Source organism: Plectropomus leopardus, chromosome 3 (assembly GCF_026936395.1).
Source record: "Plectropomus leopardus strain MGB_pleo_1.0 chromosome 3, ASM2693639v1, whole genome shotgun sequence".
In the NCBI taxonomy this organism is placed as follows: Eukaryota; Metazoa; Chordata; class Actinopteri; order Perciformes; family Serranidae; genus Plectropomus; species Plectropomus leopardus.
The window spans coordinates 6,067,337-6,330,788 of NC_142178.1; the positions used below are offsets into that span (position 1 = coordinate 6,067,337).

General features: G+C 37.7%; 13 protein-coding genes across 22 annotated transcripts; 8 read left to right on the forward strand and 5 right to left on the reverse strand.

Annotated features, from left to right (window-relative positions):
• Positions 1-684: 684 nt before the first annotated feature.
• Positions 685-22,127, reverse strand: LOC121941907 (uncharacterized). Of its 4 annotated transcripts, XM_088075422.1 has the most exons (5): positions 21,643-22,127; positions 17,744-17,874; positions 16,112-16,309; positions 10,832-10,898; positions 7,694-8,885 (listed from the first exon to the last, which is right to left on the reverse strand). In XM_088075422.1, exons 1-5 carry the CDS (start codon positions 21,929-21,931, stop codon positions 7,939-7,941), a joined length of 1,632 nt encoding a protein of 543 aa, XP_087931548.1. In that variant the 5' UTR covers positions 21,932-22,127; the 3' UTR covers positions 7,694-7,938. The 4 variants fall into 4 exon arrangements, with proteins under 4 accessions (XP_042340817.2, XP_042340819.2, XP_087931548.1 ...); XM_042484883.2 differs by lacking the exons at positions 7,694-8,885; positions 10,832-10,898; positions 16,112-16,309; positions 17,744-17,874; positions 21,643-22,127 and adding exons at positions 685-2,040; positions 3,271-3,406; positions 4,113-4,204; positions 5,454-5,918; XM_042484885.2 differs by lacking the exons at positions 7,694-8,885; positions 10,832-10,898; positions 16,112-16,309; positions 17,744-17,874; positions 21,643-22,127 and adding exons at positions 685-2,040; positions 3,271-3,406; positions 4,113-4,201; positions 5,454-5,915.
• A 1,339-nt stretch (positions 22,128-23,466) lies between these two features.
• On the forward strand, positions 23,467-27,830 carry chchd10 (coiled-coil-helix-coiled-coil-helix domain containing 10). The gene is made up of 4 exons (XM_088075424.1): positions 23,467-23,676; positions 25,504-25,726; positions 26,536-26,677; positions 27,617-27,830. The coding sequence occupies exons 1-4, from the start codon at positions 23,636-23,638 to the stop codon at positions 27,634-27,636; spliced, it is 426 nt and encodes a 141-aa protein (XP_087931550.1). The 5' UTR covers positions 23,467-23,635; the 3' UTR covers positions 27,637-27,830.
• A 1,597-nt stretch (positions 27,831-29,427) lies between these two features.
• ddt (D-dopachrome tautomerase) lies at positions 29,428-32,899 on the forward strand. Of its 2 annotated transcripts, none has more exons than XM_088075425.1 (3): positions 29,428-29,682; positions 31,008-31,183; positions 32,275-32,899. In XM_088075425.1, the coding sequence occupies exons 1-3, from the start codon at positions 29,527-29,529 to the stop codon at positions 32,345-32,347; spliced, it is 405 nt and encodes a 134-aa protein (XP_087931551.1). In that variant the 5' UTR covers positions 29,428-29,526; the 3' UTR covers positions 32,348-32,899. The 2 variants fall into 2 exon arrangements, with proteins under 2 accessions (XP_087931551.1, XP_042336950.1); XM_042481016.2 differs by having other exon boundaries at positions 29,439-29,634; positions 32,275-32,575.
• Positions 32,900-34,575: 1,676 nt separating this feature from the next.
• gstt1b (glutathione S-transferase theta 1b) lies at positions 34,576-43,463 on the forward strand. The gene is made up of 5 exons (XM_088075426.1): positions 34,576-34,777; positions 37,161-37,248; positions 38,694-38,844; positions 39,875-40,051; positions 42,312-43,463. The coding sequence occupies exons 1-5, from the start codon at positions 34,666-34,668 to the stop codon at positions 42,507-42,509; spliced, it is 726 nt and encodes a 241-aa protein (XP_087931552.1). The 5' UTR covers positions 34,576-34,665; the 3' UTR covers positions 42,510-43,463.
• A 666-nt stretch (positions 43,464-44,129) lies between these two features.
• LOC121942641 (ladderlectin-like) lies at positions 44,130-47,207 on the reverse strand. The gene is made up of 9 exons (XM_088075428.1): positions 47,049-47,207; positions 46,885-46,954; positions 46,751-46,795; positions 46,578-46,622; positions 45,871-45,903; positions 45,486-45,577; positions 45,010-45,129; positions 44,760-44,859; positions 44,130-44,424 (listed from the first exon to the last, which is right to left on the reverse strand). The coding sequence occupies exons 2-9, from the start codon at positions 46,931-46,933 to the stop codon at positions 44,354-44,356; spliced, it is 555 nt and encodes a 184-aa protein (XP_087931554.1). The 5' UTR covers positions 46,934-46,954; positions 47,049-47,207; the 3' UTR covers positions 44,130-44,353.
• Positions 47,208-51,410: 4,203 nt separating this feature from the next.
• On the forward strand, positions 51,411-54,991 carry LOC148189869 (ladderlectin-like). The gene is made up of 9 exons (XM_088075429.1): positions 51,411-51,571; positions 51,664-51,733; positions 51,819-51,863; positions 51,992-52,036; positions 52,714-52,746; positions 53,040-53,131; positions 53,488-53,607; positions 53,758-53,857; positions 54,710-54,991. Exons 2-9 carry the CDS (start codon positions 51,685-51,687, stop codon positions 54,778-54,780), a joined length of 555 nt encoding a protein of 184 aa, XP_087931555.1. The 5' UTR covers positions 51,411-51,571; positions 51,664-51,684; the 3' UTR covers positions 54,781-54,991.
• A 3,040-nt stretch (positions 54,992-58,031) lies between these two features.
• LOC148189870 (ladderlectin-like) lies at positions 58,032-61,635 on the reverse strand. The gene is made up of 9 exons (XM_088075427.1): positions 61,478-61,635; positions 61,314-61,383; positions 61,032-61,076; positions 60,514-60,582; positions 60,161-60,193; positions 59,744-59,835; positions 59,268-59,387; positions 59,018-59,117; positions 58,032-58,192 (listed from the first exon to the last, which is right to left on the reverse strand). The coding sequence occupies exons 2-9, from the start codon at positions 61,360-61,362 to the stop codon at positions 58,122-58,124; spliced, it is 579 nt and encodes a 192-aa protein (XP_087931553.1). The 5' UTR covers positions 61,363-61,383; positions 61,478-61,635; the 3' UTR covers positions 58,032-58,121.
• A 7,771-nt stretch (positions 61,636-69,406) lies between these two features.
• Positions 69,407-73,799, forward strand: LOC121941456 (ladderlectin-like). Its single transcript, XM_042484241.2, has 10 exons — positions 69,407-69,566; positions 69,661-69,730; positions 69,820-69,864; positions 70,046-70,090; positions 70,916-70,984; positions 71,324-71,356; positions 71,694-71,785; positions 72,142-72,261; positions 72,412-72,511; positions 73,220-73,799. Exons 2-10 carry the CDS (start codon positions 69,682-69,684, stop codon positions 73,288-73,290), a joined length of 624 nt encoding a protein of 207 aa, XP_042340175.2. The 5' UTR covers positions 69,407-69,566; positions 69,661-69,681; the 3' UTR covers positions 73,291-73,799.
• A 2,160-nt stretch (positions 73,800-75,959) lies between these two features.
• On the forward strand, positions 75,960-100,394 carry LOC121942313 (glycine receptor subunit beta). Of its 2 annotated transcripts, none has more exons than XM_042485485.2 (11): positions 75,960-75,972; positions 84,027-84,150; positions 84,943-85,049; positions 88,183-88,250; positions 89,730-89,956; positions 90,247-90,329; positions 91,951-92,088; positions 93,124-93,276; positions 96,947-97,095; positions 97,621-97,779; positions 98,359-100,394. In XM_042485485.2, the coding sequence occupies exons 2-11, from the start codon at positions 84,032-84,034 to the stop codon at positions 98,650-98,652; spliced, it is 1,497 nt and encodes a 498-aa protein (XP_042341419.1). In that variant the 5' UTR covers positions 75,960-75,972; positions 84,027-84,031; the 3' UTR covers positions 98,653-100,394. The 2 variants fall into 2 exon arrangements, with proteins under 2 accessions (XP_042341419.1, XP_087931556.1); XM_088075430.1 differs by having other exon boundaries at positions 98,356-100,144.
• A 6,939-nt stretch (positions 100,395-107,333) lies between these two features.
• On the forward strand, positions 107,334-176,058 carry LOC121941996 (glutamate receptor 2-like). Of its 4 annotated transcripts, none has more exons than XM_042485063.2 (20): positions 107,334-107,592; positions 120,659-120,799; positions 127,252-127,491; positions 129,236-129,357; positions 130,020-130,094; positions 131,475-131,528; positions 132,614-132,772; positions 136,024-136,191; positions 139,167-139,271; positions 139,370-139,477; positions 139,633-139,696; positions 139,856-139,998; positions 142,613-142,828; positions 144,329-144,483; positions 145,457-145,655; positions 147,785-148,032; positions 157,196-157,310; positions 162,969-163,103; positions 167,788-167,963; positions 171,031-171,171. In XM_042485063.2, the coding sequence occupies exons 1-19, from the start codon at positions 107,490-107,492 to the stop codon at positions 167,956-167,958; spliced, it is 2,721 nt and encodes a 906-aa protein (XP_042340997.1). In that variant the 5' UTR covers positions 107,334-107,489; the 3' UTR covers positions 167,959-167,963; positions 171,031-171,171. The 4 variants fall into 4 exon arrangements, with proteins under 4 accessions (XP_042340997.1, XP_042340998.1, XP_042340999.1 ...); XM_042485064.2 differs by lacking the exon at positions 157,196-157,310 and adding an exon at positions 158,254-158,368; XM_042485065.2 differs by lacking the exon at positions 167,788-167,963 and having other exon boundaries at positions 171,031-176,058.
• Positions 176,059-177,549: 1,491 nt separating this feature from the next.
• LOC121941905 (integrin alpha-M) lies at positions 177,550-196,842 on the reverse strand. The gene is made up of 30 exons (XM_042484881.2): positions 196,707-196,842; positions 193,021-193,138; positions 192,668-192,759; positions 192,447-192,529; positions 192,224-192,338; positions 191,561-191,691; positions 191,315-191,460; positions 190,954-191,104; positions 190,435-190,570; positions 190,256-190,329; positions 189,423-189,540; positions 188,964-189,106; positions 187,779-187,919; positions 187,479-187,676; positions 186,118-186,248; positions 185,267-185,612; positions 184,287-184,403; positions 183,793-183,863; positions 183,567-183,708; positions 182,343-182,438; positions 182,084-182,163; positions 181,886-181,960; positions 181,510-181,585; positions 180,966-181,073; positions 180,817-180,858; positions 180,599-180,724; positions 180,399-180,512; positions 180,260-180,292; positions 180,042-180,152; positions 177,550-179,900 (listed from the first exon to the last, which is right to left on the reverse strand). Exons 1-30 carry the CDS (start codon positions 196,753-196,755, stop codon positions 179,670-179,672), a joined length of 3,594 nt encoding a protein of 1,197 aa, XP_042340815.2. The 5' UTR covers positions 196,756-196,842; the 3' UTR covers positions 177,550-179,669.
• A 563-nt stretch (positions 196,843-197,405) lies between these two features.
• On the reverse strand, positions 197,406-205,300 carry LOC121942352 (nicotinate-nucleotide pyrophosphorylase [carboxylating]-like). The gene is made up of 5 exons (XM_042485534.2): positions 205,199-205,300; positions 203,032-203,285; positions 200,679-200,989; positions 199,559-199,690; positions 197,406-198,880 (listed from the first exon to the last, which is right to left on the reverse strand). Exons 2-5 carry the CDS (start codon positions 203,282-203,284, stop codon positions 198,686-198,688), a joined length of 891 nt encoding a protein of 296 aa, XP_042341468.2. The 5' UTR covers position 203,285; positions 205,199-205,300; the 3' UTR covers positions 197,406-198,685.
• Positions 205,301-206,736: 1,436 nt separating this feature from the next.
• Positions 206,737-230,203, forward strand: ppp1r12c (protein phosphatase 1, regulatory subunit 12C). 2 transcript variants are annotated; one of them, XM_042485381.2, is made up of 20 exons: positions 206,737-207,113; positions 211,794-211,968; positions 212,080-212,210; positions 213,513-213,631; positions 215,415-215,574; positions 215,714-215,858; positions 216,003-216,077; positions 216,168-216,229; positions 216,994-217,106; positions 217,208-217,269; positions 217,995-218,122; positions 218,753-218,840; positions 220,371-220,488; positions 222,202-222,317; positions 224,029-224,081; positions 224,460-224,499; positions 224,767-224,880; positions 225,680-225,730; positions 227,011-227,061; positions 228,502-230,203. In XM_042485381.2, exons 1-20 carry the CDS (start codon positions 206,905-206,907, stop codon positions 228,586-228,588), a joined length of 2,097 nt encoding a protein of 698 aa, XP_042341315.1. In that variant the 5' UTR covers positions 206,737-206,904; the 3' UTR covers positions 228,589-230,203. The 2 variants fall into 2 exon arrangements, with proteins under 2 accessions (XP_042341315.1, XP_042341316.1); XM_042485382.2 differs by having other exon boundaries at positions 224,767-224,871.
• Positions 230,204-263,452: the final 33,249 nt, after the last annotated feature.

The following is a 263,452-nucleotide window of genomic DNA, read 5'->3' on the forward strand; positions in this document are numbered from 1 at the left end:
GAATTATTGAGTTATGGCCAAAAACATGTTTAAAGTCACTCTACGTCACTAGAGGTCACTGTAGTCTTGACCTTTGACCTTCAATCCCCTGACTCTAATCAGTTCATTTTTGAGTCCCAGTGGAAATTTGTGCCAACTTTAAAGACACTCCCTCAAGGCCATCTTCAGATGTTAAGCCCAAAACAATCAGACGGACCTTGACCTTTGAGCACCAAATTCTAATCAGCTCATCACTGAGTCTAAGTGACAGTATGTGTCAAATTTGAAGAAACGCCTTCAAGGTGTTCTTGGGATATTGCTTTCAAAAGAATGAGACAAATGAAAAGTCAGCGTGACCTTGACCTTTGACCACCAAAATCAAGTCACTTCATCATGGAGTTTAATCGAACGATTGTGCCAAATTGATTTTTAAAAAAAAAAACCACAAAAAACTCAAGGTTTTCTTGAAATAGTACATTTACAAGAATAAGACAGACAAGGTTACAGTGGCCTTGACCTTTGATCACCAAAATCTAATCAGTTTATGGTTAAGTCCAATTGGATGTTTGTGTTAACTTTAAAGAAATCCCCTCAAGGTGTTCTTGAAATATCGCATTTGTGAGAATGGGCCTCTGGTCTCAGCTGTGTGCAGCACAGAGGCGTCAAACACGCTCTGTTCACCAAGTTCATGTGTTCAGACAGTCATATGGAGGCAGTTTTCTTTGTTTTATTGTAAACATGAACATGTATAAATAACAACAGCACAGTGTTTTAAAATGAGCCCTGCTGGCTTGATATGCACAAACACTTGTGGTTCATTTCTGAGTCACTTTGTGTGCTCCTCTGCGATCGTGTGTGTGTGTGTTCACTTGGCGTTGTGGACGCTCTGGTGGCGGACCAGGTTCCCCAGCACAGAGAAGTTCTTGCCACACTTGGTGCAGCTGTATGGTCTCTCTCCCGTGTGGACCGTCTGGTGCACTTTGAGGCTGCAGGCCTGCGAGAAGCGTTTCCCGCACAGGCTGCAGCTGTAGCGCTTCTCGCCCGTGTGCACGCTCATGTGTCTCTTGATGTGGCTGGACTGCGAGAAGCGCTTGCCGCACTGAGAGCAGCTGAACGGTTTCTCTCCAGTGTGCACACGCTGGTGAGTTTTCAGCTGGTGCGGGTGGACAAAGGGCTTCTTACAGAGGTGGCAGTGGTAGATTCTCTCCCCGCTGTGGGAGCGCTGGTGCACCAGCAGGTCTCTGGAGGAGGAGAAGGGGCGGCCGCACTGCTGGCAGCTGAATGCTCGCCCTGTGCTGCTGGGAAAGCTCCTGCTCCGAGAGTCAGAGGAGGCGTTACTGAAGGCGGTTAGAGAGTTGGACATGGATGAATTCCCGAAGCTGCTCTCGCTGCACAGGAAAGACGAGAGGGGCTCCTCTGTGCCTGCGACTGCATCTGCGGAGTGTTTGTGAGGGGCCGTCAGAGATCTGGCCACCTCCGGAGAGGAGAACAAGTCATCGAAGGAGGAGGAGTCCAAGCTGCCAGCGTCCAGTTCTGCTGCTTCACTCTCTGTGTGCTGACCGCTAGTGTTAGTCAATCTGCTGTTACTCACACACTCTCCTCGAGGGACAGAAACTAAAGTGTTAAATGTGCAGAGAGCTTCAGACCAGGAAGCTTCAGCCTCCAGTTTGACTGCAGGTAACACGGCGTCACCCCTCCAGTCTGCCGCAGCACCACACACACCCTTCACTCCAGTGTTTGGAGGAGACAGCTCTGGAGTCTTTATCAGAGACGTGTCTTCATCAGCAGACAGAGAGTCCACAACATGTTTGTTTAATTCTTTGGTTAATTTGGTCATTTCTCTGCCTCTGTTTGGATCAGGACCTCTCTGGTCCGCTGGATGACAGTCCCGACCCTGAGCTCCGGCCTCCTCCAGTCCCCCTTTCTCCTCCTGCTGGAGAGCTTTAGGTCTGACAAAGTCCTGATTTTCATACTGAGCTAACACACTGACTCTGGGGAGCTCTGCCTCAACACTCATTGGACGGACGCTCTCAGCAGCCAGAGAAACACACTGAGGTCCAACTGCAAAATAAACAGAGAGAAAAAGACAAAATCAAATCAATCTTCCACCAATGCCACAAGCTGTATTTAAAAATCTTAAAATTAAAACAGTTTATAAACCACAAACGCACGCAGTCAGTTTTTAAGGGTGATTATTGTCTTATCTACAGGTAATATGTTGAAATTGAATGTTTTTCTAAAATAATTAAACAAAATAAAAAAGATTTCAATTTTGCATTTTAAATGAAAATGCAATCGAAATTTTATTTTTGTATTTTTCTATTATTATTATTTTCAATTTTCATTTATCCTATAACCGGGCTGCGTTTTCTTTCAGTCTTGTATATGCAGGTCTGGGAGTGTGTATTGTGTGTATTGCACTGATTTATATCATGTTTTTTTCTGTTGGTATGTTTTTCTAATATTCAGAACCCAATAAAAATATTTTATTATTATTTATTTTGCAGAAATATAGTCCTGACAGTGTGGAGCGGCCGTTGAATTAGCCTTTAGGTGAGACAAAAATATAGATGCATAGTTAAATAAACTGTACATTACATCTTTACTAAGCTTTACAGAGCTTTACTGTAGAAGAACTTTATCCAGACATATGCTCAATACTTTTAAAACACCCTGCATTTTCACTACCGCTTTGATTCCATCAGCAGCATGTCGATGACATTACATCAGCGGGAGCGTCTGTTGGCGTTTCAGAAGCCGAGCGTCCTGCTGGCTGATACCGTAGACTTTATGAGATCTTGCTTATTTCGCCATTTTCCTTGATTTTGTGGTTATTTTTCCTTAATTTTTGAGATTCCACCATGACTGAGTAGGCTCCACATATAAATGCTTTCCTTTTCTGTCAAATATTGATATTTTTACCCACTTTGCTGCGCTGCAGCCTGCAGTCCAGCCAGGAGCAAAGTCAATCAAAGAATTTTAGCTGTCAGTCAGAAAAACATGCTCATCTTGATAATCATACAGATCAGGAAAAAAAATAAATCTAGTTAAACACGGACCAGATTGAAGATTTGTGGCTGTGTTTCAGCTTTAAAAAAAACCATCTTAATAATTATACAGATGAATGATTAATATAAAAATAAGTGACTTGGGGGCAGTAGACAGACGTGTCAGTCATACAGTGCCTGTTTGAACGAGGCTTCAGTAAACCAGCTGCAGCATGTTAGATGTTTTTGTCTTTCTCTTCCTTTGTGGTGTTTTTAGTCAAAAGCTGTACGGTATTTTATAGACCTGAATGTGTACTGATGATGCTGGGCGCTGTCTGATGGTCCCCCAGCACACTGCAGTCCCTCAGCTCCTCCTCCAGCCTCTCCTTCTTTATCACCACCACCTCTGGCTCCGCCGGCGGCTCCGCCACAACCACCAGCTGGCAGACACAAAACAGGCACAGAGAGTCATACAGCTGCTACACTGCACATCTGAGTGCTCTGCTACATTATCCGCAGCCGTGCACGTGCATCTTTCCATAGCAACAGCTATAGGATGGAAAGATGCAAACAAAACAAGTATAAGCAATATATTAAGGATTTATCAACATGTGCTGCTTTGGAAAAACTAACATATATTACTAAAGGAAAGCTGGCAGTTTTTGAAAATATTTGGGGGAGCTTCATGGACATTTTGAAACAAAACGTTGGAGTGGGGTTGGGACAGTTGGAAATCAGAATATCAAGTTGTTGTAGTTGTTGTAATCTTCAAAATTTCTGTACATTGTAACTACTGTAATAACATCTGTTTATACTGTTGGTGTTGCTTAATCCATGATACATCTTTGTTTTTTATTTTTATACAGTATTGATAATTTCAGTCCAAGTAAATAATAACTTCTCTAATCAAATAAATGTAGTGAAGTCCAAATGAAGCAGAGTAGAAATATAAAGTGAAAATACTCAACTAGAGTACAGGAACCTCCACAATGTCTTTAAGTACCACGCTTGACTAAATGCACTTAGTTAAATTTCTTTACTGCATTTCAGCTAGCAAGCATGAATTTCCCCTCTCTCCTGTATGTGGACATGAACAAAAGAGATAAAGAAAGAAAAGCTGACCTTTGAACAGACAGCAGCACTGACCTGAGACTGCTGGGTGTCCGTGTTCTCCAGGATAGTGGACTTTATGTTTCTTTTGTTAATGGCAGAACCGTCTTCTCCGAAGTGATGATCTGCTTAAAGCAAATTCGAGGACTTCGTTAGAATATGTCCACTGTTACTCTGTCACTATGTGCACTCTTTGCCATGTTTCTGGTGAATAAATAATAAGTGTCTGCAGTGCTTTAGTTTTTTTTTCTCGATTGTAAATCAAAGTGGAAGTCTGGCCTTTTTTTGTTGAAGTATCATTTTTTACCTGCTGCATGATGGCTTGTTGCCCTTTTCTTTTAAAACATGAAATGTGCAGCTTTAATTTGAGGGAGCAACACTTCAGATCCAAGAACTGGTGTTTACCTGCTCTTCGGTCAGTCTATGACACACAGAAATGGCACACTCGTCTGCTGCAGCAGCGTGTACACAGCTCTGCTCAACTGGCAACGGGGGAAGCAATAGAGTTGTGAAAGGATGACATATTTCTGTAGGCCAACCAGGCAATAAGCATCACACTGGTTCCCTTGTTGAAAACCTCATTAGTTTTTTGAATAGGATTTTTAATGATCGCCAAAAGTAAGCTCTGTGATGAACACAAGTTTATGATACTTAAACATTTTGATCAGCATGAAAATCTTTACAGATGAACACCACTTTTAAAACAGAATCGAAAAATATTATAAACAGACAAATCTGCAAGTTCAAGCGTGACTGTTGCGGTTAAACTGAAAGAGGTGGGCGAGTGGGTTGAATGAGTTCCTGTGTCCGGTTTGATGACGTCTAATGTCCCAGACAAACACTGTAGTCCAATTTAGCCACTTGTTAGGAACCACCTTCATTAAGAAGCGTAAAACATTAAAAACTCAAAAATTGGGTTTATACCGACGTATTTCATGTTATTGAAAAAATATCTAAATATCTTTAGCCTGTGTTAACCACAGACCTTATTTAAGGCATTTTACCAAAAACAAATTCAAAAAACCCATAGAATTGAAGACGAGGAAACCATAAGTGCTAAAAGGCCAACCGACTTCAGCTTTTTGGGACTCATTACTTTACCACTATATAGCCTTTTTTTTAGTGGGTTTACCTGTGTTTAAAAAAACATGCATTTACATGATAATTTTGGAGGGAAAGGGTTGTAAGGGGGCAACAGCTGATATCAGGGGGGCCATGGCCCCGCCTTGGAGGCGCCACTGTAATGAAGGCGAGGCTGCAGTTGTTTTAATGCAGTATATATCATGCTGTTGAAATGTCTGATTTATGAGTGTGACCTGGTGTCTAGTGCTGTCCATGCAGGACATTAAGCTGGTTAGTTTAGTTTCGGGGGCTAACCTGTCGTGGAGCAGGTGAGCACGTGCAGCGGGGGGGTGGGCTCTCGCTCTCCCGCGCGGACCTCCAGCAGCCGCAATCTGCTCCTCAGGACCACGTTCTCCCTCTGGCTGCGCGAGATTTCCAGCCTCAGGGTCGCAAAACCGTCGTCCACCAGCTGACAGATCTCAGCCACTGCAGCGTTAGCTAACACCTCCATGATGGATGCCAGCTGAGAGTGGAAATCACCAAAACTCGCCATCCTGGAGGAGCACCGGCACGGTCCGTCTCTGCCGACAAAACCGCTGCTGACGTGTTTTTTCCGGATTAAGACAACCTCATATGGTCACACATGAGACACGTGAGAGGGGACAATAACGGTGACAGGCATTTCCGTTTTGACTGCAGTATAGAAACAGTTCTTCTCAATAAAAATGTTGTTTCTATTTACTTCCGGGTGTGCGGCAAGGACGTTTAAAAAGAGGAAAAGTTATGTCGTCATATCCCCGGGGTTCAGCACGTGCGCAGTAGAAATGAAGATATGGGTGAGAACAATACTGCAGTTATGGAAAGTCCGTAACCATTTGAAACCATAGACTGTATGAATAAATAAATGAATAATCTTAATATACAGTCTATGTGTGAAACCTGGACAAATATTTTTATTCAAAAACGCTGGGAGAAGGCAATTTAACAAGACATGGCCAAAAAAGTTAGAAACGATGAAGAAAGATTAAGTAAGAAATTAGAAAGAACGGAGAAAATTCCCTTACATATAGCACAAATATAAAAGCAAAGTCCATAAATGTACCCTAAATTTATATATATATATGTAGAGAGAGAGAGAGAGAGAGAGAGATGCATATATTTTCTGTTAAGGTCATTTTCTTGTAACATTTTAGTTTGACTTTTTTTTGTACATTTCTTGCCCTGCTGCTTATTGCCTTTTCTCCATGTTTTTCAGATAAATCAAACTAATGTGTTCAGGTTTCAAGGGTTAAATAGCTTTTGCAAGGCATCTGAGCACAGCAAGGGAATACTGATGTTGATCCAATTTTCAAATGGCTAATAAAAGACAACAAACAAGTCCTTTCTATATTCTATATGAAAACTAATCTGAAATCTATTTTGTATCAGCCACCATCAGTCCAACACATGAAATATACCTACTTGCGCATCAAAAATAAAGTCTTTTTTTTGTCATCCAAAATTGTTAAAACTGTGATAGTATAGTATGCTGTCAAAAATAACATAAAGCGCTTATACTATGGCATGTTGCCCAAAACAGCATAAAAAAAATGTCATAGCATATCTTGTCATCCAAAATAGCTGAAAATAAAAAAATAAAATGTCTTGAAAAATAGCATGAAAAAAATCATAGCGACTTGTGAAATCAGCTGACCTGTTCAACTCAAGGTTTTTTTGCCTGGATGCAACTAAATGGAAAGGAATTAACCTTTTAAATTCTGAGCAAATTGGCTTGATTTCTTTCAAAAACACGGCAAGAAGTTATGAGCAACAAGAAAAATACATGAAATGTAGCCCCCCAAAAAAGTAAAAGTGTTTTATTAGAAGGTATTAAAACAAAACATGAGATAAATACGTTTACATTAATAGATACAATTATTCAAATAAAAATAGAAATAATCATATATATTTTTTCCCTTTTATATTATTATCAACTTTGAATAATTTCAGTCTCTATTTTTAAAAACAAATTATTAAATAGTTTTCTTGTCACCTTTTCCTAATTTCTTGCAGTTTGTGAGACATTTCTTACCAAGTGGCTCAGTACCTTTTTAGCCATGTTTTCAAAAGAAATCAAACTAATTAGCTTAAGTTTCAAAGGTTTAAATGCATGTGAAAGGCGTCTGAAAGCGGCACAGACAGCTGATGTTGTTTCAGGTTTCACAGGGTTAACATGTCCTCAAAGACAGCTGTTGACAGACTTTCACACACACATTTTTGTGTGTGTGAAAGTCTGTCAACAGCTTTTCTTTTCTTTGAGTAGGGTGTTACTGTGTTTGTTTATTTGTTCTTTTTATTTGTAATTTGTTTCCCAAAAAATGAGAAAAAATGGAAGAATAATATCTGTACACTGTCATATTTTGCACTTCCTCGAATAAAGTGTGTTAAAAAAAAGACTTTCACACACACCACAAACACCTTTAAAGTCTGTCGCTCTTCTGAGTAGAAATAATCAAATACGTTGTTTTAAATCAAATCATTTCAAAGTAAACTTGACTCAGGAGCCATGGGCAGACTCATGTCAGAGATCATTTTAATGAGCAGAAGAAACATTTTCCAAAGTGAATCCAAAGACAATCAGAGTTCTTCCCAACAACACTGGTGTCAGACATGAAATGGGGCTAAAATGTTGAAGGACATTTCATCTAAATGCTGCTGAAATGAAGAGACAGATTTGATCTGGACACAATAACATGAACACGTGAACAGTGAATGTGCGGCCTCAGGTGCGTACAGTGTTGATGCAGCACACTGACTCGCTCTACTTGGCCGTGTGCAGAGCCTGGTGCCTGATCAGGTTGCTGAGGAAGGAAAAGTTCTTGCCGCACTTGGAGCAGTGGAACCTCTTCTCCCCGGTGTGGACGCTCTGGTGGACCTTGAGGTTGGTGGAGGTGGAGAACTGCTTCCCGCAGTGGGGGCACGGGAACGGCCTCTCCCCCGTGTGGACCATCTGGTGGCGCTTGAGGCTGCACACCTGGCCGAACCTCTTCCCGCACTGGACGCACTGGTACGGCTTCTCCCCTGTGTGGACGCGCTCGTGGATTCTCAGCTGGCACTGGTGGGCGTAGCGGCGGGAGCAGAAGGTGCAGGCGTAGGGGAGGCAGGACTGCTGGGACTGTGCCGATCCGGACTCCTTGTTCTGGTTGCTGGATCCTCCATAGAGGTGGTTCTGACTGGAGAAGTGGGCGTTTTCTATCGGCTGGATTCCAGACCAAGAATGTTGGGTTTGCTGTTGTTGGGAGTCAACTGCTCCCATGGCAACAGGGGGATTATTAAAGGTAGACAGGCTGTAGGCGGCGTTACCTGCAAACATCACCTCAGTGGGCGGCTCGTTGATCTGAATGCACATACGCTGATACTGGGGCCTCACACTGCTGTCGTCCTGACCGGCGAGAGGCGCCACTTCCTCCGCTCCACCGTCTCCACCTCGTCCAGACGGCGGCGTCCTGTCCTCCGCTGCACGGGGCACTGAGTTGATCACGATGACGTCATGCTGAGTTGCAGTTTTTGGCTTGCTCTTGTCACTCTGAGGCCTTTTGGACAAAATGTGGACACTGGAGGCAGAGTTTGTCCTCGCTTGGCTGAAGCTTCCTGCTACAGTTTCTGCTGTGTATGTGGAACAGGACGGCCGCTCCCGATCTCCGGCCTCGCAGCTCTGCTGCCATCCCAGCAGCGTTTGGGACGGACTGTGTTTCTCTGGGATGACACCTGATGAGCCCACAGCAAAGAAAACACGATTAGAAAAAATAGATGCAACATTTTATTTACGAACAGCTCACTGCAGGTTTTTACAAATGTACTGGTTCGCCAGCTTTAACATACGACGGAGGATTAGGGCCACATTAAGGGAATTTTTTTTTAATTATTTACGAGATTAAAGTCATTAGTTACGAGAAAAAACTCATTATTAACGAGAAAAAAGTCATTATTTACGAGATTAAACTCATTATTAACGAGAAAAAAAGTCATTATTTACGAGATTAAACTCATTATTAACGAGAAAAAAGTCATTATTAACGAGAAAAAAGTCATTATTAACGAGATCAAACTCATTATTAACGAGAAAAAAGTCATTATTTATGAGAATAAAGTCATAATATTCAAACCTGCTGCTTTTGGAGACACTTGTTAACATGAGGGCTACGGAGGATTTGGTTGAGTTGTATTTTAGGATAGGTTTCACAAACAAGGAGATACTTAATCTTTTGGCACATCAGCATCACATTATCATAAGTATCAGGACTTTAAAAAGAATATGCAAGAAATTGCATCTTTTCCGGCGAAAGAACCAGTCGGATTTGGAGGATGTTGCTGCTTTTCTGGAGGGGGAAATGGCTGGAACTGGTCAACTGCAGGGTTATCGTTGGATGCATCTACGGGCTATTCAGAGGGGTTTCGTTGTGTCTCAAGAAACAAATCCTCCGTAGCCCTCATTTTGACAATGGTCTCCAAAAGCAGCAGGTTTGAATATTATGACTTTATTCTCACAAATAATTACTTTATTCTCGTTAATAATGAGTTTAATCTCGTTAATAATGACTTTTTTCTCGTTAATAATGACTTTTTTCTCGTTAATAATGAGTTTAATCTCGTAAATAATGACTTTTTTCTCATTAATAATGACTTTTTTTCTCGTTAATAATGACTTTTTTCTCGTTAATAATGACTTTTTTCTCGTTAACAATGAGTTTTTTCTCGTAACTAATGACTTTAATCTGTAAATAATAATTTTTTTTTTCCTTAATGTGGCCCTAATCCTCCGTCGTATTAACCCAATCGAGGCTGTGCAAACTGATTTCTTTTAAAAACACAGGGAGTAGGGAACTTAATGAGACATGACCCCAAAATGAACAAGGCAACAAGACAATTACCTGAAAATTAGCAGTGAAGTGTAGAGTAATGTACAGAATTTACAGAACACACATATAGAATAAATATAATGTGAAATAAACAGTAAGGGGTATGAATACACTCGACATGTACAGTGTGAGCAGTATAAACAGTATACATAGCATTAACAGTGGTATAAATATGCTGATATATATATATATATAAATATATAGTAGAACATAATAATCTATGGACGCCCGTTTCTGCCAGTGTGATGATAAAAAAAAGATCCTGTAATCATTAAAATGAGAACTTTCTCACAAAAATGACAGTGTTGTTTCTCATTAAGAAAAATAGAAATGTGTCACATCATAACGCGATAATGTAGTGATAAACATTATATTTATAAACAATGTAAGTGGTCACGCTGTAACATGACATGCTTTACGTTAAAAACAAAGTTAAAAAGTGAAAAAAAAAACCCATCTCATTCAAACAATAAATAAAACCTGTAAGAACCCGATATGGATATTTTTTTTTCTAGTATGGCAGCAAAACGCTTCCGTAATTGTGAGATACAAACTAATTTTGAAAAAGCTCATTATTTAGAGGTAAGCCATTATTTTGAGATAAGTCATTATTTTGAAAGATAATTTTTTTTGAGATAAGTCATTATTTTGGGATAAGTAGGTCATCATTTTGAGATACTAACGTATAATTCTGATGTACTAAGTCACTATTCTGAGAATATATAAATGAAGTGATATATATGATGTTGCTTAGTGTGGGGGTGAAATGACTGAATGGGAGAAACAGACTGATACCTTGCACTTCATGCATCTTTTCCTCCTTGCACTGAGCGCTGCTCGTGTTTCTCAGACGTCTCTGGCCCTGGAAAGAGGAGGCAGGCGTTTAGCTGACACAAGGAACCCACGAGGCTCGCTCAGTAATATCGCAATCACTATTTCAAACAGGGTTGACGTGTTAGATACACAGTATGTTCTGGATGGAATCAAATTATTTCATGGAGATGAATGATTTACTTTGTGTAAATCTTCTTTTCCACTGCAGCACAGAACTGCATTTCACTACTGCTGCTACTAAAACAGTAAATAATACATGAAATGACCCCATACAATGAAAATAGGATTTAAGTGTATATACATTACACTACATGTATATATGGTTATAAACTTCCCTCTCTTCTTTGGTGGGCTTACAGCTGGTTAATGGTAAAAAAAAACCATACAGTTACAGCTGATGATGCCATCACTTTAAAAACTCAGAATTGTCCAAAAATCCAAGAAACATCCTAAAATCCTAGAAATGTCCTAAACTCCTTGAAACATTTTAAAGTTCTAGAAACATCCTAAAAACTGCAAAACATCCTAAAAATCCTAGAAACATCCTAAAAATTCCAGAATCATCCTATAACCCTGGAAATGTCCTAAAATCCTAGGCATGTAATCAAATCCTGGATACATCCTAAAATCCTTGAAATGTCCTAAACTCCTTGAAACATAAACTAACTAAAGTCCTAGAAAACATTTTAATATCCTCGAAACATCCTAAAAACTGAAAAAAAATTCCTACATTCTAGAAACACTGTAAAATCCTAGAGATGTCCTAAAATCCTAGAAACGTGTATAGGGCTGCTGTGACTGGCCCGTGGACCCCTGTTGTTTTGCAAGTGTCCCCCAAGCAAAGCAAGTTGAGTATCTCTGTCCTAAAGTGTACAAGCACTCTGTGCAAAGCACAAACGGTGAGCTTTTTAAAGCAGGTTACTGCAGAATACACACAGTGAGAGCACGCTACAGCTGCATGGCCACACACTGTATTTATTTAGAAATGTAGTATACAGTATCATAGCAACTTTGAACACTCTTTGTTAACATGAGGAAAGGACAAACAGGTATTCTCATTAGAAAACTAAACAGGTGGTGATATGGCCGAAACACTCAACGGTCTCATTCAAATATTTAGGAGTTAGATGAGAAATTGAAAACTACAAAAAGGAAACCTGTGTGTGTGTGTGTGTGTGTGTGTAGCAGTGACATTTGGCACTTGGTGCACAGAGGGAGCGGTGTCACAGCTGTGCTCAGGTGTAATGTATGATTTGGGAAGAGTGTTGTCTGTTCTCTCTCAGAATGTGTTGTTGATTTGCTGTTGAAACCTTATCAGAGTGTGTCAGGGGGGGCATTTTTCTGTAGGCCGACACAGAAGTTAGTGTCGGCCTGCTCCCTAATCAAAAAGACGATGGGATTTTTCTATTGGATTTTGGATTATTGCAGAAAATAAGATCAGTTATACACAGATGTTTATGATACTTTAATTCTGTTCAGCAAGATAATCTTTACAAATGATCACCGCTTTTCGGATTTTTGAAGCACAAATACAATCGCCGGAGGTAGAAATCAAACGTTATAAACGAAATACACCACAGTCGCACAACTTCATCAACGCCATCACAATGAGGCACCGTGCTCAGCTTGATGATGTTGTACCGCCTCTTTTAAACCTTTGAAACCTACGCAAATTAGCATGATTTCATTCAAAAACATGGAAAAAAGGCAATGAGCAACTTATCAAGAAATGACCCGAAAATTAGAAAGAAATCACTAATAAAGTTACAAGGAAATTACCTTGAAAGAAAAGAAAAACAAACAACGATATACACACACACACACACACACACACACACATGTTCTGTAACAGTTTTAAATATTTTATTTTATAAATTAGAACAATAGGTTTTTTTGGCATTTTTCCTAGTTTTTTGATAATTTTCTAATCATCTGTCTACCTCTCTCCTTTTTTTTTTTACCCTTTAAAGATATTTTTGCATTTTGAGGGACATTTCTTACCATATTTATATATTGATATTGATTGCCTTTTCCCATTTGTGTGTGTGTTGTTTTTTTTTTAAAGAAATCAAACCCGTTTGCTCAAATTTCACAAGTTTAATTACTCATTAGAGGTGTCTCAATGTAGCACAAGAAAAGTGATGTCAGTCCAGGTTTTCAAAGGGTTAAGCCACATAAAAGCTTCAAAACTGAACAATTTTAGACATCTAACCAAAACCAAATTAAAAAACCCATTGACTTCAATACAAGGGAACCAGGAGTGGGAAGATGCTAACAGATTTTGGGACTCATCCCTGCACCACTTCATTAGTGACAGAGTGAGTGTGAGGGACACTCGTCCCTCTTGTCACAGTGAAACTCCCAAGACACTTTCTCATCAGTTTCATCATTCATATCACAGAAGAATAGACTGAAAGAATATAGAATGAAAAGATGTGAAGCTGAATCCTATCTGATTCCTAGCTGCTGACATGGCGTATGTTCAGTCTACTTCTGGATAATCATAAATCAACCCAATCCTCAGAAAAAAAGACTAATATTGTACATTTCTGCAAACCACGGATATGTGACATTTATACGTTATTATGTCGTGGAAATGTTGAAACTTAACGTTGAAACAACTCTGGGGTAAATGTGTGGTTAGTTTTAGGCACAAAAACTACTTTGTTATAGTTGTAAAAAAAAAATCACGTTTGGAAGACAGTGATGACTGGCGAAATCACAGCTGGTTTTGTTGTTGGTCTCAAATGTATGAAAAGAGCAAATATAATGTGACCGTGGTGTACAGAAACACAGTGACAACATTTTCCTCTGGTGACTGGGCTGCATACATTTATGGATGCAGCTGGCATTAACAGCAGTTGAAAATACTGCGGGGGGGATGTTTTTTGTTTGTTTAAGAACTGACGGTCTCGCAGATGTGACATGAGCCGAAGCTCTTTCACAGTTAAAAGCTCATTCACAGTGTTTCATGGTCTGAGGCCAATATGTAAAACTGACATGTACTATAGATGCTGCTGTATTCTATGTCATTTACTGAGATGAACATGCCACTGTAGCCATACCAGTCTGGTGTGTGTGTGTGTGTGTGTGTGTGTGTGTGTGTGTGTGTGTGTGTGTGTGTGTGTGTGTGTGTGTGTGTGTGTGACATAGAGGCACTAAGTTGCTGTTTGTCTCAGTCAGGACATTTCCCCTCCTTATTGGTGTCAAATCATGGAGATTCAGCATTTCACAACGTGGTTCACTTTTGTATTTTTGTACATCTGTTTATTTTCCTTGTTATATATTTTGTTTTGTTTGGCTTCTTGTTTTTTATTTATTTGTTTCCCTATTTGTTTTCTCATCTGTCAATTAAAAAAAAGTGGTTCACCTCCTGGCTTTTTACCAGCTTGTCATCTTCATATTGAATGTTCAAATATTTTTGTTTCTACAGGACACTGCTTAAAAAACCAAAGTCTTCGGGTGAGGTTGTAATCCTTAGGATTTTCATTTTGCCAAACTACCCGACTCAGAATTATGCCAGTCGAATCAGATTTGGCATTTCAACACAAATATTTAATGATTCATTTTTCCCCATATAAAGATTTAAATTTTGAATGGGCTCAGTGGGAAGTCTTATGTGAAATCGGCATTCAAGTAGTACAGTAAGCAAGCTAACTGTGCTAACAACAAGTTGGAAATGTGCAACAACTTATTTGCCGACACTAGATATCAGACAAAAGCCAGAGACTGTGGCGTATTGAAGTTACTGTGAGCTGTAAATTCACCACAGCAGAACACAGAAGAGTTTTTCACTCTCCTGTCCTCCTCTGTGCTGCTGCCTGCATGGCCACAACTCCCTGTACCAAAGAGTAGCATGAAAGTCAAGAATGCTCACTCCGATGCAAAATCTGGGGACCAAAACGTCCCCAGAAGCACACCGACAAACAAAAACGTAAAAATAAAAACAAAACAGCAATGGCTAGACTTGAAGCAATCTCAGTTGTCTCTGACAAATGATTCAAATCTCTGCTTTTCAAGGGGCAGCCCTACAGTTTATTGTATTTTTTCCCCATGCAAAGGCTGTTAAATTTTACATTCTGTAATTCTTAATCATATTTTTCTCTGGGGTAGGCCATCCTCACTCTAGTCAGATTTCCTTCATTTAAAAAAACTGTAAATGTTTGGATGATAAAACAAAAGTGAGAAGCATTCAGACAGGTCAAAGGACAGAGGTGCTTCTTGTGTTTCTGCTACATCACATCTGGATTACTGCATCGTCTTTTAGTCTGCTCTGCATTTCTTCCGTCTCTTTTTGTTTCTGATTTTAAAAATGTATTAAAAAATAACCCTCGGGGTTAAAAAGTGTTGTTTAAAAGTCCTCTTCAGGGAAACTTTGGTGCAGCAGTGTTGTGGTCTTGATGCTCAGTGCTGGATCTTCTGGTGCCTCTTGAGGTTGCTGGGGTGGGAGAAGCGCCGGTTGCAGATGGAGCAGCTGAAGGGCCTCTCTCCGGTGTGCACGTTGTGGTGGATGTCCAGCTGGCTCTGGCACACGAAGCTCTTGCCGCACAGCAGGCAGGTGTAGGGCTTCTCCCTGGTGTGCCGGGCCATGTGCTTCTGCAGGTCGGACTCCAGGAAGAAGCGCTTGGGGCAGCTGGTGCAGCCGTACGGACGCTCCGTGGTGACGGCGTGGTAGAAGGCCAAGTGGAGGCTGTTGGGGAAGGCTCTGTGGTGGTTTACATTATGGAGGCTCGCGGGGCGCCACAGAGCCAAAGAGGAGTTGAAGCTGGAGGTAATTCCATCACTAGATGTTCTTGGCGTGTCCTCATGAGGGAGAACAGACCCTGCCTGCGGAGAGGACCTCACTTGCACTAACCTGTGTCCTGCTGATTCCAGCCCAGCACACTGAATCATGGGTAATGTAGTTGTTTCGTGTCTGTCTTTCTCTTCACCTGCCTCTGTCTTTATCTGGTCTACATCTAATAACTCACACTCCTCTCCCTCCTGGTCTGACTCCTCTCCATCAATGACTATCACGTCTGACAGGGAGGACTCGGAGGTGTCTAACGCGGCCTCATCATCTCTCTTGCTGTCCATTACATCATCGCAAGAAGCTGGCACGCTGCTTGGCGTCATGCCAGCATCTGAGTTCAGCGGCTCGCTGTCCTCTACTTTGACATCACATCCTGTTAACTCCAGCTGGGAACTGTGGGCAGTGTCACTGCTGCTGCTGTCAAAGGGGACCGTGTCAGATCCACTGACCTCCGTTTCGCTGCGGCGTCCGGCTGGCTGGCCGTCGCTTGAATCCGTCGAGGCGGTGGGGAGCGAGGTGGCGGCGTGGGCCTCTTCTCTGCTGCTGATGCAGGTGTCTACTGGTGCCTCATGGTCATTGGTTTCCATCTCCATCGTTCCCTCCACCTTGACGATCCGCAGTTGACCCTCCTCCACAGGCTCTGCTGACTGGGAGGACAAACTCATTACTAATATGAGTACAGATAGCTCTTGCTCCCCAAAATGACACCAAAACACGCCAGTGGCTCTCATATGACTATTTCGGTACAAACATTCACCCGCCAATGTGATGGATAGCCTGCAGATTTACTCGCCAAATAGAAAATCTACCCGTATTTGGCGTTTGGCGGGTGATCATTTTGGACCCTGCGTGACAAGACGAAAGGCATTGTTGGTATCGATTCTGATGCAAAAGAGTATTTTTTCAATGTATTTGTTTAGTTATTTTCTCATTATTTCTGCTTATTCTATTGCTCTTGCACTACTGTTACAAAGGTTCTATCTGGGATTATTATATTTTATTTAATTTTCTGTTATTTTCCAGTTTTAACTTTACATTTCTACTGCTTCATGATTCCACTGGCCACTTGCTACCCATGGAAGAGGTCTGTGGAAAGGGATGGGGTTGGACTCAATAAGGTTTATAGTTAGGGTTAAGGTTCTGATTACTCTTTGCAGAAAAAAAGTCTGTTTTCTTTTTGCTCTAGGTACCACTTGCTTGTTTCTATTTAAAGAAAAAAGAAATATAAAGGAGTATCATATCCAATACAATTTTTTATATTGATTGGTGGGAATTTTTTTGACAGCCCTTTTTGGAAGTTTCTCAGTGTCAAGGTGACATCTTCAGTTATCTTGATTTGTCCAACCAAAAGTCCAAAATCCAAAGAAATGAATTGACTGTGACAAAAAAAAAGAGAAAACAAGACGGAAAACAAGCGGCTGATATCTTCTCTAACTTGGCTTAATAACACTGGAAATCTTTAGCTCATGTAACGGCTATACGAGGCCTGTACACTGTAAAATCTGACAAGTTGATCTTACTTTTAAAAAATCTCGGAAACTGACTTGAAAAAGGTAAGCAAATATAACTATTCTTACATTCTGTTAACTTCATATCTATTTGTAAAGTTTACTCGAAATTTTGAAATTAACTTGCTGTTTCCAAGTGGTAACAACTTAATGGAAAGTTAGTCTGATTTAGTGCAATCTGTAATTCCTAACTAATGCCATTAAATTTCACACACTTCACCTTTACCATGTTTAAGAAAATACAAATATGACTGACTAGTTTGCAACCGTCAGAATACAGATATATAGCACATGTCATGTTTACTGAAGTTGCAAAATGTTAGAAAGATTGATTTGATTAAATTTTTACATTTTTAAGTCGAACAACTTCACAAAATTAAGAAAATATAACTCAATGTTAAGTAAACTTAACAATTAGGTATAAAGTAAACATCAATTAAGACTAATAGTTATATTTACTTAAAATGTTCAAGGCAATCTGTTTCCTAGATTTTTCAGGTAAAAGCAACTTGTAAGATTTCACAGTGTATGATGATGGGTTTTTTTGGTATTGGTGCACTGTGGAATAGATACCTCGGTTTTGGTGGTGGTGACCACCTCCTGATCAGGATCTTGGTCCACATTGATAGGCTGGATCTTCTGCACACACTGCTGAGTCCCCGGCTCTCGGTTCAGAAACCTGGTCCTGCCTTGAAGAGCGGAGCCTGATGGAACAGTAAAAAGAAGAAGAATTGGCCTCTAAATACTACAACTAAACTCAATTAATAAAAGGGATAGTTCCAAGCTTTGGCTGAGCATGGATACAGCAAAGCATAGACTGTATATAAAGATGGACAACATGACAGTTCCCCCAGAGTGTAACAATTCAATCTGGATCGTCCCCTCGTGTCTGTCTGCAGTGAAGGTCATAAAGCCCGCTCCTTCATGTTAGTAAATGGGACATAGACCAAACTAAAAACTCAAAGTAAATGCCAAATAAATCTTTCCCAAAGATGGTTTCTGACACTGGAGGTAGTTCTCATCTCTCAGTTTTAAATGAGTTGTTCAATTCTACAAAAAGGGGATTTTTTGCCATGATCGACAGCTGTGACAGCCAATCCGTGCCCTCGAATTCAATGGGGCTGCTCTTGGCTGCACTGATGCCGAGATCCTGTTTGACACCAACTTCTACTGCCATTATTATTAGTCATGCCTCAGCTAATAATATACATATGACTGTTGTTATTTTTATGTCTATTACAATTGTTATATGTTCAGTTATTGTTACCATTATTGTTGCTGTGCATCTCTCCCACTCTCTCTTCCACTCTCCCTCTTCTCTCTCTCTTTATATATCATTTTCATTGATCATTTTTTGACTTAAGTAATCTACGGTGATTTAATTGTTTTTTACAATATCTACTGTACATCTGTCCATCCTGGAAGAAGGATCCCTCCTCAGTCACTCATCCTGAGGTTTCTACCATTTTTCCCTGTTACAGGGTTTTTTTTGCAAGTTTTTCTTTAGTCTGTGTGAGGGTCTATAGACAGAGGGATGTTTTATGCTGTAAAGTCCTCTAAAGGCAAACTGGGATTTGTGATAATGGGCTTTATGTATAAAATTGACTTGACTCTGGCTCCAAATGACTTCACGACAGCGCAAGATGGCAACTGCTGTATCCGGGATACTTAAGCTTCACCTCAGCATAGTGGGTGTAAGTGGGGATGCGTCGTCCATCTTTTTACACAGTGTATGGTTCAAAGCTGCTGTAAAATACTCTATAAACACACAGCTCTGACTGCATTACAATTTCAGTATTACTGCGCCAATTAGTCACCTGTTGTCATACAAGGCAGCACTACAAAGGGGAAACGCCAACTGAAGCCCAAATCATTTATCACCCTTCAGAACTAGAACGTTCATAAATGTGCAACACTTTCATTTAATAAATGCAAAAATAACCACAAAGATACCACAAAAGAAACACACAGAGCCCAAAAGGGGGTTTATGAATGAGCAGCCGCTGAACCCACCGCATCCTGTCGCCTCTCTGCTGCCCGTTCCAGCAGCCGCAAACCAAAGTGGGCAAACTCCACCAATGATCTGTGGTAAGTTAACAGTGCCACCTGAATGTCTTTAATTTTAGCCTACCATGTTTAATTTTCTCTAGCTATGTTGCCAGTTGTTACTGATATTATTTTTTGGTATTATTGTAGTTTCTCAGCATGTAACCTGGCTACACTGTGGACAAAAAGTGACAAAGCAGTCCGTCTCACACCCTAGCATGAGGATTTGTGGGGCCTTAACCTTTGCTAATTAGGATGGACTGGCACTGTCAACATACAAGGACATAGAATTCGTCAGTATAAGTGAGGATGTGAACAACTCTGAGGTTTAAGAACACGTCATGAATCAGACATAGACTTTTCTTTGGACTTTTCTGAAGAACAAATTTAAGAAAAAACTTCAGAAGATATTAGTGAATGAGGCCCATTTTTATTCAGACATCCTGCGATCACCACTATTTTTACGCTAGTTGAACCAATGAGCATGTCACAGCCTCTTAAAAGCAGTCAGTATGTTTACATGGTGTTAGAAATAATCAAATTATTGTGTCAGTCCGACCAATCTGGACTTTTAATATACAGGTCAACATATTAGTCCGACTGAAATCAGACTAAATTGAATTCTCGAAAGCGAACTAACACACCCAGATAGTGCGATTGGAAGTCAAGCTATTCCATCATGTAAACACCGTAGAGCCTGATCTCACCAAGACCTGTCACTGGAGAAGTGCCAACAGCAAAACCACTGTTTCCTTATGGTACAGCACGCCTCTCTTGCTGCTGCATGATGCATTTTTTATGGTGCTTTTTGGGTATGCCATGGCCCCACCTTAGGGGCGTCACTTAAATGGTTTCTGTATCCTTGGGGATACAGTCATTGGACAGGCTGTGGGGAGAGGGGCATTAGGTGGGTGCACTTAATATCCAGAAAAACACTGAGATGGGTCAGCTACTCAGGTCATGTGACTTCATGTCAGCGTTTAAAAATATACTCATTATTGGTATCAAAATTCAAAACTGTAATCCTACGTGAACAAAGTCGATCACCATGAGGTACACGTTTTTTTTTCATATTTATTATATTTTGGAGGGAAATTTGTTTTAGAAAATCGTTTTTTTTTTTTTTTAAGAATTACTTTTTACGTTCTTGTAGAAAAATAGCAATTTGCATCATCACATTGCCCAGATAAGGGTATATAATCAGCCATAATCACTCCCAGATATACTTACAGGCCTCTTCTCTACAGATGATCAATAATATAAAGGTCTAAAACATTGATTGCTATTTATTTTTATATTCCTTTGTTTTTCTGTTTTTCCAGTGTTCATTACACTTAGAGGCTGCTACACCGGTTTGCTCCACTGCACCAGATAAATTCTCCACTCCACTGGCCGAAACTATCCATGATAGGATATTAATAGTGTAGGGGCACCACAGTGATAATGTAAGTATGACAACAGAAATTATATGTTTTGTTTATACATTTTTGCATGTCATTGTTTATTTAAAGACTAGATTTGTGTCAAGCGTTCCAAACATACTGTATGTTAATAACCATTGTTCAAGATTTTTTTCCATTAAAAAAAACATATCATGCAAAACATAAAAGAAAATGGCAAATAAATCGCAAATTAAATTGTAAAATATAACAATTAACTAATTTCCCAAATTATTTATACATGCCTGCTCATTTAAGCAACACAAGAAGAGATGACCAAAAACATCAGAAAGTAATTGGTAAAAAAAGAAAGAAAGAAAATGACCTAAAAAATCATTATTATTATTTTTTTTAATAATAAGAATAATAAAAGTGATTAAACTATTATAATAATTTTGTAACATAATTGAAAAGATCTGATTGTGATTTTCATAAAGATATTTTTCCCTTGCTCTTTTCCCTTTTTTCAATTTGTGAAACATTTATTACCAAGTCGCTGATGCCTTTTTCCCCACATGTAAAGAGGAAAGTGTTAAATGTATACTCTAAACGGGCAGTGTATCTCGGGAGATACAAACTGCAATATGGAAACTAAAGGTTATATTTTGAAAAAAAAAAAAAAAAAAGCAATGAACTAATTCCCCAAAATGTTCATATATGCCTGCCAATTTAAGGGTTGATGGCTGATGATTTAAACCTTGAGCACATGAAAACATAATCACATGTGCACTGGGGCTGTGGTGGACTTTGGAGTGTCCAAAGTTATGTGTACCACATGTGTCCATCATATGACGGTTTCAGACCTCTGGTCACGGCCTTATCTCGGTGTTGAGGAACCTGGTTACAGTAGGCTACCTGGTGTAAACTTACTCCAATAGAAACCGGGATACTGTGGCATTTAAACACTTCATACAGCTTTCTGAACATTGTTGGGTTCAGCCTTGTGAACATATTCAGGTTAAGGTTATGGGTGTCGGGGCTACATACCCGCCTGTGAGTCCCTGTTGTGCCGGTTGAGGAGGCGGACCCCGGGGAAGCGGCTCCCGAACGAGCCGTCCCAACCCTTCACTCTCTCCGCTCGGTACCGGGCGATTTGCAGCTCCAGCAGTTTGATTTTCCTGCGCAGGAACTCGTTCTCCTTCTGGCTCCGGGACATTTCCACATGAACCACCGCGTATCCGTCGTCCACAACTTTACAAATTTCTGCGACGGCCGCGTTCGCCAGCACCTCCATGATGGAGGCGATCTGAGAATGGAAGTTCACGGCAGTCGACATGTTTACGGCGAGCTTGGTACACTCGGCCCTTTAAAACGAAGAAACGGACGTCTGTTGTCCTTAAAATGGCACCGACACTTCCGAAACGTCACGGTGCTATCTGAAATGCATAGCTGGAGAGTTTGACTTTGTCAGAATTACGGAGAAAAACGCGGACACTCCGACTGGGGAGTCTTTGTTGATATGGAGGCTACACAACAGGGTTTAAATGGACAGTATTTTTCCAGTGAGAGTACAGTAAAACAGCGCCCCCTCTGTCCAGGAGCGGAACCGCCACACACTACAGTACAGACGGTGGGACCGATTACAGGCAGAACTTCAGGGACTGTGCTATATTTATCAGGGGAGGAGGGTGGCTGGGGTGTTACCATTATGATACCCAGAATCTAAGACAATATTTAGTCTCATATAAAAATATCCATATAATATGAGTGTGTACTGGTGCCTGTGTACTGCCAAGGAGCCGTTTAGCAAGGCATCAAATCCCTAAATGCTTGGGTGCCGCTCTGACATCTCTTCAGCAATGCATGTGTATAGGTCTTGCTTTTGGATGTCTTTATTGCGGGCTTGTGTGTGTGTGTAATTTGAAAAGGAAAAATAACAGCAGAGTGACAAAAAAATATATATTTCCCCCAGGCTTTATTTCTAAATATTAACTAAAGCTGAACTAAAGAAATAGAAAAAAGTCCAAATAGAACATTAAAAGAGATCAAATAATAATAAAAAAGATTAATTTACCACACTACTAGAAATAATTAGGCCACATTTAGACTTAAGAAGAAAAGGCAAATTTAAAATGTGAAATGATCATTTGAAAATGTGAAGTGACAACAACAACAACAACAAAAAGTAAAATTTAAAATGCAAAAGCTTAAATGGAAATTATCAAACTGAAATCGAAAATTGTAAAGATGAAATTGAAAATGGCATTGGAAATAAGAAAAGAGCAGCATCAAATATAGTATTATTATTTTGTTGTATTACACCACTGAATATGAGTATAAAGTAGCATAAAATGGAAATACTCCTAATTTGTTATTCAGTGCAATACTTGGGTAATATTTTAATAATACACATGAGATGGGAGATATGTAAGAAAAGAAAAGAAAAGAAAAGAAAAGAAAAGAAAAGAAAAGAAAAGAAAAGAAAAGAAAAGAAAAGAAAAGATTTTATTAATGCCACACAGGGGAAATTCACACATTACAGCAAGCTCAAAAGTAAGAAACAGAAAAAAAAGCAACAAAAAAAGGAAAAAAAGAAAAAGTGATTTAATTGCAAAAACGATAAAATATTATAAAATACAAATTAGGTAAAATGAAAAAAACATAAAATCTAAAATCTCTATACACATCATACACCTTTTACTCACACAGATAGGCCTACTGTATGTTAATGATGATTTTTGTTAAAAAATAAAACAAAAACTCCGTTCCAGCAGGTGGAGGTGTGACCACAGCTCTACGTTCTCGGCCCACAGCAGAAGAAAATATCAGGAATTTCGGGCTAGCGCCTTAAATCTCGCGACATTTGTGTACGTAGCCGGCTGATGCTCCGCAAGGTCAGTCGCACATGCGTGAGCTGCTGCTGTCGGCTGGCAGTGACCTGAGCAGAGCAGTCTGTTAGGAAAGCACTTTCTAGAAGCAACGACCGAGCTCTCCTCTTCTTCAGTCCGCTTTATAAGTAAAACTTAGAGTCTTCTCAGAGATGGCCAGAGGAAGCCGCAGCCGTTCTTCAGCGCCAGCCAGGTAAATATTACAATAACTTGCACTACTGAAAGTAGTGCTATATTGCAGGTGGTCTTATGTGTCTTGTTTGACATGCAGAAAGTCATTCAGACTGAAATATTAAATGGCATTGAGAGACTTGATAGGTTGTCTGAAGTCGGGCTTAATAACGAACTTATACTCTCATACAGCTTAATTATAGTTGCGTCATAAGTCACTGACATTAAGCGAAGCTGGGTTCTGGCAAGGTCACTACGGAAAAGATAGGGTTTCTGTAAGGGAAGTCATGGCAGTAGTTTGTAGGTTTGTGTGCCGTCAGTTTTTTAGAGGAGCTGTAATAGTTATTGGAAGCCTTTATAACTCCGTACGCTTCAGCTGCTACACTGCTTCAACATATGGCACTCAGTGGTATGGAGGCAACATCGTGCCAAAATTTCTGACCGTTTTTTTTTTTTTTTTAATTTTGTTTTGGCCTTGTTAGTGAAGCAGAACACTGACATTAGGCAGTTGTCTTCCTTAGGTTGTGACCAGAGTATTTAGTGCAACAGACATGTAACTAACAATGCAACTAACAAAATAATAACGTAGTTTCACTGTTTAATATTGACAGGCTCCCCGCGGATATATATATATATATATATATATATATATATATATATATATATATATATATATATATATATATAATATACACACCTATCTACCTTGTTGGTTTAAGCCTTGCCCTCTGGCACTGACACAGCTTAACTTTCGGTTTACAGTGGTTAGGTAACACTGTCTGGGTAACTGATCCTGAGACAGTTAGTCAATTAATTATTTAGTCTATTATGACTGCTCAGCTAGTGATTTTTTTTTTTTAGTGTCTGACTTATTTGGATTTTTAACAGACTGTTGTCTGGAGATACTTCATGCATTAAACATATTTTGAGTTGTGATGACAAATACAACACAAAAGATATATACAATGTGTTTAAAAACATCACTTTGAAACCTAGAGTGACATCACTTTTCTTCATCTGCTTTCAGACACGTTTAACAGGTATTTAAACTTTGAACCCAGAGCAAATTTGTATTATTTATTTCAAAAAGTTGGGACAATAAGCAACAAAGCGAGAAATGTCCAGCAAATTTTCATAATTGTCATGATTAGAGTTATGTTACAGACGTATTATGATTTTTTTTATTTTGTTTTGTTTTCTTTTTCATTTTTAAAAAATAATAATTCTCTTGTACTTTTTTATTTTTATTTATTTTTTATTAATTTCTTGCTAATTTTGGTGTCATTTCTGCTTAAGTTGCTCATCGCCTTCTTCCCACATTTAAACAGAAATCAAGACAATTTGCATTTTTGCTATTGTGTTAATTTCTGCTTAAATATTCTCATGGAATGGGAAAAATGTATCCTAAAATAATGAAATTTGAGTGCATTTGCTGTAGAAATCCACAATTACAGTATTTTATTTGTGTTGGGAATATAATTGGCTGAAAGGGTTAGCCGCTTCCTACTTCAGTGTGAGCATCCTATAATATTTATGATATTTGTAATTATAAACAGGTCCTTTGGGGCTTTCACTGTAGCAAACTGAAGGCAGAGAAATTTTACCTTTTTTTTAAACACTTTAGTAGACTGAACAAACTTCAGCCTCAGTTTTAGAAAAACTATCCGCCTGATATAAGATAGCTAAATATAATAATTACAAAGTGTTACGTGAAGGTATAGTTCATACTTTCACTTCATAATTTACATCTACAGAAGTGGTGGTATGCCACACAGTTGTCACTTTTGTGTTATGTCCCTTTAAGCTTCTCTAATGCACATGACTGAACACTTTTTTGCTCTGTTTGTAGCCCGCCTCCATCCCACGCTCCGGCCCCTGCTCATCCACCTCCCTCCGCCCTGGCCCCGGCTCCAGCTCAGTCCCAGGGCCCGGGCCTCATGGCTCAGATGGCTACCACGGCGGCTGGGGTGGCGGTAGGTTCGGCTGTGGGTCACGTGGTTGGCAGCGCCATCACAGGAGCGTTTAGTGGCGGCAGCAGCAGCAGTTCAGAGCCAGCGAAGCCTACATACCAGGTAAGAGGTGGAGTATAAACAGACACAGGATTATCATGGCGAGACAGCTGAATCTAGCTGGACTTTAACACGTCCAATAGGTTGTTGCTGTTTTTTGAGGTCGTGCACGTCTGTGTGGGTGTGCTTTGAGTCTGTCTTGTGGTGGTGTTTTTCCATCACCTGTCGGAGCTGCTTATACTCAGAATTTTCTTCAAGTGCTCCAACAATTTAAAGTATGGAGTAGGGGTTGACCGATACTGATTTTTCAAGGCCGATACTGATATCGATCATTAGTAGTTAATGAGACTGATAACTGATATTTGGAACCGATGTGAAATCTTTGTCAATATTTAAAATTTGAAACAGAAATTCCAACACGAAACTTTGTTTACATGCCTTTAGAAAATGTTTAATCAAAACTGAAACTTTCAACATCATATACAGCAACCTTTTCTTTTTATAAAGTTCAGTGAAAATTGAAATTAAAAAATGAATGAATAAAAATACCTCCCTAAGGTTTCATGTATTGCAGACTGCCCTCCCTGCTGCTGGTTGAGTGTAATACGCACACTTTTTCACTGATCAGTTTTATCGGCGATCATAAAAATAATACGCCAATACAGATAATCGGCAATCGGTAATCAATACAGATAATCGGATAATCAGTATTTTATATTGTAAGTAAAGGGAAGTTGTTGTTGCTTGTTTTGAAATGTGAGAACTTAAACTTTTTTGTCAATAAAACCTTTTTTTTCACTGTTGATAAAGGTGAGTTTTGGTGTCAGACATGTGATTTGAAGTGTTTCTCTCTTTGCTTGGTATGATTCCAGGAGCCCCCCCGGCCCGCTCCGGCCCAGCCGGGGCCCTGTCACTTTGAGGTCAAACAGTTCCTGGACTGCGCCACCAACTCCAGTGACCTGAGTTTATGTGAGGGCTTCAACGAGGCGCTCAAACAGTGCAAGTACTCCCACGGTGAGTCCCTGAAGCCGCATTATACAGCACTACTGAAACAAGCCATGAACAACTTATGAGAAATGCTACCATCCAATGGCTCTTTTACTCTGGGGTTTATATATATATATATATATATATATATATATCTTTTATGTTTTTATGTATTTACAACAAGGTATAGAGCTGTTGGAAACCTGAATTTTCGTTTGGGATTGATAAAGTTTCTATCTATCTATCTATCTATCTATCTATCTATCTAAACATAAGGAAGTATAAGTAGTTTAAGTAGAAGAAGTATAGATATTGTTGTTTAAGCTACATGTAACACATACTAAATACATTTGGTTAATCCTGGTATAATAATATTTGTTTTACATATAAACTTAGAGTTTTTTATTTTTGATTTGCTGTTTGTTTGTTTATTAAGATCCCCATTAGCTCTTGTTTTAAACAGTCACTGCTCTTTCTGGGGTCTCCATTACTTTCAGTAACAATATTTTCAATAACAAGATTACATAAATACACATCCATATAGTCACAGTACGGCTAGACACATTACAACACCTATACAACAATCAACACAAACTCAAAGACCGTCTAATACATACAGCAGCTCTGAATAATGATTTATCTCTTCCATAGCTTAAAAAATCAAGTACCTGGAAACGTATCCACTAAATCACAAGATCACGTGGATAGATGGCTCAAAATCTATTTCATATTTTCAAGACCATCAGAAGTATAGATCATATATAGTGTTCTACACTATTCCTTGTGTAAGACTACAATGTTAACTTTGTGTGAAAACATATCGTATTACTTCCAGAAATCAAAAAACGTGGTAATGAATTCCATGCCACCACTGTGCTACAGCAAGTCACTGCACGCGAGCTTATGACAACATAATATAATTCTAGTATTTATCATTTTGACCTCTTTTTCTTCTGTTTTCTGTAGGTGTGTCATCGCTGGTGTGAAGGATCAGTGTCAGCTGTCATGGCGGACATATTTTAATCATTAAACATACTGTAGACACGACCACATGATTCAATAATGTGTGCGGTGTACCTCAGGCAGTGAGCATGTTGGTTTTGTTGACTGGTGACTGTGATGTATGAAATGTTTTTGGTACAATGATAAACCTTTAATAAATAGCTGCTATTCAATTGTACATTCTGTGTTGTCTTTCATGTGATGGGGAGGGGGGGAAAAACTATATTTATAGCTAATTATCATAATTAAATATTCAAGACAAGGTTACGGAATACATTTTTTTAAGCACTTTTTTCCAGGTCATTTCACTTTTATCATTTTTTTAAAACAAATTTCTTGGTAATTTTCGAATAATTTCTTCTGTTGCTCATTGCTACTGGCAAAGTGTTGGCCTAGTCTAGAATTTTAGGGTAAATAATTTATTTACTAATTTCTAATTTTAATAGATTTTAGGGGACATTTTAAGAACTTTGTGTTTGTGCCACCAAGAAAGATTTTATATAACAATTTTAATGTGAACCAGTTTAAAATAATGTATAAAACATGACTTTCAACAGCTACAGGGATGAAGAGGGGGTTTGACAATCACCAGCTGTTTACAGGGGTCACTGTTTATCTATTTGGTTATTTAATATGTATTTTTCCTAGTTTATCTTCTTCTTTTTTTCTGTAGCCTAAATAATAAGGGATAATTGTAGATATTTGATTTTGGGTATGTGGGTTTATGCATATATGTTAATTAGCCAGAGTTTAGGTTTAAATGAATAGAGAAGCTGGTTAATTAAAATCCAATAATTGGGAAGGGTTGGGATTAATTAAATTTGTACGTCTCACTCCTTTTTCCAGCATGTAAACCAAGTCATCATGTGTTTGACCATTTCTTTTACTTTAGGTGTTTCATGTAAGTATGATTTTTTTTCTGTCCGCATGCTTGTATAACCATTTCTCTATTTTGTTTTTTTAGACGTTCAAAATTTAAAAAAGGATTTCAAATGACAATGGCGCAGCAATGGACTATATCCGGACCGTGGCAGCATTGCAACATTTCTGCTGCAAAACTCCAAAGAAGAAGAGGGAGGAAAAGTTTGCCCTTTCTAACGAAATCTATTCATTTGTACCCAAACCACAATTTTCCCCCTAATATTAACCAAGTAATCCCCTTCTGCCAACAGCAAAGTGGTTTATAACCCCCCCGCCCAACCCAAATGATAGACGCATCCTGGATAAGAAAACAGATCCTTGGTAGCTTTCAGCCAAAGCAGATTGCTGCATCCGGTCTGCTTTCAAAATAATAAAAAAAGTTTTTGGAGAAAACTAAATGGGGAGCAAAATCTATGAATACATCATTTATTTCATGTAGGCCTATATATGTTTTAGTGCCAATTTATTTGCACACAATTAAAAACTGCATAAAATCCAGAGGAATAATAATAATTTTAAAAAAGTGTCAGAAGAGGTCAAGAAGCAAGAGGTTTATACAAACAGATCCCCCCCTAAACTTGAAAATAACAATAATTAAAGAAAAAGAACAAATAAACAAACAAATAAAAAAAAACCTCCCAAATTAAAATTTTGCAGAAAAATAGAACAAAAGATGTATGACAATAAAGGGCAGGAAAAAAGTTATCAGCAAAAGGAAAAAGATATATATATATGTATATATATATATTTGTCTCATCACCTCTCCTTTCGTGACAAAAAAAAAATGCTGGCAGCAGAAATTTAGCTTTCCGGTTCTATCTCGCCGAACAGATTTATTTTGAAAATATTTAACCGGAAAAGTGAGGCTACAGTAGTCGTCTTGTCTCTGGTCTGTCTTTCGTCCTCTTCTCCAAACACAGTTGTCAGCAGGCTACAGTCCAGCAGAGATAAAGATGCCCTTCATCAACGTCCAGAGTAATTTACCGGCCAGCTCCTTCTCGGAGGACTTTCTGAAGAGCCTGTGCTCCTCCGCCGCTGCTGCTCTGGGCAAACCGGAGGACGTGAGTACATACGTCAAAGCTGCTGCGCGTGTCCACGCTACAGCACAGGTGGTTTACATTAGCCCTGTCCTGCAGCTATGCACATAAATGTTAATATGCTCACATGTGTCTCTGTGCCTCTAACACGCTTGCAACAGCATTAAATGTCTCTATAGTTAACAAGTAACTTTATAATATCTATACAAGTATAATAACTATATAAGTACCTATCAGAATGGACTATCACCTGTATAGATGTGTAGTAGTTCATTCTGCCAAGTAGAAATATTTATCAGAATGGACAGCTACCTGTATAAATGTATGTATATGTGTACTAGGTCATTCTGTCAGGTATAAGTTTTTATCAGGATGGGCTATCACCTGTATAAATGTACTTACGTATATGGGTAGTAGGTAATTCTGTCAAGTATGAATATCGGTCAGAATGGACTACTACCTGTAAATTGTACTTATCTGTGTAGTAGGTCTCTGTAAAGTATAAAATATTTATCAGAATGGGCTATCACCTGTATAAATGTACTTATATGGGTAATAGGTAAGTCTTTCAAGTATGAATATCTACCAGAATAAACTACTACCTTTATAAATGTACTTATGTGTAGCAGGTCACTCTGTCAAGTATAAAATATTTATCAAATGGACTATCTTCTGTACAAATATGGAATAAGTAGTTTTGTCAAGTATGAAAATAAAAGGAAACTAGGTGATTTTAAAATAATATAATCAATATAGAAATGTGCTGTTCTTTCGGAGATACTCGCAGAAGCCAGAATTCAAAATAATTTCCGCTTGAATCATAGATTGTTGCTTCTCAGAAGGGTAATGTTTTGTCGTGGAGTTGATGAGATCTGAACATAGTAACTAAATGCAATTCCAATAAGTGCCCAATATCATGTTCAATTTCTCACGTTTAGAACTAAATAAATTTCATGAAAAACCATTCATGCTTTCCTGTATGCTGCAGTGGCACCTGATCGAAAAAATAGCGCTACCAACTGCTTATTTCAGTGAACCACCTCCTAATATTTGCATTACAGTAGTGGATGGAGAAGCATATAGATTTATATTTTCTTTTGCAGATTTAAAAAAAAAAAGGTTAAAATTTGCACTACTTTTGGGTGGAAATCTCTTTTCATAAAAACACAAGTATTTGTTCTGTTCTGAATCTGATTTGGATTTGACTCTGTTAACATACAGTAGAGTTCAGTGTGTTGCTCAAGGACACTTGTGACACGCAGGAGAATGAGCTCTGACCTTGTGGTGGAGTTAAATGTGCTCACTTTGTTTGTGCTGATATGGCCTTGAAATGAGGTACTGTGTGTTTTCACTCTGATATGTCGTCACTGATGTCGGTCACGGTGGTTATCTTTCAGAGGATGAACATCGTGGTGACGCCCGGACTGCCCATGCTGATCTCTGGCTCGTGCTCTCCGTGCGTGATGCTGTCGGTGTCCGCCATCGGCGTGACCGACACTGCTGACAAGAACAAGGAGCACAGCGCCAAGATCTTTGAGTTTCTGACCAAAGAGCTGGGTCTGACTGAGGACAGGTGAGCTCGCCTGCGCACATATCAGCAACCTGCAGAGCAATATGAGGACATGCTGGAGCAGCACAGGTGCAGTCCTCAGAGCTGTTTTGTAATAACAAGGCCTGTACTTAACCCTTTGAAACCTGGAGCCATGTTGACTTTTCTTGTGCTGCTTTCAGATTCCATTTGCAAGTATTTAAACCTTTGAAATCTGAGTTAATTGATGCGATTTTTTTCAAAAACATGGGGGATAAAGGCAATGTGCAACTTGGTACGATATGTGAAATGTTCCACATACTGAAAAAATTAGTCGATTTAGAAAATGACTTTTAAAAAGCTAGGGAAATTTGTGGGGAAAAAAAGGGAAAAAAATCTAGTGAAACATATGTTCATAATTATCTTAATTACATGTTTAACATTATATCATGGAATTATTAGAATTTTTAAGCAGTAAGTTTTTCTCTCTCTTTTTCTTTTTCTCTCTTTTTTTCTAATTTACAAGTAATTTCCTCATACTTTTAACTTATTTCTTGGACCGTTTCTTCTGTTGTTGCTCATTGCCTTCTTCCCATGTTTTTGAAAGAAATCAAGCCAATTTGCTCAGGTTTCAAAGGGTGAAAGATATTATTTTCCAAAGACAATTTTCATGTGAAATAATTTTAAATTGAAGTTTTTTTTAAAAAAATCTGTGTTGATTGAAATTGCACTTATTCAAAGGTAGTGTAATAAAGGTCTGAATTACCTTCACACAATTCTTCATTTTAAAAAAAAATTATAATTAAGATTTCTTTGTTTCCCAAGCACAAAGGTGGAAATAAAAAACAACAAAGTAAAATAAACAACAAAGACAAAATTTTAAAGAATAAAAGAAAAAACAACAACAAAAGGCTGTTGTTAGCCAAATTATTATTTTAAGTATCAGCCTAGGATTTTACAAACGGTGCATCTTGAATTATAAGAACACGGCATCTCATCTCTGAGCCAAAATGCGCTGATGTGATGTGGAATGTCAGTGTTGTGAGTGCTGTCCTGACTCGACCCTCACAGTGTACACACACAGCTCTGAGCTCAGCCTCTCCAACTCCGCTGTTTGTTTCCTTTTTGGTTCGCAGGGTCGTCATTCAGTTCCACGCGCTGCAGCCTCACCAGGTCGGGAAGAAGGGAACCGTCATGAGCTTCTTGTGAAAGACGATGTGGTGGATACATCTCACGGCTTCATTCCAGACAGGATGGATTTATATGAACCACACAATGAAGTAAAGATAGTCATTTTAAGGTCACGTACTGTATTTTTATATCAGATCCACATACTCTAACTGGCACAACTGCAGTTATTCCTAAAGCTGTAAAACATGATGCAATAATGTCGATTTTTAATGATTAAAAGACCTGTCGTTTTTATCATTCCCAAAATCATCACATGAAATTCATGAAGACAAATTCTGACTTTTGCACAGTAAATGTAACTGTATTTACATTTTTAAGTTTCCTTTCACCCCTTAAAATCAAGAAAGCCTTGTGACCCCACTCGTGAAGCTTTGGTGACCTCTAGTGGGGGTTGGAAACCTGAGGTTGGTAACCACAGGACGAACTGCTGGTTTGAAGCTAGCTGACATGAAGAAATTCCTTAACCTGTTGTTTGGTAAATTTGTCTCCGGCAGGTTTGGATGAACGCTTCCATTTGTTGATGGAATTAAAGAGAAATAAACGGGCACTTGAATGCATCACCTGGAAAAACTGTTGCATCTTTTTTCTTTATTTCCTAAAGCAGAGTCATTGAATGACATTCAGCTTAGCCCTCAAAATAAGTAAAAATAATAATACAATATTATTTGAATCTACTTGAAAGAAAAAAAAAAAATATATATACATAAATAGACTTGACATAACATTAAATCTGGAGGCTTTTTATTAAACTTGTGAAACCTGGACTGACATTAGTTTTCTTGTACTCAGATGACTTCAACTAACATTTAAACCTTTCAAACATGAGCAGGTTGATTTAATTTCTTTCAATATGGGAAAAAGGGCAATAAGAAACTTGGCAACAAATATTTGAAAAAGATGTTATGAAAATGACCAGAAAGTTACCTGAGTGTGAGAGAGAGGGAGTGATAATCTAAAAAAATAAAATAAAATTGAAAAATATTAAGAAAACGATATTAAAAATTATTAGAGATATATATTTTTAATTGTGATAGGATTTTTAAAATTATTATTAAAGCACTTGTTATAAGCTCTTATCAGGTCATGTGCAATTTTATTTTGTTCCTTTTCTTTTTTTTTCTTTCCGGCATAACTTTTCAGTGCAAATTTTTTGTATTTTTAGTTCAATTCTTGTGACGTAGCTTGATGCGTGATTTCCATGTTTTTGAAAGAAATCACTCTAGGTGCTAAGGTTTAAAGGGTTAAATGAACGGTTAAACTGATATTATGCAATTAGATTCTTATTTAAAGAAAGAATGGCTGCTTCATTTGTAAATGATTACAGTATCAACACAAAAACATTTTAACACTTATGCCTGAAAAACTGAAAAACCATGGGTGCATTCTGGTACGGATGTCCTGTTCTTTGTGTGTGTGTGTGTGTGTGTGTGTGTGTGTGTGTGTGTGTGTGTGTGTGTGTGTGTGTGTGTGTGTGTGTGTTCATGTTGATGTTTTCTGCTGCAGACCAATAGTTACCAGTTGGCTCCTTGCAACAAAAGAGGAAGCTCACATGTACTATCAGTCCATTAAGAAAAAAGGTGTGTGATATGGTGAGAGAGAACCAAAGCATCATGGTCCACAGTTGTTTCTAAAGCAGGCGTGTTACATACAGATGCAATGCATACATGTTACATAACTCCTCATTTTAATGACAAAGAGCAGGAACTGGGCGAATTCTCAGTTATGTAAACTCTGAGTAGATTATGTTACCTCTCACCCACAGATTTACAAAGCTTTGTCTGGCTATTGGTTAACTTCATACTGCTGGACACCAGAGAGTACAGAAAAGCAAGAGGATTCACGCTACAACTACTACTTTGAATTCACACACACACACACACACACACACACACACACCCTCAAAAATGCTAAAACTTAAAGAAAGTAACATAATTTTAAATATATAATTATATTAAAATACTGTCTTTCAGACATTTTTCCTAGTTTTTGTTTTTAGTTTACCCCACCCCCTTTTTTTCTTTCTTTTAAAAATCAAACCCATGTGCTCAAGTTTTTAAAAGTTCAACAGCTGGTAAAAGAAACGCAGCACATAAAAAACTGATGTCGATCCGGGTTTTAAATGGTTAACATTCTAGACAGGCCGACGGAAAACAAACTTTGTCCTGGTGAAGTTTGTGGGTCACAGACTCGTCAGGAAGAGGGACGGCAGCTGTGTGTCGCTGAAGAGGAGATAACTATCTCAGCGCAATAAACCATCTTTGGTGTCTCAATAACATCTAGAGAGAAGAAGAGCCCGAACAGTACCGCAGTTCTGTGCGCAAGCAACTGAAGCAACAATGGCATTAGAGCTGTATTTGGACCTTTTCTCTCAGCCCTGCCGCTCAGTTTATATCTTCGCCAAGAAGAACAACATTCCCTTTGAATTCAAGAAAGTTTCGCTGATGGACGGTGAGTCGAAGTTTGTGCACAGAAGAAAGAAAACTTTTCTGTCCTTCTCCAAACCAGAGACAGAACCGCTGCAGAAGAGGACTTCAGAGCAGGCCTGCACAAATACGAAACGTTAAACAATATATTCATATTTACAAAAGTTAAATTCGTTTTCTGTTTCGGAGTATGGAAATGTCATGGGTTGGATAACATGCTGCTACGGGAAGCCCTAAGCTACGGAAGCCCTAAGCGGACGTGGTTTTTTTTTTTGTTTGTTTTTACAAGCCGTTTTCTCGATATAACGAGATATTATCTCGTTATAACAAGATATTATCTCGTTATCTCGAGAAAACGGAGTTTGTTTTCCTGAGATATTATCTCGTTATCTCGAGAAAACGAACTTTGTTTTTTGGTTTGTTTTTTTAAACTTTATTGAATGAATGTCAGAAGAAGAAGTGGCGGGTGGATGATGTGACAGCAGGTGCCGTGCGGTGTTCAGCGCGGACAAATGCGCAAGGTAAGATGGTTATTACAGGAACACATCACCCAAATTCATCAGTAATCATAACTAGATTATTATACTGTTGCTCCGGTGCTTTTTGGTACGTGCAGGGGCGAGAACCTGCACGCATTTGTCCGCGCTGAACACCGCACGGCACCTGCTGTCACATCACCCACCGAGCCACTTCTTCTTCTGACATTCATTCAATAAAGTTTAAAAAAACAAACCAAAAAACAAAGTTCGTTTTCTCGAGATAACGAGATAATATCTATAATAACAGATAATATCTCGTTAAACGAGATAATATCTCGTTATATCGAGAAGACGGCTTGTAAAAAAAAAAACAACAAAACACGTCCGCTTAGGGCTTCCGTATGCTGCTGTATGGACAACGTTTTCCATCGTTAACTGCAGTGCACAGCTGCAACCGTAACATTACAGGTACATTCAGTATTTTTGAGTCTTCTTTTTGTGTTTAGGTGGGTGGCAACATCAGAAAACTTTGCTTTCAGCAAGTGTTTTCTAGTTATGTCAATTTTTTTTGTGGATTCAAAAACAGTAAGTAACTACAATGAATGAGCCATCTGAATTTGTGCTTAAAGTGCTAAATTGCCTGATCAGTTCAAATTTACTTTTTTCTTTACAAACAACCCTTTTTTATTTTACAAAGCAGTCTTTCTAGAGGCTAACAGGATGTAAAATAATAATAATAATAATTTAAAAAATATATTTGAAACACAAAGTGTTAAAATTTAAATACAACGCCTTTGTTTTGGTAAGGGACTGTACTTTATTTATTAGAGCAGGGGGGTGGCTGGGGTGTAACTTTGTTTTTTGTTGTTGTTTTTATTTTTTCAGCTACAAATATATTTCTTTGAGCTTCCCTGAATGCCTGGTGAAAATGCATGACCTTCCCTACATCACAAATAACTGTATTTCACAATGAAGTGAAGTTTTGAGATTTTTAAAGAAAACACACCTTTCAAACCCACTCGTGGATTTTAGAGTTCCGGAGGTATAAATACAAAATACAGCCTTTAAGAGTTGAATGCCCCTAAGGTTATCAAAATAACACTTTAGATACCCCCAAAAGGGGCCCCAAGTAGGGCTGGACGATGAGGAGACAGTCAAACATCACAATATTTTTGACCAAATACCTTGATATTGATAGTGTGATCATATTGTAGGGCTGACTATTTGTGCTTTCACAGAATATTTACACATTATGATTTCTAATAAATAATCATCAATAATGTGAATATAATGACAAAGTGGGTAAAGATAAATACACCAATTTACCATAAACCAGGAAAATACCAAAAGTATGATATAATCCAAAATCTCCTGCACACTGATATTATGCACATTGATGAAATAAACACTGATATAATGAACATTTATATATATGTAATATGTAATATTATGTAATATGTATACACATATTGCACATTGATATTTTGCACATTGATATAATACCCATTGATATATTGCACATTGATATACAGTATATGCACATATTACACATTAATTTATTGCACATTGATAAAATACACATTGATATATTGCCCAGCTGTAGTCCCAAGATTAACCTGAGTGGTCATTTTGACTAAGAGGACAAGAAAGAAAGCACATTTATTTTTGTTGTGTAAAATAATCTCTTTTTAATGGACAGTTTCCACTCTCTGCACCATGGACTCACTTTAGTTAGTACCAAACAAGTGTGGAGGTTTGAGTCCCATCCATGAATCTAAGTAAAGCCAGTGCTAAAAATGTACTGTCCTATCAGTTAGTAGCTCCATATGCAGAGCGGCATCTAGTGCCTTTGTGAGTAGCTCTAGATAATTCCAGACTAAAATCTTAAATGCTGCTGCTGACTGCCCCCTGCCTGTGTGCTGGTTTCAGGTGAGCAGTATTTAGAAGAGTTTGGGAAGATAAGCCTGATAAGAAAAGTTCCTGCTATGCGAGATGGAGACTTCGGCTTGGCTGAAAGGTGCTTCTTTCAATGTTCTTTGACATAAATCACATAAGTCTCCCTCCAGACACATTTGTGTACTTGTATGAATGGTAATGTTTTATGTTTAGTTATGTTTAAAAAAGTAAAAAAAAAAAAAAACATACAAGGAAATGACTTTTAAAAAATAAATAAAATAAGAAATATTATACTAAATATGATAATGAATGATAAATATAGTTTGTAGACTAGGGATGCAGGATATTGATTTTTTTTAGATATCTGATATGCCGAATCATAACAACTCATTTGGCAGACAAACAGTATTGATATATCCATCTTTTTTCCCCACTTAATTCCAGTGATCATCGGGTCTCTTCTATAGTGGAATTAACATCATATTATGCATATTTTTTATCATGATGGCTCACCAGCAGATGGAGACATAAAATACAATGCTTTTCAACAAATGTGATATTCACTCATTGTGCAAAATAAGGACAATATTCTAACTTAGGGCGGATGTTCTGTACATGTCCCCTTTGTCAATAAATCAAATATATATCGGTTTGTGATACTACTAATACTGAAATACACTTTTTGATAATCCTCTAATTTCTCTCTCTCTCTTTCTCCTTTTTTTAAACATTAATTTTCAGGCTGGTTTCTTGTCACCTTTTACTAATTTCTTGCAATGTGCTCATTGCCTTTTCCCATGTTTTTGAAGAAAATTAAACCTCTTTTTTTTTTTTTTTAAAGTTTCAAAGGTTTAAATACTGGTTGACCCTTTGGAACCTGTGCAAATTGGCTTGATTTCTTTCCCCAAAAAACTGAAAATGGGAAGACGGTGACGAGCAGCTCAACAAGAAATGACCCAAATATTAACAAAAAAAAAATAGTACGAGAAAGAAATTTACCTAAAAATAAGAATAAAAAGTAAAAAAAAACAACAAAAAACCCAAGTAAATCGCCTCAAAAAGTTCTTAAAAATTAAATACATTTTATTTCCTGTAACATTTTGAATGAATTATTAATAGAATTAAAAATATAGTTTTCATTTTTTAAGCATATTTAATAATCCCCCCAAGCCAATTTTCAGATAATTTCCTTGTCAATTTCTGCTTCTTTTTTTTTTTAGTTTGCGAGATATTTCTTGCCAAGTTGCAAACTTCTTCCTAATTTGTTTTTCTGTGTTTTTGAAATAAATTAGAAAAAGGTTTTAATACAAGTAAAACGCGTCTCAGTGCAGCACAAGAAAAGTAATTTCGATCCAGGTGTTAAAAGGTTAAAGGGCATCTAAATGCAGCCAAAGAAACACTGATGCCCATTCAGGTATTAAAGGGTTAAAAGCACCTCTCTAGTGACAAACTTTTGCACAGATACAAGTCAGCATGATCAAAGTCAGACATTTCAGGCGTCATAAACAGAAAAGCACATGTTTGAGTGGAGGGGGACTTTACACAGTCATGTGTTTGCCTCTGCAGCATCGCCATCCTGCTCTATCTGGCTGAGAAGTTTAAGACTCCAAACTTCTGGTACCCAGCTGACCTCCAGCAGCGTGCTCGCATCAATGAGTATCTGTCATGGCAGCACACCGGCATCCGCTGGCATGGATCCAAGATGTTCTGGCTGCGGGTGAGTTCACTGACACCTGTCCTGGTTTCCTGCATCAGCTGTTACCTCCAGCTTCCGGAGGAGTGACGTCAGCTGCAAGGAAAACGTCAGCGCTGGCCCAACTAGCAACTTTTGGTTCAAAATACGTTCTGCGAACGGTTCAATTTCGTAATGTTTTCAGCAGCAAGTTTTCTTTTAGTTCCCAGAATGTTCCTATTAAAGTTCAGGTAACATTCTCTAAAAAAAAATCAAAAAATGTTAAAAAAATGTTGGTTTTTTTTCACATTAAGGAACATTTTATAAAACAGATTTTGTAATCTCAACCCTCAATAACATCCTGAAAACATTTCCTAAATGTTGCTTTCAAAAATGTTCTTCCAGTGTTCTCTTATAACATTGTGGGAATGTTTTATAAAAAAGAACAGAGCACCTCTCAACATCACCAAACATCCTCAGAATACTGCAGTTCAAACGTTACTGTCTTAGTCAGCATTTAACCTTATTTGAAATGAAAAACATCCTTGAAACGTTCTTGGTACATTGGAGTAAATTTTTTTCTTTAAAACATAATCACAACTTGTATGTAACGTTAACCAATGTTGTCAAAACATTCCCTGCTAGGGAATTACAGTAGCTATGTGCAAGTCCTTTCCTGCGTCACGTAACAGTGGTGTTGCGGTGATGTGTCGTAGCCTCAGTCCTGAGTTTGAATCTCAACTGGCTTTAAATTGAGAGTGAGGAAAGGGTTAACCTTCTTCCTACTTAGCAGTGTGAGAGAAGACAAGAGTGCGCTGACAAGCCGAGCCGTTTGACTTTTGTTTTCCCCGTGCTGTCCGAGCAAGTCACGAGGTTTTCTTGGTCTTTTTTCAGGAAAAAAACACACTCTGCTCTGTTATTGTTTCTGCTGTATCTTCTTTCTCCTAAAAAGTGTTTTTACAAGGAATTCAAACATTTTGTATCAAGGACAAGCTCACTGTCAGAGTGGAGTACTGTGTTATTTCATGTGTGCTTCCCGGAGACTCAAACGAAAGTCTTGTGTTTGTTCTTGTAGGTTTTGATTCCCAAGATTCTGGGCGTGGATGTCCCGCAGGACAAGCTGGACTCAGCCTTGGAGGACCTGAACGGCTCACTGAAACTCATGGAGGAGAAGTTTATCCAGGACAGGCCTTTCATTGCAGGAGATCATATCTCACTAGCTGACCTGGTTGCCATTGTTGAGATTATGCAGGTGAGCTGAAAGGGCCTTCTACAATCACAATGGACCAAATTCAGAGAATTCATGAAGGGTTGTTCAAGTGTTTTTGCACAGTGAGCCTGTTTACACGACTGCAAACCTGCTTCTAAAGAAGATCATTATTTAAGATGTTTGAATGTGTTTTTCTATTTCTACTTGATTTGAGAGGGGCAGTGCTTTGCGTCTTTTCAGAATCGTTTTATTGCCAGACTTGGGAGCGGCCATGTATGAGGGAGTTTCGCGATGCAATAACAGCTCTTGTTGCTCCTGCTGCATCATGAGGGAGCCAGTTCCTACTGACAAGCACATAGCCATAGCAAAAAGTGTTTACATTGCAGTTTTGCCAAATCTGACTTTTACAAATCGCCTGAAATACCACCTCATGTGAGCGTAAAAACCTTTTGTGATAATTTCTTTTTTAAATTGCTGCATTTCCATTAGACGTATTTTATGTTCGCAATTTCAGTTTGCGCAATTTGAGGGTCAATGGAAACCCGCCTAGCTTGTCTTGCTTCTCTGTAGGAAAGGTGGTGGTGCCTTTTGCATATCAGTGCCCTGGGGCCTGTTGTGCCATGATCTGCCCATGGTGTCAGTGCATTTCCCTCATAAGGGGCTCACTTTTAAAATCAGATTTTCTCCTCGACCCTTTTCCATCACGGAATGTAATATAGCAAATAGCTTGGGGTTTGATTTGAAAATGTCTGTTTCCACGAGTGGAATAAAGTGAAAGTGAAAATAAATGAAGTGATACAAAGGGCTGCCTGAAGGGTAGAAAAGTGATTGAAATACATAATTCCAACTTTCCCTGAAGGACACAGGTCGCAGTTTGGGAAACTGGGATAAAAGTCTCCGCAGACACCCACTGATTCTATCAAAATGATTGACAAGCCAAAAGAATTGGTCCCAAACCTAAGTGTGAGTCACTGAATAGAGGGGAAACAAAATGAACGGCCACAAGAACAATTACACTTCCAACACACACTTGACTAAGATTTCCACTCAAAACAAAAAAACGCACAGAAAGCCAACTGAAGGTGTTGACTCTGGAGACACACAGCTGTCTGAGCAGGAAAACCTCCCTAAATAAGCTCCCAGCAGGCTGATCACCAGCAGCTGAGAGAAACATCACAGCTGCACCCAATAGCTCCTGCTTAGCAAGAAAACCTGGATTTTGGTTCTGTGTGTATCTGTGACCAGAACAGTATCTGAAACACTTCAGCAGGTTTTGATAAATCACTGGAAGTTATGCATTTAGTATTTGCTTTCTTGTTAAAGGAACTGGTTATTATGAACCATTCTGCATTGATGAGAACGTTATGGGTTAGTGGTCACAGCGGATGGCTGACGGGTTGGCTTTTTCCACATCAACACCTCAGGGACTGTTTGCCGAATCTTACCCAGTTTTCATTCTTCATTTTCTTAGACTTTTGGCTGCGTTCATGCATATGGCATACATTTTGGCAAGATTGGTTTTTTTTTGTTTAATCTTAGAATTTGCCATGTTTACTATTTTTCACCTGCTGATGTCATTTTAAATTTTTTAACCATATTTGGTACATGGAGAAAATAAATACTATTTCCACTGGGTGCACTATCACAATCAATGTTGCTGCTAATCATTGACATATCCCAGACTATGATAATTAAACAAAAAACACAAAACAAAACACAAAAACAAACGAGTTGAAGTATTTTAAAAATAATCTGTTTTTTTCATTCTTTTCTTCTATCTAAAAACATAGTGGCATCGTGCCGAAAACCTGGCATTTAAAAGGTTAAAATTCTGAAAATTACTGAATATGTGATATTTATGATTAGGACTGATGTTGGTTAAAAAAGCCTGATTTTAAGAAAGCGCATTTTGTGTGCAGAGTGGCATGAGTGTGAGTATTTGACACTCAACAAAAAAATAATAATGTATAAAAGTCAGTGTTGCTCCTAATTAGCTAGGCTTCAAAAATCGACTTAGCATGTAATATATTGAAAATAATAAATTTTTTTGTAAAAAAAAAAAAAAGTACTTAAAACTTAGTGGCATCATGACAAAAACCTGGCATTTAAAGGGTAAAACATTCTGAATATTAATGAATATTTGACACATATGATTAGGACTGATTATGGTTAAAAAATCAACAAAATGAAAGCAGACAATAATATGAATGTATAATATTTTAAAAGTGCGTGATCTGAGTGTGTGTGTAATATTAAAGCTTAAAGGGTTAACAGGCCTTCTGTGTGATTCTCTCACTGACAGCCCGTGGGCTCTGGCCTGGATGTGTTTGATGGGAGACCCAAGCTGAGCGCGTGGCGAGACAGAGTCCAGGCCGCCATCGGAAAGGAGCTGTTTGACGAAGCCCACCAGATGATCCTGGGAGCTCTGGAGAGCATGAAGCACATAGACGGCAGCAAGTTGGAGTTCTTCAAGCCCAAAATCCTCAAGTTATTCCTGTGAAGAGAAGTTTTGGTCAATTTAGATTAAAGTGCAATCAACCTTTTTTTCATATTTTTTCCTGCATTTTAGCCATTTTTTGAGGGAAACATTCACCACCTAGAGTCCACTTGTAAGAAAAACACTGTAAGAATTGCTTTTTCTTTTACTTGAAAGGAAATTTATAACCAAAGTTGTCATGTAGCACATTGAAAGTGAAATTTGGAGCGTCTTTGTGCAGCTCAGCAGCCGACGGTGCAGTGAAGATTTGAGTCTGCTGAGTGTCGACTTCACGCTACGCTGTTACTCTTCAAAACCTGAGCAAATTAAAGTTAAAATTGATCTGATTAAAAAAATCAGAAACTTACGTGGAAATAAGCGACAAAAATAAGTAAATACATTTAAAAGAAAACAACAAAAAAACTTCACAAGTAATGGCCAACAAAAATATAAATTAGTAAAAAGTTATGAGAAATTACCTGGTAGTAAGTGACAAAAAAAAACAAAACAAAAAAAAACCCAACTTCACAAGAAATGGACAAAAAATTGCAAGAAATTAGTAAAAAGTCAGAAGAAAATTACCTGATATTAAGTGACAATAACGATAAGTAAAAAACCAAAATGGACAGGAAATTTAAAAAAAAAAAAGATATATTTGCTTTATATTTTTGCACAACAAAACAGAGGTCAATTCAGATGTTAAAGGGTGTTTAAACACCTGGAATACACCTGCATCAAATCCCAAGGGCCGGTGTGATGACTAAGCTACCTAGCAGTTTCCTGTCGCAGAGCAGGTTGCAGTATATTTTCTATCATATTATATAATCTCCAGAATAATATCAATGTTTTAAATGGCTGTTGTTCCCCTTTAATACTTCACTGTGTATATAAATGCACTTAATCGCCTGTGCTCAGTGTCAGGAGATACAACATGTTAATGATTTTTCAAGAATTAAAGAATTATGTGTTTGACTGAAATCTTGAGAAGGGATGGTACATTTTGGGATGCCCCTGTAGCTCAACCAGCTATTGAAGTTCACGCCATGAAGGCTGGTTCCCTGCAGCAGCAGTCGAGATCCGAGTCCATTCCCAGGCTCTTTGGTACACATTATCTTCTCTCGCTATCAAAATAAAACAGAAAAAAACAAACAAACAAACAAAAAAAAAAACTAAAGTAAAAGACAGCTTGTCCTATTCAGTGCTGATAACATGATTGAATACGTTAACACTGTTTCACTTAGTAAAACAACACAACAAGAACTCAAATAATTAGTTTAACAGCAAACTGGCACAAAATGTAATTGGGGCTACTTATTAATGATGATGCCTACAATAAGAATTTGCTCTTCTACTTCATTGTAATTTGTATTAATGACGAGGTTAGAAATATGTCTACACTTAAACCATAACTTACTATGACCTACCTGATAAATGTTGTGTAATTCTTATATCTCTTGTAGCACCAAAACCACAGATCAAGGCTGTAGTTCTGAGATGTCTGCGCTGTACTTTATTGAAACGGCTTTCATACAAGCCTGGTAAACAACCAGTGTAACTTTCTGAGCTGAATGACCCGTCATCTTCAGACTACAGCTGAACTTCAACAACAACTTTTCAACCAAACTCTCAAAGGAAGATCAAACATTGTCTCATTCTTACAAGTCTTTATTATGAAACTGCTGCTACGATCACAACTCAAAATGCATCAACACAAAAGTTGCTTAGCACTTGATCATTTCACACTTTGAAGAATACAAAAAGTAAAAGTATAATTCAGTAAAACACAAAACATAGTACACAAGTTGGCCTCAAAGAGAAAAACTATCCAGGCTGATCCTTCTCAAGGCCTCAGATGTGAAGTCTGTACGTCAACACCCGAAAGGGTTCTTGGCACAGATGAAGTTATAGGCAATGTTACACCTGTTGTTTCCCCAGCCATCTGAAAGTTGATGAAGAAAAAGAGAAAAATTAAAAACATTAGGAAACATTTAGTCTTTTCAATTGTCAACAAACAATAAGCCATAGTGTTCACAGTAATATCACATATTTGCCTTTTTCCACAGAGAATTGAGTAAAAGAGCAAAAGAACTAGGCCACATTTTTACATATAGCCACAGCCCAATTAAAGCCCCCAGAGTTTTACAAACAAAGATATATGAAGAGTTATTAAACTATCTGCTTCATGATGTAACAAACAATCCCAGCAGTGTCCCTCCCTCATCCCTCCAGACCATCAGCTCTAGTACTAACCCCAAAGCAAACAGGTGGACTTACAGTTGTTTCGTAGGTAGATGCAGGGGTAGCTGCTGGAGGACAAAGGTGAGTACCAGTTGGTGTAATAGAAACCCTCGCGGTCAATCCACAACCATGGGCCCTAAGAGACAAAGAGCAGGAGTGTAAAGACGTGTTGTCTCAGTCTCTTCATTTGCTTTCAGATCAGTCTTGAGTAAGTCTAGACCCCCTTTGGACCAGGTCCTGGGTTTGATCTGGACTGACTGAGTGGTGTTTCTTCATGAATCCAGACCTGCAGGTTGAAGCCTCCCAGCCACGCTGTGCTCGAGCCGCCTGAGATCTGCTGCAGGAAGCTGTACTCTCTGGGGTTGGTGACCGAGGCCAGGTGGCCACCCAGGTTGTTGCAGTGCTCCTGTTGGACAGAGGACGCACACAGGAATCTTTGTGACTATACAGCTAAATATTTGTGTCATTTCTTTCTCCTGATGAATTGTCTTTAGCTCTGAAGTGAAAAGTTCATCTTTTCATGGACTGATGGTGGCAGCCTGACTGATCTACCATCAGCATCCAGATGCTCCGTGTTGTGGAACATGTTGCGTTCCTCATGTGCTGCGATGGTACGTTCTAAACTAGCTTCACTGATTTAATAACAAAGTCTATCACATGACGGGAAAAGCACCAACTTCAGCCACATTGTTGACAGTGTGTACGAGCTCAGTGAGGCTGACTGCTCACAGTAACAATGTACAAGTGTTATAGCAGCAGTACCTCAGCACTGTACCAGGTCTTGGGAGTATTGACGAACAGGAAGCAGCGAGAGCCATGGGCGAACCAACCCACTGGACAGAAGTTATTACGAGCTGCAGACAGACAGAAGAGAGAGAACATTGACTTCAACAGAACACTTTCACAGACTGAATCACACTGACAATAGATCCTTTCTATATATAGTTAGCAGTAAAGTACAAACTAAGCTGATTGTAGTTAACAGCCTAACATTTGAAACGAGTGCTCTGGTCTCTTAAGCACATTTGTGATATTAGGAGAGAGGTGTTTGACTATTATTTTTATTTCCACTTTTTTATGGTGTCGTTGTGATGATGAGCTCACTCATTAATGAACATAAAGATTAAAACAGTGATGTGGCTCTTACAATCAGGTGCTGCTCCCCCCTCAGACACAGGTGCTGAAAAAAAGATATAAGTAAATAAATGAAATACTGTACATTTGGAAACCATGTCCTCTGTAAATCATATTAATACAAAAGTTTTAAAAAAACAGACCGAATATCTACAGCTCTGCTAGCAGCTCTGTGAGGCTGTGATAGACTCATCTGTGCTTTGACCTAAATGCTAACAAGCTGATGTTTAGCAGCTACGCTGACCATGTTCACCATTTTAGTTTAGTTTGTTACATAATCATGCTAACATTAGCTAATTAGCATGAACACAGAGTACAGGTCACCTCGGACTTGACTACACATAAAGGAAAAGGTGACAAATGTTGGTTTTAAATCAAGTCAGCAGCACCAGCTCTGATCTGCTGGTTATCAGTTCTTAAACTCTACAAAGATGCTCTTTGACTCTCAGGGTCTGTGCTGTTATAGATATCATGTACAAGTATCGTTCAGGGAGAATTTATTTAGAAATAGTTTTACCTTTAAACCACAAACATTGAAAAGTCAGAAAATCCCAAAACACAGGAACTTTAAAGAAGAGCATTCAGTTGGAACTTGTTAACTCTCACATTTGATATTATCTGACTGGTTCAGCTTTTTCAATCATTTGTTCAGTTTATTTTCTCAATAAAACATGAAACCAAACAGACAAACTCTGCATGATATTTAAAGAGGACACTAACCAGGTTGAGCAACCATCTGTTCCTGCAGGACCTCCACTGCTGCTTCTGTGGACGAATCACATGAATGTCATCGTACATACAGACAGATTTATAGTTTTACAGTTTCATAGTCAGATGTCAATCTTACGGTTGGACTGTCTGTGTGTGTTACAGCAGAGAGCTTCAATACTGACCTGGAGCCTTTTCTTTACTTGTTTTCTCTGCGTCTGGTTGTGGAGCTGCAGATAAAAACACAACTCTGTCAGTAAGACTATATACTACTCAACTCTTTGTGTGCTCTGTCTAAATGTTGTGTGTTGATTCTGACCTGCAAACGCAGCACAGAGGAGAATGGAGAGGACCAGGACAGTCTTCATGGTGATGATCAACAGACGGTTCTGTGTGGAGAAAAAACAACAGGCAGTAAATGTACAGAGAGAGAGCAGAAGCATGAGCTCCACTGAATGAACACAAACACAGCAGGTGTCTTACCTGTCAGCTAAATGTGAGCTGATGTTGTTCAGGTATCAACTGAGTGATGGAGTGATGATGAGGGGATCCCTGCTCTTTATATACGCACACCTGAAGCACACAGAGTCACCCTCTTGGCAGAACGTGCTGATGTTTGTCGATGACTCAGTGCTGTATGTGGGAAGATGATTGCAGCGTGCACAAGAGATATGAAGCTGATCTTTAATCTGTTTCCTGATTGCATGTAAACAATTAACACAAACCACTTCCTGGCTGTGATTTCAGATCAGGTTTATGTTTAAAAGAATGACAGTAAAACTGGACTGGATACTGAGTTACAGTCACAAGTAAGGACATATGAACATATGAACAGTGGTGATACAAAATGACACTGAAGTCAAAGTACAGAAGTATGAGCAGCAAAATGTACTTAAGGCATAAAAGCAAAAGTAGACATCTATATAGAAGTAGTGCTTTCTGTCTGTCTTTAAAAAAAAAGCTCAAAAAGCAAAGCAGAATCCTGGCAGTTAAATTTATAACTATGAGCATTATTTTAATCTATAACTATAATGTACAGCCTTGGCTGTTGCAGGGGATGGTTTGGTTGGGGTCACCATGCCAACATTTGTGTTAGCCGGACCATGGAACAAACAAGAAACTACCAAGCATAATATGTCAACCTGTTCCATTTTCATGTAGGCTTACTTCTGAACATTACCCTGTCCCACTGTCCAAAGATTAAAAAGTATATTATTTAAAAACGGTGCCAGAAATCAATTCATTTTCCTTTCATTCCTGAATCAACTAATGTTAATGCTGATCTTTCTATATCGTTTAGACATAAAACAAAACATGCAACAACACATGATATTAGTCTAACAGAAAAGTCTCACAGATCAAATGCCTTATACATTTTTAAATAGAAATCATTACCTCAATATTTCCCCTCAATATTTATGAGTTAAATACAACAAGACAGGACAGAAACACTTAATGAGTTAATGCTGCTACATAATTTTTTGGGGAGTCATACTTGTTTTAACAGAAATGCTTTAACAAATAAATACACTTTTAAAAAGCATTCTTGACTTCTGTAAATGTTATCACTTTGTTGTTAAAATGGCATCACATTTAGTGATGCGTGCAGTATAACTTGTTCAGGACTAAAACTACAAGTGAAAGAAAGGTCTGTGTATCAATAAATATTTCTGAGCTCTTCAGAAATACACAATAAAACGTGATTAAGTACATGTCTTGCTTCCTTATTGAGGCAGTAATGTAAGATAAGATAATCCACTGAGACTTACAGAAACAATGCGACAACATTAAGTGTATCGTGGTCATGCCGGTAAAGACTCATTTTAGTGGTTAACCTGTATGGAAATATTAGCCTTGCCAGGTAGTAAGCTAACCGGCTGGCCGTGATAGTTTGCACTGTATTACTGTAACAGACAGTTAACATGGGTTAGTGTGTTGTTATAATAATAGTGGTTACAGTGACAGCTGATTGGTATTCCTCTAGAGAGAATGCACTTACGTTGGGTTATGTTCGAAAGGAAAAGTAAAGAAATACCTTTTGTCAGTGTTTTATGAATAAGCATGATATTATTGGAACATGTAACATTTGAATTTTGCAATTGATTGTGGTCGAGCTTTTTAAAACAATCTGATGAACTTCATCTATAGCTGTGTCTGATATGCTAGAGCTGATGCCGCTGTCCACTCACTTCTTTAACCATGGGTTGTGGCGGCCGATTGATTGGGTTGGGGTTGCTCTGCCAAGAATTGTTTGTCCAACCATAGAATAACCAAGAAAATTACAGAGCAGCATAAGTCAACGTGTTCCATTTTCACATTTGCTTACCTCTGAACATTATGCTTTCCCACTGTCCAATGCTGTCAGCATCAGACACTACACTGATCTGAATTCAGTGGCAGATCCTCAAATTAGTATCCCCATTGGTATTCAATATAAGACTGTCATGATCCAGATCAGTGGGTAAGCTTTACTCTGTCACACATCATGTCACAAGCACTGATGTGAGTCTTCCTTGTGACAACAACTACTGTTTGGCTTTTATTTTCAGCCAGCATATTCTGATGGTATACATGCTGAAAGGTACATACAGGTTTTGGAGCAGCATTTGCTGCCATCCATCTGTCTTTCTCAGGGACGCCCCTGCTTATTGCAGCATAACAAAGAGTGCAGGAACCAGGCTGGCCTGCAGTCAAGACCTGTCTTCCATTGAAAATGTGTCGCACGTTTTGAAGCACAAAAAAAGAGCTGAAAAAAAAGAAAGAAAAAAGCCTGAGTTCCCAGACACTTGCTGATTGTTGCTAAAAGAAGCAGTGATGTAACACTGCAGTAAACATGCTCCTGTCCTGACATTTTTGAAATGTGTTGCAGGCATCAGATTCAGAATGAGTGTATATTTGCAAAACAACCCAACATAGTCTCTGAGTTTGAAAATTAAATATCTTGTCTTTTAACTGTATTAAATGGAATTTAGGCCAAAAAGGATTTGCAAATCATTGCATTCTGTTTTAACTCATATTTTAATAAATTGGGAAGCTGTTTTATAGATCTATTAGTGTTCAAACTGTCCCGAGCAAAAGAGGTGCCGGGCCATTTTAGGACAACACGTGCAGTGTTTGTCGGTCTTCTGTGTGTCATATTGGCCTTAGACCACCCTGGTTGTATGTTGGTTTCATTGCCTTCTCTCTCTGCTGTAATCTTACACAGATCCACCTGTTGTACCCTATTAACTAGCTCTCTCCGTCTTTCCTACTTGCAGCTCTGTGCACATCTGAAGGAACAGAGTGGAATAAAGAAAGTCTAAAGTCTGTTTATTGTTACTGTAAGTCTCCACTGGATTCTCTTATCTTACGTTACTGCCTTAATCAATGGGGAGAAACACCCACTTAAAGGTAAATTACACAACGTTTTATTGTCTGTTTGTTAAGAGCTTACCGACATTTATGAATACACAGACTCTTGTCAATAATGTCACGTGATAACAGTAGAGCTTCAGCACTGCTGTCTGGCAGCTGGAATGTGACTCTTCCTGCAGCGGAAAATAGCCAAATGGTTTCTTAGCATACTGTCATGGTTTTATTCCCGTCTTTCAGAGCAAATTTTCCCAACTTGCTCATTGGTTCAGGTTGGGTGGGACTCCATTTGGAAAAAGGTGACGTCACATTAACCACTAGGGGCAAGAGTCATGTCTGAGTTACAAGCAATGGGGCTACTCCCAACAGTGGTGGGGCTCAAATCAATGTCAGAATTTCAATATGAATACATACACAATAGAAGAGCACCATTCCCAGTAGTTGGAAGTATCACGTATGAAACTGCTATGGATTAAACAGTTATACTGCCTCTGTTACTCACATGCAAAATTACATTGAAAGTAACAGATGTGGACAGTCGCTAGCAGAGGCGGAAACACATCATTGTTTTGCGAATAAGTCTCAAGTCTTTGCAAGTCCCAGTTCAAGGCTGACAAGTCCAATGTCACTACTAAGTCCGAAACTTTGAGTTTGGAGTCCTGAACAAGTCAAAATTTATGGAAGAGTTTTGCATGTTTCTGTCCTGTCTTGTTGTATTTAACTCATAAATATTGAGGGGAAATATTGAGGTAATGATTTCTTTTTAAAAATCTGTAAGGCATTTTCTGTGAGACTTTTCTGTTAGACTAATGTTATGTGTTGTTGCACGTTTTTGTTTTATGTCAAAACGATATAGAACTATCAGCTTTAACATTAGTTGATTCAGGAATTAAAGGAAAATGTATTGATTTCTGGCACAGTTTTTAAATGATATAAATTTTAATCTTTGGGTTTGGACAGTGCAGTGTAATGTTTAGAAGTAAGCCTAAATGGCTTATTTTGCCCTGTAATTTTGTTCCATTCATGATTTTGTCATTCCATGGTGCAGCAAACAAAAATGTTGGCATGGTGACCCCAACCAAACCATCCCCTGCAACAGCCAAGGTTGTAGATTATAGTTATAGATTAAAATAATGCTCATAGTTATAAATTTAACTGCCAGGATTCTGCTTTGCTTTTTGAGCTTTTTTTTTAAAGACAGACAGAAAGCACTCCTTCTATATAGATGTCTACTTTTATGCCTTAAGTACATTTTGCTGCTCATACTTCTGTACTTTGACTTCAGTGTCATTTTGTATCACCACTGTTCATATGTTCATATGTCCTTACTTGTGACTGTAACTCAGTATCCAGTCCAGTTTTACTGTCATTCTTTTAAACATAAACCTGATCTGAAATCACAGCCAGGAAGTGGTTTGTGTTAATTGTTTACATGGCGCCAGGAAACAGATTAAAGATCAGCTTCATATCTCTTGTGCACGCTGCAATCATCTTCCCACATACAGCGCTGAGTCATCGACAAACATCAGCACGTTCTGCCAAGAGGGTGACTCTGTGTGCTTCAGGTGTGCGTATATAAAGAGCAGGGATCCCCTCATCATCACTCCATCACTCAGTTGATACCTGAACAACATCAGCTCACATTTAGCTGACAGGTAAGACACCTGCTGTGTTTGTGTTCATTCAGTGGAGCTCATGCTTCTGCTCTCTCTGTACATTTACTGCCTGTTGTTTTTTCTCCACACAGAACCGTCTGTTGATCATCACCATGAAGACTGTCCTGGTCCTCTCCATTCTCCTCTGTGCTGCGTTTGCAGGTCAGAATCAACACACAACATTTAGACAGAGCACACAAAGAGTTGAGTAGTATATAGTCTTACAGAGTTGTGTTTTTATCTGCAGCTCCACAACCAGACGCAGAGAAAACAAGTAAAGAAAAGGCTCCAGGTCAGTATTGAAGCTCTCTGCTGTAACACACACAGACAGTCCAACCGTAAGATTGACATCTGACTATGAAACTGTAAAACTATAAATCTGTCTGTATGTACGATGACATTCATGTGATTCGTCCACAGAAGCAGCAGTGGAGGTCCTGCAGGAACAGATGGTTGCTCAACCTGGTTAGTGTCCTCTTTAAATATCATGCAGAGTTTGTCTGTTTGGTTTCATGTTTAATTGAGAAAATTAACTGAACAAATGATTGAAAAAGCTGAACCAGTCAGATAATATCAAATGTGAGAGTTAACAAGTTCCAACTGAATGCTCTTCTTTAAAGTTCCTGTGTTTTGGGTTTTTCTGACTTTTCAATGTTTGTGGTTTAAAGGTAAAACTATTTCTAAATAAATTCTCCCTGAACGATACTTGTACATGATATCTATAACAGCACAGACCCTGAGAGTCAGAGAGCATCTTTGTAGAGTTTAAGAACTGAAAGCCAGCAGATCAGAGCTGGTGTTGCTGACTTATTGATTTAAAACCAACATTTGTCACCTTTTCCTTTATGTGTAGTCAAGTCCTAGGTGACCTGTACTCTGTGTTCATGCTAATTAGCTAATGTTAGCATGATTATGTAACAAACTAAACTAAAATGGTGAACATGGTCAGCGTAGCTGCTAAACATCAGCTTGTTAGCATTTAGGTCAAAGCACAGATGAGTCTATCACAGCCTCACAGAGCTGCTAGCAGAGCGGTAGATGTTTAGTCTGTTTTTTTAAAACTTTTGTATTAACATGATTTACAGAGGACATGGTCTCCAAATGTACAGTATTTCATTTATTTACTTATATCTTTTTTTCAGCACCTGTGTCTGAGGGGGGAGCAGCACCTGATTGTAAGAGCCACATCACTGTTTTAATCTTTATGTTCATTAATGAGTGAGCTCATCATCACAACGACACCATAAAAAAGTGGAAATAAAAATAATAGTCAAACACCTCTCTCCAAATATCACAAATGTGCTTAAGAGACCAGAGCACTCGTTTCAAATGTTAGGCTGTTAACTTCAATCAGCTTAGTTTGTACTTTACTGCTAACTATATATAGAAAGGATCTATTGTCAGTGTGATTCAGTCTGTGAAACTGTTCTGTTGAAGTCAATGTTCTCTCTCTTCTGTCTGTCTGCAGCTCGTAATAACTTCTGTCCAGTGGGTTGGTTCGCCCATGGCTCTCGCTGCTTCCTGTTCGTCAATACTCCCAAGACCTGGTACAGTGCTGAGGTACTGCTGCTATAACACTTGTACATTGTTACTGTGAGCAGTCAGCCTCACTGAGCTCGTACACACTGTCAACAATGTGGCTGAAGTTGGTGCTTTTCCCGTCATGTGATAGACTTTGTTATTAAATCAGTGAAGCTAGTTTAGAACGTACCATCGCAGCACATGAGGAACGCAACATGTTCCACAACACGGAGCATCTGGATGCTGATGGTAGATCAGTCAGGCTGCCACCATCAGTCCATGAAAAGATGAACTTTTCACATCAGAGCTAAAGACAATTCATCAGGAGAAAGAAATGACACAAATATTTAGCTGTATAGTCACAAAGATTCCTGTGTGCGTCCTCTGTCCAACAGGAGCACTGCAACAACCTGGGTGGCCACCTGGCCTCTGTCACCAACCCCAGAGAGTACAGCTTCCTGCAGCAGATCTCAGGCGGCTCGAGCACAGCGTGGCTGGGAGGCTTCAACCTGGAGGTCTGGATTCATGAAGAAACACCACTCAGTCAGTCCAGATCAAACCCAGGACCTGGTCCAAAGGGGGTCTAGACTTACTCAAGACTGATCTGAAAGCAAATGAAGAGACTGAGACAACACGTCTTTACACTCCTGCTCTTTGTCTCTTAGGGCCCATGGTTGTGGATTGACCGTGAGGGTTTCTATTACACCAACTGGTACTCACCTTTGTCCTCCAGCAGCTACCCCTGCATCTACCTACGAAACAACTGTAAGTCCACCTGTTTGCTTTGGGGTTAGTACTAGAGCTGATGGTCTGGGGAGTGTTGATGCTGACCACTGCCACAAAGCTTTTTCTTCCATTAAGGCAGATAGTTTTATAAATCTTCATATATATCACTGTTTGTAAAAATCTGGGGGCTTCATCAGGACTAGAGAGGCGGTCATGGCAGGTGAGAGGAGAACCGCAGCACATAGAGCATGTTGGAGACTCCATATCCATGGCTGTGTACACGGACCCTGCAGACCTCCTGCCCTTCCTCTGGTTCTCCAACATGCTACGGCCCCTGGTTCTCCTCTCAGCTGCCTCGTCTGCAGGTTTTGTGTCCACGGCTAATGGCCCTCTGTCGGCTGTCCTCCAGATTCCACATATCTCTGGATGTGGAGCTGTGTACTTCGTTATTTTTCTGAGGATTTTATGCCTCTGCTTTCCAAACTTTTGGTTGCTTTGACTAGATGGACAACGTTGTGCTTTAGTCACAGTGTTCCTCTCTTATTCCTCCCACGTCCCTCTGAACCATGTATCCTAGCATCAAATTTGCCTTAGCTGGCCATTTCACCATTTTCTTCCTGTTTTCTAATGTTATTTTCTCAGAGTAAATATTACACGAAGAATACATTCATAACCTTTGCTAATGTGTTAGCTCACATAAAATTTACTATGTGGCGATCTGTGAAACTGTGGCCTGGCTCTTTTCTTCTTTTATTCAAATTTCTGTGGGAAAAAGCAAATATGTGAGTGATATTACAGTAAACAGTATGGTTTTTCATTTGTTGAATTAAACAAAAAACAACATTTTTCTTCAGGTTGTTAATTTTTCTCTTTCTCTTCATCAACTTTCAGATGGTTGGGGAAACAACAGGTGTAACATTGCCTATAACTTCATCTGTGCCAAGAACCCTTTCGGGTGTTGACGTACAGACTTCACATCTGAGGCCTTGAGAAGGATCAGCCTGGATAGTTTTTCTCTTTGAGGCCAACTTGTGTACTTTGTTTTGTGTTTTACTGAATTATACTTTTACTTTTTGTATTCTTCAAAGTGTGAAAAGCAACTTTCATGTTAAAGCATTTTGATTTGTTCTTGTGGCAGCAGTTTCATAATAAAGACTTGTAAGAATGAGACAATGTTTGATCTTCTTTTGAGAGTTTGGTTGAAAAGTGGCTGTTGAAGTTCAGCTTTAGTCAGAAAGCAGAATTCATTGTTTACCAGGCTTGAATCAAAGCCACTGAAATAAAGTACAGCGCAGACATCTCAGAACTACAGCCTTGATCTGTGGTTTTGGTACTACAAGAGATACAATAAATCAAAGAAAGTAAAAACTTTTTAGCAACGCTTTGTAACATAGTAAATGACTTATAGGGTAATTACACAACATTTTGGGGTAGGTCCTCTTACTTTATGTGTAAATAAGGACATATTTCTTACTCAACATTAATAATTGTTACAATGAAATAGACATGAATGAATTCATATCGTAGGCTAAATAATAAGTAGTCTAAATGACATCACAAATGTGAAAAACCTTATATCATAAATATTTAAATGGTGCTAGAGGATGTCTTTGTTGTCAGCTGTTCAGCTCTCTAAAAGGAGGTCTACTGTACCCCATATATACCCAATACATCCAAAAATTCCCAATTGTTACAACCTTGTTCAGCTGTACTGAATTTTAGTACCAGTGGAATCCACTAAGTATTTCATTTGTAGTGACTCATACGCTATATTACACAGTAAACTGAGAGAACATATATGGTAAGTGTTGGTTGATTACACTGTCAGTTGCGGGCTGTATTATAAAGTTTTACCCACTTTTATAAATTTAGTGCCAATTTATAATAAAAGTTATGTCAGGTGACTTTTCATATAGAGCAGGTCTAGGTCATAATCTCTAAATTTACAAAAAAAAAACAACAAAATTTCCCACCAAGAGCAAGCACACTGGCAACAGAGGCAAGGAAAACCTTTCTCTTTAAAACAAGCGGTAATGTATCCATTTTGCTTCAAACCAACAACCTCAGATTTACAGCCTCCTCTACAGTCCTCTGCTCTGAACATCTTCTTGTCATCACAAAATACTTCTTGTTCTGTCACAAAACATTTATTCTTGTTTCATAAAAGTGTCTCACTGCTGACATCTTTTAAAACAAAAAACTGAATCCTGTTAAAACAAGACATTTGCTGTTAGTCATTAATTTTAATCACTGACCAGACTTTGTTTTTTGGATTTCCAGAGCAACTTTTGTCTAATGACATGTTAATGCATTCATACATAAACAGGAGAAGCAGGTATGTAATTGTTGTAATTGAAATAACCTTGCTTTGCCCGCTCGGTGGCAGCATTGCATAAAGTTTTGTTATTGTTTTGTTTATTGTAAGGAGGAGTAACTGCTCCCTGTTTCCCTCCCTGTGGACGCCGTCACAGAATGATGGAGAGTATCTGCAACTGAAGTAGTAAAAGTTAGAGTTTTGATATTGTCTTTGTAAATTATTGTGTAAATGTACCTTTAACAGCTGAAAGAAGCAGCCTATCATACTATCAGGTGCTTCAGCAAACACAGACAGGAAAAATGGTCTTTAATAATCATATTGACAGTACCACCTTCCACTACAATTTCAATATCTATCTGTCACAGACATGAAAATATCTAAATATTTATTTTGAACTTGGCCATAGCTGTTTCAAAATAAAAGCCCTCTGAGAACATTTCTGTCGACAAAATCCCTTCATTTGTATTTTTATTGTGATAGATTTGCATGACAATGTTGTGGTGTGCTTTTGAGAGTGCCATCTTCCCCTCCTCACCACGCAGATAGTGGCTGAGCACAGCTGTGTTTTTCTGCTGATTAGAAGCATGCAGGATATAAGAACTGGAGAAGTGAAATGTCACAGCTAGTAGCTCAGTGTGGCAGTGTAAGTGTTGTGTGTTGGATTTGCAGACCAAGGAAACTAGTCTAAACATAGGTTTAGTCTGCCAGGGGACTTTCAAGGATACACTGAGCTCCCTTCTCCATCTCTTGCTTCCTCCATCTGCAAACACTCGTCTTTTTACTGCATTTCACTAACTTGGTTGCCTCTCTAGAGCATTCGCACGCCCTTGTTTCATAGTGTTCCCACATCTTGGTTGTAATCTTGGCTGCAATCTTGGCTGCACCTGGATCGTGGTGATGACTGTGTTGATGTTGTGACTCTGCTTTTGGCCGTGTTTGTGCTGTGGCTGCACCTCCGGCTTGCCTTGATTGTGGTCTTGGTTGTGCTGTTGTTGTGGTCCTGTCTGAGGCTGAGCCTGTGTCATTGGTCCTGGTTGTGCAAATGCCGTGATCCTGCTTGACATGACCTTCTACTGCCATTATTATGCGTCATGCCTCCACTATTAATATACACATGTTATCAACACCTTCAATATTCGCACATAATATCACATGCTATCATACAGTGCATTTAGTAGTTTTACGTCTATCACTATTGTTATATGATATGCTATTGTTACCATTATTCTCTCCCCCTCTCTCCCTCTCTCTTCCTCTCTCTGTTTTTGTCTCTCTTTCTCTTTCTTCTTTGCCATTACTGTAATTTAATTGTTATTTACGCCATCTATTGCATGTCTCTCTGTCCAGGAAGAGGGATCTCTTTTCAATTGCTCTTCCTTGGGTTTCTACCATTGTTTCCCCCTGTTAAGTTTTTTGTTTGGGGGGGGGTCCTTAGATGATGTGAGGGTCTAAGGGCAGAGGAATGTTGTATGCTGTAAAACCCTCTGAGGCAAACTGTGAATTGTGATAATGGGCTTTACAAATAAAATTGAATTGAACTGATTCGTCATTACTTTTTTAGCACACAAACCATCGATCAAGGCTTTATTGGCTTTGAACCGCTTTGAAAGCTGTCTGGTAAACAAAGAATTCTATTTTCTGCGCCAGGGCCGTTGACTCAGTTTATTCTGAGCTGAATGACCCATCATCTTCAGGCTACAGCTGGACTTCAACAACCACTTTTCAACCAAACTCTTAAAGGAAGGTCAAACATCATCCCATTTATACAAGTCTTTATTATGATTATGATATATGAACTGCTGCTACAATCACAAGTCGCAATGTGTCAGCACAAAAGTTACATAAAAGTTTATCATTTAACACTTGATGAAAACAAAAAGAAAAAGTTTAAGTCAGTAAAATGTACAAAAAGTTCATAAACTGGCTTTAAACAGAAAAACTATCCAGGCTGATCCTTCTCAAGGCCTCAGATGTGAAGTCTGTACGTCAACACCCGAAAGGGTTCTTGGCACAGATGAAGTTATAGGCAATGTTACACCTGTTGTTTCCCCAGCCATCTGAAAGTTGATGAAGAAAAAGAGAAAAATTAAAAACATTAGGAAACATTTAGTCTTTTCAGTCAACAAATTATAAACCATAGTATGAGCAAAAGAGCCAGGCCACATTTTTACATAAAGCCACATAGCAAATCTTATGTGAACTAACACATTAGCTAAGGTTAAAGTTGTGTTTTCTTAATTTTGTATTTACTGTGAGAAAATAACATAACAAACTAGGAAAAAGAAGGGAAAAGTTGTAGGTGGCCAGTTAAAGCACGGTTGATGCTAGGATGGATGGTCTATTGTGATATGGGAGGAGAGCAGAGATCAGGGACACGAAATCCCCAAACAATGAGGATATGTTTGGAGAACCGGAGCCCAAAATCCCCAGAAAAATGAGGGACTCCACAGCTCCACAACCAGGGATATGTGGATATTGGAGGAGAGCCGACAGACGGCCCTTAGCCATGGGCACAGACCATGCTGATCAGGCAGCTGAGAGGAGAACAAGGGGCTGTAGCATGTTGGAGAACCAGAAGAAGGACAGGAGGTCTAAAGGGTCCATGCCCACAGCCGAGTGTTCGCTGTCAACTGTCCTCCTGTGTCCACACAGCCCTGGATATGTTGAATCCAACATGCTCTACAGGCCCTGGTTCTCCTCTCACCCACTATGACTGCCTCTCCAGTCCCAATTAAGCCCCCAGAGTTTTACAAACAAAGATATATGAAGAGTTATTAAACTATCTGCTTCATGATGTAACAAACAATCCCAGCAGTGTCCCTCCCTCATCCCTCCAGACCATCAGCTCTAGTACTAACCCCAAAGCAAACAGGTGGACTTACAGTTGTTTCGTAGGTAGATGCAGGGGTAGCTGCTGGAGGACAAAGGTGAGTACCAGTTGGTGTAATAGAAACCCTCGCGGTCAATCCACAACCATGGGCCCTAAGAGACAAAGAGCAGGAGTGTAAAGACGTGTTGTCTCAGTCTCTTCATTTGCTTTCAGATCAGTCTTGAGTAAGTCTAGACCCCCTTTGGACCAGGTCCTGGGTTTGATCTGGATTGACTGAGTGGTGTTTCTTCATGAATCCAGACCTGCAGGTTGAAGCCTCCCAGCCACGCTGTGCTCGAGCCGCCTGAGATCTGCTGCAGGAAGCTGTACTCTCTGGGGTTGGTGACCGAGGCCAGGTGGCCACCCAGGTTGTTGCAGTGCTCCTGTTGGACAGAGGACGCACACAGGAATCTTTGTGACTATACAGCTAAATATTTGTGTCATTTCTTTCTCCTGATGAATTGTCTTTAGCTCTGAAGTGAAAAGTTCATCTTTTCATGGACTGATGGTGGCAGCCTGACTGATCTACCATCAGCATCCAGATGCTCCGTGTTGTGGAACATGTTGCGTTCCTCATGTGCTGCGATGGTACGTTCTAAACTAGCTTCACTGATTTAATAACAAAGTCTATCACATGACGGGAAAAGCACCAACTTCAGCCACATTGTTGACAGTGTGTGCGAGCTCAGTGAGGCTGACTGCTCACAGTAACAATGTACAAGTGTTATAGCAGCAGTACCTCAGCACTGTACCAGGTCTTGGGAGTATTGACGAACAGGAAGCAGCGAGAGCCATGGGCGAACCAACCCACTGGACAGAAGTTATTACGAGCTGCAGACAGACAGAAGAGAGAGAACATTGACTTCAACAGAACAGTTTCACAGACTGAATCACACTGACAATAGATCCTTTCTAATTTACTTTATTTACAGCCTCCTCCAGCAGAAACAGCTGTTCGAATGACACCAACATATGTCGAAAAGTATGTGATGTATTTTGGAGAATCGTTAGTGAAGTAAAAACTAAGCAGGTTAGTGAACAGCCTAACGTGCAAAAATACAGCCGTGGTCCTTTAAGCACATTAGTAATTTTTCATTTATGTTATGATGATGACCTCACTTCATAAAGAAAAGATTAAAAGTGTTGTGGGTCTTACAGTCAGGTGCTGCTTCCTCCTCAGGTACTGGCTCTAAAAAATGTATAGAAAGAGACATGAATAAATAAATGTATAAAATACTGTTTATTTGGAGAATATGGACATTTGTTAAAATGTGTCAATGTGTGTGTTTTTTGTTTTCTTGTTTTTGCATATTATTGTTTAATTGAACTTACAGTACAATGACATGTGGAACAGTTAGGAAGTAACAACAACTCACATAATATTTTATCGCTTAAGTGACAATGAGAAGCTACATAATATATACACACACATATATGTGTGTGTGTGTGTGTGTGTGTGTGTGTGTGTATGTGTGTATGTTAAGAGTGACTTGTGTCCTTTCTGATTACCGTTTCTGGGAACAGGCACAAAGTCTTCTGGCACAAATACTTTCACGTCTTGTGTCATCTTGTCCATCTCTGAAACATCAAAAGCTTCATTAGGCCTCTTTTTCATCAAAAGTATTTGACATTATAGAACGTCACAACTACAGAATATCGAGTAAATCATATTAACACTGAAATGACAAAGCCTCTGTGAGGCTGTTCGTAAGCACACCTGTGCTTTGACCCAAATGCTAACCTCAGCATGCTAACATTTAGCAGCACTCTTTGCTATGTTCATCATTTTAGTTTAGTGTGTTACAGTATCTTCAGCTTTACTCTACTTCAGCTTTTTCAATCATTGGTTTGGTTAATTTTCTCACATGGCTGTCACAGCACAAGCTCAATCAAACTTTGAGTTCTCAAGATATGCGGAGAACACACAAACAGACAGATTAATAGATTTACAGTTTTATAGTCAGATGTTAATCTTACAGTCTTACAGACTGTCTGTGTATGTTACAGCAAAGAGCCTCAATACTGACCTGAAGCCTTTTCTTCATTTATTCTGTCTGTGTCTGGTTGTGGAGCTGCAAATAAAAACACACCTCTGTCAGTAAGATTATACATCAATGAATTGATTTTAATTGTCACATGTGGTGTGGTCACTGAGCTACTCAGCGTGTGTGCACATACTACATGCACTGCTACACACAGCTTTAGCGCAGGGAACACAGGATAGAGCACTGTGTTAGAGGCTTGCTGACTGACTCATGAGCACATGGATGATAGTGTGCTCTGTCTAAATGTTGTGTGTTGATTCTGACCTGCAAACGCAGCACAGAGGAGAATGGAGAGGACCAGGACAGTCTTCATGGTGATGATCAACAGACGGTTCTGTGTGGAGAAAAAACAACAGGCAGTAAATGTACAGAGAGAGAGCAGAAGCATGAGCTCCACTGAATGAACACAAACACAGCAGGTGTCTTACCTGTCAGCTAAATGTGAGCTGATGTTGTTCAGGTATCAACTGAGTGATGGAGTGATGATGAGGGGATCCCTGCTCTTTATATACGCACACCTGAAGCACACAGAGTCACCCTCTTGGCAGAACGTGCTGATGTTTGTCGATGACTCAGTGCTGTATGTGGGAAGATGATTGCAGCGTGCACAAGAGATATGAAGCTGATCTTTAATCTGTTTCCTGATGGCATGTAAACAATTAACACAAACCACTTCCTGGCTGTGATTTCAGATCAGGTTTATGTTTAAAAGAATGACAGTAAAACTGGACTGGATACTGAGTTACAGTAACAAGTAAGGACATATGAACATATGAACAGTGGTGATACAAAATGACACTGAAGTCAAAGTACAGAAAAGTAGACAAAAAGTAGACATGCAAAAAGTAGACATGCAGGATGAGTGCTTTCTGTCATTTTAATCTATAACTATAATCCACAACCATGGCTGGTGCAGGGGATGGTTTGGTTGGGGTCACCATGCCAACATTTGTTAGCCGGACCATGGAACAAACAAGAAACTACCAAGCATAATATGTCAACCTGTTCCATTTTCATTTAGGCTTACTTCTGAACATTACCCTGTCCCACTGTCCAAAGATTAAAAAGTATATTATTTAAAAACGGTGCCAGAAATCAATTCATTTTCCTTTCATTCCTGAATCAACTAATGTTAATGCTGATCTTTCTATTTCGTAAAACAAAAACAGACAACAAAAACACATGATATTAGTCTAATGGGTAAAACACAGATCAAATGTTATACATTTGGAAATACATGTTATTACCTCAACCTATATGATGAGTTAAATACAACAAGACAGGACAGAAACACTTAATGAGTTAATGCTGCTACATATTTTTTCTGTAGTCACACTTGTTTTAACAGAAATGCTTTAACAAATAAATACACTTTTAAAAAGCATTCTTGACTTCTGTAAATGTTATCACTTTGTTGTTAAAATGGCATCACATTTAGTGATGCGCGCAGTATAACTTGTTCAGGACTAAAACTACAAGTGAAAGAAAGGTCTGTGTATCAATAAATATTTCTGAGCTCTTCAGAAATACACAATAAAACGTGATTAAGTACATGTCTTGCTTCCTTATTGAGGCAGTAATGTAAGATAAGATAATCCACTGAGACTTACAGAAACAATGCGACAACATTAAGTGTATCGTGGTCATGCCAGTAAAGACTCATTTTAGTGGTTAACCTGTATGGAAATATTAGCCTTGCCAGGTAGTAAGCTAACCGGCTGGCCTTGTTAGTTTGCTCTGTATTACTGTAACAGACAGTTAACATGGGTTAGTGTGTTGTTATAATAATAGTGGTTACAGTGACAGCTGATTGGTATTCCTCTAGAGAGAATGCACTTACGTTGGGTTATGTTCGAAAGGAAAAGTAAAGAAATACCTTTTGTCAGTGTTTTATGAATAGACATGATATTATTGGAACATGTAACATTTGAATTTTGCAATTGATTGTGGTCGAGCTCTTTTTAAAACAATCTGATGAACTTCATCTATAGCTGTGTCCAGTGTTGGTCAAGTTGCTTGGAAATAGTAATTAGTTACTGATTACTGATTACTTCTCCAAGAAAGTAATCCCGTTACTTTACTGATTACTTATTTTCAAAAGTAATTAGTTACTTTTATAATTACTTTACTTTTTTAATTAGTTACTTTTCAAAAACATGATGCACAACCTGAATACAATATAAAGCAATAGACCTCTCAGCCTAATTCTATTCTTTCTGCATATTCCATTAGATAAAACTGAATCAAATGAAACTGTCTTTTTTAACTTGTTTTATGAGTTTCAATCCTTTAACTTCATGCACATTGCATCAAGCAAAAATTAAATGAAATGTAACAGTCTCTGACTTGAAGAAAATTGCTGAACATTTAAACCTATTTTCTGCACATTCCACCATATTTTAATAAAATAAAACAAGGTTTTCTTCTGTTAACTTATATTTCTGCATATTCCAGCATATAAAATAAAAATCTTTTTTGTGTGTATACTCCTTCATTCGAACAGATGTAAATAAAATATAGCAATAAAATAATTAAAATCAAAGTCTCTCCTAACTGTATTCCAAATTATTAACATTTACATCTTTTAACAGTTGGTAAAGTGCAGAGAGGAGTAATAAAGAGTTTACCAAAACAGAAAATGCTGTTGCATGCCATAGTTAGGCTGTTAGTCCAGTCTCATTTTATGGCTACCCTGACAAGGCCCTATGTTTTTTTGTTTTCTAGCGAAGTGAAACAGTGGTTATATCGCATCAGCAGAAGCTTCTCAAACCTCCTATCAGAAAGTCTGTTCCTTTTTGGGGAAAGCACCAATCCACCTAAACTGAACAGCCGTTCCACTGGTGCACTGGATGGAGGTGTATTTCATGTACATCTTTTTGAGGTTTGGGAACTGATTCAGAATCTCAAGCTCATACCCTGACCTTAAATAGTCAGTTACTTCTTTTTCTGCTGAAAAGCTTTCTGTGGGCTGGTTCTCAAAATCAAAAAAGTCCATTTCCGCTGGGCTGGCTGCCAGTTGGGACACATTAGCATTGTCAGCTGCAGGAGCAGCTTTACGACACTCAGTTGTCAGAAGCTCCTTCACATGCTCTCTCCTACGCTCATCTCTCAGCCATCGAAGTTTGAACTTGGGACAAGTGGCCGCTGCAAGAAGTCCTTCTTGGCTATCCAGTACAGCATCAAAACGAATCTTGATGGCCTGTAAAATACAATATGATATAACTAAGAATATATTTAACTACATAATCAGCTATTTTAATTATTTTGTGGGCTTTAAACCATCTCATGTTCTATCAATACTGTATGAGATTTAATTTTGGTTGAGGCTGTTTTGACCTCTTTATTTCAATCTTCTGTTGATGTTAAGATTATTATTCATGATTAATCATGATCAATATCCTTGATATTGAACAGGGGATGAATAATTGATCTTTTATTATATTCTATAATTTTATTAATTGTACTCACTTCTTAAAACAAACAAAATGTAACATCTGCCCACCATGAATGGTATAATAAATTCAACAAATCCACCTAAATCAATTATCAAATAATAATCTTACCTTTACAATGACATCTGGAAGGCTGGCTGTCATTCTAGAGAGGTCATCTTTCAGGGCAAGTGTCTTTGACATCAGGCTTGTGAGTGTTGGTAGTAAAGCCCCATAGGTGCACTCATCCCCTTGTAAGATGTCCAGTGCTACTGTCAGGGGTTTCATCACAGTGCAGTACTCTTGTAAGAATAGGTACTCCCTTTCATTAAGGCACTTGATTCCCAGTTTTACACACAGGGGATTCAGCTCATTCATTGGAATTGTGATGATTCTGGAAATGGCCTCGTACAGGGAATTCCACCTAGTGGATGTGGGTACCATTAGCTTCTTGCGGCTGACTTCCTCCACCTGTTCAGAGGCTAAAGTTGATCGACTTGCTTTAGTCCAAAGAGCAGAGCATTTTGCAATACTACTCCTGTATACAGCCTTGGTGTCTGCACAGGAATTTAGATGTTTGTCAACATCGCTTGTTGAAATCAGGTTAATTGTGTGTGATGCACACCTGTAGTGTGGAGGGAGGCTAAACTGTCCATCACCAGATGTGGAAAGAGCGTCTATGACATCTGTAAAAGTCGGTTCCTCGTCATCACCTTCCTCTTCATTTTCAGATTCAGACTCCAAATTACAGGGCTGACATACCCTGAATGCTTTGGCAAAATTAGATGCATTATCCGTTACAGTGGCAACAACTTTGCCATGCAGTCCATATGATGAATGGATTTCTTCAATCTCTGCTCCAATTACATCATAGGTGTGCCTGCCTCTAATTCTCTGACATGCTAGGGCGGCCTTGTTGCGCTGTAAAGTGGAATTAATCCAGTGAACGGTTACACCCATAAAACTTTTATTATTCACCGTCCAGATGTCAGCAGTGGTAGAAACAAAGTCTACACCTCCGAGTGCAGCCTTCAAATTAGCGTCCATTATGGCGTATTCTCTCTCAAGGTATTCTGCAAATGACTTTCTCTGCGGCAGCTTCACACCACTTTTGGTCGGTATTTTTTCTACGATGTGTCGGAACGATTCAGAGTCTACAGTGGAAATGGGCAACATGTCCTCGACAATATAGCCAGCGACGAGCTTCTTCAGTTCAGCGGCACTAAGCCCTGTCGGACTTGGTCTTAAGTCTATTTTCACCTGTTTAGCAGGAGAAGGGCCCTCGGAGGTTCGCTCGGTGGAACTGGATGTGGTAGCCTCAGCGGGCATGTCAGTGGGGGGATACGGGGGATTCTCGGTGAGTTTCACATTCCCGTGCCGGCTTGCTAGGTGCTTGCTCAGATTTGACGTGGAATTTTTCGCTGTAGATAAAAGTTTTCTACCCATGCACAGTGTACAGCGGACGCTAATGTTTTTGTCACCTTTAACTGAGTCAAACTCAAAGTAATGTCGGTACTTCCAAGAATTAAATGCTGCACGGTCCTGCTCTTTCCCGCACTCCATGTTGTCTTGTTGATCGGGTAGCGACAATCACTACACGTCTGTTGTTTACCACAGACGTCGCGCCGCTCATACGTCATTGTCACGAGACAGTCTCACAAAACAAAATCACGGTTTAGTAACGCAGTAACGCAGCCTGCTTGCAGAAAAGTAACAGTAATCTAATTACTATTTTTGCAATTGTAATTCCTTACTTTACTCGTTACTTGAAAAAGTAATTGGATTACAGTAACGCGTTACTTCTAACGCATTACTGCCCATCAGTGGCTGTGTCTGATATGCTAGAGCTGATGCCGCTGTCCACTCACTTCTTTAACCATGGGTTGTGGCGGCCGATTAATTGGGTTGGGGTTGCTCTGCCAAGAATTGTTTGTCCAACCATAGAATAACCAAGAAAATTACAGAGCAGCATAAGTCAACCTGTTCCATTTTCACCTTTGCTTACCTCTGAACATTATGCTTTCCCACTGTCCAATGCTGTCAGCATCAGACACTACACTGATCTGAATTCAGTGGCAGACCCTTAAATTAGTATAACCACTGGTATTCAATATAAGACTGTCATGATCCAGATCAGTGGGTAAGCTTTACTCTGTCACACATCATGTCACAAGCACTGATGTGAGTCTTTCTTGTGACAACAACTACCGTTTGGCTTTTATTTTCAGCCATCATATTCTGATGGTATACCATAAATGCTGAAAGGTACATACAGGTTTTGGAGCAGCATATGCTGCCATCCATCTGTCTTTCTCAGGGACGCCCCTGCTTATTGCAGCATGACAAAGAGTGCAGGAACCAGGCTGGCCTGCAGTCAAGACCTGTCTTCCATTGAAAATGTGTCGCACGTTTTGAAGCACAAAAAAAGACAATGGAGACCCTGGACAGTTGGACAACTGCAAATATAGCAAAGAATTTCACTTTCAGAACTTAAAAAAAAGAAAAATTGTATCCTGAGTTCCCAGACACTTGCTGAGTGTTGTTAAAAGAAGCAGTGATATAACACTGTAGTAAACATGCTCCTGTCCTGACATTTTTGAAATATGTTGCAGGCATCAGATTCAGAATGAGTGTATATTTACAAAACAACCCAACAAAGTCTCTGAGTTTGAAAATTAAATATCTTGTCTTAACTGTATTAAATGGAATTTAGGCCAAAAGGGATTTGCAAATCATTGCATTCTGTTTTAACTCATATTTTAATAAATTGGGTAGCTGTTTTATAGATCTATTAGTGTTCAAACTGTCCCGAGCAAAAGAGGTGCCGGGCCATTTTAGGACAACACGTGCAGTGTTTGTAGGTCTTCTGTGTGTCATATTGGCCTTAGACCACCCTGGTTGTATGTTGGTTTCATTGCCTTCTCTCTCTGCTGTAATCTTACACAGATCCACCTCTTGGACCCTATTAACTAGCTCTCTCTGTCATTCCTACTCGCAGCTCTGTGCACATCTGAAGGAACAGAGTGGAATAAAGAAAGTCTAAAGTCTGTTTATTGTTACTGTAAGTCTCCACTGGATTCTCTTATCTTAAGTTACTGCCTTAATCAATGGGGAGAGACACCTACTTAAAGGTAAATTACACAACGTTTTATTGTCTGTTTGTTAAGAGCTTACCGACATTTATGAATACACAGACTCTTGTCAATAATGTCACGTGATAACAGTAGAGCTTCAGCACTGCTGTCTGGCAGCTGGAATGTGACTCTTCCTGCAGCGGAAAATAGCCAAATGGTTTCTTAGCATACTGTCATGGTTTTATTCCCGTCTTTCAGAGCAAATTTTCCCAACTTGCTCATTGGTTCAGGTTGGGTGGGACTCCATTTGGAAAAAGGTGACGTCACATTAACCACTAGGGGCAAGAGTCATGTCTGAGTTACAAGCAATGGGGCTACTCCCAACAGTGGTGGGGCTCAAATCAATGTCAGAATTTCAATATGAATACATACACAATAGAAGAGCACCATTCCCAGTAGTTGGAAGTATCACGTATGAAACTGCTATGGGTTAAACAGTTATACTGCCTCTGTTACTCACATGCAAAATTACATTGAAAGTAACAGATGTGGACAGTCGCTAGCAGAGGCGGAAACACATCATTGTTTTGCGAATAAGTCTCAAGTCTTTGCAAGTCCCAGTTCAAGGCTGACAAGTCCAATGTCACTACTAAGTCCTAAACTTTGAGTTTGGAGTCCTGAACAAGTCAAATTTATGGTTCACTAAATGTAATGCTATTTTAACAACAGAGTGATAATGTATTACATTTACTGAAATCATGAATGGTTTTATAAACTTTGTATTTAATTGTTAAACACATTTGTTCAACCAAGTGCGACTAAACTTAATTATAAATAAAGTAGTGCCTTTCATAGTATGTTTCATACATACTATGAAAGTGCCTTTCATAGTATGTTTATTGTGCACATTTCTTTGCTTTTGTGTTTATGTAACTTATGTAATGTAATGTTTTTTTTATGTATATCTATTTTTGAAACATTTTTGTTTAAACAAGTGTGGCTGAATTTAATCATAAAACATTACAAGGACACACGGACCATTTACTGCAGAAGAGTTTTGCATGTTTCTGTCCTGTCTTGTTGTATTTAACTCATAAATATTGAGGGGAAATATTGAGGTAATGATTTCTTTTTAAAAATCTGTAAGGCATTTTCTGTGAGACTTTTCTGTTAGACTAATGTTATGTGTTGTTGCATGTTTTTGTTTTATGTCTAAACGATATAGAACTATCAGCTTTAACATTAGTTTATTCAGGAGTTAAAGGAAAATGTATTGATTTCTGGCACAGTTTTTAAATGATATAAATTTTAATCTTTGGGTTTGGACAGTGCAGTGTAATGTTTAGAAGTAAGCCTAAATGACTTATTTTGCCCTGTAATTTTGTTGGTCTTTCCATGGTGCAGCTAACACAAATCTTGACATGGTGACCCCAACCAAACCATCCCCTGCAACAGCCAAGGTTGTAGATTATAATTATAGATTAAAATAATGCTCATAGTTATAAATTTAACTGCCAGGATTCTGCTTTGCTTTTTGAGCTTTTTTTTTAAAGACAGACAGAAAGCACTCCTTCTATATAGATGTCTACTTTTATGCCTTAAGTACATTTTGCTGCTCATACTTCTGTACTTTGACTTCAGTGTCATTTTGTATCACCACTGTTCATATGTTCATATGTCCTTACTTGTTACTGTAACTCTGTATCCAGTCCAGTTTTACTGTTGTTCTTTGAAACCATAAAACTGATCTGAAATCACAACAAGGAAGTGGTTTGTGTTAATTGTTTACATGCTGCCAGGAAACAGATTAAAGATCAGCTTCATATCTCTTGTGCACGCTGCAATCATCTTCCCACATACAGCGCTGAGTCATCGACAAACATCAGCACGTTCTGCCAAGAGGGTGACTCTGTGTGCTTCAGGTGTGCGTATATAAAGAGCAGGGATCCCCTCATCATCACTCCATCACTCAGTTGATACCTGAACAACATCAGCTCACATTTAGCTGACAGGTAAGACACCTGCTGTGTTTGTGTTCATTCAGTGGAGCTCATGCTTCTGCTCTCTCTCTGTACATTTACTGCCTGTTGTTTTTTCTCCACACAGAACCGTCTGTTGATCATCACCATGAAGACTGTCCTGGTCCTCTCCATTCTCCTCTGTGCTGCGTTTGCAGGTCAGAATCAACACACAACATTTAGACAGAGCACACAAAGAGTTGAGTAGTATATAGCCTTACTGACAGAGTTGTGTTTTTATCTGCAGCTCCACAACCAGACGCAGAGAAAACAAGTAAAGAAAAGGCTCCAGGTCAGTATTGAAGCTCTCTGCTGTAACACACACAGACAGTGAGACATTACGTTTAACATCTAAATATAAAACTGTAAACCTATAAAGTCGTCTGTCTGTATGTGTGCCCTTAGCATATCTCAAGAACCGAGCCAAGCAAATGGCCTGTACTAACACCAACCTTAATGTGATTCGTCCACAGAAGCAGCAGTGGAGGTCCCGCAGGAACAGATGGTTGCTCAACCTGGTTAGTGTCCTCTTTTAAATCTAATGCTTTTCTGTTTGGTTTCATGTTTTACTGAGCCTTCACTGTGACAGCCATGTGAGAAAATAACTAATCAAATAATTGAAAAAGCTCAAGTTATCATGTAATATCAAAAGCAAGGATAAACAAGTTCAACCAGAAGGTTTCAGTGCCTGTGTTTTGAGTTTTTCTGAATCAAAACTGTTTGTGGTTTGACGGGAAATAATATAAGATCTTTTTTTTCTGAAGAAGATTGTAATGTTGGATTTGAATGAAAGGGCAGATGTCCACCAAGAACAATTTTACTGTTTGTGTAGTTGCTGTTGAAGAACAGAGCAGTGCAGCTAAAGCTCAGTCTGGTCCATGATCTCTATCACAGCAAAGCCCCTTAGAGTCTCAAAGAGATTGAGAACTGATGGCCACCAGATCAGAGCAGTTGGTGCTGACTTGTGCTTGATGAAAATCATTAAATTAATTTTGGAATGTAGCGTTATTAGTCTAGTCAGAACAACCTGCAAAACTAATGACATTCCCATCAGCCTCAGCTGTACTTTGTGTCAGTGCTTATTAGCTAATGTTGGCACGATACTGTAACACAGTAAACTAAAATGCATGTTAGCTTACTGAGGTTAGCATTTGGGTCAAAGCACAGGTGTGCCTAAGAACCGCCTCACAGAGCTGCTAGCAGAGCTGTAGATGCTTAGTTTGGTTTGAACTTTTGTCATTTCAATGTTAATGTGATTTACTTGATATTTTGTAGTTGTGGCGTTCTGTAATGTCAAATACTTTTGATGAAAAAGAGGTCTGATGAAGCTTTTGATGTTTCAGAGATGGACAAGATGACAAAAGACGTGAAAGTATTTGTGCCAGAAGACTTTGTGCCTGTTCCCAGAAACGGTATTTAGAAAGCCACATCACTTAATAATATATTCTGTAGCTTCTCATTGTCAATTAAGCGATCAAGTACATATGTGAGTTATCAGTTATACTTAACGAGTACTTCCTAACCACAGTACTTCCACATGTTGTTGTACTGTATGTGCAATAGACATTTTAAAACAATAATATGCACACAATAAGAAAACAAAACACATACATATTGACACATTTCAATAACTGACAGTATTGCATATGGATATTCTCCGAAAGTACAGTATATCATATATTTATTTATTCGTCTCTTTTTTTTGTGTTTTTTTTTTTAATTAAATATATATATTTTTTTACATTTTTTAGAGCCAGTGCCTGAGGAGGAAACAGCGCCTGACTGTAAGTGCAACATCACTGTTTAAATCTTTCCTTTATGAAGTGAGGTCATCATCACAACAACAATAAAACCATTAAGAGAATCATAAATATCACAAATGTGCTTAAAGGACCACGGCTGTATTTAGGCTGTTCACTAACCTGCTTAGTTTTTACTTTACTAACAATTCTCCAAAATACATCACATACTTTTCGACATATGTTGGTGTCATTCGAACAGCTGTTTCTGCTGGAGGAGGCTGTAAATAAAGTAAATTAGAAAGGATCTATTGTCAGTGTGATTCAGTCTGTGAAAGTGTTCTGTTGAAGTCAATGTTCTCTCTCTTCTGTCTGTCTGCAGCTCGTAATAACTTCTGTCCAGTGGGTTGGTTCGCCCATGGCTCTCGCTGCTTCCTGTTCGTCAATACTCCCAAGACCTGGTACAGTGCTGAGGTACTGCTGCTATAACACTTGTACATTGTTACTGTGAGCAGTCAGCCTCACTGAGCTCGTACACACTGTCAACAATGTGGCTGAAGTTGGTGCTTTTCCCGTCATGTGATAGACTTTGTTATTAAATCAGTGAAGCTAGTTTAGAACGTACCATCGCAGCACATGAGGAACGCAACATGTTCCACAACACGGAGCATCTGGATGCTGATGGTAGATCAGTCAGGCTGCCACCATCAGTCCATGAAAAGATGAACTTTTCACTTCAGAGCTAAAGACAATTCATCAGGAGAAAGAAATGACACAAATATTTAGCTGTATAGTCACAAAGATTCCTGTGTGCGTCCTCTGTCCAACAGGAGCACTGCAACAACCTGGGTGGCCACCTGGCCTCGGTCACCAACCCCAGAGAGTACAGCTTCCTGCAGCAGATCTCAGGCGGCTCGAGCACAGCGTGGCTGGGAGGCTTCAACCTGCAGGTCTGGATTCATGAAGAAACACCACTCAGTCAGTCCAGATCAAACCCAGGACGTGGTCCAAAGGGGGTCTAGACTTACTCAAGACTGATCTGAAAGCAAATGAAGAGACTGAGACAACACGTCTTTACACTCCTGCTCTTTGTCTCTTAGGGCCAGTGGATGTGGATTGACCGCGAGGGTTTCTATTACACCAACTGGTACTCACCTTTGTCCTCCAGCAGCTACCCCTGCATCTACCTACGAAACAACTGTAAGTCCACCTGTTTGCTTTGGGGTTAGTACTAGAGCTGATGGTCTGGGGAGTGTTGATGCTGACCACCGCCACTAAGCTTTAGTTTTATAAATCTTCATATATCTCTGTTTGTAAAAATCTGAGGGCTTTTTTTGGGACTGGAGAGGCAGTCAAAGCGGGTAAGAGGGGAGCAAGGCCCCATAGAACATGTAGTACACTCCATATCCAGGGCTGTGTCTACACTGGAGGATAGCCAACTGTGGGCAACCTGAAGAGTTCGGGCCTCCCTTTGGTTGTCCAACATGCTCTGTGGTCCCTGACTCCCCTCTCACAGGCAATGACTGCCTCTTGAACCCCAGTGTGCCTGGTCCGTGGGGTCTATGCCCACAGCTCAGAGGCCCTCTCGGCTTTCTTTTAGTGTCCATGTAACTCTGAATCTGATTTTTTTCAGGAATTCATGCTCCTGCTATGTTTGGACAAACAACAGTGAACTTTAGTCAATCACAGTAGGATCCACAATAAGGCATCCCAACCTCAAACCCCCCCTTCCAGTGTCCCTTCCTTCCTGAGCATCCATTCTTGTATCAACTTTGCTTTAGCTATCTAGCTTTAACTTTTATTATTTTTTCTAAAGGCAAATAAATGATTTTACAGTGAACATTATGAAGCAAATTATTTATGTGTTAATGTTGTTATTTTTTTTCTCCTTTTTACATCAACTTTCAGATGGTTGGGGAAACAACAGGTGTAACATTGCCTATAACTTCATCTGTGCCAAGAACCCTTTCGGGTGTTGACGTACAGACTTCACATCTGAGGCCTTGAGAAGGATCAGCCTGGATAGTTTTTCTCTCTGAGGCCAACTTGTGTACTTTGTTTTGTGTTTTACTGAATTATACTTTTACTTTTTGTATTCTTCAAAGTGTGAAATGATCAAGTGTTAAGCAACTTTCATGTTAAAGCATTTTGATTTGTTCTTGTGGCAGCAGTTTCATAATAAAGACTTGTAAGAATGAGACAATGTAACAAGTGTAACATTGCCTATAACTTCATTTGTGCCAAGAGCCCTTTCAATTGTTGACATACAGACTTCACATCTGAGGCCTTTGGGGACGGATCAGCCTGGAGAATTTTCTGTTCAAAGCCAACTTATAAACTTTGTTGTATGTCTAACTGCATTATACTTTTCCTTTTTGTATTCTTCAAAGTGTTAAATGATTAAGTGTTCGGTAACTTTTGTAGTAAAACATTTCTTTTTATGATTGTGGCTGTAGTTCTGCAATAAAAACTTGTTGGAGTTGAACAATGTTTGATCTTCCTTTAAGCAAAACCAAACAAGAAAGTCATTAAGACATGTAAATGTTTAATGTATCTTATGATCATGGTATACACAAAAGGCAGTGTTACTGTAAGAGACAAGACAGAATATTAAATTTTGGTCTAACCATCTAATATGAGACTCCTTTTAAAGGCCTTTCGCGATTGGCCATTTTATGTTCAGCACAGTCTACTACCCGCACTCTTTCACAATGTAGCCACACTGTTTTAAATTGTATAGAAAGTGGCTTGGCATTGTGTTGCTGGAATAAGTAGGGACGTCCTTGAAAAATTTGTCATCTGAATGGCAGCATATGTTGCTCCAAAACCTTTATGTACATTCATTATTTTTGGTGCATTCACAGAGGTGGAAGTTACCAAAACCACTGGCACTAAAACACCCCATACAATCATTTATTTGGCTTTTTAAACTTTGTGCTGACAATTCTCTGGATGGTCCTTTGACACAATGTATACAATTTCCAATAACAATTTGAAATGTGGACTTGTCAGACCATAGCACACTTTTCCACTTTGTGTCAGTCTATCTCAGACAGTTTGTAGAGCCAGAAGTGACCATATCTGGATGAGAGGCTCCAGCTGTGGAAGAGCAAGGGGTGGAACTGACTGGAAGCCAAAGCCACTCAAACAGCCCTGTCCTTAAATATGTGTAACTTTGGCCTTAAAATAATATTAAAGCAATCACGGGGGTATTTTATTGCAAAACAAGGTCATTTACTTATCATCTTACTTTTACTAAAGTAGGGTTTTGAATGCACATATTGTATAACCCTTTAAAACCTGGAGCAACTTTACTTTTCCTGTGGTGCACTCAGATGCCTTTCACAAGTATTTTCACCTTTGAATTAAAAAACATGGGAAAAAGGCAATCAGCAGCATGGTAAGAAATGTTCCACAAATTGCAAATGGAAAAGCTAGCAGAAAACTATATTAATAATGATAATAATTACATATTTAAAAAAAATATGTTACAGAATGTTTTTCATTTTTAAGCAATTTTTTGAATGTCATTTCTGCATTTTTAAATTAAATTTTAAATTTCTTTATTAATCACAAATGGTCTTTAATACTATTTCTTCTTTTGTTTCTCATTTCCTTCTTCCCGTGTTTTTGGAAGAAATCAAGCCAATCAGCTCAGACTTTCAAATGGTTAAATGAAAGCGGATGATTTATAAAACAATTCACCTGTTGTCATACGCGCTGAAATTAGCTATGGAGACCAAAACCATTTTCTTTTTGTACCAGGCTGTAAACATGTTTAATTCTGCTATAAAGCTAAGTATCCATGGGGATTGACTCTGTTTTGGAGTCAGCCTCAAGAAGCCATTTAATGAATAGTAGTTTTCGGCATTTCTGCATCGGCTTTATTTTTCAACCTCAGAGATTGGCACTTGGTTGAATATGAAGAAAGCACTGACATTGCTGATGTTAGGTCCTGTCTCTCATTATATGGTGCTTGACACATATTTAATTGATTTGAAGAAATCAGAACCCCCCACAAACTATGGTTACGATAAATAGGCAATCTGCATTATTTGTGCTTTCCTGAAAAAGATATTAGGATTCCGATTCAGCGGATGCCCTGTGTACAGAGGCTGTGTCACCCTTTGCTGCACGTCATCCTATCTCTCCCCTTTTAGGCATAAGCTGTCCTTTATAATAAAGCCAAAAAATAATAATCATTTTAAAGGATGTAGGTACATCCATTTAACAGATAATAGGGTGAATATCCATTTGTTAACATTACAAACGTGAATCAATTTCTCCTAATTATTTCACTGTCTTTAGCCTTAGAAATGAAATACAAATAAAGCATTTTTTTATTCTTTGCCTTAGCACCTCTAGGTAAAATCATCTGTTAAAAAGTAGCCTATTAATGAAGACATCAGAGTAATTGTTTAAAGACGAGAGAAGAGTCAGTACAGTACTGTGCTACTTCCCCCTAGGCAGGCATAGAGGAACTTGGAATAGGATGCAAGAGCAGTGCAGATAAAGGCTCACACACACACACAGGACGGCAGAGCAGAGAGAGAAAGGGAGAGCGAGAGGACATACAGTCAGGCTATAGCCAGAACAGCGTCTCAGTGACTAAACACTGACTCCCTGTTATGCAGCAGAACTGATCATCAGACACACTAGAGGTAAGAATGAAAAATATATGCAATGTCTCTGTCTGTCTTTTAATGTTCTCTGCAGTTGCAGTCATGGGGTACAGCGTATGTGTGTGTGTGTGTGGGTGCATGTAAGAGAGCGAGAGGAAGAGAGCAGTACAGAGAGAGTACTAGATCTTATTAATCAAACTGAAGGACGATGCCTGGGGTTTTGGTGCTGTTTTGTCCTTGTGTGCATGTATTGGTTTGGGAGAGCCTGTTCTGTACCGGTGTGTGGAATACATTATATTTATATGACTTGTTACAGTTTTCCAGCTATCAGATAGAGAACAATGTTTGTGTGTGTGCATGTGTGTTTGTGTGTGTGTGTATGTGACCACAACAGCCTCAGCGAGCTGTGTCATCGCATCTTGTTAGACTGTGTAGTCTAACGCCGCAGTCCCCCACCCCCCCACCCTTCAACCCAACCCACACACTCAATAGTCAACTCTCTTTCCCTCTCCCTGTCCCTCTAGTTACTCTCACTGTGTTTTTGCAAACTGGACTAAAAATTGGAAGAGCCAGAGGTTGTGTGAATCTTTGGTTCATTATTTTCTTTTGACTCCCCTGTTGACTTTAAAATTCTTAAAACTAGACTTTTTTTTCTTGTTTTACTGCAACACAAATGTTTAGAAATCACAGCAGGAAACAGCTGTGGGAGGGTAGCCTCACAGAGACCAAGACTATGGTGTTAATTTGTGTTTTCAACTCTCGAATTTTTTTTTTTTTCAGAACGTAAGAATTAACACTCAAGTTTCAAGGAACATTAACTGTCTTTGTGCAACCTCCAGATTGCACACAAAGTCATCTGTAGTTGTAGTCCATCCATTTGTGCTGTAGAAAAACAAAAACAATAGTGTATTCCTATAGTGCATTAAAAAATGCATTTGCAGTAATGTTAAAAGCCAATACATGCTCATCCCAAGTCATCACATACTGCTGCTTTGCAGTGGACTTCCGCGTTTACATGTTATACTCTAGGTATCCTTCTATGTCTGCTGTTGACGTTACGGGATGCTGCTACAAAAAATACACATTTGGTTATGTATAGGCAACAAAAGCACATGGCAACCAACGCCGGGATGTGAACAAAAGCACATGCTGCTACTGGTAGTAGTGAACGCAGTGCAAGAAAACTGATCAATCCATGTTTCAAAGGGTTAATGCGTTTGTACGCCAACAGCAAGAAAAGGTGAAGGTCTGAACCCTGGTGAGCTGCACTCCAGCCTACTCTGCTCCTCTTCTCATGTTGCCAACAGTGGAATCAGAATTGATTTTAGTTCATTTGTGTTGATAAATACACACAGATAGATACTAAACCGCAATACTTCAGGGGTTAGGGCATCATTCATAGCACATCAATTTATAAGAAGAGGTCCTTTCGATCTTCGGTAGAACAGCCCTCTCATGCACTCTCTTTATTGTAATTCACTATACTCTCATAAACACAAGGTAATTTCTTGCAAATATGTCTTTCCAATTAGAGTTTTTGAGCAGCTTTAGACACAGTCTGCAATCTAAATTGCATTGCTAGGGGCCCAAGCAGCGTAGCTTCCTGAGCCCCGTTGATTTTGTTCTCAATATGTGTTTGTGCAGCAAAATCGCAAGACCAAAAGTCACCAAAAATGGCAAGTAGGTTGCAAATTTCATCCACTATGCAGGCACATAAAATGACAGTCGCTGACCTCAAGAGGTTCACATTTTCAACTATCTTGAAAACAACTTTGCTTAAGGTAAAAATTCTTTGCATCTTTGCACCAATGGTCTCCTGCTCTATAAATGTCTTTTTTTCTCACTTTTCTCCAACCCTTTTTTCAACAATTCCTCAGAAATTGATGGGTCAATCGTTGCAAAAACTTAATCGAGATTATGATGTATAGGAATTATGGAAATTGTGATATGTCAAATTGTTTTCAACTTATACATTTTGGACCTATGTCTTTAACCTAAATTCAAAATCAAAATTGGCTGAAGCAATTTTGACCAAACCTGGTGCATGTGTTCAAGCGCTAGGTCCAAGCTTTGCTACGCAGTCTTGGGATATTCTATCACTGGGGGGTTGCCACAAGTGCGAAAAGTTAATATTTCAGAAAATGTCAACATGGATTTGTACAAAATTCAAATCAAGTTGGCTTGATTTATTAAAAAAATTAAAATTTTAAAAAATCTAAATTTCTAGACATTTCACATTCCAATCTTTAAAAAAAAGAAGAAAACATGAAAAAAGAATTGAAAATTAAATTCCTTTTCAATTTTATTTTATTCTTCATTTTTCATTTTGCAGCACATCCACAGAATTGTGACAAATGTTTCCACCCCTGTCAATTCAGAAATATGTCACTACACATTTTTCAAAACATGCAAAATCAGTTAACATCTGCATTATATTTCCACAAATCTTACTTTACATGCTACCAAAATTGACAAAGATATTCTACGGATACTAGATATCTGCTGTTTCAGATTGTATTCAAATTGATCAAACAGTCAGTCTGCATTAATATGTAATGCCCTGCTGTAATTTTCCATAAGAACAACATTTTCCATTCCATCTATTACAGTGTTTGACAATACATCCAAAGTGTAATTTATTTCCAGGATTTTATCACCAACATTTTGACTTCAGTAAGTGTGTTAGGTTTAAAAATAGCTGCAAACGGCAATGAGCAGGGTCAATTTAGATCTTCGGATTGATATGACCTCAATAGGCACTTGGAAACATGGCGCACGCATGACTTGCTACATTGTTGGCATGTAGGACTTAACCTCAGGGGATTTAAGCCTTTGTATCCCCAGAGAAAGTGACAGGAGGAGGACACATGATTTTCCACACCTTGCACATGTTGAGGCAATGGCATCATGTGCAAAGAGGAAGAATCTTTATTTATTATTTATACATTTTAAACGGTGACATTCATCAATACATCTATGATTAAATTCAGAAATAAAAACACACACACATCATTCTGCTTGGTCCATGAATTTACTGTTTACACACACACACACACACACACATATATACATATATATATTGAATTGTTAAAGTTATTATTACTATTTTCCGTAATTTCAGTTCCAGTGTTAGCTGTTCTGTTAAAAAAAATTAACCAAAGTAAGAGCAAAGTAAGAGAGTTTGTTGTTTTTCTGTTTAAGCAGAATCGTTTTCTTGGCAGTAGTTAGGTCCACCAGGTGTGTTGTGATTTGTTTTTGTGGTGTGTCAGGCATGCTTAGGTCTCCTAATGTGCACAATGATGGTACTTAGATACTACAACCAAAGATAGTTTAGTAGTTATTTTTCTCGATAAATTTTGCACTCGGGGGCAGAGCCGGAGTGCACCAAGTAGTAGCTAGTTTTGTTAAGAGCACAGTGAGTACATGCCTTTTTTGTTATGTGCATCTTGTGTTGTGTTTAATGTATTCTGTGTATGACTTTGTATTGAATTAGTCTGGTGTTTCTGTAATTTTCATGGACATGTTGAAGGAATTTTAATTTATATATCTGAGCCGAGAAGTTACTTCTAGTGCTGATGTTAAGATCGTTCCCGCCGATTTGTTTATTGGAGGATGTATGGTGGAGTCAGTGGGAGATAAAAGCTTGTATAATTTTGACAGAGATGTGTTTGGTTAATGGTTCATGGACTTATCTAGTCTTTCAACCACTCAAGGCACTTTTACACTACATTCACACACATTTATACACTGCTGGCTGAGGCTACTGTACAAGGTGCCACCTGCTACTCAGTAACTGTTCACACGCACTCACACACTGATGTCACAGCCATCGGGAGCAGTTTTGAGCTCAGTACCTTGCCCAAGGGTTCTTTGATACACTGACAGGAGGAGCCGCAGCTGCCCATTTATAACATCCATTAGTTCAACCTTCAACTCTACACTATTACCAGCCAGTCGGACTAGTTCAGAAGGGGGATCCTGTTCATTTGCACTGACTAGATTGGTGTAATGAACATAGTTACATAAGCTCTCCAGTGCTATTTAAATCACTCCTGTGATGACGAAAGTCAGCGGGAGAAAAACTGTACACACGCTTTAATACGCTCTACAATTTTTCAAAGTTATTTCATAATGACCAGTGCTAAAGTTAATACAAATACTGTTTTTAAAGAATTTAATATTGAATAAGACATTATGAAATTCACAATAATATTATTGTTAAATGCAGACAAAATACTGAATAAGTTAATAACATAAGACAAGCATTTATTAATCGCTAAAGGGGAAACTTGGGTGTTGTATTAGCACAAAGAGAGAAAACTGCACAGCTGGCAATGACTGAATCGCTGTCTGTGATCATCCGCTGTCGTACATTTTTGGTGCATATATCCACCTCAGTGTGCTCCACAAAAAAGCCTCTTGGACCATAGAAGTTGACTCTGTTAACATTAGAACACTGCCTCGAGGGTGTGAGATAGATATTTCTGTTATAAGCAAGCCAGACTGGTCAAAAAAAAAAAACAGCCGTACATCAAAAATGTACAATGGCTGTAACACCTTTAAAATGTGTCCAATAATCATAAATCTTGGTAGATATCTTTAGTACGTGTTGGGGAATAGACCTACCATAGCATTTCACTTAATTGACTTAATATTTAATACACACCTACTTTGCACTGTGCTCTACAACAAGCTTCTTTGACAAGTAAGGCCACCTCAGTGGATTTTTTGTCAAAAACAGTCATGTGACATCTACGTTTTGGCTTTTAGTAATAAATTACTTTTTGTTGGGTTTTGAATATAGAAGGACATACTAATACTTAAAACAATATATAAAACAACCCACTGTGATACACTCCCTTAGACCTATATAAGACACAAAACATAACCAAGCTACAGGATGAATGAAAATAAAACAAAATACAAAACAAAACAACAACCAAACAACCAAAGATTGAATTAAACAAAGAAAGATTGCAAGGTGCAGACAGTCTTCCAACATATGGTAGGAATGGCTGCCAGATTTTCTGAAACCTCTTAATTGCTCCTGCAGTAGTGTTTCTAAATTGTTCAGTTTTGAGGAACATCATTATGTCCTCCATCTAACACTTGTGTTAGTCTTGAGGTCATTTTCCAGCTGAGAAGAATGAGTCACAGTGAAAGGATTGTGGAAAAAGCCCCTCTGAAGCCTGATTAGCGGAAAGTCTGTAGCCTGGTGGGACCACCCCAAATATAGCAGTCTCAGGGTTTGGCAGGATCAGTGTGTCACAGAGCTCTGAAAGGGTATTAAAGACCCCTGACCAGAACAAACACGAAACATTTGGCTCAAAGTTCCTGGATCACACCTACATCTGGGACATTTTTCATTTCTACCTGGATACAGTTTGGCAAGCTTGCTATTAGACAGCCGTACTAAATTTGTTAAAATGCATCGCTGTAGGTTTTAGTTTTGTTTGAACCCCAAAGTGGAGACTGATACGGGTAGGTATGCATAAAAAGAGTTTATTGTATGTAAGAAAAACAAAGCAGCAGGCAGTGGAGGCAGGTAGCTGGCTGACTCGTAGAATATTCTCTGGCGAAGGCTGAGCATGTGGGAAAACTCAGGCACTGAGGACTGTAAGGCTGCGCAACACAGAGACATACATGAGAACCTGAGCACACACACAAAAACCCAGTGGTAAGTATGAAAAATCACGATCAAATGAGAAACGCTGCAAAATTGGCAATTTTTAAATGCCACCTTACTGAAGGAACATAGAGACAGGACAGACGAGATATTTTGCCAGACCAGCTGGACATATGGCTTATTATTTGTTTGAGTTTAAAAATGTAATGTCCTGTGGAACAAAGGACAGTTTGGATCTGATTTTTGTAAAAAAAAAAAAAAAAAAAAAAAGACAGGCAATAGCATCGTCCAGATGGGAGCAGGTAAAATGAGAAGGCCAGAGGATGACTCTCATCACCCACAATGATGTTTGCCTTGTTCATGACTCTGTCTCTATAAATGCATCTAATATTCCCCAATCCCCAACAGTTTACTGGCTGAAGTGACTGTTTTTCCAACAGTCTTTTTCTGTGCCTCAGGTGCATTTCCAAACAAGCAGATGAAGCAGAATGTCACAACAATCTCAATAAAGCACAGTAAAACATTTGGAGCATTGTTTTTGCAATGACGTTAAAAGACAGCAATGACAGTAAAGAGAGCACTACCAGACTATACGGGATGAGACAGCAGGTTTATTTAGGCAGGTTGATGAGCTGAGTGGAGACAGGTGAGCCTCATCTGCTGCTCCTGCTGAGGAGCCAGCCACACCCCCGACACACACACACACACACACACACACACACACACACACACACACTCACCCTGCAGGAGGAAGAGAACAGAAACGGGAGGGGGAGAAAGCGAGAGAACACGTACAAAAACATTCAACGAAAGCAAAGCAGGATCATCACAATCATGGGATGCAACCACACAAGTGCTTCAAAAATGCCTCAAAAACTGTTGGACCCCTGACACTTCTGTCCTCGCGCCCTAATTAATTAAATAAAGTCTTCATCTTAAACAGTGATCCCCACTTTTCCACTATCAAGTCCTGTGTGCAAAGAAATGAGCAAAAGAAAAAAAGTGGCCTCATGCAGCTCATTTGTTGCTGTTCTGCCTCTGGACCAGTCTGAGACCAGAACTGTCAGAGCCAAATTATGACACAGCAAAAACTAAATTACCTCACTTATTGGACCGCAAAATCTCACACCTAGTAAAAATGCAATCTTATCCAGTCGGCAAATACAAGACAACATGGCTGCCAAAAGAGAAGCATTTCTGCCAACAGTGTGGAGGAATACTGTTGAGACAGACCTGGACGAATAACTAGGCGCTCCAAATTTAACTCCATCGGAGAAGAGTTCTTGCCAAAATATAAAAACTGAAACCTGCAGTTTGTTGTTTGTAACTAAGGGTTTATGCGGCTGCGTTTTTAACCATTGTTATTAATGGGACAGTAGTAGATGGATAGGAAACATGGGAAATGACATGCACAAAAGGCCACACGCGGGAACTGAACCCAGGCCACTGCAGAGGCCTCAGCCCGTAAAGGGAACACACCAGGGACTGACTGATTACTGGGGCCAATATTTGGCATATTGCCAATTACCTGTATTGGCATTTTATTTTAATGATCACAGATATTATAAATTAATCAAAAAGTGTGAAGAAAATTTCAGCATGGGTGGAATTTTGACTTTGTAAAACCTCAGGGAGCAATTTTTATTTATCCATTTTTTTAATTCAAATTTTCACTTGACTTTTAAAAAACGTTTGGGAACTTCACTGGGAACTTGCTGTATATGATATTGAAAGGCTCAGTTTTGCTTTAAACATTTGCTAAAGGCATTTAAAGACATTTCTTTATTATATTCCAAATTCTAAATATTGACAGAAAGATTTTAATTTTTATTGTTAATGCGTATCGGTTCCAAATATCGGTTATTGGTATTATTGGTATTATTAACTACTAAACATCAGTATCAGCCCTGAAGATACAATACACACAACACACACACTCACACATACATTCTGATAATGAACCTACAAATTGCTCTGAGGGACACCAGAGACAGTTATGTTGCCACAGCATGAGGGAATCACACTGAATGACTGGATCTACATCAGCAGATGGGTTTTAAAAGTGAAAAAATTTAGACAAAAAGTTGCTATGTTGGTAGCATTGTTATAGAATTACCTTTATGAGATGTTGTCTTTATTTTTCTTTTTATTTATTTTACCTTTTTAATTCAGGTTTTAATGATTTTTGTTGTCCTTTTATTTGTGGTTTTAATGCTTCTGTTGTTGTTTTTGGTCTATTTCTTCTGACATTATGCGTCCTGCATCTTCCATTATTTGTCCTCTGGTTTTAATTTTATCCTAACTCTACCCTAGGTTGGTCCCGTTTGTGTTCAATAATAATTCATAATGTGTCTTTTTGTTGTATCGCCACTATGTATCTCATTTCTGCTTTGCTTTGTTTGTCAAAGCACTTTGTAATTACGCATTACATGAAACGTGTTAAAACCAGCCTTTATGTCTGTTTTAGGCACCATGGCTGCTGGATCGAGGCCGGTGATCCTGCTGCTGTTGCTGCTGTGTTGTTGGCAACTGACTGCAGGCAAAGAGGGGAAATCCAAAGGAAAGAAAGGCAAGCAAGTCGTCTGTCCATCGTAAGTAAATAAACTGTATTCCTCAAACTCATTATTTTCTTATATATATTATAGCATCACTTTCAACATTATCCTCACTTCTTTTTTTATCACCCCATTACCCCATCATGACACATTATCTGAATATTAATGCCGTAATGCTTATTCTTTGTGCCGATACTAATACTGACAGCAAGACAAGGTAAGGACATATTATTTGTACAGGTTAGGGAAAAGTGTTTAATATAAGAGATGTGGGGTAAAATGATTAATAACACCATCATCAATGAATAATCCAAAATTTTCCCAAAGTTAGCACATTTATAATTTGCGACAGACAACCTTTTGCGTGGGATCTTTTTGGCCTAATCAGTCCCTCCAAAAGTTTGCGAGCTGTTTTTGTAAGCAATACGGCCTGAAATGTGTGATTTTGAGGTAGTTTTTCTCAAAAATTTCGAAAGCAAGTTGCAGTATTTGTAGGCATTGTTTGCAATTGAATTGAGGGGGCAAAAACAGCAGAAATGCTGTGTCCGATTTGCAGCTTATTATTATCAATGTTTCCCACAGATTAGAATCTTTTTGGGATGTGGGGGAGTAGCATAATGGATTTTAAGTCCTAACATTGGTGCATTTCTTTGTCATCTCTGCCATGAGTGTGTCAGCACTTTGGATAGCGTCACTGGCCGAAGGGGCCAGAGGGGGACAGACGGTGACGCTCTCCGTGGTGCTGACACATCACAACAGGATGGAATCACTGCACAAAGCAGAGCTGAGCATTCACCCCTTCACTTTTAAATCCTTCTTATTCAACAGACAGTTGTCTCCAGAAGATTTGGCCCAGGTTCCACCTAACTCCACATCTAACATTCTGAACCGTCTGATGGTCAGCTACGACCCAAGAATAAGGCCGAACTTTCAAGGTAATGTCACAAACATACAGGTAAGTAAACTCAGTGCCAATCACTAGCGCTGCTGCTGTCTCAGCTCAGTGTTCTTCTGGGTGTCCTGGAAGAAAATTTCGGCATGCAGTGGTGGAGAAAAAGTCATCAGGTTTGAAAAAAACAATTTAGACTTTCACACACGGGACAGGTATTTAATCCTACTGGACTGCGTTTAACAATACAATGTTTGCTCCAGTAAGCACTGCTATATTGGGAGAAAGAAGGAAAGTTTACACAGGACCTTTGACAGGCATTCCGGTGGAGGAGAGACACATTTTATCTATTTTATTTAAAAAATACACACACACACACACACACACACACATATATATATATAAAGACAAAGAAAAATAAAACATCACAGGTTCACTGCATTTGTTATTTAAATATAAACTTGTTAAGATTATTTTTAATTTATAAATTAGTCCATTGCAACTCATGTCAGTGCTTCTGCCTGTTGATTATACAAAAAAAGGGAAAGCAAATGTTATTCAACATTAGATTTAAAAACAAGAAGGAGAGATGATGAGATAAAGGGAGAGAGGCAGAGAGAAGATATAAGGCTGAAGAGGAAAGAGGATGAGGACAGAGAGAACATGAGGAGTGTGTGTGGTTGATTTGCTCTGTGAGGCTTCAAGCTACAAACAGATGTCCTTCACCTCTCTCTGTCTCACTCCCTCTTTCTCCCTCTCTCTCTCTGTCTCTCTCTCTCTCCCTCTCTCTCTGTCTCACTCCCTCTCTCCCTCTCTCTCTCTGTCTCTCTCTCTGTCTGTCTCTCTGTCTCCCTCCCTCTCTCTCTGCCTCTCTCTCTATGTCTCTCTCTCTCTGTATCCCCCTCTCTCTCTCTTCCCTCTCTCTGTCTCTCTCTCTGTCTCTCTCTCTGTCTCTCTCTCTCTCTCTGTCTCTCTCTCTGTCTGTCTCTCTGTCTCTCTGTCTCTCTGTCTGTCTCTCTCTCTGTCTCTCTCTCTCTGTCTGTCTCTCTCTCTCTGTCTCTCTCTCTCTCTCTCTCTCTCTCTCTCTCTCTCTCTCTCTGTCTCTCTCTCTGTCTGTCTCTCTCTGTCTCTCTCTCTCTGTCTGTCTCTCTCTCTGTCTGTCTCTCTCTCTGTCTCTCTCTCTGTCTGTCTCTCTCTCTCTGTCTCTCTCTCGCTCTCTGTCTCTCTCTCTCTCTCTCTCTCTGTCTCTGTCTCTCTCTGTCTCTCTGTCTCTCTGTCTCTGTCTCTCTCTCATGCATAAACACACAATGCTGTACATCATATACCAAAACAGAGTGGTGACACGTAAACGTTGTTTTACTGGAGACGCTGTTTCACTACTTGCATTTGAATATTTACCACTCTATAGAAGGTTAAGTCTTGTCTAAACGAAATGCTGTATGTCGAATTTAATTTTCAAATGATTAGAAAATGGCATTGTGATTGTGACTTAACTAATGCTTGCACAGATAGAAAATTATATTTCATGTTTTATATTGCATTTTCATTTTTAAATAGGATTTAACATTTGAATATTGTCCATTGAACAGCAGCTTAAGTCTTTGAAAGTAAAAAAATGTCCAATGCTGTCTTCATTTTCATTTTGCATGAATAGAAAATTAGGTTACATTGATAAAAAAAAAAAAAAATCTTCTCTATTGCCCACTATAGAGAGGGGTAAGACTTTAAAGATTAAATTACAAACTTAGCTTTTCCATTGCCAATTTGGTGTGGTCAGAGAAGTAAGAAAGAAAGTATGTGAAAATGAAAATGAAAATTTAGATTATTGCATTTTTACTTAATTTTTTAAAATTCAAATAATGCATCCATATGTGGAAAATGATAATGCTACTATGGAGTTACATATCCATAATCATTTTCAGGTTTACATTATCGTTTTAATAATGTCCCCTTTGAGCTTCCATAGATTTGCCTAGCTCAGGGAAATATTATACCCTTGGAAAACACTGCTAAGTCAAAACAAATATTGTCAGTTTGTTCCTGTTGATCCCTCCTGCAAACATCACGTACAGCCCTTTCTCTGCTACAGGAATACCATAAAGTCCATTGTCAGGCTCTGCTGTTGTTTCCAATATCCTCCAACTGCTTTGGGGATGAGTGTGAGGAAATCGGGCTCTGCTCAGGTGCTGCAAGTCCGAGTACTTTCAGGGATTTCGAGCCGTGCTGTCACTAATCAGTGATAAAGAGTACCATGATGATTATGAACTCAGCCTGTTAATCCAGGCTTCTTTCTCTGTGCACATTTCCAATAAAGGGGGGCTTTGGTGTGTGATTTGACTATACTGCATGAAATACATTGCATGCTGCTTACTTCTGCCCATAAAGAACAGAAAAAATGATACCAGCAAAAATTAACACCGTTAATGGCAAGAGAGTAAAGCTGGCAGAAAATGAGTGATCCGAAAGGTAATACATTTATTTTACCACTCCATGCACTCCCGATGCCTACACTTTATTGCTGACATAAATTATGTCCATTTAGCTGTTAAACTTTGAACTTGATGCGGCATATTTAAATGTTAAAAGTCTGCTCAAGAATTGCATTTAGATGTGACACTGTTCCATTGTGAAGGATACACATTACATGATTTAACCCATTGATACCTGAGCAAATTAGCTCAGTTGCTTTAAAAAACATTCAAAGAGGGCTTTGAGCAAGACATTACCCCAAAATAGCGAGAAATTAGTAGAGTTACAAGAAAATTGCCTGAAATCAAGCACAAGAAAAAAGAGAAGTATAAATTAAACAAAAACAAGGAAAAAAACAACAACAAAATGACCTGAAGAAAGTTCGATAATTTTCCTTTTTTCTTCTATTTTTTATTAACATGTTTTTAATATATTATTAAGAAAATATGAAATTTTCTGGAGATTTTCTCCTGTTTTTGATAATAATTATCTTCTCTAGATAATTTGATTTGCAGTTTTCATTTCATGCCAAATTGCTTGTTATGTTTCTTCCTGTGTTTTTTTTTTTATTATTTTTTTTGTAAAGAAATCAAACTAATCTTCTCAGGTCTAAGAGGTTAAAATGTTCATGAAAAGCCGCTGAATGAAGCATAGGAAAACTAATGTCGCTCCAGGTGTTAAAGTTCAAGTTTGTCTTCTGTGTGTTTCAGGTATCCCAGTGGAGTCCAGAGTGAACATCTTCATTAACAGCTTTGGGTCCATCCAGGAGACCACTATGGTGACGCATACACACACACACACACACACACACACACACACACACACACACACACACACACACACTACAAACACACTTAAAGGTCCAGTGGGTAGGACTTAATGCCATCTGGCTGTGAGACCGCAGAACTGAAACCTGTCCCGTGTGTCAAGCGTGTAGAAGTACTATGATGACCTACACAAAAACACCAATGTCCCTATCTAGAGTCAGTGTTTGGTTTGTCCATTCTGGGCTACTGTAGAAACAACATGGCAACACCTTGGAAGAGGAATGCCTCCTTGTATAGATATAAACGGCTAATTTTAAGGTAAAGACAGGACAAAGATTCTTAGTGTCAGGTGATTATAGACTAATGAAAACATTGCATCTTTGAATATTAGAAACGTTTCTTCAAACAGATGTCCCTAAATCCCACACACTGGACCTTTAATGTTATTATTATTACAATTATTATTATTATTTTCATATAAATTATGTATTTTTTTGTCTGTATAGTGTGGCTACTACCATATACAACAGTGTTATGTGAAAAAAATGTGTTTTCATAATTTGGGTGATCCAGCCCCTTAACACTGGTCAAAATAACATCATGGTAATATTAATATGTAATCAGTGGTATAGTAATAACACATGAACTAGCAGTGGGAACAAATGTACTTATTTCAGGCTGAACTATTTTTTCCTTAACCTAACCACATGTTTTGGTTGCCTAAATTTAAGAAATCATTTATGCATTTAACAAGCAGAAACTGTACGTTTCCTGTGAAAAGGGAAGTTTATTTTAAAAAGACAATTTTTGTAATGAGCATAAATTGACACATCGTCCCTGAGCGTCCAAAAGTGACTCAGGAAGAGTACCTAGTACCTTAGGCGATATCTTCGACTGTGTTTCCATTGATACATGTTATCCGACTTCTCTCGTGATGTTACGCAACTTTCCTCTCGCAATCACATTCCAATAACCATGGCGATGGATGTCCAAAACATTGGCAGGTTTATTCCTGTTGCAGCCTCTCAATAAAGCCAATCTAATATCGCCGTTATTTTTTTGTCTCGTATAAGAGTTGAGAAGATCTCGGTCTCCTCCTTCGTCCACATCTACCATTTTGTAGAATGTCATGTGACTGTTGTACTTTTTCTTCGTCTTTGGATTTAATGGCGATTGGCATCCATAAATTTAGGTTACCATCACCTGGTGTTACACATCATATGAGTCTCCTGAAATACCACCTCATGTCAGCGTAAACACTTTTCTGCAATATTTTTTTTAGAAATTGACGTGTTTCCATTAGACGTATTTTGTATTCACAGTTTCAGTTTGCCCAATTTGAGTGTTAATGGAAACCTGCCTACAGTTTGACATGTAGGGCCACTTACCAACATCAGTATTTGATGAGTTGGGAGTGAGAATGTGTTTGACAATTAAAAATGTAATCTCTCTCTCTCTCTCTCTCTCTCTCTCTCTGTCTCTCTCTCCAGGACTACAGAGTGAACATATTCCTTCGTCAGAGATGGAACGACCCTCGCCTTCGACTTCCCACTGACTTTAAGAGCGACGCATTAACTATTGACCCCAACATGTTCCAGTGTTTGTGGAAACCAGACCTTTTCTTTGCCAATGAAAAAAACGCAAACTTCCACGATGTCACGCAGGACAACATCCTGCTCTTCATCTTTAGGAACGGAGATGTCTTAATCAGTATGAGGTACACAAACACCTTTTTCCCTGTTCTCTTTAATTTATTTCTGTTACAGCCTCTGTACGGCAAGATGGTAAGGGGAGAACACATGGAGAAAAAAATGGAAGAATTCTTGGGTTCTCTAAGATTTATATGCCTTGCATTGTTATTCCAATAAATATATATTTATAAATGAAATAAAATATAAATACATTTCTTTAAAATAGTGACATTTTAGAAATTAGATTAGCAGTACCTGTTAATGTTTGGGTTTTGTTTTTTCTCCTGATGATGTCTGTGTGTGTGTTTTAATGCAGGCTGTCAGTGACGCTGTCTTGTCCCTTGGATCTTACACTCTTCCCAATGGACACACAGAAGTGTAAGATGCAGCTGGAGAGCTGTGAGTGCACACACACACACACACACACACACACACACACACACACACAATGTTGGAGAATTAGGGTAAAGCGGATTTTGACAAGAATTGAGGTCGGCTGTCAAATTTCTAGAAACCAGGATAATTACTTTCAATTACTTTAAAGCAAACACAGAAACCTGACTGATAAGTCACGACACCATTTCTGTCAGACATAAAAGGTGGTAACTTTTCGCAGTCATCCTCCAATAAATCACCTCGGTGTTTCTCTGTGAATGGGATTTTGTTTCATCAAACATTCATCTGAAAAATAAGATGCAGGGGTTACCGCTGTCATGAATTTCATTCTGCCATTGTGCTGCCAAAGGGCACTTTGTGCTTTGCATGAATGCTGCAAAGTTTGTAAGAGAAAGTTGTGAGATGTATGACTTTATTCTCTCAGATATTTTCTTTTAAAGTGTAATTCAATGTTGTTGCATGTCTTTTGACCAAAGGACACATAAAATGAATTTTCTTCTCCCTGCCCTTTTTCAATCATGGAATGCAATTTATCAAACAACTTGTAGTTTGATTTTGATGGAATGTTTCCATCCATATAGTTAAAGAACAGTGTCTGGCATGATTGACAGCTGCGTTGATAAATTGTTTTCGGATTAGATTCTAGCAATAGGAGGAGGAGGGACATGACTGTTTACATATTTCACTGAAGTATGCAAGATGTCATGGCAGTATTCCCCGAAAATATAATGGCATGGCTCAGCAGGGAAAATTTCATGAGGACTGGCATTTAAAACCTGAGCATATTGGAGATTTTGTTCAAAAACATGGGAAGAAGGCAATTTAACAATAAATGCCCCCCCAAATAAGCAAGAAATTAGGAAAAAGTTACAATAAAATTACCTGAAAATAAGCAAAAAGGAAAATACTATAGCCAAGAAAATTACCTTAAGAAAAAGATTTTTTTTTCTGTAACATCATTTTCAATATATAATTCCAAGAATGATAAATATAGTTTTCTGGACATTTCTTCCTCTTTTTTTTTGATAATGTCTAATAATCAGCTAATTTTCAAGTCATTTTCTTGTCACCTATAACTATTTTTTTTCAGTTTTCTGGAAATTTCTTGTCAAGTTGCTTTTTTCCCATGTTTTTAAAAGAAGTCAAGCCAGTTTTCTTAGGTTCTATAGGTTTAAATGCTTATGAAAGGTGTCTGAATGCAGCAAAACAACACTAATGTAGATCCAAGTTGCTTTAGAGTTTTATTAAAAACACATGTAGTGCAGCAATTCAAGCTGAAAGTTGCTTTTCACAAAGACATTAGTACAGACTATAACAACTGCATTCCAAATACCCACCACAAAATCAAAATTTTGGAGGATTTGCAATAGAATGCTCAGCTGGCATGCCCATTTCTCGAGCCCAGCTCATGTCTTGTGTTAAATAGTGAAGGGGTGAAAGTTTGTGTGAATTCCTTATAAAGGCTCTCATTATTATACGACTAAAAGTTGAAATAAACTGAGAAAATGGCAAAACAAAGAGAAGTTCAGATTAAATTTCAAACAGAATATAACACTAATGCTTGGTGCGGTGAAGCTGTTGATGCTAAAAATATTGCTAACTGATTTTGATTTTTATGTTTCAGTTGGCTACACCACCAGTGATCTTGTGTTCATGTGGCAGTCTGACCCAGTTCAGATGGATGAGATTGCTCTTCCTCAGTTTGACATCAAGCAAGAGGACATCATATATGGGAACTGCACAAAGTACTACCAAGGCACAGGTTAGTATGTATCGATCATGTAACTTCTACTTAAAGATCAAGACCCCTTTAAAGTTCAATATCTTCAAAATGCAATGAGATATCAACAAGCTTTTTAAGAAATTTCATAATCTTGCTTTAGTGAGGATCCACAGAAAAAACTGGAAAAAAATCAGACCTACACTTTAGGATTTATATGTCAAAAATGACTTATTAATCTTTTAAAACCTGAGCAAATAGGCTTGATTTCTTTCAAAAACATGAGGGCTATGAGCCATGAATAATGAAATGACCCAAAAATTAGGGGGAAAAAATAGTTAAAAAAAACAAAGAAACAAAAACAACAACAATAAGAAAATGACCTGTAAAAGATGCAAAAAATATAATAATAACTCTGTGATGTGTTATTATATTATTATGTGTGATAATTATAAGGATACTTTTACCCTAGCTTTTTTCTTTTTTACCCAGACATTTTCTCTATTTCTTTTTTTAAAATTCAAAATCTACTCTTTTAATTTGTGGATCATTTCTTATCAAGTTGCTCATTGCCTTTTGACTTTGGAAGATATCGCACATATTTACTCAGGGTTCAAAGGTTAAAATATTTGTAAAAGGTGTTTGAAAGCAGCACAATAAATCTGATGTCTCCCCAGGTTTCAAAGGTGTAATGAGTGTATTAAAAAAGGTGAAATATCTAGTTGGACTTTAGCAGACCGCATTGAGCTGGAGCTGTGTGTCCAATTTCAAGACGATGTGACTTAGATGTTAGGGGCATGGACTTTTAAAATAAGCATTCTTGGGCCTTAAAGCGATCCCATCTGGCAGATTGGGATCATCTGTGTTGAACAGCATTTTCACACTACTTCTAGTCATTGGTAAAATTCCATGTGTCTACATACAATGTACCATTTCACAGGAATTTCCAAAAACCTTCAGAAATAAGATTAATAATATAATATAAATCAACACAAAAACAGAGTACACTAGAGGGCTTAAATCACATGTAAAATACCAAATAATTGTTTAGTTGACTACTTCTCTGTCTGTTTCCAGGATACTACACCTGCGTTGAAGTGATTTTCACACTGCGCCGGCAGGTTGGTTTCTACCTGATGGGAGTTTACGCTCCAACTCTGTTGATTGTTGTTTTGTCCTGGTTATCATTCTGGATCAACCCTGATGCCTCAGCTGCTAGGGTGCCATTGGGTGAGTCTTACAAATACACATTTTACATGCTGTGTTTGCATCAATTTACATTCAAGTATGAAGTATTTAAAAGTTCTGATGGATTTCCATCCAGTCTTTATGAGTGTACTAGTAATATAAGCATGCACAAGCTTCTCAGGATGAATCACAATCCAGAGCTGAACCCTGCAGTGATGGGAACTTCTCCTTTGTACATTCAAATCATGGTCACACCATGTATAATTGCCTCTGGATAATTGGCTGCCCCGTCACTCTGAGGACCCTGTGGTTCCTCATCTTAGTTAACTCCTCACTGAAATCGGGTCAGCGGAGTCCCTGCACATCGTCCACAGCAGGCTAAAAAAATGCAAAGTCAGATTGCACCGCGACACCCTGTGTTAGCATTTACTCTAGTAATGCGTCATATCACAAAAACACAGAAAAAGCTCTGAGCACATGTACTGTAACACTGAACATCCTCTTGATTTTTTGTTTCTGAGGAATGCTCTTACGAGGGTTCATGTCATCTAGCTCCTGTTCTTATAGAGGTTTTATTTCATCAACTGTTTATTTGTTTGCAACCCATTCCTTTCACCTCCATCCTCCAGAAAACCTACAACAAAACTAAAGTAACCAAAACAATTAAAAGCATTACTATAAAGTATATTTTCCAAAGCCACACTTTATCTACCTCAGTATCTCTTCTATGTATTACAAAAGTAAACTAAGGCTGCACTAAACTGGAATCTCTCAAGTTGTCTTTGTGAGGTAAATGCTCTTTTCAAAATGTGCTTAAAATATAATAAAATTATACTATTGACGTTCTTATACCTTCAACACATTTAGTATACCAATATTATATAGAATGTTATGTAATGATAATTCTAGAATGTTATGGAATTGTAGAATGTTAGGCAATGAATGTTTAAGTTCTAGAATGTTAGTGTTCTGAAATGTTTCTAGCATGCCACAACTTTTAGAGTGTTATGGGTTCTAGAAAATAGAAGAAGAAAGTAGAAGGTAGATTTATCGGTCATTTTTAAAACAAAGTTTAAAAAACAAAATTTTATTTGTCCTTGATCCTGTTGTGGTTCTGGAAAGATGTGGTTATAGAATATTCTGAAATGGTGTGGGATCTAGACTGTTCTGGGTTCTAGAATGTCAATGATGTGTTGCTGATGTGTAAGTTTTAATTGGAAGGTTTCTGGAACGTTTCCAGTATGTCACTGTTTGTACACTGTTGTGGTGTAGTTCTAGAATGTTAAGGTACAACTGTAGAATGTTTTAGTTCTAGATTGTTAGTGTTATGGGTTCTAGAATGTTGTGGTTCTGGAAAGTTGCGGTAATAGAATGTTACTGTTTTAGAATGTCAGGGCGTTCAGTTTTATGGGTTCTAAAATGTCAATGATGTCAATGATGAGCATGTCAACGTTTCTAGAGTGTTACTGTTTTAGAATGTTTTGGTTCTACAATGGTATAGTTCTAGAATGTTTTGGTTATGCAATAGTATAGTTCTAGAATGTAGAATGTTAAATGACAAATGTTTTAGTTCTCGAATGATAGGGTTCCAGAATGCTTATAACATGTCACAAGTTTTAGAGTGTTATGGGTTCTAGAATGCTATGGTTGTGGAAAGTTGTGGTTATAGAATGCTAGTATTCTAGAATGATGTGGGATATAGACTGTTCTGGGTTCCATAATGTCAATGATGTGTTACTGATGTGTTGTAAGTTTTTAATCGTAAGGTTTCTGGAATGTTTTAAACATGTCAGTGTTTCTAGAGTGTTTTGGTTCTAGAATGTTACTGTTCTAGAGTGGAATAGTTCTAGAATGTTACAGTTCTGCAATGGTATAGTTCTAGAATGTTGAGGTACAATTGTAGAATGTTAAGTGATGAATGTTTTAGTTCTGCTCTATAATGTTTCTAACGTCACAAATTTTATAGCGTTATGGGTTCTAGAATGTTGTGGTTCTGGAAAGTATTGGTAATACAATATTACTGTTATAACATTTCAGGGGTTTCAGAGTTTTATGGGTTTTATAATGTCAATGGTGTGTTATTGATGTGTTCTGAGTTTGAGAATGTCAGGTTTCTGGAATGTTTCTAGAGTGTTTTGATTCTAGAATGTTACTGTTCTAGAATGGAATAGTTCTAGAATGGTACAGTTCTGCAATGGTATAGTTCTAGAATGTTAGGGTACAATTGTTGAATTTCAAGTGATGGATACTTTTTAAAGCTAGAATGTTAGGGCTCCAGAATGTTTCTAACATGTCTGGGTTCTGGATTGTTTCTAGAATGTTATGTTTCTATGATGTAATTGTTCTGGAATCTACACTGTTAAGGTACAATTCTAGAACAGTAGGTAAAGAATTGTTTTGTCCTAAAATGGGTTCCAGAATGTTTCTAACATGTCACAAGTTTTATAGTGTTATGGGTTCTAGGATGTTGTGGTTCTAGAATGTAACTGTTCTAGAATGTAATGGTTTCTAGAAGCTTATGGGTTCTAAAATGTCAATGATGTATTACTGATTTGTCATGAGTTTTAGAATGTTAGTTTTGTGGAATGTTTCTTGCATGTCATGCTTTCTAGAGTGTTCTGGTTCTGGAATGTTGGTGTTCTAGATGTTATACTTTTAGAATGTTACAGTTCTGCAATGATGTAGTTTTAGAATGTTGAAGTACAATTGTAGAATGTTAAGTTATGAATGCTTGTTCAAACAAGAAGATAGAAGAAGAAGGTAGAGGGTAGATTTGTAGGTCATTTTTTAAACAAAGTTTAAAACAAAGCTTTTTAAACAAAGTTTAAAAAATGAAATTACAATTATCCTTGATCATGCTACATCTTTGGAGATGAAGGTTGAGTTGATTCAAATCAGCAGTTGCTATGAAGATTCCTCCCGGTTGCTTGGGCATGTTGCTGCCGATGGCATCGTTCAATCCATGCAGTACACTTTTTGAACTTGCATCAGATGATGTGTTATAGGTTTTAAAGGGACAGTTGTATAATGTTAAGTGACAAAAGGTTCCAGAATGTTTCTAGCATGTCATGGGTTCTTGAGTGTTACAGTTTCTAGAATGTTACTGTTCAAGAATGTAATTGTTCTAGAACATTATTAGTGTAGAATTTTAAGGTAGGACTATCGAATGTTAGGTGATGAATGTTTGTAGTTCTTGAATGTTCGGATTCTGGAATGTTTCCAGCATGTCACTAGTTCTAGAGTGCAACAGGTTCTAGAATGTGACTGTTCAAGAATGTTATAGTTCTCATATGTGTATATTATATTATATGTAACACATACATTCGTACAAATGCATGCATGCACACATGTACACATACACATGAAACAACAAAAAGAAAAAAAAACTGTTCTTATGAAGGTATAAAGCCTGTAAGTGTTTTTGCTAAATGAATTATATATTATGTATACAGGATAGGCAAAACATGTTGATACTGGTCTTCATAATATATTATATTGTTTACTTTATAAGAGTTTATCATACAATTTGTTCTAGTTAAGAAATTATTGTAAATATTTCATTTATTTGATGTTTTTTTGGAAGTTACATGTTTACATCTTCACACTATACACATCATTGCTCCTAACCAGCCATGTTTTGTCTCCATATTTCTAGATTTAAACACCATATGTTAGACATATTAGTGATGTGTTCACATCTGTGTGTTTGCAGGTATTCTATCAGTACTCTCTCTGTCCAGTGAGAGTATGTTACTGGCTTCAGAGCTACCAAAGGTTTCATATGTAAAAGCCATTGATATCTGGCTCATCGCCTGTCTACTTTTTGGGTTTTCGTCGCTGGTGGAATATGCTGTGGTGCAGGTTGGTTTGTACACACACACACACACACACACACACACACACACACACACACACACACACACACACACACATATACAACTGTTTATACACTGTCAGCTCTATACCCATCATTGGGTTATACCCTCTATTGGCCAGAGAGTCTCATTTTAATGAAGAGTGAGATGTTTTTAATCTTGCACACCAAGTAAGCAACCTTTTTCAAAAAATCATCAAAAAATGTGCATTTGGTCTAAAGCAAAGATGAGTGTTGCACTTGAGTTGGTTTACCTCCTGTGGCTTTGTTGTAAATCCTTGCACTACTCATGCTGCGCCCTATGCACTAGATGCTGACAGAACACACACTCAGAGTGAGCAAAAGCTTTTGGACATCAAGTGTCCTGAACTCTCAGATTTTATTAGTAGCTCTGTAGGCGAGCTGTGCGCATTAAATCCACAAAATCCAATCTTTCTTACTCTCTATCCCTCTCTTATTTCCCTCTCTCTCTCTCTCATTCTCTGTCTGTTTCCCTCTGTCTTTTCCTGCAGGTGATACTCAACAGTCCCAAACTGATTGAGGAGGAGAAAGCCAAAATGGCTTCGAAGGAGAAAGCTTTGAAGGAGAAAGAAGGAAAGAAGCCTTCAAATAAAGCTAACAACACAGTGAACGGGACTGGTGGAACACCCATACATGTCAACACTCTGCAGGTAAACACAAAATGGCCAAAACGACTGGCAGCATGCATGAATAGATTTTTGGTGCCTACAGTATTTGTAGTGAGCATCACATGCATCTTTGAAACCTGAGCAAATTGGCTTAATGTGTTTCAAAAACATGAGAAGAAGGCAATGACTAACTCAACAAGAAATGGACCAAAAATGAGCAAGAAAATTTACAAGAAAGTTACAAAAATTACCTGAAAAGGATAAGGGTCTTGCCGTTCAATTATCACTCACATAACAAGCCTATGTCACCTTGGATTGGAAATAATGATGGCTAGGGTGGTGGCTGCAATAAAAATTGTACCTGCTAATGTTTTGAACATCCATCACTATGCTTCTTGGAATGTGATCGCCAGAGAAGTCTGGCTGTGAGCTATAGACTTTGTGGTGTCTTCAAATGCAATTTTTTGCGGATACCAACAATAGGCCTTCATCACCAATAGTTTCTGATGCTGGTTTGGTGTGTCTGGGCCTCGGGACAGTTTAATGACTCTATTTATGCAGCTAATGCCATGAGTGATGATATCAAATGACTTTATTTAGTCAGTCTCTTTCTCTTAGCAGGTGGTAGAAACTCGCTGTAAGAAAGTTTGCACCTCCAAGTCGGACCTCCGCTCCAACGACTTCAGTATTGTGGGGTCTTTACCACGAGACTTTGAACTTTCCAACTTTGACTGTTATGGTAAACCAGTTGAAGTGTCTGGGGCCCTCAAGTCTCAGAACAAAGCCAACAAGAAGCCCCCACCGCCCAAACCCGTCATACCTGCTGCTGCCAAACGCATCGACCTCTATGCAAGAGCCCTCTTCCCCTTCTCCTTCCTCTTCTTCAATGTGGTTTACTGGTCTGTCTATCTGTGAGAAGGTCCAGGATACTACATTGAACTTACAAGTGACATAGCAAATTCATCTGCTGAACTATATACTGTGAAAAAGCAACATTTCCGAGCCATGTTTGCAGATCTGCAGAGGCTGCTGTGGTCCCTGGGAGTCCCTGTAGATCACCAGAGCAACAAAATCTCCAGGCTGTCGGTTTGAGTCCCCTTTAAACCCAGGCATTAAGTAGGCACTGCATGTGTGTCTCTGTCTGATACAGAACTTTGTGTTTCATGTAAAATAATCCCTGCTGTGGTGACATCAATACCCCTACGCTGTGCATTAGAAATACATGCTTTCCACTGAAGGTAAGATTACTTGTTACACTTTATGTTAAAGGTTTAATCTCCAAAATGGCAACTACTTACTAAATGTGACAGTAGAAAATAAGAATATACAGAGATTAAATGAGGAAGTATATTGTAAAATAATTCAATAAATAGTTACAAAAATATAAGGCTTCCGTTATTTTATCATCACAATAGTTGAATTACACTTCCTCTTTACACCAAAAAATGACAAAAAATATTTATTGCAACTAAAATTGATTCGTGGATTAAAGATGTAATTTTATTTGTTTTATTTATTTTATTTCTTAAATCCTTTTTTTTCTGAAATCAAAGTTTGGCTTGTTGTTTAACTGAATCACATGGGTGGAACTTATGCTGAAAGATCTCCACTATCCAGTCTAGTTTAGAGTTAAAGCTTGAAAACGTCCACTGTTAGTGAACAAGAGATTTGTCCATGAGGTTTTGAAGCTCACAGAGAAGACAGGCGCAGGTGTGTTTACACATAACATGCATTTTCACTAAAATGGAATGATTTAAAACATGTCAGTACAAACAGTCTAATGCATGGATGAGTAGCGTGTCTGGGGTCACGAGTGTGATGGATGAAGCTAGGCTCACATGCATGTCTTTTCCCAGACATGTTCGGGGTGACAGGTGTAGATGGCAATGGCCATTAGATACAGTGCAAAATCCTGGTGGTGTATTATTTTTGTTGTATTACTGATTTGCTCCGTTCTGCGATTTTTTTATGTCTTCCCCTGCAGTTGTATCTCATCTGAACTACCTTTACAGTTTCTTTTGTTACTGCTCCGTTTTGTCTGTAAGCTTCCAAAAAACGTGCACAAACACATACAAAATCAATGTGTAGTACTGACAGTCCATATTTGTACCTAATGTTGAGCATATATTAGCCATTTTTAGTTGGCAAAAGTGTTTTAAATTGTAGCTTTCATCAAAAATGCATGTGTTCAGGATGTACTGAGTATATGACTGGATAAATGAGACGTAGATTAGACTTCAGGAGTTGTGTGAAAGTTTGTAATATGGATGTATTTGATATAGTCTTACTGGTAAATGGGGTTCCAAGTGACTTCAGTTCATGAAGAATCATCGCCCTTTTGGGATTTACTACACACTGGAGGCATGCAAGAAAAACTTCACCACTTCAATGTAACACACGGTGAGTATTTGATAAACAAATCATCATTTTGGTGTTGAAGTATTGTTATAATTTGAGTATTTCCTGTCATGTGGTGTGGAGCAGATAGGCCCAAATGCTGGAGACTACAGACAAGTGGAATTGATACAGATCTTTATTCCAGAGGGATGATTTATCAGCGACGCTGAGGAAATCTGTGCTTAACTGAAAATGTCCCGTTTAACATCAACTTCCACTCAAGGCTCAAATCATTCTGCTAACACAATTTAGCCTCATGTCATCGGCATTAACTGTAGCCAGGCTGGAATAAGCTTCATCTCAGCTAGCAGGGAATGTTCCCATTGGCTAATGTTACCTACAAGTTGCAATGATGTTTTCTTAGAATGATTTAGAACCACAAATTATCTGGGGAGTACATACCCAGCTATCAATTTTAGGTTCTAAAAACACTCTGAGAATGGTACAATGCCACCAATAAAATGTTTTAGTAATGTTTTAAGCAGCAAGTTGTCTTTTAGTTTATAGAATGCTCTTCTTAAAGTTGAATAATATTCTCTGTGAACATAAAAAAATGTTTTTTTTGTTTGTTTTTTTTCTGTACATATCACATTACATTTTTGGTATTTTTTTGGTCCTGTTTAACATTGTGTGAATGTTTTATAAAAAGAACATTCTATGCTCTGTCACCTCTCAGCATCACCAAAGCATCCTCAGAAGCAGTTATATTGTTATGTTTTAATCAGCTTTTAATCTTGCAGGAACATAATTTGAAATTGTGAACATCCTTAAAATGTTCTTTAAACATTAGATTAAAATGTTTTCTTTAAAACATTATTGCAACTCGAAGGTAATGTTAACAAATGTTGTAGGAACGTTCCCTGCTAGCCGGGTAAGCAGCCCCGAACAGTCCATTGTTGAAAAGAGACTATTATGTCACAAACTTAATGGAAAACAAGAGCTGTGTTGTTCTCAGAGGCAGAACAAACCTGCTGATGGAGCTTTATAAAGAATATAAAGTGGTTTATACTTAACAGGGCATCGGAGACAGTCTGGGAAAAATGCTGACTAACCCAAGTTTTACAAGCATTCTTATGTTTTATGTATGTTTGATGATATAAATGAACAGACAGATCGGCTACAGACTGTGGCTACATCATCAGATAATAATATAAGATCAGATGTGCTTTAAATTATTGTGTAGGCTTACTTAGGAGAACTGAAATACACACAATGTATTTACTGAAATTAGCCTAATATGTTAAGGCTCATGAAGCCTGTCTGACCTAACCCATGGCCGTTCTTCATTCTTCTGCTACATCTCATCAGGAACCATCCCAATACTCAGAAAAGACAAGTGAAAATGAAGTACAAAAACATTTTTCAGGGTGATAGACTATAATGTTAAATGTTAAATGTATGTGTTAAAAATTTTATTTGAGAAAAAATAGAATAATTGGAGTGCCGTCCTGATCTAGACTGCTTTTTAAGATAGTAAAAGTGGTGAGACATGACTTCTGAAAAAAAAAAAAATAATAAAAATAAAAAATAAAACTTAATTACTTTATGTGTTTTTGGAAATAAATCAAACATGTACATTTATACTTGGTCACATTGTAAGGAAAATGTCTGAAACACGAGGCAAAAGTAAAAGTAGTCTGCTATACAAAGCTGTCTTATGGGATTCTTTGACACGCAGCTAAACTAAGCTCGACAGTTATCCTGCCATGAAGCAGGCTACCTCAGCAGGACAAGTTACCATGGTTACTGAGCAGGGACCTACATAAACCGTGTTCATGGAACGGATCTTTCATACTAGGAAGACTTCTTTCATTCATGAAATCTTCATTTAGTCTCGATAGATCATTGAAAGCAAGCTTGCATTTACAATGACCAAGAAAAATGCATAACAAAAAAATAAAAGTGTACAACAAAAAGAAAATAATCTAATTAATTAAAAGCAATTCAAACAATAAAGTTAAAATGAAATAATATATATATATATTTAAATGAGATTAAAAAAAAAAACTGTGACAAAGATCTGAACCAACCAATGAACTGACAGGTGAAATGAGTGTAAGAATGGTTTGTAAGATGCTCCATGTGTTGAGGGCAGAATCAAAATAAGTCAGGCTTTTCCTTTATCCACCTTGATGGAATACCCCTCAGGTCAGCACACCACTTGTCCTGCATGTTTTAGGTCTCTCCCTGCGGCAACACAGCTGAATTAAACGATCAGCCTGTCAGGTCGGAGAGTTATGAGGAGTTCATAACAAGCTGATGATTGGAATCAGATGCGCTGGAGCAGAGAGAGATCTAAAACATGCAGGACATGTGGTACTCAGGGAGAGGTTTGAGAGATGTTTTTTATGTCAATGCAGGGAAACAGCAAACACTAAACTGGCTTAAATACAAACCAGTCTGATGAGGGGATGAAGTGCAGGTGGAGAAAAAGTGCAGGGATATCAGGTGAGGGAATTAGGGTGATGAGTCAGAAAAGCAGGCAGAGAGCTGGTTGGCTGGGAAAAACTCAGGCGCAGGGAAGCACTGGCAAGGCTGCTGCAGGACAGCTGTGCAACAGGGTAAATGAGGAAACACACACACACACACACACACACACACACACACTAATAAAAAAAAGAACTTCACAATCATAACCCTGGTTCTATTGGCGCAGGCAGAGCCCTCTACTGGACTCTTTAGGAAATGCTCTTTTAATCACAAGCACATAAATGCACACTGAGAAAAGCAGTGGAGGTTTGGTGAGCTTACTAGAAAAATATCAAAATTTCAAATGTCAAAAGGTGGCAAAGTGACTTGTGACAAAGTGACAGAAATTTTGGTGGAGTAATTTCACTTCTAACCTCTCCTCCTCTGTCTCTTTCTCTCACACTTACACTCACAAACACACACGCACACACAGACACACAGACACCACAGTGCTGAGTCTGTGCAGTCTGTTCTTATTCCCAACTTGTCAGATAGTGGCCTTTTATCAGTCCTGTCTCTGTCCTGAAAGTTATGCTACTATAATACATAAAATTTGCAGTTTGCAGGTCTGCTGGGGCTCAAGTGGTTGATTAACCCATAATTTGCTCTTTAGGCGATATGATGAAATAAACTGGATGCTGCTTGTGCCATATCTTAATGCGGGACTAGGGACAAAGTCATTGTCATCATTAAAAACTAAAATTAACATACCCTCTGTAACTAGTGAACAGTACACTTTGCAGGGTTTGAATTTGGTGTTGGATCAAGGATGAAACTCCTTGCGCCATGTCATTGTGGGATCCTAGCCGGAGCTCACCGATGCTAAATATATATTATATGCAAATACTTGTAAATGTTTTTCCATTGCTGGGTTTTTGATTTTCCTGTAACAGCACTGACACTCTAGAAGATCATGTTTACTAAACTTGTTCTCATCCCAAGTCATCACATATTGCCGCTTTGCAGTGGACCTCTGCGTCTACATATTATGCTCTAGGTATCCTTGTACATCTGCTACTGAGGTTCCTGGATCTTGCGCTGAAAGCACTACAAAAGTGGCAGTATTCGATTAATTCAGAGTGAGAACAGGCTGGTTAACTTTATGTAACTTCTTTTAACAGTAAGTTGATTACATTACTATCAGTTCTTCTTCTTCCTACAGTCTTTTTTGGTAGCATCTTTCCAGTTTATGAGCATATTTGCAGAGGTCACAACAACTGCCCTCATATAGTGTTTAGGAGGGGTTGTTTGTGCTAATTGCTGACTTATGATCAAGTAGGATTCGTCATTCAGCGCACATTGATAAGAAAATATTTGAATGGTTAAGAAAATATGCTGCATCTGGAGTTGACTTACATTCTCTTATTTTTTTCTTGAACAGAATTAAATATAACAGAATATTAATAGAATGTTTCTGCATGAGGTTGATTCCACACTTCTGAAACTGTTCCCCATCTGCTTTTCCAAAGAACCATCTTGGGATTACACCACCTGGTCTCACTCTGTCTCCCACTGAGCATGATCACTGCGTATTGTTGTAGCTGCCCAAACTTCCCAGTTACTAACTCCAGCCAAGGGATTGGACATTAATGTACTGTCTAATGCTGATTCAGTATCTCAGATCAAATCTGTATTAGCCATCAAATCTATAATTACCTTTCCATTTTAGTCTGTTTGCAACCCCCGCTAACATTGTACTAGAACATAGAAATCAGCACACCATATGTTCATTTTGTCCTTGTCTTTTTTAAGACTATCCAAACCCAAATTTGGCATGGATTGTAATATAAATATAATTACCTTCTCCCTTCTTTTCCACACTGCTACCCGATCATCTCCCTTTTCCAGTATCCTATATATCTTATATGAATGCTGCACAACCCATGGTGCTTTCTGGCTTGACTGATAGGTGAGGTTCTCCCCATGTCAGTCCTACTAATCCTAAATGATTCGTTGCCACTTTGAACACCCGCAGATTATTCAAAGCTGAATGATAGTCCACGATTTATGTTATGCAATGCAGTAACACCTGTTGTAGTGCCTGCTGCATCATGCCAGTTTCTACTGACAAGCACATTGCCATAGCATTATGTGACCTATAAAAGCCAAAAAAATGTCTCCATTGCAGTTTTGCCAAATTTGGCTTTTTCGAATTGCCTGAAATACCACCTTACGCAGCCATAAAAACTTTTTTGTAATAAATGGGACTTGTTTTTTTTTTCTGGAATGTATATGATTCCATTAGGCATATTTTGTATTTGCAGTTTCAAGCTGCACACTTTGTGGGTTAATGGAAACCTGCAGTGAGGATGTTCATCAGGCTGGGTTGTCAATGAGAAGAATGCATAATGGACATGACTCAGTTCATACAATCATGAGCTCCAGATACATTACTGCGCAGATTAATGTACAGAAAAAATAACAATAATATATTTTTTAAAAAATCCAGAATTGACCCAAAAGTGACTGGGATGGTTATGACCACAAGAAGATACAACGTGATAAATCTCATAGTAAACTACAAAGCATCTAGTGAAATAAGGTGGCTTTCAACAACAACAAAAAACAATTTAAACATTAATTGATCAAAGTAAATACCAAGAAAGAGAGACTGACACAATATAATGAATAAACAGAGGGGCATGTAGGCCTACTCCTTCAGTGCACATGTTCAGGGCTATATTAAGAAAGGCACAGGGAAAGGGAGAGTGAAGTGCCATCTGCATATGTGACCAGAGTCTATAGTTACTTGGCAACAAACAATATAAAAGATTTAACGGCTACATAAATTCATTGGACCATAAACTTCCTGAGTAAACATCCTGTAGGCTTCCATTTTTAGAAAATCCACCTAAATATGCTCCCCTCAGGTGTGACCCTCTCCATGCCCACATACTGTAAGAGAGACAGCTCTTTTTTTTTTTGCAGTGTCAACCTTTAGCATCAGATATGTCTCCGTTCTGCCCCATGTCTTTAACATTGGATGGATGCAAGGATAAAAAAAAAATTTAAAAAATTGGGAATGATTATAGATCATAAACTCTGTTGGAAACACATAGAATATATTAAACAAAAATGATCTAAATCTATTGCTTTTCTCTACAAAACAAGGAAGCTCACTTGTAGAAGGTAGAAGTCAGAAGGTAGATTTATTAGTCATTTTTTAAACAATGTTTAAAAAACAAACTTTAATTTGTCCTTGATCCTGCTACATCTTTGGAGTTGATTAAAATCAGTAGATACTTTGTAAATGTCATCTTCTTTGGGCATGTTGCTGCTGGTGACATCATTCAATTCCTGCAGTGCATTTGTTTTAATTTGCAGAGTCTTGTGTCCTGTCGGCTCCCAACAAGGTTCGCCCATCCAGTGCAATAGCTTGACCCAGGATGTTAGGGGTCAACCATGTCTCTTGTAATGCCATATATGTCTTATTTTGCTGAAATTTAGGGAAATGCATATACAACAAATCTAGGCCCTGTAATTAAACTTCAGAAGCAAGCTCTTGGGATAGTACATAAAGCCAATGGCGGTTCTGGGGAGGGGCCAACACTGAACCTTGACCCCCTGTGGCCTCCCCACTACACTGACCACTTGACGAGAGGCAGAAGCAAGAATAAAGAATTGATGGGTTTGCCAGAAATAACTAAAACTGAAGACTACAGATGCTGTAATGTGAAATCCTATAAAGGAAAATAGACTGGGGTGCAGAGACCCTCTAGAACCGCCACTGCATAAAGCTGGCAGGATCCTACACCTGAAAATATGTAGACTTTGTGTATTTTAAAACACTGGAAATACCTTTTTGAGTGGTGAACAACAGCTTTCTGGTCTGTGTTTATTTTTTTAATGAGAGGAGAAAATTATAATTTAAAAGCGTTCATTCTTGAAACATGTAAAGTGAGATTTTTAAAAAAAAATATGACTATATTTCAGTTCTGTGAGTCAAATTATGGAATGACTCAGTGCTGATTGGAAATTGTGTTGCTCTCTGTTGAGTTTTAAAAGAAAGCCTTAAATATTTAACAGTTACAAATGATCATATAAAATGATAATAATAAAAAATAATAGAGGATTACAGTTTAGAGTATAATTTCTGCTTCATCGATTCCTTTTTCAGTTATTGATTGAGAGAATTTATATGAAATATTCTGTTTCTCATGATACATGCAACAAATAAAATTCATTCATAATAAAACAGAATCTAGCTTTACAAATAACTGTCTTTTAATGTAGGTAGATTTATTGATATTTTTTCCTCAAAAAGGAAGAAACAATATGAAAGGATCCTTTAATATTTGACTAGAATTCACCTCTCTATGTTTTTATTTTGCTGTTTAGTACAGATGTACTCATTATTATCAGACTAGAGAGGGTTATGTGTGTGCATGTGCCATATCCTACTGTTTTATTATTCTTAAATGTAGCTATGAATCATGCCACTGTGCGCCACCTTTGAGACCAAACAGACAGCATGCTGGCATCCTGTTCAGATGTTGTGTGCCATCAGGTAAAATCAATACAAAAACATGATACAGAGCAGAATGTGTTGGTCCTCCAGTGAGCATCTGTCATGCCTTGTTTACTGCAGGCCTTCTGTTAGTTTACTGTAGCCTCATCTTAGTCTTAGAAACGCTGTTTGACGTTTAGCTGTCGGCTGCTCTCGGTTCTTCCTCGTGCCTCATCGGTATTCCTGGGCAATCCTCGGCGCGGCGCGCGCCCCCAGTCCAGCAGCAGCAGCAGCAGCAGCGGCGGCACGCGCATCTCAGGACAGAGGATAGGGCATCTGCAGAGCTCGAGACGCTTCTGAGCGGACCTGGAATGACGCCATGAGCTCGCATCGTGTGTGATGGAGGTAATGTTTTGATAGGAACCGCTACCGTAGGCTGATGTGGCGTCGCGCGAGGAGCCCGAACACGACCATGAAGCTGCTGTTTGTGGTGACATTCTTATGGCGCGAGGCGTTGTGCGGATCTCCGAGCGTCCAGATCGGTAGGACTGTCTTTTCTGTCATCGCCCCACCGTTCTCATCTTATACATCTCCTGTTCATTCGTGTGTCCAAATCATTCTCACTGTCCGCTTTTCGCCCCCTCACATCCATCGTCCCCCGTGTCTTCCTCCCACAGAGGTGGGCCTCTCTCTCTTTCTGCCCACCTTGTTCCGCTCTCAGTGAGCATAGGCCTCCTGGCTGTACCGCGGCCGCTGCAGTGTTCTAATTATGTCAACATTTTCATCTTTTATATTTGTGTATGTGCTTGGATGCGCGTGCATCTTCCCATCAGTACAGCGTGCGGTGCGTCTGTGCGCGTACGCATATATGCATGTTTGTTTGTCTTCAAGGCGTTAACTGGCACATGGCAGGTAAATCCCCGAATTATCCAAATCCAGCACCTCACATGTATCTCCTGAGCTCCATGCCGTGTTGGACAGCAAATGCAGGTAGGGGAGAGTGGGGTCAAGTGAGCCAGTGGGTGTTTGACCCATCCGCTGTTTCTAGGCAACTGTGCACATTTTTTTTTGTCACGTGACCATGAATTCAGGAGGCACCCTCATTTCTATATGGCTCTGATGGAGAGAAGCACATAGGATTATTATGTAAGTGTTTATTTACTCTCTCTCTGCGTCTCTCACTCTCTCACACGCACACGGGTCATTGTTTGTTTGTTGAAGTATATTTCCTCCATTTCAGGTGTAGTGACTATTATGTCAAAGCAAAAATAATTCAGGTCTAAAAATGTGTATTTTTCATGTTGGTGATTTGTCAGTGTGTAAAACCACGTGAATCATTTAGCTAAAGATAAGCTTGGATTGTTTGAGTCAGCAGTTTTTCTTCCAAATTGTGGCTATATGGCAAACTGAACCAACTTACCCAATCAATCAATCAATCAATCAATCAATCAATCAGTCAATCAAATCTTATTAATATAGCACCTTTCAAACAAATTGAATGCAATTCAAAGTGCTTTACAGTTTGATTAAAAAAATCGAAGAACAACATATGAAATAAGACAAAATGATTCTTAAAAAAATTCCATACATACAATAAGGCACTGAAGTTAAAGTTAATTTTTTGGAAGTATAAAATGGTATTTCAATAGATTTATTATATGTTAAATACTGTAAAAAAGCTGGCATACCAAGAACCTCTGGGAGAAGAACCATCTGGGGCTCAGCACACTTGTAGAAATAGAGAGAGCAGCCATTGATGGTGGAATATCTATCAGATCAGAGGCTAAAATCTGAAAAACTGACAGGTCAACCCTGCTGAGGTACATCAAAAAAAGGAGGTAAAGGATATGAAAATAATACTGTACAGTGGGCAGGGTCTTCACAGAGGAGGTACCAGGGTGTCCACTAAGTTTGGGTAGGTGTAAAATTTTAAAACCCCTTTGATATAAAGAGCTGGACTGGACAGGTATACTGAATATACAATATACTACATCCTATAAACAAACCGCGTAAATATCAGCTGTGTGCTCCAGATCAGACTGGATGTTAGGCTGGGGCAATATGTATTTCTTCATACTGTCATACCTTCATGGAATTTCTCTGGGGTATGTAGTATATGCAGGTTTCCATTAACCCTCAAATTGCGCAAATTAAAATTTCAAACTAATAGAAATATATAAGTTTCGTAAAAACTCCCATCGTAAAAAAGTGTTTACACCTGCATGAGGTGGTATTTCAGGTGATCCGAAAAAGCCATATTTGGCAAAACTGCAATGGAAGCATTTTTTTTGCATTCAAATACATACAAATATGGGAATAATACAAATTAATGTTTTAAAAAACAACAGCAACTGCATGCAGTGGGCCCATGCAGAACAGCTCCCAGCCCTATATCAAACTCTCCCTCCCCTCTTGTGCTCTCATTCAAACAGATTCAAACATCCAGCCAGCAGCTCAGCAGGAACATTAGTTATGTCCAAACCCCTCAAATCACAAGAGACAAAGGGCATGAGAATTTTTTACAGTTATGAATATTCATAATAAGATCACGTCGGAGGCTCTTTAGGGATTCTCCTAATTTCATCAATACGACACATTCTGAGATGTTTTCTGTGTACTTTTGTCTCATTTTTTTTTTTGCCTAAAGGACAACATAAGTAAAAACTTGGCTCATCTGACCCCATTCTCCACTATATACAGTGACCTCGACATGATGTGTTGAATTGTCTGCCTCATGCTATTACATTAAAATATATGTTTGTAGTCTATATTGCTAGAATTAAATATTCATTTCACATTGAAAGGATTGACACATTTCCATGTCAATTCAACGATTCATTTTGGTGTCAACAATTTGTCATGACCCAAACCAACCAGAATTGATCGTACCATCAAGTATTGTTTGTGTATCCACAACTGTATTCCCCTGTGCCACATGACTCTATTGTTGTCCAAAAACTGTTGATAAGACTAAAAGTCTACAGTCATGGTACACTGTAAAATCTAACAAGTTGATCTTACTTAAAGTAATCTTGAAAACAGATTGCCTTTAAAAAAGGAACGTAATTATAACAATTAGTTTATGTTTATAACTTAGTGTTGAGTTTACTCAACATTTAACTCTATTTACTTAATTTTGTGAAGTTGTTGCAACTTAAAAATGACAAGTGGACTGACTGTGTTCTTTCTAAGTGTTAGCAACTTCAACCAAGTCAGTGTGACTTAAACTTGATCATCACAAAGAGGATTTTGCCAATGATAAAGTCAGGAGATCTGCAAGTTTTGTTTTCTTAACATGTTTAAAAATATATACAAATATTCTGCAGGTTGCAAAGTGATTGACTTGCAACCAGCAGAATACAGATATAAAGCACAGTAAACTGATTTACTGAAGTTGCTTAAACTTAGACAGATCAATTTAATTGAACTTGTCATTTTTAAGTTGCAACAACTTTAAAATTTTGTAAAGTTATAGCTTGCTGCTGGGTTTAATGGTCAGTGGCACTGTTGAGGTGCCACAGAGGAGAATTTCGTGCTTAATGCAAAGACAGTCAGTGCGTATGTTGTGCAACATCGCTGAAGTAGCCAGATCAGTGCAGAGGATGTTTGGTTAAAAGAACATTTACAGAGGAGCTGTGCTTCTCAGATAAGAGGATGAGAAGAGACTGGCAGCAGCAGCAGGACAGTGAGCTGCATTTTGTGAAGCAGGTACTAGACAGTGGTGGAGGAAGTATCCAGATCCTTTAATGCAGTAAAAGTATTAATAATACCACAATGTGAAAATACGCCACTACAGGTAAAATTCCTGCATTCAAAGTTGTACTTAATAGGGGTTGACCAATATTGGATTTTCATGCCCGATACAAATACCGATAGTTAGTAATTAATGAGACTGATAACTGACTGATATGTGGTATGCATCTACGATAAAAATAAAAATACCAATATTTCAGTTTAAATTTTGAATTTGTAATATAACAAAGTCCAACACAAAGCTTTGTTAAAATGCCTTTAGCAAATGTTTAATGAAAATTGAGATTTTAAACATCATATATAGCAAGTTCCCAGTGACTTTTTCCATTACTTTAAGTGAAAATTTAAAGAAAAAAGGGATGAATAAAAATAGTCCTAGTAACCTACTTAATAGACTAAGTAAAAGTAACCTACTTAAAATAAAAGAAGTCAATGTGCAGCAAAATATTTCCTGTCAGTGTTTTTTTAGTACATTTGAAATTTCTGGATACATTTTCCTGCTGCATTAATGTGTCTTTTGCATTTTGCTGCTGTAGATGTTTACAGTTGGACTCATTTGAACTCCTTTATATCCTGTTCAGTTGTGTAATCTGCATCAATACATCATATTGTATAAGATCATCATATATTTGAAGCGTGGCTGTCCTGTGAGAACCACGTATCTCTGAAAAGTCAGAAAAACAGCCTTTTTCAGCTTTGTGACGATGCATTTCTTAGTCCCTCTGCCAATGTTATCACTGACATTCAACATCAACTTATCAGTCTTATTTCTGTCATTTTAAAGAATGTGTTAGGAGTTTTGAAGCCCATTTTTTAATGCAGTACTTGCAGATCATATAAACATTGAGAGTTATTGGTTGCAGCAATCATTCCTTCTGTCCTAAAGTGCCTTGACATTATCTTATCCCTACATTAAGAGATTGTTCTGTATAAAACATATTCTAAAATTTAGTCAAAGCTATTATGAGGTTTCAGCGGTAAAAGTTAAGCAAATTAAGTTGGTGTCTTTATCCTGGTAGTTGTATGTGGGTTATTCTGTCCTCTGGCTGACTTCAGAATTCATTTTTAAACAGAACGAGGACAGACGTTGGTCCTTCTTTTTTTTTTTTTTCAAAAGTGAAGTTACAGCACAAGATGATCTCCCACAGTCTACACAGAAGAAATAATTGCAGTAGGTGGGTTTCCATTAACAATCAAATTCAAATAAAAAAAAAAAAAATCTATTTATTGCAAAAACAGTTCTTATGCTCGCATGAGATGGTATTTCCGGTGATTCCAAAAAGCCAAATGTCACTAAAATGCAATGGAAAAAGCTTTTGGGTTTTAATAGGTCACATAATGCTATGGCTATGCACTTGTCGGTAGGAACTGGCTCCCTCAGGCATGATGCAGCAGGTGCTACAAGAGGTGTTACTGCATTGCATAACTCTTCAAAAGTTGAGCTGATCATCCCAAAGTTTTGAATCCAGAATTCCTCTGTGAAATCATGGACAGAAATCCCTTCTACACGGCCGCTCTCATGTATTAGGGGCTTGCCTTCCCATTATCGCTCGCATAACATGCCTACGTGGCCTTGGATTGGAAATAATAAATGGTATTGCGGTGGCTCCAGTAGAAATAAAGCTGTTAATGTTTTGGAACATCCATCGCCATGTTTCTTGGAATGTTATCACCCAAGGAGAAGTCACATAACATCACTCAGTGGAAACGCAGTCATCTCACAATTGTGTTTTATTGACTTTTGAATATATTGCTGAAGCTTTGGGCAAATGCCATTTTAAACATTTTGCTTTATGCTGAGTATTGCGATACACTATATTATGATATATTGTGATTTACTACCTCTTTTTCAACTGCAAATTGTGTCCTCACATTTCACACATTTCCCCACAGAAAACATCATCAGAATCTGCTTTATTTAATAAGATCATTTTCAGTCAGTTAAAACCCTTTTAGTGATTTTATTACAACAAAATGCATCTAATGGACTGAAAAAGCAATAGATTTTATTATTCGAGTAGGCTACCAAGAGGCAAGGCAAGGCAACTTTATTTGTATAGCACATTTTATACAACAGGGCAATTCAAAGTGTTTTACAGAGCAATAAAATATATAATATAATAAAGGACACAGATGTTTTTATTTACAATAAAATAGAGACAGAGGTAAGATTTAAAAGGTAACGTTAATTACTGAATGATTTAAACATTTAAAAATAAAAATCACCATTAAAAATAGCAAAAGTACAGACAAGAGATGCAAAGATAAAAATATTATTTTAAATGATATAAACTCCAAATTAACTGTATACTTGATATAAAAAATTTGTGTGAGTAAAATCGATACCTTGTGTCCGTGTATCAATACATTATTGTCATGCAAAATATAGCATTACTATACTATATCAATCTCTCACCTGACCCCTAGAAGACGTCTACATGCAAATATTGAGATATGGTCATAACGTGCCCTCCTGGTAACAGGAAATGACATGTTTTATTCTTTGATGTACTGCTCCAGATCCAGACCAGATCCATCTCAGATGAGGTCAGAAAACGCCTCAGACTCTGTTATAAGACTGTATAAGCTAATATGGTAGTTACACAATTGGCCTATTGCCAAGCCCCGCCCTCTAACACCATGAGCCAATCATATTTTTTGCAGCAACACAATACACTTGACATCCTGCTCGTAGAACTCCATGAAATAGTATCAGGAATTTTCTTTGGATATGTCTTTAACACTGACAGATGCCATTTTTAGGCAGCGTGCCAGTTGTTTGTCCCAGTGAGCTAAGGGGGTGGGCATTAGCAATAGGTCAGTTTAAGTTATAATGAAAGTGTGGCATTGTTCATGTTGGCTATCTGCTGGTGCTCACTGACTGTAGGTTAGGGAAGAAGAAGTAAACTGCAGTCAGTGAGCCGTGGCTGTTGAGGACATGGACTGTATATAAAGAGGGATGATGCACCCTCACTCATCCCTGCTATGCTTAAGTGAGGCTGAAATATTTGGGATATGAGCGTTGCCATCCTGTGCTGGAGATGTAATTGAGAGCTGGAGTCTACGCAGTCGTGTTATCCGTGGTGGGAGAGTTCCCGACAAAACACGTCCGACCATTCGCAAGCAGCCCCATTGAAAGTATACATGGGATTGGCTGTCACAGCTGTCAGTCAGGACATTTTTGTAGAACTGAATATCTCATTAAAACCAATCTTATCATAACAGCAGTCACTTGAACAAACATCAGGGTGATGAGAGCTACCTTCAGTGACAGAAACAGAATTTGTTTGGTGTGAACTTGGTGTGAAGTGTGAAGTAGATTGGATGAATGGTTTTCAATCAAGAGAAGCAAAGGACAGACAGTTAACATAGATCTTAGAGAGCCTCAGGGATGTATTTCTTCTTTGGATTTCCAACAGACGAGCTGCATTGCTGTCACCATTCTCTGTTTTATTTATTTTATTCCAGATTGTAACAGTTTACTTTACAAGCACAAGATTAGTTTCACACTGTCTGTTTTAGTTGCATGGAAGAAGAAAACACTGAATTTGGATAAGCTGGTGTATGGTGAGGAAACACACGCTGTAAACTCTGCAGAGAAAGCTGTGGAAGGGAGGATGCAGTGAGCTGAATATCTGAGCTGTGGCTCTGCTCTGTAACCTGAAATGGATTATAATATGACAGCTACTCTTTCAGTCAGAGGTGTGGACTGTGTGGGCGCTCTATGGTTGATTGCATTACTTCACTGCTTGTTTCAAATAGCTTTAAACGTAGCGATGTGAGCATGACTGGATGTGGCTGGATGGAGGAGTGTGTAATGTGCCTGGCTCTACTGATGTTTGGTGAATTACACTCAGTTCTTTCTTTTTATTTGATTTTGTTTGAGGTAAAAATGATTATACTCACCTTTATATTCCACTGGCTTTTTGGCTGAAAGGTGGTTGTACAGTAAAGGGCCGAAAAAGATGGTGGATATATCCCATGTACCGGCGGATACACATACTTTCACTGTCTCTCTCTCTCTTTATTGACCATACACTCGATCTGCATACAATCAGGCAGCAAAACGAAGCATTATAAGCACCGAAGTGTGTGAAGTGTGCCATATTGGCACTGGGTTTTGATACCCAAACCTTGTCTTACTGTAATGTAAACCTATGTGAAGCTTGACGAAAAACTTTATATGCGAATGTGCGACAGTCTTTGAAACGCAGCAGCATGTGATAATAATTGCAGGTCTGTGTGTGTGCATGTTTGTGTGTGTGTGTGTGTGTGTGTTGGTATCATGGTCAGCACTGAATGATACAGTGGGAAGGAAGAGGAGAAATGACAGGGCGTACTGGTCCAGGTGGAAAAAAAAAACGCTCGGTCCTCCTATATCCTCCTATTGATACCATTGTCGAGACTGCCTGACGATCTTTATTGATATCACTAGTGATATTTTTCTATTATTTGGTGGAAAGACGATGCAGCTTTTTACTTTTTATATTTTGATTTAAATATTTGAAAAATTGGCATCAGTAGTCTTAATTATGTATTATAATATGATTAGAGCTCATGATGGGATGTTAAACAGGTTGAAATTCCATCTCTGCTTTCCATTTTATATAGCTGGGAAACAAATTTCTCACCCAAACAAATGTATTATTCAAGTTTCTCACCAAAATCTGAATTTTCTTTTCCTTGATGGTCATTTTACTGAGTCTACCTTGAACACATCACAATGAAACCTTATGGAAACTCGTATATTTAGCTAACTAGCTCTCATTCTAACCAATTTCAACATGGGATTAGTTTTGTTAAGTGATGGGAATTGCTTCCCTAACTGTAGGTTAGGGAAGCAATTAATTGTGCCGGAGCAGCAGCTGATGGAGTTGAAGGAGTTTTTTCAACCCAAGAAGTCGAAAGTTCTGCATTTAGGTTTAATTTGATAATCACTTTTGATGTGCTTGGCTACAGGGGTTGTGCCCCCCCCCCCCCGACCACCAGATTTCTTCTTTGCTCAGTTTAATACCTGTTGGCTGACAATTCAATTGTGTTAAAAAAATGTTTTGGACAACCGATGCATGCGAGCCAGTGATTAGATTTAAATGCATGACTCGAGATGTAATGTTACATCATAGAACCCATGGGACTCAATAGCAGAAAGCGTTCCTCAATAGAACAAGGTTTTCATCACTATCTATACTTGAAATTAATAATAAATATGTTTCAGTATTTTCTCATATCATAGAGAATGTCAGTATTGCAAAAATATCTTGAAATATCATTATATTAGATTAGGTCCATATCGCCCACCCCTGAAATAATTTTTCTACAGTCCCTAACTCTATAGTAAGATTGACAGCAGGCCATGGAAGAAGCAGGAGCCCACATGACGTCCTGACTAAGTTAATGGCCAGTTATTAATAGTGGCCTTGTTTCTGATGACAGAAGCTCAGCGAGCATGTTAACACTTGTCAATCACAGGAGCTAATAATTATGCCTCAGTGCGAGCAGCCACACTTGCCCTCTGTGGCCCCAGCCTCTCTACTCTGTGCCAAAGATCGTGTGTGTGGAAATATGACCTCATTCTGCCATCTCCACCACAAGTGATGCCGCTGAGCTGAGGTAGAATTTTTTAAATTGATATTGATTTTTTTTCTTTCTCTGCAATGCATGACTGAAAAAAAAGAGACTGAGTTGTAAACAGAGTCCCCCTGTGAACACATGCTGGTGCGCTCTCGCTGAACACAATCTGACAGTGTTCACTACGAATGTCTCAGTCAGTGGTTCTCAAATTTAAATTAAAAAAAGAAAAGAGATAATGGTTGTAAAATGGGTTAGACAAATAAATAAGCATCTCTCAAGTAGTGTTTTCAGTGGCTAATCCATCATGGCTGAGTGATCTTGAGGCAGCTCCACACAGTCTCCAGATGCTGTTGCTGCTGCTTCTGGGACGCAGTGGGACTGTGGGTGCAGTCAGGCAGGATCTTTAGGCAGCAAGTGCAGAGTGAACCCCGGAGGCCTGTGATAGTATACTCCAACCTGATAGAGCCAAAGATGCAGCAGCCTCTGTAGGATTCAGTCTTTGCATATATGAGAGCCCTTAATATCCACAATGTACTGTTACATGTACACACATATATAATCAAACTAATATTGAACATACATGTAAAGTGGATTAAGTAGGAAAGGTAAAGAAAAAAGAAAGCAGTAAAGAAAAAATAAAGCTGCAAGCAGCGATTTTGTGGTTCAAGTCAGCACAGACAAGTTGAAAGCTGCTCAAGCTGATCAAGACAGTATGACAGTTTGAGACACAAGCGTTAAAGATGATTAGGTTTTATTCAGACGCTCATTTATTTATGGACAAATCTCTGCTCGGCCAGGCTCTTCCTTGGCAACAATGTTGCTCCATGTTGGTCAGTTGTGGGAATATTTTTGGGACATGCTTTTAACCCTTCAAAACATGAGCATATTTGTTTGTTGTTCTTTTAAAAACATGGGGAAAAAGTAACAAGCAACTTAACAAGACATGCCCCCCCCCCAAAAAAACCCCAAAACAAAACAAAACACAACAAAAAATCAACAAGAAAATGAGCAAAAAATATGTATGAATAAACGAAAATATAAAAAGTAAAAAACAAACCAGAAAATGACCTAAAAAGTGCTGATAATGAAAAAAATTTCAAAAATTTTATTGTAAATTTAGTTTTGTTTTTTGTCTCATTTAAGAAGACTTGCATGGATTTGCTGCTGAAACATGGCATACGCTTAAGTCCAGAAAACGTTGTATGCACAAACAAATCCAGATGTATGAAACTGTGCGCACGCATGAATCCAAGCACATTTCCTTTGTACATCCCAATCAATGTGGAATTGAGCGCACCTATAGGAGTACCAGACTCCTCCCTCTCCACACACCATTTAAATATGCAGATTAATTTAAATAGGCCCTGCACGTAGGATTCCCCTCTCTGCACCATCAGATAACACAAACATAAGTGCGAGTTGGAGACCCTCCTTAAAGTATATTTTATGTGCAAAATTGATTTGAGGTTTCCATTTGTTAATTGTACACACCACTTACATGGATCACATACTATTGTTGTAAATGAACGCAGCAGTGCACGGGGGGAAAGGTGACGCCGATCAAGTCATTTCAAACTTTACGCACGCGTTTAATGACATAATTACTTTACACAAAGAGACAAATAGGTTCTTGTTGGAAAGCTCATAATCAAGTCACTAACTTCAGATGAAAATGCATCCTGTCCATAAATATATTCACCCTGTCAGGGGCGTCGTCAGTCCCACTTTTCCCCCCACTACGATGCCCCTGACCCTGTGATGGTGCTTTTATAGCAATGTGTGTGCAGTTGATAGCTCCGATTACATTAGGAAAACTGGCTCTCACTGCAAAATGTGCTTTAATGTTGGCCTGTTCATCTGCATTGTATGGGAATTTGATATACCTGGCTGACATGCAGATAATTACGTCCTACACACCTGGCATGGCTCGGCTCAGTGTTGACTGGCAGTCCCAATCGGTCGGCCAGCTCTGTCTGAAATGCCCGGTTTGCTAGGAAGCCCAGTGTGGTCAGCACCTGTATGGGCACAGGCAGCATATGGCTCCTTGCCGTGTGCTCCAAGACTGGCCACAGCTCCGTGCACAGTTCCAAGAGGATTGCCCATTAAATCCTCTTGGTCTCTAAGTATGCGGTCTCTTCACACTGCGCCATTTGCAATATCCTCTCATAATGCTAAAGCTGGAATTGATGTTAACATTATTTTCTGCACCGTTTTGCGCATGCTTTTATATCCACTCATCTAACTACAGACAGGTGGACGTGTTTAAAGTTCATCAGTGTGTCTCTGATGTGCACATCAGTCACAGGAGTAATTGTTTTGACATTATTAACGGTTTCCCAGCATCCCCTCTAAGTGTCAGAATAGATAGTGTGCAGAATAGGTCATTAAGCCTGCCTTCTTCATGTGAGCAGAGGGGACATGGGCCAAACTATCTATCTAACTATACATGCATTTTAGGGAATTCTTTTCACCCTGATGTTAATTTTTCCGATAAGTTTGGTTTAATGAGTTACGAAAAATTGCATTTGACATCATGATTGACAGCTGTGTATGCCAATCTGTGTACTGGCAATCAGTAGACGGTTGTTTGGCAGAAACTCGAAAGCGTGGAGACCACTATTGCGCAAACTCTGGCTCCAAATGATGTCACCAGCGCTAGATGGCAGTGGCCATATCTGCCTGAGTTGTGTGGTTAGATAACCAGAATCCAACATCTTCTAGAAGATGCCACTGTCATCTTGATGTAGAATTATGACATTTATTTGTGAAGTATGGTGAACAAAACCCAATGTCTGCAAAGTGTCCTAATGTTTATATCCACACAATGTGAAATTTTAATGTTGTTTAACGTTTCAAATATCGTCAACTCTTTTTTCCAGAAAATAACCGATAAGAATGATCTGACATACTGGACTCTATAGAAGTTAACATGTATGACCAACATGTTCTTATCCCAACGCACCACATGGCGTTGCTCTGTCAGTGACCTTCCACGTGTACTAATGACGTTTTTGGTATCCTTCTCCATCATCTGTTTACGCTGTGGGATGCCGTTACTGTGATGTCAACAAATGCTAATGGTAGGATGACGCAGCACGTCCTGTGGAGCAAAAGAGGCACATGGTTAGGTGTAGAAAAAAAACACGCTCACGCCAAAACTGGAAGTGAACTCCGGTATCCTGCATGAAAGTCAGTTGTTTGTAGGACCCATCCACCTCCCCACCGCCCACCCTATAAGCACCTTCTTATATTATGTCATCACCGGCAGTATTTCAGTCTGTCACCGTCCCTCTGTGCTTCATGTGCATACGCCCAAATCCATCCGGCCACAATTTCAAGTGACACCCCCGTGTGCGTTGCATGTGGACACGCGCAGTGCCGTCCAGCGGCATATAATAACATGGGATCAATTGTTTCTGGCTGGTTTCAGCGTTCTAGTTGGATGTGGAGGGTGGCTTTTGGAATCGTGCTCATATGCTGAAAGTGTTGACAGTACGGGTATTTAGCAAGTTCAGAATGAGAACGGGCTGTATCTTTTTGGCGACTGAATGTGTTCGGTAATTATTTATCCATTTTTCCATTTTTCATCCATTGTTTGTTTGTTTTTGTTCCTCTTTTCAGTCAAAATTCTGCAGTAAAGTGTGTTTTAGGACTACAACTACAGTTATACACAAGTTGGGCATTCCAGAGGTGTTTTCACCGTATCCATCTCTCTTCCAGATGCCACAGGGTGTCAAAATTAACCCTGTGAAACCTGAGTAGATTGCCTGATTTCTTTCAAAAACATGGAAAGAAGGCAATGAAGGCAAAAACAGGGAATGACCAAAAAATTACTTTTTTCTGTTACCTAATTTCAAATACACAATTATCCTAATTATGAATGTAGTTTTCTTGATATTTTCCCTAGTTATTTGATAATGTTCTAATGATTTTCTCCCTCCCTCCCTTTTTTGTCTAAGGTTTAAGTTAAGGCTATTTGCTTGTCACCTTTTCCAAATTATTTTGCAGTTCGAGGAACAATTCATGTCAAGTTGCTGTTTGCAATTTCCCCATGTTTAAACAAAAAAAACAACCAAAAAACATTTTTTTTCAGGTTTCAGAGGTTTAAATGCTTTTAATGATTCAGGTGGCAAAAGAAAGTGAAAGATAACTCTGATCTTACTCATTTATTGTGTACAGTGTAGCAGTATTTATAACGAAAACTGTGTAATCTTCTTCATGTAATAGATATTATAAGAATGTCTTGTCCTACTGACCACGGTCCTGTCTGTGTGTGTGTCGCAGGTGGTTTATTCCCCAGGGGTGCAGATCAGGAGTACAGTGCGTTCAGAGTTGGCATGGTTCAGTTTGGGATGGCAGATTTCAGACTGACTCCACACATAGATAACTTGGAGGTGGCCAACAGCTTCGCCGTCACCAACTGCTGTAAGTATCCCCTTTCTTTCTTTTCTGCAGACAGTCTGATGAACTACAGATGTCATTAATGTGGGAGATAATTCCTGTGTGCTTTAAGTTTCCGAGGCATTAAAAATGTTATCACAAGAACAGAACCCAACCAGCTTGATGTATTTCTAAAAAGGTTTGGCTGATGATTGCTACTTCACATATGGAGGTTTCAAAAACAGGTGCACTTTGGATTCAAGGACAAAAATGACCAAAAAAGGAGGGAGAGGTTCGACTTGTTGTTCCGTTTGTACATGAGTCAAGACCAAAAAATTCCAAGGCAGACCGTTTTACAAAAGTTAAAGGGCCTTTAATAAGTGGGCTTAACACCTTCATGTTTGAACTTACAGTCTTCATCAGGCTGGTGTGCCTTAGAATTTCTTGGGTTTGATTTATTTACAAAAGAAATAAGTCGAACCTCTCCCTTGTTTTTTGGTCGGCTTGCTGTATTTTTGAAGATGCTATCAGTATCAATAATTGATCTGGTGTTATTCAAATTTTTTCTTATGTCAACAAATCTCATGTTGGTCCATCTCGTAATACTCTCTGACTTGACACTCGGCGGGTTTCCGTTACAGATTTGTGCGAGATGACTGTGTTTCCATGATGCAACTTCTCTCACAATGTTATGTGATATATGTACATTTATACGTATATTAGGGCTTTCAAGTTAGTGCATTAATAATGCACAGTAAACACATGCACAATCTGTATTTATGACCCTTGGAAATCTGGAAGCGATACAACAGTAAAGTTGCAAATGGCAGCAGAAACAAACCTCTATGCACAGAAATGGATAAAAAAAAGATACATTTACAGATAAAAAATATGCGAGATAACTATGGACAGTCATGTGATTAATCGCAATTAAATATTTTAATTAATTGACAACCCTAATATATACATATATACACACACACACACACACACACACACACACACACATATATATATATATATATATATATAAATATATATATATATATATATATATATATATGTATGGGGGGGACCCCTAAGGACTGGATTTTGGAGTTTGGCTGGGAACTGGCTGGCAGTCGGATAGAAGCCAAAAGGCTGTTTGGAGGGGAAATTCTGATTGACTGTGTCAGTAGGGAACACCAAAGTTAGCAACAGGCCATTTTAATTCACCAGCTGTTTAAACTAGATAATGATTACTGAACCAGCTGCCCTCAAAAGCTTTAGCAAGCCAGCAATATAGAAAGACGATGCCCACATTCCACCTGCAAAGCCCTGATTGGTTGATTGTCTCTGGCAGCAGACCACCTGACACCTGTGTAAATCCCAGAATGAATAGGAGGTGCAGCCAGTGACTCAGAGGTCTAGAACCATGCATCTGTGTATGTGGCCTGAGTTAATTTAATCAATAAACATGTAGGTCTCAAATCTGGGGGCATCTAGGCGTCACTAGACACATTAGTTTACATCTTACCTTTTTGGTGTTGTGTTTTTAGCTACTGTTGCTGTGTGAGCTCAGCATCACTGGTGCAGTGCTATTTGTTTAAGTATCGGTGTGCACCTAGTGTATGACGCACACGCATAAGTTTTGGCTCGTTTTGAAGGTTATGTAACCACTGTTCCTACAGTGGAAACTTTACATACATTACCTGGGGAGAAGCCGCACTGGGCGTCATGCATCCATGTCTAAAGAGGGTTTCACATGAACTGACTGAACTTGTACACTCAAGGATGATACCCAGCCCTGCCTACTCCCTCAGTCTCTTTGCACACACACACCCACACCCACACCCACACACACCCACACCCACACCCACACACACACACACACACACACACACACACACACACACACACAACTGTACATACAGGCAGCACTGTTGTGGTTGGGAATCAAGTAATTTAACCTACATTTCATGACGATTCTACTTTTTTTCCTCTGTCAGACAGATTTGAGGCTAGACAAAAAAACATTCCCAGCCAAAGCCCCTGAAGCCTGATGTTGACGACGCAGATGCTGCATGCACATGTTTTAAGTGAAATGGGCCCAAGCCACAGACTTGCACGACTTTGTAGCGATTAATTTGTCCAAAAATAATTACTCTCATATTTCTGTTAGTCATCTGTAACTGGGGCAGTGTCAAGTCACGTTTTGAATTCAGTAACTGCGGAGCAAAGGGTAGAAACAATTGGACTCCATGCATGCAGTATACTGCTCCTTCATCAGAGCCTGATGTAATGACAGCCTGAGGCTCAAAGCTCTGCTATTTAAGTACAAAGTATTGTGATAGCGATGAATGCATGCAGTCTTCTTTTTTCTGCTGTCTACACTTTTGTTTTTTACCTTCAAGAAATACATACTGGAAATACCTCATTTATTCCAGCAAGACAAAAATGAAAAATGAATTTCTGCATGTCACAGGCTCAGATTTGCCATACATTCCAACATGATATAACATTTTGTACAGCAGTTACAAAAAATCAGCTTCTAATTATGTACTTTGACTTTTTAACCCTTTAAGACCTGGAGCAACATCGCTTTTCTTGTGCTGCATCCAAGACGCCTTTGACAAGTATTTAAACCATTGAAAATTGTTGCAATTTCTACCAAAAATAAGGCAAGCTACTTGTTTAGAAATGTTCCATAAATTGCGAGAAACTGGTTAATTAGCACAAAAAAAAAAAAAAAAATAGAAATTTTTCTCGTACTCATTTCTGTGGGTTGTTTTTGAAAGAAATTAAGCCAGGTTTCAAAGGGTTAATAAAGCTAGTGACAAGAGACGGCTGTATTTTGGTGTCATTGCATGGTACAGAACAGTTTTACATTGCCGTTTTCCTTGGGGGCAGTGAAGTTAACACCATGACTAAGCTGGTTTGTTATGCTGGTGACTCGACATTCGGCGCAGCAGCAGAATTAGAGAGGCAGAGGGTATGGTGGTGATGCTACATGTGGTGGTAGTACTACATTCTTAGTCACAAAAATAAGTGCTTCTCTTGCAGTCCACCACCCATAATTTGGTCACTTCCTTTGGTGAAGGCACTCTGGTATAAACCTCCTTGTAATCACACAAATGCCTTTTTTCATGTTTTGCTCATTTCCCCGCTTTAATTCTTCATTCTTCAAATAGCAATAAGGCAGAAGAAAGATAAACAAGTGATTCTTACAGGCGTCACACATCCACAAGCTAAAATGTTAGCCTTTAGATTCCTGTCACTGTTTCCAGTCACCTGAAGGCTGCAGGTGGAGGGAGTGCACAGTCAAGCCACAATTACTCACGGCAGATCCACTTGTCAAGCCTCTGTGCTTATGTGATTATTTTATACAGTTTCTGCTGAAGTGTTAATCAGTGTTGGAGACTGACTCTGAACACAGTTCACACTGTCCCATGACAAATTGTAGGTCAATTAAAACATCAATCTCCATGAATAACTCTCTCAAGAAAATCCCACCAATCCTCTCCCGTTGTCGCAGTCAAAGGCCAGCTGTTACTGGTGGTAATAACTGCGTGTTATCAGCCTTGACTCTGGCCCAAAGTGTCTTCTGGAGCTGTAATAGAATATAAGCAGAATGTTTAAAGGGGATGAAAGTCGTGAATGTGATTGGTCAGGATTGTCACAGGGTCTTACACGCCTTCCTACATATATTGTATGATAATGTGCTATTTGTGATCTCACCTTATACCCACCTATGTACCTATATGCCCTCAGCGAGCTGGCCACAGCATATGTGCATTAGCACGCCCCCATGTAGCTCTTTAAAATTGTCAGTTAGTTGGGGTCGACAGATTATCAGCCTGGCCGATTACTGGGCCCGATATTTGGCATTTTGCCTATTATTTGTATCTGTGTTTTATTTTAATGATCGCTGATAAAATTAATAAACGAGAAAGTGTGCTTATTACACAAACCAGGGAAGGCAGTTTGCAATACGTGCAAAGAAAGTGTGGGAGGAACTTTTACTCTTTTTTACTTTTTTTATTCAGTCATTTTTTATTGAAATTTTCACATAACTTTATTTAAAAAAAAAAAAAAAAGTTGCAGGGAAGCTGTATATGATGTTGAAAGTTTCAGTTTTGATTAAACATTAGCTAAAGGCATTTAAACAAAGTTTTACATTGGAGTTTGTTATATTCCAAATTCTTCAAACAAAGGTTTTAACTTTTATAGTAAATTCATATCAGTTCCAAATATTGGTTATCGGTCCCATTAAGTACTAATAATCTGCATCGGTATCAGCCCCGCGAAACCAATATCGATCGACCCCTATTATTTAAGTGCCATCTACCACCACACGTGAATTTAGCCTAGTTTTAATTAAAGACCTAATTCTTAAAAAAATAGTTGAGCACCTGTTTCTTTCAGTTATTCATCTCATAATTTTCTCTAATATGCACTTGCAGTGGATTCTCAGTAATCCTAATTCCTGCTTGGACCACACTATATTGACCCTAAAAGTTGGATAAAGAATTGGTGGGGGCCAGTTGGAGTCGCTGTTGTTTCTGTTGTCAAATGTCAAAAAAGAAATGACATTGGACATTGGACCTGAGTACCAATCTGAAACAAGTAGACCTACATTGTTACTGTGACTGAAAGATATTCTCTAACTGAACATTCATAATCATATTCCAGAATCTGTGCTGTTCCACGTTATTAAAAGAGCAATGAAATATGAAGGATTATTAGCCATGGTTGAGTCATGTTCATATCAGGATGTCAGACCTTATTTATTAAGCAGAGAACATAAATATATGCATTAATACAGTATATAATGCATATGACTGCAATGTCATACTCAGGCAGATGGAACTGGACTTTTTATTTCTAGAGTAAGAACAAGGTCATTGAAGTGGGACGACTAAATATAGCTGCAGACAAAGGACTTTACTGTGTACAGCTTTTAAATAAAAAAGCACCTCCTGACATATCCGCAAATGTTAACCTCTTTTGACAACATATAATAATGCAACATAAGGTAAATGTATGTAGTAAAAATCAAATACAATGTGCTCACTCACAATATGAGTGGTAGAAAGTGGTGCTGAATCCTTAAAATGGATATCAAAACTGTCAAAATAGGACAGCACTTCAATGAAAGTATCTTTTATTGCCATCTATCTATCTATCTATCTATCTGTATATCTATATCTATCTATCTATCTATCTATCTATCTATCTATCTGTATATCTATATCTATCTATCTATCTATCTATCTATCTATATATATATATATATATATATATATATATATATATATATATGTTGGAACTATTTTTATTTATATTTATTTTAGAGTTGGTGAGACTTTGGCAAGTTTGAATAAAATCTTAAAAATGTTGTTTATTAAGACAGGTTGAAAGCAGCTTTCTCATTGTGCAACATCCAGAAAGTGATGACAGGATGTTTTAGATATCAGTGCAAGACCACGTCGCTAATCGTTAATAAAAGATTTCTCATCCCCTGCACTTGACCTTTAAATTTTATTTAGACTACATACCACCAGTAATATTATCACAATCTGCCCTGCAGAGTAATGGAATTTCTGAACTAACGGATGAATGAAATATAGATAGAAATAGAAAATGAATTATTTATTTAGGCTTTCTCTTACATACCTGTCCTCCTCCTGATCTCAGGCAATGATCTTGACAATAATTTCATTTTACAAAATTGAACTAGTCCCAGGCTGTGTTTTAATAGCCTGTCATCGTCCTCTCAAGTTTGCCAGTCCGACTCTACAGATTTAGCCATCTGCTTGTAAAATAATGACGTGGAGTTCCCCATGGTTCCATTCTTGGGCCTCTTCCTTTCAAACCCACAAACTCAGATCATAAAAAAACAAAATTATCCTTCAATAGTTATGCAGATGACACACAAATGTCCTAGGATTTTAGAACATTTGTAAGATTTCAGGACATTTCTAGGATTTTAGGATGTTTTCAGGATTTTAAGATGTTTCTAAGATTTTAGGACTGTTTTTTCAGGATTTTAAAGTGTTTTGGGGATTTTAGGGGGCTTGGCTGGACCTCTGTGGGGTGCGGGGGATCCTCCACTGCCACTTTTTGATAAACAAGCTCTATTGTGATGCTGTTTTATGCACTCTGGCACCTTATGTATACTTAATTACAAAAGAATGTGAATGACTACTTTTATTGTGAATTAGAAAGTGGCCGGGGTATCATTGTTGTAATAGGTATTCAATACTAATATTGATCAACAATAAATGTATAATCTGCATAATCATCAGCTGTATAAAAGCATAAATGTTATTACAGCAGGCTAAATGATTAAAAGGTAATTATTGTGGCAGGGTATTGATAACAAGGACATCCTTCCCTTTTTCACTGTTTAAGATTAAACCAAAATCCTGCTAGCCTACTGTTTCTCAGTTTAATCTGCTCTATTTGTCTCTCACTGTTTAATGGTTTAGTAAAATGTATCTCTTTCTTTCTCCTAGTTTGTTCCCAGTTCTCTCGGGGCGTCTACGCCATTTTCGGCTTCTACGACAAGAAGTCGGTAAACACCATCACGTCCTTCTGTGAGACACTACATGTCTCCTTCATCACGCCGTCTTTCCCAGCAGAAGGAATGAATCAGTTTGTTCTCCAGATGAGGCCGGACATCAAGGGACCGCTCATCTCATTAGTGGAGTACTACAAATGGGAAAAGTTTGCCTATCTATACGACAGTGATAGAGGTAAGAGATATCTCATTGTTAATTATGTAAAGCGTGTGATTTTATCGCACAACTTAGTCGCCATTACAGCATCTCTTCATTATTTTTGTGAAAAAACTAAGACAGGCCTCCAGGCAAATTTTTCCACTGGCGGCACTGATGCCAGTAAAATTTTTAGTTGGTCACATAAGCACATTATTATTTCAAACACTTTGTTTGCATTATTATTTTGTTGTTGTTATTTTTAGTACAGTGAATTTAACCTTCATAGTTTGATAAGGCTTTTAAATTATTTGAATTGGATAAGCAGATTCATATTGGATTCAGCTTTGTTACAGTTTGTATACCCAGTACCTACCTGGTATGCACTGGAAAAAAAAGCAGCAATACTAAAAGGGTTATACCCAGCAAGCAGGATACATTCCTACAACATTGGCTTATGTTACCTACAAGTTGCAATAATGTTTTAAAGGAAACATTTCAATCTAATGTTCAAAGAATTTTTGCCATTTCAAATAACGTTCCTTTAAGGGTAAAAATCAAACTAAGCCGCAACGTTAGAACTGCAGCATTCTGAGGATGTTTTAGTGATGTTTAGATGTGACAGATCATAGAATGTTCCATTTTATAACGTTCCTACAGTGTTTCATGATAACAAAGAAAGAATATTTTCAAAGAAACATTTGGAAAATCTTTTTGAGGATGTTAGTGAAGCCTAGGATTACACAACATTTTATGTGAAACATTTCTTTATGTGATATGTTAACGACAATAGAATCATTTTCTGCAACACTACACATAATAGAATGTTCTTTAATAAAACATTCCCACAACGGAACAACAAACAGCAGACTGTGCGCTTTATTGAGACTGATGTGTTAAATGTGTGTAAATGAGTTTACAGCTAAAATATAGCACTTTTCTTTGAATCACAAATCCAGCAAGCAAGTTTTGGTTCTAAAAATGTTTCTGAGAATTTTTCAATGCAGTATTCTAGTAATGTTTTGTTAAATGAAAACTTTTCTTTCAGTTTGCAGAATGATCCTCTGTAGGAAAGCATAACATTCTGTAAAATCATCCCCAAAAGTGTTTGGTGATAACCTTCTGAAAATGTTTTTTGAAAATGCCCAAACCTAAATGCACTAAGTGCTAAGTGCACTGGTATTGATTAATATGCTTTGTCCCTTTTAAATAAATGAATAAATAAATAAATAATTTGAGGTATTGTTCCTGTAAGGTTAAATGCTGACTAAGACGTTATGCTTTAACTGCAACGTTCTGAGGATGTTTTGGTGATGTTGAGAGGTGACCGATCATAGAATGTTCTTTTGTAAAATGTTCCCACAGTGTTACATGAGAACAAAGGAAGAACAGTTTAAAAGCAACTTTGAGAGCATGTTTTTGAGGACTGAGATTATAGACCATTTTTTTAAAAATGAAAATGTATTATATGATATGTTAAAACAAAAAAAAAACAACATCAAAAAACAAACATTTTTAACATTTTTTTATGTTTATAGAGAATGTTACCCTAACTTTAAGAAGAAAGTTTGGGGAATTTAAAGAAAACTTGCCACTGAAATGCTACTAAAACATTGCATCAGTTGCTTTGTGCCATTCTGAGAATGTTTTTAGAACCAAAAATTGCTAGCTGGGTAAACTATTTCTGATTGAACTGCAGTGCTATCCTTTTGCCCCTGTACAATCTAGAAAAAAATATTTGTGGTATTCTAATGGAACCCATCATGTGCTGTTGTTTGTCCAGGTCTGTCTACTCTTCAGGTAATACTGGACACTGCAGCAGAGAAAAAATGGGTCGTCACAGCGATAAATGTGGGAAACCTCAAAGATGAGCGGAAGGATGAAGCCTACCGCTCCCTGTTTCAGGTACTCATGTTCTGCACACTGTGAGTGATTGGAAGTTGTGTGCAAATGCTGCCTAAGAAATATGACCCCAATCAGACTGATGGAGGGCTGTAATTACAGGTCAAATTTATACATAACTGCAAGCTGAAAGTCTGATTTAAACAGTCTTGGTACAGACATTCATCCATACTCAATTTAACTCAGGAACCGCATCATCTTTTCTGGGAAACATATTAAGAAATCCCAGCTTCATGTCACTTCCTGTCTATGATCAAGATACTATGAGATTTGTGAAATAAAGCACTACCTATATATTGTGCAGTTCGGCAAAGGAATGTTTTTTTTTCAGTTAGTGGTTTCTGTGATTTCAGGATGGTCTACATTGGTGCATTTACCTCCCAATTAAAGTGACCAAAATAGCACAAAGCTGTGGTCCAGCTCGTACCGTTAGTCAGTGAGCTGTCCTACAGTGGTGGGCAGCATGCAGTGTGCAGCTGGATGACTCACTCTCCACTCTCTGCTGCACCTCTCCTCCCACAGCCGCACACCAAAATACCAAAGTGGTGGAGGTGAAGAGGGAGCCTCACTGTGCATCAGGAGAAAAACGGCCCGCTGTTACATTTCACGCTGCAGGCCTAAACAAAATGACAGATTTTAACGTTGAACACTTCTTGGTTTTTTAGGACCTGGAGATCCGTAAGGAGCGACGTATAATCCTGGACTGTGAACAAGACAAAGTCAAAGACATCATGGAGCAGGTTACTCACTACTTTTCCCTATTTCTACTTTCACTACTACCTACATAAATAATGATATCCATCCATCTAAAAGAAATCTTCCGCCATTTCGACATGAAGAATATTCTCCTTTCCTTACCGTAACAAACTGTTTTTTTGTGCCTAAACCTCACCACACATTAACCACAGTGTTGTCAAAACATAAAGTTTAAATTTACCTGTTACATAATAATGTGCAAATGTGACACATTTTTTGCAGAAACATACAAATCCCAGTACTTTTTTTGTGTTCAATTTTTTTTTGTGGAGTATGATGATAAATCATATATATATAAATGTGTATATATATGTTTTACAAATTTTGCAGGTAATGATGCTCCAAGGGGAAAGTTAACCTTTTGTCTACCAAATAGCAGACCAACTGTGTTCTGCGTTATGTAACTAAGCTGAGTGTTTTGTTTTCTCCAGCTTTTACTTTGATAATTGCTGCTGACAAATGCCACTACAACCTCTCACCTCCTCATTCTTCAGTGTTGCAAAACAACAGAAATATGACAGTAGCTGACCATAGTCTTGCTGTCCACGCAAAACCATGTGTATATTTGATATGACAAATGTTGGGATGTGATGAGAAAATGCTCCTACTTCTCAAGCTAAATAAAGCATTTAACCCTTTGAAAACTAAGCAAATTAGCTTCATTTCTCAAAAAAAAAAATGAAAAAGGAATTGAGAAACTAACAAGGAATTACCCCCCAAAATAGAAAGAAACAATGAAAAGTCAGAATATTGCCTGAAATTTAGCAAAAAAGAAAGAAAGAAAGAAAGAAAGAAAGAAAGAAAGAAAGAAAGGTAACAGAACAACAGCAAATGACCTAAAAAAGGGCAAAATAAAGTAACATAAGATTAAATCAATACAAATAAAGAAAGCAAATTCTTTTTCTCTGTGACCCATTTTTAAATATATGATCATAATTATCATAAATTAAATTTTCATGATATTTTTCCAGAGGTAATGATTCTCTTTTTTGTTTTTTTTTCATGTCACCCTTTACAATGTTTTTGCAGTTTGCAGGACATTTCCTGCTTGTTTCTTTTTTTTTTTTTCAAAGAAATCAAACCAATTTGCTCAAGGCTTCAAGGCAAGGTGTCTGAATGCTGTACAAGAAGCTGATGTTGATCCAGGTTTGAAAAGGTTAAAACCTATTGAATTGTCCTGGCATTTTAAGCTGAAAACAGGTCTGTTGACTTTTCTTAATTTTGGAATAGTAAACCTTTTAGAGATACATGGTTTTTACAGGACAGCAGTGATAGACGAGTAAAAAAACCCCCAGAAATGCATTTGATTTATTTTTGATCATTTGTGTAAAATACTGACATAGCTTGTACTCTTTTCCCATCAGGTGATCACTATAGGCCGGCATGTGAAAGGATACCACTACATCATAGCAAACTTGGTAAGTCACTGTCTATCTCTGCTTCAACCTGATTAAACACCGCAGTATGTGGCTGATAAATAAAGACATGGCGTGTTATATAGCGAGATATTAAAGTCAGGGACCGGCTGGCTGGCTGAGCAAGTTGTCACATCCAAACAAGCCTCAACAGGAGGGGAGGTATCAGGCAGGCAGCAGGTGTCAGACAGCTTCAGAGGGAAACAGATTTATAGACTGAGAACCGGCTGGCAGACACACATGCAGCAACAACGCTCAAAGCAGCACGGCTGATCCAGCAACCAGTGATTGGTGGCTGACTGGTGTATATACAGCAGAGCATTGGTCCTTAGTCAGTCTCCATCCAAAATTCCATTCTTAGAGGATTATGAGCATGTGGGTAATTTCATCACTATTGATAGAGTTTTGAATGGTTTCCAGCTTCTAATATGGTTGATAACAATAAATATTATAACAGAGGATAAACTTTCTCTACCAATCAACACCAATAACGGCAATTATTCTAAGGTAAATGTAACATGAAATCAACTGACATCTAGTTATGGCAGCAAAGTGTTGCACATGTTAGCTGTAACTGCAATTATTTTGAAATAAAACAGTTGTGATGTAGCTCAGGATTCATCAATAAGGGCTGCCTTATTACAATCAATTTGTGCAGCGTGTACGTAAAAGCGCACGACCTACTGTATGTCTAATTTTGGAGCAACACACAGCTATACTGTGAGCAACAAGCAAAACTGACACTTACTGCAAAATGCTGTGCTCTCTTCTGTTTTCATTATGAACCAATCTGTGTTCTGAAATATGGAGAAAAGCCTGAAACTCTGGGAAAAGATCTGCTTACTCAATTAAACCCAAATTGCGCTCATCTTTTCATAACAAATTTCTATAGGAAAAAGTCTTTTTGGGCTCAATGGCATTATGTGATGGGCTGTGAAGTAGGGCTGTATGGCCAAGGGATTATGGTCAAAATGATAATCCCAATTTTTATGATTATTAAGGTCCCTCAGATATCAGTATGTAAACGTAAATAAAAAGTCATGAATTGAAATAAACGCTTGTTGTTCTTGTCCTTAATCTTGTTCCAGGGTTTCGTAGATGGTGACCTCTCCAAAATCCAGTACGGAGGTGCCAACGTGTCGGGCTTTCAGATAGTGGACTTTGACGATCCTGGGGTGGCAAAGTTCGATCAGCGATGGGAGGCACTGGAGGAGAAGGAGTATCCTGGAGCTGACACACGCATCAGAGTAAGATATGAACATTTAACATTAGTTCATGTGCTGTTTTAAATGATTTAAATTGTTTCAGGACTGACAGCAGCTGTGTGAGGAAGATTCAGATTACCTGGAGCTAGTCCAAAGATCACATAACATAATCATAAAACAAGCAGCGCTCCAAAGGTTGGGTGTATTCTTGACCTTGAAATTCACTTTGCTTGTGTGTATTTTGGTGACCGGTGCAGAGCACACAATGCACCGGCGGGAGGAGAGGTGGAAGGTTCATCCAAATTAAGCAGCGCAAAGCTAGTTTTTATTTAGCAGAAGTATTTTGTTGCAAAGTGGGTCGAGACTGCTGGGAATTGATGTCTCAGAAGCATGCCTATTTCTGGTCCAATAAACTCTGTTGCAACTTTCATGGCTTTATCAACAAAAGCAAACTAAACACTCGGAGCAAATCGCCGAAATAATGGAGTGCTGCACAAAATGCCAAAGAAAAAACGAAAACACTCTCAGAGCAGTAGATGCATCTATACTGGCAACAAAAATGAAGCTTTACTGTGCATAAAGCATTTATATCCATAAATTAATGTGAGTGGTTCTTGCTGTATCTAAGTAATGTTGTATGAAAAGCTTAATTTTATTAGAAAGATTGTTTGGATATTTTGAAGTGGGATTGTATGAGGTACTTATCTATAGTCAATGTATTACATACAGTAGATGCCAAGCAGCACAACCTCAGTTCAGAGAAGCAGATAGCAGTCCGGCACAGAAGCTCAGCAATGTACTGCTGTGGCAACAAAACAACAAAATCTGTATGCCGATCAGACCACCGGCAGATGAAGTGAGTTACATTGATCATCTTGCTACAAAGCAATGTTTTACTGGGGAACCTTGGGTCCTGGCATTCATGTAGATGCCACACAGCAAACTGAGGAATGTGACAAATAGCTCAAGGCATTGACCTGGCCTCTAAATTTAACAGATCCCAGTTTGTTGGAGTATCTGTGAGATGTCCTGATACCCCAGAAGTACCCCTGATCTGCAGTGGGGCCTCCTTGGATCAGACTGACCTCTGACCTGTCGAGGCATGGATGCAAGTCCTCTGGAGGTTTCTTGTGGTGTCTTGGGGCATTGGCTGTGAATCCTTTATGTCCTGTGGATTGCAAGGTTGAATTGTCAGTCAGACTGGAATCTGGGTAATTTAGAGGCCAGGTTGATGCTTAAAGCTCTTTGTCACATTCCTCAGGCCATTCATGAGCAGTCTCAGGGGTATGGCATGGTGCATGGGTTTGCTGGGGGGCCTCCGGCATTGGGATGAGCCATTGCTATGAGGGGGGTACTCCGTCTGCACCATGTCTGGGTGGGTAGAGTGTGTCAGGTGGCATCCAAGTGAACACCAGGATCCGAGGTTTCCCAGCAGAACACTGCATCGTAACAATACGATCAATGTTATTCACTTCATCTGTCAGTGGGTTTAATGTTTTGGCCGATCAGTATACAGCCACCTAAAAAAAAACAACATCACTTTAAGTGTACACTATATTTCGAGTATTTTCACTGCTTGGCCTTACCAGCAGACAACAATTTTCTGACGGAACTGAAGCCGTTATATCGCTCTCTTCAAAGCCACTCCACTGAGAAAAAAACAGCGATTTAACATCACTGAGCACAGGAGCTGTTGCCTCAATCAGTTAGTTTGCTTGTGTTATTGTGTGACTGGTGTATAGAGGGATTAGTTTGGATCAACAAATGCTTCCATGTGTGAAGTGTCAGTGTTTTCACAGACATGGATGTTAACTGTCAGTACAACTTGACTGGTGCTCCGCTCCACTTTCGTGTCGGCACTCCTGCCGTTTCTCCAAACTGGGTGTGTGCTGAGATCTACTGTATTTATTGGACTGACTATGGATACATACTTCATAAAACCATTCTTTAAGAGATCCATCCCATCCCTTTAAATCCCTGCAGCCATGTGAGGGCAACAGGACACATATGTTGCTATATCCGCTCCATCTGATTTTAGAAGTGCCACACCAGAGCACAGGTGCATTGTTACACAACACCATTCTCACTTCGATTTACCATTGTGCACAGGACACCAGGCTGCTACAGAATAACCACACACACCTCCACACACATCAGACGGGTCCGTTTATACCTGGGCATTCTGCCTGTAGGAGACAACGATTACTGTGGCTCATTAATCCTGTGTGTGCCAGAAATAAATCATGTTTTATTCTTGGAATGAATTGTGAAACAAACTGTGCTGTGACACATTTTAAGATATTATGTAACCGTTCACAGCGTGAAGTACCCTCGAATTATGACGGGTTTAGTTTCAGATTGATTTGATTGTATAAAAATCTGCACTAAAGAAATGTTTTAAACAGTTTGGGTTTTTTGGTCATGATTTCACTTATTAAATGCTAAAAACCCACATGCTTGTGTCATCCTCAGGCTTCAGATTTGTGGTGCTGCATGTTCTTGTTGATCCACTCTGCACCATCCAGGCAAAAATATGATTTCCTGGAGAGTATTAATTTGTCGAGCTGTTGTCATTGTGCGTAACTGTGGTTGGCTCAGCTGTTTCAGAGTGATAAGACCAGTGATGACTGGCTGAGCACATATTTATTAATCACCACACTCAGAGTTCTTCACACAGCGTTTTTGCACATACCGCTGCTGCACACACATGAACAGAAATAGCAGATATGCTTTGAGACTTTGCACTCGTTATTGAAATCACATTATTAAAGTATTGCCTCTTTTGTTTAAAACATTTATAATCTTTACTGGAAAAACAAATATTAGATTTTGAAAGCAAAATATACATTACAAGAATAAAGTTGTTTTTCAAGAAAAAAGTCATAATAATAAGAGAAAAAATATATAAATCAATAAATTTATTAGATTAATATTGTAATATTGTTTTTTCTCATAAATTTCCAACTTTGATCTTGTAATATTGCAACTTTTTTCTTGGAAATTAACACTTTTTTTTCTTCAATTATTAAATTTTTTTCCTCAAGATTGTGACTTATGTAATGTAATATGGCATACTTCCTGATGATCAAAATGTCAATCAAATCATGCAAATCTTTGAGAACTGTTATTTCCGTCCTTTTCATTATATATGTTTTTTCTTTAATGTGTTTATTTTGTCTCTTATACGTGACTGTTAAATTATTGTTATTGTTATTATTATTATTATTATTATTAGTAGTATATAAGAAATAATAAGAATTAATCATTTCTGCCAATGTGTCTGTGTCTTTCAGTACACCTCCGCTCTCACATATGATGCTGTCCACGTCATGACTGAGGCGTTCCGCTTCCTTCACAAGCAGAGAATAGACATGAGTCGTCGTGGCAACAGTGGAGACTGTCTGGCCAATCCAGCAGTTCCCTGGGCACAGGGGGTGGAGATTGAACGTGCCCTCAAACAGGTAACCATGTTTAAGAGCCTCCTCACTCAGAAGAGAGATACACTGACCCATTTCTATAAAAGCTGGTCAGAGTTAGGGGTTAGATGTTGTGATGGAGGCAGGGTGATGAGGCCCAAAATTCACCTGTGTCTGAATTGTGGTGGAAAGCTCAGTGGCCAGTCACACAAAACACCTGAAGTTGAGTGAGTGTTGAGGTGTCCTTAAAACCTGAGCAAATTGGTTTGATTTCTTTCAAAATCGATATAAGAAGACAATGAGCAACTTGACATGGAATGTTCCAAAAAACAGCAAAAACGTAGTAAAATAGTTAAAAAATAAGCAAAAAGTAAGAAACAAAAACTAACAAAAAAATGTATACATTCATATTTTTTCTGTTACATAATTTTAAATATAAATTATTATAATTAAAAATAAAACTTCTGGAAATTCTCCCCAATGTAATGTAATAAACCTCCCCTCTTTTTAAAAACTAATTTTTAAGTGATTTTCTCATCATCTTCATTGATTTAATGCAATTTTTGGACATTTCCTGCTATTTTGGTCATTCAATTTTTTCCCCATGCTTTCAAAAGAAATCAAAGCAATGTACTCAGGTTTCAAAGGGTCAAATATCCTGTGAAAGGCTTCTGAATGCATCATAGGGAAACTCATGTTGACCCAGGTTTCAAAGGGTCGATATAAAATTGGTTGCATAAAACATGCAACAAGTCTTCTCCATGAGGTTTCGTTTAAATGTTTCCTTAATGTAAGAATTTCTTGGTCTACTTAAGGAATGGCTTAAAGTTAGTGTAACTATTCCACAAAGAACCTTAACGACTAAAATAGAAAAAAAATATTCCTGACTAGCTATTTTACTGCAACATGGCCAAGATTTTGACGTTAAATAAAGAAAATGAAGTCATCCCCAAAAGAGATTTTTCCCCTAGCAGCAGAACCCAATGAATTTTACCAATACCTTACACACACAAGATAAGAAAATAAATAAATGTTCAGATGAAAGTGTAAAAAAGGCAATAAATGGGAAAAATGGAAAAACAATAAAACAAAATGAAAACAAACAAACAAACAAGGAGGCTGAGTTCAATCAACATAATTTAGGAGAGGTCTACACATTTTTTCAAAATAATGTAGGGAACCTAATCTATGTTTTTCCAGTCTAATGGACAGCAAAATATCTTTCAACCACCTTCTGTGAGCAGGAGGTTGACCATGCTTCCATTTAAATTATAAGTCATCTTTCCAACAAGGTGGTGATCTGATCTTTCTAACTCTTTTGACTGTTCACATTTATCTTTGAAATGACACATATCTGACATCAGTGTGAATGGATTTCTTAAAATGCCTCACATGCAACCAATAACATCACACACATGCACGTTAAAATGATTTGCGAAATGGGCATTTGGGAGGAAAAAAATGACATGGTGGAATGGTGACATGAAGTGATTATTATAATCGGATGGTGTGATGGCATCATTCTGCATAACCAGGCATGTGCTTCTGTTTGGAATTGTGTTTAGCGAATTTTCAGAGAAATGGCCTTTTGGTGCAGTGGGAGTTTGTTTTTGGGATAACAGGCTGTTGTTCAAATAGGCTTTCAGCCCACTATCTCTATTAGCAATTATTGCTGTTAGCTCTGTAGAGAGCGAGATGTGGGAGCAGCCGTGAGATTCAGGGGTGGTGGGGGTGTGATATTGGGTTTCACAGAGGAACAGTTCTTCCAAACCTTTCAGGGCTGCATTCCAATATTTCTGTGGGCACCTTACGACAACACTGTCACGGCATGTAGGCAGGCTGTCCCTGTCAGAAAGCATCTGGCTGTCAGGCCGTGTTTGCTGGTGACTGAGGCAGCCTGCTGCAGTACGGATATGTTGTCTATATGGACCCTCTGGCACTGTATGCAATTGATCTGCTCCTGTGCCTTCTCCTCTGATCAGTTCAGTTTCCTTGTCTTCTTTTCTTCTGCCATTTTTTTTACTGTCTGTAGGCAAACTTTGTGAGATGATAGCAGGCATCATAAGCATCAGTGTTAGCAAAAAAACAGTCTTCATGGTAACTGAAATTTTAAAACTGACATGTTTTCTTTAGAAAAGGAATTTTTTGCAACATCGTTAAGTGAGTCCTTCGAGTTTCCATTAACCATCAAACTGCACAAATTTTAATTGCAAATATAAAATACTTATAATGGAAACACTTCCATTTTGAAAAATCTCCAGTTTATTGCAGAAAAGTTTTTACACTTTAATGAGGTGATATTTCAGGCGATTCGAAAAAGCCATATTTTGCAGAACCGCAAAGGAAATCCTTTTTTTGGCTTTTCTGGTCACATGATGCTATGGCTTTGTGCTTGTCAGTAGGAACTGGCTCCCTCATGATGCAGCAGGAGCTACAAGAGCTGTTATTGCATCACAGAACGCTTCAAAAGTTGAGCGGATCATCTGGAAGTTTTGAATCCATAATTCCTCTGTGAAACCGTGGACTATCAGCTCCCAGAAATCCCTCATACGTGGCTGCTTTCTAATAAGGGGCTTGCCTTTCCATTATTGCTCGCGTAATACACCTACGTCACCTTGGATTGGAAATAATGAGGGTTAGTGAGGTGGCTGCAATAGAAATAAAGCTGCTAATGTTTTGATCATCCATCACCATGCTTCTTGGAATGTTATCGCCAGAGGAGAAGTCGCATAACATCACTTAGTGGACACACAGTCATCTTGCAATTGTGTTTTATCGACATTTCGAAAATATCACTCAAGTTTTTCGCACATCTGTAAAGGAAACCCACCTATACTAACTTTAAGTGTTTTGTGATGTCAGCCACAAATGTCCAGAATGTAAGGCCGTGTTCAGACCGTGTGAACGCAGCCTCCTCATTCATTTGAATGTGACTGCTGCGTTGACTCAGTAGGGCTGCCAATACAGCAGACACAAGCAAACAAACAAATTGTGTGTTTTGTGTGTGTGTATGTGTGCAGGTGCGTGTAGATGGCTTAACAGGGAACATTCAGTTTGACCAGTACGGGAAGAGAATCAACTACTCAGTGACGGTTATGGAGCTGAAGAACAATGGACCTGTTAAGGTAACTGACCAGTTAATTTACCAACGTGGATACTGTAATTGCATGTAGCTATGTGATGTGTAACCTATCTGTGTGTGTGTATATGTGTGTGTTCTTAGATTGGCTATTGGAATGAGGTGGATAAAATGGTGGTGACAAAGTCCGACCTTTACCCCAACGACACCATGGGAATGGAAAATAAAACTGTCATCGTCACAACTATTCTGGTAATAAACATTTGAATAATGACATTAAGGAATGGAAAGACTGTGTTGTACCTTTGTAGTCATTGTGGCACCACTGAAAACACATCATAATTTACATTAAATAGAGTTGTAATGACTGTAATAAAACATATGGATGAACCACTCTGTGTCTCTAGGAAGCTCCATACGTGATGCTGAAGAAGAATGCAGAGCTGTTTCAAGACAACGACCGTTACGAAGGTATGTTCATACACTGTAAAATGTATGTATGTTAATTTTACTTTAAAACTTACTTTATTATTGTTAAAGTATTTCAGGGCACTTTTCTAACACTATTGATGTGTGTCTTTGTGCTTGTGCGTGTATGTTTTTGTTTGTTTGTTTTTTGACTGATCTTAGGCTACTGCGTTGACCTGGCAGCAGAGATTGCAAAGCACTGTGGGATACGCTACCAGCTAAGGATTGTGGGAGATGGCAAATATGGAGCCAGAGATGCCGAAACCAAGATCTGGAATGGCATGGTTGGAGAGCTGGTGTATGGGGTAAGATTTGAAAAACGCACACACAAACATACACAGGGGCGCACACACACAGAAAAAGACACAGAATCAGACAACCTGCTGCTGTGCTAGTATTTTTTAAACTACACCAACACATTTTGTGTTCATCAGGTGTCCTCTTTCTCACTGTATTAAGTAAAAGCAAAATGTGTTATGTTTTTACATGGATAGCTTAAGCTTTGGAGGCGTGCCTCAGCTCAACATCTACAAAGTTAACGATCTATATTTCATGGTTATTATTCAACATTTCACTGATAATCATACTAATGAGATGCCTTTAAATGTATGAGAAAAAAGTTGTTATTTTTACCTCATCAGACTCATGACATTATGAAAAAAAGTCAAAACTGGAATGTTGGGTAACGCTATAAAAAGCAAGAAAGAAATTTTGTGTTCTGTCAGATAAGGTGGAGGAACGTTTAGTGTATCAGACATTCATGCTTGAGTTTGGTCCGAGCATTTTCAAACATTTTTAGATTTTCTTGAAGTATTATTTTGAGTAGGCAGGATGTAAACATTTCGTGAATTGACCTGGTTGTTCACTGGTGGAAATTTGCAAGTTGAAATAGATGTAAAATGGCAACAAACTACATTTGTAAATGCAAAGTTTGACATTTTTATTTGATATCACATACACTCCTATGTGATGTACCTCATCCAATTAATGAACCTCAAATCTGCATCTTTATTTAAAACCTCAGGTCTTTTAAGAGACAGATTAAAGTGCAGTTACTTATGATATTACTTTGTACATTTGTTTAAAGTAGTTTTTTTTTTAAATTAAAAACACTCACCCATCAAGCTAGCTCGACCCCCCAGTACCCCAGCTCTCAGGTACTTACATAGCCTCTACTCCTTCCTCGTTGGGAAATTCGCAAGTTGAAATCGACTTAATAATATTTTGAGGTTAAACTAATGTTTGAGCAAAAAAAGTCACAGATGAAAGCCAAACAGTTATGCACAGTCATACTGATTTTCCTCCTCTGCAGGTGAAGTGTCTGGTAGGTGAAGGGTTTAGTGACAGGATCTTTAACTGGAAGTTGGAGGTTCAAATCCCATATAAGGTTGTGCTATAAGAGATTTTTAGACTTAGTTGACTGGTGATTTTTTAAGTTGGTAGTATTCTATGTGTATATAAAACTTTACAAAACAACAAAAAGACCTGTTCTTAACATTTCGACGCTCCCAGGACAGCCAGCTGATGGTCAGGTAACAACAGATCATACAAAAAGGATTCATTTTATTTCCTTTCTGTAAAGCTCACAAAACATACCTGGCATACTGTGGTCATAACAGACGTCAACGCTTGAAAGGGAGGGAAAAAAATGAGAGAAAATGGAGTAACAGAAATAGAAATAGAGCATCTTCGCCTCTTCATCAACCGTCTGTGAGGCAGCTACAGTTCAGTACAGGTGTGAGGACGACAGAGTTGTCTCAGGTGTCTTTGGGTGTCTGTGCAGCTTACATCGCTGAGTCACACGCACACTGGTTCTTAGTATTATTATTGAATATATGATTGGTTTAATTATAGTGGTATTCAAAAGTGCAAATATGACACTGTAGAAATACTGTTAAAAGTAAAAGCAGCATCAAAATGTATTTAAAGTATCCTTGAAAAATAATAATATGAAATATGTTATTGAAGTAGGTAAGTATTAATTGAAGGTCTATGTAAACAGTGTCCATTCTTGTAAATCACATAATTTTACAACTTTTCCTCATACATGTATGACTTAAATTAAGTAATGAGTATAATAAGTATATTAAAACTTCCTCTTGTAAATGTATGACTTAAATTGTGAAATATTACAACTTTTTTCTAATATTACAAATGAGCCTGTATGGATATTCTGCAACACTTTATGTACAGTGTCCATTCACAAATTGTATACATCCTGACTAAGTAAAATCCTAATTTAACAAAATTGAAAAATATATGAAAAGTATATAAATTGGCTGAACTCAAACTCCAGCATGAAAATGTTTAACACTAACAACTCATCCATCTTATCTGAAAATTTTTCTTCAAAGGTTTTTAATGTCATGTTTCCTGACTTTCCAGTCTTTATCTGTTTTTGAGAATGTTTTGAGTTTCATCAGGTAATAGCAACTTTTTTCTCATAAAGTCACCGTCTCCTAATAAAGTTAAGCTAGTATTGCAGTGTAGAGTCAGCTTTGCAACAAGCATTCACATATCTCATATCTTATTTTTATATCATTTGTTCTATTCAACATTTCATTGATATTCATACTAATTAAAGCTATTCCCACTTTTGTAGTCATTCCTCCCACTTCACCTTCTTCTTACTCATTTCAGCCAGCATTGCAGTGTAGCGTCAGCTTTTTGACAAGCTTTAAAATATTTTGCATTATTTATACATTCTTGTTTTCAGTCAACATTTAAAGCAAACTTTGCAGTCAATGTTTCAATGTTGAGCATTGCAGTGAAGCATCGGCTATTCAACACTGAGCATTCACACCCACAATTTCTTCAGAAATTGCATTCTCTAGTTTTTTTTCCCCAACAGCTGACTCCATGAAGTCCATGAACAGTCCACTGTCAAACACTCTCACTTTGTCTTTGTGTCCCCAACAGAAAGCAGACATAGCAGTCGCTCCTCTGACCATCACTCTTGTTCGTGAAGAGGTGATCGATTTCTCCAAACCCTTCATGTCTTTGGGAATCTCCATCATGATCAAGAAGCCGCAAAAATCCAAACCAGGAGTCTTCTCCTTCCTGGACCCATTGGCCTATGAAATCTGGATGTGCATTGTCTTTGCCTATATAGGAGTTAGTGTTGTACTCTTTCTGGTAAGTCACTCTGTTCATGTGTATACATGTGTTTTGTTACCGCCAGAACTCTCAGGTACTCTACTGTCACCATGGCTGTCAGAGTTCCCTCACATGGTTTTGTGTCATCTGCATGCATGAGTATTCTGCCTAAAATGTGCAAACTGAGAAGAGTTGAAGCTTAAAAATAAGGTTTAGATCCCAGAAATCCACATGATGTGTGTGAAGACAGCTGTATTGTATACAAGTGAAGTGTGTTTCATCATATGAATGGAAAATTGACAAAATCACGTAAAAATGTTGCTGATTTGACAATCTGCAAGAGTCTGAGCCCACATTATATCAAAGACTACAAGTGCAGATTTTGCACAGATCCATTCATTAGACTTCCAAAACCTAACCTTGATCAAATTAAGGCTCTATGCATATAATGTATTTCAAGGCACAGTGTCTCCTCACTGCTTAAATCCACGGTATCTTTGAACAGTTGAATTTTTCATCATTATACAGCTGTGCTATGGATGCCAGACATCATTCATAAAGACTCCTTCATATTCATGACAGATGTCATGTGGTTAGTTGAAATCAACCTATTTGAAGATTTCGGGTCAACTGTTTACATGGGATGTCCTCTAATATGATCTGGTGTTTACGTCCGCTGATGCATGTAAACTGAGCAGCTGTGTGGCATGCACAAAAATTATAAATATAATAACTTGACGGGGCTGCCAACTCTTGCACTGATCATGAGACACACGCAGTTAACACTTTGCACATGCTCTCATGCCACAAATGCATTTTCTCGCAGTGAAAAATGAATAATGTATAACTTCTGACAGCAGTGCTGCGCTCTCTTCCTCTCCTCTCACTCACCTGGGCACAAGTTATTATGGATATGGGGCCACTTGTCTGCCCCCCCCCACTGGAAGCCGAAGTCAAACTAATGGCTAAAATGGATATTTATTATATGTTCAGGGCAGTATTTGCTGTTGTAATCAAGCAACAACGTGATACTAACGTACTTCTACTGGAGGCAATGAAAAGGAGAAGAAGGCGAGCACACGGGGCATGCTCAGAAAGAACACAGTCAGAGATGAATCAGCTTCATCTTTACAAATTTTCTTTTGATCCATTTATGAAAAGGTTTAAACTACCCCTCTGCAACCAACTGAAATTTGAATCGGTTTGGGCCTGTTTAAGCTGATTACTATTTTTTTATGGATCATGTTTAATCTGTTTGGGATTTCAAGCCGATTCTAATGGGATTAGTAGGCTCCATGTAAATATGCCTATTGTTATGACAGTGTTGTAATACAATACACTATATAGGATTTATAGCTGCAGTTTTCAGTCATGTGCCAAAAAGTTGTACTAGAAGGTTTTAAAATTAAAATACCACCTTCAAAAATAAGGTTGGACAATGTGTTGTCCACCATATCAGAGAAACCCAGGTTCTTTGAACAGCATTTCTGCCAAAGTAAGGTATCAAATCAAAGCACTAATGATAACATTATCTTGTAGGTGTCCAGATTCAGCCCCTATGAGTGGACGCTAGAGGAGCCAGAGGACGGCGCGTTGCCACTGACAACTGAATCCACCAATGAGTTTGGGATCTTTAACTCCCTGTGGTTCTCTTTGGGCGCTTTCATGCGGCAGGGTTGTGACATCTCACCAAGGTGTGTATGGCATTAAATCATAACTTTTCAGGCATCTTTAGTATGCATAAATCAATTTCCGATATGTTAAATGATAATTTTGTTTCACAATAGCTGTATGTAAAAATACATCCAAGTTGATATAAGAAGTGCTTAATAGGAAGGGCCAGGGTGACATCTTGTTACTTACAGTACAATAGTACAAAACAATAGCACAGCATTAACATAGCATTTAAGCACAAATAGTCATGCACGCAGCATGAAACGACGTACTCTAAGCTTAACATCTAGACTTGCAGAACAGCAGTGACAAGAAACAGTAACAGACAGAAGTAGAGATAAAATACAAGAGTCATAAGGTAGACCCTAAATGAACTGTTAAAAGATGCAGTTATGGGCTAACAATATGTCTGTATACACTAAAACACTGGCAGGCCATGCAACACAAAGTCAGGCAGGTAGTCATTTGTAACCCACATTGTGGTCAGAGGTAGAATTGCAGCTTGAATGACTGAAATGTAGTGCTATTTTTTCATTCTTTCACAGCCTATGCTATTACAAAGCAGATTTTTTTAGCCTGTTTATTTGCTTTTTTGGCAAAGTCTGCACCAACATATAGGTCTGTGGTCTGCACAAGGTTGTGGGGCGCACATTACCTGAAGTCTGCATGTAGTTATGGTGCACATATCCCCAGGTATGGACTTGTGATAAAGTAAAATAATAATGTCAGTTATTGCTGTTTGTTGTTATTCACTACAACTTTGCGAAACAGCAAATAACCTTTGCATTAGTGGGTATGTCTTGGACTGGTTGTTGTATTTGCTACAAACAGACATCTTGGCTTGGATATCCACTGGTCACACTAGATCAGCCTGAAACATTTGCCTTTTCCCCCAGAAGGTTATCTTCATAAGACCAATAGCCAATTGGTTCCAAGACTGTGAGACTATAATAACAGTTATACCATGGTCTGTTCATGTGTTTTTGTGTGCAGGTCTCTGTCAGGTCGTATTGTTGGAGGTGTGTGGTGGTTTTTCACTCTGATCATAATCTCATCGTACACTGCCAACCTGGCTGCCTTCCTGACAGTGGAGAGGATGGTTTCTCCCATCGAGAGCGCTGAAGACCTGGCTAAACAGACAGAGATTGCGTATGGAACCCTGGACTCTGGATCCACCAAGGAGTTCTTCAGGGTAAGGATGTCTCCAGGGTCATATAATGTCTTACTTCACAGTGCAACAGAAAATAACACAATGGTTACGGAAAAGAGTACAAGAGGGGTTGTGATTGGCATTCCTGCTGACACTGTACACCACTGATCAGCAGTTGGTGACGTTAACACGCTATGGCAGAAAGAAAGGACCGACAGAAACACTGATTTAAGCAAGTTTTAAAATACTCTAAAAGTTGTCTTTGTAAATGTTTTATAAGGGGGTGCAGTCACTGCATTTATTATGCTTCAGTGGTAACCAGTTTTAATGCCTCCACGCTGACAGGAGCCGTGGCCAGAGGCATTATGTTTTCGTGCCGGTCCATCCATATGTCTGTCTATCCGCCCCGTTCTCGTGAACGTGATATCTCAAGAATGCCTCGAGAGATTTTCGTCAATGGCGCAAACATTTGGTTGGACTCATCGATTAACTGATTACATTTTAGTAGTCATGATAACTGTTAACTTGCCCATCTTCATTCTGACCTGGAATGCATCTTATTCTCATGAACACGATAGCTTAATTAGAGTATGAGGGAATTTTCTCAAACTGGGCATAAAGGTCCACTTAGACTCAAGAATGAAACAATTAGAATTTGGTGGTCATGGTCAAGGTCAGTGTGACCTCAAAAACATGTTTTTGACCATAACTCAAGAATTAATATGCTAATTATAGCAAAATTTCTCACAAATGTCCAATGGATTAAAATGATGGAGTGATGAAATTGTTTATTCAAAAGGTCAAAGTTCATTTTCACTTTAACATCAAAACATTCAGCAAAAAAACTTCACTTATCTTTGCTCAGCGCCGTAACTTTAAACAGAAAGGGAACAGAAGGGACAGAAATTTAGTCAGATACTGAATTGGTGACACTAATCTTGGGTATCCACCTTAAAATTGTGCTGCTTGTATAGATCTTCTGTGCTGCCAGGTTGACCATGTGTGTAAAGCATTCACATTTACAATATTTAGCTTCTTTACAGCAAATCCATACCTGAAGCATTGTCAACTGTCATGGCTACATATGAGTCTGGGCAGACGTGAATGTAAACTGTAGCTGCAACTTGACTGGTTTGTGGAGACGTACAACCGCAAGATGGTCATTCTAGTTTTTACAAGAAAACTCCTCAGTACACCTTAACACCTGCCAGAGTATTATATTAAGTTACTGGCCAGCGCCAGCATTTTTGGTTATATTAACTAATCTTTCAAGATCCCCAGAATATTTTGTGTTTTGACTATATAAACAATGAATACATCAAAATAAAGAACAGATTTTCTTTTTTCACACACACACACACACACACACACACACACACACACACTCACACACATTTTTCCTAGCTTCTTCCATTCTTTTTTTAGCAACACCTGGATTTTGGACAGTAAGTCAAAGCCATTTTTAAAAGCAAAATCGAGTTCATATTTAGTTAGTCTTATTTAGTTTAGTTGTTTTTTCCTCTTATTTTCTCATTTCAACTTGAATTTTACCAAAAAAGAAACTAAAAAAAGTATAAATAATATTCTGTTGGAGGTATGGTGGAACTGTAGAGTGGAACATCTCCCAAAATGTCAGGAAGAGCCACATGATTTAGAAAAGTCCCTAAACAACGGCTTTGTTGCAAACTGTACATATTTACATATTGTTCTACTTGTTGGGAGTTGGCAGGAATCAAATTGATATCAACTTATTCTTTCAGCATAACCAGGGTACTACTGTGCTCCCTGATGCTCTGAATAAGTTGCTAAATGTGTTTCTTGTTGCTTTTTAAAAATAAAGTCACTTCGAGGGTCTGAAAAGCTGCTAAATAGTGATAAAGTCTGTAAGTTAGTAGTCCTCTCTTCCATTTACCCTGGGATCGTCTTATTCGTTTGTTTTTTGACACGGAAATGTTGCTCTATTGCACAACATCTGTAACAGTGCCCCCTACAGTACAACAGCGAAAACACAGATTGACGGAATATCTCGTCAATGAGCCAATGCTGTAAATGACAGAAAATCTCATCAATGGCTGGGAAAGTGTTAGAGTACCCTGTATTCGATGGTGTTACAGTGTAATTAGGTCCAAAGGTATACAAACTAAAACGTTTATCTCAACTCTCTTTTTTAGCGCTCTAAAATCGCCTTGTTTGACAAGATGTGGCAGTACATGAAATCGGCAGAGCCTTCCGTCTTCGTCAAGAAAACATCAGAGGGTGTCTTGCGTGTCCGGAAGTCCAAAGGGAAGTACGCCTACCTGCTGGAGTCCACCATGAACGAGTACATTGAGCAGAGGAAACCCTGCGACACGATGAAAGTGGGAGGAAACCTGGACTCCAAAGGCTATGGCATCGCCACGCCCAAAGGATCCCCATTAAGGTGGGTGGATCAGTATAACAATGCTAGCCAACCTGCACTGCCATGTACCATTCACACTACTAACCTGCTGCCTAGTAACTGTCCCTCTCCCCATACACAGCTAAGACATTTTTAATAGCTACTTAGAGTTAGGATTCAGAGTCTCCCTCACTCGGTGCTCTGAAGCCTTAACAGCAATGATCAGAATACACTCGCTGACCACCTGCTATAGTAGTCAGGTGGTTTTTAGCCAGTGTGTGAGCTGTAGCTGTGTTCATGTGCAGCCCTGCTCAGGAAAATAAACCACCGTGGGGAACGTTGTAGTCTGGTCCCAAGCCTTTGTGCCAATTGGGCGTTGCAGTATGCGAGTGTGATGAATGGGACATGGCGGCTTACTCGTTGTTATAATAATCCACCTACCCTGATGACATCATCTCAGTGGTTTGTATCATTACCATGGTTACCACCTCTGACCAACGGCTAGTGGTGGTTGCCGTGACAACTGGGGGAGGGTTGTTTAAGTTTGAGATTTCAGGTCTTAAAGAAATACTTCATCACAGAAATTCAATATTCAATATGTTGAATGCAAACTTAGTTTTATGTAGTCTCTATTTGTCAAAATGGGATATCATAATCAATGTGAAGTATTTTCAGTGATCTGTTGCTTTATCCATTTCCATTCAAATTGATTTCATATATTTTCAAGAGGAGAATATTTGGCTGCAGGCTTTTTAGCAAATATGATGAGATGGCTCTTTAAGACCTGAATCAAGGGCCTGTTGTTCTCTTTGAGTTAATGACTAACTTTTTTGTGTGTGTGTGAGCTTGTGTGTATGTGTGTGTTTGTCTATGTATGTGTCTTCATTGGTTTTCCATGACAAATGTGCCATGTCTCCTTTCGAAAGAACGACTGGACATGTTTTAATTTCATGTTATAGGTACATTTTATAAACAGGTGAGACTTTGGTCATTTATCCAAATCCCCCAGAATATCTGTTTTATTCCAATTTGAAACCCACAGATTCAAGTGGTTTGGTAGCAGTAAACAAGATGGGATTATTTAAAATTCTTTGGAATACAGGACAAAGTCTTGGCTTGGATATCCACTGGCTACACCAGATTAGCCCAACATACTGGCCCTTGACACCAATAGCCACTGGGTTCTGTGATAGTAGATACAATTTAGCATTTTCCACATGTTCTTTTATTGATAGGCCCCCATGAAAACAAAATTTTCTTCCGCTATTGGTTATTTCTGTAAGAACATATATGTCATTGATTATTATTAGAGCCGGACGGATATATCAGTCAGTCGATTGTATTAGCCAATATTGGCCCATCACAGATATATCAGTATCAGCCTGTATGTTATATGATATGCAAATTATTAAACATTTATTTTTAACAGAACATCATGCAGAAAAACATACTTAGAGTAATTTAGAATTAATCAAATTACAAATTAAGTGTATTTTCCTGCACTGATATCATTTTTGACATTAAAGTTTATTGTGAAACTGTTAAATTGTTGAAATATCCTACCTCTTTTACATGTGTTTATCAGAAGTATTTCATAACCATAGCTGAAGAATAATAGCATTTTATATATACACACACACACACACACACACACACACACACATATATGTGTGTGTATATATATATATATATATATATATATATATATATATATATATATATATATATGAGTTACATTTACTTTCCTGTTACCGTCAGACTGCACAACACTTCATTTTATACCTTAATGTAAACAATAATCGTGTGTGCGTGAGTGTGTGTGTGTGTTTGTTGAGCTGCGTGCTTGTCACTGAGTTTGTTGTTTCTCACTTTTGTGTCTTTTCAGCACACTACAGATGGCTGTATGGTTCTGTCTGCCCTGCCCTCTCTCTCTCTTCTCTGTCTCTATGTTGCTGTCTCTGTCAGTCGGCTATGAAAGTTAACCTTCCTCTGCAGAATGTTTTCAGTGATGATTGCAGTTGCTTGAATTTGTTGACTCTGAAGTTAAAGCAGCATTAAGCGATTTCCACTGGGCAGTAGTAAGTCATAGTAAATAGTCTTGTATACTCCAGTATATTACTAACAAGTCTATAGCTGATTTGTTGGCTTAAACTTGAACATCCTAAAGAAGTCCTCTTCACCAATATGCTGAAACAATAGTTAGCTGCTGGGCTGCAATTGACCCCGTTCCTCTCCTCAGTGCAGCATGTACTGTATTGCTCTATGCGTTCTTCAAAGCCACCAGACTCCAATGACAAAAACAGTCATTTAAGCTTGCTTAACATAGAACCAGCTAGTCTACTGCTGCCTTGATCAGTTAGTTTGTATTATTTTGAGACTAAAGGGAATCTAGACTAACCCTTTGAAAAGCCTAAGTCACACAACAGTACAAACTATCAAATTGATCACTGTGTTCAGTTATGTTAAATTACTATTTTTCTCAGTGGACACTGGCTTCCAAGAAAGCCATACAAGGGCTTCAGTTTCCCTTCCAAAATCACTCCCTGATGGCAACGTAAAGGTAGACCACTGGGATTCATCCAGATGGACTTTTGATCCATGGTTAGAAATTTGAAAGAGCTACAGAGTTGAGTACGGACTCTGTGATCAGAGCTTTAGCAAACACTTTTACATTGTCTTTTACTTTGAATAATATCGCTTAATGGAGCTTTAAGTCTAACCCTTTGATTGATCTCTTGTATTACTGCTGTCACTGTACCATAGCATGGTAGAACCAGAGACATAATTTTAAAATTCTACAACTTTCACTGATTAAGAACCCAATACTGGTCAAGGTATTCACTAAATTCCCATGTCTCTGCTCCTAGCATGATCTTACTGTATTTTTCCCTTGTTGCCACTATTGTGGTCAAAGTGCATTACTGATGTTATAATGTCAATGGCGGGTTCAGTTCAGAAACGAAACAGAAAATTCAATTACTCAATTTCAAAACTGGAAGCCAAAATATAACAATGATTACTAAGTCAGGTGACTTGGTGACATTACACTATTTGTAACCAATCAAATCTGAGGCGAACTGAGCCCATGCCAAGTTATTAGTCATGTTTTTACAACACATAATACAGAGTGTTTTAGATATCTTCAACATTAGCCTACATTAACCACTATGTAATACATGATGTTTGCTATTGACATGCTTGCTTGATTCACTAGGGTACAATTACCACACCCCATTAGCACCAGTTTCACCCCCTTTTATTCTTTATTCTGCCATTACATCATTACTATTATGTGAAAAGCTCTTCCTGCTGGAATGTCTCTTCTCCTTTTTCAAGACTTTATCAGTAAACGTAGGCTTTTTAGGCTCTTTAAAGTTACCAAAACAACCCCACTGGGCTGGTTGCAAGAAGATATATTTGACCTGTCTACAGATTTAGATTAGTCTTAGATTTATTCTGGTGTGAGTAAGACAGTTTCACAAAAAATGAAGACTGAATAATTATTTTAAGCCTAAAATAATTCAAGCATTCTAAGAAATAATGTTATGTTGAAGGATTATATTGAGCAACCCAAAGTTCTTTTTCTAACTTAGTTGGGTGTTTCATTATGGACCACTACTGCATGAGCCCTCTAGCAGCTTCAAAGCATGTTGACCAGGGTAGCCTGTAAAATTAACATTGGCCACATATCACTACTGTACTCACACTCTTGATGAAAAGGGTACAGGGGAAAACAGCATGGTCCTGGTGAGATGAGACCTTTACATCAGAGATGTGGCCTCATTTTTCTTGTAGGACAGCCTCTGGTGGAATAATGGCTTGTCTGTATGGGGAGTGGTGCAGGACTTAAACAGATGATCAGCTTTCCTGAAATCTGCTGTCCTGCTCATATGCACATGCAATGCCCACACAGGGCATAATGCGTCAAACCTTTGTGCCTTCACTCAGGAGAACAGTGTTCTGAAAAAAAGCTGATAGATCCATTGTGGGGCACCTACAGTATTGGCTGAATCCAGGTTAGGGAAGAAATCTGGCTTGGGCTGCAGGCCCAGCCTAGGGCCTTGACACAGCAGCCCGACGGTCGGCCCTCGGTCAATATTGGGCCAGCAGTGAGAGTCTATCGCCCTAGTTTTTGCAGTGTGCCCCACATTGTTGGCACTAGTTGGCTCTTTTCAGCTGTTTTTCAGACTATTCAGCACATTAAATATAATTTGTCCTCCAACATCAGGTTGTGTTGTTAATGTGCTAACGGCTAACAAGTGTCTAGAATATATCCTGTCCATTGTACAGTTCCCCTTTTTGAATAACAATGTACATGCTAGTTGACCAATCGTAATACGTAATAAGGTCAACTTTTTGGCCAAGACATTAAAGATGTGAGGTGACGGTTGGCCTTTGTTGCCACTAGTTCTTTAATGTTGGTTTGGTGTGTCTGGGCCTCAGACAGCCTCAGTGCAAACTGCAAGAAAGAGGGGCAGATGGGAAAAACCTTAGCTGTGGTTAAAGCTACGAGCAGGGCAGTCTTAATGAAGAGAAAATTCCTCCTTCCTGCCTCTATGGGCTTAAATACGTTATGAGAGCGGTGAGCATTGTCACCCAAAGGCCTTTACTTTCTTCACTAATTCTTGAAGCAAACAGAATGGTGTGCTTATATTCAAAACACTCCTCAATATCCTGTAGAGAGAGTGATTAGAGAAGGCTCTTGCACTCTGAGTGATGTCAGTGACCAGCAGTGGCAGGCATGGGCATTCAGGTTCCACCTTTCACATGCCAAGCCCAGATGGCTTAGGCTAAGGGTAGACTTTCCCTTGTGCCTGGGATAGAAGATCATAGTGAGTGTGTAGAGGTTTGGTATGTTTCACCTGACAGAAGCTACATTATTTCTGTTATCTAATGTTTGGCCACCAAAAGGCTTTTAAAATTATTGACAAACTCCACTCAAGCTGAGAGGGAAAGCATATAGCAGCGTGTTTGGCTGCAAGGTTGCCAAGAGCATTTACACTTGAAGGCACATTTACAAGTGAAAACACAAAAAACAATGAATATTCAATGTTTTCCTAAAGGGCAAAAAGACCTTAGACTGCATTGCCATATCTTTACCAGATTTGTTCCACAGCATGAGAATGGGAGGTCCTCTTGCCATACAGGGGGTTCTGCCTGGACAGTAGATCTGTCCCTGTGTTAAGAGTACAATACTGCTCCAGATAATGATATTAGAGTTCTTGTGTTGGACCGGGGACCACCCTGCTAGTCGATGTGAGCCACTACATTGAAGCCGTCTGTTGTGCAGAAAATATTTCAGTGCTAAAACACTGCCTCGGGGACCGAATGCCATTCAATGCTCTACCCATCATGGTCGCACCCTACCCTTAGAGGCATGTAACCATTGTCATGGTTACCCACCACCATTGAAAATCCCTCATTAGAAGCCCAGAGATACTACAGATATCACTGAAGCCATAAAGCAAAGAAGGTGCAGGCTAAGTCTGAGCAGTTCAACTTCAAAGACACTGTTAAAGACTTTATCATTCCCTCTGATAGCCTAATGCAAATATTCTGCACATTGCTCGGGTTCTAACCAGCTCTCTTTTCAACTCATTGAAAATCAAGGATCCCTGAGATGATTGATCACCACAGTGGAATTCCTGATTGCCTGCTCACAAATGTGAGCTGTACAAGGATATTCTTATGCTGTTAGCTCTCAACATGGAAAGGGCTGCTTCCCCCCACTCCCCCCATGATTTGATGCTTGTAGGCTATGTCCTGCAGTCAAACCTGCAGAATTTTCTGTGTGAATGTAATCTAAATATATGTGTATGAGAGATTTAAGCAATCTAAACAACAGAAAGCTTTGCTTGTTGACATGCTGGAGGGGCAGTTTCTAACTGCCACAGCAGCAAATGTGTGTTTACCAAAGCCATGGGGTCTCAGTTTGGAGCTGCTGCTCAGACTAGTGTCCAGTTGCCTGTCTCTGTCTTTGCCTCTGCCTCCGCCATACTCTGGCAAAGCCAGTCTTGGGTACCTCGGAGGCACAAGGCACGTGTTTTGGGGATAAGCCAGGGTCAAAGGCTTGTTCCCCTTTCTTTATGGGGATGCTGCTCCTTTTCATTTTGTCAAATGCTGGTTCATCCATTATGCATAAAATAAAACCAGTTTAAGCTCAAACACCATCAACATCAGACCAGCAAAACTGAAAATCAACCAACTCTTTTCTGTGCATCAACCCAGCCCACTAGGTTCGGCACTCCCAAGTGAGACCGCTAGGTCAGTCACACGGCCACAAGACTGCAGTGTACCTCAGGAGGAGCACAAGACAAGGTCTTACCCCACAAATTCCAAGCTAGAGCATGTGTATGGGTGATCCTGAGTCCATCTGTTGGCCATTCTCTTCTAGGATATCTGTCCAGCAGCAAATACCATTGTTACAGCATCCAGAGAGATCACTTCCTGGGGTTCGTATCTGTACACCCTCTGAGGAGGAAGCTGAAATGGAAGTGTGGTTAGTGTGAAGGTGAGCCTCTGAAGGCTCAACTGCTGACATTTGTTCAGCTCTGAGTAGTCCTTAATGGGAAGCTTATTCTTGAAACTGGACAAGTATAGGCTTATTCCTTTACAATTGTTCAGCACAACCTGGGAAGTGCATTTAGAGATGTTTCCCTCAACAGGTCTTCAGTTAAGCACATGTCCAAAATAGCCTTGACAGGTTGAGGGAGCTAAATAGTTTTGCGGGGGAAGGGTGCAAGAATGACTTCAGGGGCAACACCACATCTGTCACTGAGAGATGTGGTGTGAAGGAGCTTATGAGGCATTTCCATTGTGAAAACAGAAAATAAGTTAGAAAAAGAACACTTTATATCATGAGCTTGTTAACTTTCTACTCTTTTCCAGGTATTCAACCTTGAGTGAGACTGTCTTACTTACATTAGCAAGAATGCTCCACCACACAGCCAATGATCAGCCGTCACCATCATGATCTGAAAATAAAACAGAAAGAAATGACACAAATTGATCATGATATATGTTGATGGACACCAAACAGTCAATTAAATTATTCATAAAATGATATGAATACAATTGGACTGGCAGTAGGATGCCCTATCACCAACTACCAGAGTGCTCTGACACACTTCAACAGATTTGGCACTGTTGAATAGCTGGTTGTAAATGTCAGTGGTTTACAAACCATTCTAAATACGTTTGATTTGATTCTGAGGTAAATGTAATATGCATAGGAAATATTTCTGTTTATCAATTAGGGTGAACCATATTGGCTGTTGACTGTTGTTTTTATATTGGTATATAAATTAATCCTGATCATGGTGGTTACAGGGTGATATTCAAATATATATATATATATATATATATATATATATATGTGTGTATATTCCAAAGTTTGACTCTGCATGTAAGAGAAGCTTAGCACTTATGCTAAAAATTATTATTTGTTCCAACGCCATCTGCCTCAGCGAATCTGTCCCTTTGCTCTGCTTAAATTACAATTGCAGATGCTCTTGATCTAATCATGCAATCATTTACCATGATTTTTAAGTGAGTGTTAGACAGATGTGAAAGTACCCATTAAGACTAATGGCCTAATGCTCACCAGTAGCCAGAATCACTCTGCAGTGGATTTATGCAGTGAATGTTACCAGACTCATAGTCCTGGTGTTGGTGTAGATGTGGTCCCTGAATATCAGCAGTGAAGCTGGCTTAGAGGAGGATGATTACTGGTGTCAGCGATGCAGGCAAATAGTTTGACCATGATTGAATGGGTGAGTTGCTTATATGTCTATGTATGGTTGGGCTTTGATGGCATTTATGGAATTTGAATCCAGTACTGAATGAGCTTACTGAATCTAAATTCTTTCAAATCCTTTATCGAATCTAATCAAGGTCTGCTTTCAACGTTGAATAAATTCAAAAAGAGCTAACATCCTGCACTAAAGATGTGCGACTCAGCCTATTGAAAAGTTGTATCTAAAACATAACAGGTTTAGCCTACAGAGTTTTGTCCATCTTTGTCTTTGCAAGCTACTTAATCCAAACACCAGAAGTTCCAATTCAGAAATATGAAATTGATCATCAATGAATTAAAGTCTGGCTGTGAACTCTGACAACCAAAGCTGACAAGATTCTTTCTCTACAAAGGTGCCAATCTGTTGAGTGAAGTGCAGACTGACAGGGTAGAAGCATGGGTAACTTGTGGCCTGCTAATGAAGAGATGTTCCTTTTAACTGATGATTTTTTGATTGATTGATAGCATGAAACCTAGATTGGGAAGGAATGCAAGTATCCATCCTTTTTTATCCATCAGATAAATGGCAAATGTCATTGTGATGATACCATTACTGTTGTCTGTTTACGTAAATGCCATCCACAACTACTGATGACTTATGAGGGTGCTGAAGGTTTTTTTCGTTTAGTGGAGGGAGATTTCAACCATTAGCTCTTCTAGTTGTTCTGAGGGGCAAGGGGGCACTCAAAAATGCTGAAAAAGAAAAAAAAGATTTGATTGGGCCTTAAGGTTTTTCCTTTTCATTTGCTTGTTTACTACCTGTCTGTCTGATGCCATCAGATTCAAGATTCTGAAATCTCAGTTACTTTGGTGACTAAGTGGGCCCACAATATTACTATAATCAAAACAGCCAATAGCCAATGCTAATGAAACACTTGAAAATGGTTTGCATAAGTGCATTAACCAGAAAACATCCAAGTTTTGCTTTGGCCTTTTTGCAAGCTGACTTAGTACATTGTAGGACATGATTTGCTGCTGGCAATGTCCGACATTTTAACCGGTATAAAAAACAGTCAGTGCCAGCTAACAATGGGAAGCATGGATGTTTCATGTAATATTCTTTACTAATAACAGAGGAAGAAGAGAAAATGATTTGATAAGGGATTTGTGATTTATCATTCAACCATTGGCTATCAGAACCCAACCCTAGCTCTATGGTTCTATGAAGACACATCAAGTGATTCTGACTTAGAATAGTCTTATTTCTATGTTTTTTTCAGCAGGTTGAGCTTAGCTGCTAAGACATATTAAAGCTAATCCTAATGAGTTTGCTGCAAAGAAGAGACGCATTCCAGCTGTGTTTATTCTGTTTATGCTAAGGATTAAGACTTCATGCTGCTAACATGCATACCAGCCGAAGAACTGACACTGACAACAACTAAACTGCTAACAGCCACTGTGTTCATGTAGAAATGCTGTGAACCTGGCGGTGTTAAAGTTGAACGAGCAGGGGCTGCTGGACAAACTGAAAAACAAGTGGTGGTATGACAAGGGAGAATGCGGCAGCGGAGGAGGGGAGAGCAAGGTTAATACACACACTCTCTCACACACACACACACACACACAAACACATAAACACAGGTATATACACTAAAACACGCAAACATGACAGTAACACTGGGTTATTAGGTATTAAAAAAAGTAAAGAAGCAGCACAGTTACAATGCCGCATGTCATGTGGAGGTAGCAATGTTCTCTAGCTGTAGCCTTTGACATAAAACTAAGTACCATATTATGACTCATAGATGTTTCACATAGATTATAGATTTAGCAGCTGCTCATTAGCTCCACCAACAGGTAGCGTTGTAGCCTGTGCTGCTTCTTCCACAGATGTGTTGCACTCTGTTTGGTTGAGGTCAGGGTTAGGGCAGGCTTCAGGGGTAAGGTCAGGGTCAGGTGACCTCATACCAGATGGCAGCAACAGTGCAGGAGAAGGGCTGTTGATAAAGAGTTTGTGCAACCTGGACAAACTCTATTTATCTATGGCTCTGGCCTGGAGGAATACTGCTGCTGAAAAAGCAGAAAGGCTTTTCACCGCAGCGCCTCTCACTCTCTGTTTGGGGCCAAACAGAGGGGCCCTTACAATGCAGGACTTCATTTTAACAGCTGCGTCTAATTAATCACAACAGACTAAAAGGTCTATTCAGTCCTCCTGGGGACTGTAATAGCATGTTAGCATTTAGCATTGAACATAGATGGAAGGAAACTCTTTTTGCTCAAAAAGTCTCCCCTGCTACATAAGCTATAGGTAATCACACATATTGGCGTAATTGAATTGAGAGTAATGTGGCAGAATATTGTAAAGCCGAGCTTTAAAGTTGTATCATTCATGACAGATGACTTCCCTGCAAATAACAAACATTACTGGGCCCTGTCTTGGTTGCCAGACCAGAGCGTGAGAATTGCTGCCCCACTAATAACATAAGATAACATTGATAATGATGTTATTTATGTTATTCCCATTAAAGAGTGCCAGTAAACCTTGCCGTATTGAAACTGAATGAGCAAGGGACCCTAGACAAGATGAAAAACAAGTGGTGGTACGATAAAGGAGAGTGTGGCTTCAAGGACTCCACCAATAAGGTTAGTCGTATATGTCTGTGGATCAATCAAACACACTGTCTGTTCACACATGTAACATGCACAGTAAGCTTGGTTGTACCAGGAAAAGCTATCTGCATGATAAGATTAAAGTAGTCCCATATGTCTATGTGTACTTGGAAAAAAATATACTACACTGTATGGTAAAGTGCAGGTTAGTTCCAGCTGTATGTAATGTAAAGGGCACCCCCAGGTTAAAGCATGGAGGTTCAACTGCCAAACTGTGAGTATAATTCTGATAAGAAGGAAAGTGGTGTCCTGAAAACAGTGGAACTTCTTCAGATAAATTCACTGTGCATTAGCACGTAGGCTCACTGAAGTTTTTGTCTGTTTTAAGTTCAAGTCTGTCTGTCTATCTGTCTGTCTGTCTGAAATCCTATTTAGATTCACTACATTTTCAAGGTAATATCTGCAAAGTAAGAGATTGAAATGCAGATTTAATGACTATCACACAATGCTTAACACATAAAAGGTAAAATGTTGGAAAGAAGAAAGACAGGTGTGTTAAGGGTGGTTGGCTTGAGTCAAGGCAACCATTTTTTGTTTTGTTAGCTGATTCCTCCATTTCCAAGGGTTTATGCATGTGGTTGCTGCTTTGTCAAAAGTTGCACCCAGAACCCTTCAGAGGGACCATGCTGCTTTGAGGGGGCAATACTGCTCTCACCTTAAACAGCTTGCAGACCTTCCAGGAAGTGACATGTTAGCCACAGGATCTAGCACTGTGTATTGTACAAGTAGTCATTATGATGCCAGGCTTCCAGCACAACCTGTTTCATTATGTTTGCATAGTATAATGCATAGGTAGTATTAAGTGATGGCAGGAAGGTGACCTGTATGTGGTCTTTTAGCAGTCTCCCATGGTTTCCATCAGGCAGGTCTGCTGGCAGCAAAGAGCTCTTTGGTACCTTTAAGTGGAGTTGAACTGCTGAACAGTGTGAATGTGTTTGGTTTTTATGCCTCCGCACTGGCGATAGCCAAATCCAGAGGCATTATGTTTTCAGGCGGTCAGTCCATCCATAAGTTCGTCCGTAGGTCTGTTAATAGGTTCTTCTATCTGTCCTATTCTAGTAAATGTAATATCTCAAGAGCCTCTTGAAGGAATTCCTTTAACTTTGGCACTAACATCCACTTGGTCACTGTGACCTTGAACCAATTTTACAATGACACCTTGAAGTATTTATTAGCATCTACTAACATTTAGCAGTGTCACACTGATCAATGTGTCATTTCATGCTGCATTTCTATTGGTTGGTCACACAATGAGATGCACATCCCAAATTTCTGACACTCTCAGAATATTATCCCACACTGTTTTTGATTGCACTGCCCTGACAATGGTCATCCTTGAACCTCTTACAGTGTAATGCATTACCACCATTTCAGAGCCACGACCAAAGATATCGCCACGTTTCTGTCATGATGGTCATCTTTTGTCTGGAACAGCCCAAAATCGTACAATGTATACTGGGGTTTAGGTAAAAAACCAAACTAGCCAGTTGGTGTTTAGCTAGCTGACGTTCTCTGTGCTTCATAGTGCTTAAACTTAATGTATGAAACTATGCTGTTTTGTATAAAACAAATGCATACGCATATTTGCTTTAAGGTCTTTCATGAACAGTCTTAATTCTGAGAATAAAATGTCAATCTCAGAATTTGGATGTATTTAAGAACATTGTCTTTCTCTGATTTAAGAAGTTTTTGATGGAGTCATTCATGTCAGTGTTCAAATAAAACTGCGGCTTACAGGTGGGGATCACTGTTTGCACAGGGTGGGGGCTAAAAAAGTATAAACACCGATTCATTTGTATCAGCACAGAAGGGGGAAACCATAGACACTGTGTTGACCTGCTGACTGAGCAGCTGCATTGCAATGAAAAAAGACCATCATATTTTAGATCTCTTCCCCCTGCATTCATTTTATCAGGTATTAGCTGGAAGCTAACCCAGTATGAATGAATGTAGCAAAGTTCTGGCCAAAGCGTTTTAATTCTGATGGCCATATGTTGATGTAAATGCAGGCTGCAGGCTACAGGCTAAATGACTGAGCTCGGTGTTGCATGAAAAGCCACCGAACCACATCCATGGCCAGTGCCCTTAAGCAGTATAGTGCTGATACAGTATATATGCTTTTTTAAGCATGCGCGCAATGAGTATCCTACAGAGACTGCTAGCTGGCAAACCTGGATGGAAATTAAGATGGTTTCTATTTGAAAGGAAATGCACCGTGTTTAATCATGATCCACTGTTTTGTTTAGAAACACTATATGCAAACAGAACTGTGTTAGTTGAAGTCCTGAGTCTGCTTCAGATAGACTGTGTTGTATGATCTACTGTCTGACCATGTCTAAAGTAAAAAGTGTTTACACTTGTTCTGCCACACTGGAAGACAGCGAGGAAAGCCTCCCATCACACAGAGGGATGCAATGAATCATACCAATGGGGTTAATGAGGCATAATCTCAGTGGGTGTGAGAGTCGCATTTTCTGTTTTAGAATGTTTAAAGATTTTTTTTTTTTCCCAAAGACTTTTAGTGCACAACAATACAAAAATATGTAATGAGTTTTGAGCAACTCAACAGCAGCTGAAAATCCTTTTTTGCTGATCCTCAGTGGTTTAACTTTTCACCTTGCTGCAGTAAGGTACAGTACAGGTGTTCTTCAGGACCCTGTGAAACTGCTGGGTAAAGTTACAGGTGCAACATAGCACATTTCTGACCACAACCACATCCATTTGATGCTGGCTGAGCTCAAAGGTGACACAGTGCAAGGTATCCTTATACAGCTGTATACCTTGTAGTGTTTCACCTTTCGGCACAAAAACGAGCATAGAACAGTCGTGTAACATTTAACAAATTAGTGCCTGACAAACTAGTGCCCCTACTGCTTCATTTCGGTTTAGGAAAAGCATCATGGTTGGGTGTCTTCATGTACATAATGTAGGTTAAGTTTAGGAAAAATAATCATGGTTGGGCATAGTGTCCTTATGTCCTTAAGTTAAAGTTATATAATCCAGGTAAATGAATGTAGGTTAGGTTTAAGAAAGTGGTTGAGAATGGTTGTGTGTTGTCACATTATGTACTGAGCATAAAGTTACATACTTAAAAAAAGTTCTGTAGGTTAGGTTTGGGAAAAGAATCATGGTTGGAGGTTGACAGGAAAAAAGTTGGTCACTGTCACCTTACATACTGAGTGTAAAGTTAAGTACTTAACATAGAGTATCCTTGGTTGGGTTTAAAAAAGTTAAGTTATGTAGGTCAGGTTGAGAAAAAAAAAATAGGCTGGAGTCGTCACATTATGTAGTTAACAAAGTTACTAAGGTTAGGTCTAGGAAAAGAATTACGGCTGTGCGTCATCACATTATGGACTGAACACAAAGTTACATACTAAAGTGACATAGGTTAAATTTAGGAAAATAATAATGATGGGGTGTGGTCATATTATGTTTTGAAGTTACAAACTAAACGTGAAGGAACATAGGTTAGGTTTGGGAAACCGTCATGACTTGGTGCTGTCACCTTGCACACTGGACGTAAATACTTAAGGTAGAGTAATATAGGTAAGGTTTAGGAAGGTAGAGTTATGATGTTTAAGAGTCGTGGTTGGGCATCTTTTCATTATATACTGAACACAAAGTTATGTACTTCATGTAAAGTTACAAAGAATAGGTTTAGGCTACATAGGTAAGGCTTAGGAAAAGAATCATGGTTGGATGTCATCACATTATGTATTTAACATAAAGTTATGTACTTAACGTAACATGACACTGACAACCCACCTTAAAATTCCCCAAACTTCACCTGGTTTCACACAGGACATGAACACCAGTCTCATGGGGGAAAGCCGTGTGTTTGTTTGACCCTTCCATCACCCCAGCCTACTTCATTATGTGGACTTTAGCTTTTTATACTACTTCTTGGCTCCTATTGGCTCATTTGTCAGATTATTGCAGCCTTTAAAATTATATGGGTTATATACAAATTCTTGTGCATTGCTTTTCCTTATTTTCCTTCTGAGAAGTGCATAAGAACATCCTGAACAGCGTTGAAACCTTTAACAAGCCTGGGCAGTGAAACAATACTTTTCAGTCTGCTGTTAAGTCTAATGTAAACCCTAAGCTGTTAATTAAATAATATATGTAACATTTGGATGATTTCACTATGCTGTGGAGGTTATGAAACATCATGCTTTCTATCCTTTATTAATTCACTCACCAAAATAACCTGTGAGTTGTGTGAACACAGTGACATCACTTAACTAAAGACATTTTACATGCACAAATACAGTACACAGAAAGGTACACACTGATTTACACACAAACAAACTGATAAGGACAAACATGGTTTAAGTGTATGCAGGTCAGTTGTAGTGTAGATGTCTGTGTCTCTGTGCCGTCCTAATCTAAAGCTGTACTTATGATGAGATAAATGTGCAGATGACAGATTAGTTCAGTTGCCAAGTAAGGAGAAAATGAAAACAGTTTAGTGTGTCAGTCATTACACTGATAGCTGTCAACATCAAAACACACACTAACACTTTTCTCCGGGTGGCTGCTCTCTTTTTTTGCCTTTGTGTGTTCGTACCAGGAAAAGACCAGCGCTCTGTCCCTCAGTAACGTAGCAGGAGTCTTCTACATCCTGGTTGGAGGTCTGGGTCTGGCCATGATGGTGGCGCTGGTAGAGTTCTGCTACAAGAGCCGTGCCGAGGCCAAAAAAATGAAGGTACTTTATCTTTTCTAATGTCAGTTTCCACTTTAATACATTTTCTGTCTTAAATATATTAATATTATAGTAATATACTTAGTTATAAACTATCTATATGTAGGATTCACACTCAAAATATAATATGAATGTGAATTTGTGTGAAGGGTAAATGTTAGAAAACAAGCAAACGCATTTCTGTCAGAAAAACTGAAAAGCAAAATCCAGTGTGTTTAATGTGATGTGTATTGGAGCATTTCCATGTACTGTTTGAGAAATCCATTCTACAGTGTTGTTAAATAGTTTGTCAGTATTTTTTATGATACTATCCGCAGTAAGTTAAACCTTATTTTATTAGGTACAATTTTCTGGGAATTTTTCAAGTCTGTGGTCCTGTTGGATTTTATTGCGTTATACCAATGCGCTCTCATTCCAACTCATCACATGGTGCCGCTCTTTCTGCGTCTACTTATGCAATTTCGGTATCCTTCTGCATCAGCTGTTTACGCTCTGGGATGCCGTCACATGATATCAGTAAATGCTAATGGTGGGATGAAGCAGCACAGTTATACTTAAACACTTATGTTTACACAACATTGTGGATTGTCATGATAGTTAGGTTTAGACAACAAAGTCGCAGATGGTTAGGTTTAGGCAAAAGAGGCACATGCTAAGGTGTAGAAAAAAAAAAAACCCACACATCCACATGGGAGGCGAACTCCCGACTCCTATGGTCTGTGGGACATATCCACCATCTGCCCGCCCTATAAGCACACTTGCGCTCCTTACATCATGTGGTTACTGGCATTGTTATTACCTGATGCTGTCCTTCAGCGTTATATCCGCTGTCCGGCCGGGTTCTCAAGTGACGCCGCCTGCATGCATTGCATGTGGATGCATTCTGGTTGGATGCTGAAGGTGGCTTTTGGGATCAGGCTTGTACGCTGAGAGCACTGACAGAGCGGCACTATTTGGCGAGTTAGAGTTAGAACAGGCTGGTTATACCTTATACTGTTCTCATGTTTAGTTCATTCTGTTTCGATCAGTGAGGGTATATAAAATAATAAAAACTCCCCTTGGAATAACACAATAAAATTCAACAGCACCTAACCTTTAGGCATGTTTACCTCTGGTAACCAAAAAAAACCTCACTGGCTTTAGGAGTATACTTAGAGAGATGTTAAAGGTCCCATATCATTAGAAATCTGATTTCCATGTCTTTTTTCATTATAAAGCAGATATAGGTGTTATATAAATATTAGGAAAGTATCAAAATGCTCAATACACAAAGAAACAAAACACCGGTCAAATTCAGAAACCGTACCTTTAAATGAGCCATCAGAACTTCTTCAGAAATTTTGATGTCAACAGTACACTATATAAAGATAGTGTTGCTGCGTTGCCTTTGCAGTCATTTCCCAGAAACAATGACAGTTTTCAAGATGCTAAGAGCACAGATGTTGAAGACCCTGAAAGAGTGACCAGTCAGAGGAGATTTTATAGGAATGTGGCATTAAAGAGACAGGCGTTAAAACAGAGCGTTTCATATAGGTATATTCAGGCACACAGTATAAGTAGATAATGTGGGGTTCTTTGGATTAAAGTTCTTTAAGTTCTTGTAGGAATGCAAAATACATGTATGAACCTGAAAATGAGCATTATATGGGGCCTTTAATGTTGAAAAACATCAGCTGTAAAATAATTATTCTATTAGTTTAAGCCAATAAAGGGCAGATCTAACCTTCGACCCCTTCATAGTCAATGCTGTGAGTGGTTTTGGTCTGGTGGTCACAGACAGCAAACTTTAAAGTTGTTTTTTTAACTCCTTGTGGTGTTACAAGTGTCACTTTTAATGTCATGATGATGTCATACACCGCTCCAACCTTCCTCCAATAATCCTTCAAGTCGGTGAGAGTTATTAGGTTTGTTATTAGTTTGTGACCTGGCAAACTACGGTCTGATTAACCTTTTGAAACCTGGGCTAACTGTCTTGATTTCTGTCAAAAACATTGGAAGAGGGCAATGAGTAACTTAAGATTTTTTTTTTTTAAAGAAGAAAATCACCTTAATATTAGCAGGAAAGAAGCAAAACTAAGCAAACTAAAAAGAAAGTAAAAAAAAAAAATTAAACAAATAAACAAAAGGAGAATGACCTGAAAAAATGGTTAAAATGTATATTCCTGTAAAATAATTTCACATATAAAATTACTTTTTTAAAATATACTATTTTTATGCAATTTGTGAGACTTTTTTGCCAGGTTGCTCATTGCCTTTGTCTAATGTTTTTTTCTTTTCTTTTTTTTTTTATCAAACCAATGCACATCAAAGAGTGTAAAAGTTTGAATACTTATGAGAGGCGTCTGAATGCAGTAATGAAAAGTAATGTTGAACCAGGTTTCAAAGGGTTAAGACATTTTCATTTTAAACCCACTCTACATTTAGGTTTACTGGATCTGTCCCAGTAATGACAGTGGTATTCGCCTTAATCATGATCATTCAGGTTGTTTGGCAGACAAATCAGAGGCTCAGATTGTGCGAGCACAGTCTGCTGAAATAAAGCTTTCTTATTAAATACAGAATTCAGAACAGAGAAACTTATGTTAACTCATGATGTTTCCTTTTTATCTACTGTGGGTAGTTGTCATGCACTTCCGTTATGGTTTTTTATTATTTTATTGTATCCATTTTGGCCTTGGAGTACACACACACACACACACACACAAACACACACGCTGTTGCTATTTATGTAAAAAGTAACTTTGACCACATTTTTCCTTTGTAAACAGGCTTTCTCTCTCTAGACGGGTTTCCATTACAGATCTGTGCAAAACTTGAGTGATATTTTCTAAATGTCGATAAAACACAACTGCGAGATGACTGTGTGTCCACTGAGTGATGTTATGCGACTTCTCCTCTGGCGATAACATTCCAAGAAGCATGGTGATGGATGTTCAAAACATGAGCAGATATTTTTTATTGCAATCACCGCACCAGCCGTCATTATTTCCAATTGAAGGCAAGGTAGGCGTGTTATTGAGCAATAATGTAAAGGCAAGCCCCTTATAAGTGAGATTGGCCACATTTGAGAGATTTCTCGGAGCTGATAGTCCACGATCTCACAGAGGAATTGTGGATTCAAAACTTCCGGACGCTCTGCTCAACTGTTGAAGAGTTATGCGATACAATAACAGCTCTTGTAGCTCCTGCTGCATCATGAGGGAGCTAGTTCCTACTGACAAGCACATAGCCATAGCATCATGTGACCTAGAAAAGCCAAAAAAGTGTTTCCATTGTAGTTTTGTGAAATATGAATTTTTAAAATTGCCTGAAATGCCACCTAATGCAAGCATAAAAAGGTTTTTGCTATAAATGATTTTTTAAAAAATTGGCATGTTTCCATTAGGCTTATTTTATATTCGCAATTTCAATTTGTGCAATTTGAGGGGTAATGGAAACCCGCCTTCTCATTGTCTCTATCTCTTGCTATTGTAGTGAAGCCCCATATTGCTTAGTAGTCACATGGCTATAGAGTATTCTTTAGGGTTGGTTACCGTTCACATTTTAACTGATAGCTGCCCTTTTTTTGCTACTTATTTCTTTCTTTTTAAAAACAAAAATGGAATTTCAGTTGTGAAAAAAATGATACCAAACTTCCAGCTGCAAGCTCAAAAGAGAGGGGCGGGTCTGTGGCATTTCACAATGGAGCAAAGTGTACTGCTCTCTGGCTCTTCCCAGACACAGTACATTCTGCTGCACCTAAGTTGCAGAGTATAGATATTCATTGTTGTTAAAAAAAGTACACTTAAAGCCCAGATTAATGCCTCAGGTTGTGGGTACATACGACAGATGCAGTTGAGCCTGCACAGAGCAGGTGCAGACAGCTGCATACAGGAAAGTTTTCCACCTGGTGCCACTGTGCTGCGTTCTGGCCATAGACTGGATATGAAGATGGATGGACTTACCCCCATTATGCTTAAGTGAAGCTAACATATCCCAGATACAGCTGCTGCCATCTTGTGTTGGTGATGTCGTTCAGAGCCGGAGTCTGTGATGTAGGGATCTCCACGGTGGGGGCATCCTCGCCAAAACACCTGTCCGACTAATCATGAGCAGCCCCATTGAATGTGAATGCATGGATTGGCTGTCACAGCTGTCAGTCATGGCTGAAATTCCCCTTTTTGTAGAAATGAATAACTCATTAAAACTGAACTTATCATAAAAACAATCACTTGAACAAACATCAGGGAGGTGAGAACTACCTTCAGTGACAGAAATTATCTTTGGGAAACATTTATTTGGCGTGTGCTTTGAATTTTTAGTTTAGCCTATCACCATTCACTAACATGGAGGGGCGGGCTAAAAAGCTTCACTTTGGGGAAGCTGTCAGGTTTTCCATCTTCATATAAAGCCTGTGGTTCTGATTGCAACCCAGTTTTGTTCTGTCCACTGTCAAGAGTGGCCGTGAACGTCTCTGGTGGCCACATTGCAGCTGGAACGTGGCGCACTCTCTCACCAAGATGCGCTCTCTGCAGGGACATGGAGAATTTGGCATCACTTGATTTAATCAGTACTTGGTAGTACTGAAGTCATTTGGTCAGTACTCTTGTACCGAGTCAGTACAGAGTTCGGTACCCAACCCTAGTCATCACTTTTCCAGAGGCACAATCAGTAAAGCAATAACGATGACTTTATTTTTGTCATGAAGGTGGCAGCCAACACCTTGTCGTCCCCCCAGCACACAGGAAACTACACACACACTCTGTCTTCTCCTCAACACGCCCCCAACTTCAACCTGCTGTCCCCCAGCCACCAGCCAAACTACGCCACCTATAAAGAGGGCTACAACGTTTACGGCATTGAGAGTGTCAAGATCTAAGACCGGTAGGAGAGCGATGATTGATGGCTAAAACTTTCCTCACCTTTCAGTCATAGACAGTGTTTAGACTGTTAGCTTTGGATTGGCTCTCATTCAAACAGCTGCATTCACATCATGGTGGTAAACAGCAGCATCAGTGGCAAACTTTCACTGGGCCTCAGTGATCAAAAATTGAATTTTTTTTTTTCCTAATGCTTCCTCTTTACATTTTGTATTGCAGTGAAGCTACCATCAGTGAAACTCAACATTCCCAGTGTCTTCATTGACTTTAATGCTTCTCTTTTCCTGGTTAAGGCTGTTAACCCTTTGATACCTAGAGCCAACTCACTTTTCTTGTTTTGCCTTAAGACACCTTTCACAAGTATTTCAACATTTGAACCCAGAGCTAATTGGTGAGATTTATTTTTTTTTTTAAAAAAATAAAAAAAGAAACTATGGAAAAACTGTGAATTTAGCTAGTTATTTTAATTACATACTTACATACTTACTTATTGTAACTATTTAAGTTACAGAATTATCATAATTTTGATTTTGTTTTGTTTTGTTTTTTGTTTGTTTTTTAAAACTGTTTTCTTTCAGTGCTCATTGCTCTCCTCTTATGTTTCGGAAGAACCAAGTTCATTTGATTAGGTTTTAAAAGGGAGTCTTTAGTTTCAACGTCTTAACAATAGTCAAAAGACAGTGGCATTAAAGAAGAGATAATTAGAGAATGAAAACAGTATTTCTATTAAACAGAGGTACTTAAGCCTTAATTTTAAGATATTTTTAAGGCCCCATCATTATTTGAAATAACTAATAAAATGATACACATGTTAGCCCAGTCCTTTTGTTTTTCTTTTTTTTTTTTAACTGATAGCCTCATCCTATCAAAAGGACTGAAAAAAATGATGCCAAGTTTTAGTTCAGCAGAGCTTCGTTTCTGATTTTTTGATGGTGGTATTGCATGGACTATTCTGAAGTAAAAACACTCAAATGTCATTAAACACTTTTGAACAATATGATTTCATTAGGATCCATGTTCATGGAATCTTTTTGCTTCATAAAATGATCAGACAATAAGATAAAAGTTGCCACTGAGGCCGGCTGGCGTAGCTGAGTGCTACAATTTACTGATTATTCAGGGCCGGACGTGAATGCAGCAGTTGGTCTTGATAACAAAACTAACATGTAAAAGAGTCTAGACAAAATATCTGGTCAAAACTGTATATGGCTGTGATACTCCTTTCCTTTCACTCATTACCCAACAGCTTGCTCACCTCCTTTATCCCTGCTTTATCCCTGCGTTCTCACCTTTTCTCTCCTCCTAACCACTTTTCCTACCCTCTCTGCACTCCTCTGTCCTCCTCTCCTTCCTTCTTTACTCTCCTCTCTTCCGCTCTCCTTCTTGTCTTCTTACCCAAATCCACTTTTTTTCCCCCTTACCTGTTCCGCCTTTCTCAATTTCTCCTTTCTCCTTAGCCAATCATCCTCTTAAACTGACTGACTCATTGGCCAATCACTTCCATCTGTCTTAATGTCAGCTTTTCATTAGGAACGCCCATGATTTCATTTTAAATTTGGGATGGTTTGGACTGGTAGCATCGTCAAACACTGGACATCTTGTTAGAACAAATGAAAGTTGATTTACTTGTTACAACACATACAGTATGGGACATCATGGCCCTGCACGGCCTGATTGAAGTCACACCTAAATGGCAGATCACCTGTGGTAACGTGAGTTCGTGAGTTAGTCACACTACTCTCCAACTTCTGCTGCTTAGAACACAAGTTTTCAGTCAGTCTGGTTCTATTCACCAATTAGATGAAACAGTTTGATGTTCCTGTGTGGTCCACAGTGCACTAGTGTTGGAGATTCGCCTTCTCCGTGGCTGCTCTGCAGGGCGAGTATATCGTGTGTCCCATATTAAATGTTGTAGCGAGTGAATCAACTGATAAGGTTTGAATTGATGAATATAATTTGTGTTCCCTGAAGGAGCTGACTGGGCTACCTCAGAGACAGGATATACTATAGTATATGTATTGTGCTTTGTTACTCTTCTTCAGGAAACAAAAGCTTTAGTCGGAGCATATTATTTCTAAAGAAACAGAAATCAAGCAGAGCTGCTGTAGCAGCATTACTCACAATACTAATATATTTTTAACAATGAGATAATATAAAAAGTTTCTCTCCTCCAAACCAGAATTCATTCTCACATGATGTGAGTGTTCCCTCCTTAAGGATTTGATTTGCCTCAGATGTCTCTCAACACTTTTGGCCATACTGTAACATGCAAACATAATCCGATACATTGCTTTTAGACACATTCTCCATTCATCTGTTGCATAATGCTTCAGTGTGCCGTGATGCATTCAGTGGCTGCAGGAAATGTAGATTTTCAAATATTTACAGTTTTCTGTTTCTCTCTCTTGCTTTCTTACTCTCTTGCTTTCTCTCTCTCTTCCTATGGTGTGTGTGTGTGTGTACATGTAGCATATAGCCTAATAGGCAACATGTATTTTTAAATAATCGTGAGGAATGAAAATAATGTCTAAAAATGCAAAAAACATTGCAAAGAGCTGCATAATCAGCGGATAATGTGGAATGATATTTTGTCATGGTGTATTTAATTTTGTATTGCAAAAACTATATGTGTATATATATATATATATATATATATATATATATATATATATTTATGTGTGTGTGTGTGTCTTTGTTTTGGGAAATCAATGCTGAAGTCAATGGGAAAAGTCTTTCTTGGCCCGTGGGAATCACGTGATGGACCTGATCAGTGTAATTCCACTTTTAGCCACAATTTTAAATTTGCATCTGAGCCTTGCACACTTCCTGGGCTTGGTTTTTACTGTTTGACATGCAACTTGTTTGCCGCTTGCTGGACAAGGACAGTAGTCCAATTGAATGACCTAATTGAGCTATGACTGTAGCTCCACTCCACTTAACTGTGCACGTAAACATACTGACTGACTCGTTCCTTCAAGGTTGATACTCTGTCAGAGCAGACAGGAGCAGCTGTGTATCTAGTTTTGGTGTTTCTGATTAAAACTTGGTTAACATATTTTCTCCTTGTCCAGATGAAATTCACAGATGCAATGCGCTCCAAAGCTCGTCTATCCATCACAGGATCGACCAGTGAGAATGGTCGTGTCCCGGTGGCTTACCTCCGTCCAGGATTACCCATGAGCCTCAGCATGACTGATCTCTCCTGACCACACCCGAGCCAGTGCCTTACAGCCAATCGACACACATCCACCCTTCCCCTCTGAAAGTGAGTGGAAATGCTTGTCATCTCCTTTCGGTGACCGATTGCCACTCACCGTGGGGTGATCTGCCCCGCTTTACAATCTGGAGTTTAGCCAATCATATCTCTCTGAGGACTCCTGATCTCGCTCTTCAACATCTAGCCTAGAAAGACTGGACAGATGTTGTCCTCCCACCACTTGGCTGTCAGGCTTTAGCAAAGACCTGCCCACCTACGAAGTGAATCACTTGACCATCAGCGAGAAAGATGGCAGGTCATTTACAAATTCATAAAAAAAACAATCAAGCACAGTGGACATTTTTCTAAACAAACACACGTCGTTGTTTCATAGATTTTTGCCATGGAGGCTGTAGAAAATAAGGACAAAGAGTGATGCAGACGTTAACGCAATAACTACACGAATCAGGGATGTGATCAGGAATTGTGGGTATGGAAGCAGAGTTGTGCTTGAAATGAGTTCTACAAAGTGCTACGAAGAAAAACTGAAGTCCTGAAAAATCACATCCATGAAATACTAGTAATTGTGATAGCAGATAATGATAATGATGTTATTGTTATTAATCGTTTTCCTTATTTCTGCCTGAAAATCCCTAATTAGTAGAGACTTTAACCAGACCCAAGAGATGCATGGACTGATACACACACACACACACACACACAAAATGAACACATACACTATACACAGGGATGGGCAAAAAAATGAGTCAAAATGTATGTTGATACACCATAATTTATTTGAAAGGCCCTTTGTGTAGGATGTGAGCATTTGTGAATTTGGTGCCACCTAGTGGTAGCATCAAAAAATATCAAATAAATGCATCTCTGGGACGCTGAGAATAACTGGATTGAAAGCAAAACATAGACAGCAGCAGTTTATAATGAGATTGACTCACTTTTCAACAAAAAACACCAATAACAATAGTTATAAAGACACTAAAATCCTACACTGTGGGGCTTTTCATGATAAATTAATAATGATAATTATTATTATTAGAACTTTATATCTATAGCACCTGTAAAAACAGAGTTTACAAAGTGCTTTAACATACAAAGCAAAGTAGAAGCAACAGGGTTTCTTGCAGAGATGACATAACAATACGTGCCAAACAATAATGCCAAACTAAGGCCAGACAAAATTTGAAGCAGAATTAAATGAGGCTCAATTAAAAAACTGGAATAACAGTAATCCATACTAATAAGAGTAAATACAATTCAAATAATGTAAGCAGTAAAGTAGGAAATAATAGCACTAATAATAGAATCAAACAAGCTCAGGACAGAATGAAAGAATAAATCAAAAGACAAACAAAAGTAGATGAATAAAAATAGACATCACATAAAAGCATGTCTATAAAAATGGGTTTTGAGAAGTGATTTAAAAGAGGTCACTGAGTTAGTTTACTGAATTACTCATAGATTAATAAAATTATCAAACAAAAGCCAAAAAAATATCAACAAGTATTCAAATACAAATATACTCCTCCATTTGATAAGTTATAGAGCTACATAGTATCCTGTTAATACTTTTTTTTCTAGTGTATTACCTTAACTTTCACTGTAAATTAATTTTATTCACTAGTTTACTCTCATTTGCACTGTAATATGTAAAATGATTGTTTTAGCTGTTTTTGGCTCTCATATAATGGTCAGATTACATATGGCAAAAGGATATTGTATCCATTACAGATCCCATGAAGTCAGTTAAACTTTTTTTTAATATCCAGAGTTTCTTAAGATATTTGAAGTAGCCCCTTAATATTTGGTACTGGCTGTCATTTTCCTTTTTTCAGTTCATTGTCGCTGGATGTCACAGTTCCTCAGAGTTGATTGGAGGGTTATTCAGATTGGCAGTTGTGCAGGATGTGTGGACACCTAATAAAGAATTGAGAGCAGCTTGGTGTACTTCTCCTTTAGCCCAGTTAGGGTGTGACAACACTGTTTTTCTGAGGGCTTAAGAGAGGTGAGGAGGCACACCCAGAGCTGAAATGAGAAAACTTTGCTCCTGGTGAGAAATTTCTAAGAAAATTCTCAGAATAATGACATTTTTAATAATTTCTCCTTAAAGTTAAGACTGAGTCCTGGTTGTCCACAAAGCGTCTTAGTCCCTAAGATGAAGAAACTGTTGGGAGTAGGGAGGATGACTTTTAAGATGCTTTAGAGTTTCTTAATCAGAGGAAAATACCATGGAATGACAAAAAGGAAGGAGAAATATTCTCCAAATTCTGAATGACAGTGAGTCAATGAAACACTCCAGGTTAGGCAGCGCAGGGATAATGTTTATGGCAAACCTCATTAGAGATGTGTTGACATCTGCCACCCAATGCAGTAATGATATATCACCAATATTTGCCACTGCAAATATGCAGCAGTGTGATCACACAAACAGTGCTTTCATGGTCTCATATTGTAACACAGTTCTTTTTATTTCCACTAGGTGTCCACACCTTGCAGGCTCACAAAAGGCTGTGTCTTTGACAACCAATCACATCTGTTAAAAGAGTGCATCATACCTAGAAACGGGGCTAACCACATCTCCTCACTAAGATAGAAGCCTAAATTATTTCTAAGCTAGGACTCCTTGCTAGAAATTTTAAGGCTAAGTTAGCAGCTGTCAAGGAAGATTCTCTGAATATTTGTGAATACAGTCCCTGGCGTCCAGGCCCTTTTGAGACTTGAGTGCTGTCTTTCGCTGTCCTGTTTGAAGGTGATTTTGTGCCATCTTTGAAAAAAAAGGTGCTTGGAGTATTAAAGAGCCCTTTCACATGAGGCCACCTGTATCTGGGCAGTTTTTAGCATTATCATGCAAAAATTTCCTTCCCTCACCTAATGCCTGCAGACTGCAGGTTTTTTCTTGTCAAAGAGGCATATCTTGATAATTGTTTAGGAAGCACTTCCCACTGAGCTGTATTGGGTCAGTGGACCCAAAGCTTCTGGCACAGTCTTCTGCACCCTGGAAATTGGCATTTTAAGAGTTTTTCTTTTCCAAAGAAAATAAATAAACTTCCCAAAATTTAAATTTTCCAATTTGTCTTGCAATAGCATTGGGCAACTTTATTCAAGCTACTACCACCTTTACAGTAGAGCCATAATGAACAAATGAATATTATTTGTTTCCATTTAAATAAAACAGAATTACGATTTTCAGGCCTCAGAATCCTAATTAGCTTCAGTACAACCTAATGTGGAAATCCCATATTCTCCTAACATCAGAGGACCAGAGAGAAGAGAAATCAACACAGTCAGAAATGATTAGCGAGATAAAATATTTACCCAGCCATTTTTTTTATCTCTCAGGATTAAGATTTCATATTTCTTAACAGAATTTGCAGTCTCCAGCAGCGAAATAAGACAACATAACATCATCTGGATCAGTTGTTCCAAACTTAACCCTTTGAAACCTGGATCGACATCACTTTTCTTTCACAAGTATTTATACTTTTGATTGAATTTCTCTGGAAAATGTGGGAGGAAAAAGGCAATAAGCAACTTGCCAAGAAAATTGTAAGAAATTAGTAATAAAGAAATTTGTTTTTAAAAGGCTTGGGGAGAATTTCTAAAACTGAACTATATTTGAAATTATCATAATTATATATTTAAAAGTATTTTTAGAGAATTATTGTATGTAAAGCTGTTTTTTTCAGGTTTCCTTGTTGTTGTTGTTTTATTATTTTTACCTTCCCTTCTTTGGTTGTTTTTGCAATTTTTCAAGTTATTTTTGTACTTTTTTCCACTAATTTCTTGCTAATTTTTAGGTCATTTCTTCGTTGCTCATTTCCTTCCTCACAAGTTTTTCAAAGAAATCATGTCAGTTCTCACAGGTCTCCCAGGGTTAAAAAGCTCCCCCAGAGCCACTGAAGATATGATGCAACTGTTCTTCACAAAATTAGTGGAGCACCCCTTTAAATATATATTCATATAAATGGTTTATTGCCCAGCCCTGTCTATAGTCAGCACACCAACACAGACACAAAACACACCTCTGGAAAAGCACTCACCCGAAAACTGACATACATCATCACACATGACGCACCCTAACATCGGCACGCGCACATGCACACAGTATTGTCATACGAGTTCTGAAGCCAACTGGATGAAATGCCAAACAGACTGAGAACCAATCAGAGCTCTCCATGCTCAGCCAATGGCAGCTGCTGATACTGAAACCTGAGCCAATAAGAGCTCTCACTGCTGAGAGGTGGACAAGAAACTGTGAACAGAGACCTTCCTTTTCTTACATATACTGCACTGACGATGGAGATGAGGATGACGCAGAAGAAGAAGATTGGATGACGAGAACGTTTGCATGTCACTTTGAGTTTTTTCTTTCAGATGAACTTGTCAGCCTGAAGCTTTGTGCCTGGCTGCATTTTAGTGTTTAATAATGATAGTAATAAGAATAATATTAACAATATTAATTGCAGTATTAATGTGGTTCTTGTTATGTATAGTGTATGCTTTTCAGAACTCAAGTCTGCTATTTTCTTTCACCAGGAAGCTGTTCTTTGTGCTGTTAGTTAGAAGCTAGCTGGTTAGCTGAAAAGCTTCTCCCACAACATGATAAATGCTCAAGACGTGATCAGCGTCTGGTTTAAGTGAAGCTGAAGATGTCAAGGTATCTACTTCCATTTCTTCTCATGGACTCATATCATTTTTGCAATGACCACATGTGGTAATTATCTTGAGATTTCCATGCAGTTATGATTAAGGGATGGAGAGTCACTGCAGAATGGCTCCCAGACGTGTCAACCATTGACAGAGATGTAGAAATGATCACTCTTCACTTCTTGACTTTTCCTCTGGTATAATTTCATTTTTTATTAAAATCATGAATTTTGACCAACATCTTGTTAGTTGCTTTTCAAAAGAGGAAATTAAAGGTCCAGAGTGTAGCAGTTAAGGGATTTATTGGCAGACATGGAATATAGAATAATCTTTTCTTTTAGGCCCATAAAAGTTTTTTGCATCGTTAAATCGATATTATGCCTCTGCACCAGCGATAGTCGAGGCCGAAGGCATTATGTTGTTTGGTTGTCTGTTTGTCGGCATGTCTGTCCTGCCTTTTGCAATTTTTTCAAATTTGGCACAAACATTCAGTTGGAGTTAGTTATATTTTAGTGGTCAAGGGTCAAGGTCATGGTGACCATGCATTCGTCTCATTTTTGTGAAAACTCTGTGCTCTTGAGAACACTTTGACAAAATTTCTTCAAATTTGATACAAATGTTCATAACGACTTAAACTTGAAGGAATTTCCTTAAACTTGGCACAAACATCCACTTGGACTCAAGAATGAACAGAATAGAATCTGGTGTTTGAATGTCAAAGGTCAAGGTCCCTGTGACCCTGGACTCAAGGAAGAACTGATGAGATTTTGGTGATCAAATGTTAGGATCACGGTGACCTTGCATTTGTCTCATTTTTTGAAAGCTATATCTCAAGAACACTTCAAGAGAATTTCTTCAAATTTGACACAGACATTCACTTGAACTCAGCTGTGAGCTGATTAGAATTTGATTGTCAAAGGTCAAGGTTACTTTGACCTTGCAGCCATCTTGTTGTGAATGCAATATCTACAGATTGGTTTAAGGGAATTTCTTCAAATTTGGCACAAACACCCACTAGGACTGAAAAGTAAACTAATTATAATCTGGTGGTTCATGGTCAAAGGTCAAGGTCAAGGTGACACTGTGGTTGCATTACTAAGATATTCCTACCGTAACTCAAGAATTCATAAAGTCAAATTTCACACAAATGTTTAAGAGGATATACTGATAAAGTTCTGACATTTCATATCCAAGAGGTCAAAGGTCAGCTGTAACTTCATAGAGTTCTGACCATTACTCAATATCATAGGGAGAGAAGTTTAGTCAAATTCTGTATAGTGACACTAATCTTCAATGTCCACCTTGCAAACATGCTAATTGTAGAGATCCTCAGTGCTGCTGTCTGTGAAGCATCCATGTTTTCACAGACATGAATAGCTCAAAAATTCTTTTAACAAAGTGGATGACGAAATTGCAGCATTAAAATATCATTTTTTAATGATATTTTTAGATTGATATTTATATACACAGACAAACACACACACACACACACACTCACACACATATATATATAAAAATTTGACAGCTAGGTGCACAATTTTGGGGTAAACAGATTGTCAGTGAAAACGAAATAGCTTTTAAAATATTTTTTAAAAAAAAACCAAAAACTAAAGGTGTCTTGTGCATCTCTGTTTAAAACTGAAACAAAAATAGATTAACACACCATAAAATGATACATGGAAAACACAGCATTATAGTTAATAACAAAATGCAAGAATTCACCAAGACCTTATGGAGTAAGTGTTTTATTTATATAGGTTAAAACATGTTAACGGTATAAACACACTTTATCAACAAGAGAGCCCTTAACACTTGTGAGCAAAATAAAATATATATATATATTCACATAAACTAAAGAATACCAAGAAATAACAGTAGATGGTATATTTATAATACTGCATGTTTACATAAATGTGATTAAAGATGTACAATTTCAGTCCAACAGATGGACCCTCCTGAGCTCTAACATTAGAAGTAATCCTCTCATCTATCCATTTATTAACAGAAGGTCTTTTTTAAGCCATGTCCCAGTTAAAGAACTATTATCAGCCACCACCTTTATTCTCAAAGGTATTTACAGCGTTTCTCTGCGTTTACTATGTCTCCATGCTTCCCCCAGCTTGCCCAGGTACAGTATTTTATACATTATTATTTAAATATGAGTGTTAAAGTGTTTTACTCCCACACAAGGACGTAGATTTTGTCCTCCCAATACCCAGCCACCAGTTATTACTTTACCATCTGAGCAAACACTACTCGAGCCTGTCAACATTAACCCTTAGGGTCTGCTTTAATATTTCATATATGTGTATTGCTCTGTGCACAAAATGCGCTTTTAAAAATCAAGCTTAAAAAAAAAGAAGAATTAATATGGTTTTCTTCTGTCACTGAGTAATATTTTTAACCAACATCAGTCCTAATCATAAATATCAACTATTCATCAACTTTCCTAATATGCCAGGTTTTTGTCATGATGCCAGTCTGTTTTTAGATGGGGAAAAAATAATTATTTTCAGTACACTACATGCAAAGTACATTGTTGATTATCACAGTCTGATGATGATTTGCAGCAACACTGACTGTGACAGTGCACCCAATTGAAATAGCATGTAATTTTGTCCATATGCCAAATATGGTGAAAAGGATGTCATCAGGTGGAAAATAGTAAATATGACTAATTCCAAAGCAAAAGCCCAGAATGACACCCAGAAATAATACAATGCATGTTTTTATGCTTTGATGGCTGTGGGATCAAAACATACAAGACATGTATGTCATATGCATCAACACAGCCAAAATTATCAAAAAATAAAAGGTGAAAAGCATGTAAAATGCGCCAAACAGTCCCTAAGGATTAATAAAAGATCTAAATGAGCATTCTTTGATATGTTTTACCACAAGATAGGTACTCTGCAGTAAGCTATTTATAATTGTTTGGTACTAAAATAACTAAAATAAATGTCGTTATTACACTTAAAGTACATGTGGACTAAAAACAGTAAGGTCTTACATGTTAATCTGTCAGCTTTTAGACGGCTGGTAGGTAGACTTCGTTAGATTCAGAGAGAGCCAGGCCAACAGTTTCCCACTGGTTACAATCATAATGCTTATATATCCTGGCTCAAGCTTTAATTATATCAGTATAACTCACTATAACAAAGTGAACAGAGTGCCCATGGAGGGAGTCCTTGAACCTGGAAATGTGTTAGCATTTTAGCACTCCTGGTCCACTTGTCATGAAGTCAATGTGTTTTTTGAATGGGGTTTTGGTTCAATGTCTAACATAAGGTCTGTGGTTAATAAAAGCTAAAGAGATTTTCATGTTTTGTTCTACATCATAAAATTCCTCAGTAAACACCCCCTGAATTGTGAAGCTTTTCTGTGTCTTCAAAAATGGGGTTGCTAACAGGTGGCTAATGAGACCGCTGGTAGGAATGTTTAGTCATGCAACCACAGTGAAGTTCATTTATAGCTATCTATCTATCTATCTATCTATCTATCTAATGTTAGTTTTTGTTATTTTTTTTTTACCTCTGGCCATGGCATTTAGGTTTTAAAAATCATAAAAGTGTAATTTATTTTTTAAATTATTTTGCCGAACAAAACATGTAACTAAAGTTGTCACAGATCTTTTTTTCTGTAAAAACTTAAAATGCAACAGAAAAATCATATTGGCTTTTTGATGAGGGAACCAGGGCGTCACTGACATCTATGTGGGTCTACAGAAAAACATCATCAATGGAGAATTCTATAAACCTAATTCCCAAAATGCGGAACCATTCCTTTAACAATGTTACTCACTACTAACAACCTCCTGTGCATATTTTGAATTTGAGATGGTTCATCGATTTAATCCATTTCCTGCACTTTATCAGCTGGTGGGCTGCTGCCATTCACGTTACCATCATCAAGAAGCGTCTTGTTTTCTGCTGGCTGGTCAGATTTGCTGTCAGTCTCTGATTGGTCGACCAACCCGTAGTTGGGGGCAGAGGCAGACGTAGTCGGGCTGCCAGCCTGCTGAGCAGCTTCCTCCTCCATTTCTTGATAATACTCGAGAGTTTTCCTCTTAAAGCAACCCAACTTACGACAGACAAAAGAAAATCATTAGACCAACTGCCATTGACAGATGTTCTTAATTTAGTTGAACCCCTAATATGAGGACAAAGGTTTGTATTGGATTGTGGTTTGTAATGAAACTTCAGTTTGGAAATCGAGTCTCACCTTAAACATAATGACCGTGATTATGATCAGGAGCCAGAGCCCCAGTCCAACTCCTGTTCCGATAATCAGCAACTGATCTGGTGGAATTATGAACTCAACCCGAACTTCAATCTGTTGACAGAGAAAGTCGTCAAACTGGGACTTTAACTTACTTAAATTTTACTATGCCATTTGTTAATAGATAAAATAGTTTTGGATGACAGTGGGATTGAATTTACCCATTTCACCATTGGATCGTTGTCAGACTTCTCCTGTGGAAAGGCATTTTATTTTGTGGTTAATAAACACATTGAATTAGGTGTTCTGATAAACAATAAAAGCAACATCTTTGAAATGGAACCACGGACATCTACGTACCTGTTGTTTATGAGAGCTCAGCACATACCGTGTCTTGTCATAGTTAACACGTACAAAGCTTTTAAATTTGACCTCTGCACCGTCTCCAGTGTATCGCTTAAGGAAGGCAATATTCTGCAAAATAAGAGTTTGTTCATGATAAATTCATCACTTTGAAGGGGATATGTGGTGTGCATTCTGTCTGTGTTGTTGCTACGTACCCCTGCCTGCTGTTTGAGATCTTTAAACTGTACATCTCCTGATAACATGACCTCAGTGGGTGATTCTTTCTCAAGGATGAAAATGTCACACACTATGACTTTGCATTGTTTTTCTGGCGTACAATACTGCAACACAGCAACAGCACGTTTTACTGAAGGATTTCTTAATTTCACATTTTCAGTTGAGCATGTTTTGATACTAAATATGTTTTACTTACTTTCGACTCCATGTCAGTTACGGCCTTGCATTGAGTTTTATTCTAAAAAAGTCCATTGGTAAGTATTAAAGATTTATAGTTCTGTACACAGCAGTAGTATAAATGCAGCATTTACAGTATATGTAGCGTTCTGGCAGTCGCCAGGTTACCTGCTGGACCATGACTTGATAGTTCGTCAGTTCAAAGTTATGCTCCAGTTTAGTTGGAAAGAACAGGGACACATTGACAGGAAAATCCTTGTAACCAAGATTATCTATCTGCAAATAAGGAGAGATATTTTTAAGTTTGATATTTTCAGAAACATTTGTATTCACTTTGTACTTGACAGTAAGATGACAGTATTGCTACTGCATCATTACTGTTCTAGAATGTTATACTTCCAGACGGTTGAGGTACAATTGTGTAATGTTACGTCATGGATGTTTTTCAGTTTAAGCCTTTGAAACCTGGATCGTCATCAGTTTTTTTGTGTCTTCCCTAAGCTTTTCAACATTGTGAATACTTGTGTGATTTGTCAGAAATTCCTCAAATGACTAAGGAAAAATACAATCATTTAAAGAAAGAAGGGAAACAAGCTCTTGGGGGCATGTAGGAGTGCTTTAAATTTAAGACAGATACTTAAAGACATTACGACAGATAACTTAAAATTGTCTTTGGGACTGGATGCTTGCTCGGGGTAACTAACTGTCGTACCTTATATACAGCAATCAGTTTTTTAGGTCCAGTATCCACTGCAGTAAAGTTCATGTAAGTCATAGGGTCTTCTTTCCTAAAAATAAATAAATAAATAAAATACAGGATGATCACAATATGCAGGTAGGAGAGAGAGAGAGAGAATTTAAATAATAAAAATTCCTCCACAAGTCTCCTCATGAAATATCTTACAGAGCTTTTATATGAGCACATGATCGCTCCAAAATAGTAAGAAGCAGCAGAGGAAATTGAACTGTCCATCTTAATGTATGTAAAAAAGATAAAAATGAAATTCCTCAGCATAAATTACTACAGATGAAAATAAAATAAAATAAAATAAAATAAAATAACTATTTATGTAAATAGAGCCACTTACACTGTTACTGCCATATTAATTTCAAATTGCACTGGGATGGTTTTGGGCAGGGAGATGGTGGAGTTTGCATTATTACTGAGGATATAAAAAGCATTTCTTGTGAAACATGAAATATGTAATGTAAGTGAACAATCCTTTTTAATAACACATAGAAAATATTGAGCTTTGCTGTGTTGCACTCTTTAAGAAGGCTTTTACCTTTTTCCAATAACAGACATCGAAATTGTGTCTTTCCACTCGCAATCATTCAAGATGAGGAAAGAAGCTCTAAATGTTGCCTTCACAGAAATAAAAATAAATGGTGTTAAATGTGAGTCAAAGAGAAAGAATAAAAGTGAATATAAGAGAAGTTCCCATGGTTCTAAATGTCAAAAGTTCAGGCAGTAGGTTACACTTCTTTATTTGTCAGCCTTCACTTCTGTTTGGTTAGAAGGTGTCAGGGTGCACAATGACTCACAGATGATTTGCTGTAAAACACAGGATGGCTGACATCGCATATGGTTTTGTCAAGTACTTGCAGGTCTTGACAGCTATGGACTGTTGGTCTCGTTGCCTGTTTTAGTTAGAAAACAAACACAAAAAAAAGTTGAAAAGTGAGACCTTCTAGAAATGATTTTTATCTATCATTAGACACACATACATATTTCAATTACATGCAAAGTTACCATTCAGTATAGTCACGTAATTTTAACATAAACCTCAAAAGGCTATGAGAATTTATGAAACTAAAGCTCATAAATTTGACCTAATTTCCTTTTTGGTATTTACTATTAAGTTTGTGTGATAACTGCTGACAAACTCTATGTTTTTAAAATAAGTTGAATTTACTTTAACAAAGTTTATGTAATTGCTGTTAATATATTCTATAAATTTAATACATTTTAGCAATAATTACAGGAGCTTTTTAGTAAATTCAACATATTTGAAATACACAGAATGTATCAACAGTAATTAACATTTTAGTAAATGACAGAAATTATTTGAGCCATAGTTACACAAATTCTCATTTTATGTTCATCTTCGTTTTACTTGATTTAAGTTCATCAATGCTGTTTTTTTTTTTTAGTTTATGTGAGAATTACATGACTCAGTTGGATGGGGTTCAAATAAAACACAAGAAACTTGTGCTCCAGAAAAAAATAAGCACTAAATGAAGATCCTAGGGCCACTAATCAGCAATTATGATCTAAATATAAAGGAAATTTTATATGTAATTAAAATTTGTAAACCTGACAATATATGTCAAATCACTTCTTTGAGTAATCAAAAGCCTTAATTCAGTGCTGTGAAATTTGTCTTAGCATGCTGTAGTTTGAACTTTCAGTCAGTCATTTCAAACAGCATCGGTTTTAAGAGTTTGATGTTGTGACGAGAAGCACTCTTTTCTCTAACAGCCCACACTACCTGCACCGGGTTTAAATCAACCTCTTCATTAACTCTTTACTGGCACACGAAGTGTGAAAGAGGCTTTGTGGAAATTAAGCACTTTTATTATGCATCAGTGGAAGTACATCTCTCCTTGTTTTATATGAGGTTAATGTTTTATTGTGCACTGTCCCGGTCTGAATAAAATTACATTACATGTCTTGAGGCGATTCCGTTTAACAAGCAAACTGAGAGGTGTATAGAGCAAAGCCACTACTGAGAAGGACGTGATATACAAATTTAACTTTGAAGTCACCTCTGTAATAGTCATCATGGAGAAGGAGAGGCCTGGAGGATAGTACATCGTGAGGCTGGTGTAGTATGAGTCATCACCTTGATTGGACAGTTTTATAGACACGTTGAAGTAGTTATTCTCTGCCACTAATAATGTTGGGGTCCTGTGAGAAAGAGAGTACGTCTTACATTTGGACATATGACGATAATATTACAGTTGCTGTGCTGTGTTTGTCATATATACGTACGTGAAGTTGAAGTCCACCTCAAGTTCGGCAATACAGGTGTCGTTTTTTCTACAATGCTTTTCAAATGGAACCTGTAAAATAACAAGATTAAAAATAAAAAATGTAAACAATAAAGCCTGGGTTACCAGACAAGTTAAAATAGAACAATACATCAGGATTATTCATCCTAGATGATGGTAATAATAATACAACTGAAAAATAACAGGAATGATGTGGAAAGCTGATCTGCACATTCCATCTGTCAATTCAAGTAATGGTTTTAAGAAATGCCAATGGCATGACTCTAATGCTGGTTATGTTAGTTAATTAGTTTATTGCTCTGCTTTGGTCCCAACTGAAATATCTCAACAATTATTGGATGTATTGCAGTTGGAGATATTTTGATTCAGAGTGAAATCTTTCAACAATCTTTGGATGCATTGCTATGAAATTTAGTAATGACCTTCTCTGACATGTGACTTGCTGCAGTTTTGTGTTAAAACCACTGTACATACCTCAACATCAGTCTGCCTTTTGATGTCCATATTCAACACGGCACTGGCACTCTCGCTGTCAACCTGGGTGAAGTTACATTTGATTCTGATGGGTGACAGTATGTCTTGCACACATTTCTGCAAAAACAAACAAATAAGAAAGCGTCATCTGCATATTGCTGAAGTGCAGACAAAAATCAAACTTTTTATTTTAGAAAGTTTGTCTATGTATGCATTGCAATGCATTATTATTATGTGAGTGTTGTTTAAGTTTATTTATTATTTTGTGTGTGTGTGTGTGTGTGTGTGCTAGGTTTCTGATAATGTGACGAATAACAAAAGGTCCAAATTCAGGGTAAGGTTAAAGAAACAATTAAACACAATTTGGAGAAATCCATAGCATATAGAGCCATTGGAAAATATATCACACATTTGTTTTCAGCCAGTTAAAGTTATTAAATATACTGGGCATGCTTAAAGAAGTATGTCGACAATATTAAGAGAGTCCATAAAACTAGGCTGTCTATGCTGTAGAAAGACACAAATACACTTGTGGTAGGTGACTTAATGCAACCTCATGTGGCCAACCAGACCTCATATTACGGTTAGGCAGGAAGCTGAAACATGTTTATGAAAACACAGACAGTTCATAGTTCAGTTCACAGTTTATCTACACATACTATCTACATTGTTTTGATACAAAGCTGGTTGAAAATCAGCTAACTGCTATTATCCTTTGTTTTTTGTATGATTCTATCTCTTTTTAAACTGTTATTTGTTTGCTTGTTGAATGTTTTAAATGTCTTGTTCACGCGCTGCATAATTGAAAATGAGTGTCTCCCTCAATGATTTACAGAGTCTTAAACTAAAGTTTGAATGAATGGAAAGTATCCCTTAAATAAAACTCTGCTGGCTTTAAAGTATGTAGGGTAGTTGAATCGAAAGAAAGGGATAGCTGCTAATAGTTAAAGACAATGTGAGGGTGAAAGTCATCTCCATACTGGCATGTAGATGGAGTAGTTGAAGCAGGAGTATTCATCTAGCAGCTCATAGGTGTAGGTAACATTCCTCTCTTTCTTGTTGGTTGAACTGAAGAAACCTCGAGATGTTGGTCTCATTGGATCCACACCGAGCATCACTGAGATGTTAAGTCCGTAGCTCATTGTATCTGATGGGGCCAGGTCCGTACCTGCTGTGCTTTGGGTCATTTCTGACATGTTAAAGCATGCTGTTAAGGTAACCATTGGTAAAGTTTCATCTCTGTTGTCCACACAGTCAATTTTGTCAGTGCTAATCTCCTTTGGCGAAAAAGACAGATGTGCCATGAGATTAAAGACAGGCCTGGACCTGAAAGACATTCATCAAAATGAAAGAAAAAAAGGATTATTAGATTTAGTAAAAATGTTTTTTTGTCTACAGGATGCTTGTATACTGATGCATAAAGCATGGGTAAACAAGAAACCAGTACGTGCCTTTTAACTGTGGCTTTGGACTCATCCATTGAATTATTTTAGCAGGTTATTTAGGTGATGATTGATACTTCTCTCCCTAATTCAGACTTAAAGAGTCCTAAACCTGATACCTGTTATACTTGTAGTTTATAGAACATCTTGTTTATGTTCAAGTTCTTGAGTTTCTAAAGGCAGTGAGTCCCTTCATTAGACACTTATCATGTACCATAAACTGTACAAGATAACTAGTCTGATTTGTAGATTGCCTCATAGAGCTCTGTAGATTCTCAAACAATGTGTTTCATTCTTTTGTCGTGAGAACTGAACATTGAGAAGTAGTCTGGCTTTGAGATTTGAGGGTTAGCAACTGTACATACTGAACCACATACTTACATACGTACCTGAATACAATAGCAGCACCCTGTGATCCAACAACAATATCTGGGAGTCCGTCCTCTCCAAGGTCAATATCCCCATCAATTGCGTGTCCAAAGAATCTCAGCCCAGGCTGTATTTTCTGTCCCATGATTTTCTGGAATAACAAGAGATTGGACAGCTAAAACAGTGCATGATTTACACAAATATTCGAGGGTACTTAATATAGAGGAGGTGGAGTCATATGATGCATGTTAAGTTATTTTGGTAGATGCCCAGGACAAGGCAGAAAACAACACAAAACTAAACACTAAAATTGCTTTGGCCTTAAGCACCACCACAAGAAACAGAATGATATTTGATCAAGATTTGTCCTTAAACTGGTAATTAAAATAAACTTCAAAGACGTTGTTCTTTTACCTGAATAATATTGCAAAAAAAAAAAGAAAGAAAAAAAGGCATATCCTGTCTCAAAAGGATGCAGAAAAATTAGTTCACTCATTTGTTACTACTTGGGTAGATTATTTCATCCCAATTATCAGGTTGCTCAAACAAGTCTCGAAAGAGTCGCCAACTGATCCACAATGCTGTGGCATGTGTACTGACAAGAACTATAAAACAATATCATATTAATCCTTTTTGGGTGTCTCTGCACTGGCTCCATGTAAATTCCAGAACTGAAGTCAAATCGAAGCTTTAAATGGCCCAGCTCCATCACATCTTACAGACTTCATAGTACCCTAGTACCCAACTATCCCTGCAGGGCACCGTGCTCTGAGCATGCAGGCTTACTTGTGGTTCTTGGAGTCTCCAAAAGTAGAATGGGAACCATAACCTTAAGCTATCACACTCCTTCTCGGCAAAACCATCTTCCAGTTTCGTTGCAGGAGGCAGACACTGTCTCCACACTTAAGAGTAGACTGAAGACTTTCTTCTTTGATAAAACTCATAGTTAGGGCTGGCTCTGACTTGCCATGGACCAGCCCTTAGTGAGGCTACTATAGGCCTAGTCTGCTGGTGGACTTCCTGTAATACACTAACCTCCTTTCTCCTTCGCTCTCTCTCTCTTCATTTGCAAATATTCATGTCCTATTACTGCATATCACTAACTCAGTTCCTCCAGATAACTGCTGCGCCTGGATTTTCGTTGTGGAAGTGAGAGGGATCCCTCCTCAGTATATATTTTACGGGTCATTTTACATATTTAGACAGAGGCATCAGGGAGGAAACAAGGGGGAAAGACTGACTGGTGTGGAAATATATTTTTTGCCTGCTCCCAGCATAGTGAACCTCACTTAATCTGCGGCTGTTTCCATCACATAGAGAGCTATATTATTTTCTCTCCAAACGCAATAAAACAAAACGTGTCAGGTTTTCGCCGTCTTACCTGGCTGAAGGTGCTGCGTATTCCTCTGTGTTTATCACCAAGGTAGATGTACACAGCCCCCCTGTTATCATCCTCAAGGGGGGCTCCAACAGCAACGTCTCGGAGTTTATCTCCATTCAGATCTGAAAGACTAGAGATGGTGGATCCAAACCTCCCCATGGATGTTGCAGTCAAATTCCATTCATTTTCCAGTTGCATCTGTGGGCAATGAGAACACATGTAAGAAAATCAATGCATTATTTAGCTTCTAGTAATGTCACTAAAGCTCAAACACATCATTAATTCTTTATCCTGGCCCACCTCATCAGTCAGTGTGTAGATGTAGATCCGGCCTTCTTTCTTCGCCTGGTAGAACAGTGGGGCTCCCACTAGCAGGAAATCTGTGTTGCCATCTGAGTTTACATCTACTGAGCAAAGCTCTGCACCAAAGTAGGAACCCATCTGGAAAGTGAAATTCATGTCAAGTTAAAATATGACATCCCTTAGCCTTTTTTGAAAAACCTACACATATACAAGTACAGCTAGGATACAAGTCAATGTGCTTTGAGCAACTGTCATTCTCTCACAGTTTTTGCAAATCTAGGTGCCAGTGCAAGAAAGTGCTCTGGCTTCCTTTCTGCAACCACAGAAATGTTGTGCCTCCCCACATTTTCACAAAGGTGCAACTTGTAGTGTTTTGCAGCTCTAAATTTTTACATCGAACATAAAGTGAAATGCTACACTTGCTTCAGCTCCCATTTTCACAGGCTTAAGTTAAAGATCTAAGATTTATTTCTCTTTAGTGAGAACTTCTCCTTTTCCAGGATAATCTATCCACCCGACAGGTGTGCCTTTGGTGGGTCACTATAAAAGGCCTCACTAAAATGTGCTTTTTTATCACAGAGTCATCATGTCACACAGTCAGCTCAACCCTGAATTACTTCCGAGGGCATATAAATCAGTGTGTGATTGCATGTGAATGTTTGAACTGAGTAGCATGTGGCGCCTGGTAGCTTCAGCCACCTGTGTATGAATGTGTGTGTGAATGTGACATTTAGTGTGAAAGCACTCTGAGTTGACAAAAGACTAGGAAGGTGATATACATGTGCAAGGCCACTTATGATTTTAAAAAAATGTCTTAGATTGACCTGTGAAACATGGGAACAAAAAAAGTCTTGCATTTCAATTTTGTTCAGTGTACAAAACCCATGTTTTTGTAAGTAATCAAGCCAATTTGCTCAGGTTTCAAAGGGGGAACTGCAGATATACTGTTAGTGCAAGAGTTTCTAGATTACTGAGCTAGAAATATTAAACGTTAAAATTAACCTGCCTCTTGGACAGGCCAATGCTCTTTAAATACAAAGTTGGTTCATGAGAAATGTCCTTTGAAAGGACAGGCACTGGCTCTAACAAAAAGGCAATTGCAGATAAAGGTTTAAAAAAATGTTTGTAATATGTTTGATGAGGTAGATTAAAAAAACAGAACATATCAAGACAATTACCAACCTTTTTGCCATTTATTCTGTGGGATAGTTGCCACTTCTTGTCAAAATATGTGAAAAGTATGACCTGTCCTGTGTGGTTATATCTTGGTGCACCAGTGAAATATAGAGGAGCATCACTCTTCTTTCCAACAGCAATAGAGTATCCTGCAACACACACATATGTATATACAGGAAATATGACATCATCTGCTAAATGTACATTCACATCAAGAAGGTTATGATTTCATAATGATTTTCATAAAAGTGTTACAATGCAGGTGACAAGTGTTCAGTTTCTAAAATTGTATTAATTTTCAAGAAGCATAATGTCATTTTTAGATTGGAAAGTGATAGGGGCATGTATTTTTTCACCAAGCATCACTTAAAATTAAACAGAACATCAAAATCTCAAGCCAGATAAAAGATATCAATTAATTAAGAAGCAGATAATCTGATAAAGAAATAACTTGAGCTTCAGTACCCATGTAGGAGTCCATCTCCATGAGTTCATCCTTAATTGGTGTTTCGGTTTTGCCATGAATGTCTTGGAGAGATCCCTGCCAGCTGTTTGATCCCACTGAACCCAAAATCAGTCTATCCTGTTGACAGAAATGTGCATGTCTAGTCAGGGCACAGAAAGGAGTCAGCTATCAACAGTAGTTACGTTGGGAGGAGACAGATCAGCAGCACAGTCTGACATGCTGCAGTCAGATTGCTTTGATTGTGGTGGGTTTGCAGCAGAGCGGAAATTATGAACAGACATCCCAAAATAAAAGAGATTTTCAAGTTCCATTTGGGTCTGACAAACAAAATAGTTAAAATAACATTTCACATTTATAAAGTAAGTCCTCATAGAACTTGGCCATCTATGCAGTAGGAAGACACACATACTTCTTGAATCAATGTTACATGACAAAAAAAAAGTGATAAAGGACGATTTTGCTCGAGAGAGAGAGAAAGCCTAGAACTACCAGCATGCACAGCACTGCAATAGTTAAAAGCATGCTCCTTCTGGTTTCTAATGCAATGCATACTTGTCTATTTGAAATAATATCCCTAGGCAAGAAACAATGTCATATTACTGTTAAACTACAATCTAAATTAAACATTTTTCTGAAAACATTTGAGTTTGACAGATTTACTGCAGTTCAAGAGCACTGATCCAATACATTCTCTATAAACATGGTCAAATATTTTAAACGCACTGTTTACCTGCAGTAAGTGTGTGAATGGTTTGCAAGCACTATGATGGCTGACTACAGTTATGGGTAATGTGTGTGTCCAGCCAGGTTTGATCTTTTTGACTTTACTCACATTATAGAAGATCGCACTGAATCCAGTCTGAGACATTTCATCAGTCATGTCTCCTGCTTGAGCTTCTTTGGTACCTAAACATAAAAGGCATGGCAGTTGATGGTGCTGTTGTAAGAGCTCACCAGGAAGAATAAGTGATGAACATTATTGTACAAAAAGGAGGTGGGGAACCACATTACCTTCAATTTTAAATATCTTTTTTTGAAAGTTTTCCAGTACTCCTTTGAGTCCATCATAGTTCTCAATTTTAAATGCATATTGTTCTTTCGGTTTTGAAGCAATGTCTTGGAATTTATCCAGCGAAGCACTTTTTACCTGAAACCAAACTGCTGCTTGAAATTATAAAGTACCTCAGAGGCCAATGCCAGCAAGATAACAACATAGTTTTGCACGGTATTGGACTTCAAACTGGAAACAAGACAAGATGCACTATTTAACAGTTGGTTAATTATTGAGAAAAGACAAAATATCTTAAATGTACTTGTACTGCTAAAAAAATGACTTATCAATCATTTATTATTATTATTATTATATTTTTTTTTGAGAAGTATACCTGTGTATCATCTGCATAGTGTTGAGCAGAAGAGCCCTGAAGTATACCACATGTGATGGTTTTAGCATAAGAAATACACTTATGGGCAGATATTTATCTAATGGACAGAAAAGGGTATGTAGACATGTATCACATGACAACTTACCGCAATGACAAGACGGATTATGTTTTTGTCATCATATCGTTTAATTATTGCATTTATGTCTTCATCAGTAGGATCTCCATCTGTGATTATCATCACAACTTTAGTAGCATCAGGGGAGGCACCTACATCTGAGTTTTCCAAGACTTGGTCTCTGAAATAAATGTAAAGCAACAGCTTTAATCCTTAGAATTGAAAAACATTAACTTAAAAATACAGTACGAATAAATTAATACTTAATACTTCAAAAAATGCTCATAATCTTAGAGTTGAATTGTGGAAGCCTTTTTATTGGCAACAACAGCTGTTATTTTAATGTTAGTGAGTTAGTTTGTGAACTGTTTATGTATTTAACTGAACTTACAGCACAAATTCGAGGGCTTTGTGTGTGTTGGTTAGACCCATTGCATGGCGTGCTTTCTTCAGTTTATTGATATAAGCACCGTTACGACCGCTGTCATTGAAGTCAAAAACTTTACTGACGTCTGTGGAGAACTGAAGTGCTGCAAACTGGAATAAAGCAGACAACATCATACAGTGTTCAACATTAGGTGTATACAATTTAAAATTTAAGGTTATGAAGGCTTTAAAGTTGTAGAAGCACAGCAACCTTGATGGATGTGTTCTCAAGAGTTTTCATTATATCCTGAATGAACTCTTTGTTTTTGATGAACTCCTTTTCGGTCATACTCGCTGATCCATCAAACAGAAAGACAAGGTCCACAGTCTTTTTTATGCATTCTGAAAAAAATATGCAGTATTAAACTTTGTAGATAATATTTAGTCAAGGCAAAAACATTGAGAATGATATTTTGCTACAGGGGGATCAAAATGATACAATGACAGAGTTGGAGAAGTGTCTTAAGTCTTAACCGGTTCTCATTCCAAAGCCCAAAGTCCAAATACCAGCAGCCACCTTTTTATGTAATCAGCTGACAAGGCGGCCGGATGTAACTATTTGCAGAGTAATGATACGCCACTAGTCGGCTGAACAGCACCTACTGCATCAGCATGAAATGTGAGTGGTTGGCATCAGTTGAGAAGGCAGCCAGACAGAACTTGTCACGTCTTGCGGAGTCTTTAGCTGCCTGTCTAAATATTAGGATTTTTCCTACACCTTACCATGTACATCCAGGCACATCAATAGTAGACACAGAATGATACCGGATACATAATATGTAGTCTCGGATATCCACTGCAAAGCAGCAATATATTACGACTTTGGATGAGAACATGTTGACTGTCTTCATGTTTTAAACTTTTAGATTTTTACCTTGGAAAAGTGGTCTGAAAGAAGAGATTTCCTGAAGCTGATCCGTGATATTGTAACAAACACTGTTCACATAGGAGTTGTTATGACACTCATGGATGACACTTGGACTGCAAACCTAGATCAGAAATATGAGGCAGAAGAAACTGATAGTTGTTTTGTTGTATTGTATTCACAGAGAATTTTGTGATTTTATCACACAGATTGAGCTTTGAGATTTTCTTACAGTGAATTCGGAGCGTTTGGAATCTTTGGCTATGGACAGGCCAAGGTGCTTGACTGGTATTGTTGAGTTTGGGAGAGAAATTTCTGCAACAATAGCACTTCATTAGTACTTTCAGAATCCATCAAGGTGTTCGTATTTCTGTATTGTTGTAAATGATACTTTTTGGTTTTATTTGTGTGGTTCATTGTGTGATATTGACTTTGAAAACCATATTTATATACCTGTCCGACTAAAGCACTGGATGGGTTGGTCTTGTGTGAGTTTGCATATTGCCCCAGAACCGTTTTCCCGCAGCGGTGCAGTAACCATTATCCTGTAGTGGGTTCATCGTTTTAGTGACAAGACTGAGATGAGCAGCACATTTTTAACTTAAGGGAACATTTGTTTTGCTATGGGAAGTGATGCAACAGGAAGACTCGTCGCAGGATGTAATCTTCCATCTATATTACACCTCTATGCAAAAGGAAATTAAGCATCACTGAAAGAAATGTGAGCAATTTAACCAGACAGGATTTCCTCAACTACAGCAACACCACATATCAACTGACGCACCATGTTGCATGTGCAAACTTACCCTTTATCTGTTCCAGACTTGTATTGAAGCACTTTGTATCCAAAAAAATCTTTTGGTTCATCAGTATAAACATCAGGACTTGTTATATCAATGTTGAAAGCCAAAGAAACAGTGATGGCTGGAATTTGCAAAAAAAAAACAAAACAAAGACATTTACTCACCACTACAGTTGTTCTTGTTGATAATTACAAATGCACTGATGTACTATATATAGTTTGGATCTGCACTCTAGGAGAACAAATTACTAGAATTCAGTATAACCCTTTGAAACGTGAGCAATTTGGCTTGATTTCTTTCAAAAACATGGGAAGAGGGCAATGAGTTATTAAAGAAGAAATGACCCAAACATTTGCAAGAAATTGGTGGAAAGTACAAATGAACAAGTGTGCTTTTAAGATTATAAAACATTTAACAGTATTGATAATATTGATATTTGTTCAGCCCAACACAGCCTATATCTAGACAAATGGATGCAAGAAGAGCACCACTGTTTACATACTTGCTTCTGTACTTTTTGTGTACCTGTGTGCATGACTTGGCACTGATAAAAGTCCATGTGGAAAAGCCTTAGTGGATGATTATATTTTTCCACTAGGGGGCAGATCAGGTCCAAATTAACCTCAATCGACACTACACCAGAATATATCTGTTGAGTACTTTATAATGAGCAAAAAAAAAAACAAACAAAAAAAAAACCAACACATTCTCATCTCAACTTGTCAAATAGTGCGTCTTGGTCAGTGCACTTCCATTTCTATATACAATGCGCTCGGTCTCCTCCTGTGTCTGTTGATGATGTTCCGGGACACGGTGTCAAATTCGTGCTGTTAAATGGATTGTGCAAATGTGTAGTGTCTACCCATTAGATGCATACAGTCTTTTTTAAAATTAAAACATTAGTAAAACACCCTGCATTTACGTTTATTTCCTTGTGCAACGAAAGCACTTGGTAAGGTCTAGAAAAAAACATGGCTAGCTCAACATTCATATGGAAAATGAGCAGCTTTTGGGTAAAAGTTCAGGGTTTGTTGGACCCACTCCCAACCGCTGAACATGCAGTGTAACTTTGAATACTGTAGCATTTCAAAATGACATTGGTTTATAACACTGCCCGATGGCAAACTATGCAACCTCAAAAAATACTTTTTATGACGGTGTCGAAATCATTCACCATGCCGCAGTATTGGATGAGTTGGGAATAGGAACGAGGTGTTGCAACAGCAGGAAAGTCTCAAGGGACACTTAAATAATCATTTAGCTTCTATTGTTGTGTTTGACATACAGTGATTCTGTTTTCTTGTATTTTAATTTTTTTGTGTGCTAATATTTCTTTTCATATAGTGACAATGCTTAATGTGAAAAAATGTCATAATTTTGTCACAAACCCACAGAGAATTGTCACCAGACTCTGCAGTTCCCCTAGGCTGTATGGAGCATTTATGCATCTATATCTCTTTGTTTTGGTTAAATGATCAGCAATTTTACTGTTTTGGTTCCCTCTCCCTGCTTCCATCAGTGTTTATTTTCAGCTATAGCAAGCAGCCTATATGCCACTGTGCCTGCCACATGCCAAATGACACATAAAGTTAATAGCTAGCTGATGAACATAATAGCATTTAGCAGCTAAAAAGCCAGGTGCTGTATCAAAAAAGCTTCCTAATACAAAGAGTTGCTCTGGTTTTCAACGTTTTCTAAGAATTTGCCCTAGAGGTTAACATTAGATCCTGGTACAGACAGAAGTTATTCACAAAGCATCTCAGCCCTAAAGAGAGAGCACCTAAGGTGAATAACTGTTAGAAGTAAGGAGAAGGTCTTTGAAGAGACTTAAGAGTTTCTTCAGCAATGGAAAAATGGTAAAAAGACCAGTAAGTAGGAGAAATATTCTCCAAACGCTAGATTACAGTGAGTTAATCAAATGCTACAGATCAGATGGTGCAGGGTGTTTGTGGTCAGTCTCATTAGAGTTGCGTTCACATCATCCACCCAACACAATAATGATATAAATCCAGAAAACAATTGATCATAACACTAAAATATTTTGGCAACTGGAATAATGCTACAGTACAGCAGTGCGATCACACAAACAATGTGTTCTCAGCCTCATATTATAATGTAGTTAATTTAATTTCCACTGAGTGTCCACATCTCGCAGCCTCACAAAATGGTGTGTCTGTGATAACTAATCAAATCTTTTAAAAGAATGCATCATACATAGCAACAGGATCCACCACACCTCCTCACTAAGTTCAAAGTTCCTGTCTTTCCCATGCCCAGAGTTGCTCTGAGACTTTTCTGAAATCACTCCTAAGCTAGGACTCCTTGCTAGAAGTTTTTAAGTCATGTTAGGAGCTGTTTGAATACACCCCCAAATAATTACCGCAGGAGTTGAGGACCCATACAGAGCTAAAAGCAGATATCGTGCCTCATCAGGTGTCTATGTGTTTCCCCCAAGCGGCCAAAAAATATCAGTTAACACAGGAAAAATGCAGCATGTTTAGCTCTCTCTTGTATCTTTTTTAACTACATAATGTCATGTTTTAGAAGGTCAGTTCACCTAAATTACAAAATCAATCATTTTTTAATCACTAATGAATCAATAGTTCTTGTGTGTGCTGAAGTTTTTTCATATCCACGTCTGATTTGTATTTCCTGCCACTCCTCTACACTTGGGTTAAATTAAAAAAAAGTGCTGCTCAAGGAAATAAATAAAGGCATTTAAAAATTTCCACAATCCTTTCAGTTTCTATCTGCACTATTTCATCTTTAAAACTTAGTTTCAGTTAAATCTGTTAATGGAGTTCATGTTGTAAAAGTTTTAACATAAAGCTGCAAACCTGAAGCAGCATGAATGATTCAAATTGTGCCTTGCATTGTGGTTAAACACACATCCTTGTTCAACATATTAGATTTTTTGAGCTTTTTGCAATTTGTTTTAAACTGAAGGTAGAGACTTCACAGAATAGAAAATGATATATAAAGACTACATAATGAATATTCAAGTAAAATAATACACATAATAAGGTTATTAAACTTTTTTTTGTAATTTTAAACAAAAACAAAATAGATGTGACATCCCTTAACCTATTAAAACCTGTGTATACTGGCTGGATTTCTTAAAAAACAACAACAACAACAACAACAAAAAAAAAAAGAAAGAAATGAAACTGAGAAGCTTAATAAGACAAGGTCCAAAAATGAGCAAGAAGTCATTAAAAATGACAAGAAAATTACCTATAAATAAGTAAAACAGAAGAAAATGACCTTAAGAGAGAGGTAAAAAATTAAAAATTATTTTAATTTTTTATAGTTTCCTAGGTATTTTTCCCTATTTTTTACATCTAATGGTCTCCCTTCCGCTTAATTTCACGCCATTTTCTTGTCACCTCTTACTATTTTTTTTTTTTGCAATTTAGGGGGCATTTCTTGCCAAGTTGCTCATTGCTTTTTTCCTTGAAGTTTTTAAGATATCAAACCAATTTTCTCAGTTTGCAAAGTCTAAAATGCTGATGAATTGCCTTTCAATGAATTATAACAAAATTGACATCAGCCCACGGGTGAACGGTTTGAGGGTTTTAGCCTGAAAAATCAACTTTATGTCTTTCTATACACATGAAAAATTCCAGTATTTTCTTAGACGAATATTATCATAAATAATTCAAGATATGTAGAAAAGTTTCAGATCTTACCAATAGCCACCATGTAGGTGAGCAGCAAGATGCGCTGCTGCCCGTTCATCTTTCACATCGCACCCCTAGGGTCTAACAGAATCTCCTTGTGGCTTTGCTTGAAACTTGCAATACTTCCTGTAAGCTTTTAAAAAGAGGGTGTTTCCGTGACAGATGGATGTGACATTTCTGCTCTCAGCAAAATGCTTCTTTCCCTCTCACTTCCCCTTTTCTTTGGTATTTCCAAAAGCCTTCATTTTGCACTTTTTTTTTTAATGCTTTTGATTTTTTGTTTTTAAGGAAAAGGGATGCTGTAAAGTCCCACCTTGCTCTCACAACTGAATCAAAGGTATTGTCAGCACAGGCGACTCAGATAAAGTCAAAGACTTAAGCTAATATACATTCAGACATTTTTGTGGTTAGACAGTTTACTGAGTCAACAAAAGGACAATATTTTGAACATCGAAAGAAGCTAATCCACACAATTGAAATGAATCCATGCAGATTCAAACTTAATGGTGACACAGAGCAACAGCATTGTTTCAGTGTTTGTTATGTTGTTCATATCATATTGGGTGGGTGAACACCCTAAAATTAGCCTGGACCTCATTTCCCTTACCACATGTATACACTCTATAACAAGAAGGAGTTAAACTGGGTGTTGAAGTGAGAAACTTGTGAGAATTCAAGTGTGCTCTGATATGTAAACCATCTCATAAATATAGTTAATTAAAAATGCTTTATTTCCAGTGGTGGAAGAATTAAAACATTTTTAGTCAAGGAAATGTAGCAATACCTAAGAATGAAAATACTCTATTACAAGTAAATTCCTGCATTCAGATTTTTACGAGTAAAAACAGAAGCAGTAAAATGTACGTAAAGTAAAAGTGTTTGTTACACAGAACTGCCCCATTCATGACTGAAATATGTTAACTGATGCAGTCTACATATGCCGTTTATTGTTCCAGGATGGAGGGATTATGCTGCATGTGGTTATGTTCATGCAGTACAATCACATGGCAACCCATGCCGGGACATCAACAAAAGCACATGCTGGCATGGCTTGGATGGTTAGGATGACGCGATAAGGACATGAATGTTTAAGATCAGGGGTGCAAGGCATATGGTAACATGTCGAAAAAAAGCCCTCATATTCAGACAGGAAGCAAACACTGGATTCCCTCATGCAAGTCAGTCTTTGTTGGATCCATCCACCGCTCCTCCTGCACACCCTGCAGACACCTTTGTGTTCCTTATATTGCATCATTACCAGAGTTTCAACCTGATGCCTGCCACGTTTCACCTATATGCAATAGGTTCAGTCCAGCCACATTCTCAAGTGATGCCACCCATCAGACTGCCGCAGCAAGTGCCATCCGACTGTCCGCTGGCTTATAATAACACTGCCACCAGTTCTGTTTGGCTAGATGTGAAAGGTGGCAAAAGCAATGTCAAAATGGTGGTATTTGATAACGTAACGGTCTGGGATAGCTCTAAAACTGGAACACTAAAACAAATATATCTGAATGGCTGGACACTGCTAGACAATATTTTAAGTGAGAAGAAAACTGTTTTGGTGAACCAACCCTTCCACATACTGAGTCACGTTATGGGCTGCCTGTTAGCCTATAATATTAGTTAAAACATAGTTGTCCTTTTAATCTGTATGTCCGTCCTATATCTGTTGATTAGTTTCAACTTGTGACTGCTTTCCTCTATAGTAATGCAGTCTTGCACTTTTTTTTTTCTGTCGACATGGCCCCAACGGAGAAGCAAGTACAAACCTTGTCTCTGTTGTCCTTTTATCCATATCAAATGACTGATGACACAGTGAGCAAACAGGATGTGAGTTATTTCATGAGCTTTAGCAACACTAGATCTCTGCAATGTCGTTCTAGGAAATGATCTCACTTAAACCTCTGTTCCGAACAAAACCCTTACTTCATTTTCTCATTGAATCAGTTTACATCTATTTGTGGAGGTCATCATTCTCAGAGGATTTAGTGTGCAACAGGCTTTTGAACCTTTAGAGAGAAGTCCACAACTGGGCATCCCTGAGTTATGCAGCCCAGGGAAATAATGTCCACATGTGAGGAGAAATACATGGCTAAGTTCTCTGGAGTGACTCCTCCGCTGGCTTCTATCAGTAACGTTGGGAACTCCGTCTTCAGTGCAAGAGCTGCAACATGGAGCTCCTACAGAGAGACAGGGCGAAGGAGGCATGTATTATTTCATACAGAGGTTAAGCTGCAGGGTACGGAAGAGGATTAGGTCCTGACAGGAGAAATATTTTTGAGAGGAAGAAGATTTTTTTTTGTTATGCACATCGAGAAAAAAGTCGAAATGACAAGAATATAGTTGAAATGTCAAGATTAAAGTTGAAATGTTGAGAATAATGTTGGAATACAATGTTCTGAAAAAAGTCTAAATTTTGAGAACAAAGTTAAAATAAAATTCAGAGGATTTAGTTGAAATCAAATTTCAGGAATATAGTAACAAACAGTTACAAACAGTTACAAACAGTGCATGTCACACTTGGGGTTGGCTTTCAACTTTATTCTCAAAATTTCCACTTTTTTTCTAAACATTTCCATGTTTTTCTCAACAGTGTATTTCAACTGTATTCTCTAAATTTCAGTTTTTTTCTCGACATTGTATATCAACATTATACTTGACATTTCAACTTTAATCTCTTTTGTCTCAAAATTTTACTATATTCTCATCATTCTGATTTTTCTCTATGTGCATAATGAATAAAAAAATCTTCCTCTTCTCAAATATACTTCTCCTGTCTGGCCCTAATCTTCTTCTGCAACAGGGTGAGTGGAAACGAAAAGAAAGGTGACCAGGGCTGTTATTTCAATATTCTTTACCTGAGGTTTAAAGTTGTCCAGCATAACGATGTCTGCTCCAGCTTTGGCTGCCTCCCTGCCCTCCTCTGCAGAGCAGCACTCCACCTCAATCTTACTGCTGAAGCCGCACACTGACCGCGCAGCTTTCACAGCCTAGAGAACAAACAAGCTGCTTTTCTTTTTTGTTGAAGGTGTTGCGAGCATTCATGAATTTAAGACAGAATGTCTTAAAAACATGGGAAAGAGGAAATGAGCAACTTGGCAAGAAATGCCCAGCAAATAATAAAAATAAATTCCAATAAAATGGTTAAGGGTCAGTCAGTCATTTTCAGTAACTGCTTGTCCTCGCAAGGGTCGCGGGGGGGCTGGAGCCAATCCCAGCTGTCATTGGGCAGAAGGCGGGGTACACCCTGGACAGTTTGCCAGACCATCGCAGGGCCGACACATATAGACAAACAACCATACACGCTCACAGTCACACCTAAGGACAATTTAGAGTCACTAATCAACCTGAGCTGCATGTCTTTGGACTGTGGGAGGAAGCCGGAGACCCCGGAGAACGTGCAAACTCTGCACAGAAGGGCCCCCGCCCAGACCGAACCCCATTCTAACTGGGATTTGAACCAGGGACCCTCTTGCCGTGAGGCTTACCACAAAGCCACCGTGCCGCCCCAATGGTTAAGGGTGACAAGTGACAATTACTTGACAATTAGCTGTGGGGAGATTATTAGATATTTTCAAAAAAAGGGGGAAAATGTCCAGAAAACTATATTTATAAATTGGTATAATCATATTTTTTAAAATTATATTGTATAATACAGTACATTTTTTTATTTATTTATTTTTGCACTTTCTTAAGATCATTTTCTTTTTTCTTTATGTTCTTTCACTCTTATTTTTTCTGCCTTTTTTGGGGTAACTTTCTTCTCTCTTTCCTCTAATGTCTTGCTAAGTTTTGGAGTTGCTTACTGCCTTCTTCCTACGTTTCTGAAAGAAATGATACCAATATGTTCACATTTCAGTTACCACATTTCAGTTACCACATTTCAGTTACCACCTTGTGGTGGTGTACTTTTCAATGGACTCTACGAACATCAATTGTCTGAATCATTTTAGCTGGATCTGTGGTGCAGCTACCCACCTGCGTGATACTTCCTGATGCCCAGACGTGGTTGTCCTTCAGCATTACCATTCCACTTAGATCCTGTCTGTGCATGGACACATTGCCAATCAGCATGGCATATTTTTCCACCAGACGGAAGCCTGGGGTGGTCTTTCGTGTGCCAGCCACTTCTCCATGCCAGCCTCCAACTGTGGCCAATGCCTGGAGCTGAGAGCAGCGGGTGGCAATCCCCGAGGCCCGGGCCAGGCAGTTGAGAGCCGGTCTTTCTCCAAGTAGGAGGCACCTTGCTGGGCCTCTTACCACAGCAATTAGCGTGATGGTATTGGGACCTGTGGATGTGAAATAAAGACATAGGAGTATTGACAGTGTGAGAGTATTTAGAGTTTAACTAAAACCAGAACCATCGCATTGGAGCAGCCATTCGTAGCAAGTGCAGGGTGCAAAGGACCGGGGTTACGTGAATAACCTTTTGAAGGCCGTCCAGACTGCAGCATTCTGGACAAGCTGGAGGTGTCAGATGGCACATGCAGGCACACCAACCAGGAGTGAGGTGCAATAGTCTTGGACAAGAACCTACGTGCATTAAGGAATGGATGTATCCTCCTCATGTTGTGGAGAATACATCTGAAAAAGCAAGTTGTCTCTGGAATGTTTGAAATGAAGGACCACTAGTTATCCAGTGTCACGCCCAGGTTCCTCACAGTCCAAGTTGGGAACATTACATAGTTCTCAATGATAGCAAAGATGATCTACCTGGAAAGAAGAGCAACTCCGTCTTTGCCAAAGTTGAGTATCAGGTGGTATGCAGAAATCCACAGACAGATCTCGGTCAGTCAAGCAGAGATTCATGGTGCCACCTGATGTTCACTGGTGTTATGTGATGTTAATTACCTGAATCTTCATATATGTAAGATGAAGAAATTAGTCATTCATTGGCCTTAAAAAAAGAAATAGACATATCCCCACTTCAACCAAAAGTCAGCAGGTTTTGTTTCCTCTTACAGATATCTGTGGGTTCTTATTGTTTAAAATTAAACTGGTTAAAGAAGATGTAATTGCTGCTTTTTAAACAGTAAAGGTTACCTTTCCTTAAGAAACTAGGCTGCTTTTTAGTGAGTAGTAATCTCTTAAATGTTTTGTATCAGAGATAAGCGGCCAGTGCTGTGTTTTATGCTGCAGTGAAAGGCATTCGGTATAATAATGGGAAAAGGATAAAAGGGCACTCCGGGTTTTTTGTATTACACTGTCATTAAAAATGCTATATAAAACTCTAGAGAAAGACAGTTGAATGTTGAGTCATTTTCCCAGGTCTTCAAATACCAATGCTTTCGGTTTGTAGTTCTACTGAACCATAAACTCAAATCATCAGAAAGACTGTGTCACTATTTGAGGACCTTGGATTGAGACTCAACAACCGACTGTCTTTCATCAGAGTTAAATACAGCACCTACAAGTTTTAGAATTAATTCCCGTATTGCATCTATTGCAACACTGCATGTTTGGTAAACGCCCACAACTTTTAAACTGCAACCCAAAGTTGCAAATGTTTTTGCTAGTAGCTTAGGGCTGTGAAAGCCCTCACAGCGGAGCAATCATACCACATTCCAATTGGGCTAACCCTGACTTTAGCCTAAGGCTGACTGGCCCTTCTTTGGAGCAGGGTTAGCCCCTAGTTTCCAGGGTTATCCCCTGGAAATGGACCTGTCTGGGCTAGAAGTTACCATTGTGAAACCAGGCTAAGTAAACACTAGAAGTTTAGAATGTTAACATGAATTATGTCTTCCAACCATAGACAAGTCAACTGATCTTCATGTGTAAATTTGGTGGAATGCCTTGTCAAATGTGCTTGTTTTCTGTGATATTGTTGTTACTTTTTACATAATCTTTATTGCTCTATTGATCTCCTTTTCAGGAGCATAACTTATGATACCTTTTTAATTTAATGGCTCAGTATTTTGTCACTGTGCATTGGCAACCAAACTAGTCTCCCTTCTAGGAATCTATAAATACAAGTCATTGGTTTCCGTCCCCAACTTATCTGATTGTGTCACCTCATCCCTGATCTGCAAAGCACTCATGTTCACACATGACACAGATCATCCACTCTACTAGCACTTTACCCTACTTCTCTCTGGACCCGGGTACACAAGGTGCAGAGCAAAAACTTTGTTCCTGTAGCAATATTAGCTTTAAATAAGGAACTGCCTCTTATTTTACAAGATATACCATGTGATTTGTGGTGCGATGATCCATGACTTTGTCTCTTTGTATAATTGTTGCATAATTCTGTTTGTTTGTGTTCTAGAGAAATCATACATCATCTATCTAACCAAATATCTTGGTGCTTTGGAGAACAGTGTGCAGTACCTACCGATCTCAGCTCCCTCCTGATGAATCCAGTCCACGGTGCAGCCCACCTCAGTGAACACTGCTGTGAAGAAGGGACTCCCTGCCAAGATGCTGTTTGGTGTTTTACACAGCAACCTCGCTTCTACCTCCTGTGACCCCACGCACACTCCTGCGGGGTCAAAATTTGGCGTGTCCTCTGCTAGCCACTGTTGTGCCAGCCAGGTCAGAGTGTGAGGTGGGATGGAGTGTGCTGCTTTGAGTGAGGGCAGAGACATTCTGAAACATGGGGGGGAAGAGGAAACTTTTGAATTGTTCCACTTAACATGAAAGTAGAAACTGACATCAGATGACAAAGGGGAATAACTTGAATGTGCTTTTTTTGTTTCACAATTATAGTGTAATTCAGACATCCATGGGCCCTGACAAGGAACAATTTTAAATCACAATATGAATGTTTGATGAGAGTCTGGTACTGTTCCTCTCACACCATGACAGTGGAGGAGTTGCAGCAAAGCAACAACTGTAAGATCACCGAAGCAGATCTTAGACTGTGACAGATTTCATGCCTGATTGTCACTTACAGAAACATCAAAGGGGTAAAATCAAACTTAGAGAACTATCTAAAATCTAAAAACCAAAGGCAGAGCTTCATATTGGTGACATAGACAGCCACCTAGGACACCCTCCACCTTACAAAAAAAATAAATATAAGACCTAATTCTGATTGGTCTGTAGTAGGGGTCCACCGCATAGTTGTTTGATTTTTTTTTTCACACAAAAAATATCTGTAATACATTTAATCATGAATCCAAGATATTTTTTTAGCAAAGGTAAATCTACCTATGCATAAAGCCCAACCCATTAACCATTTGAAACCTCAGCATCAGTTTTCTCGAACTGTGTTCAGACACCTTTCACAAGCATTTAACCCTTTGAAGCCTGAGTGTATTGGTTTGATTTTTTTTGTTTTGTTTTGTTTTAAGGCAGTCAGCCACTTGGCATAAAATGCTCTGTGAAATTCCCAAAAATTCTTTAAAGATGACAAGAAAATTACCTGAAAATTAGCTTAAAAAAAGAGAATATTAGAAAATTATTTTCCAAAAATAAGAAATTATATTTAGAATTATTATAATTACACATATATTTAAAATTAGGTGGAAGAAAAATGCATACTGTATATTAATATAAATATATTGAAATATGTATTTAATATTATTATTTTTATTCACTATTTATTTTAGCACGTTTCTCAGGTCATTTCCTGTTTTTTGGGGGTGGGGGGTGGGGGGTTGCTATTCCAAAGAGCATTACAGTAAAAGAAAATGAAAAGGCAAAAGCACTCTGTGTAAAAAAAAGAAAAAGAAAACTAAACAAAAGAAAAAAGAAAAAGAAGAGGGCAACATTTGCCCATGTTATTAATTATTATTATTTGTTAGCTATGTTGTTAATTTGTGTTGGTTACTAATTAGCTCCTATACTTGTTAAATAAATACAATAAATATAAAAGATCTTATTACACTTTTGGGGGTGGGGAATTTACCTAGCACCCCACCCACCAAATTCCTTTTTTAAAAAATCAAATCATACTGACATAGTGTTAAAACTAAAGGGACATTTCAAATAAATTAGTGGAGAAACATAATGAAAGCAGATGCGTCCAACTGTCAGTAAGGATTATCATGCTGTGGCTTTCACACTTTCACATTCACAAGACCCATGGTAGATTTTGGGATGACATCTTATACAGCTTTTTCCACTACCAAAACACCAAATGAGGGGAAAATCCTTCTAAGAAATACTGTCCATTCCCACCAGTGAAGACTTGGAGATTCTGTGACAAGGAGCATAAGGGCTGTTATGGAAGCTTGCGGTGGACCAACACATAACTATAAACTTTTATGTTGTTTTTTTCCTTTAATTTGTCATGTATCATTTTGTCCTGTATGTCCTTTGTATATGCTTTATTTTGATTATTTATTCGGTCCAACCTGCATTAATGAAACAGTGTATGTGTCTGGTTCCACTGAAGAAGTTAGTGCTAGTGCATGATTAACTATAACTAGGTAGACAACCACTATACAGAAAAATTACAACCACAGCTTATTTTGTCACATTTGAAAAAGTTCGCAGTTGTCTAGTCCAAGACTGAAGCAACACATAAAAGTTAAAGATATATTTAGGCTACTTACTTCCATCAATGGCTCTCCTTTTCCTGTTGATCACTGAGACTGCAGAGTTCTAGTGCTGAGCTCACAGAGCCACAGGAAAAATGTGACGTGGAATTTGACCCTGTGTCAGTGCTGGAATGTTTACCAGCTATCTAAGAGCAAGCCCTCTAGGTTTAACATTGATTGTTTTAAAGCTGATGATTACAAAATGTATTATTTGTAAAAGTAAATTAAATGAGGTTTTAAGTGAATCCCTCTGAGCAACATACATAACCCACTGTACACCGGCTAACCCACTTATCACAAATGCAAAACTACAATATGCAACTCTTTTGCACCAAGATTTTTTGATAAATGGGGTGTATTGTGTAATTGTTATCAACTGAGGCATACAAGCCCATACCCACCTGTTAACTAAAATAGGTTTAAAAGCATTTAATTCATTTTTGACCTCTCTTGCACACATTCTGTGCACTAAGGGTGTAGTAGACAGAGGCAGTGTTATAACTGTGCACAGGGAAGTTATTGCAACATCAGTCATGGTGAAAAGCAATGAAAACAACCTGCAGTAGACAAGATAGATATCAGCAGCCTTGCGAGGCTGACCTGATGGGCCAAGAGGAACCAAACAAGGCCAAAACAGGCTACTGTTATGGAAAATGCCCAATTACAATACCCATTTTCCACCAGATTTAGTGCCGGTATGTAATTTGTTTGAACACAAGTAAACCCGTTAAAAATAGGCTATAGATTTCTTCCCTATTGCCAGTAGAGCAGAGTTGTGTACACAGCTCTGCAGAAGATGAATATACCTTTCTCTGTTTGTATTTTTTTTAATTTGGTGTCACTTTAGACGTCATGGACAGCCAAACAAACAGAATGAATGGGGGTCTGAAAACTTTATAGTGGTTACTTCTCTTTACTTAATCAGTCTCTCTTTGTGCCAACTACATTTGGATTGCTGCTTGAGTGCTGCTTTGGTGGAGACGGACAGTAATTAGTGGCAGTGCGTGATTGCATCTCGCTGGTTAAAGATCTGAAATTATCACTTTACTGCTGTAGAGCAATTTGAATAGTGTGTGAATGCCGATGAAGCTGAGGAAGCTGAAGAAGCTGATGGATTTTCATTAGACTGGAGCTGTGCCATGATGTCATGTGACATATTGAGATTGTTTTTCGTCTTATTAAGATTACTAACCTAATGTCTTTGTTTGAGTAAGCAAAGGAACTGTGCTTGCTTTCATATCCTCAAAGCTAAGGTTTCAAATCAGACAGTTAGAGTCTCAGTCATTGTTCAATTTACTTTCCAGTAGGATAGAGCAACTTTAATAAAGGGTTAAAAATAAGTACTGGCTCCTACAGTGATTACTTCATTTAGGAGCTTTAATTGTTTTCACTGTGGATATTATTTCAACGTTTGACTGACTTGAGTCTCAGAAGAAGCACAATGGCAGGAAGTGCAGTGCTAACTGTATGTGTACAATGCCTAGGCATGGAGCTATTTCAGCATTTCCCCTCCGGGCTCCACTACACATCAGCGGTGACGTCACACAGACAAGCCCGAGCCAGCTTTGCGCGCTCCCGACACCAACAAGCACGAGCTGACGCTTCCTCCACATCCAGAGCCAGAGCAAGAACCAGGAAGTGAAAGTACACACATGGAGGGTGTGTCGTTCCCTGCCACTGAATGTTTTATTTTTAAAAACACAGTCCTCCGAGGATAAGTAATGGGGGACTCTGCGAGGACCAAGCGGCGGGAGCAGCTGAAGCGCTGGGCCGGCTCGTGCACCGACAAAGCGCCGGCGGTGCCCAGGCGGAGGTGGCGGGGCGATGCCGAGAACGGAGCAGGGGAGCCGGAGGCCGAACTCAGCGACCCGCCGAGGGAGCAGCCCGAGTGTGAGGGCAGAGATGAAACCAGCCCCTTCCTCAAACGGCGGTGAGGAAATGTCTCCTGCCAAACAGTTTGACAATAACAGCCGGCTTTTAGCTGGCTAACTTAGCTTAACATGAGGCTAAATAAGGAGCGGTGTGCGTGGGTTTGGACAACGGGTGGACAAAATAATACAACGTCTTACAGTGATTTACCCCCCCCCCCCACTGCTGCTAAATTATGGTTTAATTGAGCTCACGATGTTCTGTTTTTGTTGAAACTGTCAGTGGTCATTTCCAAGGCTATAGTTTGTACTGTTTGCTAGCTAATGTTAGCTAGCGTTAGCAAAGTATCACACAGTGAGTCCTGGTGAGTGTCCGCTTTGTCCATTTGTGAAACCACTTTTCCCCTGTTCATATGTCGTGATTTTTTGGGACTGCCATAAGGTATAATTTGCTTGCGAACTATTGTACCAACAATACAGACCGTGACCGTCTCTTTTTAAGTCGCTGTCTCGGTTGCAGGTTCATCTCTTACAATCACTGCCACAGTATGAATATTTGTCAATATTTATGATGACATCAACTGCATTAGACAAGCAGACCCTTCCCAACACTGCCTGAAAGACACTTTAAGGGACTTTTGTTAAAAACACAAAAAATATGGCTTCAGAAATTAAATTTAGTCCTTATTTTTATTATTGTCAACAAAGTCCTCAAAGCAACTCCTCAACAAGCAATTAGCTGAGCTTACAGCAATTATTACCTGTGCCTGGCCTTTCTTGTTTCTCTATAGACTTCCATTGTCATCCAGAAACTATTTAACCAAATCAGTGAGCCACACTGTTGCACTGGGTGACATGGTCCTTCAGTGACATGAGCATGGCCGCTGTGGTTTTTTGAGTTTTTGAGTTGATTTCATGTATGCTGTCCTGCTGCCTTAAATAATTACGCACCAATTGCACAGCTAACAACAGCCCCCACAATATACATGAAGTACTTTTTTTAAAAAACAAATTATTGCCTGTAAAACAAAAAACTACAGTACTCAGCTTTTGGAAATGATTCACTTTCCAAATGATAATTCACAAGAAATACTGTATACAAGGTTTATGTGGCCATGAAAAACCTGGAAAAGTCATGGAATTTGCAAATAGCAATTTCCAGGTCTGGAAAGCTATTGGAAAACTAAATATACCCTGAGAGCCGTTGAAAAGTCATGGATTTTCTTTTTCACAAATCTTTATGATAAGACATGATGTGTTCAAGGACATTTGGAAATTTCAAAATTCAACAATGATTTCTTATATTCCAGTTCGTTGCCGTGATACATTGTAATTTTTTGTTATTTTAAAGGACAATCACCCAAATTTATTCTTTAATAATCACCAAATAAAAAAAAAATTGGCCAACTCTTTCAAAGAAAACATGCCCTCCAGAACATGTGGGTCTGCAGAAATATTGGCAGTAAAATGAATACAAAATCCAACTATTTAAAATCATATGCCTCTTCCCAAAAGCCAAAAAATACAAAAACAAAACACATGTCCCTTCCGAGCTCTTAAAAAAATATTTAAGATAAGATAAGATAGAACTTTAGTAATCTCGAAGTAAATTCTTGTGCCAGATTGCTCCAAAAATACAGTTGCAAAAGAATAATACAACAGAGCATCAAATAAGTGAAAACAAAATAATAATGTTTAAAACTAAAAAGTAATATTGCACCTGGAGTTTAAAATTGCATGTTAACATAAGTAAAGTACTTTTGCAAAAAATTTACTTCAGTTTTCCTTCCTGCAAAAGGGGGATGAGTTGTACAGTTTGATGGCCATAGGTAGAAAAGACCTCCTTTGGCATTCTGTGGTTATCCTCGGTGGTCTCAGTCCACAGCTAATGTCCTATTTGACGTGCCTCCTCTTTCTTGCACCACCTCCTCCCAGTCCCTAGGTTTTATGCAAATATTAATTTCCAATCCTGTCCAGAATTTATTATTTTTAAAAATGTATATTTAAAAAAGCTATTACATAGTAATGAAAAAGAACCGATAGAAAGTATTGATGGTTCGTTTCAGAGAATGTAGGGTCTTCAGAATTTGCCTCAAAGTCATGGAAAATGACGTTTTTTGATAAAAGATGTGTATGAATGCTGTTGATGTTTTTCTGATTTTCAACCAGCTCTGTACCATACATTGGGTCAAATGTTTAAATGAAGTGTGGAAAACTTCCCTCGGCCAGATCTCATGTTTCATCTCTCAGCTCAAATCTGCTTTATGACGTGTTTCGTGTCATTCACTGGATTTTCGCCTGCTCTAGAGCTGTTGCTCGAATTATAGATTGTACTTCCGCCTTTTTGGTTTGCCCACTACGAACACAAAGAGTGTAGAATTGGATAGAGAGAGAGAGACCTGCCCTTCTTTCCCTCTCCCTCTGTCTTAGACCAAAATCAAATCAAAGTGCCAATCAAATTTTAATCAAGCTTCTGTTAGTGTATTGCCTATTTCTAGCCTCAGATGTCTTCAGAGACATAGGTTAGTGCCCTGTTTGCCTGTAAAATGAAAATTTGTGATCAGGAAATGGTATTGTGGTTCATTTTTTGTTATTATTATAATAATATTATTATTATTTCGTCATCCGACAAAAAAAAGGTACGCGCAGAGAGCTCGCTTATTGTTCTATTTGTTGGAAAAATTTGCAACACAAGACAAAACAAAAAGGCAAATTTCCTCCCTTGCTTCTTTCTCAACTATCCTTCTGGCAGTCTCCACTCTTTCCTCATGTTTTGCATTTGGTGCTGCAGCCGCGTGAAGCTGTCCTCTCTCTATGTCTCCACACTGTCTCTCCGTCCGTGTGCAATCATCGTCCTCTATTACCACCTCCTCCACCACATCATCATCCACTTGAATGTTATGCTGCATACATGTGATGTTGGAAAGTCGGGGTTTCCGAGTTGGAAAGTCATTATTCTGACTTTGTTGTGTTGATGTGCTTTGAGGTCGTAAAGTGGGAAAAACATGGAAGCTACAAAGAGGATGTGTTGCATTCTAATGCTAAGAGTGTTTAAACAATGGGGTTGATAGCTGTTCCCTGTTTATTTATATTTTTATATATTTTAGTTTAGTTTTTACACATTTAATATTTTTAGATATTTTTATCTTTAATCTAGGTCACTCTACATAGATAGCAGTTAGCTTTAACACCATATGACACCTTACATGTGATCATAATCTATATTTAATACAATTGACTTTTGCCGCCATGTTTAAGCATTTAGGACGTCAAGTCGGCAACTCGTATTACTGTACCCACCTGGAATGCTTTAGAGTTCAAAGTTTGTTTGCTTGATACAGCTTATAAATGCATATACGAAAATATGCTACCACAAGAAGTAAATGATAGCTACTACGAACAAATTAAAGAAATATATAATTTTTTACCAACAATTGTTGACACTGTATCCATGCTTTCTGCCATTTCTGCTGCCCTCAGACATCATGGCAACGTCACAACTTGGCAACTTGGGTATCACTGAAATTTCACAATTTCCCACTCGAAATTACAACTTGGGCCGTTCATGAGCTCGTAACTCATAATTTGTTAATATGGTAACTACAATATTTCAGAAGAGTATGTGAAGGCAGAATTACTATATGACCTTTTGAAAGTGAGCTATCTGACTTATAAAAGGATAAGCCCGTTACTAGGTCTTTTCGTGCATGTGTCCAGCTGGCAATTTTTTTTAAAACTGATTCTCTTAACAGCTTATGACGGATGCGAAAAATGTAGAAAATCGAATCTGTTCCAAAAACTTCATGACAGCTGAAAATCTCTGAGTCAGCGTTTTAAATGTGTTTAACATAACGTAAGGTCATATTTATTTTTAGGCGTGCAACAATTTCGGGCAAAAAAAGTGTGCAAAGGCCGTAAGTCTGAAAATACTGAGATCAAACTGTAAAACTAAGAAGTGCTGGTCAAATATGAACCAGAATTCTGTTACTGAGTTGCCTATTTCTCACCTCAACTGTTTTTTAAGGACCATGTTTTAGTTGACAGTTTAACTGTAATACAAGATTGATTGGTACCAACTGGCCATCATATTGTTTCCTTGCCAAGCTTGCATTATGTCACCCACCAGCTGGAGTGTTTATTGGTCCATTGTGGCACAGTGCATTCTAGTAGTTTTAGGTTTTCTATTTCTTGAGTAAAAGCAAATATCTTAGCTGTTTTGCCTAGAATGACACTCTGAAGTAACACAGTGCATATTTGTATGCTTTAATAGCGGTAGGATCAAAAAATGCAGTTAGAACGAGTTTCAGTGGCACATTTTTTGCACTTTACAGCATGAATGTAACAATTTTGTTTACACAGTGTATTTTAGACTCAAGATAAAAATTTTCTTAATGTATGCCATATGCATGAATACAACCAGAATTATCAAAGTATGAAAAGCGCATAAAATGCACCAAAAAGTCCCTAAGGGTTAGGGAGGTATGCGGACACTTGTCTTTATGGGACTTGTTGACAGGAACAAAACTTGAGAACATTGTGAGCTTCATTCTGTAACTAAACTCTCTCATCAAACTGGCTTTTCATACAGAGTTAATGCAACTGTCTTGCAAGATGTTTCTTATTTGTCTGTTTCCTGTATGAAACACACTTGCTCTACAAGGCATGTTTCTTCTTTAAATGGCAAACCAGCTACAACAGCTAACTAGTGATGTTATCTAACTGCCTGTATCATCTGTCTTTAGGAAAAGGGTGAGGTTTGACAGGGCTGCAGAGTTCCTGGCTGCCTGTGCCAGCGGGGACACGGAGGAGGCCCAGGTGATGCTGGAGGAGGCCAAACAGACCAAAAGGAGGAATGGAGAGGATGTGGTAGAAATTATTAACTGTTCCAATGCAGATGGAATCACTGCTCTCCACCAGGTGAGGCAGCTTCTTCTCCTGAGGTTTAATTAGAATTATTGATTTGATGCTGAGACGAACAGGAAGCATTTACAGTTATTTTGTCTTTTTTTTACCCTCTCTTTCTCACAGTCCTGCATAGATGGCAGCATGGAGATAGTGACCTTCCTTTTGGAGCACGGTGCCAATGTGAACCAGGTGGACAGTGAGGGATGGACGCCGCTCCATGTTGCTGCCTCCTGTGGCTACCCCGACATTGCAGAGTGTGTAGTATATGTCTCTACAGTTAACACAATACAGCAGCGTAACAGCTGGGTAACACTTTGCGACTTAGAGGACGTCAGAATGCAGCGTGGGTGCCAGGGTATTTGTGCATTCAACAATACTAACATTGTTGTGCTGTTTGGCTGGACAACAAGTCAGCTAAAGCATGAGTGGGCTGGCCTGGCACACAAACACATGCAGCTCAAAACCTTTAACAGTTGATGTGCTTTTTTTAACTGCAGTCTCTTGTTCTGTGAATAATGCCTTTTGGTCTAATGTCATAGGATTAAATGTGTTCATTTAGAATTGGTTGTCCTCGTACCAGGGCTGGACAATGTGGCTTTAAAATAATATTGTGATAATGTAAGGCTATATCGCGATACACAATACATATCGCAGTATTTTTAAAATGTCCTTTAAACTTATGTTAACTGCTAAAATTCAAAATTACTGACAATAGTATAGTTACAATAAAGTTAAATAAAGTAGCTACTGTCATAAAAAAGTTGAATACACTACTGTTATCATAACATTTAATAAATTACAGTTATAAGGAAGTCAAAAACAAATCAAAGCGGAAGCCATGGTGCTTTTTTTGAAGGACCAGGCTCGTTTCTGGCAGAAAGTGTTGATGTTTTACTGTGGGCTTGAAGCTTCTGGTCAACAGTTGGATGTTAGCATAAAGTTAAGCTGAGTCTGCAGTATGAGGAGAGGATTCATCCACTGCCAGCTGGAAACAAACTAACAGCTCTCCAGTTTATATATTGCAAAGATTTCAAAGTTGCACTGGTGTTCCGTCGTCACAAAATGTGACTAAACAGTCGCGATCGGAGCTCCGCAGGTACAAACGCACGTCTCACCTGCTCACACTACCGCCACTGCCACTCACTAAGTTTGACTGTTACCACAGCGCTGTTATATGTGATGATTTATTCTCTGTAAGCTGGCAACAAACTAACAGTTCTCCAGTTCATATATTAATATTATTTGCAAGCCATAGTGGTGCTCTGTGGTTGCAAAATGTCACTAAATAGTTACCATCTGGAGCTCTGCAAAAGTTCTGCTTTCTGTGTGTGTGTTTGTGAAAGGCAGAGAGCTGTAGGAGAGATTTAGAATAAGCAAACGCCAGGGGTTTCTAAAAACAACGTGATGATTTATAATCGATGTTCAGGATATAGTCATTTTAAGTATTTCACGTGGAACAAGCCTCAAGTATATTTGATACATCATCGACCCTTGTACAGACTTTTTAAATGTTTCTGCAGTCAAATGGATTCTTACTCTGTCCATGTTTTTTTCAGTTTTCTTGTGCAGCAAGGTGCGTCTCTTTCTGCTGTCAACTGTGACGGTGACGTTCCTCTGGACATCGCTCTGGATGAGACCACTGAATCCCTCCTGCAGAGTTACGCTGTGAGACTGGGTAAGTGAATGCTGTCCTTTGACAACTACACGCCCCCTTTTTTTCTGAAAAACTATTTGGATACAGTTTATATAAGTTGTATCTGTGTCCTGCTTGTAGACAGTCCTCAATTGTTTGATGCAAATATAAGAAATAGTAAGGTGGATTTATATGAATGTGTCGGCTCTACACAGAGCCTAAGCTATAGCCTAAGCATGTGGCCCACGCCGTGGTGAGTATTTATATTTGGGATGTGGTGTCTGTCGCTCTGCACCTCCAAAATGTCAGTTGGTGGTGGGGTTTCTCTGAAGTGCTGTAAAGTTTGATTGATTCAAAAGACACCATAAACACACATTAAATATGGCTTGATAGAGTGCCCCAACGATGATTTTTTTCTGTAGGCCAACGCAGAAGTTAATGTCAAAAAGCCTATGGGATTTTTCCATTGGCTTAAGGATCATTGCAGAAAATAAACTCTGTGGTAAACAAATGCTTATGATACTAACACATTTTGTTCTGCAAGATAATCTTCACAAATAAACATCACTTTAAGGATTTTGGAAGCCTAAATGCAATCACCAGAAGTAAAAGGCTAATGTTAGGCTATAAACAGACTACACTGCAGTTGCATTGCCATCACCACGTGGCTGTAAAGCTGTATGTGGTGCGGCTCGATGTGAAGACATTCTGTGATGTCTTTTAGCCACGCTACAGAAAGCGCCTTTTTTAAGACACATAAAAGCCTCAGAGTTTGCTGGTGGGGTATTTCGTGACATACTTCATGTTGTAGGACAAAAAAGAAAGTCTCTTTAGCTTGCGTTAACCATGGACCTTATATCAGACATCTGACCAAAAACCAATTCAAAAAGCCTGTTGACTTTGAGACGAGTGAACTGGAGGTGCTGAAATGCTAACTCATTTCTGGTTGTAGGACTGGTCTGCGTTGCTTAACACGTAGTTACATTTCTTGGGAGGTACACATCAGGCTATGGTGCAGTTTCCACGTCTATGTCAAATCCATGCCGAAGTATAAATTCCTCTCAAGAGTCGCAATATTATTTTAAACAATAGATCTCAAAGGTTACATCTGCCCCTATGAAGGAGATTGATGATTTGTAACTGCATATGAAGTATAGGATGCCTTTTTATTAAATGTAATTTGACATCTGTAGTTGTGTACAGATATTTGTCTGTAGGCTTTCTCGTGTCAGTGGACAAGTGAAATATCCAGCGGTGCAAAGTAAAACCTATGCACTCCAACACTGTTGCTGGAAAAAAACCTTGAGGAAACACTGCAGTCATCAAGAGTAGCATACCTTTTGTCAAATATAAATGTCACAGTCCTTTATCTCTGTTTTATCTGGTAATAAAGGGCCAATTTCAAAAGCATTTGTCTTTTTACTCTATAGCCAGTTTTCTGAAAAGGCCATCTGTCCAGCAGTGAAATACTTTAATCTTTCATATGGAAAAATGTGAAGAGATTAAAGAATATATATTTTTGGGCTGACAGGCTGATTTTTTTTTCTGCCAGCATGTGGCACAGTCCAAAATACCCATTTAGTACCTGGTTTTAGGTGACGTCCCATGTCCAAAGCCAAGGCTCAGCATTGTTTGAAGGAATTATTAGCTGAAATCTCATTATTGGAACAACACCAATATTTTAATTTTCTTGCTTAGCAACTAATAATATATTGGTTACCAATGCACCATGCATGCTTTATAATTACCTAAATAGAATGTGTTTGCCTCATACTGAAGACAAAATAAGGGACGCCTGCGTTTGACATATTGTCTTTGTGTACAGATGTGGACATGGAGGCAGCCAAGCGGCTAGAGGAAGAACAGATCATGTCAGACGCCCGGACCTGGCTGACTGAGGGCCCACCAGCTGATTTACGACACCCCCGGACTGGGGCCACCCCACTACATGTGGCTGCTGCCAAAGGCTACCTAGAGGCCCTCAAGTACGCATTCACTGACAGTTTTCATATTGAATATAGTATTTAAACCTGGAACTGTTATTTCTTCTTTAGGAAGTCTAAATTTTGGCACACAGTGCGTCATGCAGTTATGCTGTTGTCACCTTGCTGTTGGATTGTCCAGGATACTGTGCCAATGTGGGCTGGACGTGTCAGCTATGGACTATGATGGCTGGACGCCTCTCCATGCCGCAGCACACTGGGGTCAAGGGGAGGCCTGTTGCATTCTGGTTGAACAGCTGTGCAATATGGAGGCCCGCAGCAACGCGGTGAGGCCCATAAAGTTATAATGTTTTTTTATGTATGATCAGAGTGCTCTTACATTTACAAAAATTTATCTTGCCACTTTGGGCATTTATAGGAGAATATTATACAATAAATCTAAAATAACATGTTTTTTTCTTACTCTGTAGGGTCAGACACCATTTGATGTAGCTGATGAAAGCATTGAGGAGCTCTTGGAGGAGTTATCACAGAAACAAGCGAAGGTGAGAAAGATTGTCTTTACCTGGTATGAGACGATAGGCATTTACTTTATGTGATTTAAAGATCCCTGACAGCAATTCTTCTCTCCACAGTCCATACAGGACAGGCAAAACCAACAAGGCTCCACTGCCGCAAATGCACAAAAAAAGCGGAGGTTCGTATTCATGTATCGTAGAATCATGTGTGTTTGAACTGAGCAATCTAAAACGCACAGTTAGCTTGTAGGCTAAAAGCAAACATTCCATTTCTGTTTGAGACTGGGACAGTGCTTAGCATGCTACATATAGCATATAACATACTCACTGGGGATTTTAAGGCCCTGCAAGATCTTCAGTTTTTGCAGAAGTTGATTCTGTGACTAAAATCTTGCTGAATTCTGACACATTGTCTTTAGATGTGAGAGGGTGTCAGAACTCATTTGTTAAAATGTATTTTCAAAATATTCTAGTGAATGGTTATCGCTTATGATGCAGCATAGATTCTTATAAATGCATGAAAATGATAACACTTGAACACCAACAATGAAACATTATGATGAAGCGTAAATGCATCAATATGTACTTTACTTTACGTAACACATAACGTAACTTATGACACTGCATGGACTGTTATAGCACACTTTAAGTCCTTACTATAGTTGATTGTTGATCTGTGTATCGGTAAATATAGGTATTTTTAATGCATTATAAGACTGAGTGTAGTCACAAATCATTTTGAATGCAATATAATTCACTATGAATGCCCTCATAATGCATTATAGATGTGGTCCTCATAGAAAGTGTTACCCTTTTGGTGAGACACTTGATAAGATAAGTTATGCCATGTAATCAACAAAGGAGACATGAAAATTCTCCCTGGGCATTTTCATCCAGTGATGTCTCTCATTGCCAACATCTGTCTCTGATTCATGCCTTCTAGGAGCTCAGTGTGCAGGATGAGCAGTAAAGACAAGATGAACGTGCAGGACCAGTCTAAAGAGAGGGGTGTTTCAGGAAGTCTGGAACTGAGTGAGGAGAAAGAGAGCAGCCCCGGTAAGCCACCTGCCATGTTGACAGTTTGACCAGAAGTGCTCAAGGTCTGTTAATGTGTGGGATGGTGCTGATGCCAGAAATGTTGCTTCTCTTTTCCTCAGAAAGTTCCACAGTATCCAGTCCAGAGAGTGTGACTACATCAACCGTCAGCTCTGCTGACAAGGTAAAACTCACAGAGCACACTCAAGTATGTTACACACATATTTCTTTCTCAACCAGGTGTTATTTTTGGTTGACATTTTTCACATTAAGTAATTGATAGAAAAGCTGGATGGAAAACACAAATGTGATAAACGTCTCTGATATTGCAAAAAAAGTTTTTATGCTCATCTGAGATGCTTTAATAGCCTAACAGCGAGAGGGCTTGGGGCCCCGCTGTGTGGAGTTTGCATGTTCTCCCTGTGTTAGCGTGGGTTTTTTCCTTTCACAATCCAAGAACATGCAAGCTATAGCTTTGTCAATCGCTGACTCTAAATTGGCTGTAGCTGTGAATGTGAGCATGAGTGGTTGTTGTCAGCGTTGTGATAGTCTGGCAATCTGTCCAGGGTGTATCCCGCCTCTCGCCCATCACCAGCTGGGAGGGTAGATATACTCAGTGGGGATGCACATGTAATTCTGTCTAAATACTTTTCAAATCAATTTAACCTCAGAGTTTCCGCCTATGTGACTGCTTACACATCCAGCATTTCAACACAGGGCCCTCTGACACACCCCTGATGAAGACATGTGTTGAAACTTTAGATGTGAAGGCTTTTGGTCTTGCTTAAAACATGTCAACTAGAAAGACTTGCTTAAACAGTATTAATAGGTAAAAATAAAATAAATGATAATGGATGGTTGCTTACAGTTAAGCTTCTGGCTTTTTTTCTTGTGTCTTGTGTGCTTCAGACACCAGAAGAGAGAGATGAGGAGAGGGAGCAGGACAAGGCGAACCGCACCGCCAGAGTCCAACCTACTCCTCAGACACGAGACACGACGGCTGAGAGCCCCAACACCCCAAACACCGACAGGCGCAAGTAAGAATCATCACAGTTCACAGTAACAGGAATACCAAACACTTTTTTATTCAACACAGGTCATTCTTACTTTATGCTTTAACCAAATGATTCTGTAATTAATAAAAAAAAAAACAACGACACCTATTTAACCCTTAGGGACTGTGCATTTTACCCATTTCATTCTTCATATTTTTAAGTTTTTTGGCTGTGATATTACATATCACATATTACAATCAATGTTGCTGCAAATCATTGACATATTCCAGGCTGTGATCATAAAAAGTAAAAAAAAAAAAACCCATCTACTTTGCGGGGGGGGGGTTCAACTAGCATTCTGACAAAAATCAGACATTTAAAGGGTTAAAATTTCATAATTAATTTAAAATGAGTGAATATTTGCTATTTATTATAAGGACTGATGTTGGCTAAAAAATAACTAAATAAAAGTAGAAAATAATATTAATCTATATTATTTTTCAAAGCTTGATTTATAAAAGCAAACTTTGTGCACATAGCGATACGAGTGTATGTAAAATTAAGGCAGGCCCTTTATGTTTATTTTTACGCTATACATTTTTATACAGATGAATGGTCTATCATAATGGTTAAAATCTATGTGATATATGTGTAATATGTGCGTGTGTTAAGGTTCCAGGCTCCAGTCAGAGATGAAGAGTCTGAGTCTCAGAGGAAAGCCCGCTCTCGGATGATGCGGCAGTCCCGTCGCTCCACACAGGTATTGCTTCCTTATGGCTTAATCACTGTGCAAAAAAAGTTTAGAAAAGGTAATTTCTTGTATACATTCTATTTATAAGCATATATTTTGGTTATATTTTATGTAATACAACAAGATGTTGCTTTCATAATTGTGCCTAATAGTTTTGCATCAGTTCACTTGAATATCTTCTGATGCCGGTTAATGTAGAAACAGAAATTATTTCACTGCAGCCAATGAAATCTTACATAAAGTTGTGATGTCATCGGTCTGTCATGGGCAGTGCAAACAGCTTCATTGAGGCGGAAATCAGCCTGCTACACAACACAAGAACCACACACTTTAAACAGCAACCGACATTAGCTCTTCTTAAATCTCTTCCTTATCTGACTGCAAATATGAACACAAGTCTCGTCCTGCACTGTAGCTTGTTGAATGAGTCACTAAAGGCTAGAAATCTAATTTAGCTGCTCAGCTGCAAAACATGAAACAGCCTCTTGGGGCCAGTTAGATGCAGGTGTGGTCCTTATTTCTCAGTAACAACACACTTTGTCTCTCTGTGTTAACACCAGCACTCTGGCAGCCTGCCAGCTGCTGTCAATCAAACACAGACAATGCCTGTATTTCTAATTTTTCTCCATAATTTTTTTTCTTCCTTGTAATAACAATTCACAATACTTGAATTGAAAATCATCCTCAAAATGTGCTGCTTTGAACCAGGTTTACGAATAGCTGGGAACATATATTTTCACTCAGATTTTTTGTAAACACTTCATGAGGCTCTTAACTTTGATATAAAATGCACATTCTTACTATTTAAAGCTATGTTTCCTAAGGCTTTAAAAAATGTCAGGATTTAGAACTAATTGCATTCAAAAGTTAATTTTAGGGAGCATCAATACTGCTCACAGATGGAGTCTAAACAGAATGTTTCTACACATTCATTCATGCTTTATTTAGGTTGTCAGGTTATTTATTTAGAGGAACTGGCGTTATGTAGTAACTGAAAATCTGCTTTCTGCTTTTTATAGTCATTTTAACACTTTCTCACAGTGCTGCATGCTGCTGTTATAGCTTTTAAGAGGACAGTCAATTAGACAGACATGTGACTTGCACATTTGAAGTATAATAAATATATTGTGGCAATTTAATTGTAGGTGTGTATGTAAAGTCGAAGGGCCTTTCTTTTTGACTCTGTCAGACACTGAGGGAGGAGTTGTAAAATTTGTGGTGGTGGGGCCCTTCTGTGTGGAGTTTTTTGTTGTATTGTGATGTTATTATTGCAATACTTCAAAGGCTCTGTATGCAGGCGGCTAGCTGCTAGCCGCCTGCATACAGAGCCTTTACAGTGCCAGCTCAGTCACCTCCATTATGAGAACCATGTCCAGACATCTCATATGCTCTGAATTTCACATAGCCCTGATAAATGTTGTTTCACGTATCACGGTTTTCCTTCTCGATTTGAAGGCAGCATCTTTTCACAGAGAAACTGCTGAGTTCTCAGTGCAATAGTAAACCTCTGAGTGATGTTTTATGTCTCTGTGCCGGCAGGGTGTGACTCTGACAGACCTGAAAGAAGCAGAGAAGACTGCAGCTAAAGCTGCAGATCAACCGCCTCGCAACATCCAGCCCGTCAGCCCCATTGTTACTGTCACGCCTGCTGAAAGGGGTGAGAGAGGATGAAAAGCTTGAGTCACTGCCATTTACTGGAATACAAGAGTGCTAAATATAAACATGTTGTATTTTGGGTGGTGCTCTTCCAGATAGGGTTGAGAGGAAGTGAGGTTTTCTCACTTGGGTTCAAAGGGCCGCTGCTGCTGGGGTGGACCATTTGGTGCAGTTTCTCTGGCAGGGTGGCCACTATAGAGTGATGATATTGTGTGTACATCTTCCTCTTCATCATGTTTGTGTTACCCGTTATTGTACTCCACCCTTGTTTTTTTTTTTTCTTTTGATGGGGAACTGAACATTTCCTCGTCTGAATGACATGTTTGCATTAATCAGCCTGTTAGATCAGTCAGCACTTCAGGTCCGTTTTAAAACATTAGCTGCCAGAGCTGGACAGCATTTTTGTTCTTTTTTTTTTTTTTTATGTGAGCGTGCTGCTCTCAAGCCTCAACTTGCAGAGATATGTAGAGTTAAAACTGACAAAGATAAGACAGCTCAGCTTCCTGTATCAGTGGAAGTTAATTTTTTTAAGCTAATCTACCTGATGACTGCAGAGATGATTTGTCCTGATTTACCTCACTGGAGCAACATCAGTTACGCACCTTCATGTTCTGACTGTTTTTTTTTTTTTGTTTTTTTTTTAAATTTTATTTAACATTTATTTAAACGGGAATAGTCCCATTGAGATTCAAAATCTCTCTTAGAACGGAGTCCAAGACAGTAGCGTGATGAATTTCACATTAAAGAACAAGTAGACCAGCGTTCCCGCAGATCCTTAAAAAGTCTAAAAAGACATTGAATTCACCAATCCAAAAAAAAGGTCTTGGTATTAAAATGTCTTAAATCAATCTCACATAAGTCTTAAAAATGCAAAAAAAGAGGATATTATTAATTGTTTTTTTTCTGACATTGTAATGTAAAACCTTCAATTAATCGTTAATAACTGACTGCCTCTCACATTACCATCATACAGATCAGGACCTGACAATTTGACTGGACGTGGGATTTTTTTTTTCTTGAAGGCCAACTGAACAATATGTTTTCTGTCTGTTCCACTTTAGAATGTTTTTTTTTTTTTTTTTTAGCTTTTTAAGATAAGCCAACTTTTAACTTGACCATAAATGTTGCATTTTACGTTACCTTAAAAATGGGCAAAATCTTTCCCAACCCTAAGTCATTGATGTGAGTTCATGGTTTGTTTAGGTTTTTTTTCAGAAATTTTTGTGACTTTAAAATTGGTCTTGAATTTAATTCCAAGTGGCATTAAAAAGTCTTAAAGTTAACTTGACTTAAGCTGTAGATTAAAACAAAAATCATAAAAATTCACACACAAGTAAGTGTTCAGAGACGAGACGTACATTCAGTGTTCAAAAGGTCCTTAATCCTGTTTTATAAGTCTTTCACGCTGATAAAAGAGTCGAGTTTAAAGTGGCTTTGCCGCTGACACCCAGGTGACGGAGCAAAAACACTAAAAGCACGTTCACCAAATACAGCGCCGGCTCAAGGAACGACATTTAAAAGTTGGCCATGTGACTGAAGGTTGGAACTACTGACAGTTTTAAGAGTCAGTAGAGAATGAAATATGAAGGCAGTTCATTTAAAATGGGCTCATAAGGAAAAGTATACTGTGTATATGTCATTCACTTCTCTTTGGATCTTTTATTGGCATGGGGTTTAGATTTTGTTCATTTTCTGTCACCTCTGTGTGTTTCAGACACAGACCCAGTGAACCAGGGCGAGCCGGAGGGAGAGAAGCGTCTGGGAGTGAGGGACAGGAGGAGAGGGAGGAGGGAGAGACGATCCACCGGCATCGTTCAGCCAGGTGGAGAGGTGAGAAACCTTACATCCCTGCAAACATAACAATGAGCTCGCCACCAACCACAGATTTTTGTTTATCAGGCCAAAGCAGAGGATTGCTTATTGCTATCAGCTTTTTTCAACAGCTTTTTTGGTTACAAAGCGAGCACTGAAAGTGAGTGAAAGGACAAACTACTTTCTCTTTGTCATGATGCAAGTATTCAATGAGTATATATAGTATAGTAGTATAGTTATATCCGGTTAGAATGAGTTACACAATTTATGTCATGAATACTGATAGTAGCATTGTTTGTCATGGAGCTTATCGATATCGACCCAATCATGTGCCAGTACTAATTAATACCATGGGATCATGTTTGCAGTGACACGATGATGTTTTACTATCCATGGGACACGACATGCTGAAAAAATGTTTTCTCAGGGGGTCGCCTTTTTCCTACAGTCTGCGTATAACATCATGATCCAGCTTTATTCATAATCTCAGAAAGTGAAAGGAAAAAAAATCAAAACTTAACACATTAGAAACATAAAAATTCCTTCTCAAAATTTTATTTATACAGTAGCTCATTGAAATGTGTGTGAATCATCAGGTATTGCAATCATATACTTCATTTGATTTGCTTGATACTGGGCAGATGATTTCAGTGCTGTCTTTATATTCAAGATGTTAACATTTGTAAAATAATATTTCATACACAGACTGAGTAAAGACGTGCAGTCTGTGGTTTCGCAAATAAAACTTTCATATTTGATTTTATATTTAATATTTATATACATTTTCAACATAAATAAATATTACCATAAGTATAACCATGAAACATCACAAATTTTACCCTCCAATTTGTCAAATGTGTTATTTTAACTCTAGTGGCGATCCCAAATGTCCCAGAGTTTACAGATATTCCATGCTGATTTAGGGAGGTGTGTAATGAATGGTGCTCACAGCATGTAGAACATTGATGGAATAAGCAGCAACAACATTTTGGCAACAGTGAGAACATCGTATACATTTTAATTAAATGCGGAATAAAGCTGATACAGAGTATGTGTGACACTGTCAGACGGTGTAGAATTAGATTGATTAATTGAAGTCTTTATTTCAAACATTCCAACGTTAGATTTGACAAGAGACAGTCAAATCTAATGTTGGAAAAGGAGTGGCAAGACGTGTAAACTTATCTGATCTCAACCCCTCTCCATTATTCATTAACTAATAAATCTACATATCTACATATTTATCTAAAAAACATAACTCATGAATACAAAAATGAATAGAAATGAAATATATATGCACACATATATGCATATATACATAAATAAACATACAATTATATGTTGTTGTAACCAAACACGCCCTACAAAATAGAATTTAATTTATAAACAATGTATCATATATACTATAACTTATATACTGAGTTTGTTTGTCTTCTATAAAAATATATATGTACATCCATATACACACAAACACATGTATATAAATATATAGACATATACATGTATAAACATACACATACACACAGGTAGGAAGGATGGTAAGGATAGGAAAAAAAAAATATATTAAATAAAGAATGATTTTAATAACTTCAAAGCTACTTAACAAAGGGGGGAAGCCAAATGGTTGATGGGTTAATTAATGAAAATATCAGTCTTTGAATTTTTTTTTTTTAAAAAAGGAAGTATCAAATTGTGAAAAAGTGCGGCTGACCTTTTTTTTTGTTTTCAGAATGAAGATGATGACACTCATTTGGATGACACAAACAGTAACAGCACTTCCAAGTAAGTGTGCTGGTTTTCACGCTTGGCTCCAGTTCTTAACTTTTTTTTGTAACATTTCAGAGAAAAGACAACAGAATCATTTGGGTTTTGGTGTTACATTTTCATCCTTTAAAAAAATTTAAAAAATTTAAAAAATTAAGAGACGTTTGAAGTGGAGTTAAATGTCTTGTATGGCGGCTGCAAGGTGAAGACAATTCAAAAATGTTTGTACTCTCAGTCTGTATCTGGTCCTGCTGGTTTGAAATGACAGAGTGAACAGAAATGTCATATTATTTGAAGGACACAAAGGTGACAGTTTAGATGTGTAATTGTACAGCCCTGTGCTTGTGTGGAGGATTCTCCGTCACATCTTTAAAAGTCTCTGCTCTGTCTCTGCAGTGAGACAGAACTGGGAGACTCGTCAGCTGACTACAGAACGGTAAGTTTATGATCCTCCTCTCTCAGAAAAGCTCACACATTCCTGAAAAACACACCTGAGGGCGGAGAGTGAGTTACAGCCGAGATGTAGACAGTCCAGGACAGGAATGATACCCAACAAGCTCTAGAGAGAAGTGAACCGAAATCCACGCCAGGCTCAACCGCTGCATTTGAACATCTTTGTGTGTGTGTGTGTGTGTGTGTGTGTGTGTGTGTGTGTGTGTGTGTGTGTGTGTGTGTGTGTGTGTGTGTGTGTGTTTCCCTCTAGCTGTACTTTAAGGTACTGCAGGAGAACCTGGCTCTGAAGGACAAGCTGCAAGAGATGGAGCTTCTGCTCAGCCAGAACAAAGTGGAGCTGGAGAGACTGCGACAGGTTCGGCAGGTTTGCTGCTACATCTGACCTTTTAAGTGTCTGTCTGTCTGTCTGTCTGTCTGTCTGTCTGTCTGTCTGCTTGTGTGTGGCATTGTGGACAGAGTAGAGCTGTAAGTCCTCCATTTTAATCCAATTCAAATTTCATTCCTTAATATTATTCTGATTATTATTATTATTATTATTATTATTATTATTATTATTATTTATGTTATAATATTTCCACTTCCAAATTTACTAAAATGTAGGTCTCTGAAGCCTCATTGAGAAGGTAATTTTTTCCATAACAAAGCTGTCATAAATAATATTGTACCGGTTCTCTATGGACGGGGCGTCTGGCTGAAGCCATTTCCCTGAAGTTGCTTTTGTAACAGCTGAACTGAATATTCCAAATAAGTATTTTGTTTCAATATTTGTAGATGTTGAAAGTAAAAGACCAAAAAGGAGGTCATCCCAATAAAATATATTTGTTGTTAATACAGTCACTAATTCTGTAAAAATCTATAAATCACCAAAAACATTTACGTTTGGATAGGCCCAAAACAAGTGGGAATGGTTTGCTTTTTGGGAGCCATGATTCCTGCAGCAGCTGGGATTGTCTGAGTGCTGAGCAGGCCTAATAAAATATCTGCAAAGATTCTTTGAGCCAAATGCCATCCATACACTTGATTTAGATATGTCCTTATCATTTTTAATATTCACATTATATTCAATGCATTTCTAGCAATGACAATTATTGTTATTACAGATTAGACTGACTGTGCTTACACTCATAAAAACATGGCTTAAATGCTGTTTTTCTCTGTGGCAGAGTCAAGAGAGCAGCACAGACAGACCCGCCCTGCTGGAACTGGAGAGATTTGTAAGTTCCCTTTTTTTTACTGTCTTTTCCTCCAGGAACAAACTTCCTTTACTGAATACAGACATAATAATTAATACTGTACAGCACATGTATTCTGTATCACATAAACATTTCATTCAGGGTGCATTCCCAATCGCATACTTTTTTTTTTAACTTTAAGTAGGTACTATGGCTGCCCTTGCAAAGTATGCACTGAGACGGAGGTTAATCCGAAGAGCTCTGCTATTGCTACTAAACAACGTTTAACTTTTAAGTTATAACTGCATACATTGTGGATTCTAACATTATATATTTATTTTATTAGCCTACATATGCATTTCTCTTATCATTGTTATTTTCATTTATTTTTGTTGGTGCTTATCTGTATGATTTTTTTGTTCACTTAAACAATATATATTGCTATCATTACCATGTGAATGGTCATCAGTCCTTTGAATGCACTGTCATTCATCATTGCTGCTTCTGTCAGCTGTCAACCAGCTGTCAAGATATAACGAAGTTGCAGCTGCCAAGAGGATTGTGGGTAAGAACAGCCAGAAAAGCATGCTGGCTTGCATACTGTAAATTCGGCCGGATGTAGTAGTCCTGGTATTTTTTGGCACACTGCATTTCACATACTTCGTATCAGGACATACTAAATCTTTTTCTGTCATACTAAATAGTATGGTAGTGTGGGTACTGGAACGCAGTCTGGACGGATCATTGAGAGCAAGCTCTCATTTACAATGACACAAAAATAAAAGGTAAAAGTGCACAACAAGAAGAGTAATAAAATAATCTCACCAATTAAAAGTGATTAAAACAAGACAGTTTAAAAAAAATAATAAAATTTTCAAATGAGATTAGAAAAGATTTTTTAAAAAATGATTAGAGACAGTTACAGACTGTGAAACAATTGGTGTTGATCAGACATCTGAGCTGACCAATGGATACAAGTGAGTGGTTTGTAAGACGTTCGGTGCGTTTGGGGCAGAGAAGCTAAAATACAGAGAACAATAAAGAGAAATGTATCAAAGCTGTAAATGTTCATTTTAAAATCAAACAGAGCTTTGATCTGCTGTTCTTGAGTTGGACTGTAAAGGTTGATGTGTTTTACGTTTACTGTCCACTTGGCTTTGTAACATGTGATTACATAGAAGCCCAGGGGATGAGTGCATGTTAACACCTTCTGCAGGTTCAGCAAAGCATGAGACAGAGCTGTCAGAAACAACACAAGGACAGGTTCTATAAATAAGAGCAGCTGAAGTGTCAGTGTGTGACGGTGATGCTGTCGTTGACAGGAGAAGTTGGCCCTCCAGAGGAAAGCAGTGGAACTGGAGGACGAGCTGAAGGTACAGATTTTCACTTCAACACTGGGGATGTTGCTCTGGCTTGAGCTTAACCACAGTATAAAGTTTAAGAAGGATTTAAACCTGTGTTTTCTGCAGCCGTATCCCTCCATAAAACCCTTCTATGGTGCACAGGAAATGCACTGCTTTCTATGAAGTCATAGATGCATAAAATATTATTTTTCTGTTCAGGGTCTTCATCAAAAAAAGTGTCAGTTTATGTTTTTGGAGGGCAATTTGGAAAGTCGGGGTACTGTTTCTGAATTAACACAGTTCAGTACAGGGAAAGATTGTATTCATTTCTAAAAAATTCAGATCTTGAATTTATGAATGTATCGTCTCACAAAAGCAACATTATCAAGTTTGAAACTAATGAAACATTGGGCCTCATGCAAGAAACACAATTTCTCTTATTTTGTGTTCATGTCAATGATTTGTTCTAATTTTGTTAGTACCCATTATTTCTGGGTTTCACAAAATGCTCTTTTCTTGAGTAAGAAAAAAAAATCATGAGTGGTAAAGAGCACTTTTATCAAGATAAGAGATAAACATCTTGTTTTGACATTTCACAAATTGTTGCCCAATACAAGGAAAAATAATTTTAATATTTTAGGAACAGTAAATAATTTGATTTATGTTTAATACAATAAGAACAATTGGATTACTAAATTTGTTGGCTAAGAAATACTGCTACACTTGGTCCACTGATGCCAGTTATTGTAATTTCAGTATTTTAGTCCATGTAAACGACATTAACTCTAGTGTTGTACTAAAGTACAAAGTCAAGTCAAAAGGTCATAGTTACCTTAACCTTTGACCACAAAATTTTTAACAGTTCATTCTTGATACCAAAGCTATATTCCAAAAGAGGTTAAACGCGCCCTCGTTCACAAATCCCCGCCACCAGTGAACAGTGATGGCCTCCTCAGAGGTCTATATCACCCACAATGCATTGCGTTTACCCACTGTTGCAGGAAGATCCATCCATAGTTAGAGATACTAAAAACTCTGGCTGCACCACAGAAAAGTAGTAGATGAATGAAACAAAGGGCCGAGGGGAAGTGAATGAGGGCAAGTAACTACTAATGAAACGCAGTGCAAGTGAACGTTTGAGCCAAATTTGAAGAAACTGAAGAAAGAATTTGAAGAAAGAATAAGACAGATATGGTCACAGTGATTTTAACCTTTGACCACCAAAATCTAATTTGTTCATCGATGAATCCATGTGGACGCTTTTGCGAAATTTGAAAAATTCTCTCAAGGCATTCTTGAGATATTGCGATCATGAGAACAGGACAGACGTTAGGAAAACCCCTCCATGGCTATCACCGGCACGGAGGCAAGAAATTTTAAAGTAATTTCATGATGAAAGAGCAGAGTAACTTGTTATATTTGAAGGATGTTTTACATTAACAGCCCCACTATTTCCTGATCTGTCTGTAGGTTCTGGGGGACCTCAGAGCGGACAACCAGAGGCTCAAGGATGAGAATGCCGCCCTCATTCGAGTCATCAGCAAACTCTCAAGATGAACCTTTAAAAAAAAAAAAAAAATCTACATGGAGCTAAAAAAGTATTACAGGATTTTTGTTTTTTTTTACCCAACTTAGAAGACACAAAGCAGAACGGGAGACAACGGCAGCAAACACCTGCAGCGCACATTCAACAGTAACTGGAAAAGCGTGTTAGATTTCAGGGTTATTCGTCTGTGTTTGGGCCTTTATGTTTTGGCAGATCTACTGTAAAACAAGCTGAACTGCACCTCCTGTGGACTGACAGGACCCGCCTGTTCACGTCCACTTTTATATTAAGTCTTATTGTATTTTTTTAACTGGAATATTTTAATGTGCTTTGCTTCCCTGATACTTTGTATAAACTCTGTATTACGAGACTTAAAGCCATGCACAGTGTGAGCTCACAGTAATGTTTTAGACACCCTCTGATGAGGAGGGAATAAAAAAAGGCAAGTGTAAGGGGTGGTTACTAGAAAAAGACAAAAAATAAATAGACTTATGATAAATGTGCCAAAAACCAGCCCCTGTTTTGCATGTCTGTTGGGGAAAAGTGGTCAGTGTTGTTTCTCAGGATGAGTCTTGGGTCGATGCTTTCGGTTTTGGCTGACTGCTATAAAGGTGGACCAAATTTGCATGCTCATTTCTCCCCCATGCTCCTCTGAATGTATATTTAACATGTATATTTATGTACAGGGACCATCTATGCTTGACAGCGACGTAAAGGCGTATGCGTGCTTCCTGTTGTACAAAAGACAGAGAGTTTTGGGTGCTTATCATGGACGTCAGGCGCAGCTGTGGTTCAGAGGGATTTTTAAATTTGTTACAAACGTCGGTAACACTTTCTATGAAACCCGTCTATAACGCATTATAACGCATCATGAACATACTTATAATGCCTCTATAGTGCTGTATAATCATAGTTAAAAGCACTCAAGGATATCTATAATGCTTTATAAAAATAATCATAATTCATTATGATGCCAATGTCTATGATGAGTTATGAACATACTTATAATGTGTTATAGTATGCATATAGCATTTATAAATATGCATATAACTATATATGAATGATACTCATGTTTGTTGTCCTTTCTTATGTTATGAATCTGACGAGCAAGAATGCCATATTTGTGGTTTCTTCCTAACCTGTACTCCCATTTAATCACTCTGAACTGCTTTCTTGTGCAGATCCCTAAAACTATGATTATACAGCACTATAGAGGCATTTTAATGCATTATAAGTATGTTCAGAATGTGTTATAATGCATTATAGACATGCACCATAGAAAGTGTTGCCAAAATGACAGATCGTTTAAGAGCTTTAGGAGAATGCTTGCTCTATTCTTAGTACTGTAAGTCAGTAGTAATTCTGCTTTACTGTTTTGACTAGACGCTTCTGAAAGCAACGACCCCTAAGCTAAGTATTCACCCTGTGACGGACGGCTGTTAAGTGTTGAACAGACAGGCCAGATGGGTCAACGTTTGAATGTTTACTCCACCGTTAAAGAAAATACTTGCATGTCAAATTGTATTTTGATGCTGTGCCTTTGGATATACATTTCTAAGTAATATTTCTATTTTGCTTTGGCAAACGTACACTGTTAAGTATGAAATACAGTATGGGCATAAATGATCAAGGCTCTGTTGTTTCTGTTTGTTTGCAACCTTTTAGTAATCACGGTTTGTTGTTTCTGGCTATTTCCTACAGAACAATATGGTCTTTAACCCTCTGAAACCTGGACGCGCCTTTCACGGGTTTGTAAACCTTCGAAACCGGATCAGATTGGTTTGATTTCTTTTTGAAAACGTGTCTCAAAAGGCAACAAGCAACTGTCCCACAAATTACAAAAAAATTAGAAAAAGGTGACAAGAAAGTAGCCCAAAAATTACGTTTTTAAAAAGAGAAGAGGGGAGAAATTATTAGAAGATAAAAATTAATTTTGAAAAAATAGGGGAAAATGTGGCAGAAAACTCTTATTTTTGCAATCAAGTATTTTATCTATATATTTTAACATGGCAAGTATTATTTTATCAGTCAATTTTTGTTTTAATTTTGCACTGTAGAATCTCAACATGAATGGTAAAATCTATTTATTTTATAAATCACAAAGAAAACTTTCCAACGGAAGCCAGTTATTTCCCAATTGTAACCAGTTCCAACTTATTTTTAAAATTTTGGTTACTGTAAAATTGGTCTTAAATTTAATTCCTGGTGAAATGAAAAACATCTTAAAAACTCTTAAATCTAACTTCACATAAGCTGTAGCAACCCTGACACAATTTTCAATTATTATTATTATACAGTTTTTACCTAGATTTTCTCTTTTTCCCCAGAAATTTTCCCTTATCTTTTAAAACAAAGAATGATCTTAACCTACTAATTGTTTGCAATCTGTGGGACATTAAACTTTTAAAAGGCGTCTGACAGCAGCACAAGAAAAGTGATGTTGCTCCAGGTTTCAAAAGTCAACGTGGTCTTAAAGGTTTTGCGCAGTGATCCTAAACTTGCAGCCTGAGGGCCAAATCTGGCCCCTGATATGGTTCCACATAGCCTGTAGACCATTTTCTAAATCAGTGAAAAAAAGACTGATTCACAGTGGAAGTTTTTCTTTGCACTTTTGAATATAAATAAGTTTCCAGGTTGCATTTAAAAAAAACAAAAAAAAAAACGAAGCATCCCAGCCAGCAGGGAATGTTCCCACAACATTGGCTAATGTTACAAAAATGTTTAAAAAAAAACAAAATTTCATCTAATATTCAAAGAACATTTTAAGGATGTTTATCATTTCAAATAATGTTCCTGTAAGGTGAAATACTAACTTAGTTGTAACGTTTTAACTGCAATATTCTGAGGATGTTTTGGTGATGTTGAGACGTGACAGATCATATAATGTTGTTTTTAAAAAGTTCCCACAATGTTACATAAGAACAAGGGAAAAACATTTTCAAAGCAACATCCAGAACATGTTACTGAGGCCTGAGATTTTAAAATGTAATGTGATAAATTGAGAAATAAAAAAAAAACATCATGATGCTTGTAGAGAATGTTTAAAAAGAACATTCTTGGAACCAAAAGAAAACTTGCACTACCATAACATTGCATTTGTTGCATTGTACCATGAGCAAAGCGTTTTAGAAACAAAAATTGCTAGCTGGGATATCTCTCTCTTTTTCTTTCTCTGAGACTGCGGCTCATGAGAGGGGGCATCACAAAGCTGTCACATCTGCTGTCACCTGAGCGAGTGATGTGGAAAACCCACCGAGAGCTGGCTCTGCAGACCGGACTGAGCTCCCTGAGACGGTGGGAGGGGTGTGTCGGGGGGTGCTGGGGGTTCTGTCAGACTCTACGAGAAACGGTACAGTGGTGCCGCGGGGGGAGGAAAGGCCGGAGTTTCCTGCTCTGCAGCAGAGTATGGAGGCTGGCAGGAGGAGGGGGGGCTGCTGTCCTTTACCACCCCATGTTTGGGGCGGTTTGGCCAGGCCAGTGGCAGGGCCTTATACACGGTGTGTGTGAGGGTGAGGAACGTCAGGATCAGTGGAGGGGGTCGCTGGGTGAGGACACCACTGTGAGGTTCAGATGGAGGGTCTTTTTCAAACAGCCACTTCCTAAGAGGTCAGGGGACCTGCAGTGGAGGATCCTTCACGGGGTCCTGGCCACTTATCATTTCCTCGCCCGGGCGGATCCAGGGGTGGGTGATGGGTGTCCTTTTTGTGGAGTTTCTGAAACTGTTTGTCATGTTTTTCTCTACTGTCAAAGAGTCACGGGTGTTCTATGTTTCCTCGTTTGTGTGTGAAGCTTGGGGAGAACTTCTGTGTGGGGAGCTTCATCCTGTACACTCTGTGTTCTCTGCTGCTGAACTTCCTGTTCGGTCACTTGGCTGTAGCCATTTTGAAGGGAATGATCTGTGTGCGATTCATGGTGGAGTTTAGGTACTTTTCTATGAAACATGACGTTGTTGCTTTTTATAACGGGGGCTGGGGAACGCACTCTGTGCTGTGGGAGAGGGGGGGCTTACTAGATGTATGTGAGTGTTTACTGTGTTGCTGGTTGCTGATTGAGCTAGTGGGTGTGTGTCTGTGTATGCATGTGTGTGGGTGTGTGTCTGTGTGTGTGTGTGGGTTAGTGAGTGTGCATGCATGCGTGTGCGTGTGCTTGCATGAGCATGTCAAGTCAAGTCAAGTCAGTTTTATTTATATAGCCCATTATCACAAAACATGGTTTGCCTCAGAGGGCTTTACAGTGTACGACATCCCTCTGCCCTTAGACCCTCACATCACCTGAGGAAAAACTCCCCAAAAAGAACCCCTGTAACGGGGAAAAAAAAGAGGAAGAAACCTCAGGAAGAGCGGTAGAGGATAGTGAGGGATCCCTCTTCCAGGACGGACAGACAAGCAATAGATGTCGTAAATAGCAAATGAAATACAATCATGGCAAAAAAGGAAAGAGAAAGAGAGGGGAGAGAGAGAGGGGGGGGGGCACAGAATAATAGAAACAGATGCATGTCATATTACAATAAAGGTAGGTGTGAAATTAGTAATTGCTCTCTATGATGATGTTGATAGAGATGATAACAGTCTCATGCATATGTGAAAGGGAGTTGTCCAAAGGCAAGATCACAGCATCGGCGCAACCAGGACCAGACCACGATCAGGGCGAGCAGGAGGCACAGAATCAGTACAGCCACAGCACGAGCACAACCAAAGGCAGGGTCGCAGCATCAGCATAGCTATCACCACGGTCAGGCACAGTCAAGGTTACGGCCAGGATCCTGGAAAACTAGGAAACAAGGGAGCAGGAACGCTCCCGAGAGGCAACAGGATTAGTGTAGTGCAGTTCAACAGACCCAGGCTCTGTAATCGCGGGCCCCAGGCAGTGAGAGTACCACATGGCTATCACAGAGCTAAGCTAAGCTTGCACATGGCAATGCAGTAAACAGACATGCATGATTTCTGATGGCAGCATTGAGAGAAGGAAAGGAGCTCAGCATATCAGAGGAAGTCCCCCGGCAGGTTAAACCTATGTCAGCCTAACTATGGGCTGGTCCAGGCAGCCTGAGCCAGCCCTAATTATAAGCTTTATCAAAGAGGAAGGTCTTAAGTCTACCCTTAAAAGTTGAAACGGTGTCTGCCTCCCTGACCGAAAATGGAAGATGGTTCCATAGGAGAGGAGCATGGTAGCTGAAGGCTCTGGTTCCTAACCTACTTTTGGAAATTTTGGGAACCACAAGTAACCCTGCGTTTTCAGAGCGCAGTGATCTTGAGGGTTGGTAAGGAACTATGAGCTGTGACAGATAGGATGGAGCCTGACCATTTAGAGCTTTGTAAGTAAGGAGGAGGATTTTAAAGTCAATCCTGGATTTCACAGGGAGCCAGTGCAGAGAAGCTAAAACAGGAGAAATATGATCCCTTTTCTTGCTTCCCGTTAAAACACGAGCAGCAGCGTTCTGCACCAGTTGGAGAGACCTAAGAGATTTGTTTGGGCAACCAAATAATAGGGAATTACAGTAATCCAGCCTAGAGGTGACAAATGCATGTACTAATTTTTCAGCATCTGTTTGGGATAGGATATGTCTAATTTTTGCGATGTTACGCAAGTGAAAGAAAGCCGTCCTTGAAGTTTGTTTTATATGGGAGGCAAAGGATAAATCCTGGTCAAATAAAACTCCGAGGTTCCTTACAGTTGTGCTAGAGGCCAAGGTAATGCCATCTAGAGAAATTACATTGTTGGAAAAGGAGCTTCTGAGGTGTTTTGGGCCAATAACTTCAGTTTTGTCTGAATTCAACATCAGGAAATTACGGCTCATCCAGGCTTTTACATCCTTAAGACATGTTTGAAGTCTAGATAGCTGATCAGTTTCATCTGGTTTCATAGATAGATATAATTGCGTATCATCAGCATAACAATGGAAATTTAAGGAATGTTTTCTAATTATGTTGCCTAGAGGAAGCATATATAAAGTGAAAAGGATTGGTTCCAAGCACCGAACCTTGTGGCACTCCAAAGCAGACCTTTGTATGTGCGGAGGGTTGATCATTGATGTGAACAAATTGGGAACGATCTGATAAGTATGACTTAAACCAGGCTAGTGACGTTCCTTTAAGGCCAATTGAGGATTCAAGTCTGTGCAGTAAGATTTGATGGTCAATGGTGTCAAATGCAGCACTGAGATCTAATAGGATTAAAACAGAGACCAGACCTGTGTCAGAAGCGATAAATAAGTCGTTATTAATTTTTACTAGTGCCGTCTCTGTGCTATGATGAACTCTAAAGCCTGACTGAAAGTCCTCGAATAAACTGTTGTCTCGGAGAAAGTCACAGAGCTGATGAGCAACCACTCTCTCAAGGATTTTAGAAATAAAGGGGAGATTAGATATCGGTCTATAGTTAGCTAAAATCTCAGGATCGAGAGTGGGCTTCTTTAGAAGAGGTTTAATGACAGCTACTTTAAAAGACTGGGGTACATAACCTGTCAATAAAGACGCGTTGATTATATCTAATAAAAAGTTGTCTAATAAAGGTAAAACTTCCTTAAGGAGCTTAGTTGGGATGGGGTCTAGCAGGCATGTTGATGGCTTAGATGCAGAAACCAAAGTATAGAGTTGATGAAGGTCAATGGGAGAGAAATGGTCTAGATAAATTTCGGGCCTTGCTGCCATAATCAGGCTATCTGAGTCCGGGGTCAGGTCAGTTGAGGGTAAGAGGTGATGGATTTTATCTCGAATAGTTATGATTTTATCATTAAAGAAATTCATAAAGTCGTCACTGCTTAGGGCCGAAGGAATACAGGGCTCTATAGAGCTGTGACTCTGAGTCAGCCTGGCTACAGTGTTGAAAAGAAACCTGGGATTGTTTTTGTTTTCCTCAATTAGTGATGAATAATAGTTTGCCCTGGCATGGCGGAGGGCCTTCTTATAGACTTTAAGACTGTCCAGCCAGACTAAACGGGACTCTTCCAGTTTGGTCGAACGCCAATGTCTTTCAAATTTTCACGATGTTTGTTTCAATTTGCGAATCTGGAGGTTAAACCATGGGGCTAATTTTTTTTGTTTCATTATTTTCTTCTTGAAGGGTGCAACAGTGTCGAGAGCTGATCGCAGTGAGCCAGTAGCATTATCGATGAGACAGTCAATTTGGGAATGACTTAAGTTAGTAGTAGTGTGCTCAGGAGTTGTAAGACATGGTAATGATGTCAAAGCAGAGGGAATTAGTTTCTTAAATGTAGCCACTGCTGAATCAGATAGACATCTAGAAGAGTAGCTCTTACTGAGAGGCTTGTAGTCAAGTAATAAAAAATTAAAAGTTATCAAATAATGGTCAGACAGAGCAGGAATCTCAGGAAAGACTAATAAATCTGCAATATCAATGCCGTATGCAAGGACTAAATCAAGGGTGTGATTGTAGCGGTGGGTGGGTCTATGTACACACTGACTGAAGCCAATTGAATCCAAAAGTGTGGAGAAAGCAGAACTAAGGCTATCACTATTAACATCCATGTGAATGTTAAAATCCCCTACGATAATAATTTTGTCTGATTTGAGCACTAAACTTGATATAAGCTCAGAGAACTCAGATAGAAATTCAGAGTATGGGCCGGGGGCGCGGTACACTATGACAAACAGAATTGGCTGTAAAGTTTTCCAGGATGGGTGAGAAAGACTAAGAAAAAGGCTTTCAAATGAATTATAGTTTAACTTGGCCTTAGTGTGAATTGCTAAGCTTGAATCAAAGATAGCAGCGACTCCCCCTCCTCTGCCAGTGTCCCGCGCAACGTGACTATTTATATGACCAGGAGGAGTGGATTCATTCAGGCTAACGTACTCTTCAGGACAAAGCCAGGTCTCAGTGAGGCATAATAAATCAATATGGTTATCCGATATTAAATCAGTGACTAAATGAGCCTTGGTTGATAAGGATCTAACGTTCAAGAGTCCTCATTTAATTCTCCTGTTATGATGCTGTATGACAGGAGATGAGTTAATTTTTATGAGATTTTCATATACAACTCCCCTTTTGTTTATTTTAGTATTAAACAAATGAAGTGGTCGGGGGACAGACACTGTTTTTATAACATTTACATTATGGGTGTGTGACTGTGCTAGAGGAAGCTCAGAGAAGCGTGTAAGACTGCGACTCCGAAACCTGGTCCCAACTCTGGTTTGTCATGTGTGTGTGTATGTGTGTGCGTGTGATTGCATGAGCATGTGTGTGTGTGCGTGTGCTTGCATGAGCATGTGTGTAGGTGTGCTTGCATGAACGTGTGTGTATGTGTGTGCATGTGTGTGCAGCATGTGCTTGCATGAGCATGTGTGTGTGTGTGTGTGTGCGCGTGCTTGCATAAGCATGTGTGCGCGTGTGCATGTGCTTGCATGAGCGTGTGTGTGCATGCACGTGCTTGCATGAGCATGTGTGTGTGTGTGTGTGCTTGCATGAGCATGTGTGTGTGTGTGCGTGCTTGCATGAGCATGTGTGTGTGTGCGTGTGTGCGTGTGTGCGTGTGCATGTGCGTGTGCTTGCATGAGCGTGTGTGTATTAGGCGTGTGCGTGTTGGCGTGCTTGTGTGAGCATGTGTGTGTGTGCTTATGTGTGTGTGTGTGCGTTTGCTTGCATGAGCGTGTGTTGGTGAGTGGAGGTTTTTATGAAGTTGATTGGAGAGGCACTTTTTCCGTTGGTGTTTTATTAAAGAGTGTCAAAAGTCCATGTCTCGCTCTCTCTCTCCCTCTCTCTCTTTCTTTCAAATTAAAATTAACTTTATTGGCGTGAATGTTTATCACATAGTTGCCAAACCAAAATAATTTTTGACGACATACTGTACTATGAGGTTTTGACATGATTTCAGACGACTTACTTCATGACTTTCTGATGTGATTTTGAACGAAAGACTGACATTTTGGTGCAATTTTGTACTATATTATTACAATTTGGCGCGATTTTGGATGGCTACTATACAGTGATGTTTTTGGGAGACTTTGAAGTTTTGATGTTTCAGAGTTTGTCGTTTTTCGACATACTATACAATGGGGTTTTCAGCCATTTTTTGACATGCAAAATTATGAAGTTTTTGGACTTTTTTGCCTTTTTTTAAAAATTTGTGTACAATGACATGTTTCTACAAGCTATAAAATGTCATTTTCAGCCATTTTCATGATGCACCAAAATTTGGCATTTTCCCATGTAGTATACTATGGCGCTTTTGGACAATTTTTCATCATACTAAATTATGACTTGTTTGTCTTTTTTTGGCCTTTGTTTCCACTTTGTATATTGTGACGTATCTCTACAAGCTCTAATACATTGTTTTCAGCCATTTTTATGACATGTCAACATTTGACGTTTCTCGGCATACTATACTATAGTGTTATCAACCATTTTTTTGATATGCAAAATTGTAAAGTTGTGGGACTTTTTTTGTTTTTTTCCCCCCATTTTTTTCGATGACATGTCTCTACAAGCTATAATATGTTGTTTTCATGACGCATCAAAATTTGGTGTTTTTCAACATACTATATACTGTGACGAATTTGGACATTTTTTCAACATGCTTAATTTTTCCTATTTTGGCCTGCTTTCCACATTGTATACTGTGACATAGCTCTACAAGCTAGAATGTGTCGTTTTCAGCTATTTTCATGATACTTCAACATTTTTCGTTTTTCGACATACTATACTATGGCATTTTTCGGACATGCTAAATTTTGACATTTTTGGTCTTTTTTGGCCTTTTTTTCTGCTTGTATGCTATAATGCTTCTGCCCTTTTCAGCCATTTTTATGACTCATATCTCAAAATCATTATACTATGGCGTAAATTACTAAGTTTTTGATGTTTTTTGGCTTTTTGTATTTTTGTTTACACTTTGTTTACAATGATCTCTACAAGCTATAATAGATCGTTTTTAGCCATTTTCATGATGAGTCAAAATTTGGCATTTTTCAACATAATGTATTATAGCGTTTTTGGACATTTTTTGGACATGCTAAATGACAATGTTTTGGGTCTTTTTTGGACTTTTTTTCCCCACCTTGAATACAATGACACTTCTCTAAAAGCTATGCTATGTTATTTTTAGCCATTTTTATGACACCTTTTTAGATAAACTAAATTATGGCATTTTCAGCCATTTTTTCAACATGAAAATTATTACTTTTTTGTACTTTTTTAAAATCAAATTTGTGTAAGATAACATGTGTACAAGCTATAATACGCCGTTTTCAGCATTTTTTGTGACGTGTCAAAATTTGACATTTGTAAACATACTACACTGTTGCTTTTTCTGACAATTTTTCGACATACTTAATGATGGCGTCGTTGGCCTTTGTTTCCACTTGGTATAGAATGATGTATCTCTACAAGCTATAATATGTCAATTTTGGCATCAACATCAAAATCAAAATTTGAGTTTTTACTCAACTATACTATGTCTTTTTCAGCCATTTTTCTGGCATTCCAAAATTTTTTCGACATACTATACTATTGCACTTTTGCAATTTTTTCAACATGCTTAATCATGACATTTTTGGCCTTTGTTGGCCTTTCCACTTTGTATGCTATGACATGTCTCTATGATCTATGATATGTCATTTTCAGTGATTCTTATGACATGTAAAGTCTCATATTTATCTACGTACTATGGTATTCTCTGCCATTGTTGACATGCTTAATTAAGGCGTTTTTGACTTTTATTTCCACTTTGTATGGTATGACACATCTTTAACAGGTAGATATTTTTTTTTGTTATTATTATTATTATTATTTATAATGTGTCAAAAAGTTTTTTTTATAAACTACACTATGGCGTTTTCTGCAATTTTTTCAACATGCAAATTATGACACTTTTGGCATTTATGGCATTTGTTTCTATTTTGTATTGTATGAAATGTCTCTACAACGTTTATTATGTCGTTTTCAGTCATTTTTATGACATGTTAAAATTGTACATTTTTGGACATACTATACTGAGACGTTTTCTGCCTTTCTGCCATTTTTTTCAGCAAGCTAAATTATAACATTTTTGGCATTTTTTTTCCTTGTCTTCCACTTTCTATTCAATGAAATGTCTCTACAAGGTATGTTGTTTTCAGGCATTTTTACAATGTGTTAAAATTTGTCATTCCTCGACATTCTATGCTATGGCGTTTTCTCCCCTTTTTTTTCGACATGATAAATTATAACATTTTTACCCTTTTTTGGAATTTGTTTCCACTTTGTATTCTTTGAAAATTACATAATATACCTTGTAAAGAAGTGTCAGCCATTTTAATTGCATTTCAAAATGTGAGTTTTTTCATCATACTATACTATGGTGTTTTTTGCCATTTTTTAGACATGTTAAATTTTTGTGGGTTTTTTTTTTTTTCGTTTTTGGCCTTTGTTTCCACTTTGTATACTATGACACATCTCTACAAGGTATATCATGTCGTTTTCAGCCATTTTTATGACATGTCAAAATTTGCAGTTTTCGACATGGCTTTTTCTGCCATTTTTTCAACATGCTAAATTATGACTTTTTTTTTTAGATTTTTTGGCCTTGGTTCCACTTTGTATACTATGGCACATCTCTACATAGTATATTATGTTGTTTTCAGCCATTTTTATGACATGACAAAATTTGACATTTTTCGACATACGATACTATGGCGTTTTCTGCCATTTTTTCAACATCCTAAATTATGACTTTTTTTTTTTACCATTTTTTGGCCTTGGTTTCCACTTTGTATTCAATGGAATGTCGCTACAGGATATATTATGTTGTTTTCAGCCATTTTTATGACATGACAAAATTTGACATTTTTCGACATACGATACTATGGCGTTTTCTGCCATTTTTTCAACATCCTAAATTATGACTTTTTTTTTTTACCATTTTTTGGCCTTGGTTTCCACTTTGTATTCAATGGAATGTCGCTACAGGATATATTATGTTGTTTTCAACCATTTTTATGACATGTCAAAATTTGAGAGTTTCGACATACTATACTATGGCATTTTTGCAATTTTTTCAACATCCTAAATTATTACTTTTTTGGCATTTTTTGGCCTTTGTTTCCACTTTGTATACTATGACACATCTCTACATAGTATATTATGTCGTTTTCAGCCATTTTTATGACGTCAAAATTTGAGAGTTTGGACATACTATACTATGGCGTTTTTGCAACTTTTTCAACATCCTAAATTATGACTTTTTTGGCATTTTTTGGGCTTTGTTTCCACTTTGTATACTATGACACATCTCTACATAGTCTATTATGTTGTTTTCAGCCATTTTTATGACATGACAAAATTTGACATTTTTCGACATACGATACTATGGCGTTTTCTGCCATTTTTTCAACATCCTAAATTATGACTTTTTTTTTTTTTTTACCATTTTTTGGCCTTGGTTTCCACTTTGTATTCAATGGAATGTCGCTACAGGATATATTATGTTGTTTTCAACCATTTTTATGACATGTCAAAATTTGAGAGTTTTGACATACTATACTATGGCGTTTTTACAATTGTTTCAACATCCTAAATTATTTTTTTTTTTGGCATTTTTTCCGCCTTTGTTTCCACTTTGTATACTATGACACATCTCTACATAGTGTATTATGTCGTTTACAGCCATTTTTATGACATGCCAAAATTTGACATTTTCGACATACTATACTATGGCGTTTTCTGCAATTTTTTCAACATCCTAATTTATTACTTTTTTGGCATTTTTTGGCCTTTGTTTCCACTTTGTATACTATGACACATCTCTACATAGTATATTATGTCGTTTTCAGCAATTGTTATGACATGTCAAAATTTGACATTTTTCGACATACTTCACTATGGCGTTTTCTGCCAATTTTTCAACATGCTAAATTATGACCTTTTTAGCATTTTTGGCCGTGGTTTCCACTTTGTATTCAATGGAATGTCGCTACAGGATATATTATGTTTTTTTCAACCATTTTTATGATGTGTTAAAATCTGATATTTTTTGATATACTATACTATGGTGTTTTTTTTCCAATTTTTTAGACATGCTAAATTCTGACATTTTTGGCCTTTGTTTCCTCTTTGTATACTATGGCACATCTCTACAAGGTGTATTATGTTGTTTTCAGCCTTTTTTATGACATGTCAAAATTTGAGAGTTTCGACATACTATACTATGGCGTTTTTTGCATTTTTCAACATGCTAAATTATGAGGTTTTTTTTTTTTTAGCATTTTTTGGCCTTGGTTTCCACGTTGTATTCAATGGAATGTCGCTATAGGATATATTATGTTGTTTTCAACCATTTTTATGACATGTCAAAATTTGAGAGTTTCGACATACTATACTATGGCGTTTTTGCAATTTTTTCAACATCCTAAATTATAACTTTTTCAGCATTTTTTGGCCTTTGTTTCCACTTTGTGTACTATGACATATTTCTACATGGTATATTATGTCATTTTCAGCCATTTTTATGACATGTCAAAATTTGACATTTTCGACATACTATACTATGGCGCTTTCTGCCATTTTTTCAACATGCTAAATTATGACTTTTTTTTTTAAGCATTTTTTGGCCTTGGTTTCCACTTTGTATTCAAAGGAATGTCGCTACAAGATATATTATGCTGTTTTCAACCATTTTTATGACATGTCAAAATTTGAGAGTTTCGACATACTATACTATGGAGTTTTTGCATTTTTTTCAACATCCTAAATTATTACTTTTTTGGCATTTTTTGGCCTTTGTTTCCACTTTGTATACTATGACACATCTCTACATAGTGTATTATGTCGTTTACAGCCATTTTTATGACATGTCAAAATTTGACATTTTCGACATACTATACTATGGCGTTTTCTGCATTTTTTTCAACATCCTAATTTATTACTTTTTTGGCATTTTTTGGCCTTTGTTTCCACTTTGTATCCAAAGGAATGTCGCTACAAGATATATTATGCTGTTTTCAACCATTTTTATGACTTGTCAAAATTTGACATTTTCGACATACTATACTATGGCGTTTTCTGCAATTTTTTCAACATCCTAATTAATTACTTTTTGGGCATTTTTTGGCCTTGGTTTCTACTTTGGATTCAATGGAATGTCGCTATAGGATATATTATGTTGTTTCAACCATTTTTATGACATGTCAAAATTTGAGAGTTTCGACATACTATTCTATGGCATTTTTGCAATTTTTTCAACATGCTAAATTATTACTTTTTTGGCATTTTTTGGCCTTTGTTTCCACTTTGTATACTATGACACATCTCTACATAGTGTATTATGTCGTTTACAGCCATTTTTATGACATGTCAAAATTTGACATTTTTCGACATACTATACTATGGCGTTTTTTGCAATTTTTTCAACATCCTAATTTATTACTTTTTTGGCATTTTTTGGCCTTTGTTTCCACTTTGTATACTATGACACATCTCTACATAGTCTATTATGTTGTTTTCAGCCATTTTTATGACATGTCAAAATTTGACATTTTCGACATACTATACTATGGCGTTTTCTGCAATTTTTTCAACATCCTAATTTATTACTTTTTTGGCATTTTTTGGCCTTTGTTTCCACTTTGTATACTATGACACATCTCTACATAGTGTATTATGTTGTTTTCAGCCATTTTTATGACATGACAAAATTTGACATTTTTCGACATACTATACTATGGCGTTTTCTGCCAATTTTTCAACATGCTAAATTATGACTTTTTTTTTTTAGCATTTTTTGGCCTTGGTTTCGACTTTGTATTCAAAGGAATGTCGCTACAAGATATATTATGTTGTTTTCAACCATTTTTATGACTTGTCAAAATTTGACATTTTCGACATACTATACTATGGCGTTTTTACAATTGTTTCAACATCCTAAATTATTTTTTTTTTTGCCATTTTTTCCGCCTTTGTTTCCACTTTTAATACTATGACACATCTCTACATAGTATATTATGTCGTTTTCAGTCATTTTTATGACACGTCAAAATTTGCCATTTTCGACATACTATACTATGGCGTTTTCTGCCATTTTTTCAATATGCTAAATTATGACTTTTTTAGCCTTTTTTGACCTTGGTTTCCACTTTATATTCAATGGAAAGTCGCTACACGATATATTATGCTGTTTTCAACAATTTTTATGACATGTCAAAATTTGAGAGTTTGACATACTATACTATGGCGTTTTCTGCAATTTTTTCAACATCCTAATTTATTACTTTTTTGGCATTTTTTGGCCTTTGTTTCCACTTTGAATACTATGACACATCTCTACATAGTGTATTATGTTGTTTTCAGCCATTTTTATGACATGTCAAAATTTGACATTTTTCGACATACTATACTATGGCGTTTTCTGCCATTTTTTCAACATGCTAAATTATGACTTTTTTTTAGCAGTTTTTGGCCTTTTTTTCCACTTTGTATACTATGACACATCTCTACATAGTGTATTATGTTGTTTTCAGCCATTATTATGACATGTCAAAATTTGACATTTTCGACATACTATACTATGGCGTTTTCTGCAATTTTTCAACATCCTAAATTATTACTTTTTGGCATTTTTGGCCTTTGTTTCCACTTTGTATACTATGACACATCTCTACATAGTGTATTATGTCGTTTTCAGCCATTTTTATGACATGTCAAAATTTTACATTTTCGACATTCTTTACTATGGCGCTTTCTGCCATTTTTTTAACATGCTAAATTATGACTTTTTTTTTTTAGCATTTTTTGGCCTTGGTTTCCACTTTGTATTCAAAGGAATGTCGCTACAAGATATATTATGTTGTTTTCAACCATTTTTATAACATGTCAAAATTTGACATTTTCGACATACTATAATATGGAGTTTTTGCATTTTTTTCAACATCCTAAATTATGACTGTTTTGGCCTTTTTTGGCCTTGGTTTCCACTTTGTATACTATGACACATCTCTACAAGGTATATTATGCTGTTTTCAGCCATTTTTTTGAAATGTCAAAATTTGAGAGTTTCAACATACTATACTATGGCGTTTTTGCAATTTTTTCAACATCCTAAATTATTACTTTTTTGGCATTTTTTGGCCTTTGTTTCCACTTTGTATACTATGACACATCTCTACATAGTGTATTATGTCGTTTACAGCCATTTTTATGACATGCCAAAATTTGACATTTTCGACATACTATACTATGGCGTTTTCTGCAATTTTTCAACATCCTAAATTATTACTTTTTTGGCATTTTTTGGCCTTTGTTTCCACTTTGTATACTATGACACATCTCTACATAGTATATTATGTCGTTTTCAGCCATTTTTATGACACGTCCAAATTTGCCATTTTTCGACATATACTTACTATGGCTTTTTCTGCCATGTTTTCAACATGCTAAATTATGACTTTTTTAGCCTTTTTTGGCCGTGGTTTCCACTTTGTATTCAATGGAATGTCGCTACAGGATATATTATGTTTTTTTCAACCATTTTTATGATGTGTTAAAATCTGATATTTTTTGATATACTATACTATGGTGTTTTTTTTCCAATTTTTTAGACATGCTAAATTCTGACATTTTTGGCCTTTGTTTCCTCTTTGTATACTATGGCACATCTCTACAAGGTGTATTATGTTGTTTTCAGCCTTTTTTATGACATGTCAAAATTTGAGAGTTTCGACATACTATACTATGGCGTTTTCTGCATTTTTTTCAACATCCTAATTTATTACTTTTTTAGCATTTTTTGGCCTTGGTTTCCACGTTGTATTCAATGGAATGTCGCTATAGGATATATTATGTTGTTTTCAACCATTTTTATGACATGTCAAAATTTGAGAGTTTCGACATACTATACTATGGCGTTTTTGCAATTTTTTCAACATCCTAAATTATAACTTTTTCAGCATTTTTTGGCCTTTGTTTCCACTTTGTATACTATGACACATCTCTACAAGGTATATTATGCCGTTTTCAGCCATTTTTATGACATGTCAAAATTTGAGAGTTTCGACATACTATACTATGGCGTTTTCTGCCATTTTTTCAACATGCTAAATTATGACTTTTTTTTAGCATTTTTTGGCCTTGGTTTCCACTTTGTATTCAAAGGAATGTCGCTACAAGATATATTATGTTGTTTTCAACCATTTTTATAACATGTCAAAATTTGACATTTTCGACATACTATAATATGGAGTTTTTGCATTTTTTTCAACATCCTAAATTATGACTGTTTTGGCCTTTTTTGGCCTTGGTTTCCACTTTGTATTCAATGGAATGTCGCTACAGGATATATTATGCTGTTTTCAACCATTTTTATGACATGTCAAAATTTGAGAGTTTCGACATACTATACTATGGAGTTTTTGCATTTTTTTCAACATCCTAAATTATTACTTTTTTGGCATTTTTTGGCCTTTGTTTCCACTTTGTATACTATGACACATCTCTACATAGTGTATTATGTCGTTTACAGCCATTTTTATGACATGCCAAAATTTGACATTTTCGACATACTATACTATGGCGTTTTCTGCAATTTTTTCAACATCCTAATTTATTACTTTTTTGGCATTTTTTGGCCTTTGTTTCCACTTTGTATACTATGACACATCTCTACAAGGTATATCATGTCGTTTTCAGCCATTTTTATGACATGTCAAAATTTGCAGTTTTCGACATATACTATACTATGTTTTCTGCCATTTTTTCAACATGCTAAATTATGACTTTTTTTTTTAGATTTTTTGGCCTTGGTTCCACTTTGTATACTATGGCACATCTCTACATAGTATATTATGTTGTTTTCAGCCATTTTTATGACATGACAAAATTTGACATTTTTCGACATACGATACTATGGCGTTTTCTGCCATTTTTTCAACATCCTAAATTATGACTTTTTTTTTTACCATTTTTTGGCTTTGGTTTCCACTTTGTATTCAATGGAATGTCGCTACAGGATATATTATGTTGTTTTCAACCATTTTTATGACATGTCAAAATTTGGCGTTTTCTGCCATTTAAATTGTTACTTTTTTGGCATTTTTTGGCCTTTGTTTCCACTTTGTATACTATGACACATCTCTACATAGTATATTATGTCGTTTTCAGCCATTTTTATGACGTCAAAATTTGAGAGTTTGGACATACTATACTATGGCGTTTTTGCAACTTTTTCAACATCCTAAATTATGACTTTTTTGGCATTTTTTGGGCTTTGTTTCCACTTTGTATACTATGACACATCTCTACATAGTCTATTATGTTGTTTTCAGCCATTTTTATGACATGTCAAAATTTGACATTTTCAACATACTATACTATGGCTTTTTCTGCCATTTTTTCAACATGCTAAATTATGACTTTTTTTTTTAGATTTTTTGGCCTTGGTTCCACTTTGTATACTATGGCACATCTCTACATAGTATATTATGTTGTTTTCAGCCATTTTTATGACATGACAAAATTTGACATTTTTCGACATACGATACTATGGCGTTTTCTGCCATTTTTTCAACATCCTAAATTATGACTTTTTTTTTTTTTTTTACCATTTTTTGGCCTTGGTTTCCACTTTGTATTCAATGGAATGTCGCTACAGGATATATTATGTTGTTTTCAACCATTTTTATGACATGTCAAAATTTGAGAGTTTTGACATACTATACTATGGCGTTTTTACAATTGTTTCAACATCCTAAATTATTTTTTTTTTTGGCATTTTTTCCGCCTTTGTTTCCACTTTGTATACTATGACACATCTCTACATAGTATATTATGTCGTTTTCAGTCATTTTTATGACACGTCAAAATTTGCCATTTTCGACATACTATACTATGGCGTTTTCTGCAAATTTTTTCAACATGCTAAATTATTACTTTTTTGGCATTTTTTGGCCTTTGTTTCCACTTTGTATACTATGACACATCTCTACAACGTATATTATGCTGTTTTCAACAATTTTTATGACATGTCAAAATTTGAGAGTTTGACATACTATACTATGGCGTTTTCTGCAATTTTTTCAACATCCTAATTTATTACTTTTTTGGCATTTTTTGGCCTTTGTTTCCACTTTGAATACTATGACACATCTCTACATAGTGTATTATGTTGTTTTCAGCCATTTTTATGACATGTCAAAATTTGACATTTTTCGACATACTATACTATGGCGTTTTCTGCCATTTTTTCAACATGCTAAATTATGAGGTTTTTTTTTTTTTTTAGCATTTTTGGCCTTTGTTTCCACTTTGTATACTATGACACATCTCTACATAGTGTATTATGCCGTTTTCAGCCATTTTCATGGCATGTCAAAATTTGAGAGTTTCGACATACTATACTATGGCGTTTTTGCAATTTTTTCAACATCCTAAATTATAACTTTTTCAGCATTTTTTGGCCTTTGTTTCCACTTTGTGTACTATGACATATTTCTACATGGTATATTATGTCATTTTCAGCCATTTTTATGACATGTCAAAATTTGACATTTTCGACATACTATACTATGGCGCTTTCTGCCATTTTTTCAACATGCTAAATTATGACTTTTTTTTTTTAGCATTTTTTGGCCTTGGTTTCCACTTTGTATTCAAAGGAATGTCGCTACAAGATATATTATGTTGTTTTCAACCATTTTTATAACATGTCAAAATTTGACATTTTCGACATACTATAATATGGAGTTTTGCCATTTTTCAACATCCTAAATTATGACTTTTTTAGCAGTTTTTGGCCTTGGTTTCCACTTTGTATTCAATGACACATCTCTACATAGTATATTATGCTGTTTTCAACCATTTTTATGACATGTCAAAATTTGAGAGTTTCGACATACTATACTATGGAGTTTTTGCATTTTTTTCAACATCCTAAATTATTACTTTTTTGGCATTTTTTGGCCTTTGTTTCCACTTTGTATACTATGACACATCTCTACATAGTGTATTATGTCGTTTACAGCCATTTTTATGACATGCCAAAATTTGACATTTTCGACATACTATACTATGGCGTTTTCTGCAATTTTTTCAACATCCTAATTTATTACTTTTTTGGCATTTTTTGGCCTTTGTTTCCACTTTGTATACTATGACACATCTCTACATAGTATATTATGTCGTTTTCAGCAATTGTTATGACATGTCAAAATTTGACATTTTTCGACATACTTCACTATGGCGTTTTCTGCCAATTTTTCAACATGCTAAATTATGACCTTTTTAGCATTTTTGGCCGTGGTTTCCACTTTGTATTCAATGGACATATTTCTACAGGATATATTATGTTTTTTTCAACCATTTTTATGATGTGTTAAAATCTGATATTTTTGATATACTATACTATGGTGTTTTTTTCCAATTTTTTAGACATGCTAATTTATTACTTTTGGACATTTTTGGCCTTTGTTTCCTCTTTGTATACTATGGCACATCTCTACAAGGTGTATTATGTTGTTTTCAGCCTTTTTTATGACATGTCAAAATTTGAGAGTTTCGACATACTATACTATGGCGTTTTCTGCATTTTTTTCAACATCCTAATTTATTACTTTTTTAGCATTTTTTGGCCTTGGTTTCCACGTTGTATTCAATGGAATGTCGCTATAGGATATATTATGTTGTTTTCAACCATTTTTATGACATGTCAAAATTTGAGAGTTTCGACATACTATACTATGGCGTTTTTGCAATTTTTTCAACATCCTAAATTATAACTTTTTCAGCATTTTTTGGCCTTTGTTTCCACTTTGTGTACTATGACATATTTCTACATGGTATATTATGTCATTTTCAGCCATTTTTATGACATGTCAAAATTTGACATTTTCGACATACTATACTATGGCGCTTTCTGCCATTTTTTCAACATGCTAAATTATGACTTTTTTTTTTAGCATTTTTTGGCCTTGGTTTCGACTTTGTATTCAAAGGAATGTCGCTACAAGATATATTATGTTGTTTTCAACCATTTTTATGACATGTCAAAATTTGAGAGTTTCGACATACTATACTATGGAGTTTTTGCATTTTTTTCAACATCCTAAATTATAACTTTTTTGGCATTTTTTGGCCTTTGTTTCCACTTTGTATACTATGACACATCTCTACATAGTGTATTATGTTGTTTACAGCCATTTTTATGACATGTCAAAATTTGACATTTTCGACATACTATACTATGGCGTTTTCTGCATTTTTTTCAACATCCTAATTTATTACTTTTTTGGCATTTTTTGGCCTTGGTTTCCACTTTGTATCCAAAGGAATGTCGCTACAAGATATATTATGCTGTTTTCAACCATTTTTATGACTTGTCAAAATTTGACATTTTCGACATACTATACTATGGCGTTTTCTGCAATTTTTTCAACATCCTAATTTATTACTTTTTTGGCATTTTTTGGCCTTGGTTTCTACTTTGGATTCAATGGAATGTCGCTATAGGATATATTATGTTGTTTCAACCATTTTTATGACATGTCAAAATTTGAGAGTTTCGACATACTATACTATGGCATTTTTGCAATTTTTTCAACATCCTAAATTATTACTTTTTTGGCATTTTTTGGCCTTTGTTTCCACTTTGTATACTATGACACATCTCTACATAGTGTATTATGTCGTTTACAGCCATTTTTATGACATGTCAAAATTTGACATTTTTCGACATACTATACTATGGCGTTTTTTGCAATTTTTTCAACATCCTAATTTATTACTTTTTTGGCATTTTTTTGGCCTTTGTTTCCACTTTGTATTCAATGGAATGTCGCTACAGGATATATTATGTTTTTTTCAACCATTTTTATGACATGTCAAAATTTGACATTTTCGACATACTATACTATGGCGTTTTCTGCAATTTTTTCAACATCCTAATTTATTACTTTTTTGGCATTTTTGGCCTTTGTTTCCACTTTGTATACTATGACACATCTCTACATAGTGTATTATGTTGTTTTCAGCCATTTTTATGACATGACAAAATTTGACATTTTTCGACATACTATACTATGGCGTTTTCTGCCATTTTTTCAACATGCTAAATTATGACTTTTTTTAGCATTTTTGGCCTTTGTTTCCACTTTTGTATTCAAAGACATGTCTACAAGATATATTATGTTGTTTTCAACCATTTTTATAACATGTCAAAATTTGACATTTTCGACATACTATAATATGGAGTTTTTGCATTTTTTTCAACATCCTAAATTATGACTGTTTTGGCCTTTTTTGGCCTTGGTTTCCACTTTGTATTCAATGGAATGTCTACATAGTGATATATTATGCTGTTTTCAACCATTTTTATGACATGTCAAAATTTGAGAGTTTCGACATATTATACTATGGCGTTTTCTGCCATTTTTTCAACATGCTAAATTACGACTTTTTTTTAGCAGTTTTTGGCCTTGGTTTCCATTTTGTATACTATGACACATTCCTACAACGTATATTATGTTGTTTTCAGCCATTATTATGACATGTCAAAATTTGACATTTTCGACATACTATACTATGGCGTTTTCTGCCATTTTTTCAACATCCTAAATTATAACTTTTTGGCATTTTTGGCCTTTGTTTCCACTTTGTATACTATGACATATTTCTACATGGTATATTATGTCATTTTCAGCCATTTTTATGACATGTCAAAATTTGACATTTTCGACATACTATACTATGGCGTTTTCTGCAATTTTTTCAACATGCTAAATTATGACCTTTTTAGCATTTTTGGCCGTGGTTTCCACTTTGTATTCAATGGAATGTCGCTACAGGATATATTATGTTGTCTTCAACCATTTTTATGACATGTCAAAATTTGAGAGTTTCGACATACTATACTATGGCGTTTTTTATCAATTTTTCAACATGCTAAATTATGACTTTTTTTAGCAGTTTTTGGCCTTTGTTTCCATTTTGTATACTATGACACATCTCTACATAGTATATTATGTTGTTTTCAGCCATTTTTATGAGACGTCAAAATGTGACATTTTCAACATACTATACTATGGCGTTTTTGCCATTTTTTCAACATCCTAAATTATTACTTTTTTGGCATTTTTTGGCCTTTGTTTCCACTTTGTATACGATGACACATCTCTACATAGTGTATTATGTCGTTTTCAGCCATTTTCATGACATGTCAAAATTTGACATTTTCAACATACTATACTATGGCGTTTTCTGCAATTTTTTCAACATCCTAATTTATTACTTTTTTGGCATTTTTTGGCCTTGGTTTCTACTTTGGATTCAATGGAATGTCGCTATAGGATATATTATGTTGTTTCAACCATTTTAATGACATGTCAAACTTTGAGAGTTTCGACATACTATACTATGGCGTTTTCTGCAATTTTTTCAACATCCTAATTTATTACTTTTTTGGCATTTTTTGGCCTTTGTTTCCACTTTGTATACTATGACACATGTCTACATAGTGTATTATGTTGTTTTCAGCCATTTTTATGACATGTCAAAATTTGACATTTTCGACATACTATACTATGGCGCTTTCTTGCCATTTTTTCAACATGCTAAATTAGGACCTTTTTTTTTAGCATCTTTTGACCTTGGTTTCCACTTTGTATTCAAAGGAATGTCGCTACAAGATATATTATGTTGTTTTCAACCATTTTTATGACTTGTCAAAATTTGAAATTTTCGACATACTATACTATGGCGTTTTCTGCCATTTTTTCAACATGCTAAATTATGACTTTTTTTTTAGCAGTTTTTGGCCTTGGTTTCCATTTTGCATACTATGACACATCTCTACATAGTATATTATGTTGTTTTCAGCCATTTTTATGAGACGTCAAAATGTGACATTTTCGACATACTATACTATGGCGTTTCCTGCCATTTTTTCAACATCCTAAATTATTACTTTTTTAGCAGTTTTTGGCCTTTGTTTCCACTTTGTATACGATGACACATCTCTACATAGTGTATTATGTCGTTTTCAGCCATTTTCATGACATGTCAAAATTTGACATTTTCAACATACTATACTATGGCGTTTTCTGCCATTTTTTCAGCATCCTAAATTATTACTTTTTGGCATTTTTTGGCCTTTGTTTCCACTTTGTATACTATGACACATCTCTACATAGTGTATTATGTCGTTTACAGCCATTTTTATGACATGTCAAAATTTGACATTTTCGACATACTATACTATGGCGTTTTCTGCAATTTTTTCAACATCCTAATTTATTACTTTTTTGGCATTTTTTGGCCTTGGTTTCTACTTTGGATTCAATGGAATGTCGCTATAGGATATATTATGTTGTTTCAACCATTTTTATGACATGTCAAAATTTGAGAGTTTCGACATACTATACTATGGCATTTTTGCAATTTTTTCAACATCCTAAATTATTACTTTTTTGGCATTTTTTGGCCTTTGTTTCCACTTTGTATACTATGACACATCTCTACAACGTATATTATGTTTTTTTCAGCCATTTTTATGACATGTCAAAATTTGACATTTTCGACATACTATACTATGGCGTTTTCTGCAATTTTTTCAACATCCTAATTTATTACTTTTTTGGCATTTTTTGGCCTTTGTTTCCACTTTGTATACTATGACACATCTCTACATAGTGTATTATGTTGTTTTCAGCCATTTTTATGACATGACAAAATTTGACATTTTTCGACATACTATACTATGGCGTTTTCTGCCATTTTTTCAACATGCTAAATTATGACTTTTTTTTTTAGCATTTTTTGGCCTTGGTTTCGACTTTGTATTCAAAGGAATGTCGCTACAAGATATATTATGTTGTTTTCAACCATTTTTATGACTTGTCAAAATTTGACATTTTCGACATATTATACTATGGCTTTTTCTGCCATGTTTTCAACATGCTAAATTATGACTTTTTTTAGCCTTTTTTGGCCTTGGTTTCCACTTTGTATTCAATGGAATGTTGCTACAGGATATACTATGTTGTTTTCAACCATTTTTATGACATGTCAAAATTTGAGAATTTCGACATACTATACTATGGCGTTTTCTGCCATTTTTTCAACATGCTAAATTACGACTTTTTTTTAGCAGTTTTTGGCCTTGGTTTCCATTTTGTATACTATGACACATTCCTACAACGTATATTATGTTGTTTTCAGCCATTATTATGACATGTCAAAATTTGACATTTTCGACATACTATACTATGGCGTTTTCTGCCATTTTTTCAGCATCCTAAATTATTACTTTTTTGGCATTTTTTGGCCTTTGTTTCCACTTTGTATACTATGACACATCTCTACATAGTGTATTATGTCGTTTACAGCCATTTTTATGACATGTCAAAATTTGACATTTTCGACATACTATACTATGGCGTTTTCTGCAATTTTTTCAACATGCTAAATTATGACCTTTTTAGCATTTTTGGCCGGGGTTTCCACTTTGTATTCAATGGAATGTCGCTACAGGATATATTATGTTGTTTTCAACCATTTTTATGACGTGTTAAAATCTGATATTTTTTGATGTCATTATGTCTATGGCGTTTTTTTATCAATTTTTTAGACATGCTAAATTCTGACATTTTTGGCCTTTGTTTCCTCTTTGTATACTATGACACATCTCTACAAGGTATATTATGCCGTTTTCAGCCATTTTCATGGCATGTCAAAATTTGAGAGTTTCAACATACTATACTATGGCGTTTTTGCAATTTTTTCAACATCCTAAATTATAACTTTTTTGGCATTTTTTGGCCTTTGTTTCCACTTTGTGTACTATGACATATTTCTACATGGTATATTATGTCATTTTCAGCCATTTTTATGACATGTCAAAATTTGACATTTTCGACATACTATACTATGGCGTTTTCTGCAATTTTTTCAACATCCTAATTTATTACTTTTTTGGCATTTTTTGGCCTTTGTTTCCACTTTGTATACTATGACACATCTCTACATAGTGTATTATGTTGTTTTCAGCCATTTTTATGACATGACAAAATTTGACATTTTTCGACATACTATACTATGGCGTTTTCTGCCATTTTTTCAACATGCTAAATTATGACTTTTTTTTAGCATTTTTGGCCTTGGTTTCCACTTTGTATACTATGACACATCTCTACAAGGTATATTATGCTGTTTTCAGCCATTTTTATGGCATGTCAAAATTTGAGAGTTTCGACATACTATACTATGGCGTTTTAGCAATTTTTTCAACATCCTAAATTATAACTTTTTCAGCATTTTTTGGCCTTTGTTTCCACTTTGTGTACTATGACATATTTCTACATGGTATATTATGTCATTTTCAGCCATTTTTATGACATGTCAAAATTTGACATTTTCGACATACTATACTATGGCGCTTTCTGCCATTTTTTCAACATGCTAAATTATGACTTTTTTTTTAGCATTTTTTGGCCTTGGTTTCGACTTTGTATTCAAAGGAATGTCGCTACAAGATATATTATGTTGTTTTCAACCATTTTTATGACATGTCAAAATTTGACATTTTCGACATACTATACTATGGCGTTTTCTGCCATTTTTTCAACATGCTAAATTATGACTTTTTTTTTAGCAGTTTTTGGCCTTGGTTTCCATTTTGCATACTATGACACATCTCTACATAGTATATTATGTTGTTTTCAGCCATTTTTATGAGACGTCAAAATGTGACATTTTCGACATACTATACTATGGCGTTTTCTGCAAATTTTTCAACATCCTAATTTATTACTTTTTTGGCATTTTTTGGCCTTGGTTTCTACTTTGGATTCAATGGAATGTCGCTATAGGATATATTATGTTGTTTCAACCATTTTAATGACATGTCAAACTTTGAGAGTTTCGACATACTATACTATGGCATTTTTGCAATTTTTTCAACATCCTAAATTATTACTTTTTTGGCATTTTTTGGCCTTTGTTTCCACTTTGTATACTATGACACATCTCTACATAGTACATTATGTCGTTTACAGCCATTTTTATGACATGTCAAAATTTGACATTTTTCGACATACTATACTATGGCGTTTTTTGCAATTTTTTCAACATCCTAATTTATTACTTTTTTGGCATTTTTTGGCCTTTGTTTTTCCTTTGTATTCTATGACATATTTCTACATGGTATATTATGTTGTTTCAACCATTTTTATGACATGTCAAAATTTGACATTTTTCGACATACTATACTATGGCGTTTTTTGCAATTTTTTCAACATCCTAATTTATTACTTTTTTGGCATTTTTTGGCCTTTGTTTCCACTTTGTATACTATGACACATCTCTACATAGTGTATTATGTTGTTTTCAGCCATTTTTATGACATGACAAAATTTGACATTTTTCGACATACTATACTATGGCGTTTTCTGCCATTTTTTCAACATGCTAAATTATGACTTTTTTTTTAGCATTTTTGGCCTTGGTTTCCACTTTGTATACTATGACACATCTCTACAAGGTATATTATGCCGTTTTCAGCCATTTTTATGGCATGTCAAAATTTGAGAGTTTCGACATACTATACTATGGCGTTTTTGCAATTTTTTCAACATCCTAAATTATAACTTTTTCAGCATTTTTTGGCCTTTGTTTCCACTTTGTGTACTATGACATATTTCTACATGGTATATTATGTCATTTTCAGCCATTTTTATGACATGTCAAAATTTGACATTTTCGACATACTATACTATGGCGCTTTCTGCCATTTTTTCAACATGCTAAATTATGACTTTTTTTTTAGCATTTTTTGGCCTTGGTTTCACTTTGTATTCAAAGGAATGTCGCTACAAGATATATTATGTTGTTTTCAACCATTTTTATGACATGTCAAAATGTGACATTTTCGACATACTATACTATGGCGTTTTCTGCCATTTTTTCAACATCCTAAATTATTACTTTTTTGGCATTTTTTGGCCTTTGTTTCCACTTTGTATACGATGACACATCTCTACATAGTGTATTATGTCGTTTACAGCCATTTTTATGACATGTCAAAAATTGACATTTTCGACATACTATACTATGGCGTTTTCTGCAAATTTTTCAACATCCTAATTTATTACTTTTTTGGCATTTTTTGGCCTTGGTTTCTACTTTGGATTCAATGGAATGTCGCTATAGGATATATTATGTTGTTTCAACCATTTTAATGACATGTCAAACTTTGAGAGTTTCGACATACTATACTATGGCATTTTTGCAATTTTTTCAACATCCTAAATTATTACTTTTTTGGCATTTTTTGGCCTTTGTTTCCACTTTGTATACTATGACACATCTCTACATAGTACATTATGTCGTTTACAGCCATTTTTATGACATGTCAAAATTTGACATTTTCGAGCATACTATACTATGGCGTTTTTTGCAATTTTTCAACATCCTAATTTATTACTTTTTGGCATTTTTGGCCTTTTGTTTCCACTTTGTATACTATGACACATCTCTACAACGTATATTATGTTTTTTTCAGCCATTTTTATGACATGTCAAAATTTGACATTTTCGACATACTATACTATGGCGTTTTCTGCAATTTTTTCGACATGCTAAATTATGACTTTTTTTTAGCAGTTTTTGGCCTTTGTTTCCACTTTGTATACTATGACACATCTCTACAACGTATATTATGTTTTTTTCAGCCATTTTTATGACATGTCAAAATTTGACATTTTCGACATACTATACTATGGCGATTTCTGCCATTTTTTCAACATGCTAAATTATGACTTTTTTTTTTTAGCATTTTTGGCCTTGGTTTCCACTTTGTATACTATGACACATCTCTACAAAATTATATTATGTTGTTTTCAGCCATTTTTATGGCATGTCAAAATTTGAGTTTTAGAGCATACTATACTATGGCGTTTCTGCAATTTTCAACATCCTAAATTATAACTTTTTCAGCATTTTTTGGCCTTTGTTTCCACTTTTGTACTATGACATATTTCTACATGGTATATTGTCATTTCAGCCATTTTTATGACATGACAAAATTTGACATTTTTAGACACAATATACTATGGCTCTTTCTGTCATTTTTCAACATGCTAAATTATGACTTTTTTTTTTTTAGCATTTTTGGCCTTAGTTCGACTTTGTATTCAAAGGAATGTAAGCTACAAGATATATTATGTTGTTTTCAACCATTTTTTATGACTTGTCAAAATTTGACATTTCGACATATTATACTATGGCTTTTTCTGCCATGTTTTCAACATGCTAAGTATGACTTTTAGCCTTTTTGGCCTTGGTTTCCGCTTTGTATTCAATGGAATGTCGCCTACAGGATATATTATGTTGTTTTCAACCATTTTATGACATGTCAAAATTTGAGAATTTAGGCATACTATACTATGGCGTTTTCTGCCATTTTTCAACATGCTAAATTCCGACTTTTTTTTAGCAGTTTTTGGCCTTGGTTTCCATTTTGTATACTATGACACATTCCTACAACGTATATTATGTTGTTTTCAGCCATTATTATGACATGTCAAAATTTGACATTTTCGACATACTATACTATGGCGTTTTCTGCCATTCTTCAGCATCCTAATTTATTATTACTTTTTGGCATTTTGGCCTTTGTTTCCACTTTGTATACTATGACACATCTCTACAAGTGTATTATGTCATTTAAAAGCCATTTTTATGACATGTCAAAATTTGACATTTTCGACATACTATACTATGGCATTTTCTGCCATTTTTCAACCTCTAAATTATTATTATTTTTTAGCATTTTTGGCCTTTGTTTCCACTTTGTATACTATGACACATTCTTACAGCATTATATTATGTTTTTCAGCCATTTTTATGACATGTCAAATTTGACATTTTCGACATACTATACTATGGCGTTTTTGCAATTTTTCAACATCCTAATTTATCACTTTTTTGGCATTTTTTGGCCTTTGTTTCCACTTTGTATACTATGACACATCTCTACATAGTGTATTATGTCATTTTCAGCCATTTTTATGACATGTCAAAATTTGACATTTTCGACATACTATACTATGGCGCTTTCTGCCATTTTTTCAACATGCTAAATTAGGACTTTTTTTTTTAGCATCTTTTGACCTTGGTTTCCACTTTGTATTCAAAGGAATGTCGCTACAAGATATATTATGTTGTTTTCAACCATTTTTATGACTTGTCAAAATTTGAAATTTTCGACATACTATACTATGGCGTTTTATGCCATTTTTTCAACATGCTAAATTATGACTTTTTTTTTTAGCAGTTTTTGGCCTTGGTTTCCATTTTGTATACTATGACACATCTCTACATAGTATATTATGTTGTTTTCAGCCATTTTTATGAGACGTCAAAATGTGACATTTTTAGACATACTATACTATGGCGTTTCTGCCATTTTTCAACATCCTAAATTATTACTTTTTTTTGCAGTTTTGGCCTTTGTTTCCACTTTGTATTATGACACATCTCTACATAGTGTATTATGTTGTTTTCAGCCATTTTCATGACATGTCAAAATTTGACATTTTCAACATACTATACTATGGCGTTTTCTGCCATTTGTCAGCATCCTAAATTATTACTTTTTGGCATTTTTTGGCCTTTGTTTCCACTTTGTATACGATGACACATCTCTACATAGTGTATTATGTCGTTTACAGCCATTTTTATGACATGTCAAAAATTGACATTTTCGACATACTATACTATGGCGTTTTCTGCAAATTTTTCAACATCCTAATTTATTACTTTTTTGGCATTTTTTGGCCTTGGTTTCTACTTTGGATTCAATGGAATGTCGCTATAGGATATATTATGTTGTTTCAACCATTTTAATGACATGTCAAACTTTGAGAGTTTCGACATACTATACTATGGCATTTTTGCAATTTTTTCAACATCCTAAATTATTACTTTTTTGGCATTTTTTGGCCTTTGTTTCCACTTTGTATACTATGACACATCTCTACATAGTACATTATGTCGTTTACAGCCATTTTTATGACATGTCAAAATTTGACATTTTTCGACATACTATACTATGGCGTTTTTTGCAATTTTTTCAACATCCTAATTTATTACTTTTTTGGCATTTTTTGGCCTTTGTTTCCACTTTGTATACTATGACACATCTCTACAACGTATATTATGTTTTTTTCAGCCATTTTTATGACATGTCAAAATTTGACATTTTCGACATACTATACTATGTATGCGTTTTCTGCAATTTTTTCGACATGCTAAATTATGACTTTTTTTTAGCAGTTTTTGGCCTTTGTTTCCACTTTGTATACTATGACACATCTCTACAACGTATATTATGTTTTTTTCAGCCATTTTTATGACATGTCAAAATTTGACATTTTCGACATACTATACTATGGCGTTTTCTGCCATTTTTTCAACATGCTAAATTATGACTTTTTTTTTAGCATTTTTTGGCCTTGGTTTCGACTTTGTATTCAAAGGAATGTCGCTACAAGATATATTATGTTGTTTTCAACCATTTTTATGACTTGTCAAAATTTGACATTTTCGACATATTATACTATGGCTTTTTCTGCCATTTTTTCAACATGCTAAATTATGACTTTTAGCCATTTTTTGGCCTTGGTTTCCACTTTGTATTCAATGAATGTTGCTACAGGATATACTATGTTGTTTTCAACCATTTTTATGACATGTCAAAATTTGAGAATTTCGACATACTATACTATGGCGTTTTTGCAATTTTTTCAACATCCTAAATTATAACTTTTTCAGCATTTTTTGGCCTTTGTTTCCACTTTGTGTACTATGACATATTTCTACATGGTATATTATGTCATTTTCAGCCATTTTTATGACATGTCAAAATTTGACATTTTCGACATAATATACTATGGCTCTTTCTGTCATTTTTTCAACATGCTAAATTAGGACTTTTTTTTTTTTTAGCATTTTTTGGCCTTGGTTTCGACTTTGTATTCAAAGGAATGTCGCTACAAGATATATTATGTTGTTTTCAACCATTTTTATGACTTGTCAAAATTTGACATTTTCGACATATTATACTATGGCTTTTTCTGCCATGTTTTCAACATGCTAAATTATGACTTTTTTAGCCTTTTTTGGCCTTGGTTTCCACTTTGTATTCAATGGAATGTCGCTACAGGATATATTATGTTGTTTTCAACCATTTTTATGACATGTCAAAATTTGAGAATTTCGACATACTATACTATGGCGTTTTCTGCCATTTTTTCAACATGCTAAATTCCGACTTTTTTTTAGCAGTTTTTGGCCTTGGTTTCCATTTTGTATACTATGACACATCTCTACATAGTATATTATGTTGTTTTCAGCCATTATTATGACATGTCAAAATTTGACATTTTCGACATACTATACTATGGCGTTTTCTGCCATTTCTTCAGCATCCTAAATTATTACTTTTTTGGCATTTTTTGGCCTTTGTTTCCACTTTGTATACTATGACACATCTCTACATAGTGTATTATGTCATTTACAGCCATTTTTATGACATGTCAAAATTTGACATTTTCGACATACTATACTATGGCATTTTCTGCCATTTTTTCAACCTCCTAAATTATTACTTTTTTAGCATTTTTTGGCCTTTGTTTCCACTTTGTATACTATGACACATTCTTACAACGTATATTATGTTTTTTTCAGCCATTTTTATGACATGTCAAAATTTGACATTTTTCGACATACTATACTATGGCGTTTTTTGCAATTTTTTCAACATCCTAATTTATCACTTTTTTGGCATTTTTTGGCCTTTGTTTCCACTTTGTATACTATGACACATCTCTACAAGGTATATTATGCTGTTTTCAGCCATTTTTATGGCATGTCAAAATTTGAGAGTTTCGACATATGGCGTTTTTGCAATTTTTTCAACATCCTAAATTATAACTTTTTCAGCATTTTTTGGCCTTTGTTTCCACTTTGTATACTATGACACATCTCTACAAGGTGTGTTATGTTGTTTTCAGCCTTTTTTATGACATGTCAAAATTTGAGAGTTTCGACATACTATACTATGGCGTTTTCTGCCATTTTTTCAACATGCTAAATTCTGACCTTTTTAGCATTTTTGGCCGTGGTTTCCACTTTGTATTCAATGGAATGTCGCTACAGGATATATTATGTTGTTTTCAACCATTTTTATGATGTGTTAAAATCTGATATTTTTTGATATACTATACTATGGTGTTTTTTTTTTAAATTTTTTAGACATGCTAAATTCTGACATTTTTGGCCTTTGTTTCCTCTTTGTATACTATGACACATCTCTACAAGGTATATTATGTTGTTTTCAGCCATTATTATGACATGTCAAAATTTGACATTTTTCGACATACTTCACTATGGCGTTTTCTGCCATTTTTTCAGCATCCTAAATTATTACTTTTTTAGCATTTTTGGCCGGGGTTTCCACTTTGTATTCAATGGAATGTCGCTACAGGATATATTATGTTATTTTCAACCATTTTTATGATGTGTTAAAATCTCATATTTTTTGATATACTATACTATGGCGGGTTTTTTTCAATTTTTTAGACATGCTAAATTCTGACATTTTTGGCCTTTGTTTCCTCTTTGTATACTATGACACATCTCTACAAGGTGTATTATGTTATTTTCAGCCTTTTTTATGACATGTAAAAATTTGAGAGTTTCGACATACTATACTATGGCGTTTTCTGCCATTTTTTTCAACATGCTAAATTATGACTTTTTTAGCAGTTTTTGGCCTTGGTTTCCACTTTGTATTCAATGGAATGTCGCTACAAGATACATTATGTTGTTTTCAACCATTTTTATGACATGTCAAAATTTGAGATTTTTTGACATAGTACACTATATCGTTTTTGCCATTTTTTCAACATGCTAAATTTTGACATTTTTGGTCTGTCTCGATCTTGGTTTTCACTTTGTATACAATAAGACGTTTCTAGCCCCCCAAAAAACAGTAACAGGGACAAGAATGGTAGAAACCTCAGGAAGAGTCACTGAGGATGGAACCCTCTTCCAGGACAGACAGGGATGCAATAGAAGTCGTTAAGATATTACAGTGAAATTACAGTAGATGACAAAATGATACATAGGAGAGAGAGAGAGAGAAAGAGAGAGAGAAAGAGGGAGGAAGACTTTGACTTTAAACTACCTTCATGAAAACATGTCCACTAAATACTTATTCCAGCACTATACAAAATACCATATACCCCCCTGCATGCAATCCCCCCTAAACAGATCACCAGTTCAGTCCCTGTCATGCTACAAACAGCCCCGTGTACAGACCACATTTTTTGAAACACATGGAGGTCATTAACAACATTATAGTATTTACACTCAGCCCTTAGGCGCACAGAAACCAGCCCCTTAAACAGTAACTCGGGGTCCACCAGCCCTAAACCCTGCAATCTGATACACCTCGTAGGCCAAGTAGCCAGTTTAGCCTGGCCAAACAAGAAGTTCATCAAAATATTTTTGTCCTTGGTCAGAGCGGAATTCCTGGGCCCCAGTATGTACAGCCCCTCAGAGAAGGCCACCCCCATCTTCCCACACGACACTCAACAATCACATGGTATGCAGACTCAGACATGCTACAGAACACGCAGCCCTCCCCCACAATATCATCCACTTCAGACAGAAAGCTGTTTGTCGCCAGGGCCCCATGTAACATCCTCCACTGTACATCTCCTGACCTCTTAGGTAGAGGGAGTGTTTGTCCCTCCAGGTCAAGCTGCCACTGATGTTCCCTGACCTCCTTCAACACTACAAAATTCCTAACCTTCACCAGTGCTGTATACAAAACTTCCCTCCTGACACCAATAAAGCAACCCAGGCTCAGAGAAGCAAAGGACAACAGCTTTCCTTCTTCCT

What these genes read in the sequence shown, in the direction of transcription:
- LOC148189869 (XM_088075429.1), top strand. Translation starts at nt 51,685, where the DNA reads ATGAAGACTGTCCTGGTCCTCTCCATTCTCCTCTGTGCTGCGTTTGCA. An exon ending in AAGTAAAGAAAAGGCTCCAG is followed by an intron (nt 51,864 to 51,991) that starts GTCAGTATTGAA and finishes ATTCGTCCACAG; the next exon opens with AAGCAGCAGTGGAGGTCCTG. An exon ending in GGGGGGAGCAGCACCTGATT is followed by an intron (nt 52,747 to 53,039) that starts GTAAGAGCCACA and finishes GTCTGTCTGCAG; the next exon opens with CTCGTAATAACTTCTGTCCA.
- gstt1b (XM_088075426.1), top strand. Translation starts at nt 34,666, where the DNA reads ATGGCATTAGAGCTGTATTTGGACCTTTTCTCTCAGCCCTGCCGCTCA. An exon ending in GACTTCGGCTTGGCTGAAAG is followed by an intron (nt 37,249 to 38,693) that starts GTGCTTCTTTCA and finishes TTGCCTCTGCAG; the next exon opens with CATCGCCATCCTGCTCTATC. An exon ending in CCAAGATGTTCTGGCTGCGG is followed by an intron (nt 38,845 to 39,874) that starts GTGAGTTCACTG and finishes TTGTTCTTGTAG; the next exon opens with GTTTTGATTCCCAAGATTCT.
- LOC148189870 (XM_088075427.1), bottom strand. Translation starts at nt 61,362, where the DNA reads ATGAAGACTGTCCTGGTCCTCTCCATTCTCCTCTGTGCTGCGTTTGCA. An exon ending in AAATGAAGAAAAGGCTTCAG is followed by an intron (nt 60,583 to 61,031) that starts GTCAGTATTGAG and finishes TTGATGTTTCAG; the next exon opens with AGATGGACAAGATGACACAA. An exon ending in TGGGAGGCTTCAACCTGCAG is followed by an intron (nt 59,118 to 59,267) that starts GTCTGGATTCAT and finishes TTTGTCTCTTAG; the next exon opens with GGCCCATGGTTGTGGATTGA.
- LOC121941905 (XM_042484881.2), bottom strand. Translation starts at nt 196,755, where the DNA reads ATGAACGGGCAGCAGCGCATCTTGCTGCTCACCTACATGGTGGCTATT. An exon ending in CCAAACGCTCCGAATTCACT is followed by an intron (nt 192,339 to 192,446) that starts GTAAGAAAATCT and finishes TTTCTGATCTAG; the next exon opens with GTTTGCAGTCCAAGTGTCAT. An exon ending in ACAGAATAAATGGCAAAAAG is followed by an intron (nt 187,920 to 188,963) that starts GTTGGTAATTGT and finishes TTCACTTTCCAG; the next exon opens with ATGGGTTCCTACTTTGGTGC.
- LOC121941996 (XM_042485063.2), top strand. Translation starts at nt 107,490, where the DNA reads ATGTGGCGTCGCGCGAGGAGCCCGAACACGACCATGAAGCTGCTGTTT. An exon ending in GAGCTGACACACGCATCAGA is followed by an intron (nt 132,773 to 136,023) that starts GTAAGATATGAA and finishes TGTGTCTTTCAG; the next exon opens with TACACCTCCGCTCTCACATA. An exon ending in GCGGAGGAGGGGAGAGCAAG is followed by an intron (nt 157,311 to 162,968) that starts GTTAATACACAC and finishes TGTTCGTACCAG; the next exon opens with GAAAAGACCAGCGCTCTGTC.
- LOC121942313 (XM_088075430.1), top strand. Translation starts at nt 84,032, where the DNA reads ATGGCTGCTGGATCGAGGCCGGTGATCCTGCTGCTGTTGCTGCTGTGT. An exon ending in CCATCCAGGAGACCACTATG is followed by an intron (nt 88,251 to 89,729) that starts GTGACGCATACA and finishes CTCTCTCTCCAG; the next exon opens with GACTACAGAGTGAACATATT. An exon ending in TAAGATGCAGCTGGAGAGCT is followed by an intron (nt 90,330 to 91,950) that starts GTGAGTGCACAC and finishes TTTATGTTTCAG; the next exon opens with TTGGCTACACCACCAGTGAT.
- LOC121941456 (XM_042484241.2), top strand. Translation starts at nt 69,682, where the DNA reads ATGAAGACTGTCCTGGTCCTCTCCATTCTCCTCTGTGCTGCGTTTGCA. An exon ending in GGAGGAAACAGCGCCTGACT is followed by an intron (nt 71,357 to 71,693) that starts GTAAGTGCAACA and finishes GTCTGTCTGCAG; the next exon opens with CTCGTAATAACTTCTGTCCA. An exon ending in CATCTACCTACGAAACAACT is followed by an intron (nt 72,512 to 73,219) that starts GTAAGTCCACCT and finishes ATCAACTTTCAG; the next exon opens with ATGGTTGGGGAAACAACAGG.
- LOC121942352 (XM_042485534.2), bottom strand. Translation starts at nt 203,284, where the DNA reads ATGTCTCTGCCCTCACTCAAAGCAGCACACTCCATCCCACCTCACACT. An exon ending in CATCAGGAAGTATCACGCAG is followed by an intron (nt 199,691 to 200,678) that starts GTGGGTAGCTGC and finishes TTTGTTCTCTAG; the next exon opens with GCTGTGAAAGCTGCGCGGTC. An exon ending in TGGACAACTTTAAACCTCAG is followed by an intron (nt 198,881 to 199,558) that starts GTAAAGAATATT and finishes GTCTCTCTGTAG; the next exon opens with GAGCTCCATGTTGCAGCTCT.
- chchd10 (XM_088075424.1), top strand. Translation starts at nt 23,636, where the DNA reads ATGGCCAGAGGAAGCCGCAGCCGTTCTTCAGCGCCAGCCAG. An exon ending in CGTTCTTCAGCGCCAGCCAG is followed by an intron (nt 23,677 to 25,503) that starts GTAAATATTACA and finishes CTCTGTTTGTAG; the next exon opens with CCCGCCTCCATCCCACGCTC. An exon ending in CAGCGAAGCCTACATACCAG is followed by an intron (nt 25,727 to 26,535) that starts GTAAGAGGTGGA and finishes GTATGATTCCAG; the next exon opens with GAGCCCCCCCGGCCCGCTCC.
- ppp1r12c (XM_042485381.2), top strand. Translation starts at nt 206,905, where the DNA reads ATGGGGGACTCTGCGAGGACCAAGCGGCGGGAGCAGCTGAAGCGCTGG. An exon ending in TGCTGGAACTGGAGAGATTT is followed by an intron (nt 225,731 to 227,010) that starts GTAAGTTCCCTT and finishes TGTCGTTGACAG; the next exon opens with GAGAAGTTGGCCCTCCAGAG. An exon ending in AACTGGAGGACGAGCTGAAG is followed by an intron (nt 227,062 to 228,501) that starts GTACAGATTTTC and finishes ATCTGTCTGTAG; the next exon opens with GTTCTGGGGGACCTCAGAGC.
- LOC121942641 (XM_088075428.1), bottom strand. Translation starts at nt 46,933, where the DNA reads ATGAAGACTGTCCTGGTCCTCTCCATTCTCCTCTGTGCTGCGTTTGCA. An exon ending in ACAGATGGTTGCTCAACCTG is followed by an intron (nt 45,904 to 46,577) that starts GTTAGTGTCCTC and finishes TCTTTTTTTCAG; the next exon opens with CACCTGTGTCTGAGGGGGGA. An exon ending in GGGGGGAGCAGCACCTGATT is followed by an intron (nt 45,578 to 45,870) that starts GTAAGAGCCACA and finishes GTCTGTCTGCAG; the next exon opens with CTCGTAATAACTTCTGTCCA.
- LOC121941907 (XM_042484883.2), bottom strand. Translation starts at nt 5,691, where the DNA reads ATGGCGAGTTTTGGTGATTTCCACTCTCAGCTGGCATCCATCATGGAG. An exon ending in GCTCACCTGCTCCACGACAG is followed by an intron (nt 4,205 to 5,453) that starts GTTAGCCCCCGA and finishes ATTTGCTTTAAG; the next exon opens with CAGATCATCACTTCGGAGAA. An exon ending in CATCATCAGTACACATTCAG is followed by an intron (nt 2,041 to 3,270) that starts GTCTATAAAATA and finishes TTTATTTTGCAG; the next exon opens with TTGGACCTCAGTGTGTTTCT.
- ddt (XM_088075425.1), top strand. Translation starts at nt 29,527, where the DNA reads ATGCCCTTCATCAACGTCCAGAGTAATTTACCGGCCAGCTCCTTCTCG. An exon ending in GTGTCCACGCTACAGCACAG is followed by an intron (nt 29,683 to 31,007) that starts GTGGTTTACATT and finishes GTTATCTTTCAG; the next exon opens with AGGATGAACATCGTGGTGAC. An exon ending in CTGGGTCTGACTGAGGACAG is followed by an intron (nt 31,184 to 32,274) that starts GTGAGCTCGCCT and finishes TTTGGTTCGCAG; the next exon opens with GGTCGTCATTCAGTTCCACG.